This window comes from Budorcas taxicolor, chromosome 8 (assembly GCF_023091745.1).
Source record: "Budorcas taxicolor isolate Tak-1 chromosome 8, Takin1.1, whole genome shotgun sequence".
In the NCBI taxonomy this organism is placed as follows: Eukaryota; Metazoa; Chordata; class Mammalia; order Artiodactyla; family Bovidae; genus Budorcas; species Budorcas taxicolor.
This window is the reverse complement of record NC_068917.1, coordinates 13,591,208-13,824,430: the sequence shown is the minus strand read 5'-3', so window position 1 is coordinate 13,824,430 and position 233,223 is coordinate 13,591,208. Positions and strand designations below refer to the sequence as shown.

General features: G+C 43.9%; 2 protein-coding genes across 2 annotated transcripts; one reads left to right on the top strand and one right to left on the bottom strand.

Annotated features, from left to right (window-relative positions):
• Positions 1–27,039: 27,039 nt before the first annotated feature.
• NUGGC (nuclear GTPase, germinal center associated) lies at positions 27,040–68,540 on the bottom strand. The gene is made up of 18 exons (XM_052645316.1): positions 68,498–68,540; positions 63,591–63,695; positions 62,267–62,375; positions 60,757–60,979; positions 59,959–60,189; positions 55,053–55,262; positions 50,720–50,895; positions 49,813–49,831; positions 49,336–49,425; positions 44,003–44,108; positions 43,501–43,634; positions 37,840–38,004; positions 35,170–35,327; positions 33,319–33,460; positions 31,749–31,857; positions 30,631–30,767; positions 28,433–28,523; positions 27,040–27,259 (listed from the first exon to the last, which is right to left on the bottom strand). Exons 1-18 carry the CDS (start codon positions 68,538–68,540, stop codon positions 27,120–27,122), a joined length of 2,388 nt encoding a protein of 795 aa, XP_052501276.1. The 3' UTR covers positions 27,040–27,119.
• Positions 68,541–82,017: 13,477 nt separating this feature from the next.
• Positions 82,018–206,656, top strand: ELP3 (elongator acetyltransferase complex subunit 3). The gene is made up of 15 exons (XM_052644852.1): positions 82,018–82,123; positions 89,611–89,710; positions 92,718–92,856; positions 103,224–103,294; positions 104,537–104,600; positions 106,722–106,790; positions 109,048–109,202; positions 128,421–128,582; positions 131,966–132,092; positions 144,929–145,122; positions 166,176–166,266; positions 169,662–169,727; positions 171,853–172,080; positions 173,005–173,086; positions 205,444–206,656. Exons 1-15 carry the CDS (start codon positions 82,105–82,107, stop codon positions 205,518–205,520), a joined length of 1,644 nt encoding a protein of 547 aa, XP_052500812.1. The 5' UTR covers positions 82,018–82,104; the 3' UTR covers positions 205,521–206,656.
• Positions 206,657–233,223: the final 26,567 nt, after the last annotated feature.

Below are 233,223 nucleotides of genomic sequence, written 5' to 3'. Positions count from 1 at the left end.
ACTTTTTGGAAAGCTTCTAGCGGAATGGCAGCTAGACCTGGCTTAGGAGCTGCGCAAGGAACCCAGCCTTGTAAATTAATTTATAGGACAGAATTGGCATTGCTCAGTTCATTCACCAAACTTGGGGTAGAATTACTACGTTCTGTGTTTTCTTGGAGGCGTATCTACCCGTAAAGGACACAGATTGCCCACACCAGGGAGATTCAGAAGAGGACTCTGAGGGTGCTGAAGGAACTTCCCAAAGTCAGGTTCAATGCAATTCATCAAGGAAGCCAGGGTTTCTGGAGCCCCAACGTTGTACAAGGGTTAGGCTACAGGGGTGAGTGAGAGGAGGCTGTTGTCCTTAGGGGGTCGCAACCCAGGCTGAGAGGCACGCTTGGACACAGATAACTGTGGCGCTAGTGGTAAAGAACCTAGGAGACATAAGAGACACAGGCTTGATCCCTGGGTTGGGAAGATCCCCTGCAGGAGGGCATGGCAACCCACTCTAGTATTCTTGCCTGGAGAATCCCATGGACAGAGGAGCCTGGCCGGCTACAGTCCATGGAGTCACAAAGAGTGGGACACAACTGAGCGTCTGACCACACACCTGTAAACCTCAGCATAGCTATATTCAATGTGTAAAAACAGGAGCTCTCACCAAAATGTTGAGGGGGTGATTACCTTCATTCAGGTTGAGATGGTGATGGGAGAAGCATCAGAGAAATTCTGAAAACAGTCTGAACCATGGTACATGGTCAGTTTGTATGTGTGGCCCTTCCCCCGCCTCCCACCCCAGAGACAGAGCGCTGAAGGTCACGTTCACGAACATACGCCTGTTCCTTGGTTACAAATTCAGCCTTAGCACTGGAGCGTCAGACCTTGTACCTGAGAACAGTCTGCCAGGGCTCAGCTCTACCCCCCATCCCACCAAACCACAGCTGAGTCACAGAAGTCTTAGTCACTGTCAGTAACTGCCTCTTGACCGTCCCTGGGGGGGAGCTACAGTGTGGGGCTCCGAGGCTCCGTTTTACTGGAAAAAGCAGTAATTATATCGTAATGATGATGATAATTATAATTGGAGGATAAGGAAGAGGGAGGAGGGGAGAGGATGGGGAGACAGAGGAGGAGGAGGAGGAGGCGAAAGGGGAAGTGAGAGAAAACCATTTCATCATATGTTCCCTGTGCCAGGCAATTCCACGTGCTTTTCATATATTAACTCATTTGACCTTGATGGCAACCCTGTCTGGTAGGTACTGCTATTGCTGGTGGTTTAGCCACTAAGTCATGTCTGATGCTTGCAATCCCATGGACTGTAGCCCACAAGGCTCCTCTGTCCATGGAATTCTCGGGGTAAGAATACTGGAGTGCCATTTCCAGTGGGTTGCCATTTCCTCTCCAGGGACTCTTCCCTTCTGCAGGGATCAAACCAGCATCACTGGCATTGCAGGCAGATTCTTTACCAGTAAGCCACCAGGGAAGCCCAGGTGTCCCATTTTATAGAGACAGAGGAAATAGGTGATTTGTCTGCAAGTGCCAGAGCTCGATTCCACTCCAGGCAGTGTGACTGTCGAGTCTGTGCCCCTGACCACTCCCCTAACTGCCTCTGATGAAAAAGAGTGTGTTTCGGTCACCCATCAAGTCACCAGTGTCCCTAGCAATGTCATTTTACAAACAGCAGGAAATGTGCTCAAAGTGTTATCTCCGAGCATCTCATTGTAGAGGATGTATTGATCAGCAATAAATGCAGTGATTGGTGAGACCCTGGTGATGTCCTACTTTATGTGAAATAAAGCGTTCTTTATTTTTACTGAAGTATAGTTTATTAACAGTGGTTCAGGTATACAGCGAAATGATTCATTTATACATGTATATTCTTTTAGAATCATTTCCATTATACATGATAAGATATTGAATGGAGCTCCTTGTGCTATATGGTAGATCCTTGTTGTTGTTTTTTTTAAGTTTTACTAAAGTATAAAGGAGATAGAGAAAGCTTCTGACACAGGCATCAGAAAGGGGCAGAAAGAGCACCCCGATCCTTCTTGTTTATCTATTATATATATAGTATACATCTGCTAGTCCCAAATTGCTGATGTATCCCTTCCCCACTCCCTTTCCCCTTTGGTAACCATAAATTTGTTTTCTATGTCTGCGAATCCATTTCTACTTCAAAAATAAGTTCATTTGTGTCCTGTTTTATATTCCACATGTAAGTGACATCATATGGTATTTGTCTTTTTCTTTCTGACTTCACTTAGTAGAATAATCTCTAGGTTCATCCATGTTGCTGCAAATGGCATTATTTCATTCTTTTTTATGGCTGAGTAATATTCCATCACACGGACATGTGTGTATACACACACACACACACACACACACATATAACACGACGTCATCTTTATCCATTCATCTGTTGATGGACATTTCAGTTCTTCCATGTCTTGGCTATTATAAATACTGCTGCTATGAACATTGGGGAGAATGTATCTTTTTGAATTAGAGTTTTTGTTTTTTACTGGGCATATGCCCAGGAGTGGGATTGCTGGATAATATGGTAAGTCTATGTTTAGTTTTTTTAAGGAATCTCCTTACTGTTCTCTATAGTGGTTGCACCAATTTACAATCCTACCAACAGTGTACGAGGATACAAAGCATTTTTCTTAACACTCCTACACTGCTGTGCCCTGGCCATAGAGAAAGGGAAGAATGGGGACCCCAGTGCAGCCCAGGCTCTTGGCTGAGCCTTCCTTTACCATTGGCAGTTGATGACACAGACATGGAGTTCTCTGCAAGTGAGACCCAGGAGTGGATGTAGAACCGTTAAGCTATAAAATTGCAGGAAGAATGAAGCTTAACCTTTTACACTCAGCTTCAGGCAAGAGGAGGTGCCTTTCCCTTGTTCGTTTCGGATTCATTTCCCTTCTTCCAGTGATAAGAGTGGTCTGTATGGTTGCCTGGAGCAGTAGCTCCTTCTTGTTTCTTCTTTATGGCTGAGTAACGTTCCATTTTACGCACAGAGCATTATTTGTTTATCCATTCTCCTTTTGATGGGCTTTTGGGTTGTTTCTAATCTTTGTCTCTTATGAATAAAGCCACCCAAACAGCAAAGAGCTTTCGATCTTTAAGTATAGGAATGACCTGTGAGGCAAGATTTCGAGTGGGTGAGAGTCCTTCATAGGCAGCTCTTAGCTCAGATGATAACTTCTTGTCACCTGAAATCAGCATGGTCCACAACATGGCTTGCTTCCATTTAATCGCAGAACGCATTTATTTATTTATTTATTTATTTATTTATTTTTAGTAGAATATGAGAGTTCCAGTTGCTCCTTTTTTTTTTTGGCTGCACCAAGTCTTAGTTGCAGCATGCAAGATCTTCCATCTTTATTTCAGCTTGTGGGATCTCTTAGTTGCTACATTCGGGATCTAGTTCCCTGACCAGGGATCGAACCCCCAGGCCCCCTGCATGGGGAGCTCATAGTTCAAGCCACTGGACCACAAGGGAAGCCCCATAGAAGGCATTTATAATAGGGATCTCTCCACCCAGACAGTATTATGAAACTGGTTGCCCTGAAGGAGAGTGGGATAAACTGAAGTAGCTGCATCTATGGATGTGGAAGACAGGGAGGTCCATTAGTGTGCTCAAGTGCTTCCCGCTTTCTTTGAATGATTTCATTTGATTGTCCCAACAACTCTCTAGGGTGGAGATGGAGCGTTACCATCCTCAGTTTTCATATGGAGAAACCCAGCAATGCTGAAACTGAAGGTCACAATGCTAGGCTCTCAGACGCAACATCCACAGCGGTCCTCTACTCTGGAGCCTCTTCGTCTGTAGAAATTCCTTCCATCCACTCAGTTATTCATTCAACAAACATCTGTTGTGTAACCTTCTTGCAACATATCCTGAATGTTTTCAAACATGAGTTAGACCTAGCCCCTTCCTTCAGGATCTCAGTCCAGGGGGAGAGAAGGTCTGAGAGCCGAGAATCACAGCCTGGCAACCCTCAAACGGTTCCTCATGGCTTCAGGCTAGGTGAATCTCAAACCTTCACCCTCAGGCCTGACTTTGTTTCCCCCTCAACCCGCCTCCACCCAAGAGATTCTTTTTTTCCCCAACCAAAAAAAAAAATAAAATAAACCTCTTAAAAGTTTAACATAGCTAAGGAAAAATGGACAAAATATAATCCAGTTTGTACATTCTTCACAAACTGAATAGGAGCCAACACTTGAGTCAAGAGCAGAACAGACCCTCCCTCAGACATTCCTCTCTGGCCCTCCTGGTTCCTAATCCCCCCAACACTGGTCACCACCATCCCATATTCCATCACTATAGGTGATTCTGCCGGTTTTTGAACTTCATATACATGGAGTCATTCACCATACGTCTAGCTTCAGTAGTATGTTTCAGATTGTTCCCTTTCTGGGAGCTCATTCATTCTCACCACTGTAGGGCCTCCACTGTGTGAATATCCTTTCTACTGGGGATGGCCATTTGCGTAAGTTCCAGGTTTTGACTATTCTAAAGAGTGCCACCATGACCATTCACACGCATGTCTCCTGGTGAACAAATGGGTGCATTTCTCTTGGGTATATACCTTGGAAAGAAATTGCTGGGTCATCGGGTGGCCCTTGTTCAGCTTCAGTAGATGTTGCCCAAGAACTTTGCAAAGTGGTTGTACCAGTTTACCATCCTCCAGCAAAGCATGAGGGTTTTAGATGGTTCACACCCATGCCTGTGTTAGTGACACCTATCTTTTGTGGAGGCATCATACTGTGTTTTGGGATTCTCTGGTGGCTCAGTTGGTAAAGAATCTGCCTGCCAATGCAGGACATGTGGGTTCAGTCCCTGGGTTGGGAAGATCCCTTGGAGAAGGAAATGGCAACCCACTCTGGTATTCTTGCCTGGAGAACCCCTGTGGACAGAGGAGCCTGGTGGGCTATAATCTATGGGGTTGCAAAGAGTCGGACACAACTGAGCAGGCACAGGCACCTACGCAAACATACCGTGTTTTGTTTTTTAATTATTTATTCAGGCTGTGCTAGGTCTGAGTTTCAACTTGCAGGATCTTCACTGTGGCATGCAGACTTCTTAGTTGCATGCAGGATCTAAAATAAGACCAGGGATCGAACCCAGGCCCCCTGCACTGGGAGCCTGGAGTCTTAGCCCCTGGACCGTCAGTGAAGCCCCAAACTGTGGTTTTAATTTGCATTTCCCTGATCACCAGTGAAGCTGAGCTCCTGTAACTATACTTACTTAGTCTGAATTTTGTTTTTTTTAACCTGGACTCTAGGCCTGAATTCCCAGCTGTCTGTGTATCTCCATTTACACCAGCAGGTCTCTGCTTGATGGATTTGTGTTGACTGTTGTATCTGTGTGGAGTGGTTCACTCACGTGTTTCCATGATGAACTCTTGCCTCCTTCCAGTCTTTTCTCAAATGTCACGCTCTCAGCAGAGCTGACCCGAAGGTTCCTCTTTAAAATCACTCTCCAGGACCTGCCTGGAGATTCTCCATACGCTTGGCCTTTTTTTTTCATCACCCCATAGACTTAATTTATGCTTGCTGATGATTATTACTGTATTGTTGATGTTCTGTGGAACACCAGCTCTGTGAAGGCAGCTCACTCACGCAACCAAATGCCCACACCAGTGCCTGACAAACAGCGAGGGCTGCATCGACGAGCATTGTTGTTGCAGGGAGAAGTCAGTTCTGACTCCGTCCTGGAACTGTTTGACTTGCGTTCCATTGCTTTTCTTGTTATAATCATACATAATAGCCTCCCTCAGAGAATCCTGCCCCTCTGCCTGACTGTTAAAGTGCCTTTGTTCAGAACCCTATCCACCTGTGGATGGCAGGAAGGAAGAAACTAACACATCCTCCTGCCCTAGGCTTGCCGTCCTAGGAGCTTGTTGACAAGATTGATGGCCTTTCTACTTCGTTTGCTCACTGCGCCTCCTCGGTCTCGGATCCATAAAAGAAACTGGCATCCAAACCCCGGTAGGAAGATTGTTTTGAAATATTAGCCTGCCGTCTTCTCGGACAGTAGCCTTACCTCTGTCACGGATGCTATCCTGCAGCTGCAGAGTGAGCCTGGACTTGGCAACTGTGTGAAGATCTGCGGTTGAAAGTGTGTTCTAGGCACAGGAGACAGTAGATTCACAGACCCCAGAATGGAGACAAAGTGGACACGCTGGAGGGGCAGACGAGGCCTGTGTGGCTGCACACGCAGGAGGAACAACTTGGGTGAGTCTGAGCACAGCAGTTAAACCCAGGCCGCTGCTCTTCTCATGTCATCCTCTTTCTCCAGGGAGCTTAAAGGTCCCGTATCATATATTTAGGGGTTTTTTTTCCATATATCTTCACTATAATTTACTTTTTTTTTTAACTGATGTATAGTTGATTTACAGTGTTGAGCTAGTTTCAGTGAACAGCACAGTGATCTAGTTTTATATATATCTCTCTCTTAGGGAGGTAAAATAGGAAAAAGGAGTCCAAAATGGTGGTGGCTAAAAGACAAAGAAGAGAAAAGCCCGCGAAAATAGAACAAAAGAAGGTCCGAGGACCAGAGTGAGGACCTCAGGTAAAACAACACTCCTGGCTGGCCCAATTTACATAGGACAGGCCCAGGGAGAGAGAAACATAAAGAGAGGAGCCAAAGCTCGCTCTCGCTCGCTCGCTCTCCTGTGCACTGGGGCGCTCTTCTCTTCACGTCTTTGGATCAAAACGCCTCGAAGATGGATTTTCCTATTTTCTAAATAAAATAGAGCTGTAACACTGAGCTGTAACACTGATTTGTCTGAGAGCTATACCATGGTTCTTTTGAGACCTGAGAGCTATAACACGGTCTATCCAAGACCCGAGAGCTGTGACACGCCGAGGGGGTTTAATGTCCGTCACTCCAGATCTTTGTTGTGACGAGACAAAGAACCGAGGAACATATACTCGCGTGCCATATCTGAAGGAGGAAACAGAACAGGCTCTATCTTGAAAGCAGGACTCCATCTTGGGTGGACTGTGGAGTTTGAGCTATGTGCCCAGTAACTATGGAAACAACATACCAACTGGAAAACCAGCCCCCCTCCCTCCAATGAAGAGCCCCAGGGCTCTCCTTCACTTAAAAGAATACCCTCATTATCTGTGTCACTGAATAGAATCATATGTTCTATTATGCTTATTGGGGTATGAGCACAGGCCTACTGATAATTGTCCACTGTTAACTACCTAGGCTTAAGGCAGATGAATCACGGGTTAACTTTGATTGTCAGGGAATTTGGGGAGGTGGGTTTGTACACATACACTTAACGGTATATAAGGTTTCCACAAAAACTGGTTGGGGTCCTTGCCTAAGAGGAGACTCTGCCTTGGGCCTGCCAGAGTAATAAATTGCACTCCACTATCTTCATTGTCCTTCTGAGTGAGTTTGTTTTCTGGAACGTGTGGCTACAACATATCGATATATATGTATGTGTGTGCATATATTCTTTTTCAGACTCTTTTCCATTATAGGTTATTACAAGACATTGAATATAGTTCCCTATGCTATACAGTAGGTCCTTGTTGGTTACCTATTTTATATATAGTAGTGTGTATCTGTTAATCCCAAGCACCTAATTTATTTTTTAGATTAAATTAATTGTGCTACAGTACCCTGGAGGAGGGCATGGCATCCCACTCCAGTATTCCTCCCTAGAGAATCCCCATGGACAGAGGAGCCTGGCAAGCTACAGTCCATGGGTCGCAAAGAGTCAGACATGACTGAGTGGCTTGGCACAGCACACACATAACACGGGGCTTCTCTGGTGGCTCAGATGGTAAAGAATTTGCCTGCAATGCTAGAGATCTGGGTTCAGTCACTGGGTCAGGAAGATCCCCTGGAGAAAGGAATGGCAACCCACTCCAGTATTCTTTCCTGGAGAATCCCATGGACAGAGAAGCCTGGCAGGCCCCAGTCCATGGGGTCACAAAGAGTTGGACATGACTGAGCGACTAAAACTTTCACACATAATATAAAATACACCATCTTGACTTTTTAATTATTAGTATACATGATAGGTAAATCCACAGTATTGTGTGACCCATCTACAGGACTGTTTTATTTTGCAAAACTGAAACTCCCATCAAAAATAACCCTTTACTCCCTTCCCCAGTCCCTGGGAGCCAGCATCTATTTATACTTTCTGTCTCCATGAATGTGACAATCTAGATATCTTATTATTTCATTTGCGGCTTGCTCTACAAAAAATATATGCTTTATAATTTTTACCTTTAGTCTTCATTTCTTTTTAACCTGGTTCAGGTGAAATATAAAAACTTTTAACCGGGTTCAGGTGAAATATAAATACAAAAAAAAAAAAAAAACTTGTCCATGGTTCACAAACCAGTGTTTATTTTTCTCTGTCACTGTAGGCTTTGTAGGAATGTCCTGACAAAAAGTACATAATCTCTCAAAACCCAGAATTTACATTTACCCTTTTAAAAAGAAAACATTGTTTAATTATACAGTGAATTGAATCAATTTAGGTCTGGTTCAGCAGAGTTTTTTTAAAAAGTAGTTATTATACACACAGGAAATGATGTAGGAATTTGGCTTGTGTGGTTTTCTACAAGTTTGTTTGATCAATAGCATAAATGCTTTCTGGCTTGTCATCTTACTGTTTATCTCAAAGTACCCATCTGATCTTAACTGAAATGCAGCAACCACCTCCAGCCACAGGCCTCACTGCCCCTGCCCATAGGAGCTAAATGTTGGGGAAGGAAGGATATACCCGAGGAAGGGGGCTTCTGAATCAGCCCGGGCCTCTGGGAGAGTCTGTGTCTGATCAGCTTCACGTCACTCCTCTATTGTTGTTCAGTTGCTCAGTCATGTCCGACTCTTTGTGACCCCCACGAGCTGCAGCACGCCAGCATTCCCTGTCCTTCACTCTCTCCCAGAGTTTGCTCAAACTCATGTCTGTTGAGCTGGTGATGCCATCCAACCATCTTATCCTCTATTGTCCCCTTCTCCTGCCTTCAATCTTTCCCAGAATCAGGGTCTTTTCCAGTGAGTTGGCTCATTGCATCAAAGAGGAGGCCAAAGTATTGGAGCTTCAGCATCAGTCCTTCCAATGAATATTCAGGGTTGATTTCCTTTAGGATTGACTGGTTTGATCTCCTTCCTGTCAAGGGACTCTCAAGAGGCTTCTCCAGCACCACAGTTTGAAACATCAGTTCTTCAGTGCTCAACCTTCTTTTTGGTCTACCTCTCACATCTGTACGTGACTACTGGAAAAACCATAGCTTTGACTAGACAGACCTTTGTCGGCAAAGGGATCTCTCTGCTTTTTAATGTGCTAAGTTTGATGTAACTTTCCTTCCAAGGAACAAGCATCTTTAAATTTCATGGCGGCAGTCACCATTCACAGGGATTTTTGGCACTCAAGGAAATAAGATCTGTCACTGTTCCCACTTTTCCCCTATTTGCCATGCAGTGATAGGACCAGATGCCATGATCTTACTTTTTTAAATGCTGAGTTTTAAACCAGCTTTTTCACTCTCCTCTTTCACTCTCATCAAGAAGCTCTTTAATTCCTCTTCACTTTCTGCCATTAGACTGGTATCATGTAGTGACTTTTATTTCTTCCTGCACAATTTTCTGTATCCACCCCCCCAAAAACAGTACGTATACTTTGTTAATCAGAAAAATCCAATAATCATCTTTAAAAGATGATTCCAATACTGAACTTGGACAAAGTTGTAGATTCATATTATCGAGTCTAGACCTTAATCGGAGAATTCCTATGTGAGTGTCCTTTGGCAAAGCACTAAGCTGTTGGTCCCAGTATGCTCACCTGACATAAAGATAATAACCCCTTTTCACAGGGCAGTTGTGAGGGCCAGATGGGATGGGACAGTGGCTGTGAGCCCACTAGTTTCATGAGATTTTCCTTGGAATCCCTTGAAATAGGGTCCTCTGGTCGAACCAGAAGTGTCCTCTTATTGCAGGACTTATCAGAGCCTTTAAGGTGGTATTGAGCATGGTGCCTTCCCAAGTGGGTGGGGGGTGAAGTATTAAGGTTTCTCCCTTTTTAAGTGCACACAGAGAACAGGGCTAGTGCTCCACAGCTGACGCTGAAGGAAATTCTGAGCTAAGGTAGTGAAAAGAGTTTGTTTACAATTTAAATAAAAACAAACGTCAGAAAACTGTAAGGCTTATTCCTCTAAGTGTCAAAGAATAGAAGATGGCTCATGCTACCGGGGTGTGGGGAGGAGACGTTCAGTCCTGTCTGTCCCCTTCCTGGGGTGGGGGGAGACCCTGTCCCACCTGCTCCACCTGCCATTGCTACACCAGCCTGCGGCAGAGCCCGATAAATATTTGAGAGCTGGACGCCTAAAGCATGGGTTTCATCTCCTTGTGTTTCACTCCACACCTCAAACTCCACAGTCCGGCCCAAGATGGAGTCCTGCTTTCAAGATAGAGCCTGTTCTGTTTCCTTGATCAACGCCAATGACTGCCACTCTCTCCATCCTGTTTTCTTCACCTTGATCCCCACTGAGGCCAGTCCCTTCTAACCCCTCCTCACCCACACCCATCTCCCTCAGCCTGTGCCCCAGACTTCCCAGCGCAGCAGGACCAGCCCAAGCCCTGCCCCTCACTGGAAGTATCCTCCGCCTTCCTCTTCTCTCATTGGCTCTTGTGCTCAGGGATTGCCCCACCCCCTGAGGTCCCTGAACAAAGTGCTGTAGGGTTTTTTGAGCTCACGGAGGTCAGAGTTCATGTGTTATACTCTTGTGTGTCACTCCTCCAAGCATCTAAGCCAGCATCAGCCTCAGGGCAGGTGGTAGGTCAGCACTTACTAATTGATGACCTGACAGCTTAAAGTTGCCAGAAACACTGGACCCCGAGGCAGGACACTCGACATTGCCTCCAACTCCCAAGTGCTGTGGGTGTGGACAAATCTCCCAGCCTCTGCAGATCTTACAGTTTCCTCATCTGTCAGGCTGGGTTATTACTCCCTGGCCTTCCTGTCTGCAAGGGTTACTACAAGGGAGAAGAATGTTGAAAACTCAAAGCAGTCGCAAGTGTTAGCCATTGTTGTCATTTTTCAGGGTTGATAGCTCCTGACAGATGGAGTATCCATCATGATGTGGTTCTCTCTCTGGTGTCCAGCTGCTGACAGCTGGCGCGGAGTCCCGAGACAGTGGGAGCAAGGGCCTCCGCCTCATGGAGCTCCCTGCTCAGCATCCAGCATGGAATCCTCCCAACCATCTGCTTCGTCCCCTTGTGTTCGGCTCATGTTCATTCATTTCCCAGAAGGTGTGGGGATGATGGATTACAGGAGACAGCTCAAGTTTTCTGACACTGGTCCAGGGTTTTAGGCACTGAAGGCCATGGGTGCCTCTCCCCATCATGTGCTTAGGCCAGAGACCCAGGAGTGGGGCTTGCCCGGACCTCCTTGTCACTCGCCCGGCGGACCCAGCATGGGTCACAAAGTGAGGGACTTGAAGAGGAACTGTCTTGGAGCTGAGATGATGTAAATTTTGTTTGGGAATTGAATGATGAAGTAATTTTAATGTGAGCAATTTGTAATGGGGAGCCAAACATGTTCATTCAAGTGAATCATAAGGAAATTCTCAAAAGAGGGTGAAAATTGGGGCCAAAACTCAGAAGAAGAGACTTAGTGGGATAAATGTAAAACAGATAGCAGTGCTGGGGAAACTCATCTGTTTACATACAGGATATGGGGTAGCAAGCCTCTCAGGAACACATAAGGAAAAAACATAAGCTTTTAAATGACTGAGGTTGATGTAAGCCAGCAGGGGTTGAAAGAAACAGATATTCAGCTATTTAAAAACTTAGGTTGCATCCACAGAAGTCTGGTGAGCCGAAAAAGGGAGGTGCCAGCACCTGCATTCTACATCAGTGAGCTCCCACCTGGTGAAGCATGCTCAGTTCTAAGGTGCCTCTTACTGAAAGAGTAGTGGGTGCCCACAGGGGTGACTAGGATGGAGGAGGGTCTAGAAACCAACAGGAAAGAGAAGTCTTAAGCCCAGAGCAGAAATCACTCAAGGGGATGTGTTTTCTGCTGGCAGATACATGAAGAGCTGTCATGGGGAGCAGTGTTTGATTTGTTTTAAATAATCCAAGGACGGGGGGCAGATTTCTATTCAACATACAGAAGCGCTGGGTTTCCCAGGTGGCACTAGTGATAAAGAACCCCCCTGCCAATGGAGGAGACGAAAGAGACAGAGATTCAGTCCCTGGATCGGGAGGATCCACTGGAGAAGGAAATGGCAGCCCATTCCAGTATTCTTGCCGGAAGAATCCCACGGACAGAGGAGCCTGTCCATAGGGTCACAAAAAGTCAGATACAACCGAGTGACTTAACTCACATGCACCACAGTGCTGCGTAAGTTTAGGTTTTTATAGATGCTCTTATTCGTAACAGCTGTTTGGATCTCGGTGTTCTGGCTTGTGATGGAAACTTCACATTGTTTAATCAGAGCCTGGGTAACCTGTGCTTAATGGAAGTACCACACAGGGGGTATCCTACACCAGGCAACTGGTTGGGGCCAGTGACCTCTGACATCTCTCCCAAGTCGATGAGCACCTTTACATGAAAAATTTCTCTGCCTTGTTAACAAGTAACTTACACTGATTTTTCTGCCTAGATTGCTTTGGCTGGGGGAAGGAAAGAACATTCCATGCATGCTTTTCATATTAAGAACTAAGAACAGGAAACATTATCTTCAATAAATATAATAAGTAATAATAATAAAGATATTTTGGCTGCATATTATGCCAGAAAGAGAGAAAAGGAGAAAAAAGTGGGGAAAGTTGAAGAGAAATTGAGAAAGAATGAGGGGGGTAAAAGAGAGGAAAATGAGTCACATAAATGGAAAAAAGGAAGGGGAGGGAGAGAAAAGGGCAAGGAAGGGAAAGAGTGAAGGAATCAGAACATCAAGTGACAGAATATATTTCTTTTTTGTCCCCCTTCCTGAAGCACTGGATATATATCATAGCTCATGCAAAATGGAGGTTTTCTTTAATTTAGATTTTACACTTATCAAAGGTATGCATGCATTTTATTTTTTATGCAAGCATTTTGTATAGTTTTTTAATAATCAAATAGTTCTATAGCTTTATTATAAAATCAACAGATCCCTAAATGCTCAAACCCAAATCCTAATTCCCACAGGCACCCATTTCAACTTCTACAGTTGTTTGTTATACTTCTTTCCACCTTTCTGAATAACACAGTTATACTGCTATTTCCTGATTTTTGTTTGTTTTATGCATTATCCATGCCCACTATGGAGAGAAGAATTAGCTTTCTTTACCTCCCACATCAAATAATATTTCTTCCCCTGCTCTCCTAGTAGACCCATCTCATGCTTTTTTAAAATGTCATTTTCAGTTTAATTTGACTACGTACATCAGTTCTGTTTACAGCCAAGTCATGCAATATATATTATTTCTTAATTTTCTTCTCCATCATTTGATTTTTCCCAGAGTGAATAATTATCTTATTTTTCTGATTCTGTAGTTTTCTATTGATCTATCATGAATTCTTCTCTAATCTCCAGCCTCCCCCACATCATTTGCATTCATCTCTTCTAGAGAGAGTCAAATACACAAGATATTCTACCAATCCGTATTCCTGTAGATATCCCCCCAAACTTTTCGACTGGCTCCATGTGGGCCAGTTGCTCTCTACACTTGCTGCTGCTGTTTGGTCACTAAGTCATGTCTGACTCCATGGACTCTAGCCCGCCAGGCTCCTCTGTCCATTGGATTTCCCAGAGAAGAGTACTGGAGTGGGTTTCCACCTCTTTCCCCAGGGGGTCCTCCAGACCCAGGGATCAAGCCTGTGTCTCCTGCATTGACAGGTGGATTCTCTACTGCTGAGCCACCCAGAAAGCATCTCTACACCTAGTTCATGGACATTATCCAGAGATTTTCCTTCACTGTAATCCTGGAGCTTCTCCTTGACTCGTTCTTAGGTTGGAACTTCTTCTTTCTTACTATCCGGCCTTTCTCTTCCTTGTTCAGTGGTACACATTTATGGCAGAATACCTCTATGGAGACTTTGCACGGCTGAAAATATCTTTACTTTTACCTTCACCCTCGACTAATAGTTTGGGCCTAAAATTCCCATTTTATATCCAAGTTGAGATATTTTCTCCTCCAAATGTTTAAGATATTCTACCATCGTTAGCTTCCAATATTATGACATTCAAAGCCATTCTTATCCCTGATCCTTACCTATGACCTTCTTTCTTTCCTCTTTAGAAGTTTTTGAAACTTTCTCTGTCCCCAGGACTTTGAAATTTTACAAATATGAATGTTGATGTGGGCCAGTTTGTACTCATTGTTCCAGGCACAAAATGAGACCTTTCAGTCTGAAATCTCAGGTTCTACATTCTTCAGAAAGTTTCTTGAATTATTCCCTTCACAATTTCCTTCCCTCCCAGCCGCCCCCCACCCCTTTCTCCTTCAAAACTTTTCTCATTCAGTTGTTGCACTTTCTGGACAAGTTCTCTAATTTTCCTAGCTTTTAATTCCCAGGTTCCATCTTCTCATTTTTTTTGCCCTTCTTTTGGGGATATTTCCTTGAATTTATCTTGCAAATATCCTCTTTAACTTAAAAAATTTCTGCTAGCAAATTTTTTATTTTTCCAAGATTTTCTTACTCTGTGATACATATTTATCATAGAACTTTCTTTTCTCATCTATGCAATATCTTTACATGTCTCCCTAAAGATATTAATGATGGCTTCTAAGAAATATTTTCTTCTCCTTATAACTGTCTCTATTGCCTCTGAGCTGCTTATATTCTGTTTGTTTTGTTCTTATTCTCTTATGTGAGAGATTGTTCTGTTCTCTAAAGTCTTGATTGTCTCATATTTAGGAGTGGAAGACTGAAAAAGTTATTTGAAAGAATGGGTCAACTCAGGATTTCACTGTCGGGTGATCTGGATGGACTATTTTACAAGTGAACCCCCAATATTTGTCTTTAAGATTTTTTTTTTTTCAGGTTGTTTGATCATCTTCAGCCTTCTCCTTTGAGAGTCTAAGACTGGCAGTCAATTTTCTGGGAACTGAAGGGAAAAGAGGGCTGGCAACCGGGCACCAGCATCCTGCTGTGCACTTGATGTGTTTTCAGTGTGATATCAGTATGATATATCCAGGCTTGATGTTTCTCAGTCTAGAAACTTCCCAGTGACCAGCCTACAGTTCTCTATTGGGGAGAGGAGGAAACAATTGCTCCAGAGTGTGGAGTCAGTGAAGCTTTCTGGGCATTGAAATGTGTGTTGTTGTTGTTCAGTAGCTCAGTCGTGTCCAACTCTTTGTGACCCGTAGACTACAGCACGCCAGGCTTCCCTGTCCTTCACTATCTCCCAGAGTTTGCTTAAACTTATGTCTGTTGAGTTGGTGATGCCATCCAACCATCTTATCCTCTACTGTCCCCTTCTCTTCCTGCCCTCAATCTTTCCCATCATCAGGGTCTTTTCCAGTGACCCACAATGTGATGGTATTAGGAAAGAGGGCCTTTGAGAGGGGACTTGGTGGTAAGAGTGGGGCCCATGTTCTTTTTATTAATTACTGAAGTATAGTTGATTTACACAGTTGTATTCATACTGCTGCTGCTGCTGCTGCTGCTGCTGCTAAGTCGCGTGAGTCGTGTCCGACTCTGTGCAACCCCAGGGATGGCAGCCCACCAGGCTCCCCCGTCCCTGGATTCTCCAGGCAAGAACACTGGAGTGAGTTGCCATTTCCTTCTCCAATGCCTGAAAGTGAAAAGTGAAAGTGAAGTCGCTCAGTCGTGTCCGACCCTCAGCAAACCCATTGACTGCAGCCTTCCAGGCTCCTCCATCCATGGGATTTTCCAGGCAAGAGTACTGGAGTGGGGTGCATTGCCTTCTCCGTGTATTTGTCCTAATTTCTGCTATACAGCAATGTGACTCAGTTATATATATTGTTTTTCATATTCTTTTCCATTATGGCTTATCACAGGATATTGAATATAACTCCCTGCGCTATACAATAGGACTTCATAGTTTATCCATCCTATACATAACAGTTTGCGTCTGCTAATCCCAAACTCCCAGTCCATCCCTTTCCCTCCCCATTGGAACCACAAGTCTGTTCTCTGTATCTGTGAGATACAGATATTTGTATGATATTCATTTGTATGTTATTTTAGATTCCACATGTAAGTGATATCATCTGGTATTATTTGTCTTTCTCTTCCTGACTTTTGTTGTTGTTATTCAGTTGCTAAGTTGTGTCTGACTCTTTGTGACCCCATGAACTGCAGCACACCCGGCTTCCTTGTTATTCACTATCTCCCTATGTTTTCTGAAACTCATGTTCATTGAGTCAGTGATCCAGCCATTCATTGAGTTAGTCATCCAGCCATCTCATCCTTGCCACCCCCTTGTCATCTTGCCCTCATTCTTTCCCAGTATCTTACTTTACTTAGTACGATAGTTTCTGCGTTCATCTGTGTTGCCGCAAATAGCGTTACTTGATACACTCATGGTGTATATGTACCTCATATTTATCCATTCATCCTCTGATGGACATTTCAGTAGCTTCCGTGTCTTGGCTATCGTGAATAGTGCTGCCGTGAACATAGGGGTGCGTGTATCTTTTTGAATTATAGTTTTGTCCAGGTATATGCCCAGGAATGGGATTGCTGGATCATATGGCAACTCTGTTTTCAGTTTTTTTAAGGATGCTTCATTTCTGTTTTCCATAGTGGCTGCACCCATTTACATTTGAGGGTGGAGCCCTTGTGAATAGGATTAGTGTCCTCATAAAAGAGGCCTCAGAGAGCTCCCTTTTCCCTTCTGCCATGTGAGGGCACGGGGAGAAGGCCCCGGCTGTGAACCAGGAAGTGGGTTCTCACCAGACACTGAATCTGCCAGTGCCTTGATTTGGACTCTGCAGAGCTATGAGAAGTAAATTTCTGTCGTTTATAAGCCACCCAGCCTGTGGCATTATTATAGCGGTCCAAATGGACGAGGACACCAAGCACAAGCTTCTGTCCCCACTGAAGTCCCATGACTCTTTGGACCTCTCTTTAGGTTTGGTTTGGTTTATAGAGGTCACCTCCGCATCTTCACATGATTACAAGCTTCCTTGAGGAGGGATCGACTCTTAGGCACTGGAGCCCTTCAGACTTAGTAGGTAGGCAGTATTTGTTGATGCAGTCCAAGCACGTGTTGGAAAAGAATTTCCAGACAAAAAGCATTTCAGAAGGGAGTGACTTTATCAAGAACAAAGAACAGAGATAATGTGGGCACTCCAACCTCCCAACAGACCAGGCAGATTCGACAGTTTTCACGGGTTAGTAGCCAAATGTGTAGCCTCAAGATGAAGAAAAATCCTGCTGGAAGGTTGGCATTAGGTAATTGGTTGGGGTGCTATAGGCTGATTACCAAGACGGGGAATTTTTGCCTAATTTGGGCTCAAGAACTTGGCTAGTGATGACCACAGGGGCTCTTACTGGCAATGGTTACAAAGAGGCTAAGTCAGCCTTGGAGGTGACCTTTGTTCTGGGCTCTGCCTGTGGCCCTGGGGCAGGACTCAGCGGTACTGTACATTAGTGGAGAAGAGCTAGTGAAGAGCACGTATTCGGAGCATGGAGGCAGCCAGTCTCAGATCTTGTTCTCCCTGGGTTCTGGGAAGACTGGTCCATTGTCGTGGGCTGAACTGTGTCCCCTTCAAGTTCATGCGTTGAAACTCTAACCTCCCCATACCACTATCTCAGAATGTGACTGTGTCTTTAAAGAGATAGTTGGGTTAAAATGAGGCTGATGGGCAGTCTCTAGTCCAGTCTGACCAGTGTCCATGTAAAAAGAGGAAACTCAGCAATATTATATTTGCCTTTGCCACACGTCAATATTGTAGAGCAATTGTTCTCCAATAATCGTATTTTGTTCTATAAATATATATATTAAAAAATCACAACCACCTCAACACAGCCAGTGTAGAATACTAGCTTTTGAAGGTGAATGCTCAGATTATGCCAGATACAGGGAGAACAACTGAACAGAGGAATGGGAATGGAGTCATTTCCCTTTTAATTTAAGGGAGTCCACATTCTTCATTTTAATGAAGAGGATTTCACCCAAAGTTTATTAAAAGTTCAAGTGACTGCGTGATTCATGGCTTCTGTGGCTGCCATTTACATTAAGTTTTTGAAGAAATCAATTAATTTTATAAAATAAAAAAGAAGAGGAAACTCAAACACATGGGAAGATACTAGGAGAGCGCACACAAAGGAAAAATGGTGTGAGGCTGCAGTGACAAGGCAGTCTTCTATGGAACATAGAGAGGTCTCCAAGCAACCTTGCTGACACCTTGAACTTCTAGCCTCCAGAAGTGAAGAGAATAAATTGCTGTTGTTGAAGACACAAAGTCTGTGGTATTTTGTCACAGCAGCCCCAGCATACTAAGATGCCCATGAGTATGTAAAGTGAACCAGGTTCTAATTTACCAAGCGGACACTATTTTCATTTCTATATAGAAATTGGAGCAATTTCTAGGCTCAAATTGGCAAAATCTTCTCTTTGTTATAAACCAGTGATAGAAGAAAACAAAAGATTATGGAGAAAATGTAAATATTAATGTGGCTGAGGTCTTTATTAGCATCTTTTACAGCAAGGAGTGTATATGTTCCCCTTTCCAGGCATAATAAGATTTCTGTAAAAGCTGGAGAAAAACCATGGGGTAGGGTCTGATTTGATCTGTTGCTTATTAGTCCACCACCATGATTTCTGAAATTCTATACCCCAAGAGAACAATACTTTAAATACTTTTAAAAGGTAGTTATAGATTGCATTCAATCTCTCTCTCTGTCTTTTTTTTTTTGGCTGGACAACACAGCATGTAGGATCTTAATTCCTCAATCAGGGGTTGAACCTGTGCCCCTTGCATTGGAGTTTTACCCATTGGACTCCCAGGGAAGTCTCACAATCTCTTTTAATTCCAGTTTTACTGTGACTTACTATAATTGACACATAGCTCTGTATACATTTAATGTATGCATAATGATTTGACTTATATCCATCATGAAATGATTATCCCAATGTTGAGTGAACATCCATCATCTCATATCAACATAAAATTAAAGAACTAGAAAAAAAGGTTTTCCTTGTGATGAGAACTCTTAGGATTTCTTCTTTCATATATAACATACAGCAGTGTTAATGATGTTTATCATGTTGTTGATTACCTCCCTAGTATTAAGTTTCTTGTAACTGAAAGTTTGTACCTTTTGACTGCCTTCACCAGTTCTCCCTCTACTTCCCACCTCTGGTGACCACAAACCTTATCTCTTTTTCTATGAATTTGTTTTTGAAATATAATTGATCTGCAACATTATGTTCCTTCCTGTTGTACAAAATAGTGATTTGATATTTCTGTGCACTTCAAAATGATCATCAAGATAAATCTAGTTGTAGAAGTCTGAAGATGAAGTATGTTTCCTGGCCTTTTCTCCCTTCTCCCTCCGGGACCCTTCTAATACACGTGTTAGTACGACTGGCATTGTCTCAGAAGTGTCTTAAACTGTCCTCATCTCCTTTTTAAAAACTAATTTACTTTGGGGTGTGCTGGGTCTTTGTTGCTGCACATGGGCTTTCTCTAGTTGTGGAGAGTGGGGGCTCCTTGTAGCGTTTCACAGGCTCTAGAGCGCAGGAGCTCAGTAGTTGTGGCACGTGGGTTTAGCTGCTCTTGAGGGCACATGGGGTCTTCCTGTGTCAGGGATCAAACCCGTGCTCCCGGCATTGGCAGACGGACTCTTAACCACTGGGCCACCAGGGAAGTTCATCATTTCTTCTGACTCTTTTTCCTCCCTTCTGTTCAGCTCCAGTGATCCCACTACTCTGGCTTACAGTGTATTGGTCTACTCTTCCGTATCACCCAATCCACTGCTGATTGTGTCTAGTGTATTTTTTTTTATTTCAGTGGTTGGATTCTTCATCTCTGTTTAGTTCTTCTCTGTTTTCTAATCCTTTGTTAAAAACTTCTAACTGGTAATTCCGTTCATCCATGCTTCTCTTAAGTTCTCTGGGCACCTTTATGCTGCTCATTCAAAAAGCATAAATAAATACCATCATCAAAATAATGAAAATTGAACAGTCTCAGTGAGATGCAAAGAAACACGTGCACAAATATGATCCTTAATTGTCATCAATTACTGCTACCTACTGTTAGCTCCACCCAATCTGGGCTTGAGTAGGAATGTTTCAATCATGCTGAACTGTTTCACCGGTAGTTCCAGAGTTTCAACAGTTCTAACACATTTTTTAAAATTTCTACAACAGGTTTTGATTTCAGAGAGGGAAAGAGCCAATCAACAGTACTCCGCTTTCTTTCTACCTCTGTGTACAGCTTTTTCTCATTTCCTAACTCAAAGCAAAATCTGCCTTTTTCTCCATGCGACGCCGAAAGACAAAGGCCACAGTCACGTGACTTGTCTTCTTTCCAGAAGCAAGAACCCACATGTTTCTGCCAGGACCAAAAATCAATGAAAAGCCCTGTATAAAGACTAGGCAGCAAGACTTTAAAATAGAGAATTGAAGTGATTTTTATTACAGAGGGTGTCTAGAACACAGCCTCACCCGGATTTCATGGCTCATTATCAATTTTCTCTTCATCCCTAAATCAGATTAAACCATGTGGCTGGGAGTAGGGAAGATATACTGAGTTGTGACGTGGTATTTAGATAGAAGAAAATAAACCAGCACACGTTCATATTTTTCTGGGTAGTTCAATTGGAATGGAGAGAAATGCAAAAGAAGCAACGGAACTGAAGGTCAGCTAGTAATACAAACTGTACATGTTAAGATGTTTTCAAGAAAAAGAGAGGTCGCTTCTCAGTTCTCTCCTTGACATGAAAATCCTGATGCTGTTGTATTTTAATAATAACAACTCTTCTAGGGATTTCCCTGGTGGTCCAGTTGGTAAGAATCGGCCTTCCAGTTTAGGGGTTGCAGGTTTGATCCCTGGTTGGGAAGCTAAGATCCCACATGCCTCATGGCCAGAAAACAAAAACAGAAAACAAAGGCAATGTTGTAACAAATTCAATAAAGACTTTAAATGGTCCACGTAAAAAAAAAATATTTTAAAAAGCACTTCACTTATCCCATATTGTCAGATAATGAAGTGCTCCACAAATTACACATTCCATTATGTTATTTAGCACTGAAACATTTTTGTTTTTAAATTTTTTAAACAAAATTTGAAGTGTAGTTGATTTACAATGTGGTGTTAGTTTCAGGTATATAGTAAGGTGATTCAGTTATATATACATACTTTTTCAATTCTCTTTCATTACAGGTTATTGTTATTGTTTAGTTGCTAAGTCATGTCTGACTCTCTTGCCACCCCATGAACTGTAAGACCACCAGACTTCTCTGTCCATGGGACTTCCCAGGCAAGAATACTAGAGTAGGTTGCCATTTCCTCCTCCAGGGGATCTTCCCAACCCAGGAATCAAAACTGCATCTCTTGCATGGCAGGTGGATTATTTACCATCTAAGCCACCTGGGAAGCCCCAAGGTATGAAAGGTATTATATATAGTTCCGTGTGCTGTAAAGTTGGTCCTTGTAGGAAGATTTTTAATTTTTACAATTTCGGTGCTGTGCATTCTCAAATGATCATTTCTCTGCTTTTGTAAGCAGAGCTTCTTGGCATAATTTAACATTTTAGGTGAGTCAGAGTCCCCATTTCTTATTATTATGATGTAACTGTGGCAGGATCCACATGGCATCTCCTAAGGAAGAATGCTGGGGATGAGAAAGAAGTGCCATGAACTCAGCCCTGCCAGGTTTAGCAGAGCCCATTTCAGTTCAAGCAGTGGCTTTAGTGACATCAGCCCAGAACAGGGTGGGTTAGAGGCAACTTAGCACAGTTTTGCCAAGAAACAGAGGCCAAGAGCAAGCTCTCCTCATGAGACAAGATAGTATTGGTTACTACAAGAATAATACTAATAGTCGCTTTTGGACTTCCCTCGTGGCCCAGGGATTAAGAATCCGCCTGCCAGTGCAGGGAACATGGGTCTGATCCCTGGTCCTGGAAGATCCCACATGCCACCGGGCAGCTATGCCTGTGTGCCACAACTACTGAAGCCCGTACACCTAGACCCCAGGCTCCACAACAGGAGAAGCCACCACAGTGAGAAGCCCGCACAACTCAGCAAAGAGCAGCCCCCACTCACTGCAACCAGAGAAAGCCTGTGCGCAGCAGCAAAGACAGTGCAGCCCCTGAACTAAATCACTTTTCAAGAGTAATAGTTGCTTTGGAGAAGTGCGCTTGCTCACAGACGAGACCATAGTTCCTGCTGGTGCAGATGCTAGAGTAAAGTCTTTAGGAGCCATTCCTCCCTCCTTTTGAACTGACACACTTGAGCAGAGGAGCGTCTCCATTACCCTCTGGCCAAACCTGAGCTCTGAAACTTTCACTGGAAGATAGACAAAGGGTGGCATACCCCAAGGAGGGTGTGTGGGGCCTGAAGGGAGCTGCTGAAGGAAGAACGTGAGGAGGAGAGCCCACGGGAGGTCAGGAGACGGGGGGCTGCTGGCAGTCTCAGTCTGGCAGGGTCCTCTGTGCATGCTTAGCTGCTCGGTCTTGTCTGATGTTTTGTGACCCCATGGACTGTAGCCCACCAGGCTCCTCTGTCCATGGCATTTCCAGGCAAGAATACTGGAGTGGGTTGCGAATTCCTTCTCCAGGGAATCTTCCCAACCCAGAGACTGAACTCACGTCTCCTGCATTGCTGGCAGGTTCTTTACCCTCTGAGCTACTAGCGAAGCTTGGCAGGGTCCTCTACTTCGTGGCAGAGGTCATGCCTACTGTCCTCCTGCTGCTGTGCTCTGAGACCCACCCAGCCCTGCAGGAGGTCAGCCAGTCTGGAGAGTCCAGGAACTTGACCAACAAAGCTATTGCCTCCTGATGCCACAGGCTGAAATGGAGCTGAGTGCCCCCTGCCTTCTTCCCCATTCTGCTCCACGTTGTGAAAGCATCTTGGCAATGCCTCCTTGTCACCAGCAGCCATGGGCAGGCGGTATTCCAGGTCTAAGAGGGTTATTCCAAATCCTCCTCAACCTCCGTGCCCACCCCGCCAAGACTAGCAAGGACCGCCCTGTGGGACAGAAAGTGAGGGACCCGGCTTAGACTTGTGTTTGCGTTTAGTTTCTAGACTCCTCCCTCATCATTCAAGGTCAGCAGTGAGTTCCGACTCTGTTCATTAAAAAGGATGAGGCATCTAGCAATCCCACTGCTGGGCATACACACTGAGGAAACCAGAATTGAAAGAGACACGTGTACCCCAGTGTTCATCGCAGCACTGTTTATAATAGCCAGGACATGGAAGCAACCTAGATGTCCATCAGCAGAGGAATGGATAAGAAAGCTGTGGTACATATACACAATGGAGTGTTACTCAGCCATTAAAAAGAATACATTTGAATCCGTTCTAATGAGGTGGATGAAACTGGAGCTGATTATACAGAGTGAAGTAAGCCAGAAAGAAAAACACCAACACAGTATACTAACACATATATATGGAATTTAGAAAGATGATAATGATAACTCTGTATGTGAGACAGCAAAAGAGACACAGATGTATAGAACAGACTTTTGGACTCTGTGGGAGAGGATGAGGGTGGGATGATTTGGGAGAATGGCATTGAAATATGCATACTATCATGTAAGAAACGAATCGCCAGTCTAGGTTCAATACAGGATACAGGATGCTTGGGGCTGGTGTACAGGGATGACCCAGAGAGATGATATGGGGAGAGAGGTGGGAGGGGGGTTCAGGATTGGGAGCTCATGTACACCCGTGGCAGATTCATGTCAATGTATGGCAAAACCAATACAGTATTGTAAAGTAAAATAAAAAATAAATTAAAACAAATAAAAAGGATGAGGCAATTAAGTGGTTGTTTTAGCCAAGGGTATCCAATTCTGATCACGAAGAAACATCAGACAAGCCAACATTTTATAAACCATCTGGCCTGTATTCCTTGAAAATGTCTGAGATTAAAGGAAGCAAGTGAAATTCTTGATCCTGGGTTGGATGCTGGATGAAAAAGTATTGCTTTGCCCAGACCATAACTGGGCAGTTGAGGAAATTTGGACGTAGACTGTGGATAAGGCAATGATACTATACTAATGTTGCATTTCCTGAATTTGATCATTATACGGGGGTTAATGTAAGAGAACATACTTGCTTTTATGGAATACACTAAAATATTATGGGGTGAAGGGGCATAGACATATACAGCTCCTTTGGAATAGTTGAGAAGGGTGTGCACAAGCACACACACATACCCACTGAAGAATGATAAAGCCAGCGTGGTAAAATGTTGGCATATTGATACAGGGTTGATGGGAGTTCTTTGTACTGTTGCAGCTTTTCAGAGTTTGAAGTTCTTTCAAAGTAAAAAGAAAAATGAGAAAGAGAAAGTGATAGCCACGCCAAAACAAAAGATTATGAAAGGACAATTCAAGTGGGAGAAACTTCAATAAATACAGAAAAGGGTTTCAGTGTCAGTAACAACCCATACAGTACAAGATGGAAATATTAAAAATCTGATCCCGTGAACCTGCTGAACAAAACAAGAGTGTCCATTTTTAATTTTTTTTAAATGGTATTGAAAAAATGGTAACACAGTGAATCTCATTCCTGCTAGTAAGCAGACAGGTTTTCTGGAACAGTTGAGACTTTAAAGTGCTCTTTTACTCAGATCCTATAATGGAATTCTTAAAAAATTTATCCTGAAGATAAAAATCAGAGAGGAATTTTGGAATTGGGACGCCTCGAATCTATAACTTATCAGTTACACAGTAGAAAACGCATATATTTTTTATTTGAGGTTGCTTAAATTTTGGGTATCTAGATATAACTGGATACCTAGACATAATATGGATGTGAGAGTTGAACTATAAAGAAAGCTGAGCGCCGAAGAATTGATGCTTTTGAACTTTGGTGTTGGAGAAGACTCTTGAGAGTCCCTTGGACTGCGAGGAGATCAAACCAGTCCATCCTAAAGGAGATCAGTTCTGAATATTCAATTGGAAGGACTGATGCTGAAGCTGAAGCTGTAATATTTTGGCTACCTGACGTGAAGAACTGACTCATAGGAAAAGACCCTGATGCTGGGAAAGACTGAGGGCAGGAGAAGAAGGGGATGACAGAGGATGAGATGGTTGGATGGCATCACCGACTCAATGGACATGAGTCTGAGCAAGCTCTGGGGGTTGGTGATGGACAAGGAAGCCTGCCATGCTGCAGTCCATGGGGTTGCAAAGAGTCAGACGCAACTAAGCAACTGAACTGAGACATAATTCAGAATTCTTACTAGTTTTTCTTTCTGATAATTACTGTTCTAAGCATCATGGTTAAAATTTGCTTCATAAACAAGTTGGAATACTTTCCTTTCATCCTGATTTTTAGAATACTGTGTATACACAGGAATTCTAAATTTTAAAATTGCATTTGAAATCACCTATAAGGTTGTCTCGGAGAAGGCAATGGCACCCCACTCCAGTCCTCTTGCCTGGAAAATCCCATGGACGGAGGAGCCTGGTAGGCTGCAGTCCATGGGGTCGAGAAGAGTCAGACACAACTGAGCGACTTCACTTTCACTTTTCACTTTCATGCAATGGAGAAGGAAATGGCAACCCACTCCAGTGTTCTTGCTGGAGAATCCCAGGGACGGGAGAGCCTGGTGGGCTGCCGTCTATGGGGTCGCACAGAGTCGTACACAACTGAAGCAACTTAGCAGCAGCAGCATGAGGTTGTCTGTCTCTTTAAAAAATCAGAGAGACAGAGATATCTGTATAAGAATATTCTCTACAATATTATTTACAGTGGAGAAAAACAGCACCATCTAAATGTCCAGCAATAGAATAATGGTAAGATAAATGGTAGTATGGGCTTCCCAGGTAAAGAATCTGCCTGCCAATGCAGGAGACACAGGATACATGCATTTAATCCCTGTGTTGGCAAGATCTCCTGGAGAAGGAAATGGAAACCCACTGCAGCACTCTTGCCTGGGAAATCCCATGGATAGAGGGGCCTGGTGGGCTACAGTCCACGGGGGTCACAAAGAGTTGGACAGGACTTAGTGACTATGCAAAGATAAAATACATCTATACATCAGAATACTGTGCAGCACTTCAAGCTGTGCTCAAAAACTGTTCTTTTCCCTGCCCACCTTCCAGTCTTCTGAGCAACACACCTTTTCCCCTTGTCTCCTCCAGAATCGAGGGCTACCCTGAACCCCAGTCGTGATGTTTCTGATGGTAGCATTCTGCTTAATTCTAGCCAGTGTCCCATTTCCTGAGCAGATGGATCAGCTGTGACTTAGAATTTGTGATGGAGTCCATAGGTCAGACCAAGGACCAAACTAAAGAGTCTTTAAAAAAAATTATTATTATTGAAGTATAGTTGATTCACAGTGTTGTGATAGTTTCTGTAGTATAGCAAACTGAATCAGATATATATATGTACATATATATACACACATACATACGTATATTGTATACATATATATGTACACATAAACATATATATATGCACACGCATATATGTTATATTCTTTTTCATATTCTTTTCCATTATGGTTTACTACAGGATATTGAATATAGTTCCCTGTGCCATACAGTAGGACCTTATTGTTTATCTATTTTACATATAGTATTTTGTATCTGCTACTCTCAACCTCCTAATTTCTCCCTCTTCATGCCATTTCCTCTTTGGTAACTGTAAGTTTGTTTTTGATGAAGTTTGTTTTGATGTCTGTGAGTCTCCTTCTGTTTCGTAAACAAGTGCATTTGTTTCATGTTTTACATTCCATATATAAGTTTTTCACTCTTCAGGTATTTTTCTTTGGTGAGGCACAAGTTTCTCATCCCTAAAACTTTAGAACTTCCTGAGGGTTTCATTGGCAATAGAATAAAAATGAAATGATGTGTTCTGTATTCGTCTTAAAAGTAACCATATATGGATTTTCAATCGCCTATAAAGTTCCCAAAGTGGGGAGATGTTCTTTATTAGCTTTTAACCAACACAAGTAAATCTGATTGTCTCTAGGCTGGTATTCCATCCCCTTGGGGCTAAGCCCCAAGAATTAAATCTTATGTTTTGGGGGGACCAGCTTTGCTGGGGGACAGTCTCAGAAGGAAGTCTTGCATGCCCCTCCGCAGCACTGCATTCTCAGCAACCTCTCTCAGGCTTCTGTGCAGCTTCTCCATCTCCTTGTATTCGCTTTTGACATCTACAGAAGAGCATCAGGAGTTAGTGTCCTTTTCAGAAATGTCCCCAGGAAACAGATCCCCTGAGAATCCTCTTCTGACTTGGGTCAACTGTCCCAGAATAGGAGCTCAGGAATGGAGCTTAGAGATTAGACGGTCCAATCAATGTGTTTTATAAACAACTTGATCAAACTAGGCATTGTTACTCTTACCTTAAGGCTTATCTGATCATAGTGGGCACCTTCAAAATAAACACAAACCTGCCCATAGAAGAAGTCTGGGAAATCCCTGGGTCTTTACCAAGGCTTCACAAGTGCTCAGTGGAAGGAGATACAAAGCACACCCCATGCCAGACCTCCCCCAGTCTTTTCCAGGCATCTCTCTCCTACTGCACTCCCTGTCCTCCCAGCTGTCCGCATTCTAAATTCTAGTGAATTTGCTCTGTTTTGGCATCTTGGGTTTTTAGCCTATGGTCTATGATCAGATGATATCCTTATAATGGTGAATTTTAAGTCTCCACCTGTCTGAGTTATGATGCCCAGATAGTTGGTCAAACACTATTCTGGATGTTTTTGTGAGTGTATTTTTGGATGAGATTTACATTTAAATCAGTGGACTCTGAGGAAAGCAGATTGCCCTCTGCAATGTAGATGGGCCTCATCTAATCAGCTGAAGGTCTGACTAGAACAAAAGGCTGCTCTTTCCCTGAGCAAGAGGGAATTCTCCAGAAGACTGCTTTTAGACTTCATCTGTAACAATGGCTCTTCCTGGTTCTCTGGGAGACTGCTCTTGGACTTGAACTGCAAGTCTTTCCTGAGTCTCCAGCCTGCTGGCCTGCCATATCACATGGACTCATGAACCTTTCACAGTTGCATGAACCAGTTCCTTAAAATGAATCTCCTTATGTATGTCTGTGTGTGTGGGAGACATACACATCCTGTTGTCCTGTTTGTCTGGAGAACCCTGACACACACAGTCCCTGTGAAGGGACAGTTCAGGCTGACCTTGGGGTTGGCTCTGGCATTGATCCGAAAGCCTCTCCAATCCCCTTTGCACCACTATGCCCCATAGCATAACTCAGACTCCCCCACCCTGAGCTGGCCAGTGATGGGAGCCAAGACTGTGACCAAGAAGGGAATCAGAATCCTGAGACCATTTGTCTTGCTCCCGAGTACATAAAGATTGTATGTATTTACCTGCAAGCTCCTTGTAGAGCCCATCCCCTGGGGACAAAGCCAGGGTCAGCATGGTAGCGATGCTGCCCTTCACCTTCTCCGTGATTCCATTCTACATGACAAAGGACAGTCATTCTGTTAGGATGGTGCAGTCTAAAGGGGAAGGAATCTTATGAAAGGGACCCCACCCCAGTCCCCAACCAGAGAGTGTAGGGACCAGGGTTGCCGAAACCAAAGTCAAGTCCAAGGGTGGACCCCTTGAGGATACCCTGGGAGACTCAAGTCATCAGGACAACATTTCTGAGGGGTCCCACCTGCCTTCATAGCTCCTTTCCTAGGTGACTGTACTCTGATGCTGAAGGACCGAATCAGGAGTAATGAGGATGCAGGGAGGCGGGGTGGGGGTGGGGGGGGAAGAGAACAGATACCACACAAGCAGAAAAAGAGGCAAAGCACTGATCGTCATCCTCTTGTCCCACCGTTTAGTCACTGCCTAAATGTTTGTCGACCTCCTGCTTTTCATAACACACCATTAATATATAGATAACTTTCCAACTGCCTGAGATATGTCTCCTTGCTATTCTCAGTCCTTTTATCAGCTAAAACCATTTCCCTCTTCCAACCATCTGTTGCCACCCTTTGAAAAACACTCAACTCTCCACTATGCTGACAGAGCCTAGTTCTGAACCTTCACCTCCTGACTCCAAGACATGATCTTTTCACCAATGCACTGGACTAAGTTCTAGTCTCAGCTGCATCTGTGAACCTTGTGCTAGTAACTTCGGCCCTTAGCCTTAGCTGCATTGTCTGTGAGATCGGAGAATGGGAACCCTCCGTGGTCTTGCCCACTGGCACCTTCTTGCATGTCTGTCATTTAAGATACATTTGTACATGATCAACGTGCTAATCATTTTTCAGTGCAATTGTTTTCTTGGGCACCTTAAGGGCCAGTTTTTATGTACTCAGTGGGGATTGGCAGCTGTAGAATTGGGCAAATTTTCTGCAGGTATTTATAGGCAGTGGTAATATGTGAGATGATGGAAACTAAACTGCTACTGGTAAATGAGATACCTCTTAGCCCGATCCAAGAGAAATAACATGCTTCGTGTCGTGGAGAAAGGGATTTTCCAAAACTGTAGTGATGGGAGGAGAGGAGATTGTGCACAAGAGGTTGGAGATGTTTCAGGAAGTAGGTTGGCCCAGAGGTGGATGGAAATAGCAAGGAGCTGGGTCCTTGGGAGGTTGGGAGAGGTCAGCTAAGCCTGGCCTGAGGCTGATGAATTTGGAAATGCTATTGGCCAGGGAGGGGCTAGCAGTAGCTTGGACTAAAGCAAAGAATTTATGTTACTTGCAGAGGAGGCTGACAAACTATGAGACCCAGGACTGGGACTGGATGGGTCCAAGTGTACTTGACAGAACACTTAGTTTCGAGGAAACTGTCAGGAACTTTCTTCTGAGATGGAATCTCACCAAAATATATGCCAGGTACTGTAATGAACAGATCTGTAATAGTTGGTTGGCATTTATCTACAGGTATTTTATGTAGACAAGACATTGTCCCTATTAAAAAAAGATCTGGGGACTTCCCTGGTGGTCCAGTGGCTAAGACTCCATGCTCCCAATGCAAGGGGCCTGGGTTCGATACCTGGTCAGGGAACTAAATCTTGCAACTAAGACTGAGTGCAGTCAAATATTTTTTTAAGTGTGTCTTGAGATAATATTATTGCTAGAGCTAGGTTACCTGGTCCCAAATTCCCACTCTTGTAACTTGCTAGCTCTGTGACCTGTTGATACACCTCTGTCTGCCTCAGTTATCTCATCTGTAAAGTGGGAACAATCATAGCACCTTATCTCACAGACTTGCTGGGGATTCAATAAGCTCACGTTTGTAAAGTGCTTAGGGTCCCCTCTAGATATCACAGTGATCTTAGTGATGACTCAGGAAAGAGAAAGGGTGCAGGAGAGAGCTGGAGGCCCTGAGTTTCTGAAGTCACAGACTGAGGCAAGCGCGAGCCAGCACGTGATGGCGGTAGAGGCGGAAGCCAGGTGGAGGCTGGCCCCTTCTCCGGCATCATGGGCGTCAGTCGAGCCCACTTTGCAGAAGGCATCCGGCTCTATCTGGGCTCCAACAACTACCACTTCCTCCACCTCTGCCCCTCCTTCCTGTGCTCCCCAAGGAGCCCTCTGGGACCGGAACGCAAACCGCGTAAGCTGAGTACCTTCAGCTGCTGAAACTGGTGCTGCATCCTTTCTTGAGCCCGTTCGAACATGCCCTCGGCCACCTGCCGGTCCACCCCTCTTCTGAGGACCTCTTTCATTCTTTCACATGCTTTCTTGCCCGTGATCTGTGCGGCCTCTGGCAAAAATGATAGCCACAGCAACACCTCAACAAGGACTTGCTTAGATATCCTTAGCATCAGAAAGAAAGGCAAGCAAACCAACTATACACACATACACATATGCATATACATGTAGACACACATACAGACACACCTGGGGCTTCCCAGGTGGCACAGTGGTTAAAAAATCTGCCTGCAATGCAGGAGAGTCAAGAGACATGGGTTCATTCCCTGGGTGAGGAAGGTCCCCAGGAGTAGGAAACAGCAACCCACTCCAGTCTTTGGCACCCCACTCCAGTCCTCTTGCCTGGAAAATCCCATGGACGGAGGAGCCTGGTGGGCTGCAGTCCATGGAGTCGCAAAGAGTCGGACACGACTGAGCGACTTCACTTTCACTGTTCACTTTCCTGCATTGGAGAAGGCAATGGCAACCCACTCCAGTGTTCTTGCCTGGAGAATCCCAGGGACGGGGGAGCCTGGTGGGCTGCCATCTATGGGGTCGCACAGAGTCGTACACAACTGAAGCAACTTAGCAGCAGCAACAGCAATACAAAAAAAAAACAATATTTGATCATTTTCATGTAGAAAACCTAGTGAGTGAATTAAGCAGAAGTTTACAAAATTCCAAACTCCACCACCCACCCCAGAAAAAAATCAGTGGGACCAACAAACCAAGAAAAAGCTGGCAAGTGAGTTTACAGGTACTTAAAATAAGAACAAGAATTCAGTAAATGGCTTTTATAGTTTAATCAGCTGCGATGCAACACAGAGAGAAGCAAAATGTCCAGATGAAGGGTGGATGGAAAGAACTGGAAACAGATAAAAGTGGTTCATGACTGACCTTTCCCCACCCGTTTGCAACTGTTGGGTTTTAGTTTGTAGACCAAGAGTGTTATGGGGGCTTAGGGCATAGAAGGACAAATGCTTTAAGGGGGAGGACAGCAGACACGGATGCTAAAGAAGCTGACAGACCCCAACATTGCCCTTGGGCCCCCCACCTTCATAACAGGCCTTCAGGTCGTTCTGAACAGAAGTGGTGAGAGACTCATAAATCTTCCTCTTCTTTCTGAGGATGTGTCCCTCCAGGCCTCCCAGGATGGCACTTATCTGAGAATCCACATCAACAAAAGGCCATTTGTGACAGTCCCTTGACAGAAGCAAGGCAGGGGTTTCCGTGGGCTGTACCATTTCCTTTGCCCGGGTTACTGTTGGCTGTTCCATCTCCTCCACTACCAGGCTGTGAGCTCCTCCCTCACAGGCAGGAACCTTGTCTTGTCTTTTTTTGTTTTTTTGGCCATGCTTTGTAGCATATGAGCTCTTAGTTCCCCAACCAGGGATGGAACCCAGGCCACCTGCATTGAACCACCAGGGAAGTTCCAAAACTTTGTCTTAAGCATCTTTACATCCCAAAATGCTTCCCGTAGTGTCTGGTGCCTCAGACAACTCAATAACTATTTGCAGAGTTGAACTCAGGTGCACGCATGGTTATGGGATGGGGCATCTTTTGGAAGGGTAAGGGGGCACAGGTGATTCTCATGTAATCTGGGCTGGGCCTGTGCTGTGGGCCTGTGCATAGTCGTGTCTTCCAAAATTATTACACTGAAATCTTAAACTCCAGTGTGATGGCTCAGATGGTAAAGAATCTGCCTGCAATGGAAGAGACCTGGGTTCAATCCCTGGGTCGGAAAGATACCCTGGAGAAGGAAATGGCAACCCACTCCAGTATTCTGGCCTGGGGAATCCCATGGACAGAGGAGCCTAGCGGTCTAGAGTCCATGGGTTGCAAAGTCAGACACAACTCAGCGACTAAGCACAAATCCAGTGTAATGGCATTAGGAGGTGGGGCCTTTGGGAGGCGATTAGGACTCAAGGTGGAGCCCTCTCAGTTGGGATGATGCCCTTTATAGAAGAGACCCTTGAGGGCTTCTGTGCCTTTCTGCCATGTAAGCACACAGCAAAAAGACAGCCACCCCTACACCAGGAAGTGGGCCCAAGCAGACACCAGATCTGCGTGCACCTTGATCCTACACTTCCAGCCTCCAGAATACTGAGAAATGTCTGTTGTTTGTAAGCCTCCCAGTATTTTGTTATAGCAGCCCAAACAGACTAAGACAGCCCCAGACTAAGAAAATGAGTCCCACATAAGAGTCTTGAGGACTCAAAACTAAAAAGTAATCTGCCAAAAAATGACACTTCTTTAAACTTCTCTGCCATGGATGGTATTTCATGATATTGGCAAAAATGAAGTCAGTGAGACTGTTAAAAGTGGATTCAAATGTTTATATAGCTAAAGACTCTTTGAAGATACTTCCTGGGAACTGAGTCTGTCTGACAATCTCAGCACTAATTATCGGCTGCTTCTCAGGGGAACAAAGCTTGCTGCCTCCAGGATCACTTCTCTCTCCTCCATCCTGCTATGTTCTGGATCTCAGCATCTGTTATTAGGCCTACCCAGAGCCTAGACACTCCAAGGGAACAAGTAGGGAAAGACAGGCAACCTCCAAAATCCTGCTGGGAAGAAAACTACTACCCAACCTCATCGGCCTCTTCACTTTATAAGGATCTTACCTCCTGGATCAGGAAACTCTTTTTATAGCTGTCATATTTCCAGCCATTTCTTATCCCAATTTCAGTCATCTTCTCCTGCAGAGAGAGCTTAAAAGCATCTATGTGGGGGATCAGAGCTGAACCATCAGTGGACTTCCCAGACCTACTGAGGAAAGCAAAGTGAAATGTTAAGAGCAGCAGCTATTGTGGGATTGAAACAAAGAATTAACTAGCTGGTATTCTTTTACTCATTTTTAAGAGAAGGGGATGAGAACTAATAATTATAAAATTTCTGTAATATTCCAAGCACTGTGCTGTGCTAGGCCCTTGATATAAAAACCTATGAAGTCAGTGCAATGACATCCATTTTATGGAGAGAAAATTGAAGTTTGGAAATGGTTGCTAAAATGTGTTCAAAGTCACATGGCTAGTGAGTAGCAGGGTTAGACCTTAGACACTGATCTGTTCGACCTCAAACCTCATAGTCTTTCTGCTACTCAAATGTTCCCACTTGAAAGGGTGGGACGAACTACACCTTAAAAGACGGGCAAGGTTTGTCGTCGTTGTCTAGTCACTGAGTCATGTTTGCCTCTTAGTTGCACCATGGACTGAAGCCTGCCAGGCTCCTCTGTCCATGGAATCCTCCAGGCAAAAAGAGTGGAGTGGGCTGCCATTTCCTCCACGGGATCTTCCCGACCCAAGGATTGAGCCCAATGTCTCCGGCATTGCAGGCGATTCTGCAGATTCTTTACCACTGAGCCACCAGGGAAGGCTGTGTACGGTTTAGGGATGTGAAAAGGAGGAGGCAGCATTCTCCCCAGGGACGACATAGTGAACTAAGTTTCAGGACATCCCAGGGGGTATGAGGTGAGCAGAGGAGCGGGCAGAGGCTGGAAGTCCTAGATCTCTACCTGTTGCGTCAAGTGACCGTGGGAAAGCTGTGTGATTCCTCCCAGGGGCAGCGTGTTCACTTGCAAACAGACCAGAGCCACTTCCGAGGGTTCTTGGGAGGATATGATAACATGATGCATGCGGAGTGCTTAGCATGGTTCCTGGCACGTCTCAGTAACTCTCTGCTGCCCTCAGATTGGGAAAAGCCGGGGGGACAGGGAGGGGTGGGAAAGGCCAGTTGGAGGCAGGCGGAATGTCTTGAAGTCTATTCCAAGGAATTTGGAGTTTACCCTGCAGACATGCAGACAGGGGGAGTGGGCATAGGTGGAATGGCATGATGAAAACAAATTTAAAGGAAGGCTGGGGGGCAGGGAACACTGAGCAATGAATGGTTCAAATAGGAGGGGGGCCAGGTGAAATGCCAGGGGTGAAGGATGGAGCCTGAAGACAGGTGAGGAATAAAAGACTGTTTCTGTGGAAGGAGGTCCAAAACCTCCTTGGAGGCCAAGGAGGAAAGAAAGGAGCAGGCTCTGTGAAGGCTCAGGCCTCAAACCCCACACCATGTGTCAAAGAACAAGCAGAGTCATCCTGAGCCATTTTTCCTTTTCGTGCTCAGGGAAATTTACGAAGGCTGTGTGTTTCCTTAAGTCCATACTTTCCAACCAAAATACCCTATCCTGGGCCCAGGTCCATAAGAAAATGGATCCCCTGCTGCCTGTAGGAGATATTTGAAAAATAACAGGAATTATAACATTAGTTTCAAAGTAGCGTCTCCAGCTGCACTCCAGGTCACCACGGGAAAATTTTAAGTAAACCCAACCAAGAAGGCTTTTGTGTTTTGCCAAAGACTGAGTTTTCCTCCTCAAGTTGCAAGCTACTCTGGACCCTTCCAGATCCCAAGAACAAATTCTTGAAGATGAGACTCTGGCCCAGGCATTCTTAGGATGTTTGTTCACAGACGAGCCAAATGGATTCCTTTACCTAAAAATGCGCCCAAAAACGGGATCAATCTGTTCGTAGATGGGCTGTGTGACGGCTTCATTCAGATCAATCCTCGCAAGAGTCCTGGAGGCATAGATGCCATTTTTCAGGCAAACAGCTTTCAGAGTCTGGTGAAAGCCCTGGTTTCCTCTGCTCCTCTGGATAAACAATAAGATAACAGAGTTAGTAGGGACCTAGAATCCATGGAATCAGACCTACACTGCCTCGTGTGTGTGTGTGTGTGTGCGTGCATGCATGCATGTGTGTGCTCAGGCAGACATGTCCAACTCTTTGTGACCCCACGGACTGTAGCCCACCAGGGTCCTCTGTCCAGGGGATTCTCTAGACATGAATACTGGAGTGGGTAGCCGTTTTGTCCTCCAGGGGATCTTCACAACAGAGGGATCAAACGCACATTTCTGCATCTCCTGCATTGCAGCTGGATTCTTTACTACTGAGGCACCTGGGAAGCTCATTCAATTAGCCTAAGTTTTAGTAAAACGAAATCATCAATAATACTTGTGCACTAGTTTAGGATCTATTTGGGATGTTTTAGTCTAGATCCCGAACACTATTAGCAAGAATTACCGAGAAGAGTAGAGACATGATCTTCCAATTAAGCCATTCGTTATTAAGCTACACAAGAGGATGGCAGTCACACCTCTGGTCAGCAGGAGCTTCCACTCTGAGCTCCCAAAGCATCCTCTACTGTCTCTGCTCACATACAGAGGCTTCGCATTTGTCTCTCTACTCATCAGGCTGCTGCAGTGGATCATCAGCTGGTTGAGACTAAGCCCAGTGTCTCATCCATCATGACGTCCTCACTGTCTGGTCCTGGCATATGTCGTGCTTGATAAACATGTGTTACGTGAGCAGTTCTTAAATACAAATGTGCTCTGACTCCACTGCAAGTATGTTTCAGATTTTCCAAGCACAGCCCACAGTTTTATATTTCTTATTAAATATTTGGTAAAATGTGATTTGATGTGTATATCTTTGTCATATTTTTTTCCCAGAAATATAAATTCACAAAGGAGAAGAAAAAAATTATTATGAAGCCAGAGCTTTTAGAGTCAACAGATTTTAGCCGCATGGTGATTGATTCTCAGTAGAAGAATAAGAGAATATAAAATACATTCGCACTGACCAGAATTTCAGTAGAGGGCCTTGTGATCGTCATTGTAGTTTTTTAGTTGCTCAGTCGTGTCTGACTCTTTGCAACCCCATGGACTGTAGCCCTCTAGGCTCCTCTGTCCATGGGGATTTCCCAGGCAAGAATACTGGAGTGGGTTGCCATTTCCTCCTCCAGGGGATCTTCCCAACCCAGGGATTGAACCTGGGTCTCCTGCATTGCAGGCAGATTCTTTTACCATCTGAGCCACCAGGGAAGCACTTGCGATCATTAATCAGTGATCTATGTTTTAGGGGAATATATTTTAAGTTAATGGCTGTGTAGCATGGTACAACTGGCAGCATACTATACCTACCCACATCTATCATATCTGTCTAGCTATCTGTATTTTAATATTCTGCCATTTCACTTAATATTATAACATGAGCGTTTCCTGAATTCATTGCAAATACTTCCAAAAAATATTTTAACAACCACATAATATCATATGGATGCATCATAATTCACTGTACCATTGTCTTATCACTAGACATTTAGGTTATTTTACTATATCATACAATGTTATGATGTTAGTATATACATATTTGCCCAAATGTCTGAGCACAAAGGCAAGTTGCTTATCCAATAGGAACTCCCCAGGTGTGTCTGTAGTCACAGAGAAAGAAGCCACTGAAGGGCTAAGGAGAGAGGGGATAGTTCCTAGGATAGAGCCCCTGTGACGCCCTGAAGATGCCTGATGCTGCTCCTTCCTCCCCAAGTACGTCATCTCAGAGGACTGGTCCCCACCTCCTGCCTTCACTTGCTCAGCACCCACTTACCCATTCACTTTTTTGATCTGGGATCTTCTACCATCCTATGAAAACAGTTCTCCCTAGGGTCACTTAGTCACCTATTGCTATGAAACCAATTACCCCAAACTTCATGGCTTAAACAACAATACACATTTCTTATCTCCCATCCCTTGTTGTTCAGTTGCTTAGTCGTGTCTGATTCTGCAACTCCATGGACTGCAGCACACCAGGCTCAACTGTCCTCCACTATCTCCCAGAGTTCACTCAAATTCATGTCTGTTGAGTCGGTGATGCTATCTAACCATCTCATCCCCTTTGCCATCCCTTAGAAATGCCACATAACTAATTAAAAGATAAAACAACAATTTGTAATCCAAGTGAGAGATTACAGGATGCTTTCTTATTGTATCTAATTGATACTGACATCAACGCTGTGAAATAGACTAGACAAGTATTTATCATCCCCATTTTATAGAAGAAAAATCCAACAGGCTTAATGGGTGTTTGGTGGGGCTGGCGTTCAAAACAAGACCCTCAGATCCTAAATTCCAGCTCTTTCTCCCTAACCATGTACCTCTCCCTGAGTCCTTGCAATGCACAGTTGAACAGTTGCTCAATACGCTTTCCTGTGTGCAGTTTTCACAGCTCTTTATTTCTCTGGAAAGCAATGGGATAGTAGAAAAGTAGGCAAGGGATCAGACCGACCTCACCAGATATCATGGTCTTTCCCTTTGGAGGGTCACTCACCACCAGGCACGCCCCAAGGATGCGTCGGTAGGAACTCCTGGCGTTCCAGATCCCTTCTTGCAGGGGCCGCGCTATGTGGGCAAAACACTGGTCAATGGCCATCTCCAGCAGCTGTATCTTCTCTTCCACAAATCTCCGCAGGCCACTCATGTGCAAATGTTCATTCTAGGGACGAGGACCAGCAGGAGTATGAGGCTATGCCCTCCCTATAGGCGTCGGCTTTTGCAGGTCTGCTTCCTCTAAGCCTGTCCAGATTTTTGCTGCTGCTGCTTGAGCTAATCACCCACAGTGGACTTCACCCTATCACCCAGTAAAGCATCCTCCAGTCCCTAGATCTCCTTAAGCTTTGTGGGATTGGCATGCGTGTGTCTCTAAGTTGTGTCCAACTCTTTGCAACCCCATGGACTGCCTCCTGCCAGGCTGTTCTGTCCATGGGATTTCCAAGGCAAAAATACTGGAGTGAGTTGCCATTTCCTTCTCTAGGAGCTCTTCCTAACCCAATGGTCAAACCTGAATCTCCTACACTGGCAGCAGATTCTTTACTATCTGAGCCACCGGGGAAGCCACTTGTGGGATTGGAGAATAGAACAAATATATGCCTTCTGCAACTTATTTTAGTGGTATAATCCATTAGGCTATTGGAAAGAGTAAATATTTTTAAAAATCCAGCCGTTATTAAAAGAGATTTTTTTCCAATGACATCTGATTTGACAAATATTTAATAAACTTGGTGCAGTTTGGGAGGATAGGATTTCTCAAATTTGTGTGAGAAAAATGTGCATAGAACTCACTGGGCAAGTTGGTTCAAACTCGAGCACCTGGGATTCTATGCTTCTAGCAAGTCCCAGGCTAACAGTGACCTTCTGGAATAAATAACAGAGCTATAGGACCACCAAAATAAAGACTTGGTTCCTGCTTCAAAGGCGAACAGCCTAATCAGGGAAGAAATGTCAATTCAAATGTACAAGGGAGTGACTACCAGAGGCTGTCTTGACCTCTAGGTTCCAAACTGGGAACTCTGTAGTGCCTGCCCCTGTATGAGAACCCTGGAGACCATGCAGTGTCCACCTGCAGTGGAAAGAAGCCACACTCCTTAGCTCAGCACTTAAGGCCCTTCTTGGCCAGAACTCAGCCAATTTCTCCAGCATCGCCAGCTCGCTATTTGCCCAAAAGGTCCTCCCGTGTAGCTGCCCATGAACTTGCTGCCATTCCCTAAATGTGCCATCCTTCTGGCTGTGCACAGGCTCTGCCCACGTTCTCGTCCTCCCAGAAAAAGTTCAAAAGGCGCTTCTCGTGTCATGCTGTCCCTGACTCCCCCAGCAGAGCTGGGCTGAGCGGAGTTTGGGTGCCCTTTCCTGGGCTCCCGTTGCATCTGGTACACCCCTGCTATGCTGTGTCTCCCTCGGGCCACGTGTCTCCCTGCTCTGGGCCAGGACCTTGCGGAAGAGACAGACTGTTATTTGTGCTTGTTTATTCCAGGCATGGCACGGAGAGTGCAGTCCATAAACGTTTGTGGAGTGAGTGAGTGGCATGGAAAAATGGCTGGATAACATAGGATTTTAAATTCTATTCCAAACTGGATGACAGAAATAGCTCTTGCATTAAGGTGTGACCTTCCTTAGATGACTTATCATCCCTGAATCCTTAAGGGCATTGTCTGTGAAGTAAGTTGAATAGAGCTGAATGATCCTGAAAATAGCCTCAAACTCCTACATTCTGAGTCTCAGAATAGATGAGTTCCAGAAGTTTATGGAAACGATCCCATTTCAAGCATGCCCTGGGAAGTTTCAGAGTTTTCACTAGTTAGAGTTCTATACTGTAGCTCACCAGGCTCCTCTGTCCATGGAATTCTCCATGCAAGAATACTGGAGTGGGTTGCGATTCCCTTCTCCAGGTGATCTTCCTGACCTAGGAATCGAACTCCCGTCTCCTGTGTACAGACAGATTCTTTACCACCTGACCCACCAGGGAAGCCCCGGAATTCTATAAGCAGGACTTTTTTCTCAGAGTGCTCGCTGGGTTCTTTGAAATGTGTGGTGTCACTGGTGAGCAAAATGAAAGAAGAGAGAAGTCATGAAAAGGAACGCCACAGGCAAGAGTCTCACAGTGGCTCACTCTCAACGAATCCTTATTGAAGAAGGAAAAGAATGATAAGAAGCAGAAGGGCTGGGAATGAAGAAAGGGGAAAAGGCTGGCATCTACTATGAATAACTGCAGGACTCATTCAGCATTGAGATCGTCATAATCAACTTCCCATTAATTCTTAAAAGTAAAGGTGAGATCCTTGTTCATTTAAAACCACTAACTGGACTTCTCTGGGGGGTCCGGTGGTTGAGAATCCACCTGCCAATGCAGGGGACGTGGGTTTAATCCCTGGTCTGAGAAGATTCCACAGGCCCCAGAGCAACTAAGCCCGTGCACAACTACAGTAGCCTGTGCTCTGGGGCCTGGGAACCCCAAGAGAAGCCATGCAATGGAAAGCCTTCACACCCCAACTAAGAGTGTACCCCTCACTTGCCACTCCTAGACAAACGCCAGTGCACAGCTATGAAGACCCAGCATGACCAAAGATGAAATTAATTAATTTTTAAAATATAAAATAAAATCATTATTCTCTAATTTTTGAGTTTGAGTTGCAATCTTAAAAAAAATGGTCCATTACATACAATTTTAGGGTTTTTTCCCCCAAAGAATACAAAGGAACTGACAAAACTCTTGCCTTCCAACTTTAGATCAAAGAAGTAAGGCTGAGACCGATATGTAAGGCCAAAGAATTTTGAGGAAGGCTGCTGGCAACCCCCTCTAAAAGGCTAGGATAGAATTCCAGCCAGCCCCCTCCTCTGTGTCTTCTGTCGCCTAGAGTCTGGATACAAGGAGAGAACTGAGGCTGTACTTCCATATCACACTCCAGCTTGGACGGCAGAAGGCTTTGTCCCGGTGTTTATCAAACAAACCAACCACACACAGCACCGCATCTGATTCATTTTCCATCAGCACTTCCAAAAGCAATCTTTGGCTGGGCAGCAAGGCAACTTTCACCCCAAAGAATTTTTTCGGGAAGTTGGAATGTCAAAACCTTCACTAGTATTTCAGAGGACAAAAGTCAAAATAGGAAATCTCAAATTCCATAAAGGTGTTTTTTTTTCTTGTTTTCACAGAACTAGAACAAACACCGAGTAAGAAATATGAGGGAAAAGATGGTGAATCTTGCTCTATTTGGCACTTTTTATGTAGAATTTCTAAAATGGAAAAGACCCTAACACTGGGGAAGATGGAGGGCAGGAGGAGAGGGGGACGACAGAGGATGAGATGGTTGGATGGCATCACCCACTCAATGGACATGGGTTTGAGCAAGCTCCAGGAGACAGTGAAGGACAGGGAAGCCTAGCGTGGAGTCTCAAAGAGTCGGACACGACTCAGTGACTAAACGACAACAGCAAAGACATTTGACCAACACCACATGGACTATTAACAGTTGACATTGCGGGTCTTCCCAGGGGCTCCCGGGACTGAGCTCCCAAAGCAGGGGGCCCGGGTTTGATCCCTGGCTGGAGAACTAGATTCCACAAGCCATAACGAAGACCCGGTGCAGCCAAATAAACATTGTTTAAGAGTCAACATTGCCCCCTTTTCACACTGAAGTCACATCCAGACCAGCCTCCTCAGCTAGTCTCTCCACTGGACCCTCCCAGGTTGACTGTCCCATGTTATCGGGACCAACCAGATCGTACATTTCTCTACCCCTTCCCTTTTCTACATAATAACAGGTCAGACAGCTTGGCTGAGCAAATATGATAGATGACAGCAAGTATGGAAATAAAGAAACGCCAACCAAATGAGAACGTCCAAAGGCTGTTAATTCAGAGCTTGCTGTAGTAAGGGAGTCAGTGGGCAGCGTCTGCATCTGGCAGGTACTCAAAGGCAGGCCAGGGGCTTCCCTAGGGGCTTGACAGTGAAGAATCTGCCTGCAGTGTGGGCACATTCAATCCCTGGGTCGAAAAGATCCCCTGGAGAAGCGAATGGCTACCCACTCCATTCCAGTATTTTTGCCTGGAGAATCCCATAGATAGCAGAGCCTGGCAGGCTAGTCCATGGGGTTGCAAAGACTCAGACATGATTTGAGCACACAAAGGCAGGCAGAGGGGTGGGAAGGCTTTCAGCACCGTGAACAGAGACCCCTGGCGTGGGGCAGCCGTGAGTGGGGACCTAGAAGCAGGGATCCTATGTGATTCATGAGGATGAGTGAAAAGATGGCGAATCTTGCTCTATTTGGCACTTCTTATGTAGAATTTCTAAAATAATGAATATATTCATCTTTCCTTGATTGGTCCTTGTTGGAAGCAGGGATAAAGATTAGGGAAGCCCGTGAGCTAACAGGGTTGCCTGTGATGAGAGTTTAATGGCTGGCCAGTTATGGCAAAAATATGAGTGTCAACAGAACGGTGAGGTCTGCTGGGAGAGTGTCATTTGCAGAATTAAGGGCAGCGCCATCATTGCTAAAGGGTTTACTCTGGACGGAGGCTGTAACTTTCCAGCCATACCTCTAGTCATCTGAATTAGATGGATTGTTTTTGTGTGTTTCAGGTTGTTAAAAATTATTTTTCTGTTCTGTAAGCAACCACTGCTCATGTTTTAAAATACCTAAGCATCATGGTAATCTCTTTGCAATAGAATATGGATGAAGGGTAAAAAATTAAAAAAAAGATTAGGGAAGCCCTTGAGCCTGGTGGGCTACAGTCCATGGGGTCACTAAGAGTTGGATAGGACTGAGTGACTTAGCACAGCACACAGGGAAGCCCTTAGCCCTTAACCAAGGTCTGGCCATTTGGGGCTGATTGTCACAGAAGTTATTGCTTTGCTTCTTAGATTGTTATCAGAGATAGCAGTCTAACTTCCTACATGTCTGAGATAGAGCAGGCTGACTTTGTGAGCTGTTTATTGCAGATCAGGGGTTGGCTTCCTAGGCTGGTGGTTGTAGACTGTGGGCCAAAATTCTGTTTTTACATATGCCTGTCTGTCTGTATAGTCAATCCCTCACAAGGAAGCAATGCTTTTGGTGATTTATTCTGGCTGCAGATTTTTCTTCCAAGCTTATAATTTAGCAGCATATCCTTTTTACATGCTTGTGAGCTAAGTCGCTTAGTTGTGTCCGACTCTTTGTAACCCCATGGACTGTAGCCCACCAGGCTCCTTTGCCCATGGGATTCTCCAGGCAAGAATGCTGGAGTGGGTTACCATTTCTCTCTGTAGGAGATCTTCCTGACTCAGGGATCAAACCTACATTGGCAGGCGGATTCTTTACCATTGAGCCACCAGGAAAACTCAGCTTATTCCAGCAGAAGACACATCTCTCCTACCATTAAACACACTCTACCTGATTCAAGTCCCAGTAGAGTCTAAAGTGACTGTTTTTAACTTTCCCTCTCAGCCTATCTGTCACAAGTGAAAAAAGAAAAAAAAAATTCTTTTTCTTCCTTCCTCAAAGGTTACAACGTTAACCCTCAGATTATCTTTATTTTCTTTAGACTCTCTGAGTTTAGGGTGTTCCTCTGGTCAGAAAAGAAAAGTCATTCCAAGTTAATTCTCTAACTTGGTAACAGGGAGGGTTCTGCCCAGGCTGGGAGGCAAAGGACACACAGCCCAGGGGTCTCCCCGGCATACCTGCACATGGTCCGTGCAGCTGAAACTGTCTGTGAGGAGCAACAGGCCAAAAGCTTCAGTGACGTACTTGGTCACCATCCTCTTCTTCTTATCCAGGAGCCTTCTCCTGATATATTCTCTTAGCTTGGGGATTTCTGGAATTCACAGGCAACACAAACAGTTTGAAAGGGCCAGAGTTCATAGGAAACAGCATTCCTGAAAATGAACAGATCAGGATGGCAGTCTGAATCAACTTCAGTTGAGGTCCTCTGTGGGTGGGATGCTCATGAAAGCAATCTTCCTGTCTCCCCCGGTCTAGGATCAGCGACTACAGATGGGAGGTCAGCAGTGAAGCGTCAGGAAGCACAACAATGCAGAGACACACACATTTGCTCATAGGTGTGGAAACTGGCAAGCTAGAAGTGTGGCACAGAAAGTTCTAGGATGGGAAACTCAGAGTGCCAAGCTTATTTGTGAGAATTTTAGTGAGTGAGATAAAAATACATGTATTTATATAAGTTACCAGTTTCCTCCTCGGTGAGGAGCGCCTGCTGCCAGTACTCCTGGGCGCTGACCGTGTACACCAGCTCAGAGGCTTCCAGAACCCTGGAGTCAGCTGGCAGTCTTCTCTGAAGTGAGAGAGGCACACAGGGAACAGAATCACTCAGCCACCACAAAGGCAGCCATGCACCCGCTTCACCAGAGCCTTCAGCAAACTTGAGCTCATCCACTTTCAGTTCTGCACGAGCCTCATAAGGAATGAGCAACATTCTCAAGGTCAGACGAGCCCCATAAGGAATAAGCAACATTCTCAAGGTCAGATGTTCCCATCTGTCCCCCTCGCCAGGTCAGAGGTCGTGAGGACATTGTTGCAGAGATTCTCTGCGGAGTTAAAAAATAGCAATTCTATTTTTGTGTATGGAAGTGTGTATAGAAAATAGTTCAGAAGTGTATTTAATCTTTAAAAAAACAAGAGTTACCGTGGGATCCAGCAATCCTGGATCCTGGGCATGTATCTGGAGAAACCTCTAAGCTACATGGCACCCAGTGTTCATAGAAGTGCTAGGAACAGACGAAGAAGATGTGCTCTATGTGTATATATATATGTGTGTGTGTGTGAATATTACAGAAGAATATTACTCAGCCATTCATCTGCTGATGGCCACTTAGACTGTTTCCGTGTCTTGGCAACTGTAAATAATGATGCGAACATTGGGGTGCGTGTATCTTTTTGAATTAGTTGTAACCCCATTTTTTAAAAAATCTAGCTTTGTCACTTAAATCATTTTGCAGTGATAACACCTGTCTACTTCTTTTACTTGTATGAGCATTTTGATATATACCCCTTGTGCCCTAACCTTTATTTTTAATATTATTCTCTACTCTTGGGCTTCCCTGGTGGCTCAGCTGATAAAGAATCCGCCTGCAATGCGGGAAGCCTGGGTTAGATCCCTGGGTTGGGAAGATCCCTGGAGAAGGGAACGGCTACCCACTCCAGTATTTTGGCCTGGAGAATTCCATGGATCCATGGACTGTATAGTCCATGGGGTACAAAGAGTCAGACATGACTGAGCGATTTTCACTCACTCATTCACTAAAAGAAACCCAAGTTTATTTTATAGTAATAGGTCCATGTTTTGGGACAGAGGAAAAAAAAAATTGGTCTGAATATAAATTTGCTGCTAGGGAGCAAAGATAGTCTTATAACGTCTTGTTGTTTTTAGTTGCTAAGTAGCATCCGACTCTTTGAGACCCATGGACTGCAGGATGCCAGGCTTCCTTGTCCTTCACTATCTCCCAGAGCTGGCTCAAACTCACATCCATTCAGTCAGTGATGCCATTCAACCATCTCATCCTCTGTCGCCCCCTTCTCTGCCCAGCAGGAGATCTTTCCCAGCATCAGTGTCTTTTCAAATTAGTTGGCTCTTCGCATCAGGTGGCTAAAGTATTGAAGCTTCAGCTTCAGCATCAGTCCTTCCAATGAATATTCAGGACTGATTTCCTTTCAGATTGACTGGTTTGTTCTCCTTGCTGTCCAAGGAATTCTCGAGTCTTCTCCAACACCACAGTTCAGAAGCATCAATTCTTCGGCACTCAGCTTTCTTTATAGTCCAACTCTTGCATCCATACATGACTACTTTAAAAACCATAGGCTTGACTAGATGGACATTTGTCAGCAAAGTAATGTCTCTGCTTTTTAATATGCTATCTAGGCTTGTCATAGCTTTTATTCCAAGGAGCAAGCGTCTTTTAATTTCATGGCTGCAGTCACCATCTTCAGTGATTGGGGAGCCCAAGAAAATAAAGTCTGTCACTGTTTCCACTGTTTCCCCATCTACTTGCCATGAAGTGATGAAACTGCAAGCCATGATCTTAGTTTTTGAACCCTGGGTTTTAAGCCAGTTTTCATTCACTGTTCTTTTACCTTCATCAAAAGGTTCTTTAGTTCCTCCTCGCTTTCTGCCATTAGGGCGGTGTCATCTGCATATCTGAGGTTATTGATATGAGGATATTGATTTTTAATGTCTGATGCTGAAAGGATTCAGCTTAAATTAAGGGCCAACATGTGAACTTGAACATCAAACAGAACACAATAATTCTGTGAAAAGCAACGAGTTCATATGATATTTAAACTGAGTAAAACAATAAGGTATTGTGAAATAATATCTGTCTCTCCGTCTGTCTATCAGCTTCTGCCCTGAGTTCCTGACACAGGGCTCCTGAGACCCTTATACAAAGAGGTGTTGGGAGAATCTTTCATTCTAAAATTTAGTCTTTGACCCCAGTTCCCAGCACAGAACTCCCGAATCCCTTGGGATTTCTAAGCATACCCCCTTTCTCCAGAGAGGAGAGAAGAGCTGGAAATGTAGTTCATAATTGATCATGTCTACATGAGGAAGCTCCATAAATTCCCAATAACATAGGGTTCAGAGAACTTCAGGTTGGTGAAGATATCCACATACTTGGAGAGGAATGCACCCCAATTTCATGGGACTGAAGCTCCGGCCCTGGGGAGCCTCCCAGACTTTGCCCTATGTGTATCTTGATCTGGCTGTTCATTTATACCAAATTCTTTATTATGTAGTAAACTGGTAAATGTGAGTAATTGATCCACTGAGTTCTGTGAGCTGTTCTTGCAAATAACTGAATCCGAGGGAGAGGAAGTCAAAGGAACCAGTTTGTAATGAAGTCAGCAGTCGTGCGTAACTGGGAGACCTACTTCTTGAGATCCGTATCTAAAGTGGGGGCAGTCTTGTGGGACTAAACCCTTAACCTGTGGGGTCTGATGCTGTCTCCAGGTGGTTGTTGTTGTTTAGTCGTATCCAGCTCTCTGGCAACCCCATGGACTTTAGCCTGCCAGGTTCCTCTGTCCATGGGATTTCCCAGACAAGAATACTGGAATGGGTTGCCCTTTCCTCTTCCAGGGGATTTTCCTGACCCAGGGATCAAACCCACGTCTCCTGTATCGGCAGGCGGATTCTACACCACTGAGCCACCTGGGAAGCCCTCTCTCTAAGTAGACAGTGTCAAACTGAGTTAAACTGTAAGGCACCCCGCTGAGATCAGGGAGAATTGTTCGGTGTGGGGAAAACGCCACACATCTGTGGTCAGAAGTGTGAGCATGGTAATTGTGTGCAAGTAATAAAGAGGAACACACAGGAACAGTGGTGCCGGTTTTCTTTACAGGTTTGCTAAAGCGAAGGCAAAATGCAGTGTAATAATCAGCTCAAAAGGCATGCCTGAACATCAAAACCCAGCTCTCTCTTGCCTGCCACATACAGTCAGCCATCCTGAGCTTTCAGTTTTCCCTGAACTTCTCAACACCACCTACCCTAACTGCCAGCGTGACTGAGGATCCTTCCTCTGAGTTCCTCTGGCTGACTCGGGTTCCCATCACTCCTTCTTTTATTTTTGTAACACCACCTGGATTACAGAAAAAGCCTCCGCAGCTCATCTGTCTGCCTCCAGTCTTCACCACCCCCTCTTCCCACTATCCGTTCTCCATACTGGGCTTCCCAGAAGGCAGTAGCGGTAAAGAACCCGCCTGCCAATGCAGGAAACGTCAGAGGCGTGGGTTCAATCCCTAGGTTGGGAGGATCTGGAGAAGGGGATGGCTACCCACTCCAGTATTCTTGGCTGAAGGATCCCATAGACAGAGGAGCCTGGCAGGCTATGGCCCATAGGGTCGCAAAGAGTCGGACACGACTGAGCGACTTAGCACACACATGTTCTCCATACTACTGAGAAAATCACCTTTCTAAAATATCCCCAAATTGAGATCAATGAGAGTAGTCCCAGGAGTCTGTCATTTTCCATAAATATTTTTTCTTAATTTTCATTTTTGTAATTAAAAAATAAGCATACACATTTCTATGTGTATATAATCAAATATAATCAAATTCTGCCTCATTTTTTCCATGGCTAAATTAAAATATGCTCCAAATGAAGGCCTGCAGGACAAGTAAAGGTTTCACAACAATTCAGACTGAAAAAAAGGTGGCTGGAGAATGAAGGTGTTGTGTAGCCATCAGAGGGGTAGGTGTGCAGACTTTAAAGAACTTGTGCCCTTAAGAGTCAGAACCATAGGCATCTGCAAGCTGACATTTTTGCACAGACCCCATCTCATACACACCAGTTTGCCACATTTATTAGCAGTAAATAAAATCATGAATTGTAAATTGAGGTATTGGGTTGGCCAAAAAGTTTGTTCAGGTTTTTCCATAAGATGGCACGCAACCTCGAACAAACTTTTTGGCCAACCCAATATTTTCTGTTTCTACTTCCAGAAACAATATAATTATGTCCTCCACAATTAATGAGAACAAGAACAGCTCTTCTGAGTTACTGCCTCGTTAAAATCAGCATTCAAGAGTTGCTTGGTAGAAGACCTTGGCTTATGCATGAGGTCTGATTATTCTGAATTAGAAACAAAAGCTTTGCAATTTTCACTTCCACATTGTACACCAGACATTTTCTGCATCCAAATAATTGAAGTCAAAATACAGAAAGCAGTTAACTATAGAACTGGCTGCAAGGGCATATGCTTTTCCTATTAAGCCAAGCCCTGAAGATTGAGTTTCAGCAAAGCCACCTCAACTACCACATCTAACATTGAGGTGGTTTTCTTTATATTTATCTTCAATTGGTTTCAGGTTTAAGGTTGCATAAGACTATTACAGGAAGGAGTTTTATGTTTCTAACTATTTTAGTAACAGAATAATAAAAATAACTTGAGGAACACCAAGATTCCCACAGGCCAATTATTCAAACTTGAAAAATAGAGCTCAGACCTTATATCGCAACACAGCATATGCCCTTTGTTTAGCTATTCAAACCTATTTGCCTGTAGTTCACCCAGCATAGCAGATTTTTTTCAATCATATTCTTTGTCTCGAATGCCCTTTCTCCTATTACTTCTCCTCACCCAAGACTACTGATTCTTTAAAATTCTGCTCAAGAGGCTGAGGACTTTTCCCTAAACTTCTCAGCACCACCTACCCCAACTGCCAGCATGACTGAGGATCCTTCCTCTGAGTTCCCACCGCCCCTCTGCGTCCCTCTAGCCAAGCACACTTCAACCTGCATGATAATCCCTGATTTTATCTGCGCATGGCTCTCAGTAAACCATACACTCATTCAGTTCTTCCAACAATCACAGGCAGTAGACATTATTACTTCCCAGCTTTACAGATGAGAAAATGGAGGCTCAGACAGGTACAGTAATTTGCCTAAGGTTACAAAGTAATCAATAGGACACATCGTCTACTTCAAAGCTTTTGCCCAAACAGGCACGTGTGTCTCAAAGTCTGAGGTGCTGAAAAGCAGAAAAATGCATAGCAGAATCTGTTCACTCACCTTGAGTTTATCCTTGAGAATTTTATTCCTCTGTAGCTTTATCATTTCATTTCTTTCTAAAACAGCTTCTCGCTGACTTTGAATAGCTTCCTGGATTATAAGAAGAAATAACAGCATGGCCAAGAATGCAGGGTTATCAAGAGTGATAAAGGGGTAAGGGGGAAACATTCAAATACAGGGAACATTTAGGGGGCTGCTCTTCATTTAACCCAGACAGGTGTGCAGGTGTTCCAGTCATATAACACCAGTCATAAAAAGTGAGGTCGCTCAGTCGTGTCGGACTCTTTGCGACCCCTTGGACTGTAGCCTACTAGGCTCCTCAGTCCGCGGGATTTTCAAGCAAGAATGCTGGAGTGGGTTGCCATTTCCTTCCCCAAGTCATAAAAAGTATTGTTTAAAAATAACTTGTCCAAACTTTGGTCTGTCAATTACATCTCAATCGAGCTTTAAAAAAGAAAACAACTAGTCCATACTTACGTTTCCCACTTTTCTTTCCCTGAAATGAAAAATGGAAGAATTACTTATCTCATGATGTGTCTCGGCAGTCTTGACTTGCCCTGAGAGCACGCCTTTGTTCTCTCCCTAAACTCATTCTTCAGCCTTTAGGCTCTGGCCCACCTCCAGGGTCCATTTGATAGTAGTATCTTAATTTCTTGTTATTTCGTTGTCGGTGGGATTTTCTGTGCCCCCACCCCTATCCCAGTCAAGGTGCAGACCTCTGTTGATGGACATTTCAGAGAGAATCATACAGAGTGTGAAGCAAGTCAGAAAGAGAAAAACAAATAGGAAAAATGGTACTGATGAACCTATTTGCAAAGCGGAAATAGACACCGACATAGAGAACCAATGTCTGGACTTTAAGCAGGAAATGGGGAAGTGGGATGAATAGGGAGATTGCGATTCACATATATGTATACACTATGTATAAAATACATAGCTCGTGAGAACCTACTATCTAAGACAGGAAACTCTACTCAATACTGTGGTGGCCTAAATAAGTCTGAAACAGAATCTAACAATTCAAAGCTGCACCACCCAGACAGTGTTATAGGAAGTGTCTCCTAGCTGTGGGGCGCCTAACGCTTCCCACATCCGTGGCGGCAGGCAGGTCCATCGCACTGTGAAACACCAGGAGCTGCTGTTTGCCTCTCAGACCCATGAGTGGCGTCCCTGGAGCTATGCAGAATTCAGCCTCTTGAGCGTTAAGCAGCTGCTCTGGAAGATTCTCAAGACAACCCACCCGATGGCCCAGAAGTCACCCAGGCATCTCTTTCATCACCAATGGTCACTTGCCTGTGTCCACAATGCCCATGAGTCAAAGCTCTGTCGTTACGCCTGGGACCCACAGAGGGAAGCCCGCGTTCCTGCACGCCCAGAGCGGTACCTCAGGTATTCCGGCAGGTGGAGTTTGTCAGCCTTGGTGACCACCAGGGCCAGGTCCCTGCAGAACCCTCTCTGGCAGGCTTTCATGCTCTCGTTCAGAAGGTCCTCGTGGGCTCTCCCTCCAGAAATCCTTTCAATGTCACTGATCACCCAGATCACGGAGCACTTGTCGATGGTCTGTGAAACACGACCACAGCGTGCTTAAGAGCATACATGGTGCCTCGGTTGTAGCATGTTAGCCGCTCAGTTGCCCAACTCTTTGTGACGCCATGGACTGGAGCCTGCCAGGCTTCTCTGTCCACGGGAGTCTCCAGAAAAGAGTACTGGACGTATTTCCTTCATGTGTCGCGTCCGTCCTCCGGGCTCTGCCCCAGCTCTCTGTCCAGCCCCATCTCTCACCAACCCCCGCCAGTACCCTCTATGCAGCAGCCACATGAGCTTCTTGCACATCCGTGGGTGTGAGCTGCGCATCTATCTTGGGGTCTTTGCTCTTGCCACAACCTCTACTTGACCCCCGTTTGCCCTCTGAGATCACCAAGGGCCACCTGAGGCTAGGTTGGTCACCCCATCTCTGCATCCCATAGCACCTGTACTTACCTGCCCCTGGTGCTTCTCAGGCAGAGCTACTGTACAGCTACTATACTGTACAAGGTTGGCACTCTGCACCCCTCCCCCGCTCCCCACCCAGACTGCAAGGTGCCAGATGGGAAGGGGCCACATCATTCAGCTTGGAATCCGTAGCACCTCAAACACAGTACCTTGCCCATACTAGAAGCCTCATAGATGTTTGTGGCATTAGTCATTGATAGAATTCAAGAAATCAGACCTTCAGTCCCAGATCCCTCACTAGCTTGATTTGCTAAGCTGTCCTCTAGGGAGAAGTCTTGTTTTTCTGGAACTAGTCCTGGTCATGCGTTTATCCCAAAGCTGTCACTGCAGAGCATTATTTTGATGTCTGGCTTGCCCTGAATATGCAGAGCATGACCACAAGGTGGCAGCAGAGAGCCAGAAACCCATATGATTGAATTGAACATGAAACTGCAACTTAATGATTTGACAGCATACGTATTGCTTTATCAGATATACAACAAGCAATTGTGACATTTCTCGGACTGCATTGTTTTACCCATCTCATCTCTCCATATAAATGGAAAACTGGCCCAACTCCAGGATTGAATTTGTTTTATGGTTCCTCAGAATAACACTGCGCACATAAAGGTGTGACAAGTATGTGAGTTGCTCACTAAATCATTATTTGCTCTGTGCCACTGGTTCTTAACTAGTGGACCTTTGACAATGCTGGGAGACATTTCTAACTATTCAGACTGGAGGGGACGCTAGTGGGCAGAGGCCACAGATGCTGTAAGCATCCCATAATGCCTAGGTTGGGCCCCTACAGCAAGGAATTTCTCTGCCCTCTCCACCCCCAAGTCAGAAGAGCTGGGGCTAAGAAACCATGGTGTAGAGCAGAGGGGTTCAAACTTATTTTTAGCAGTGGATCTCTTTTCCAAATGAAATCTTAGGAAGAACTCCAATGGTCCAACTTGATTTTTTTTAAGTAGAACAGCTTTAGTTGAATTTGAAGTGGAGGGTTTGGAGCCCCCATCTTCTCTGCACCCCCCATCCTCTGCCCATGAACCTCTTGGCTTCATGGATCATTGTTTTGAAAGCAACCATCTCAAGAGTCAAACAGATTTCATTGTTTTATAGAAAAGGTACATAGTAGACCCCATGAGGCAGAGGATTGACTTAAGGGCACACAGATCTGGGTCCTGAAGCTCCTCCCCTACATGGATGGACTCAAATATTCACGCAGGAAAATAAAACCCATCTCTCCCTCCCACTTCCCAAATTATAACCAATTCAGGGACGCTTCCAACAATTCTGTCACTTGTGGAAGATGAAGCCTGCCAGCTCCTCCTCCAAGGCGGGGTCTCTTTCACTTACATCCCCCTGGTCCTGGTGAATTGCTGTTATTATTGTTGTTCAGTCGCTCAGTCATGTCCAATTCTCTGCAACCCCATGGACTGTATAACTCTCCAGGCTCATCTGTACATGGGATTTCCCAGGCAAGAATACTGAAGTGGGTTGCCATTTCCTTCTCCAGGGGATCTTCCCAACCCAGGGATCTAACCCAGGTCTCCTGCATGGCAGGCAGATTCTTTACTCTCTGAGCCAGCAGGGAAGCCAAACAAAAGAGGACCTCGATCATAAAAGTTGCAGTGGTTGAATTTCAGGCCCTGCCAGAAAAGGCCAATCTATAAGACAAGAGCCTCTGGAACTGGGAGGGGGTGGAATGGCCCCCACTCACCTCCCTCCTTGCAGTGAGAATGGGCCTCTGAGAGGTCAGGTGACACTTAGGTGGCAGCACAGGGGAACCTGAGTTAATGGTTTTAGTTTAGGGAGGGCACTGCTGGCAGCTGGGGGGGTAGGGGAGGGGGGTTGAATTCTGTCCTCCCTGGATGGAGGGGAGTCTAGTAACTTTTCCTGGGAGGATATCACAAAACCACAAGAATGTGGGGGAGCTGTTGCCAAGCAGAGCAGGCTGGGAACCATCGCTTCGCTTCAGCCCAGCCTCCTCAGAGCCCGGGTTCTGAGCCAGGTCTGCTGGCTCCTCTGTTCTGAGTGGCCTTTGATAAGCTTCCCAGTGTGTCTGAACTGGCAGCGGCCACGGCTCCAACCTGTGCCAGAGGCCGGCCACCCCCCGAGGCTGTCACTCCCCACGCTCGCCTGGAACTCGAGGAGGTGGCGGATTCCACCCCGAGACCTGAAACCCTGCAGAAACAAAGGCTCTCCTGGCCAGGCCTGAGCAGGCCACCAAGGATGAAGGACACTGGGAGACTGCCTCCACCTTAAAGAACTGTTAGGGAAGCTTTCCAGGTGGCTCAGTGCTGAAGAATCCGCCTGCCAGTGCAGGAGACATGGGTTCCATCCCGGATCCAGGAAGATCCCACACACCACGGAGCAGCTAAGCCCGTGCACCACCGCTACTGAAGCCTGCCCCCTCTAGGGTCCACAGCTAATGAGGCTGGTTGTTGCAGCTACTGAAGCCCGTGCATGAAGCCCTGCTGAAGCCTGGGCAGCTACCGAAAGCCCGAGCTCCCCAACAAGAGAAGCCAGTGCAGTGAGAAGCCGACACGCTGCAACTATCGACTAGCCCCTGCTCACCACTGCTAGAGAAAGCCTGTACCCAACAGCAAAGACCCAGCGCAGCCAAACATAAATAAATTAAAAAAAAAGAAAAAAAGAATTGTTAGGGGGCTTTCTGGAGGTTGAGAGGCAGAGCCTCAGCTGAGAAGGCAGGATTCTGCTCTCCGGTTTAAATTCTGCCACTCAGTAGCTGTGTGGTTTTGGGCAAAGGACTTCCCGTCTCTGAGCCTTCCTTTCCTTAGCTGTAAAATCAGGGCACAGGCTGCTTATCTGTAAGCTGCCATCCCGATCTTTATGGAAAACCACAGTTGCGAAGCTCCCCTGGCCCACAGTCATTCATTTAGCACAAATCTGGGGAATTTAAAGTCTACATACACCAGGGAAGCAGCAGTCCAGCAGAGAGATTTTTGGCAGCCTCTGCGCTGCTGATGACTCATGGACCTCTGCTGACCCTCCCAGCCCCTTCCAGCTCTGTCCTGTGCCCCGTGCTCCCCCCCATAATCCTGCAGCCTGAGCTTCTGCCTTTCTTTCTCTGTCACTCACCCCCTTGGAGCTTCCCCAGGAGGCATGGTATTAAAGCCCACCCCACCTTGCCCAAGGGCTTCCCAGGTGGCTCAGTGGTAAAGAATCTGCCTGCCGATGCAGGAGGTGTGCGTTCAGTGCCTGGGTTGGGAAGATCCCCTGGAGGAGGAAATGGCAACCGGCTCCAGTATTCTTGCCTGGGAAATCCCATAAGAGAGGAGCCCGGTGGGCTACAGTCCACAGGTCACAAAGAGTCCAACAAGACTTAGCAACTTACCAACAACTCCGTACAGCCAAAGCCAGGAGCAGCCTTCTGGTTCCTTGGTGCGTGGCTATTGGCTTCTCTGCTTTGTACCCAAATGTTGCCCCCCCTGTCTCACTCTGACCTTGTCTCCCCTGCTCACTTTTGGGCCCCTCTGTTGCTGGCCCTTCTCATGTACCACAGTTTAGCTCCAGCTCCCAGGCCTCTCTCGTGATTCCTCCCTCCCCGGTGTCCCTTGCCACCCATATCCTACCATTGCCCTAAGGCTTAGAACATGGGAGAATTTAACTCTCTCGAGCTCATAAAATCCATTAAGCGGAAAGTGGAACACCCTTTGCTGCTTTACAGAGAACGCTGGGGATGGAGAGAGAGGGAATGAAGCCCTGTGGAGGAGAATCACCTTTTTCCACATCTCGTCCCTCTTGCTATTGAAGTCGCCTGTGCCTGGAATGTCCACCAGCACAACCCCTTCTGGAATCAGCTCTGATTTGGGAAGGGTCACTTCCACCAGTTTGATCAAGGGCCAGATGTGTGTCTCAGCAGATCCGCCATCCCAGTCTCTCCTCTGGGTCCGGATGTAGGGGTCCAGCTTGACAGACAGCTCCCCTGCCTGAGGAAGAAGGACAAGGTCAGGTACACGAGACGGTCTCCAGCACCTCTGCCCTAGATGGGCTTATGACTTGGGTTCAGCAGAGGTCCACTGCGTCATGTGAGACGTGGTACTGGGTGACAGGCCCCAGGAGGCCTGAGGTCCTACCTGGAAGGGTCTAGGCTCAGAACTACAAAGAACACTGGGAGATCAGGAAATTCAAGCTCCTATGGGCTTCCCTGCTGGCTCAGATGGCAAAGAATCCGCCTGCAATGCAGAAAATCCAGGTTCTGTCCCTGGGTTGGGAAGATCTCCTGGAGAAGGAAATGACAACCCACTCCAATATTCTTGCCTGGAGAATCCCATGGACAGAGGGGCCTGGTGAGCTACAGTCCATGGGGTCGCAAAAAGTGGGGCACAACTGAGCAACTACCACTGACAGATGGAGAAAATACAGGCAGTGAGAGCAGGACTTGAGGAAAGTTACAGCTTCACTGGGGGATGATTTTACCTTCTAAATTCCATTCCAGTTCTAAAATCAATGGAAATCATCTGCACTAGTCTAAATCTGTGTGAGAGAGAGAGAGGATCTTTGAACTAATGTGAACATTTCTATGACCAGAAAGCCCTGACTGTGGAAAATTGATCATGAAATGGTGACCATATTTTCCAAGTTGAAAACTGGTCTGAAGTTGATCTTCAAACGGTTTTAAAAATTTATCTTCAGAACTTGGAAGATAAATTTTTAAAACCGTTTGATGAACTGGAGTCTATTATACAGAGTGAAGTAAGCCAGAAAGAAAAACACCAATACAGTATACTAACACATATATATGGAATTTAGAAAGATGCTAATGATAACCCTGTATGCGAGACAGCAAAAGAGACACAGATGTATAGAACAGAATTTTAGACTCTGTGGGAGAGGGAGAGGGTGGGATGATTTGGGAGAATGGCATTGAAACATGTATACTATCAGGTAAGAAATGAATCGCTAGGTTCTATACAGGATACAGGAGGCTTGGGGCTGGTGCACGGGGATGATCCAGAGAGATGATATGGGGTGGGAGGTGGGAGAGGGGTAAAGATTGGGAACTCATGTACACCCGTGGCTGATTCATGTCAATGTATGGCAAAACCAATATAGTATTGTAAAGCAAAATAAAGTAAAAATAAAAATAAAATTTATCTTCCAAGTTCAAAAGAATATATGGACAGACCGGCATTTCCATGCTATTTTAACAATGGTGAGTGAGATGAAGAATCATTCTCAGCCTGCTGTTTTTCCCTAAACACATTCATGCCAGCAACTCTGTGCAGCAGTGAATCTCTACTGGGATAATTCAGAGGACAGAAGGTTTGGGATGTAGTGCAGTCACCGTTAATAAGTATCTACAGAATGGCCCTGAAAGAAAGATAAATTCTTAAGAGAGTTGAGATCAAGTCAGAGAATGTGTTGCTATCTGGGTAGGAAATAAGAGATATCATCAAGGGACTTCCCTGGTTGTCCAGTGGTTAAGACTTTGTCTTCCAATACAGGGGGCATGGATTCAATTTCTGGTCAGGGAGCTATGATCCCACATGCCTCACAGTCAAAAAACCAAAAAACAGAAAATATATTGTAACATATGCAATAAAGACTTTTAAAATGGCCCACATCCACAAAAATTTGTTTAAAAGATTGCGGTTCTAATCAAATAATGCAAAATTGTGAAAGAAGAGATGATAAAAGTTCTTTAAGATATTTTGATTAAAAAAACAAGCTATGATAAGGGCAACAGAAAAGAAAAAGCAAGGGGCTTAAAAAAGCGTGAGCTTTCTGTAAGAAGAGGGCTCCCGTCAATAAACGGGGCTTCCCAGGGGGCGACAGAGGTAAAGAACCTGCCTACCAATGCAAGGGACGTAAGAGACGTGGGTCCACTCCCTGGGCTGGGAAGATCCCCTGGAGGAGGGCATGGCACCCCACTCCAGTATTCTTGCCTGGAGAATCCCAGGGATGGGGGAGCCTGGCGGGCTACAGTCCATGGGGTCGCACAGAGTCAGACATGACTGAAGCAGCTTAGCCTGCTGCTGCTGCTGCTGCTGCTGCTGCTGCTGCTGCTGCTAAGTCGCTTCAGTCGTGTCCGACTCTGTGCAACCCCATAGACAGCAGCCTACCAGGCTCCCCCGTCCCTGGGATTCTCCAGGCAAGAATACTGGAGTGGGGTGCCATCGCCTTCTCCAAACTTAGCCTGCACATACCACTTAATAAACTAGTGGAGACAAACCATTCTAGGAAGTAAACTCAGATTCCCTCTCCCCTGACTAGGATCCATGCCCCAAAGTCTGAATTTGTGCCCTTACTCCTGGAGATGCTGATTCCATTCATCTTGTTTCAAATGGGTGAATTAGTCATGCTGGGAAGGAATATTTCTAAGTGCAGAGTAGTGAGGAAATGAATATTACCTTGACACCTTGGTGTAGGTTGTATGTGTTCAGATAAAGTAACCAGTTTTGCCGTCATTGTGTTTCTTTGGACCTGCTCTGTCTGTATTTTGGATATTAGGAAGATAATTGAAGTTTGGGGGGGCGTTGTCCTTTTTTAATTTTATTGAAGTATAGTTGGTTTACAATGCTGTGTTTGGTTTCTACTAGTGACTCAGTCATACATATATGGACTGTTTACCATATTCTTTCCCACTGTGGCTCCTCACAGGGTATTGACTATAGTGCCCTGTGCTACACAGGAGGACATGGTTGCTTACCCATTAATTAGTTTTAATTATGGGCATCCCTGGTGGCTCAGAAGGTAAAGAATGGCCTGCAATGCAGGAGACCTGGGTTTGATCCCTCCCTGGATTGGGAAGATCCCCTGGAGAAGGGAATGGCAACCCACTCCAGTATTCTTGCCTGGAGAATCCCATGGGCAGAGGAGCCTGGCAGGCTGTTGTCCATGGGGCCGCAAAGAGTTGGACATGATTGAGTGACTCTCCATTTAAACATAAGAAAGGGGCTACTAACCTTTGTTTGATTTTCTAGATATATAAAAGTTAAGTGCCTTGAAAGGTTGAAGTCATTTGACATCCAAGTATGTCTGGTCAAGTAGTTCAAATTTTTTGAGAGAAACAAATATGCTAAATTTGAACTCTAAGGCTAAGGAATGTTGATTAATTGTGTAAGTAGTATTAACTTTTAAAGGAGGCTTTTCTATATTAAACTTAGGAGATAATTGGACATTAAGTTTTAGAACTGGTGTAAGTAATTGTCCTTACTTTATATAGGAAGCACCAGATTTACAAATAGAATCACAATATTTTAAAGGTGAATTTTAAGATGCAAGAAAAACTAGGTTTTTTTAGTATGCAACGTAAGTAAATTGCATATTAGTTCCACATGTATTTTGGTTTAATTTAAAGTTGAATTTTAAGTTTTTTTAAAACATGTTGATCATAAAAGTGAGGAGAGCCTGGTTCTACTAGTTGCTTATCTAATATCTACCCTGCCCTTCAGCCATGCCAGTGGCATCCTGACTGTCTGTATATTTGGGAAGGCAGTGGGTTGAGACTGGTCTCAGCCAACCACAAGCCGGCTTCTTGTTTCCCAAGACTCCCTTTCAGCTCAGAAAACCCACATGGCTCAGTACTGACCAAGAATATCTACATGGGAAATTTGCTGGGTGTGTTTCTAGGAAAGCTTTTACTTCCCAATAAAAGAGGAGACGTGGTTGGTACTCCCTGTTTAGCCATTTGTCCCTTCCATGAAGCTAGCTGCGAAGGTCAGCCCTTCAGTAGCCATTGTGTGACAATGAGGCAACTGGATGTAGACGGTCAAGGGACCAGAGGTCTGTTGATCTTGACATCGTTGAGCCGCTGAACCAACCCACAAACCCAACTGCCCCCAGACTTCTTATGTGAGAAAATGGATAAATCCCAATTTGTTTAAGCTGTTATAAACTTGGGTGTTTTTTTTTTAATTATTTGCTGCAAAACACATCCTTAATTAATCCTCAAGTAACTATAAACAATCTTTCCTGTGCACAAAAGCTCCCCCCTCAGACACGAAAAATTCCCATTTGACTGCAAATTAAAAATCCTGGCTACTTCTGATTTTGGTACCAACTTATTTCCAATAAAACACTGTGCTTTGGGACTTCCCTGCTAGTCCAGTGGCTAAGACCCTGCACTCCCAGTGCAGGGGGCCTGAGTTTAATCCCTGGTCAGGGAACTAGATCCCACATGCAGCAACTAAAGATCCCACCTGCAGCACTGAAGATCAAAGATCCTGTGTGCTGCAACTAAAACCTGGCGCAGCCAAATAAAAGAGTAAATAAAAATATTTTTTAAAAGCGGAGGTGGGGGGTGTCCTTGGTGGCTCAGTGATAAAGAGTCACCTGCCAGTGCAGGAGCTATGGTTTCAGTCCCCGATCCGGGAAGATACGCCGCACGCCTCAGGGCTAAGCCTGAGTGCCACAACTGTTGAGTCTGTGCTCTGCAACAGGAGAGGCTGCCACAGTGAGAAGCCTGAGCACCACGCCTGGAGAGTGGCCCCCGCCTGCCACAGCTGGAGAAAAGCCCGCGCAGCAGCGAAGACCAGCACAGCCAAAACTAAGGAAATAAATAAAAATGAAAAGAGAGAGAGAGAGAGAGAGAGAACCTGTGCCTTGCACAAATCCCCTAAATGGATTCAGCTGTTACCCCTGAGGCTCATGATAACATCAAGAGAAACATTTTGAAGCTACCTCCTCTGCCTTGAGGGAGATGACTCTGGAGGTGGGAATCTTTCCTCTGGGCTTGGCCCTTAGTAACTCCTCATAGCTCTTTCCTTCCGCTCCATTTCCATAAAACATCTGCAGCTTCCAAACAGCTTCCTCCGCCGCGTCGCCCCCGTCCCACGCATCCTCCTCTTCTCCGCCCAGCCCCTCCGTCCTGTGCAGGAGTGTGGTCAGGTTCTTCAGCTCCTCCTTCCACTCCTGCCAAGACAGAGTGGGGCCAAGCCCACCCCCCCACCATGACACAGATTCAGCAGACATTGACAAAGTCCAGTGAGCCTGTTGGGGGCAGGGGGACTCCAGGAAATCTAAGATCATCTAATCCAGGCAGGTATCATCCAACCCAACCCACTTATTTGGCCAGTGAGGAAACAGGAACCCAAAGAGGAAAACGTCTTGCCCAAAGTCCCATAACCACCTGAGGCAGCACCCAAGCTAGAGCCCCCATCCCATTCTTTTGGACTTTCTCATTGTGTATGGCCTATGTTCTTTTCATTTAACAAAGATGTGAGCGATGTTGACAAGGAATATAATGTGAATCTGTAAGAGAGAAAGAAGGAAAGAAAGAAAAGGAAGAGGGAAGACAGAGCAGGAAGGGAGAAGAAAGGATGGAGAGAGAGGAAAAGAGGGAGAATGGGAAGGAAGGAAGGCGGGGGAGAGAGAGGGGGTGAAGGAAGGAAGGGGCGGAGGAAGGAGGGAGAAAGGAGGAAGAGAGAGAGATAACAGGGAGGGAGAGGAGAAGGAAGGAGGGAGGGAGGCAGCTCTTACCTGGTCGGAGAGAAGGTGGATTTTGGCCTCATACTGCTCACAGCAGCCCGAACTCACTTGAACGATACAGGACGTACATATACTTTCTCCCGACACAGGTAGGAACATGGCTTGCCGAATGATGGCATTGATCAGGGAGCTCTTCCCGGCCCCAGTGCTTCCGAATAATCCAATGTAGATGGGGTCCAATGATGGTTTTTCAATCAAGGCAAGAAGCCTGTTTCTAGATCAGTTTTAAAATGCTCATTGTCAAGGTCATCAAAGCAAGGTTGGGAGACCATACAGCAAACAATGCTGGTCAACTCACCCCATCTTTCTGAGCCCTCTCTGCAGTCTCTTTGGCCAAAGGAGAATATTCAGCCCTGTTTACTATACAGAGTTGTCAGGAGGACCAAATGAGATAATGCAAAAAGGGATTTCCCTAATTGGGTGGTTAAGAATCCACCTTCCAATGCGGGGGGTGTGGGCTGGATCCCTGGTCTGGTCGGGGAACCCAGTCCCCACGTGCTCCAGGGCAACAGAGCCCATGTGGCGCAACTAGAGAAACATATGTGCTGCAACTAGAGAAGCCTCGTGCCACGACCAGGGGCCCTTGTGCTGCAACCAAGACTCAGCACAGAAAAAAACCTTTTATTCAAAAAAAGAGCATGCAGAAATATTTGGCAATGACAATTCCTCCAGGTAGCACAACAGTAAAAAATCCGCCTGCCAATGGAGAGAGGCAAGAGACATGGGTTCAATCCCTGGGTCGGGAAGATCCCCTTGAGTTGAAAATGGCAACCCACTCCAGGATTCTTGCCTGGGATATCCCGTGGAGAGAGGAGCCTGGCGGGCTACAGCCCATGTGCCACAACAAAGAGAAGGACACGACTGAGCACACAAGAAGAAGAAATGATAATTCTACAGAAACTCTACGATGTCTGTATGGATGTGACCTTGTTTATGTTCCATGAAAATTACACAGTCTTGATCTTAGACATGAACTTTATACAGTGGTGGGAAGTATTATTAGGAGCAACCCTGAGGGTCTTACTGGGCAGGAGATGTAGCCTTAACCCCACTTAAATCTTTCAAGGCAGCTGGACAGGACCTTTGACAGCACAGGCTCAGCGTCCCACAGCCTGGGCTAGATTCCACCCCTTTAACTCATTAGCAGTGTGACTTTGGTTGATGTCTTGGACTCTTTGAGCCTCAATTTTGGGAAAATGAGTGATAATCATGGCTTCTACTTTGTTAGCAGTTTTGGGACAGTTAAATGGAATCTGATGTATGAATGTAAAGCACTTTCACTTTCCGTTTTCAAAATCTTTAGCAGATTACCTAGCAATGGGGACAGCGCAGTGTGGCAACTACCAGTGTTAACAGAAATGGCCCATAGCAACAGAACTTTCTGGCTTTCTTTGCTTAGTTCCTAACCAGAAATTCTCTTTTATTATTGCAGAAAAGCATCTACCACCAACTAAGGAAAGACATCCAAGGAAGATCTGATGGTAGCCGATGCCAGACTCACATGAGGTACTTGACGCTGTTGGGGATGCTGTCATCCAGGAACACAGACTGAATAAGTTTCTGGTAAGTGTTGCTCAAAACTCTTCTGGTCCGAGACTCCAGTTTTTCATCTGGAATCAATAGAGATGTATTAGCAGGGATGTAATACATTCCCTGGTCACGCAGACTATAAAGAATCCACCTGCAATGCGGGAGACCTGGGTTTGACCCCTGGGTCAGGAAGATCCCCTGGAGGAGAGGGCATGGCAACCCACTCTTCTTGCCTGGAGAATCCCCATGGACAGAGGAGCCTGGTGCGCTGCAGTCCATGGGGTCGCAAAGAGTCGGACGCGACTGAGTGATCAAGCATATTAATACCTGGCAGAGATCAAGCATTTGGCCCGCACAGGGCGAATCTGCTTAATGCGGCAGAAAAGGTGGGGGTGGGGGATGAAATGAAAAGCCAGTTAAACGAAAGAGCAAGTTATCTGATGGGAGAGGTCACAGATCGTGGGAGAGAGCGATCAGTGATGACGAGAGCCCCCCAAGGAGCCAGGCAGCTCTGAAGCACAAGGTAACACAAGTCAGCGTCCACTTCACCATGGGCTACAGCCCCTCTGCAGTCTTCTCTCCTGTGGTCATAAATAGAAGAAAACTGCAAGGACATCCTATGCAGAAAGAAAGAAACTGAAGTCACTCAGTCGTGTCCGACTCTTTGCAGCCCCATGGACTGTAGCCTATCAGGCTCCTCCGTCCATGGGATTTTCCAGGCAAGAGTGTTGGAGTGCCATTCCCTTCTCCAGGGGATCTTCCCGACCCAGGAATCGAACCCGGGTCTCCCACATTGCAGGCAGATGCTTTACCATCTGAGCCACCAGGGAAGCCCAGGACATCCTATAAATAACCACAAAGGCACCAAACCAATCATTTTCACAGTGTTAATCAGGAAGAGATTATTTTTGTAACAAGCCTTCTATCCAGATCTTAAGAGATAAACTGTCAGATCACAGTATCTCTGCAGAGACTAGGAGGCCTCCTTTTTTTAAATAAAATATTTATTTATTTGGCTCTAGCTGCGGCATGCAAACTCTTGGTTGCAGTATGTGGGATCTGGTTCCCCGACCAAGGCTCAAACCTGGGCCCTCTGCACTGGGAGCTCAGAATCGTAACCATTGGACCACCAGGGAAGTCCCGAGGCCTCCTTTAATGGGATCAAGATCATTCAAAGATGTTCCATCCTGCTTCTGCTTCTCCAAGTACCCTTCTCTCCTTTTGAGGATGTTAACACATCTGGGAAAGAACAGAGCTGCATTAAACAAGCGATAGAGCATTTTCAGGACACTCACATTCCTTGAGGGCGCTTTGTTCCACAGAGGGAAATGCTCGAAACCTCTGGTCTCTATCGGATCGTCTTCTTTTTCTCATTGGTTCTTTAAATATATCATCATCCACTAGAGATAAACAGAAGTTACATGAGATTACATATAAAATTATAGGTCTTGAGGGCATGGTGTACTGTAGACCAAAAACACAGTCCAATTATATGCAGATTTTCGACTGTGAAGGGGGGTCGTCACTCTCATCCCCGTGTTGTTCAGGGGTCACTATTTTTGCCTGACTTCTACGGATAAACAAATCCCAAGAGGCTAGAAGGATCCTTGCCAGCCCTGGTTGTTTGTGAGCTCATTTCAGAAGCAGCCCTGTTGGGTCATTCCAGTCTGATTCCCAATTCCCAGAGTCCCAGGACTTTGCATCTAGTTCCAAAATGCAGCCCAACCTATCTCCCCAGAAGATAAGTCAAGATGACATGAAAAGTGCCTGTTTGCGAATCCTGGGAAGCCAAGATGGCTGGATATTCTTCACCAAGTGCCGAAAATGTAGAGGGAAGCCTGAGATGGCTCAGTGTGGGGTGGAGAAAGGCCTCAGGGAGATCTTTGCAACCCGGGAAATTGATCAGGAGCAGAAGGAGAGAACAGAATGGGCCATGTGACCAAAGCAAATTCCTTCTCCCCGAGCCTCAATTTCTTCTTCTGTACAATCAGTCAGTTGACAAAAATAGAAAGAATACAAGAGCAGTGGAGGGTGCCCTCCAAGTGGATGTCCCTCAGAGATTAAATTGGGGGATGAGGCTTTTTCCTCCTTCCTCTCTCAAAGATGTTAGTAGCTGCTTCCTTACATAGGCAAGGAAAAAATTTGCCAAGAAGCAAATCTTTGTAGTCCTGCAGAGGTTGAATTACTTCAGTGGTTTCTGTTGGTTACAAAGTGAAGGACTGGGAGGCTCCTTAATCCTCAGGAAAGGGTTTAACTGAAAACCAAAACAGTGTGTTTAGATGGTTTTTTTTTTTTTTTTAATTGTGCTGGGTCTTGGTTACATGTTTATTCTTTAAGCTGTAATAATTAAATATGAAATATAAGGAAATACTGAGCACCCTTGCAACATAGTTAAATCTACATTAAAATCATATGTAGTATTTGAACTTTTTTTAAAAAAAGAATTCATTTGGCTGCGTTGGGTCCTTGTTGCGGCATGCGGGATCTTTCATTGTGGTGCTTGGGCTCAGTAGTTGCGGCACGTAGTCTTAATTGCCCCACGGCATGTTGGCACTTGGTCCCCCAAGCAGGAGTCAGATCCACGTCCCATGCCTTGGAAGGTGGATTCTTAATCACTGGCCCACCAGAGAAGTCCCTGGATGGGTTTTAGAAAACATCCCCCTGGCAGGATTCACCTGGTGAGAAAGGGACAGTAGTGGGGGGTCTTTGGGGTCAAGACCGTTGGAAATGGCCTAATCCAGCACTCCTGGGGGTGGTATAAACCTTAGGCAAATGGCCGTGAGGTGACCTGGAAAAACAGTTGAACCCAAGAGTCACAACTGTCTAAGCTCATATAAGGGCATGAGGCCCCCAAACGGAGCGTGACACTGGGAGGTCATCTTCCCTCAAGAACCACAGAAAGCGCGCCTCACTCAGGGACCCAGGATGGCGACCTGAGCAGAAGGCCCAGCCTCCCGCACCGGGCTCCAGGCCCGAGTCTCCCAGACAGCTCAGGCAGCCTCAGTCTGGCATCTTCCTGCACAAATTCCACAGCGTTCTGGAGCCAGCTCACACCCCAGAGTACTGCAGCGCAGGGTGAGCTGTCTGCCAAGGCCTGAATCTTGGCCCCTCCTGCTCACGCAGTGACAGGGAGTTGAAAGAGCTTGTCCGTAGACCCTTCTATCTCAGACATTCTAACCTTACAAGTATGCTCCACGCAAAGAATTTATCCTGGCTCAGTTTAAGGACTGCCTTAGAACTAAACACCAAGTGGTTGCTGGCTCGGTGGCTAGAGCTAGAAAGAAAGGGGCAGAGAAGAAGAAAAATATATGCCACTAGCTAGGGAGTTTGGGATGGACAGGTACACACTGCTGAATTTAAAATGGATAGCAAGGATCTACTGTATAGCACAGGGAACTCTGCTCAATGCTCTACGATGACCTCAAAGGGAAGGAAATCCTGAAAGAGGGGATATATGTACACGTATGGCTGATTCTCTTTGCTATACAGTAGCAACTAACACATATTGTAAAGCAATATACTCCAATAAAATTTTCTTTGTAATGGATAACTAACAGGAACCTACTATATAGCACAGGGAAGTCTGATCAATACTTGGTAACAACCTAAATGGGAAAAAAATTTGGAAAAGGACATGTGTGTAGGCACAACTGAATCTCCTTGTTGTATACCTGAAACGATCACAACGTTTTTAATCAACTATACTCCATATAAAATTAAAAGCTTTTTTAAAATGGAAGCAGTTAAGGTTTTTTGACGTCCCCAAAGTATTTGATTATAATAAGCAAATATCAATATCTAACTTCAGTAATTTAGCTTAAGTAAGGAAATCCACTGTGGGTTAAACTTTTGAACTTTGATATTGATAACAAGGAGGTGACAGAATCATGGGATTTATGAGCTGGAAAGCAATGTAAAATATGTATGGCTTCAGATGGAGAGAAATCAAGAGACTTGTCGTGTGGGCGCAGAGCTAGCGAATGACAGCGGTAACTAGAAGCCAAGAATGGACACCGCAAGTCCAGTGGTTTTCGAGGCACAATTACAGTCTTATTACTTTTAATTATTATCTATTATGGTTTAATATTCTGGAAGATGTTTATAATTTATTCTTCTATTTTATTCATCCCAGAGCTTAAAAAAGAAAAGCAGAGTTTTAAATATGTTATGATTAAAGCTATCAAGTGAAAACCTAGAAAATCTACCAAAAAGTTTTACCAAAATAAAGCAGATAATTTTTAACTACTAAAAAAATAACTACTCCAGCCGCTAGGCCAGTGGCTTGCTGAAGAGCACTTTAGAACATATTATAAACAGTGTCTTGGAATTCCAGAATGTTTTCACACCTGCCTGTGGAAAGAGTAAAAGGATGGAGGGCCTTGATCTTGACCCTGGAACTCAGGAACTCTTTTGTTTAAACAATGTTTGCAGAGGATCTTAGCCACAAGCATAAAAGAGTCTTAGTACAGCCTTTATCAGTCTTATCCTTAGTACAGCCTTAGTACAGTCTTATCCTGGCCTTTATTTCAACTTTGTAAGGAGTGGCAATTAGTCTGATCAAAGTTTGGAAACTTATTTCTCAACTAAAGCAAACACTGAGAAGTCAGGTAAAACAGCACGGTTTTACACTTTGCCTTTAATATCTAAAATGAAAAAAAACAGGTGGAAGGGAGAAAGTGGTTCATCTGGGATTTAAAACACTTAATCTTAGTGCATGCATGGGTGAGTCGCTTCAGTGGTGTCCAACTCTCTGTGACCTACAGACTGTAGCCCACCAGGCTCCTCTGTCCATGGGATTCTCCAGGCAAGAATACTGGAGTGGGTTGCCATGCCCTCCTCCAAGGGATCTTCCCGCCCGGTTTCATACTAAATTGTAACCAGAATGAATGGGTGTGAACTGGCCATTCCTCTTATCTTCCCTGCAATTGTTCAGGCCCTCTCTTCCCTTTTCCACTATATTACACTGATTTATTGGCAACCCACTCCAATATTCTTGCCTGGGAAATCCCATGGATAGAGGAGCCTAGCAGGCTACAGTCCATGGGGTCACAAAATAGTCAGACAGAACTTATGGACTAGACAACATTGGAGCAAAGGGCAGAGGGCTGGGTGGGGCCGTCCGAAGAAGTCTACCCAGTCTCTGCTGCTATTGCTCCTTGCTGCCACAAGGTGTCGCTTTTGACAACCATCTCAGTATAGGCGCTTTGATCAGATCCTTGAGGGAACCTGCGGCAGATTTTCCCAGCAGGACGCCCCACACCTTCAGGACGAACCTCTCCCAAGGGGGCCCTAAAGTTGCAATTCCTTCAGTTTGCTTGCCCAGCCATGTCTCAGATACCAGCACTACCCCCCACTGACCCTTGCTGCTAAGGGAATTCATCCCCAGGGGTAAGAAAAATTTTCCTTTTCAGTTCTCAGAACACAAAGGGTGTGATACACCCCAGGGGTTACTTCGCTGCATCTTCCCAGGGGAGGTTCCCTCCTTGTCTCTGGGGATCCTCCACCCAGCCTTCTAGGAAGGGAGGCCACCCTCAGGGACTCCAGTGTGGTTCACCCTACAGCTCACCTTCAGAAAGCACGCAAAATGATTCCAGGGGCTTACCTTCTCCATTCTGAGAGCAGGCTGCCCTCGGAAAATCCAAGATGGTTTCCTGGAACCTTCTTTTATTTATTTATTTTTGAATTTTATTTATTTGAACTTTTAAAGGACGGTGAGGGGGCACAAGTTGAATTTCTGGTCAGATAACCCACTAGATTATTAATAGGCTCTTCTAGTTGTTATTGAAATAATTGATATTCATCCACTGTTAAAATATGTTGTGAGAAAGCAGCTTCTCAATAAAGAGCAGCGAAAAATGACGATAGTTTAATACGGTCCCAACCCCTTTGCCCTTGGTTATAATGGCAAATAGTTATTGCTCAGGGCTTCTCCAATGGCATAGTGGTAAAGAATCCGCCTGCAGTGCAGGAGATGCGATTTGGACCGATCCTTGGGTCAGGAAGATCCTCTGGAGGTGGAAATGACAACCCATTCCAGTATTCCTGCCTGGGAAATCCCATGGACAGAGGAGCCTGGTGGGTTACAGTCCATGGGGTCACAAAGAGTTGGACATGACTGAAGCGACTTAGCACACACACACATATATGTATAATGGTAAATAGTTCTTGCTCACTTCATCAGGGGATAGTGAAGGGATGTTACCTGGATGTAGCTCCCGAACCAGAAAATCTTCAGTTTCTGCCATTTCCTGTTATGTAACCGCCTACCTTTGTCCACTTAGAGCATCAGCCTGAAAAATACAAAGTACAGGGTGGGGGTAGGGGGGAGTAGACGGCAGAAAGTATAAATACAAAACAAAAACTAAAAAGAACATGTAGTTTTGCTTACGCTTTTTCTCCCCAATTAGATTCCAAGCTTCTAAAGGGCAGTGGCTATTCTATCTTATCTTTGAATCCTTTATAACAGCTGTCCACTGTGTGTTGGTTTAAATATGACAAAAGTCCATGTTTGACTATTGATTTTCAGCAATAGTTGAATCCATAGAATTTTTTTTTTTTTTTTTTTGGAGCAAAAGAAATGACTATTTATTGCTAATGGTGCTAAATAATACCACTGTTGGAAGACTGTTTGTCAACTTGGTACAGTACTGAACATACTCAGCATTAATCTGGCAGTCACGAATACGGTATTTATACCAAAGAGTTGACAGCTGTGTCCACACAAAAAACTACACATGAATGTATATAGCAGATTTTTAAAATAAATTCTTGGAATTTATTTTTTTCGTTGTTAATTTTTATTGGAGTATCGTTGCTTTACAATGTTGTTAGTTCTACTGCACAGCAAAATGGTTCAGCCAGACATACACATATATCCCCACCGTTTTTTATCCATTGACCTTTCAACTGAAATGACCTGAGATCTTGAAGGCAGCTCAGTCTGAAAAGACAATAATCCTCTAAGGACCAGAGAGCCTTGAAGGTGAAGTTATGCAGCTTTGCTGTTTTGGGAGACATCAGCGCCCCCGTGAGGTAAGCCCGGAACCCCTGGGCCACAGTGACCCTGAGCCCCAGCGGGTCTCAGCAAGTATCGGGGAGATGGGTGGAACATTTGATATTCCTGGGGTCCCCTGGAGTTGCTCTGGAGGATGCTGAGCGGGGAAGAAGAGATGCAATAGCTGTTCGGTTCTCTGGGCCTTCCTCACCACCCACCCAGCACTGCAATCAGGGAGACACCCCGATTGGGGGTTATGTCAGCTCTGCCTCATGGGGCATCTGTGGGGGTGGGGGAGGCACCTCCAAAAAAAGAAGTATTGGATCCAACCTGTCTCCAGTCCTGGGAGACAGGGACTGAACACAGAGGGAGAACTGGATCCACAAAGCCTCAGAAGAGCAGGTGCTGATGTCCTGGAGTGTTTCCGCCTCCACAGATCAGGGAGGATACGGGGCACACAAGGCGGGGCACCCCACGTGCTTCCTCTCCATTTCTGATGCTGCTGATTGGACTACTCAGCTGCATAATTCAAAAGCAGAGAGTCACCGGCCTTTCTGAAATATGCAAAAGCTCAGCTGCCCTGTCAACCCCCAGTAGACACACGGCCGTTAGTTAGGGAGACTGTGCTTCGTTTACCTATCACTCCCAAACGGAAATCGCAGCGCCTCAGTCAAAAGAGCCACTTACACTTAGTTCAGCTCATGGGCATCAACAGAACTAACGGTTTCTGTTCCTGGTGAGTGTTGGTGAATGTGGTGTGAACTCTGCTATGTACATGTTCCTGAGCCTTTGCTAGGAGGTTCCTCATCTCTCCATTCCTCACCTGGACTCAGACCACCCCAAAGTCCTTACAGTCCTCCAAGGCAGGGGAGTCAAGAAGAAACGTGCTCGCCTCTTCTTCCTGAATTCCTACTCTTTCTTCAGCATCTCGTTTGCGCATTTCCTCTGTGCAGCTGTGTCCTGGTTCCCACTCATTCCCCTCTTGTGCCACCACTGGTCCGAGCACACCTGAATTGTATGCTTGTGATTCTTTATGTCTGAGCTATGCGAGGTCACGGCTGCATTTGTTTCAACGTTGTAGTTCTATCGTGAAAGGCAATGATCAATCATAGTGCTGAATTAATTAATTACAGGGGCCGGGAAGCTTTTGATGAGATTCCGCTGCCAAGGGTGTTTAAACACTGAATCTGTTTTTAAATATTTGTGTATTTGGCTGCATGGGGTCTTTGTTGAAGCTGCAGGATCTTCATTGCGTCATGTGGGAGTTTCTGTTGCAGCGCACAAATTCTCTAGTTGGGGTGCTCAGGCTTAGCTCCTCCACGGCACGAGGGATCTTGGTTCCCCAACCAAGTGTCGAACTCATGTCCCCTGCATCGCAAGGCAAATTCTTAACCACTGGACCACCAGGGAAGCCACTCAAATTCGTTTTTGTTAGGACTGCTCCGTAGGAACTGGGAATGTTTAGCTTGAGGGAAGGAAGACAGGGGCTGAAGCAGAAGGTGTGGAGAGCACTTTGTGTGGTCTTCAAATACTTAACCTTAGAGTTGAATATAGTAGTGAGATAATGCCTGTTTCCAGTGGTGCCCAGAGGGGACAACTAGATCCACTAGGTGGACAGTATAAGAAAGGACATCTTTGCTGAACATTTCTCTTGTATTCAGAGTTGTCCAAAATGGAATGAGCTCCCTTAGTAAGTAATGAATTTTCTGCTCCTAGAAGTGTCTAAATCTTCACTGTTATGATCACCTAATAACAGCATTGAACTAGACGGGCTTTAAGGCTTCTTCAGATCCCAAGACACTGTGTTCTTGCTTGAAGTGTTCATCAGTAAAGCTGGTGGTGGGAGGGCTCTACAAGGTTACTAAAATTTAAGAGAGTTTCCTGGTTGGAAATGCTAAGCCTCGGCAAAACCTAGGCAAGTTAGGAGAAAAAATATGATAGTGCCTAACAATAGCTTCAGAGAAGGCAATGGCACCTCACTCCAGCACTCTTGCCTTGAAAATACCATGGACGGAGGAGCCTGGTAGGCTGCAGTCTAGGGGGTCGCGAAGAGTCGGACACGACTGAGTGACTTCACTTTCACTTTTCACTTTCATGCATTGGAGAAGGAAATGGCAACCCACTCCAGTGTTCTTGCCTGGAGAATCCCGGGGACGGGGGAGCCTGGTGGGCTGCCATCTCTGGGGTCGCACAGAGTCGGACACGACTGAAGCGACTTAGCAGTAGCAGCAGCAGCAAACGATAGCTTTAGATGCAAAACTAGGAATTGCCCCCTGGACAGATATCTGTTGTTTCCTGAAGATGGCAGCTCCATGAGCTATAGTCATACACACAAAATATTAAACATCGTATCACAGCGGGCTCTGGAGACAACAAATGTATGGTTCTCCCGGGGTACAGATCCACTGTAGACCTTCGCCTGGTTGTGCTGGCCCGTGCCAGGAACAAATACGGAAGATGGATCAGGCTTCCCCACCTGCCAATGCAGGGGACATGGGTTTGATCCCTAGGTCGGGAAGATCCCCTGGAGAAGGAAATGGCAACCCACTCCAGTGTTCTTGGCTGGGAAATCCTATGGACAGAGGAGCCTGGCAGGCTGCAGTTCATGGGGTCGCAAGAGAGTCGGACACGACTGAGCAACCGAACAAACAATAACGACAGTCAAAAGGAACACAATTGATAATTCGGTGATTTCAGGTTCATTTTAAAGAGCAAAAGACCCAGAGTCCTTCCTCAAATTATGCTGGGCTCCACTTTCTCCCCCAAAGAGGCAGCAACCGTGGTGTGTTTTGTGAAAACTGTTTCTGCAGAGAAGCAGCTGAAAATGTCCACATGTATGGCTCACAGGGGCAAGGTTTTGATATGTGGTTTATTTCGCTTGTATTTCAACTGTGCGGTTAGCGTTTAAGTTTTGATTTGAGTACTTATTTACATTCATGTGCAGAGAGCCTAAGAATAGCATCTTTTAAAAGGGACTCTGCATATTTAGCTAGATGTGGGAAGGCTGCACAGAACCAATTTCCTGTCAAATTGTGACTTTTGACAGTTTTTCTTGCTTCTCTCACTCTCCCTTTCCTCTTTTTGTATTTGCTTACTGTCTTTTTCTTAAGAGAACCTAACAGAGGTGACACCAAGGCAGTGGTCACTCCTGTCCTAGAAGAGCTTCCTAGAGTGGAATGAAATAATGTTCTTTTGGAGAAGGCAATGGCACCCCACCCCAGTACTCTTGCCTGGAAAATCCCATGGATGGAGGAGCCTGGTGGGCTGCAGTCCATGGGGTTGCTAAGAGTCGGACACGACTGAGTGACTTCCCTTTCACTTTTCACTTTCATGCATTGGAGAAGGAAATGGCAACCCACTCCAGTGTTCTTGCCTGGAGAATCCCAGGGACAGGGGAGCCTGGTGGGCTGCCATCTATGGGGTCGCCCAGAGTCAGACACGACTGAAGTGACTTAGCAGCAGTAGCAGCAGCAGAGCCCCTTCTACAGATGTGGACACTGAGGCCTTGAGAGGGGAAGGGACCTGTTCAAGGTCAGACAGTGAGTCCAAGTTCAGGGTTCTCATCATTCTACCATGAAACCTCTAACTGGTACTATTTAAACCATCTCTGGAGCTTCAGAGTAAGAGATGGAGAGAATGGTGAACACAAATGAGGGGTTCCCTTTAATGCACGAGGAGGCATTTGGGGAGTGCAGGCTGTTGAGTAGGGGGAGAGTGGTAGCTTGATGAAATTGGGCTTAAGGACACCAACTGAAGCTAGTGCCCTCAGAATAAAACAAGCCAGGCTGCCAGGGGCGTTGTTGGGGGGGGGGTGGGTGTGCACATGAGGATGCGTGATTGTGTGTGTGTATGGAAGCAGGTGAGTAGTTCATTTATCTGCCTTCAGTCTGTGTCCAGAGCAGAATTTAATGTGTTTATTAAGAATTACAAACGTCTAAGTCCCTTCTCCTTTAGTCTGAGTCTTGTCCCACCCTCCCTTGCTGCACATCATTAACCTCTCCCGACATGATTCTTGTTTTCATTCCATTTCCAGTCCCTGACCCCAGCCCTCCCCCTCCCTCAAGGCCGCACTAATAGGAAAAATTAAAATACTTAAATTAGCAAAGTTCCTTGAAGGGGCATTTTGATCATTAACCTTGGTTTCTTCCCTACTTTTAATAAATGTGGGAAGTGCTCAGTACATAGTGAGCGCTGAGTAAATATGTGTTGAATGACGTGTATCTCTTAAACATATTCTTGGATGGTAAAATTAATAATGGCAGGAATTGTATTCATTCGTTCAGCAAACATTTGTTAAGTGTTTACTGTGTGCCAGACACGGTTCTAGATCCTGGGGACACATGAGGAAAGAAAATGGGCAAGGTGTCTGCACACCCAGGCTTATGTTCCAGACTGTGAGGGATGCCATGGGAAAAGTACTCAGGATTTGGAGTCAGAATGCCCGGATTTGGGGATCCTGCTCTGGCACTGCAGCGTGTCACTAAACAAAGCATTTAACCTCTCTGAGTCTCAGTTTATCCACATAGAAGATGAGAATAGCAGAATACTTAACGTCTGGAGTTCATTGGGAGGGCTGTATGTGACACTGAGGCAAAGCTGGTCTACAGACACTTACGTGCGCTCAGTCATGTCTGACTCTCTTTCAGTCCATGGACTGTAGCCCGCCAGGCTCCTCTATCCGGGTGATTTGCCAGGCAAGAGTACTGGAGTGTGTTGCCATTTACTTCTCCAGGGGATCTTTCTGACCCAAGGATTGAACCTGCGTCTCCTGCATCGACAGGCAGATTCTTTACTCCTGAGCCACCTGGGAAGCCCCACAGACACTTATGTATGCACCTGTACAAGTGTTATTGACTTTCAGAATATTTGGTGAAGATAGCTTAACAAGAAACCAGTACTAATATTTACCTGGGCAAAGTCAACTCTTTTGGGTAGGGGGAACAGAGGCCAGCATAACTGATAAACTGACCCCCATTCTTGTTCCCATTGACAAAGCATCTTCAGGGTTCTATGCCCTTGGTAGCGTCTTGTCCCCTCCCACAGGGAGGTAATTGAAGAATGAAATAACAGCAAGGAGCAGATTCTTAAAAATGGAATGTTGTGGATTTATTTCCTCTCTCTTTTTTTTAATGCTTAAATATTTTTGGTGTTGGCAGAATTTCCTAACCACTTTATTGGACATTGCACGGCTCTTCCAAACTGGGTACACTCTGAAGGGACAATTTAAACACGTTAGCTTAGAAGCAAAGATGAAACAAGGGCCATCAAACCCCCAGAGGAAAAGAGTTATGTTTCCAGCATTAATGCATCAGCTACTGTGTGCAACATTAGGAGCACGGCTGCCAGAGGTAGGTTCAGTAGGGGAGGCGTGACTTTTTTCAGTCTTTCTCCCCCAGGTGACTAGATGAGTAAAATAAGCAGATATTTTCATTACATACTTTATCAGATTTTACGGAAATGAACTTGAATCCTTTCATATTGCTCACCCACGCTTGCCAAAGTTAATGAGGCATAAGATGACGTTAATACTAAACTCAGTATTACTTTTGTATTGATGTATTTAATATTAATGGTGCCTGGAACACAAGTGTTCTTTGGGGAAGAAGGACTGATGACTTGCCTGAGATCACACTGTTATAAAATTCAAACTAAGCCCCAGTTCTCAGATTTCTAGTTCATTGGCCTTTGCTGCTGCTGCTGCTGCTAAGTCGCTTCAGTCGTGTCTGACTCTGTGCGACCCCATAGACGGCAGCTCACCAGGCTCCCCTGTCCCTGGGATTCTCCAGGCAAGAACACTGGAGTGGGTTGCCATTTCCTTCTCCAATGCATGAAAGTGAAAAGTGAAAGTGAAGTCACTCAGTCGTGTCTGACTCTTAGCGACCCCATGGACTGCAGCTCACCAGGCTCTTCCATCCATGGGATTTTCCAGGCAAGAGTACTGGAGTGGGGTGCCATTGCCTCTCCATCATTGGCCTTTACGTAGCTGTAAAATTCACTTAAGTAAAAATCACTTTCCCTCAAGAAATAACTGACTTTAGGAAAACCACAAGAGGGAGAAAAAATAAGTCTCCCACACAGAAAAATTCCAAACAATTTCTAAAGATGCTTCACCCTGAAGGAAAGGGAACTTAATCCCCCACTCCTTGGGCATGGGCCTCACAGAGTAACTCCCTTCCAAGGGGGACAGGATGGAAAGAAGGGGGAAAAGAGTCGCTTTACAGTAGAAAGACTTTGCAAATACTCCCTCGGCCAGATGACCAAGGTCAACAACAACTATCATAAATCATCTTGATGATATGTACCTTTGATGCGACAGGATGAGAATGACCTTTAACTCTCTGATCTTCCACCCTAAACCTGCAACTCCAGTCTCATTGTGGATCCTACAGAAGAGCTGACCAGGATTCCGCAAAACTGTCAAAGTCATCAAACACAAGATCACAGCCAAGAAGAGACATGACAACTAAATGTAATATGGTGTTCTGGATAGGATTATTAAAAAAAAAAAAACACCTAAAACACTTTGTATTGGGGTATAGCCAACTGACAATGTTGTGATGGTTTCAGGTGAACAGCGAGACTCAGCCACACATATACGTGTACCCATTCTCTCCCAAATTCCCCTCCCCTAGATAGGGTTCTAAAACAGAAAAAAGACATTAGACAACGGCTAAGAAAATCTGAATAAAGGATAACCTTTAGGGTTCCCTGGTGGCTCAGACAGTAAAGAACCTGCCTGCCACTGCAGGAGACCCCAGTTCGATCCCTGGAGAAGGGAATGTGTACCCAGTCCAGTATTCTTATCTGGAGTATTCCATGGACAGAGGAGCCTGGTGGGTTACAGTCCACGGGGTCGCAAAGAGTCAAACGCGACTGAGCGACTAACACTTTCACTTTCTTTTCTTTTCACTCTTCTTCTTGTAGTTAATACTACTACTACAAATGTTGGTTCATTAATTATAAAAAATGTACCTTTACTAATGTAAGATGAGAGAGGAAGTTGGTTGTGAATTCTATGGAAACTACCATCATCTCCATTTTTCTCTAAAGCTATTTTTTAATCAATCATAAGTTATAGCATAAATTGCATAAGAAAAACAACTTACCAGATGTCACTTTGCATGCTACAGCTCCAAGATTCCACAAAGACAGTGGCAGCGTCTTTGCCTTGGTAGAGGTATGTTGAACCAGCTGGGGGAGAGAGTCCTTTGTGGCCACTGTCATAAAGCCACATTTACACAACCAGAAGTGAAACTGATTTGCCATCAGAGAGCTATTTATGACAGTCTCCGCCCTCATAAATAGACACATACTATTTGTACCTTTCATTTAAACTTCGGTTGTATGTGAACTGGGGTGCTCATATTTTTCTCTTCCCTATGCCTACACATTAATCATTTTTCCTTTCCAAATCAATTGCAGCCTCCACCCTGCAGTATCCTTTCCTTGAGGATGAGAGTTATTCTGATTGATCTGATTTAACATAAGCAGCAAGGAAAATGGCCCCAGTCCCAAGAGAGACGAAGTATCGGTTCCCCCTGCCCCAAATAGAAGACAACTGGGAGCAGTGGATAATATGAGATGATGAAGATAAGCTGATTCTTGATACACAATCCTGAAATTCACCAAAACCAAACGATATTGGATCATGTGACTGTAGAAATGAGTGCCATACAGTTTTAAATAACTTTCTGGAACTTAAATTTTACGTCCACATGTTTAAAAACGGAACATAAAAACAAGTATTTTTGAAATGCTGTCCAGGAGAAGAAAGCAGAACCTATTCCTCCTTGCTATCACCCAAACAGTCACATCAAGTACAGGGATAAAACCTGTTTTTTTAACCTTCAGCTCAGGTGGTGTTTGACCTTCAACAACAGAGTCAATCATTACTAGGTTTCCCCTCAGTAACTGCAGGTATGTTTTTAGTCCAAAGTGGGAAAGCAGCAAAAGGTCAGAAAGAATGTGGTCTTAAAAATTGCTTGCAACTTCTAGCAAGCTGGTGTGCCTCATCCATTAGAAAACCATAGAAATACCAATATAGAGTTCAAAACAAAGAAAATCAACGGGCACGACCTTCACTAGTGTTGGATTTCTTTGGGCTGAAATCACAACATGTATTCATGTCGTGTGTGCTTAGCTCGCCCTCCACTGGCTGTTTCTCTGCTTCAACAGTTACCTCTATTCTTAACCAGCTGCTGCTAAGTCACTTCAGTCGTGTCCAACTCTGTGTGACCCCATAGATGGCAGCCCACCCGGCTCCCCCGTCCCTGGGATTCTCCAGGCAAGAACACTGGAGTGGGTTGCCATTTCCCTCTCCAATGCATGAAAGTGAAAACTGAAAGTGAAGTCACTCAGTCGTATCCGACTCCCAGCGATCCCATGGACTGCAGCCCACCAGGCTCCTCCGTCCATGGGATTTTCCAGGCAAGAGTACTAGAGTGGGGTGCCATTGCCTTCTCCAATTCTTAACCAGAGGTACTAGTAAAGTGTGTGCATGCTAAGTTGCTTCAGTCGTGTCTGACTCTTTGCGGCTCCCGTGGACTGTAGCCCCACCAGGTTCCTCTGTCCATATGATTCTCCAGGCAAGAAGGCTGGAGTGGGTTGTCATTTTCTTCTCCAGGGCATCTTCCCTTGCCAGAGATTGAGCTCACATCGCCTGTGCCTCCTGAATTGGCAGGCAGGTTCTTTACCACTGAGCCACCAGGGAAGCCCCTAATAACTATAATGAACTTTGGTCATTTTTAAAACTGGGTTCTTTAAGGTGGCCTTTGATACTATTGGACACCTGAATGCTAGCTCCATTAGGAGTTTGGGCAAATTAACCAAGCTGAATTTTCATTGAACTCACTAGAAACATTGAAGCAACTGAAAGAGAACTTCCACAGAGTCCCACGTCATACCCTACCGCCCCCAGCTCCCCCGGACATGTATCACTGGCTCTGCCTTCCAGCCTGGATATAGATGAACTCGGAATACGCCCCATCTATGGGCAAGAATGCTGGGAAAGACTGAGGGCAGGAGGAGGAGGGGGCGACAGAGAATGAGGTGCTTGAATGGCATCACTGACTCAATGGACATGAGTTTGGGCAAGCTCGGGGAGATGGTGAAGGACAGGGAAGCCTGGCATGCTGCAGTCCATGGGGTTGCGGAGAGTCAGACACGACTGAGCGACTGAACAGTGCCTACACCCACCAAAATCTAAGCCTTTCTCTTGGGCTCAGACCCTCTTCCTTCTGTCCAACCGCAGGACAAGGTAGACTGCTTCCCCTCTTCATTCATCAGATTTTCAGTATCCCCTGGATTATTCCCGTCAGCATACAAACATGCTGTTACTTATTTCATTTTATCAAACGCTCCCTCTGAGCCCGGCTTCCCTGCCAGCTGCTGTCCCATTCCTCTGTATTTTATGGCGAACCCCCTCAAAGTGTTGTTTCTAAAGCTGCCGTCTCAAAGCTCTCTCCTTTTAATCATCAACCCACTCCAGTTAAGCCTTCACTTCTACCACTCTGTGAAACTGTTTGTGTCAGAGTCTCCGGTGACCCTAGTTAATTTTCAACCCTCCTCTTTGTTGACCCATCAATGGCATTTGATCCAGGGGATCACTCCCTCCTCAACACACTTTTTCCCACTCGGCTTCCAGGAACCACACTCGCCTAGTTTCCTTCCCACCTCCCTGGTTGCACCTCCTCAGCCTCCTTCCCTACTTACTCCTGTTTCCTGGCGATAATAGAATACCCCAAAGCTTAATCTCTGGTCTCTTTTCTTTCTGTCACACTCTTTTCTTTCTTTTTAGTCTCACATCTGTAAGTATCACCCATATGCACATCACTCTCATTTGGTACCTCCAGCCCCAATCTCCTTCATGTCTTACAGCTCACAAGGTATCCCAAACACAACACATGCAAATTAACCCCCCATTCCCCTGAAACCCCACTCCACCTACAGTGTTCCCCAGTTCAGCTCATGTCAGCTACATCCAGCCCCTCATACAAATCCTTCCGGGTCACCCTTGATGCTGATGCCTGTCTTTCTTCCATATTCCACATCTAGCTGTCAGGAAGTCTTGCTGAAACCATTAAAGCATATTCAGAATCTGAACATGTCTCACCCCCTCCTCTGATTCCTCCCCTACTCAAATCATAATCATCTCTGGTCTCGTTCAGTGGTTCCCAAATTTTGCTGCACTTTGGGATTACCCAAGAATCTTAAAAAATACTAATGCCTGGCTGCCACCCCCTTGATATGTTGATTTAATTGGCACAGGGTGTGACCTGGGCACTGGGATTTTTCACCCCTCTCTAGGTGATTCTCATGAGCATCAAAGTTTGGGAATCACTGGCATAGATGCAATAATAAGCACCTAACTGATCTCCCCACTTCTATGCTTCCTCCCTACTTCCATTCTCAACACAACAAATAGACTTAAAATTTTTTTTTATTCATCCAGTTTTTGCTGCACTGGGTCCTTGTTGCTGCACACAGGTTTTCTCTAGTTGTGATGAGCAGGGGCTACTGTTTCGGTGTGCAGGCTTCTCATTGCGGGGGCTTCTCTTGTTGTGGAGCACGGGCTCTAGAGCACGCAGGCTCAGTAGTTGTGGCAGATGGATTTAGTTGCCCCATGGCATGTGGAATCTTCCTGCACCAGGGATCGAACCTGTGTCCCCTGCATTGTCAGGATTCTTAACCACTCGACCACTAGGGAGGTCCAGAGGTAATTTTAAATTATAAATTAGATTATATCTCTGCTAAAAAGCTCTCCAATGGCACTCCACATAACTGAGAGTAAAAGGCAAAAGCTATACACTGGCCTACAAGGTCTTACATGAGTTGCAGTGTCCCCCACCCCACCTCACCCCATCACCTCTCTGACCTCTATTACACTTCACCTCACTCACTGCTCAAATGCCAGCTACCTCCTTGCTTTCTATGAACACATCAAGGATCTTCTCACCCTCGGACCTTTACGCTAAGTGTTCCTCTATTTGAAAGACTCTTCCCCCAGATATCCGCATACCAAATATTAGCTCAAATATAGTGTTCTCAATTATAATTTAAAATCTCCAGCTTCTGTCTTTCTCTTGTGTGAGGTTAAAAAGTGATGAGGTAGAGAATGGTGTCTTCAGATAAGGAAGACTGGGGAAAGGGCAGAGTTGGAGTAGAAGTGTAGTTCCTTTGGAGACATGTTAAGCTTCTGATACACATTACACACAGATCTAACACAGTGTCAAGCAGGGGAGAAGCTGAGGCTGGACTACAAATATGGGAACAAACAGATGGTTTTTAAAGCTTTGGTACTCTGGGGATCACTTTGGGGGAGACAATTTTAAGAAGCAACCCCCGTGGAATACCTATATTTTGAGAAGATATACGGGAAGATTGAGAAAAATTAGAAGAAAAACTAAGGGTTTTTCTTGGAGGGTCTTGGAAGACTTTCTAGGTAGCTAACTTATGTCACTTGGTACTAAGATGACGATAATGACAGATACATGTTACTGAGTTTGTCCTGATGGACAGCCACAAAAACTGACCAGGAGAGTTGCAGCGTTATGGTGAGGCCAAAGACTTGGAGTTATCTCAATTCTAGTGCAAAGTAAGGAACTGGAAACAGCACACATTCATGTCTTCATGTGTTAATAAGAGGGTTCTTTCTTTTTTTTTAATTTATGTATTTATTTGTCTGTGCCAGGTCTTAGCTACAGCATGCAGGGTCTTTTAGTTGCTATCTGAGAGATCTTTAACTGGAGTGGATGAACTCTTAGTTGCAGTATGTGGGATCTAGTTCCCAGACTAGGCATGGAGCCTCAGCCCCCTGCATTGGGAGTATGGAGTCTTAAGCCACTGGACCACCAGGTAAGTCCCAATAAGTGCATGCCTGCATGCTCAAGTCACCTCCAATTCTTTGCAACCCCCCTTTCCCTGTGGACTGGGCCTCTAGGCTCCTCTGTCCATGGGATTTTCCAGGCAAGAATACTGGAGCCATTTCTTCCTCCAGGGGATCCTTCTGACCCAGGAACCCAACCCGGGTCTCCTACATCTCCTGCATTGGTAGGCAGATTCTTTTACCAATGTTCCACCGGGGGAGTCCTGTAGCAATGAGGGGTTCTTAATTTCTGGTCTATGAATAAAGGAGATCATGGATGGGTTTCAGAAAACCATGATCCCAGGTCCTGCCTCCAAACTCTACAAAGCTGTCCGTGTGTGCGTCTTTCTGGAGAAACTTCCGAAGCTTTCATGATAGTTAATTGATACGTCCCATTTGCCTGAGACCAGAGTGATCAACTGGCGTCCAAGTCTGGACCTCACAGCGTTACTTGGCTGCTGCATGGTCTCTTCCAGGCTCTAAATCTAGTCTCCTCCACACTGGCGGGCTTGTCATCACTCTATTCCCCCTCACATTCCCGCGGACCTAACGCATCCTAGGCTCCTCCACCTTATTTAGACACCATCCACATCCACCCTCTTGTTTTGGCTCCTGGCGCAGCCTCTGTCCATAAGCTCTGTCCGGTCGCTGTACTGCTCAGATCAAGGTTTCTAAGGCCAGAGCTGCGGTGGCGTTCGGGTGTTAGCATCCTACAGCCCTTCGACCCCCGGCCGAACGGCCTCAGTAGCTCTGCTCCGTCTTCCAGAGGCTCCGGGAGCCGCCGCAGGAAGGCGGGGCGGACCCTTGCACTCGTGGTCTTCTCGCGACAGCTTTACGATATGTTTCCGTCGTTTTACGACAGGACAGGGTTGCTTGGTGGCTGTCAATTTCCCCCGTGGTCCGAGTAGATAGCTACATTTTCTGGGGTGGCGGCTGCTACGACAGCGGAGAGATGAGGCAGAAGCGCAAAGGTGCGACAGGGAGAGGGAACGGGTGGTGGAAGGGAAGGGGCGAACCCGGGCCATCAGATGCTGAAGTCGGATTTTCCTGTGGGAATCTGCTGCCTGCCAGTCTCCCCACCACCTGTGGTCAGTTTGTGAACTCGTCTCTCCCTGCTGCTGTGCTTTTTAAACCGGCCTATCCTTATTCTTCCTTTCTGGCCATCCCTTGGTGTCTTTTGCATAAACGATAAAAGCTCTATTCCAAGAAATTTACGCGGTCGATGGATTTAACACAGTCTCAAACTCTTTAATTTGCTAAGATTTTACTACACATTTCACGTCCTTTTTGAGATTGTTTTAAAGTTCTAAATGTTTTTTTACAAAAGGAAAGAGAAACGCCGAGTTATTCTTGGAATCTGTGGGGTAATTAGGCAATTATTCCTATTTGTATTACCTCCTGAGTTAGATTGGAGCGATTTCATCTTTAGTTGTTCACCCAGCTAGAGTCAAATTTCAAGTATTTTCTCGCAGGTTGTAGTGTTATCTCTGTAAACTCATCTGAGAAGTCGGTCTAATAGTAATGATGGTTATGAGAACCGTAGCTACCGTTTATTGAGCCTTTGCTAATAATTCTTAATGTGGGTATCATCTCCAAATTACAAATGAAGAAGTTGAGATTAAAAGAATTAAGTAACTTTCCTAGCCCAAAATTATACTTAGGAAACAGAACCGAATTGGTTGGTCAGGCTGTTTCTACAAATACACAAACAAAAAAAACTGCCCTTGATTACTATGCCTCTTGGCATCAGGTACGATAAGTATCCAAATTACCTTCAGTTGGTTTGTGGGCTCAAAGACCGCTTACCCCTAATTAGTTAGTCATCTCCCTCTAACTTGCTCCTCTATCTGTTAGGCCAGACAGCTTTACTTATAATTTCATCTATCAACAAGCCCTGCTAGTTCTTACAGAAATTGCCTCTTGCAATAGTTTATTCTAGCCACCATTCCTCTAACCCACCTTCATTGAAGAACTAATATTCGAATAAGAGACTCTCACATGTACATTATTTCACTTGGTTCTTGCACTGGTCTTGTGAAATGTGTATGTGTTATCCCAATTTTGCCAACAAGGAAAAAGGAGCTCAGAAGGCATTGATCTTCCCATTACGACACAGCCAGTAGGATTTGGGAGCTAGGGACTGAGTCTGTCATCCAAGTGTTCTGCTTTAAATCTTCTGTGTGTTTTTAAACAAAGTTGCCTTTCAAGAGCCTTTTACTTAGTGTGCAGATTATGTGTATTCTTTCATCTTCTGAATTGTTTTTTGTATGCTCATTTTCTGTAGTGTATTTTGTATGTAGTTGACCCTTGAACAACTCTGGGATTAGAGGCACTGCCCCCACCACCATGCAGTTGAAAATCCGAATATTGCTATCTCTGTCTCAAAAGCAAAAAAACTGACAACTGACTCACCCAGGGGCAGTAAACTCATATAGTTTGGATAGGATTAGGACTCAAATCCTAGTTCTTTTGTTTCCACATATTGTGGTCGCTAATTAAACAAAGACTTTTCCCCACACTTAGTTAATTTAAGGATCTGAAAAATACAGGTACTGTGTTTATTGGGGGAAAAAAAAACGCAAAAAGTGGACACACACAGTCCAAGCCAGTGTTCAAGGATCAATCTGTACTTATTTTCTTTAAACACTACTTTGATCTTTTTACTCCCAAACTCGAAAACATATAATTCTTCACTGTGTATTGCATCTTTTGTCGAGTAGCCAGTGTACCCTGTAATCTGATTTTACCCAACCCTGTCAGAAAGGCTCTATTCCAGTTTGGCAACACTTTCATATAAACGTGATTGCTAATTCCTATACCTAACATTGTTCTTTCTGGATTGCCCTGTGTTTTGCTTGTCCAAACCGTGCCCTTTCTCTAAAGATACCTCTGATTTCCTCCATGTAGACTTTTCTTACTAATTTACTTCTCCAGATAATTTTCGATACACCGAAGAGCTGTCCAGACATTTTTAAATCTTTATCTCCATGTATGCCTCGTTTTCCTGTGCTTAGCTTTAGTGTACTTCACAGATACTGTGTTTTCTTTCTTTATTTTTGCAGATTGAAGGCTTGTAGCAACTCTGTGTTGAGCAAGTCTGTCGGTGCCATATTGCCAACAGCATTTGCTCAGTTGATGTCTCAGTCACGTTTTGGTAATCCCGCAGTATTTCAGACTTTTTCACTATTTCTGTGTGTGTTATGGTGCTCTGTGATCAGTGATCATTGATAGTACTATTGTAATTGTTTGGCGGTCCCACAAACTGCCACGTAAGATGACGAACTTAATCCATAAGTGATGTGTTCCGACTGCTCCACCTGTTGGCCATTCCCCCATCATCATCCCTCTCCTCGGGCCTTCCTGTTCCTTTGGACAATGAGGACTGGTAAATGCTACTGAATTAGGCCAGTTAGTACCCCTACAACAGCCTTCAAGGGGTCAGGTATTAATAAAAGGCAGGGTCATACATCTTTCACTTTAAATTAATAGCCGAAAATGATTCAGCTTAGTGAGGAAGGCCTGTTGAAAACTGAGATAGCCTGAGTGCTAACTACAGCCAAGTTGTGAATGCACAGGGAAGGTTCTTGAAGGAATTTGAAAATGATATTCTAGTGAACTCATGAATGATGAGGAAACAAACCAGCCTTATTGCTGATAATGGAGAAGGTTTTGGGATCTGCATGGATCAACCAGCCACGGCATTCCCTTAAGCCCAAGCCTAACCTAAGACAAGGCCCTAACTCTAATGCTGTGAGGGCTGAGAGAGGTGAGGAAGCTGCAGAAGAAAGGTTTGAAGCTAGCAGGGCTCAATCTCGTGAAGTTTAAGGAAAGAAATCATCTGTACAGCATCAAAGTGCATGGCAGAGCAGCAAGTTATCCAGAAGATCTAGCTAAGATAATTCATGAAGGTGGCTGTAATAAACAGCAGATTTTCAGTGTAGACAGAACAGGCGTCTGTAGGAAGAAGATGCCGCCAGGACTTTCGTAGCTAGAGAGGAGAGGTCAGTGCCTGGCTTGAGAGCTTCAGAGGGCAGGATGACTCTCTTGTGGCTCAGCTGGTAAAGAATCCGCCTGCAATACGGAACACCTGGGTTCGATCCCTGAGTTGGGAAGATCCCCTGAAGAAGGGAAAGGCTACCCACTCCAGTATTCTGGCCTGGAGAATTCCATGAACTATATAGTCCATGGGGTCACAAAGAATCGGACACGACTGAGCGACTTTCACAATCACAATGCTGACGGTCTGGTGGCTCAGTGATAAGGAACCCGCCTGCCAATGCAGGAGATGGGGGTTTGATCCCTGAGTCGGGAAGATCCCCTGGAGAAGGAAATGGCAACCCACTCCCCTATTCTTGCCTGGGAAATCCCATGGACAGACGAGCCTGGTGGGGTTTCAATAGAGTAGGATACAACTTGGCGACTGAACAGCAACAAAAAGCTTATTTACCATCTGAATTATGCTGAATCTTCTCTGCCTGTGCTCTGCAAATGGAACAAAGTGTGGATAAACAGCACACCTGTTTACAACATGGTTTACTGACATTTTATGCCCACTGTTGAGAGCAGAGCCCTTTAAAGTATCACTGCTCATTGTCGATGTACCTAGGCATCCACGCACTCTGGCGGAGATGTATGAGATTAACGCTGTTTTCACACAGCATCCGTTGCACAGTCTCATCCAGGAGTCATTTCAACTTTCAAGTCTTATTATTTAAGAAATCCATTTAGGCTATAACTGCCATAGCTTGTGATTCCTCTGATGGACCTGGGCAAAGTCAACTGAAAACCTTCTGGAAAGGATTCACCATTCTCGGTGCCATTAAAAACATTTGTGATTCATGGGAAGAGGTAAAAAAAGAAAATCTACGTTAATAGGAGTTTGAAAGAAGTTGCTTCCAACCCTCATGATGACTTTGAGGGGTTCAAGGCGTCAGTGGAGGAAGTCCCTGCAGATGTGGGGACAGCGGGAGAACTAGCCGTGGGGCCTGAAGGTGTGACTGAATTGCTCCAGTGTCACGATTAAACGTTAATGGACGAGAAGCTGCCTCTTATGGGTGAGCAAAGAAACTGGTTTGTTTAGACAGAATCTGCTCCTGGTGAAGATGCTGTGGAGATGGTTGAAATTACAATAAAAGCTTTAGAATATTAAGCTTACTTGATAAAGCAGCAGCAGGGTTTGAGGCGATCAACTCCAATTTTGAAAGAACTTCTACCCTGGGTAAAATGCCACCCAGCAGCATTGCATGCGCAGAGAAATTGTTCATGAAGGGAAGAGTCAGGGGCTGCAGCAAACTTCCAGTGTTGTCCTATTTTAAGAGATTGCCACAGCCACCCCAGCCTTCAGCATCCACCACCCTGAGCAGCTGGCAGCCTTCAACATCGAGGCAAAACTCACCACCAGTAAAAAGAGTATATTTGCTGAAGGCTCAGCTGGTCCAGAATCTTCCTGCAATGAGGGAGACCTGGGTTCCATCCCTGGGTTCGGAAGATTCCCTGGAGGAGGAAATGGCAACCCATTCCAGTATTCTTGCCTGGGAAATCTCATGGACAGAGGAGCCTGGCGGGGTACAGTCCGTGGGGTCGCAAAAAGTCAGATACAGCTGAGCAACTGAGCACTCACGTAGACCTTGTGACTATTGGTGCCCGTAAGCAATAGGTTTTGGGGTTTCCCAGTGCCTCAGTGGTAAAGAATCTGCCTGTAGGTTGAAGGTTGCTATTGCGGGACGTGTCCACAAGGCGGCAGCACGTTTTTATGCCTTACTCTTGTTACTAAGGTAAGCAGCGTGCCTGCTAAGTCGCTTCAGCAGTGTCTGACACTGCTACCCCACGGAAGGTAGCCTGCCAGATTTCCCTGTCCGTGGGGTTCTCCAGGCAAGTATACTGGAGTGGGTTGCCATTTCCTCCTCCAGAGGATCTTTCCCACCCAGGGATCGAACCTGGGTCTTCTGCAGCTTCTGCATTTCAGGGGGATTCTTTATCGCCGAGCCACCGGAGAGGCTTGGGGAAATTCCTGTTCTCTCCTTGTAAATTAGAATGCTGTGTAGCGCTAGTGGTTAAGAACCTGCCCGCCAATGCTAGGAGACATAAGAGACTTGGGTTCAATTCCTGTGTTGGGGAGATCCTGTGGAGGAGGAAATGGCAACCCACTCCAGTATTTTCGCTTGTGAAATCCCATAGACGGAGGAGCTTGGCGGGCTACAGTCCACGGGGTCGCCAAGAGTCAGATACAGCTGGGCAGCTGAGCGCACATGTAGTCTTTATGAATATTGAGTACCCATAAGCAATAGTTTTGGGGTTTCGCAAGTGGCTCAGTGGTAAAGAATCTGCCTGTAGGTTGAAGGTTGCTATTGCGGGACGTGTCCACAAGGCGGCAGCACTTTCCCATGCCTCACTCTTGTTACTAAGGTAAGCAGCTGCTAAGTCGCTTCAGTCGTGTCTGACTCTGTGCGACCCCATAGACGGCAGCCCACCAGGCTCCCCCGTCCCTGGGATTCTCCAGGCAAGAACACTGGAGTGGGTTGCCATTTCCTTCTCCGATGCATGAAATTAAAAAGCGAAAGTGAAGTCGCTCAGTCGTGTCTGACCCTCAGCGACCCCATGGACTGCAGCCTACCAGGCTCCTCCATCCATGGGCTTTTCCAGGCAAGAGTACTGGAGTGGGGTGCCATTGCCTTCTCCAGAGCCTTGGGGAAATTCCTGTTCTCTCCTTGTAAATTAGAGTGCCCTGGCACTAGTGGTAAAGAACCTGCCTGCCAATGCTAGGAGACATAAGAGACGAGAGTTCGATCCCTGGGCTTCACTGCTCTTGCCTGGGAAATCCCACGGACAGAGTAGCTTGGTGGGCTACAGTCCATGGGGTGGCAAAGAGTCAAGACGGGATTTAAGTGTCTTACACGCATACCCGTGCCAGAAGAAGCCACCCAAAACTTGTGTCGCTCATTTATTTAAGGCGTATTGCTATTGCACACTTAGCAGACTGCAGTACAGTGTAAAGATAACTTGTGTGTGCACTGGAAGCCATAATATTCGTGTGACATACTTTATTGTAGTACGCCCTTTTTTGTGGTTATCTGGAACCAGACTGCATGAGGTCTGCCTGTATTTTTTATCACCTGAAGTCCCTTTTTCCCTCCAAATAAATTCTTATGCAGAACTTCAATATATAAACAGATGGAAGTGAAGCTGCTTCGGTTGAAATGGAGAAAGAGACCTTCCCTCTGCCCCCACCCCCCCGCTTTACCTTCCTCACCACCAGCCCTGTCTGTTACCTGGCCCCTTGGGCACCTCTGTAGAATACTGAAGGGTTGAGTTACACGGTTTAGAAAGCATTAGCCTCCGATTATAAATGGACTTCTCTCAAATTGTTCATGGTAGCTGTGTCTCAGGAAATTAGAGGTGCTTTGGCAGAGTGGGAAAAAGCATGTAAGTTGTGAGAGAAAGGCTTGAATTTGAGTCTTAACCATGCCATTTACAAGGATGTCTTAACTTGCCTTAATTATTGACATCTGTGAAATGGGAAAACAGTGCCCACCTTCCAGTGTTGTTGTGAGGTCTCAAATGAGATCAAGTAAATGAGAGGGCCAGAGCTTTCTCCTCTTACTCTTCTCTGATGACGTCGTTATCTTTAGACACCAGCTTTCTCTGCAGGCAGGAAGCGTGCTTGCTAGCAGCTCCCGAGCTGAAATCTCACAGCTCTTACCACTGGAAAGGGACTGGTGTGTTTTTTTTTGCCTTGAGTAAAAGAGCTCAGATTGGCCCCCACCTGAATAGTTGCCCATCCTTGAACCAGGCAAGTGTATTTGCAGGCAAGGGGTGGGTCATGCCGTGTCAGCTTCTGCTATTGCCTCTTCCGTGAGAAGGAGGGCCTCATTTGCCAGGAGAAGGTTGCAGTGCTGTTTAGACTGAATCTTAGGGATGCATTAAAGTCCCTAGGCGAGGATAGACCCCTGCCTTTGTATTTCAAAATAGTATTACACTGCTGTGTAATTCTGCTTCTGGGGACACCTGGGTTTGAGTTTCAGCTTCACCCCTTGGTAACATGTTTATGGGATAGGCAAATATTCTTGTTCCATCCACCTCACTTTCTTCTGAGAATCAGATGAAGTAAAGCAACTAAACGTAATCAAAAATCTGGAGATGAAGGGAAGCTGTTTTAACTCCTTTGGCTCGCTCTTGTGTAATTCGGTCCTTTTCCTTCCTGTTTGTCTCTGCTCTCCCGTGTCTATCGTGCCTGTCGTGTATATGCTTCTAGAGTGAACTCTTCCCGTATGTAGGTGAACTCAGGTTTGTTTTTATATTAAAGGTATAAGATATATGGCCAAATTGTAAACAATAGAAGTTCACTGGTAAACTTGAGCTATTACTTCAGCATGATTGGAATGATTTTGAAAGGAAAACTGCTAGCAAATACAAAAATGTTTACTGAATAATTTTACATTGTCAAATATTATCTTTCCAGGAGATCTCAGCCCTGCTCAGCTAATGATGCTGACCATAGGAGATGTTATTAAACAACTAATTGAAGCTCACGAACAGGGGAAAGACATCGATCTAAATAAGTAAGTGGAGGGTCTTCCCTGGTGATCCAGTGGCTAAGACGTGGCCTTCCAAGGCAGAGGGTGTGGGTTTGATCCCTGGTCAAGGAGCTGGAATCTCACATGCCTCAGGGCCAAAAAAACCAAAAACATAAAAGCAATGTTGTAACAAATTCAATAAAGACTTTAAAAATTGTCCGCATCCCCTCAAAAATCTAAAAAATAAGTAAGTGGATCTATTAAAAAAAGAAGGTAATCTTGTTCTTGGGAAGTATTAATAGATCTCTCTCATGCATGCAATTTCAGACGCTACTGGTTCTATCTCGGGTTTCATGTTTGAACTGAGAACTCAGTTTCCTGCCCTGACCTGTTGATTATGCATGGCAGAGCTGCCTCAGAGCCTACTATTCCTAGTAGCGTCTAACGTCTCTTGGGCACTTGCTGTAGTCGGGTCACCGTCAGCAGCACACTGGACGTATTAGCCCGGCTGACACTCTCAGACACTGTCTGAGGTCAGTGCTCACCTCGCTGGACATGGGTCCCCCGAGACGGAGAAGGTTACGTAATTTTTCCCAGAGTGAATAACTGGTCATTGGCAGAGCTGAGGTTTGAAATCAGACCATCTGCCTCCCGAGCCCGTGGTCTGTCCTGCTGTCCGTCTCGCTTCACATCCTTCCTCTCGTTGCGGTCCCTCCTCTGAGACACAGCAGGTGGCGGCTGGCTCCCAGGAAGACCCTCTGTTTGGGCCTTTCGGTGTCATCCAGCCCTTCCCCGCTTCAGAGCCTCCTGGACACGCCCACCCACTTCCTCTCCAGAGGCAGGTTCAGCTTGGTCAAATAAGAGTGGTCTCTCCTCTGCATCTGTTTATCCACTGTGCACTCGTTATATAGACCTGCTTCCCCACCCCCAGGCCGTCGGTGGTCTAGCCACTGTTCGCATGACGTTTCTCTAGAGCCTGTCTAGAGAAAATATGCTCTACCCTTTCTTTGGAACATTGTGCTTAATAAACATTAGCTGAAGAAACCGATACTCTTTTTTACTATGGAGTCACTGTTTTACTATGGAGACATTATATTTTATTGATTTTTCTACCATGTGTTTAACTGATTCCCCCCCCATTTTTTTGTTGGCTGTACCCATAATTATACAAATCTTTTGTTTCTCATGAACATTTCTGTGTCTTATATATTTTTGTCCTTCATCTTTAATTTAGCACATCTAAAGCAAAAGTTAGCATCTTCCTTAAAACCAGCCGGTACTCAGATGGCCTCTTGGCCAAATTGTTTTCACCTTCACCCAGGCTTGAAACGCTAGTGTCACCTCTGAATCCTTTTCCTTGGGTCCAGTTCGGGTCACAATTTTGCCTACTCCGTCTTCATTATAACCCTCTTCCATGTTCACTACCAACTTCCTCTTCCCTTTTTTATTTTTTACTTCTTCCAGTTTTATTGATACAGTTGGCATGTAGCACTGTTTTAAGTTGAAGATACACAGTATAGTGATTCAGCCTATACATTATGAGATGATTCCAGTAAGTTTAGTGAACATCCATCCTCTCATAGTGAAACAGAATTAAAGAAATAGAAAAAAAAATTCTTCTTCCCTTGTGATGAGAACTCCCGGGTCTCTTAACGCCTTTCTTTTTGTTGTAATGTATATACTTTTAAACTTATTATTTTGTGATGGAGTAAAGCCAGTTAACAATGTTGTGATGGTTTCAGGTGGACAGCAAAGGTACTCACCCATTCGTATACATGTATCCATTCTCCCCCAAACTCCCCTCCCATCTGTGAAGCCTACGCTTTTCTGTACCCATTTTCCATGAATATCTCCCCAGAACACACTGAGTTCATCTCGAGCGCTGTAAGCGTTCATGGTTGGGTGTGTGTTCTATTACGTATGTTTTTATTATTTGCAGACTTATTTTTGTGCATGCCTGTCTGCAAACCTAGAGCACGAAACAGCTCTGCCTTACACTTCCTGACATCCCAGGCACTTAGGTAGTCTCTTGTACCTCTTAGGAACTCAGTAAACATTTGTTTAAATGATTTGAACACCTCATAGTATTTCTAGATGGATTAAAGTGACTATGGGATTTGGCTAGCAGCCACAAAGAAAAGAAAAGTTGGTACAATTATAGGAAAAAACGAGGAACAATTTTTCTTCTACAATTATAGAAAAAAACTACTTGGGATAAGGGTTATTTTGGGGGATGCAGATAGGGTTACAGTCAGGAAGGCACACAAGGGTCTTCTGAAATGGTGATCATGTTCTTTTTCTTGGAATGTGGTTACAAGAGTGATTATTTTATAATATTTAAAGTATATTACATGGTTCATTGTTCTGTTCTTTAGGTAATATTTTATATTAGAAAAATATTTTAAATGCTTTAAAAAATATATGTTGGAGTGGCCAATAAGTTTGTTTGGGTTTTTCCATAACATCCTACAGAAAAACCCAAATGAGCTTTTTGGCCAACCCAATACTTTATTTCCTTTTCGGGTCTACATAGCTTTGCTTTCGGTTATTTTGCTTTTTGGCCTGAGACCATGGTTTGCAACCAGTCATGACTACTCCCACCCCTCCACCCACCCCCAAGACATTTGCAACGTCTGGAAAGTTTTGGTCGTTACAACAGGGAGAGGTGCCAGTCGAGGCCAAGTGCGTGTCTGATCATTCCATAGTGTGCTGAGCAGGCCCCTGTGTGAGATTAACCTCATCCCAGATGCGTGGTGCGGAAGCTGAGGGAGGGTCGAGTCCTTTGAGGCTGGAGCACTACCTTGAACGGGGCCTCAACCATGTCACTGTCCTGGGTCCTGTCCCCTGGTCATCTGGCTTTCTCTGTGGTACTCCAGAGAACAAGAAGTCCTGAATTTTGTTCTCCTGTTTCCCTGACAGTTAGAGCCACTGTTGTCATCTGGTGAGGGGATACAGGATCGTGGGAGTTGGTGGCATGGTTTATAGGTTATTCTTCTGGTAGCTTGTCCTTGGAATCTTGTGACCTTGATCACGCTGGATGCTCTACTTTCAGGGTGAAGACCAGGACAGCTGCCAAATATGGGCTCTCGGCACAGCCCCGCCTGGTGGACATCATCGCTGCGGTCCCGCCTCAGCATCGGAAGGTCTTGGTCCCCAAGCTCAAGGCGAAACCCATCAGAACTGCCAGTGGGGTGAGTGATCGAGTCATCACGTATTGATTGTGTATCTGTTGGGCCACAGATCCCTGCCTCCACGTAGTGAGGTGGAGGTGGGCGATTTGAATTCATAAAATTCACCTGTTGTGGTGTGTACTGGAGTGGAGACGTGTGCAGGATTGCTCGGAGAACGCCAGGGAAGAGAGTCACTCAGAGGAAAAGATGGTGATTTGATTTTTGGTGTCTTTAAAAGTGGGGCTTCCCAGGTGGCTCAGTGGTAAAGAATCCGCCTGCCAGTGCAGGAGACGTGGGTTCGACCCCTGGGTCGGGAAGATCCCCTGGAGAAGGACATGCAGCCCACTCCAGTATTCTCGCCTGGAGAATCCCATGGACAGAGGAGCTTGGCGGGCTGCAGTCCATGGGGTCACAAAGAGTTGGACGCGATTGAGCACACACTCATGGGGCATAGGGTGGTGAGGGGGAGGAGGTCTTTAAAAGTATAGACTGAAAGTTGGTAACTACCAGAAGATGATAAATATTGTTGGCCACCTTAAGCTTGTGGCTTATAACATACTTATAAAGGGTATTTTGAAAAGTTAACTGATAGTGCAAAGTCATTATGTTAATACGTGTGGTAGCTGTGAACCAGTTGACACCATTCAGGAGGGTGTCCAGAAGCCAGATGTCCCTACAGTACAAGGGACTAGGAAGGACCCAAGAGGGGGAAAGTGTGGCGCCTGACCGACCCAGAAGTGGTGCCCATGTCAGTGGAGAAGAGCAAGCACAGAGTCGTGGGAGCAAGGGGCAGGAATTAGGGCACAGACGGTGTAAGAGGTGTGTGGGGGGAAACCACAAGTGTGCCAGGCTCACCAGGGCTGCGCTTCACTTTGGAAAGCAGCAGGACTTCGGGGTGAAGTGTTAGTGTGGCATGTGCTTGTCAAAGATCTTAAGTGAAGTGAAAGTCGCTCAGTCGTGTCTGACTCTTTGCGACCCCCTGGGCTATACAGTCCATGGAATTCTCCAGGTCAGAATACCGGAGTGGGTAGCTGTTCCTTTCTCCAGGAGATGTTCCCAACCCAGGGATTGAACCCAGGTCTCCCGCATTGCAGGCGGATTTTGTACCAGCTGAGCCACCAGGGAAGCCCAGATACCCCAACAAAGAAGCCAGATACAAAGAAACTGCAAAAGATATTTGAGAAGGGGAGTGATGGGAACCAGATAGATTTTTTCAGAAAATTAATTTGGATACAAGATGTAGGGAGGTCTTCCCTGGTAGCCCAATGGTTAGGAATCCGCCTGCCGGTACAGGGGACACGAGTTCAGTCCCTGGTCGGGGAAGATCCCATATACCGCAGGGCAGCTAACCCCAGGTGCCACCACGGCAGGGCCCTAGAGCCTGGGAGCCGCAACTGCTGACGCCGTGTGCCTGGAGCCTGTGCTCCACGAGAGGAGCCACCGCAAAGAGAAGCCCGCAGTCACTGCAGCTAGAGAAGGCCTGCGTGCAGCAGCGAAGACCCAGTGCGGCCAAAATTAGAAAGAAAGAAAATGTGGTATCAAGATGGAGGGTCAGTCGCTTGGAGACAGAAAGACCAATTGGAATGCTCTCAGTTTGAGCTAGGCATGAAGAGCCTCAGTTGAGGCCAGGCCCCCAGGATAACAAGGATGAGTGTGAAAGACACAGGGTGGGATTTGGGCCCTCCTCAAACTTGGTGCCCAGAGTGGAATCCTTTATTCCCAGTGTGAACTAAGTTCAGTCTGTTCCTTGGGTGGGGCAATTGTACTTCTCACAGCTTACATGACCTGCCAGGTACCTGCCTCTTCCTGGACCACATCACACTTGTGACTAATTAATCCCCAGAACCTTTGCACAGAGGGTACCATCCATCCCAGCCTCTTCTCTATACTTAAGTGTTTGCGGTTCATTGGTTGGTTTATACCAAAGTACAGAAGGCTTTCAGAAAAACGAATAGTTCCAAACCTCCACTTTACAGCCCCCCTGCCTCCTCCCCTACCCAGGGCAATGGCTTTTAAGTCTTAGCTGATTTCTTGGCATTTACGTCCATATCCCTAAATAATGTGCTTTCAGGATAAATCTTGTATTGTCAGTTTTAGGCATTATGTCCGGGCTTGCCATTGTGCAGGCAAAGGTTTGTCAACCCCTGGACCTGACAGAGGCACCTGGTCTCCACGATTCCATCCTCTGTCCTCCTCCTGGCTCGAGTCACTTCTTTTCTTCTCTGAGAGCTACTCTCGCTCTGCTTGCCTTTAGAAATGGGTATCTTCTGCGGTCCCAGGCCCAGTGTTTAGTGCCGCACACACTTTCTTTGGTGATCTCATCCACTGACGTCTTTTTTTTTTTTTTAATATGGATCATTGTTAAAGTCTTTATTGAATTTGTTACAACATCGCTTCCATTTTATGTTTTGGTTTTTTAGCCTCGAGGCATGTGGGATCTTAGCTGCCCCACCAGGGACTGAACCCGCACCCCCTGCATTGGAAGGCAGGGTCTTAGCCACTGGACTGCCAGGGAGGCCCCCACTGATGTTTTTCAATACCGCCGTACGCTGACGCCCAGCTCCAGCCTTTCTGCAAACTTCATGTCCACGTCAAATTGCCTGTTAGACGTCTCTCCTTTGACTGCCTGTAGACCCTCCAGTGTGGCGAAACCAGACTTGCTTGCTTGCTCAGACTTGCTCTTTCATCCTTCTGGACCACCTTAGTTCATGGTGCCCACATCGATTTGGTTTCCAAATGATGTGAAATGCATTGTCCGTTCCTTCCACCATGGGTAGGAATGTTCTGACCTTTATCATTTCTTATTTTGGAGGTTATTGGAGTCATTTCCTAACAGGCCTGCTTTGTCTTAGCTGCAGCAAATCCACCAGAGTAACCTACTAAAAATGTCAAGAGCACACAGCTAATGTCATCCCCTATCTGTCATGCATCCTAAACTCCATGCCTTTATCCCTGCTGTTACTGTTGTGCTTTGTTTTTATTTTTTTATAGAGCTTTAGGCTTACAGAACAGTTGAGCAGAAAGTACAGAGTTGCTTGTACTTCCCCCTCCCCCAGCTTGCCCTATAATTGATGCATCAATTGTCGCTGTTCCGTCGCTCAGTCGCATCCACCTCTGCGACCCCGTGTACTGTAGCATGCCAGGCGTCACTGTTCTTCACTATCTCCTGGAGTTCTCTCAAACTCATGTCCATGGAGTCAGTGACGCCATCCAGCCATCTCATGCTCTGTCATCCCCTTCTCCTCCCGCCTTCAATCTTTGCCAGCATCAGGCTGTTTTCAAGTGAGTCAGCTCTTTGCATCAGGTGGCCAAAGTATTAGAGCTTCAGCTTCAGCATCAGTCCTTCCAAAGAACACCCAGGATTGATTTCCTTTAGGACTGATTGGTTTGATATCCTTGCAGTCTAAGGGACTCTCAGGAGTCTTCTCCAACAGCACAGTTCAAAAGCATCAACTCTTCAGCGCTCAGTCTTTATGGTCCATCTCTCATATCCATACATGACCACTGGAAAAACTGTAGCTTTGACTGTAATGCTATTTTTTTTTTTTTAATATGCTATCTATGTTTGTCATAGCTTTCTTCCAAGGAGCAAGCATCTTTTAGTATCAGGGCTGCAGTCACCATTCACGGTGATGATGGAGCCCAAGAAAATAAAGTCTGTCACTGTTCCGTTTCCCATCTATTTGCCATGAAGTGATGGGACCAGATGCCATAATCTTTGTTTTTTAAAGGTTGAGTTTTAAGACAGTTTTTTCACTCTCCTCTTTCACCCTCAGCAAGAGGCTCGTTAGTTCCTCTTCGCCTTCTGCCATAAGGGTGGAGTCATCTGCATATCTGAGGTTATTGATATTTTTTCCAGCAATCTTGATTCCAGCTTGAGCTTCATCCAGCCTGGCATTTCGCATGATGTACTCTACATAGAAGTTAAATAAGCAGGGCGACAATATACAGCCTTGATGTACTCCCTTTCCCAGTTTGGAACCAGTCCATTGTTCTGTGTCCAGTTCTAACTGTCAGTTCTTGACCTGCATACATGTTTCTCAGGAGGCAAGTAAGGTTGTCTGGTCTTCCCATCACTTTAAGAATTTTCCAAGTTTCTTGTGACCCACACAGTCGAAGGCTTTAGTGTAGTCAGTGAAACAGATGATTTTCTCGAGTTCCTTTGTTCTTTCTGTGATCCAATGGATGTTGCGATTTGATCTCTGGTTCTTCTGCCTTATCTAAATCCAGCCTTTCCTACATCTGAAAAGTCTCGGTTCATGTACTGTTAAAGCCTAGCTTGAAGGATTTTGAGCACTACCTTGCTAGCCTGTGAAATAAGTGCAGTTGTGCAATAGTTTTGGAGAAGGCAATGGGAACCCACTCCAGTACTCTTGCCTGGAAAATCCAATGGATGGAGGAGCCTGGTGGGCTGTGGTCCATGGGGTCTCGAAGAGTCGGACACGATTGAGCGATTTCACTTTCACTTTTCACCTTCACTCACTGGAGAAGGAAATGGCAACCCACTCCAGTGTTCTTGCCTGGAGAATCCCAGGGACGGGGGAGCCTGGTGGGCTGCCGCCTATGGGGTTGCACAGAGTCGGATACGACTGAGGCGACTTAGCAGCAGCAGCAGTGCAGTAGTTTGAACATTCTTTGGGATTGTCATGAAAACTGACCTTTTCCAGTCCTGTGGCCACTGCTGAGTTTTCCAAATTTGCTGGCATATTGAACAGCACTTTCACAGCATCATCTTTTAGGATTTGGAATAGCTCAGCTGGAATTCCATCACCTCCACTAGCTTTGTTCGTAGAGCTTCCTAAGGCCGACTTGACTTCACACTCCAGGATGTCTGGCTCTAGGTGAGTGATCACACCGTGGTTATCTGGGTCATTAAGACTTTTTTTGTATAGTTCTCCTGTGTATTCTTGCCACTTCTTCTTAATATCTTCTGCTTCTGACAGGTCCATACCATTTCTGTCCTTTATCGAGCCCATCTTGGCATGAGATGTTCCCTTGGTGTCTCTGATTTTTGGGGGGAGATCTCTAGTGCTCCCCATCTGTTGTTTTCCTCTATTTGCATTGTTCACTTAAGAATGCTTTCTTATCTCTCCTTGCTATTCTTTGGAACTCTGCACTCAGATGTGTATATCTTTCCTTTTCTCCTTTGCCTTTTGCTTCTCAGACAACCATTTTGCCTTTTTGCATTTGTTTTTTCTTGAGGATGGTTTTGGTCACTGACTCCTGTACAGTTTTATGAACCTCTGTCCCTAGTTCTTCAGGCACTCTATAAGATCTAAGCTCTTGACTCTATTTGTCACTTCCACTGTATAATCGTAAGGGATTTGATTTAGGTCATACCTGAATGGCCTGGTGGTTTTCCCTACTTTCTTTAAGTCTGAATTTTGCAATAAGGAGTTCATGATCTGAGCCACAGTCAGCTCCCAGTCTTGTTTTTACTGACTATAGAGCTTCTCTATCTTCAGCTGCAAAGAATATAGTCAATCTGATTTCGGTATTGACCATCTGGTGATGTCCTTGTGTAGGGTCATCTCTTGTGTTGTTGGAAGAGGGTGTTTGCTCTGACCAGTGTGTGTTCTCTTGGCAAAACTCTGTTAGCCTTTGCCCTGCTTCATTTTTCACTCCAAGGCCAATCTTGGCTGTTACTCCAAGTATCTCTTGACTTCCTACTTTTGCATTCCAGTCCCCTATGATGAAAAGGACATCTTTTTTTGGTGTGTTCATTCTAGAAAGTCTTGTAGGTCTTCATAGAACCGTTCTATTCGGCTTCTTTGGTGTTAGTGGTTGGGGCATAGACTTCAGTTACTGTTATATTGAATGGTTTGCCTTGGAAATGAACAGAAATCATTCTGTCATTTTTGAGATTGCACCCAATACTGTACCAGTCTTGCTACATCACTATTAACTGAAGCCTATAGTTCCCATTAGGGTCTCTCACAGTTGTACATTCTGTGGGTTTTACCAAATGCACAATGTCTTGTATCCACCAAATCGTATCGTATGGAATAGTTTCACTGCCCTAAAACTCCCCTAATGATGCTTTCCTCTGCCTCATTCCCCTGCCCACCACTGATCTGTTTACTGTCTCTCTAGTTTTGCCTTTCCAGAATGCCATGTGGTGGGAAGCAGTGTGTTTTGTAGTTGTTTCATATTAGCTTCTGTTACTTAGCAGTGCACATTAAGCTTTTATGCTATGTCTTTTTAGTGGCTTGCTGGCTCATTCTTTTTAGCACTGAATAACACTCCATTGTCTGAATGTACTGCAGTTTGTCTGTCCATGCACCTATTGAAGGCCACCCCAACTGTTTCCAAATTTTGGCAGTTGTGATGACCAAAGCTGTGATAAACATTTGCGTGAAGGTTTTTGTGTATACAAAAGTTTCCAACTCATTTGAGTACCTAAATACCTAGGAGCATGATGACTGGATTATATGCTAAGACTTAGTAGTAGTAGTAGTAGTAGTATTTTCGATGTGCTTTTTACTGTGTTTTTTGGAAATAGCTTATTTCTCTAAACCCTCCTCCCCTTCTCAGTTGTGTGATTTCAGAGGACAGAGGCCTGCATTAGTATTTCTGTAGTCTTAGGGCCCACCTGCTCTGTGTGGCTCAGAACCTGGCCTGTATCGAAGGTCCTCAATAAAAGATTGAGAAATTAGATCGTCTTCATCAGTGGTATACATATACCACTTGTATCTCCTTATAAATAAAAACATTTGTGTGAAAATCTAAGGTTTTAATTCAGATTTGCAAATTTTGGTTTTTTTGGAGTTTCTCTCGCTCACTGTTTAATGATTGAAGTTAAATTGTAATCATTTTTACTATTAAAACATAATCACAGGCTGACAGAAAAGTTGAAAAGCCGCTGGGAAGAACACTTTCTCCCTGAGCCATTTGAGAGTAAGTTGCAAAACCAACGCCTTTGAATGTTTCAACGTGTGCTTCCTGCAGACAAGGACACTTTCTTACATCACCACAATAAAGGCATCAAAATCAGGAATTTAACATGGATACATTATCAGTCTCTAGTCCTCACGTCTCATTCAAGTTTCAACAGCTGTCTCAACAGTAAGCTGCAGGACCCGGTTCAGAATCACGTGCTGTGTTCGGTTGTCATGGGTCTTCAGGCTAGACACTTCCCCCGTCTTTCCTGGACTTCATTGACTTAACGCTTTTGAGGATATCAGGCAAGTTGTTGCATCGGGTCTCCCTCAGTGTGGTTTAATCAGATGTGTCCTCACGATTAGGCTCGGGTTGGCGTCTCTGGCAGGAATGTCACGGACGTGACACCGTGTTCTTACAGCCTGTCGGGTGGTGCGTAGCTTGCTGTCCTGTCGCTCATGTTGAAGCGGGTGTCTGCCAGGCATCCCCTTTGTGAAGTTACTCTTTTCCACTTTGAAATTAACAAGTCTTGTGTGGTGAAGTACTTGGAAACTGTGTAAATGTCTGGTTCCTCCGCAGACTTCCTGTTTCCTCGTTCGTTATTTTCATGTACAAATTTTCCCAATTTTGTCCAGTAGGAGCCCTTTCAAGATGGTTTCTGTCTCCTTTTCAAATGTCCTCCTCATTCTTTGAGCCGTTTCTAGCTTTCTGTCATAATAAAATGTTCCAGGCTCATCTTGTACTTTGTTCACCCCAGCCGTGGAATCGGCCTTGTCTCCAAGGAGCCCTGTTTCTTTGACTAGAGAAGAATTTTCATTTCTTATTATTTTTTAAATTTTTAAATTTTGTACTGGAGTATAACCGATTAGCAATATTGTGATCGTTTCAGATGGACAGCAAAGTGACCCAGCATCCATATACTCCCCTCCCATCCAGGCTGCCACATGACATTGAGCGGAATACCCTGTCTATACAAGAGGTCCCTGTTGGCTATAGAGAAGGGCATTTAGAAACAAAGATCTGAATGCTAGCTGTGCTCAGTGCTGTTAGAGTGTTGCTGCTGCCAGATGCTCTCAGTGAACAGAGGAAATAAACATGTAGGTGTATGTATGTATGTGCACATACATACACATAACACATTTGTGTCTGTATTTATTGTGTGTGTATATATATGTACTGCTGCTAATGCTAAGTCGCTTCAGTCGTGTCCAACTCTGTGCGACCCCATAGACGGCAGCCCACCAGGCTCCCCTGTCCCTGGGATTCTCCAGGCAAGAACACTGGAGTGGGTTGCCATTTCCTTCTCCAGCGCGTGAAAGTGAAGTCGCTCAGTCATGTCCGACTTATAGCGACCCCATGAACGGCAGCCCACCATGCTCCTCCATCCATGGGATTTTCCAGGCAAGAGCGCTGGAGTGGGGCGCCATCGCCTTCTCCGACATGCATGTACATATGTGTGTATATCTGCTGTTCAGTCACTCGGTTGTATCCAACTCTTCTCGACCCCATGGACTGCAGGACACCAGGCTTCCCTGTCCTGCACCATCTCCCGGAGTTTGCTCAAACTCACGTCCATTGAGCCAGTGATGCTATCCAACCATCTCATCCTTAGTCGACCCCTTCTCCTCCTGCCTTTGATCTTTCCCAGCATCAGGGTCTTTTCCAGTCGTCAGCTCTTTGTATCAAGTGGCCCAAAGTATTGGTGCTTCAGCTTCAGCATCAGTCCTTCCAATGAACATTCAGGGTTGATTTCCTTAAGGATAGACTGGTTTGATCTCCTTGCTGTCCAAGGGATTCTTAAGAGTCTTCTCCAGCCCCGCAGTTGGAAAGCATCAGTTCTTCAGCACTCAGCCTTCCTTAAGGTCCAGCTCTCACATCCATACACAACTACTGGAAAAACCATAGCTTCGACTATATGGACCTTTATTGGCAAAGTGATATCTCTACTTTTTAATACACTGTCTAGATTTCTCATAACATTTTTTCCAAGGAGCAAGCTTCTTTTAGTTTCATGGTTACAGTCACTGTTTGCAGTGATTTGGGAGTCCAAGAAAATAAAGTCTGTCACTGTTTCCATTGTTTACCCATCTGTTTGCCATGAAGTGATGGGACCGGATTCCATGATCTTAGTTTTTTGAAGGTTGAGTTTTAAGACAGCTTTTTAACTCTCCTCTTTCACCCTCATCAAGAGGTTCTTTACTTCCTCTTCGCCTTCTGCCGTTAGGGTGGTGTCAGCTGCGTATCTGAGATTATTGATATTTCTCCCAGCAATCTTGATTCCAGCTTGAGCTTCATCCAGCCTGGCATTTTGCATGATGTACTCTGCATATAAGATAAATAAGCAGGGTGACAATATACAGCCTTGACGTACTCCTTTTCCAGTTTTGAATCAGTCTGTTGTTCCATGTCCGGTTCTAACTGTAGCTTCTTGACCTGCATACAGATTTCTCAGGAGACAGCTAACGTGGTCTGATATTCCCATCTCTTGAAGAATTTTCCACAGTTTGTTTTGATCTACACAGTCAAAGGCTTTGGCGTAGTCAATAAAGCAGAAGTTTTTCTGGAATTCCTTTGCTTTTTCTATGATCTGATGGATGTTGGCAATTTGATCTCTGGGTCCTCTGCCTTTTCTAAATCCTGCTCGTACGTCTGGAAGTTCTTGGTTCATGTAGTGTTGAAGCCTGACTTGAAGGATTTTGAGCATCACCATGCTAGCATGTGAAAGGAGCCCAACTGTGTGGTAGTGTGAGCATTCTTTGGCATTGCCCTTCTTTGGGATTGGAATGAAAACTGACCTTTTCCAGTCCTGTGGCCACTGCTGAGTTTTCCAATTTGCTGAGATATTAAGTGCAGCAACTTTTTTTTTTTTTTCATTTAAAGGATTTTATTTCTCCAGATAGGAAGGCTACAAAGTTAAATCCTTAATAACCAAAATTTTATATAATACTTCATTCTTCAAAACTGCCACAGACTTTTGAGCTCTGGACACCCAAGTTAAACAAAAACCCAAACCTTCATGCTTTCTCAGTAAATGTACATCTTTCTCAAGAGGCCTTGCATGCTAACTCCACAGCTGAAATTCCTGTTACACGACTGAACCAAACTGAAATCAGGCTGCAGTCAACCTGCGTAGGCCCTGATGGGCATGGGGCTCTGGTCCACTTCTCTCCCATTCCTGGATCCATCATGGTCCATTCAACGTCTGTTTGCTGCCGACGGTGAGCTCCAAGGTCAGGAAACTGAAGGTTGTGCATGTCTACACGTGGTTCCCTTGGAGCCCCAGCAGGGACCCTTCCTCCAAGATTCATTCTGTACTATCTGATCTGAAGATTAATAACATTGAAAAGAGATCACCCTGGTACATACGGCTTTGTTTAAGAAACACAACATTACAAGCACTTTTGAAGGCCCTTGTGTTGCGGTCCTCTCCCATTTTCTGAGATAACCACTCTCCAGAATTTCCTATGAATTATTTCACAATTGCTTTTTTATTAATCTTTCTTTTATAGATTGCTGTTGTGGCTGTCATGTGCAAACCCCACAGATGTCCACACATCAATTTTACAGGAAATATATGTGTGTGAGTATGATGATTTTAATAAGTCATGTATGTGTTTGCATTTTAATTGATATAGCAAGTCCTAGAGCCTTGATCAGTGTGTGCTGGTAATATTTAAAACTTTATTAAAGATTCATAAGTTAGTTCAGTGCTTTAAAAATGAAACATATAAAGATTTTAATTTGTTTCAGTATACAACACATAGGTTATAGAACTCAAAACAGTAGTCTGTTAACTTGATAAATGAAACTTGGAAGTATGAGAAGCCTGAATTCCAAATGTCAGAAATTTAAAATGAATTTGGATCAGCAAAGTATCCCCCCAAAGCTACCCTTATAAGTAATCTTTAAACTTCTTAAGCTTAATTAGAAAAATTAGAAGAATATGCATGATTAGATAGTAAGATCAATCGGGAGAAAAATTTTCTTAAGTGTAGTTACCAAGAGAGCACTGTGAGTATCAATCCAAACTAGGAAGATTTAGGTGCTGTTATTTGCCCCTAAAAGCTTAAACTTCTAAAATGATGGTGTGTTGATACACAATATGTGTTTTTCTCTTTCTGACTCGCTTCACTCTGTATGAGAGATTCTCGGTCCATCCACATCTCTACAAATGACCCAATTCTGCTCCTCTTTATGGCAGAGTAATGTTCTAGTATATGGATGCACCACACCATCCTTATCCATTCATCTGTCATATGGAATCTAGAAAAACGATACAGATGAGCCCATTTCCAGGGCAGGACTAGGGGTGCAGATTAGAGCGTGGACCTGTGGACACAGCAGGAAGGAGGGGGGCCGGGTTGAGAGAGGGGCGCTGACACACGTACACTGCCGTGTGTAAAATAGCTCGCTAGCTGTAGCACGGGGGGCTCAGCTCGGTGCTCGGTGGGGACCTGGAGGGGTGGCGTGGGGAGGGAGGCTCCAGGAGGAGGAGCTGTGTGTATGCATACAGCCGATTCACTTCATCAAACAGCAGAAACGAGCACAGCCTCGTACAGCGATTACACTCCAATAAAAAAATAAAATGATAGCGGCTGCAGTACTCTGAAAACTGCTGCAGTATTGTTCCTTTATATGTTTACCTTTTTACTTGTTAGTAGGAAATGTAAATACTTGCAGATAGAACGAAGGTACAATCTTCTGTTAGGATTTGAAAATGAAGCTGGTTCAAGCAGGATTTTATGGAGACTGCAGGAACCTGAACTGGACGGTGGAGCTGAGTTCTGAATCTGACACCCTCACCCTTTTGTTGTATTGGCAGGTACTGCCCTGGCGGACCTGATTCAGATTTTGAATATTCCACCCAGTCTTACACTGGATATGAGGTAAAGTAATGTGAGGCTGACCGGAGGAATGTTATGTCATACTTTACTTAGCATATGCTTTTACAAGTACTGGCTTTCTTAAAATTTTTCTTTCTTATTTTTTTCTTGATTGCACAAGTTACTCATTCATGAAACATTTGCCAAGTGCCTCTATATATTGTTCCAGTCACTGCAGAAATACTTACCTAAGCGCTTATTAGTAACATATGTCAACACTGTTCTAAACGCTTTACAACTTTAAATCTGGCAACATTTTGAAGGTAGACACTATTATTATCATAGTTTTATGGATAAGGAAACTGGAGCCTAGAAGGCTTTCACCACTGACCTGGAAGACACATCCCGAACGTAACAGGGCCAGGCCTTGAATTCTGTGCACCTCACCAGGATGTTTTCCTGCCTCTGCAACCGTGAAAAAGACAGGTCAGGTCTTGTGGATCTGCATTCTAATAAGTGGAGGGTAGATAGTAATGATGCTGGGAAGGACTGAAGGCAAAAGAAGAAGAGGGCAGCAGAGGATGAGATGGTTAGATAGCATCACCGACTCAGTGGTCATGAGTTGGAGCAAATTCCAAGAGATGGTGAAGGACAGGGAAGTCGGGCATGCTGCAGTCCACGGGGTCACAAAAAGGGGACATGACTTAGTGACTGGACAACAGCAAGACAGTAATGAAACAAACGAAAAAATATCAGGTACCAGCCGACATGGGAAGCGGGGAAGTAAAGTCAAGTGAGATATAGGAGAGGGTGACTTTAGCTTGGTGGCTGGGAGGCGTGACGTGGTAACTGAGCCCCGAATGACAAGAAGAAGGCTTTCAGGAAAATCAAGAAGGAGCATCCCTAGCAGAGAGAATAGATAAAAGGAGGAGCCAGAGTGAGAAACAGCAGGGTGCTGGAGCAGAGCGGGTGAGGGCAGAATGAGATCTGGGAGACAGTGACACAGAGGCTTGTAAGGCAAGGCAAGAAGTTTGTTATATTGGGCTGGCCAAAAAGTTTGTCCAGGTTTTTCCATAAACTGTCAAGGAAAAACCCGAGTGAACTTTTTGGCCAACCCGATTGGTGTCAACGTGCAGCCATCCAGGTTTAAAGCAGAGGAATGGTATAATCCAGGTAGGTTTTAAGAGGCCTTTGATGGCTCTTGCGGGGGCAAGAGTGAGAGCAGGAGGCCACCGAGCAGGCTTTCCAAGCAGTCAACCCCTTCAGAAGAGGCTGGCAGCCAGCAACCTAAGTGATTTATCTTCTTATGTATGGTTTTTCATTTTTTTCCTTTTTTTTTTTTTAATAGATCAAATTGTAAAAATACAAAAGAAATCGCTCAGTGAAAATGCTCCCTCTCATCACTTTCCCTGGCCACCCCATTCGGCTCCAGCCCACTGAACAGTCAGTTAGTCTCAGCCCTTTCCTGTTCATCCAGCATAGATATTAACAGCATATAGATATAAAGGCAATTCATCTTCTTCATCCTGGCTTTGTACACTGCAGGTAGTCTGTCAAGACCTTGCCTTTCTCATTTAACGATGTGTCTTCAGGGAACATTTTCTTTTTATTCTATTTATTTATTATTTTTGGCTGTGCTGGGTCTTCACCTCTGCACACAGTCTTTCTCTGGCTGCAGTGCACAGGGCCCCTCTTCATTGTGGCTTCCCTTGTGGAGCACAGGTTCCAGGCACGCGGCTTCAGTAGCTGCCGCACGAGGGCTCAGTAGCTGGGAACATTTTCTACCAGGACATTGTCTGGTGGCCGTTGCTTTGTACGACGGCATGAAGACTTCGCGTTAAGCCATCACAAACTGTGTTGTAATTTAATGATCTGGTGCAAAGGTTATTTTCTCAAGGAACTCTTTCTGAATATGCATGTACACCTCTGTCTAGGGCAGCAAAACAGTTTGGTGACCCTGGGGATTCCATCAGCATTTACACAAAGCTGTAACTATGACCCAGGGAGCTGCCTGCTGTTGAATGGAGACCAGCCAGATAATCTTCAGGTCATTATTTCAAACTGACCAAACTGAGGAAGGAAGAAAGGAGCCCAAGAGAATTTTAGTTTTTTATACAACCCTTTTGAAACTACACCTTATTTTTAATTCAATGTGGGCATGACAGGATATTTTTCTTTTTTTAGCCAACCTCCATGCGAGCTATCCGTGCCAGATATGACCCTTACCTGCAGACAAGACACCGGATAGAACAGGTAAGGTTTTACAAAGCATTGTTATATTAGATCTTTATACTCAGGAGGTACTGTTGCTTGATTTGAGTCGAACTGGAAATAACTGAAAGAATATTTCTCTCCTTTAGAAGTTTTTAATATCCCATTGAGGGAGAGGACAGTTTTGCAGTTCCTAGCAGGGTCAAAAACGCCACTTGCTTTAAAGACCATATTATTTTCTGTAAGGATTTTATAGTCTCTAAAGCTCTTTGAGTTTGTAGAAAGTCATGCGTGTTATGAAACTTACAGTGTGTGGCAAAGGTCTTAGACAATAGGTAGGTGGATTGAATTTTAGCTTCCATAAGCCAAGTGAGAAAGAAGTATAGTGGCTGGTTTGCTGGGATGAGAATAGGGAATTGACTACAGGGCAATGAGGGACTCGTGGAAACTATGAAATTGTTCTGTATAATGGTGGTTGTGGTGGTTACACAACTCTAAACTCATTTAATTGTGCACTTAAAGTTAATGGATTTTATTGTGTGGGGTTGGCCAGAAAAGTTGCAGCATCTTACGGGAAAACCCAAATGAACTTTTTGGCCAACCCAATGTGTAAATTGTATCTTAATATAACTGATTAAAAAACAAGTACTATGTCAGTGGCCTTGCAGTGTTCAAGAAGTCTGAACATTAATTTCATTTTAAACTTGTCTGATTTAAAACAACGCAAGCACTGTCCATAGTTTTAATAGTAACATCTAGTCAGGCAACTAGACAGTCTGAAAGGGAAAGTAACACGTAACAGAAAGTCACTTCTGTGTTCCTTTCTTTTTTAGCCATGGTATTTAATTTATTTAAAATGTTTCAGTAAAGCTTGAAAGGTTTCTGTTTACCAAGAAGGAGTATGGGCTCTGGAAGATGTAGAAAGTACCAGAGGGCAGTGATTCTTTTCCCAGCTGTGAATGTACTAGAATCACCTGAATGATGTTTCGCCACTGGAGTTATGCGGTGCTGTCTGATTTAGGGTCCAGGCAAGATACTTTGAAAAAGCTACCAGGAAGATTTAATTGTGTATCCGTGGTGAACGACCGTAGATGGAGTGTTCCTTTAGTGTTGATAGCTGTATACACATACTTAGATATTTCCATGGGTTCCACATGCATGCACATACGCTTACGTATGTGTAAGGATTTACATATGTATTGGGTTGGCCAAAATGTTCATTTGGGTTTTTCCATAAGATGTTATGGAAGAGCCAGAATGAAGTTTTTGGCCAACCTGCTATAAGGATGTATGTATTTATAAGTTGCTATTTTCCATTTTCAGAAATTAGTATTCAAAAAGATAACTTTCTGCTCATATTAAGTACGGATATCCTCTTTACTTAGTACATTAGAGTTCATAATTTGTAGTCCGCTTGACTGAGTTTTTCTCAAGCCAACACCTGGCAAGAAATCGAAATACCTGTTTTTAAAAATTAGAATCTTGACTTATTGTTGTTGAAAAATGGAAAGATCTGTATCATTGTATCCCCACGTAGAGGAGATATTATATTTCAGACTGATTTTTTCCCCCCAACCTCTGAAACCAGGCTAAAAAGGTGCCACCTGTATCCAGAATCTTCACAATTCAAAACTGCAAAGTTTTCATTTGAAACTGCTGTCTTAATGCTGCTTTCTCATCTGGTGTTCACTTTCTTTGGTTTGCATCAAGTCCTGGTTATATTGCCTGCAGTCTTCTTTGTCATCAGTGCTGACCTCAAGGTCTGGCATAAAGTACATATTTAGGGGGCTTCCCTGGTGGTCCAGGGGTTAAGACTTTGCCTTCCAGTGCAGGGGTACAGGTTCAGTCCCTAGTCAGGGAGCTAAGATTCTACGTGCCTCCTGGGCAAAAAGACAAAACATGAAACAGAAGCAGTCTGGTAACAAATTCAGTGAAGTCTCCTTAAAAAATACATAATCGAGAAAGATTTGTTCATTCTATTACAGTGTATGCAATTATATCTTGTATGATCTTGCTGCTAATTTATATTCTCTGTATTTTTGAATGTTCACTTAACTCTGTAAGTTGACATCAAACTTTTGATTATTTTAAATTCTTACTCTTCCTTCTTATTTGAGCCATAATTATTTTTCTTTCGGACTCTGGAGCCTGTTTTCTTGAGTCTGTAGAATTTGCTCAACGTGTTTGCTTCTCACTTTTAAACTGTAGTGATGAAAACACTGCCAAGTCAAATTAGACATTTTCAGTAAGAAGAGGAGTTGACTATCCTTCCTAATGCTGACGAATTTTTGTCTTTCAGTTAAAACAACTTGGTCACAGTGTGGATAAAGTGGAATTTATCGTGATGGGTGGAACATTTATGGCCCTTCCAGAAGAATACAGAGATTATTTTATTCGAAATTTACATGATGCCTTATCAGGACATACCTCCAACAATATTTATGAGGCCGTCAAGTAAGAAATCCTTATTTTATCACATTCACCTCAGTGGTTGTTGGTTTGTCCTCCTAGCAGCAGTCTGAGCATTCCTTCTGCTCTGTGTCTATCCTCCTAATTCTTTGGGGGACAAGGGGAGAGGTTTTCATTCTTTTCACTTGCATGGTTTTCATGGGTGGTACCGTTAAATACATTTTTTCCAATTTTACTGAGATGTAGTTGACATTCAATACTGTCTGCAGGTGTACAGCATAATGACTTCACTTATATCCTGAAATGGTGACCACCATAAGTTTAGTTAACAAGAATCGTCTCATGCAGTCCTAGTGGTTGTTGTTACTGCTATATTGTGGAGAGACGGGTTATGTTTTTTAAAAGTGACTGTGGTCCATTGGCATTAGTATTCTCACAAAGTCACTGTGCAAAAGAATAAAAGGGGAAAAAAAAGAAAAACAACAAAACATACAAAATCACTGTGCAGATCTTTTCGGCCTTCGGCTGGTCTAAGCTGCAGGAGTGGCCTTGATTGCAGTTGGTGAGCTCACCCAGAAAGAGCACGGGCGGTACTTTTAATCTGAGACCGTGAGCTGCTATCAAATTCACAGAACAAATGACTATTATTTAATAGTTATTGTTTTATGACTTGCTATCTGATGACTGTTGAGTCATTTCTCTTTGTGAATGGGATCGTTTATTCGTTTCAAATTCTAGTTGATAATTCAGAAGACAGCTATGCTTTCTTTTGATACCTCCTGTCTCCATTTTTAGTGAGAAGAAAACTAAAATTTGCTAAGTTTGGTGATTTTAGAAGGGAAAGTCTTAAAATAGTTTTTATTTTCAGAAATTTCAGGGACACCTGGGTAAGCTACCTAGCTAAGTACTCTGCCTTTAATTACTGAACGTTAATTGAAGGCCCACTAGGGACCGTGCTCTGCCTGGGGTACCGGGAACAACACGGTGAACAAGACGGATGCTGTCCTTGCCCTGGCGGTGCTCACATTCTGCTGGTTCAACAGATAACAGACAGTAGGTGCCGTGATGGAGACAGACTGCTGTGCTGGAGAAACACAGGCTGATCCTGAACGTGACCTGGTGATGTTTAAGCTGAGATGGGAAGTATATGGAGGAGCCAGTCAGGCCAGGCTCAGGAAACAGATTAGACAGAGACACTGAAACAAGGAAGAAACGTGAGGTGCTCCTCAGAGAGGAGGCAGATGTGGCTAGATTCCAGCGAACCGAGGAGCAGATGTCATGAGGGGAGCTTGAGGAGTCAGGTCACGCTGGATGTTGAGGACTTACAAACGTTGGAATCGGCAGTAGGAAGCAGGAGAATGGTTTGAAGCCAGAGAGTGGCGTGTTCAGGTTTGTAGGTCTGAAGGCATCCCGGCTCTTGTGTGGCAAGTGGATTTGAGGGGTGCCAGAGCAGAAGTGGTAACCCAGGTGGGAGGCTGTTGTGCCCACCCCTGCTCGAATGAGGGTGGTGGCCGCAGTGACAGAAAAGGGTAGATGGGTTAGAGCTATATTTTATTGCTGGTGGACTTTGAATCAGGTTGGTAATAAGAAAGAGGGAGTCGAGGATGACACCCAGTTTGGGGTCGTAGAAAGCGACCGAGGGTAGCGCTGCCTACCAAGATGGAAGAACAGGGGAAAGAATGGGTTTGTGGGAGAAAAGTCAAGACTTTTCCTTTGGCTTTATTAAGTTTGAAATGCCTCAAGTGGGGACATGTGTAGGCAGTACTAGAGATGCCTGGGCTGGCAATAAATGGTCCAGAAAAAAAATGTTCTGTAACATTTCATGGAAAAATGTGAACGAACTTTTGGCCAGCCCTATAAAACTGAGGATTATCAGATTGTTACAGGTGTTTATCATCACGCAAATGGATGCGCTTACCTTATGGGAGAGTCTCATGCATCTCCAGGGTACACTACATGAAAAAGCAAGTTTTAGAGCAGCTCTTACTGTGTGATCCCGTCTTTTGTGTGGCCATGCCATGGAAGAGGTGATAGAATCATGGTCATCATTGGCACCCATTAGAACCGTGGCGGGAGGGACGTGGGAAATGGGCGTGAAGGGGGGCAGTCACATTTACACTGTCTGCAGTGTGCTGGGCGCTGCAATAAGTATTTACTTACTTAATTCTCCCAAGAAATCTTTGAGTTATATATTTAAATCATCCCTGTTGTACAAGTGAGGAAACTGAGGCCCAGAGAGATGAAGCCACTTGGCCCAGGTCCACAGGAGGTGAAGTGGGGCTTGTGAATCCGAGGCAGCTTTGTTTTCAGAGCCTAAACTTGGCTATAGTTATAACGGAGGACATCGTGCCAGGCGTAAAATGAATGAGAGTGCCTGTCTGTGTGTGTGTGAGCACACGTTTGTATACATCACCAGAGCTTCAAAATACTGGAAGAAATAGGTTTCTTTTTCTTTTTTTCCTTGCACCCCCTCTCCCACTGCCTTCAGGCTTTTTTCTGGATTCTTTTTTATTACAGTGGGGGTGGGTTGGGTGCAGGATGACAGTTAATCATAAGGTTGTTCAAACAGTGCCTCTCTCAAGTTTTTTGCAGGGTGATAATAAGTAGGACTTCAGTTCAGTTCAGTTCAGTCACTCAGTCGTGTCCGACTCTTTGTGACCCCATGAATCACAGCACGCCAGGCCTCCCTGTCCATCACCAACTCCCAGAGTTCACTCAGACTCACGTCCATCAAGTCCGTGATGCCATCCAGCCATCTCATCCTCTGTCGTCCCCTTCTCCTCCTGCCCCCAGTCCCTCCCAGCATCAGAGTCTTGATGTAGGACTTGAATGAACCCAAAGATGCTTTCATTATCCTGTAATTAGAATGGTTCTTGGCATGCAGCAGCCACAAGCAAACTGATGAATGAATTTTGAATGATCGTCTGTTGGTCGGATATTGACAACTAATGACCCACGTAGGGGTGCCTCTTGGAATGGGGGACAGGGTGCTGTGCTCACCCTACTTCAATCCCCTTAATGTCTTAATGCTCTCCTTTGGGTGGGTAAAAATGAAAAGAGTAGAGAGACTTTTTCATAAGTTTAAATAAATCTCCAGGGTACTTTTGAAATATGAGGGAAGTGGGCAGGACACAGCCTTTAAAAGAATGAGACGGGCATGTGTCCAACTCTCTGCAAACCCATGGACTGTAACCCACCCGACGACTCTGCCCGTGGAATTTCTCAGGCAAGAAGACTGGACTGGGTTGCCGTTTCCTTCTCTAGGGGATCTTCCTGACCCAAGGGTCAAACACAGGTCTCCTGCATCTTCTACACTGGCAGGCAAATCCTTTACCGTTGAGCCACCTGGGAAACCCATGACACGGCCATGGGACATGGCAGACTGCTTGGAACCACCATGGTGGAACAGTTAGCCTCTAGTAGACACTGAGCCTTAGCATACGCTCATTGTAATGCATTAGCATGCTAAATAGCACACCCAGCAGCGCCATGACCGTTCTAAGGCTGACCAAAGAGGTCAAAAGGTGGATGGTGATTCCTGGAAATCTCTGCCCCTTCCCCAGAATAATTGGAATAATTCTCCCGCTTGTCATAGTTACCATTCAGTCAGTCGTGTCCGACTCTGCTACCCCATGGACCGCAGCGCACCAGGATTCCCTGTCCTTCACTGTCTCCCAGAGTTTGCTAAAGCTCATATCGATTGAGTAGGTGACACCATCCAACCATCTCATCCTCTGTCGTCCCCTTCTCCTCCTGCCCCCAATCTTTCGCAGCATCAGGGTCTTTTCCAATGAGTTGGCTCTTTGCATCAGGTGACCAAACTATTGGAGTTTCAGCTTCAGCATCAGTCCTTCCTATGAGTATTCAGGGCTGACTTCTTTTAGAATTGACTGGTTTGATCTCTTCGCAGTCCAAAGGACTCTCAAAAGTCTTCTCCAGCACCGCAGTTCAAAAGCATCAATTCTTTGGCACTCAGTCTTCTTTATGGTCCAACTCTCTCATCCATGCGTGACTACTGGAAAAACCATAGCCTTGACCAGATGGACCTTTATCAGCAAAGCGATGTCTCTGCCTTTTAATACACTGTCTAGGTTTGTCATGGCTTTTCTTCCAAGGAGCAAGCGTCTTTTAATTTCATGGCTGCAGTCACCATCTGCAATGATTTTGGAGCCCCAAATATAAAGTCTGACACTTGTTTCCATTGTTTCCCCATCTGTTTGCATGAAGTGATGGGACCAGATTCACTTCTTACCTATCACTTCATTTCAGAATTCTTTTGTGACAAAGCTATAACCTCAGATTCAGCAACAGTTTGAGGTGCCCGGGTGGAGTGCTCAGCGTCTGGAAGAGTGGGTGTGAGCAGCCTACTTTGTGTGATGGCCACCAGAGGAGGCGATGGGTTAAATCTGTGTCCATGAAGCGACTTTGAGCAACAGCAGGTCAGCCTGATCTCCATCCTGCAGGGCCTTGAGTAGCAGCATGAAATGGGACCTTATTTTTACTGCTCATTCGGAACCTTGATCATTCATGAATATGAGTCATACTGAGTAAAACGCTGAAGTCTTTCAAACTTTTGAGGGAGTCATGATGTAATCCAACGCCTTCTTCCTAATAATACTGACAAACAGATGACAGCTTAGAATAAAACGCAATTAGAGGAAAAACAGCCTTAATTAGTTCAAAGCCCCATGACGTTAGGATGACAGCAGTACCTCAGCGGATTACTGCCTAAAAATCCACTGAACTCTGAGAATGCCCTCTTAGGATCAGATCATCTGTTCAGACCATCACATTTTTCTCTCCCCGTGCTTATGTGTTATACATTCTTTTCTCACTGCAGCTGTTCTCTTGTTGCAGACCTTGTGCATTAAGTGAGTTTGAATCATAAATATCTTAGACTTGTTCCACCCCTCAACCCCCCTCCATGAAAATTTGCTGCAGAGATTTTTAGTCTGTTTGCTAGCTAGGCCAGCTGAAGATGTGTATAATGTATTTTTAGGATACAGTTAATTTGACATTTTATCAACTGAAACTTTAAAATTTTGCAATGCAAAGAGATAGAGGGAAACAATAGAATGGAAAATACTAGAGATCTCTTCAGGAAAATTAGAGATACCAAGGGAACATTTCATGCAAAGATGGGCTCAATAAAGGACAGAAACAGTATAGACCTACCAGAAGCAGAAGATACTAAGAAGAGGTGCAAGAATACATAGAAAAACTATACAAAAAAGTTCTTAATGACCCAGATAACCTCAGTGGTATGTACACTCACCTAGAGCCAGAGATCCTGGAATGCATCTTGATGAACAAAGCTGGTGGAGGTGATGGAATTCCAGCTGAGCTATATTTAAAATCCTGAAAGATGATGCTGGGAAAGTGCTGCACTCAATATGTCAGCAACTTTGGAAAACTCAGCAGTGGCCACAGGACTGGAAAAGGTCAGTTTTCATTCCAATCCCAAAGAAAGGCAATGCTAGAGAATGTTCAAACTGCCACACAATTGCACTCATCTCACACGCTAGCAAAGTAATGCTCAAAATTCTCCAAGCCAGGCTTCAACAGTACGTGAACCAAGAACTTCCAGATGTACAAGCTGAGGAACCAGAGATCAAGTTGCCAACATCCACTGCATCAGAGAAAAAGCAAGAGCGTTCTACTTCTGCTTTATTGACTATGCCAAAACGTTTGACTGTGTGGATCACAACAAACTGTGGAAAATTCTTAAAGAGATGGGACTACCAGACCACGTGACCTGCCTCCTGAGAAATCTGTATGCAGGTTAAGAAGCTACAGTTAGAACCAGATGTTGAACAATGGACTGGTACCAAATTGGGAAAGGAGTACATCAAGGCTGTATATTGTCATCTTGGTTTTTTAACTTCTATGCAGAGTACATCATGCAAGATGCCAGGCTGGATGAAGCTCAGGCTGGAATCAAGATTGCTGGGGGAAATATCAATAACCTCAGATATATAGCTGACACCACCCTAATGGCAGAAGGTGAAGAGGAAATAAAGATCCTCTTGATGAAAGTGAAAGAGGAGAGTGAAAAAAGCTGACTTAAAATTCAACATTCAGGAAACGAAGAGGAACTAAAAAGCCTTTGATGAAAGTGAAAGAGGAGAGTGAAAAAGTTGACTTAAAACTCCACATTCAGAAAACGAAGATCATGGCATCTGGTCCCATCACTTCATGGGAAATAGATGGGGAAACAGTGGAAACAGTGTCAGACTTTATTTTTGGGGGCTCCAAAATCACTGCAGATGGTGACTGCAGCCATGAAATTAAAAGACGCTTACTCCTTGGAAGAAAAGTTATCACCAACCTAGATAGCATATTGAAAAGCAGAGACATTACTTTGCCAACAAAGGTCTGTCTAGTCAAAGCTATGGTTTTTCCAGTAGTTGTGTATGGATGTGAGAGTTGGACCATGAAGAAGAATGGGCACCAGAGAACTGATGCTTTGGAACTGTGGTGCTGGAGAAGACTCTTGAGAGTCTCTTGGACTGCAGGGAAATCAGATCAGTCCATCCTAAAGGAAATCAGTCCTGAATATTCATTGGAAGGACTGATGCTGAAGCTGAAACTCTAATACTTTGGCCACCTGATATGAAGAACTGACTCCTTAGAAACAGACCCTGATGCTGGGAAAGGTTGAAGCCAAGAAGAGGATGACAGAGAGCAAGATGGTTGGATGGCATCACCGACTCAATGGACATGAATTTGAACAAGCTTCAGGAGTTGGTGATGGACAGGGAGGCCTGGCATGCTGTGGTCCATGGGGTGGCAAAGAGTTGGACATGACTGAATGACTGAACTGATATTCTTTGTGTGACGTTTTAGCTCTATTTTTACAGAAATGGTCTGATGCCTAGGGGTGTTTATAAATCGTCCTTTTTTGGGGTGAAATGAACTTTTATTCTGTAACTTCAGGTCACAATATGTGTGTAGAAAAAGCCTTTTGAAGAAGAAAGCCTCTTTCTCTAAAGGACAGACCAGAGCTGGCGTTGTTTTGTTTCTGTTCTTTAATTTACCTCAAGGGGGCAATAAACACTTTATTTTCAGATAAAAATTTATATGTGATTTGAGTTTTCATTGCAGCAAATATGAATGGCTCTCAGGAAGTAGTGAAAGTACAGTCTGGGAGCCATTAAACCAGCCATAAATGCTACACTGAGTCCTGCCAACCCACTTGACATGTTTTGCTTTTTTTCTCCTGGCCTCTATGCTTTTATGAAATAATCTAGAAAAAGCAAATTTGCAGTCTTGTGTTTGTGGAGGTAAATTTTTACTGCCAGCTCCCTATAATAAAGTTGGTATTTGTTTTTTAGGGAAGCTTTGTGTAATTTGAAGAAATAGTTGTCTGGTTGGTACTACAGAACTAGAGACGCAGAAAACTTTTCAAATGTTGACATCCTTGCAAAATGTAGACCAGCCCGGAGGTACTGTGTTTTGGACATAACATTTCCTGCAAAATTTTTGGATGGATGTTTACCTTACTGTTCTCTAAATTCTCTTGCACAGATGGTATTTAAGAAAAATATTTGGGTTCCCTAGTGTGGCTCACCTCTCTCAGATGTAAGGTAGTGAATTCATGTTTATTTTCCTATTATTTTCCTAGTTTGCGTGCATGAGTCCTCAGTCATGTCTGACTCTTTGTGACACTGTGGACTGTAACCCACCAGGCTCCTCTGTCCATGGGATTCTCCGGGCAGGAATACTGGAGCGGGCTGCTTTTTCTTTCTCCAGGGGATCTTCCCGACCCAGGGATTGAATCCGGCGTCTCCTGCACTGGCAGGCGGATTCTTTACCACTGTGCCACCAGGGAATCCTTATTTTCCTAGTAGTTGATGTCAGTATGACTACACAGATACAGTGCTGAGTTACACACTGGGACTTCCCTGTTGGTCTTGTGGCTGAGCAATACAGGTGGCCCAGGTTCGATCCCTAGTCAGGGAACTGGATCCCACGTGCTGCAACTAAGACCCAGCACAGCCAAATTTTAAAAAATAAATAAATTTTCTTGAAGTTATTATTCGTATTGTCAACCTCATTGAAAGTTAGTAGCCGTTGTTCGAATTCACATCAAGCTGTATGGTTAGCTCGACTCTATCCCTGCTTCACTATCGTGTATCACATCTAATTCACGTTTTGCCTTTTTTCTGAAAAGATGAGTTAGAGTAGGGAAAACCCTAACAAGGTGAGCTTGGTTAGCATTTATGGCAGGGTAGTAGCAAGCGGTATACTAGCTCCCTGCAGCTGGGAACGCTGGAAAGCTGAGTAAACAGAGAGTCAAGGACGAAGCAGGGATGGTTCCTGTGAAGACTCATTAAATCAAGCAAAGTGATAATCACTGCCATCACTTAGACTAAGCCCGCAGTAGTCTCTAGAGATCATCAATTACTGGTGACTCTCGTCCTTCAAAAATCGTCACCCTGGAGATGAAAAGGACTGGCAGTGGGGTCTGAGTCACCCATTCGCCAGAATGCACATGTCGCCAAATAACTCAAAGCAACCTTTTAACAGTTGTATTCCTTTTTAATCAGTCTTGCCCAAAGCAGTTTTACATTCAATCTTTGTTGCTTCTTGGCTGTTCTCACAAGATGCCATTTAAAAGGGGAGTGGGTGAGTCATACCTTCTCCCTGTGGAATTTTTAATTCATTTCCATTCCTTCCTTTTTTTTTTTTTCCATGTCCATCAGTGAGTTTAAAGCCCCCAACTGTGTCCTCCTGAGTCCTGGAAAAACTAGAGTGCTAGGTAACGCTGGGCACCAGGCCCAGAAGATAATTTCATAGATTTGCAGAGTAACAGAGAAAGCAGAGCACCTGAGAAGCCCTGAAAGTGATCATCTGCTGCCTTTCTGGGCTTTGGCTCCAGCACCCCACCTCCCACCCACCCCTCACTTTACATATTGATCACTCTTACTACCTCTCTTGGTAAATCAGATTTTCACAGACGCTAACCAGGACCCTTGACACTGGCAGCACAACCTAGGGTACAGTCTTAGTCATCATAAAGAGATATTAGTTTTTCTCCCAACATTTTTTTTGAAACAAAAGTGGAAAGAATTTTCCAGTGAACATCACATACTTAGCACCTGTGTTCTATGATATGTGCTTCACCGCGTACTTAGCTAACTAGCCACTTCTGTGCATTCATCAATCTCTCTTATTTGTTTATTTTAACACATTTTAAAGCAGGGTGCAGGCTTCGGTACACTTTCCCCAAATACATCATCACGCACATCATTAGCTAGTTCACTGCAGTCTTTTCTTTTCCAGTAAATGTACATACAATGCAATGCACAGATGCTATGGGTACCACTTGATGAGTTCTAACAAATGCATGTACCCGTGTAACAAAACCCTGCTAAGACAGAGAGCATCACTGCCACCCAGAAAGGTTCCTCCTGCCTCCTCCCTGTAAATCCCCACCCGGACTCCCAGAGGCGACCATTGTTCTCATGTTTTCTCCTTTCATAGATGAGTTTTGCCTATTAAACTTCATGTATTGGTTGACCAAAAAGTTAGTTCGGGGTTAGTAAGTCAGTAAGAAAACCCGAATGGACATTTTGGCCAACCCAATAAATGTAACCAAATAATACGTATTTCTTTTGTGTGAGACATCTTTTCATGGAGAGTTATATTTTGAGCTTCATCCATGTTGAGTTTTATAATAGCCATTATCTTTTTAGTTCTGGGTAGAATTCCTTTGTAGGCGTAGACCATAGTTTGTTTATCCATTCTGTTGATGGATAGCCGGGCTATTTCCAGTTTGTAGAGATCATGGTAAAACTTCAGTGAGCATACTTATGCAGTCTTTTGGTGAGTGTATGTATTTATTTCTCTTGGGTGTAATAACCATCATACGTTTAGTTTCAAAACTGCCAGACATTTTCCCAAAGTGGTTGCATCATTCGTACTCCCACTGGTAACATAGGCGTGTTCATTTGCTCCACATCCTCACCAGAGGAAGGTAGTGCCAGTCTTTGGAAGTTTAGCCATTCTAGTGGGTGTGTAGTTGCATCTCACTGCACTTTTAATTTGCGTTTTCCTGATGACTAATGATGCTGAGCACTTTATTATGTACTTACGCTTTCTGTGTATATTTCCTTTGTGAAGTGTGTGTTAAAATCTTTTGCCTACATTTTATTTTTTATATGCCCTGGATTCGAGTCCTTTGTTCAATCTCTGTTTTGCAAACATGAAAACCCAGTCTGTGACTTGACTGTTCATTCCGTTAAAATCTTTGAGCAGAGTGTTTTGTTTTGGTGAAGTTTAATCTCGCAGTTTTTTTTTTCATAATTACTGCTTATTTTGTATTACCTCTTAAAAAGCCTTTGCCTACTCACAAGGCAAGAAGATATCTTCCTGTGTTTTTTTCTGTAGATTTGACTTTTATGTTTAGTTTCATATGTCGGCTTATGATCCATCTTGATTTAATGTTTTATGTGTAGTGCATGATAGGCGTCGAGATTTCTTTTTTTCTATATACATACCTAATGTATACAGTCTTGATTACTGTAGTTTAGGGTATATCCTGAAGTAGTGTAAATCTTCTAACTCTGTCCTAGTGTTTTAAGATTGCTTTGGATATTTTAGGTCCTTTGCCCTTCTGTATAAAGTTTACGTTTGTCAATTTCTAGCAAAAAGTGTAATAGGATTGCTATTGTGTTTAAAGTATAGAAAAATTTTGAGAAAATTAACAATTTAACAATATTGAGCCTTCCAATTTATGAACATAGTCTGTCTTCTAGTTTTTTAATTTTTCTTAGCAGTCTTTGGTTTGGAGATTTTGTCAGCTTTTGGTTAAATTTATTTCAAAATTTGGGGTTGGCCAGAAGTTCACATGGGTTAAACAGGACAGACTTTTTATAGTCAACCCAATATTTTGTTGATGTTATATTAAGTGAAATTTTTTTCAGTTGTATTTTCAAATTGTTTGCAGTTAGTATCTAGGTACATAGTTGATTTTTGTGTATTAACCTTATAGCATATGAACTTACTAAATTCACTACTCAGTTCTGTAAGTTGGTTTTGTAGATATGCTAGAATTTTCTTTAAAAATAATCATGTAATCTGCAAATACAGTGAATTTTAATTTTTTTCCTTTAGGTTGTGGATGCTTTTCTTCCTTATTGCAAAAGCTTGGACATTTTGTCCAGGGCTAAATGAAAGTGATGAGAAGGAGTCTGTGTGTCTTACTCCCGATGATATAGGGAAAACATTTACTACTGCAATATTAAGTGCAGTGTTACTTGAGAGTTTTTTTTTAAGATATCTTTAACAGATTGAAAAATTTTACAGAGTTTTATCATTAAACTCATTTGTCTAATGATTTCTCTGTGACTATTTAAATAACACTTTTTTCCTCTTTCATTCTGATAATGTATATTACTTTGATTTTTTTAATGTTAAACTAACCTTGCATTCCTAAGATAGACCCTATTTGGTTGTAATGTATTTTTCTTTCTACATATCACTGGATTCAACTTTCTAATACTTTGTAAAGGATTTTATTCATGGCGGATGGTGCTCTGTGATTTCATGTTTTCTTTTCTTTGTTACATTCTGGCTTCAGTGTTATGCCAGCCCTATAAAACAAGTTACGAAGCATTTCCTCCTTATTTTCTGAAAGACTTCATGTAAGATGAATATTATTTCTTCTGTATGTTTGCTGAAATTCATGAGTAAAACTGTTCAAGACTAGAGTTTTCTTTATGGGAAGGTTTTAGATGATTAGATACTGGGCTTCCCTGGTAGCTCAGTTGGTAAAGAATCTGCCTGCAGTGCAGGAGACCCGGGTTTGATCCCTGGATCAGGAAGATCCCCTGGAGAAAGAAATGGGAAACCACTCCAGCATGCTTGCCTGGAAAATCCAATAGACAGAGGAGCCTGGTGGGCTGCAGTCCACAGGGGTCCCAAAGAGTTGGGCACAACTGAGTGACTCACACTGTAGATGATTAATTCCATTCCTTTCATAGACAAAGGGGTATTCAGATATTATGTTTCATCTGTGTCCATTTTCTTAAGTTCTATTTTTCAAGGAATTTGACTGTTTTATCCAAGTTGTCAAGCTTTTTGGTATAAAGTTGTTCATAACATTCCCTTACTTAAAATGTCTGTAAGATGTCATTGATCACCCCCCCTTCAATACTGATATAGATAATCTGTGTTCTTTCTTTTTTTCTCTATCAGTCTAGTTATGGTTTATCAATTTTGTTGTTCTTTGCAAAGAATTAACTTTTGATTTTGCTTATGCCCTCTACTTTATATATTTCTGCTTTTATTCTTACATCATCTTCTACTTTCTTTGGGTTTACTTTGCTCTTCTTTTTCTTTGCTTAAATAAGGTATAGAAACCTAGCTATCCTATAGACCTTTTTTTCTTTTCTAATGTAAGTATTTAAAGCTTTAAGTTTTTCCCATAAGCACTGCTTTGGCTGAATCCCACAAATTTTAATATGTTCTATTTTAATTATTATTCAGTTTACAATGTTTCCTGAAATTGTATTTTTACCTGTGGATTGTATACAAATGGATTGTTTAATTTCTAAGTTTCCAAAAACATGGAGTTTTTCTTGATTTCTGATTTAATTCCCTTTTGATCAGAGAGGGTTTATTCTGTACCATTTCAGTTTCTTAAAAGTTTTTTTTAATTGAGGTTTATTTGTGGCTCAGCATATATGATCTCTCTTGGTGAACATACTATGTGTATTTGAAAGAAAGTATATTCTGCTGTTTTTGGATGTAATGTTCTATAAACATCAATTAAGTCAAGGTGGTAAATAGTGTTGTTCAATGGTCTTTGGGGATTTTTTTTTTCTATGTAGTTCTATCAATTGCTGAGAGAAAAAGAGTAAAATCTCCAGCTGTGATTGAAGAATGATCTATTTACCTCTTTAGTTGTATTAGTTTCTACTTCATTTATTTTGAAGATCTGCTAAGTGTATGCACATTTGTGATTGGTATGTTTTCCTGGTGTATGAACTTTGATAAAACTTTGATTATGAACTTACTTTTTTATCATTATGAGCAACCCTTTCTGGTCTTGAAGTTTCCTCTTTTTTTTGACGTTGCTTCCCGTTACAGCTGTTACATACTTATTTTCTATCCATTTGCTTTCCACCTGTATGTGTCCCTGTATTGAAAATGTGTTTCTTATAGATAACAGTCTGCCGTAGTTGGGTCTTGTTTCTTTAATCCATTTTGACATTGTCTGCCCTTAATTGGAGTATTTAATCTGTTCACATTTGCTACAATTGAATTTGCAACCACTAATTAAGTTACTCCCTCACTTTGGTTTTTAGTAGCCAAGAGTTGTGGTCTTACTGACTACCATAATTGTCTAATTTCATATAATGCATTTTTTACTGTGTCTTAATACGGAATGTCTTCTTAAGAGAAAGGATCTCATATCAAGCACAGTGCCTTGAGAAGAGAAGGTATTGGGTTGGCCAAAAAGTGCGTTCAGGTTTTTGGCCACCCCATTACTTAGAAAGCATTGTTGAGTGAGTGCAGTGGGAAGAACTGTGCAGTAACAGTAGGTTCCAGGCTTATTTTCTATTGTTATCCTACGTTATTAATGAGCAGGTGAGACTAGATTATCTCTAAAGTTACTGATTCCTGTGACATTCTGTGCTTTAAGGACTTCTACTGGAAGGGCGGTTTTGATCTACAAGACGTACTGAGGGGCTGTCTTTCACCCAACAGTCACTTTCTGACAGTGGCAGCTTTTCTGTAATGTTTTGTGTATGTGTATTAGTTGCTCACTCATATCCAACTCTTTGCAACCCCACGGACTGTAGCCCACCAGACTCCTCTGTCCGTGGGATTCTCCAGGCACAAATCCTGGAGTGGGTTGCCATTCTCTCCTCCAGGGGAACCTCCCGACCCAGGGATCAAACCCGGGTCTCCGGCATAGCAAGCAGATTCTTTACCACTGAGCTACCAGGGAAGCATAATGTTATGTATATAATGTGCTATTAATAGAAAATAAAAAAGCAGTCATTAAAAAAAAAAGCAATCATGGTTACCACACATTCTTTCAATAGTGTATTCGCATTCAAAATTAAGGGCTATGTAATAGCATTCGAGTCCTTAAATTTGAATGTGAATACACTATTGAAAGAATGTGTGGTAACCCTGATTGTTTTTTAATTTTCTGTTAATAGTATTATTGCTGTTGGTTCTTCAGCATTCTGACTATGTGTACAAAATAGTAACACTCTTGTTGGGTGTTGGAAGAATCAAAACCCAAAATGTTATGGTTTGTTTTGCATATGTCCTAAACCTTGGAGAAGGAAATGGCACCCCACTCCAATATTCTTGCCTGGAGAATCCCATGGACGGAGGAGCCTGGTAGACTACAGTCCATGGGGTCGCAGAGAGTCGAACACGACTGAGCGACTTCACCACCACCACCAAACCTTGTCAACCAGCATGATAAGGGAGCAGAGGTCCCTGATTATTCTCTTAGCTATGTTACCAGGTTAGTTTCTCATAGGTTCTGCTCATTTAAAAATCGAAATTCTGCCTCTCTCTGGTATCTCAGTTTGTGTTGAGCAGAATCTTTTGTTATGTATTAGACCCTCCCAACATAACTCCCAATATCCAGGAAGCAAACTTGACCACCATCTCAAAAGGAAAAAAGTTATTTTATAAATCCGCAAACATCCAACTCAGTCATTCTTCAGTCTAGACTATCATTAGCTCAGCATTAGACAGGACGTAAAATTCTGTTGAGATGTTTTCTAGATATGATTATATTCACTCCCCAGAAAAGAACGTGTTCAGTGGTACTTCTGAGGAATTGGGGGACTTCCCCAGTAAAGAATCGCCTGCAGTTCAGGAAACTGTCACTGGGTTGAGAAGGTCTCCTGGAGGAGGGCATGGCAACCCACTGCAGTATTCTTGCCTGGAGAATCCCATGGACAGAGGAGCCTGGCAGCTACAGTCCATGGGGTCACAGAGAGTCAGACACGGCTGAGCGACCAAGCACATGCCCTGAGGAATTACACCATTAACCCAGGACGCTATTTGGCAAGTCAGTCAAACCTTTGGCTATCCAAAGAAGTTTATAAATTCTACTTACTCATCTTGGGACTGCAGATGCAGAAGAGAGTTTGTACCTTGTGACTAATGAAAGTTTGTATTTCATCTACACAGCATAAGTATCTACTTTGTGGTTTGGTTTGAGCAAGTTGGGTTTGGGGTAGAGGGATGTCCATGTAGGAAAGGGTCCTAAACCTCTCAGGAATTTGGACCTCAACCTCTAGTGAGATTTTACACAGGAAATCGAAAGTAAGGCCCATCCAGCTTCATTAATGACAGAGGTTTCAGAGAGGATGGCAGGAAATTAATAGCAAACAGAAATGTTTTTTGATGCCACAGCCTTCTTGGATTGAAGCAGAAACAGTTTACGAAAGATAATAAAGAGCCTTTCATATCGTCTTCCTTCAGCGTCCTGCTGATTGGGGCCTTACTGTGAGGGGACAGTAAGTAGTGATAATAGATGTCACTTTTGTAGGTCACTTTCTTCCAAAAATAGAAGCATGCTTTCCAAGAAATCGTTTCTATCCAGTTACATAACATCTGCCACTTCTGGCTCTTTGATCTTAAGTGGTTCTTGGTCTTAGCTGTGTGTCTTAGCCCTATAGCTAGACTGTTGAGCATCCCTGGGACAAAGGACTATTGTGTCTTTACTTTCTGTAGATTACCTGGTCTAGGGTTAAGCAATTTTTAGGGTTAACCGTTTGGGAATGGTAGCCAGTCGAATTAGCTGGAGGCTGCTATAGAAGTCAAGAGAGACCTCCTTCAGCTTTGTGTCTTTAGCTTTGCTTCATTCATTTACTCATTCTTCATATTTGTTTGTTTTTTTCTTTTTTATATTGAAGGAGAGTTTTCAGTGCTGAAGGCCTTACCTATAAACATTTATGAGCCTACTGTCTTCCAGGAGCTTCCTGTCTAGATGGACAAACAGGCCTATCCACAAATGAGACAAACTCCATTCAGAGTATGGGCAAGGTATTTCGGAACGGGAGCACAGAGTTACCAAGAGGCACTGGGAAGACGTCATGACAGGAGAAATGTATTTGAGCTTTGTTTTGAAGGCTGGTAGCATCTGGTTTTTATTTGCTTTGATGTTCCCAGGTTACTGTCCCATTCCCCTGCCACCACCACCTCCCAGTTTTAAAAAAAATGCCATCAGCATAAGTTGTTGGCTTAAGTTAGCTTCACAGAGAGCAGTAGCATCCTTTCTAGTTGATGTTGCTCCTACAGCATGCAAAGAAGTGTGCGTGCATGGCAAATTGCTTCAGTCGTGTCAGACTCTTTGTGACCCTATGGACTAGCCCGCCAGGCTCCTCTGTCCATGGGATTCTCTAGGAAAGAATACTGGCGTGGGTTGCCGTGCTCACCTCCAGGGGCTCTTTCAATCCAGGGATCAAACCTGTGTCTCATACATCTCTTGCATTGGCAGGTGGGTTCTTTACCACTAGCACCACCTGGAAAGCCGGATCAGCATGGTCCCATGATGCTGGAGTTTCGGCTTATTTAGATGACCCTATAACGTCACAGAAAGAGAAGTGGATTTGGAATCAGAAAGCCAGAGTTCAGGTTCTGACTTTGTCTCTTAGAAGCTCATGGTCATGGTTGGAAAATTCTCTATTTCCTAACTGCCCAAGAACTTAAGCCCACTGCCTCTCCCTGCTCCCCAAAGGTACGGCAGTTGACCTTGGTAGTAAAGAAGAGCTGTTCTGTTGGATGGCTGTTTAAACGATATGGGGGGTTATATCAGCCGTAAAATACCAGCTCAGGTATTTAGCTTAGATTAGCTGACTGCCTTTATGCACATATTTGTGTATTAACACATGTATGTGGACTCAGCTCAGTGCTCCGGAAGGACCTAGAGGGGTGAGATGGGGGGGGAGCGGGGACTCATGTTGTTGTGCAGCAGAAACTGACACAAAATACTGGCTTTTAAAAACAAGTTATTTCTTATCCCTTCATTTCTGCTGCTGCCAAAGGTGGTGTCGTTTTCCCCCTAGAGGAAGGACTTGGCGGTAAGTTATTGTTTGAGGATGAGGCTTGCCTCTGTGTCCTAAGCTATACTCTGATTACTTCTGAAGAGACCTTATCATCCTCGCGCAGCCACCTCTGCCAGCCTTGCTTGGGCCTGCGGTGCCACACGGCAGAGAGGGTCTGTGGATTTAGTTCTTCCTCCCGTAGACACGTCCCATCTGTGCGGTGGCCTGTCCTCTCGTTGTCCCAGGAATGCAAGGTGCTATTGTGCTGCCAGGCTTGCTAACTTAATGGCATCCTTCTCGGAAATATTGTGGGTTTTGTGAAAAAAAAAAAAAAATCAGTTAATAGAGGGGTACAATTTTGAAATGTCTGACTGTAAGATGTCCTCACTTACTTTGTGAAATATATTCATTTAGAGTTTTCTGCTTCATGGGTTTTTTTCAGTCAACCTTCATGCAGTATGCATTCTCCATAATACATTAGTGTTTCAGTTTTTTTAAATGATGGTTTTCTCCAAACACGATAATTGATGTTTGAGTGTGAGTTACGTGTATCCTGTAGCAGTGTATACTTCTGTTCCTGCATGCCTTAGGACTCACTTATTAGAAAGGCCTGTGACTTTCTGGTCCGATTCTCTCAGATAAGCCAGTTGATTTAGTATCCTGTCAGAAGCAAGATTTGATAAGATCTGTGTCGTTTTTTGTCTTACGATTCGTTGTTTAGTAACTGTGGACTAGTCGTTTCCCTTTAGTTCATGCTGCCTTTGGTAATCGTATAGAAAACCTTAGGAATACGGTTATAGTGTGAGAGTCGAGTCAGTTCTTCAGTTCAGTGATTCTTAACCACCTTAATAATTATTATTAGACAAGTCAGTTTTATTGATGAATGAATGAGTTTAAAAGAGAACAGCAGTTATAGAACTGTGGAAATTTTATGATTTTTCTTTTTCACAGCAAAAGCTGTGAACTTCTTTGGAAAGAAGGAAATGAAGTGCCAAATAAAGCCTTCCCTCACCCTCCCCGAAGAATTAAGAAAGTTGTAGAAAGGCATTTGGAAGAATTATTTCATTCTAGAAATGAAAGTCACTCACTTCCACTCGTGTCCAGCTCTATGTGACTCCATGGACTATACGTGGAATTCTCCAGGCCAGAATCCTGGAGTGGGTAGCCATGCCCTCCTCCAGGGGATCTTCCCAACCCAGATCTCCCACGTTGCAGGCAGATTCTTTACCATCTGAACCACCAGGGAAGCCCTGGACAAAGTATTGGGTTGGCCAAAAAGTCCACTCAGGCTTTTCCATAAGTTGGCATGAAAAAACACAGACAAATTTTTAGGCCAACCCAATATCTGATCACATTAGGAGCTTCAGTTTCTTAATCTGCAAAACGGGGATAATAAAACGCACGTCATAGAGCTGATGAGAGCATTCACTGCACGTGGCATGGTCAGTGCAGTGCTTGACCACAGTGGCCTCTGCAGCTAAGAGTGTCCTATTCCTGCACATCAGCATTCCCCTCGGCGGGTCATTTTCATTTTCCTGGGTTTCTGGCCACCATTAAGGCTATTAACTCAAAACAGCTTGAATCTCAAGTGGTACTCACCACTCTGATACCTGGTTTCAGTGAAAGAGAAAAATGACTCCTAATTTTGTAAGTCATTGCTGAGATTCAGAGGCTTGACAAGAAGACGTGTGGGTGTGTGTGTAAGACATTTCACCTGAATTATTCCTGTGATCATTATGCATACCCTTCCCTCCCCCTTCTTTTGTTTTCCTTCATTTAACATGACTCTAAAACATGGAGTAGGAAGTAAATGATGCAGACGGTTTTCACTTACATGAAAAATCGTTGCTAGGAACTGAAAATTAGGGTTTTCACAGTTGAAATCCCTGCTTTTCAAGGAGATTATGGCTACCTTACACTGCAGGAACATGATGCTGATGGTGATGATGATAACCGTACGCTGTGTGCCAGCTCAGGCACGTCTGTCCCGTGAGGCGTAGCTGCTATTAGCCTCATTTTGCCGATGATGAAACCAAAGCACAAGGAGGTTAATCATGTTCCTGGTTGCATAGTTAAGAAGTAGCAGAACCAGGATTTGAACTCAGTCTGACCCGAGAGCCAGTGCTCTCAACCACTGGGTTAGATCTGGGAGGACAAGGGGAAGACATCCTTGAAAGGAGAGCCAACGTCCTAAAGTTTTGGCAGGCTATTTACTTTTCTGTTTGCTCTATAGGTATTCTGAGAGAAGCCTCACAAAGTGCATCGGAATTACTATTGAGACCAGACCAGATTACTGCATGAAGCGGCATCTCAGTGACATGTTGACCTATGGCTGCACAAGGCTGGAGATTGGGGTGCAGAGTGTCTATGAGGATGTGGCCAGAGATACCAACCGGTAAGGTGGTGCAGGCGATCTTGCCGGAGACTTCCTCTTCTCCCACCAAGCAGATCAATGTTCCATCTGAGAGGGAAGGGTCTAGGTGTTCCTGCTATTCATTTTTCTGTCCATGCTCTGAACCCCATTTCCTCCTTCCTTGACTTTCAGTCTTTCTGCGCTGACTCTTTTCCAGTAGCCTATAAACATCGTCTTCATCTCTCTTCCTATTCATAAATAGCCTTTCCTGTAGAGAAGGCAAAGGCAGGGCTCGAAGTCAATAGTTTAAAGCAGGAGAGAAGGCCAACGAGACTAGGAACAGAGAAAAGGGTTTGAACAAGAAGGAAGCCGGGGGACTTCCGTAGTGGTCCAGTGGTTGAGAATTCGCTTGTCAATGTGGGGGACACAGGTTTGATTGCTGGATGATGGTCATCGTTAACTAAGACCCCACATGCTGCTGGGTAACCAAGCCTGTGTGCCACAATTACTGAGCCCATGCACCTCAATCCATGCACCCACACATGTGCCTCAACTGGAGAGCCAGCACACTGCAAACTATAGAGCCCACGTGCCCTGGAGCCTGTGCACCGCAGCGAAGATTCCCTGTGCCACTACTGAGACCCAACACAGTCGGTCAGTTTATAAACAAATAAGTCCAGGTGAGATCCAACAGATTAGTTTGTATGAAGCAAATGCCAACTGGCAGGGTACTGAAAGAAAGGCTGGTGAGATGATGGGTATAAACTTTGAGAGATTTGAGAGTCTAAGGAAGGAAGGAGTAAGAGCTGATAGAGCCAAGATGAAGTTCTTTTCCGTCCAGAAATAAAAGAAGGTTTCAGGAGTAGGTGTGTGTTGAGTGGGACCTTAAGGGCTACTTCACTTTAATAGGAGTTAGATAGACATGATGGAGGGTTGTGATTGGAGAAGGAAGTAAAGGGAAATCAGGGAAACACATGGGTCAGCATCTGAGAAACAGCCAAGAAGAGTTCCAGGCTAAGGAAGGCGGATGCTTCCCTTAAGGTAATTTGTTGTTGTTATTTAGTTGATATGTCTGACTCTTTGCGACCCTATAGACTGTAGCCCCTCCAGGCTTCTCTGTCCGTGAAATTTCTCAGGCAGGAATACTGGAGTGGGTTGCTATTTCATTCTCCAGGGAATATTCCCAACCCAGGAATCAAACCCACGCCTCCTGCACTGGCAACTAGATTCTTTACCACTGAGCCACCAGGGAAGCCCCTTTAAGGTAATAGAGATCTCCAAAATATTTTTGTGCACAGGAAGAGTCTGATGGATCTCAGGCTTGAGAAAGAGCAACGTGAATCGGATGCAGTCTTGTTGGGGAAGGCTTGAGCCAGAAACGCTGGTAGAGCTGCTACAGTAATAACCAAGGCTGTGCTGGAGGGGTGCCTTGGGGATGGAGTCTCTCGGAGGTCAGAGAAGCTTTCTGAAGAAAATGATGTTGAAGCTGAGACTCACAGCAAGAGTCTGAGTTAGTCAGGTGGGGAAGAGGAAGACTGTTTCAGGCTGAAAGAAAAGTACAGGCAAGCTCTTGAGAGCAGAAGCACATCATGGCACATTTAGGGATTTTGGAGTGATTTTGTTTGGTGGAGTGTGGAGCGTGAGGTGGGAGCGTGGTCAGAGGTGAGGCTGAAAGGGTCAGCAGAGGGACCAAAGCCTTCGAAGTTGGCCCAGTGGGCTTAGACTTTAATCCAAGGCCAGCTAAGTTGTGATCAAGGCATATCTGCATTTTATTTATTTATTTACGGCCACACCACATGGTGTGTGGGATCTTAAGTTCCCCTACCAGGGATCGAACCCCTGCCCCTTGCAGAGGAAACTGGAAGTCTTAAACCACTGGACCCCAGGGAAGTCCCCATATCCGCATTTTAGAAACATCGCTTTTCAGGGATCACAGTGTGAGTGTGGACTAAGAAGATGGAAGGAAGGCCAGTTCAGAGGCTGTTGCAGTAATTGAAGCAGGAGGTGGTGTCCTAAAAAGAGGTGTATGGTGACCGAATGGGAATGAGGGTGAGAAAGAATGGGAAGGAGAGAGGCTGGGAGGCAAGATGAGTTTCATTGTGGAAAACTAGGCTTTAGACCTTTACATGCTGGTGGAGCAACCAGTTGAAGGTTTGCTTTAGAGCCAGGCTGTCCAACAGAACATCCGTGGTGACTGAAGTGTTTGGAACCCACATTGTCCACTGTGATAGCACAGCCAAGGAACTGGATTATTGATTTGGATCAGTTTCAAGGTAAACCTGAATAACCATGTGCGCCTCATGACTGCAGTATTGTACAGAGCAGCAGTAGAGTAGCGGGTATTTGGGCGTGGTGTCAGAAGAGAGGCCTGACCCACCCATGGGAATTGAGAAGTCGTTAAAAGAGATCAGAGAGTGAAGCCATGGAAAGGAATAGGAACCTTCAGAGAGTGGGCTGGGGTCCAGTTTCTAAGAGTTTTTGGTGGTGGATGGGAAGGTCTTTCTGATGAGAGCCCTGTGGGCTTCAGTTTTTAATAGCCCCAAACTATTAAAAGGGCTTGTGTCTTACTTGAATGTAGTGCTAGAATATTAAGCTGACTTATCCAGCTGGCCCCAAATGATTATACTTTGTCACTCAATTATTCTTTCTTCTTACTAATACTTTTTTAAGGACCTGCCAGCCCACCAAAGTGAAATGTACTTTGCATATTGATGAATCTCTCTGTCTCTCTCTGCCCGCCTTTCCCTTCTTCCCTTTCTTTCTCCCAATGATATTATTTGTAATAAATATTTTTAAAACAAAGGGCATAACAAGATCCTGTTCCTGTAAGGCTCTGATCTCACTATTCTTATTTTTAATCTAGGTATTTATATTAGCAGACTTATTTTGGCCCATAATGCTAAACCAGGCAATTTTAGTGTATATTAATTCTTCTTTCCTGATGGCTCCCTGATGGCAGTCGGTGAAGAATCCGCCTGCAATGCAGAAGACCCAGGTTCGATCCCTGGATTGAGAAGATCCCCTGGAGAAGGAGATGGCAACCCACTCCAGTATTCTTACCTGGAGAATCCCCTCGGATAGAGGAGCCTAGTGGGCTATAGTCCACGGGGTCACAAGAGTAGGACACAGCGAAGCGGTTAAACCACCACCATATTAATTCTTGTGACCTCAGTCACTTGCTGTCAGAACTTTGAGGAGGTGCATAAGGGAACTTCTGAGAAATATCTTAGAAGTAAAATAATTTTTCTCCAGGCCTTCTTAGAAGCAGAGACGTAAAGACGACTTTCTAAGGTTTCCTTTCCCCCAGACATGTTCGTCATTCCAGAGCTCCGGCTACCTGTGTCAGACTTCGTTTCGCTCTGTTGCTGCTGCCCACCTTCTTGCCCGTTTATTTGTGTAACAGGTAGTGAATTTTCTTTCCTCAGGGGCCACACTGTGAAGGCAGTGTGCGAGTCCTTCCACCTGGCCAAAGATTCTGGCTTCAAAGTGGTGGCTCACATGATGCCTGATCTGCCGAACGTGGGGCTGGAGAGAGACATTGAACAGTTTACAGTAAGTGCTGACCCAAACCAAGCTGCTTGAGAATGCCTGTGCGTGCTGCTGCTGCCCGCTCTGCTTTTTTTCCTTTTTTCCTTTTTTAAACTTTTTATTTTGTGTCGGCGTATAGCCGATTAACAATGTTGAGATAGTTTCAGGTGGATAGCGCAGGGACTCGGCCATACGTATACATGTATCCAGTAAGTATAATTCTTCCATCTTTTGGGAACTGTGTGTTTTTGTTCTCTGACTGATTCCTCCACTGGACATGAATAGTTTTAATGTTAATGATATGAACTTTCTCGGGAATTTGTTAAAAATACTTTCCCCACACTATTCTTGGTCTTTTACTTTTGTTTCTGTTGTCAAAGCTTTCCTGTTTACTTACTTATTTAGTGATTTCTTAAGATGCTTCTCAGCTTAGAACTGCCTTTCTCTGTCAGGATTTCCCTAAACAGTGAAAGAAACTATTCTGTTTTCTTCTAGCCTTTCTGTTCTTTGAATTTTAATACCTAACTCTGGGGTTTGTTTGCTTTTTTAAAAAATAATGTATGAATTTATTTTTGGCCGTGCTGGGTGTTCATTGCTGCACTCAGGCTTTCTCTGGTACAGTGAGGGGGGCTCCTCTTTGTTGTGATGCACGGGCTCTCATTGTGATGGCTTCTTATATTGTGGCGCTCGGCTCTGTAGGCTTCAGTAGCTGCATCTCACAAGCTCTAGAGCTTGGGCTTAGTAGCTGAGGTGCCCAGTCTCTAGTTGCCTGCAGTATGCGAAATCTTCTCTGACCAGGCACCAAACCATGTCCCCTGCATTGGCAGGTGGGTTCTTATCCACTGTGCCCCAGGGAAAGCCTGTTTGTTTTGACTCTATCACATGTTAGCTTGATCCATGTTAGCTTGGTCTTGGGAAATGGGATTGGTCAAAACTCTTTCCTCCTTCAAATTCTCAAATAGGAAAGTGACATAGGGATATCCTTTTAGAGAAGAGGGTGAAAATGTTTATCAAGTTATTTCATCAGCAAAGAGACTTTTATGTTCTGTTATTAGAACAGTGGAATTCACCATGACGTTCTTTCTTTCCTTTCAGAAAGTTTATTGTTTCCAAGCAAATGAAATACAACTAAAGGTCTGTTTTATAAGACAGCATTAATTCACAGATGTTACGGATTCCCTCATATTGACCTGTAATAGATTTTGAGTCATATCTTCCCCTCAGTAGTATTAGCTGGGTACTCAGATATAAGCCTAAAAGGCACCTGAAACACACATTTCTTCAGCACAGCTTCTGGGCAGGCCAGTGGTATAGCCAGAGTTCATAACTTTAGGTGCCCTTGGGGAAAAATATGTAAAGTAATAGCAAATAACTGAGCAAATCACAATTTATTTTCTTAGTGTCTTTAAAATAAAGAATAGTTCAGAAATAACATTGCAAAGACAGCCCTCCATGTAAACAGATTTATCTTCTTGTTTACAATCTTTTCAAAGAAACCCACAGGGAATCTGAGTAGACTGTATGCCTTTTCTAACTGCATCCCAGCAAATGAATAACACAATAGAGCTAAAATGAGAAAAATCAGATTTCTCTCTAGAAAAAAAATCCTCTGAAAAATCAATCTGTAGATTACCATAAATATTTTTACAAATCAATTTTTTAAAAAAGATACCCTAATAGAATGGGGGGGGGGGGAAATCTTGAACAAGCACTTCACAAAAAAGATGTTCAGCTACTCAGTAACTGTTCAGAAGTTCTCTAAGTCATTTATCTTCAAAGAAATGAAATTTAAAACTACAATGCACAGCTACTGTGTACTCATCAGAGTAGTGAACATGGAAAAAGACAAGATCAAGTGTTGGTAAGAGTGTGCAGCAACTGGAGCTCCCATTCACTGTTAGTGGGAATATAGACTGGTACATCAAATTGGAAAGCTGTTTGATAGCATCTACTAAATGCAAACATACGCATACTCCATGACCCAGCAATTCTACTTCCTCACATTTACCCAGCAGAAATGTGCACATGTATTTACCAAAACGCAGTCACACATTACTGAGGGCACTGTCATCAGATTGAAAACACCCCAGGTGTCCATTAAAGTCGAATACATAAATAAGTTGTGGTATATAGTCAAACAATGAAATACATAAAGCGATAAGACTAACTATGGCTTCATGCAACAACGTGGCTGATTCTATTCAACATAATATTGAGCAAAGGAAACCAGATCCAAAAGACAATGTAACATAGAATTCTGTTAATGTGAGTTCAGAAGCTTTGGGTGGAATTGTAACTGGAAACGGACATGGGGTAGGCTTCTGAGGTTTTGATAATGTGCCTTTTCTTAACTTGAGCATCTGGGTGCTGGTTACATGATTTGGAAAAATCTGTCTTCAAGAGGGAAGGGACATATGTATACCTATGGCTGATTCATGTTGACATATGGCAGAAACCAACACAATATTGTAAAGCAGTTATCCTTCAATTAAATGTTTAAAAATCTATCAAGATGTACACTTATGATTTGAGTACTTTTCCATACTAAGATATGTTTCAATAAAAGGTTTACTAATTGAAAAAAAAAACACTAGGTTTTGTCTAGGAAATCTTGTTTTCTAGAGATTTTCTGAACTAGCAGGCAGCATATTTTACACTTTAAAAACTTTTTCCTCTACTTTTATTGTCACATTAGCAGCCCACAGATAGTTCCCTTAATATGTTTTATCCGTTGGAAGCGTTGCTAAGTAAGGGGTCTACTTGTAATAATTGTAGAAGTCTATAGAATGTTATCACTCTGGAGGACAAGGCAGCCTTGCCTGGTACATCCAGAAAGCATCCACAGCCACTGCGGTATTGCAGCCATAGTATCTCTAGGGCTGTGTGCTGTGCACCTTAGTTATACATTGGCTTTGCTCTCACACCTTGTTACTTAGGTTAATTCTGAGTCACTAAGAGCAGAAGTGGTCATTTGCATGTGTTTGTTGTAGAGTCGCACTCTTATCTAGTGATAGGTGCAGAGCTGGTCAAAGCTGTGTGTGATAAATAGCATTTACTTATATTGTCCAGTAACTCAAATTTCCTTTTGGAATGAAGTTTTCTTTTTCCTTATAAAGCTGAAAATCCTGGTTGTGATGGAGAATGTTTAACATCTTAGGACTTTATCCTCCAAGCATTAACTTCACCCTTGCCACCTGTCCTCAGATAGGACTACAAAATGTTGTATCATTTATTGCTCATAATAACTTTTAGCTGTTTCAGTCTTTTATTCTTTTAACATTAGACTGCTTTTGGATATGCAAGCTCAGGATGCTGAAAATGCTAAGAAAGTGTTGGTTTCTCTTGAGAAATTTATCTCCAGAACCTTCTGTCAGTCATGGGAAGTCTTTCAAAGTCCATCCATGTTTGCCCACCTTTTTGACTCTCAGGAGTTACCCGCAGCCCCACTGAGCTGTTTTTCCCAAAAACCAACTGATCAAGTTATAGTTTGGCAGGTCCTGCACTGCCAACACAGATATACACATACACACAGCCTTCCCTCAAACATTGTAATATACTTGCTAATCTCCAAATCCAAAGGCCACTTCTCTGCTGACATTTTATCCAGCCTTACCATTTGTTAATGTTAGAAACTATCTCCAGGGATTTCTCTGGTGGTCCAGTGGTTCGAATCCACCTCCCAGTGCAGGGAATGCAAGTGAGATCCCTGGTCGGGGAAGGTGGATCCCTCGGGACTATCTCCAGTCTTAAATTCTCGCCTCCCTGGCTTTCGTGACTCGGCTGCCTCCTGGTTCCCTTTTTACCTCTAGGACTGTTTCTTTTCTGCTAGATCTTCTTTTTCTCATCACTGCATAAATGTGGCTTCTGTCTTTTGCTCTCTTCTATATATGTGTGTCTTTCTTCTGTTGTCCTGATTTTACCACTTAACACTTCAACGAATCTCATTTTCTCTGCAGTCTTAAGCCTCAGCTCTTAAGTCCAATTGCCGAATACTCTTCACCAGGCACCAGAGGCCTTACACGCACTTCAGTCGTAATGTATCCAATATGGACATACTTCTGCATTCCCCAGTGGTCTCCTCCTCTTCTCTTTCCTGTACTATTTGTGGCCCCGCCATCCACATACTCTCCCAAGCTATACATTTCGGAATCATTCAGGAGGAAGTAGAAAATATTTGGACTCCAGAGCCAGACTAGGGCGAGCTTGAATCCTGGCCCCACCACTTGGTAGCAAACTGTTTGAACTGCTTTGTTCCTCAGTTTCCTCATCTTTAAAATGGGGCAGCTGTGAAGATGGGCAGAGAGAATGCATACTTAGGAAAATGCCTGGCACAGAGCGAGTGCTCATACACCTTTGCTGCTGCTGCTCCTGTTACGGTTCCCTGTACTAATCCAAGAGGTCTAATCCAACGGGAGGTCCTCTCTGTTGCTCCCTCTGAAGAGCTTTTAAAGCTGTCCCCTCCTCTTCACCCGCACCTCCATAGCTTCATGCTTTCGTCAGCTCCCTGCAAAGGCAGACAGCTTCTTATCTAAACCACCAGCCATGTTCTCGTCTAATGTATCATTCACATTGCCAGCAGAATGATGTTTATTAATTTTTAAGTTTATAAAATAAGTGGAATTAATAAACCATTATTAAACAGTATCTGAGAATCCAGCACCTCCTAAGGGGGTCACATCGAAATGCAGTAGTCCTCTGCCACTCTCAACTGTTGCAGCCTAGTGGTGGGGGCGGGGGCCCTAATATTTACCTCTGTTTCCCTCTTCCGTGTTTGGATTGCTTTTTCCCGAGCATCAGTAGAGAGGATCTCTTGTCCTACTGTCGTTGTTCAGTCGCTCGGTTGTGTCTGACTCTCTGCGACCCCATGGACTATAGCACACTGTGCTTCCCTGTCCATCACCAACTCCTGGAGTTTGCTCAGACTCATGTCCACTGAGTCGGTGATGCCATCCAACCATCTCATCCTCTGTCATCCCCTTCTCCTCCTGCCCTCAGTCTTTCTCAGCATCAGGGTCTTTTCCAGTGAATTGGCACTTCACACCAGGTGGCCAAAGTATTGGAGCTTCAGCTTTAGCATCAGACCTTCCAGGTGGTCCAAGTATTGAAGCTTCAGCATCAGTCCTTTAGGATTGACCAGTTTGATCCCCTGGCTATCCATGGGACTCTCAGGTATCTTCTCCAGCACCACAGTTTGAAAGAATCAGTTCTTTGGTGCTCAGCCTTCTTTATGGTCCAACTCTCACATCCATACATGACTACTAGAAAAACTTTAGTTTTGACTATATGGACCTTTGCCAGTAAAGTAATGTCTCTGCTTTCTTTCTTTTTTTTTTTTTAATTTAAATTTATTTATTTTAATTGGAGGCTAATTACTTTACAATATTGTATTAGTTTTGCCATACGTCAACATGAATCTGCCACGGGTGTACACGTGTTCCCCGTCCTGAACCCCCCGCCCACCTCCCTCCATGTTCCATCCCTCTGGGTTGTCCCAGTGCACCAGCCCCAAGCATCCTGTATCGAACCTGGACTGGTGATTTGTTTCACATATGATATTATACACGTTTCAATGCCATTCTCCCAAATCATCCCACCCTCTCCCTCTCCCACAGAGTCCAAAAGACTGTTCTATACATCTGTGTCTCTTTTGCTGTCTCACAGGGTTATCATTACCATCTTTCTAAATTCCATATATATGCATTAGTATAGTGTATTGGTGTTTTTCTTTCTGGCTTACTTCACTCTGTATAATAGGCTCCAGTTTCATCAATCTCATTAGAACTGATTCAAATACATTCTTTTTAATGGCTAAGTAATACTCCATTGTGTATATGTACCACAGCTTTCTTATCCATTCATCTGCTGATGGACATCTAGGTTGTTTCCATGTCCTGGCTATTATAAACAGTGCTGCGATGAACATTGGGGTACACGTGTCTCTTTCAATTCTGGTTTCCTCAGTGTGTATGCCCTTCAGTGGGATTGCTGGGTCATAGGCAGTTCTGTTTCCAGTTTTTTAAGGAATCTCCACACTGTTCTCCTTAGTGGCTGTATTAGTTTGCATTCCCACCAACAGTGTAAGAGGGTTCCCTTTTCTCCACACCCTCTCCAGCATTTATTGCTTGTAGACTTTTGGATCGCAGCCATTCTGACTGGTGTGAAATGGTACCTCATCTGCTTTCTAATATGCTGTCTAGGTTGGTCATAGCTCTTCTTCCAAGAAGCAAGTATCTTTTAATTTTATGCCTGCAGTCAACATCTGCAGTGATTTTGGAGAAAATAAAGTCTGTCACTGTTTCCATTTTTTCCCCATCTATTTGCCATGAAGTGATGGAACCAGATACCATGATCTTAGTTTTTTGAATGTTGAGTTTTAAGCCAGCTTTTTATCTCTCCTCTTTCACTTTCATCAAGAGGCTCTTTAGTTCCTCTTCATTTTCTGCCATTAGGGTGGTGTCATCAGCATATCTGAAGGTTATTGATATTTCTCCTAGCAGTCTTGATTCCGACTTGTGATTCATCCATCCTGGCATTTTACATGATGTACTCTGCATAGGAGTTAATAAGCAAGGTGATAATATACAGCCTTGACATACTCCTTTCCTAATTTGGATCCAGTCATTGTTCCATGTCTAGTTGTAACTGTTGCTTCTTGACCTGCCTACAGGTTTCTCAGGAGGCAGGTAAGGTGGTCTGGTATTCCCATCTGTGTAAGAACTTTCCACAGTTTGTTGTGATCCACACAGTCAAAGGGTTTAGTGTAGTCAGTAAAGCCAAGGTAGATATTTTTCTGGAATTCTGTCATTTTTCTATGATCCAATGGATGACAGCAATTTCATCTGTGGTTCCTCTGCCTTTTCTAAACCCAGTTTGTACATCCGGAAGTTCTTGGTTCACGTACTGTTAAAGCCTAGCTTGAAGGACTTTGAGCATTACCTTCCTAGAGTGTGAAATGAGTGCATCTATACAGTAGTTTGAACATTTTTTGGCATTGCCCTTCTTTGGGATTGGAATGAAAACTGACCTTTTCCAGTCCTGTGGCCACTGCTGAGTGTTCCAGATTTGCTGGTGTATTGAGTGAAGCACTTTAACAGCATCATCTTTTAGGATTTGAAATGACTCAGCTTGAATTCCATCACCTCCACTAGCTTTGTTCATAGTAATGCTTCCTAAGGTGTCAGGATCCAGCCCCGGTGGATGCAGGGTAATTTGAAGGGGAGACAGCGTCGGCAATTAGGAAAGAATTATTTATTTAGAGATATAAAGAGAGATTAAGAAAGAACAATGTAGTGGAGAAAATAATAGGGAAAAGAGGCTGAATTCCTTGGTTTACACAAGAAGCCAATAAAGTCTCAAGACAAGAGACTTGCACCGTCTGCGTAGGCCGCAGGCGCCCTCCCGGTCTCCCGAAGGAGTGGAGACGCAAAGCGCCTCCCCGTTCAGGTCTTAGAAACCCAGGCAAAATTAGTAGACACGGTGAGCCTTTGTGTTCCAGGCGGGAACTCAGCCTGAAAAGGAGAATGGGAGAGAAGACAACACAGGGAGACCAGTCTTTGCAGGAACTGATCCAACTCTATTTTTCAGGGCAGCTTTTATACTTCAGGTTGTACATAGAGATAAATGGAGAATACAAAGTCATGCAGGGTCAGTGGTCCTAACCTTTGTTGAGACCAGATGCTTCTTTATACATACATACAAAGGTCTTAGGTGGTTTTGCATCATCTTCTGGCCAGGGGGCCTGCTAACATTTTATGACCCTTTCTTTATGATAACGGTCAGTCAACCAGAAAACTTATTTTTTCCAGAGGTGATTTTTCTTAAACCAGGCGCCACCCTCCAAAGGCACTAGATAAAGTTGCATTCCTATAGGGCAAAGGTCTAATGGACTATAATCAAGAAAAGAGTTTACTAGCCTAAGGTCTAATGTGATTAATATCAAAGATTATTACTTATTTTTCCCATCATACGCCAGTTATATCAATTAATGTATATGAGGGACAAGGGATATGGAGACTTAGCAACAAATATTGGCTCAACAATGAAGCACTCCACCGGTATATTTCTAAAAACCCACTAATACTACACTAATAATTTCTAACCTCTCAAAAGACTCTGTATTTAGAAAGTTCAGAACATCTGGTGCCTCTCACGGTTGGGAGGCTATGAACAATTACATGTGGTTGTAAGAGGCTGGACAAACTTGTCAGGCAGGCTAGAGAGCCATCAGAAGAGTTTTTGGACTGAAACACTCTTGTTACGCCCAGGAAACTTATTAACTGGAGCTCCAAGTTAACTCCTTTCAGAAGAAGGTGGTGGGGGACAGCCCCCCTGTAATGTCAAAAGAGTAAGTGGAAGGCATAATGCAGTAAGGCAGGCAGACTCTGGTTTTGGGGGTACATGCTCGAAAAAGTCCAGGGGGACCCCTGAGGCCTGATCCCGCCTTTGCATTTGTCAGGCCCCTTTCCTCATGACCTTTGCCACGGGCGGGATTCCCCATGCTGGCTCCCGGCACTAAGGCCCACTTGACCACATTCTAGGATGTCTGGCTCTAAGTGGGTGACCACACATCATGGTTATCCGGGTCATGAAGACTTTTTTTGTATAGTTCTGTGTATTCTTGCCACCTCTTCTTACTTAATCTCTTCTGCTTCTGTTAGATCCTTACCATTGCTCTCCTTTGTTGTGCCCATCTTTGCATGGAAAGTTCCCTTTCCCAATTTGGAATCAGTCCATTGTTCCATGTATTACTGTTACGAGAGTTAAAGAGTTCATGATTTTAACTCTCCTCCCGTTCTCTCAGTATTGTAGCTCACTATTTTAGTTACGTTAGTAGTCAGTGTTTGCATTACAGTTCTTACGTAAATTATTATTATTCGGATGGATCCAAGTAATACGCCCTGTGCTTAGTCTCTCAGTCTTGTCCGACTCTGTGACCCCATGGAGTGTAGCCTGCCAGGCTCCCCTGTCAATGGAATTTCCCAGTCAAGAATACTGGAGTGGGTCGCCATTTCCTTCTCCAAGGGCTCTTCCCCGCCAGGGATCAAACTCGCATCTCCTGTGTCTCCTGCATTGCAGATGGATTCTTTACTCACTGAGCCATTGGGGAAGCCAGTATATCATACTTTCTTTTCTTAAGTAACTTTTTGTTTTTCTTCCAGTTAACTATAAAATCATCTCTCTTTTTTTTTTTCTTTTATCTTGCATATTAGTTCTCCAAGTTCCTGTAACCCTCAAATGTGCCTGTTCAGTGTTAAAGCCCCTCTGTCACTGGCCAACCCTGTCAGATACTCTTAAGTTCCATTTTTAGACTGAAGATATAACTCTTGGACCTGTAACCTTCCAGCTCCAACCTGGACTGGCGATTCTCTGTCTAGTTCAAAGGTGTCTTCCTTAGGGCTCCTCTTCTGACTCTCTACAGTCAGAACCTTTGTTTTAGAAACCAAATTAATCCTTTTTATTGGTTTATTCCTTTACTTGGGCTTCCTTGATGGCTCAGATGATAAAGAATCTGCCTGCAATGCGGGAGACCCAGGTCTGCTCCCTGGGTTGGAAGATCCCCTGGAGCAGAAAATGGCAACCCTCTCCAGTATTCTTGCCTGGAGAATCCCCATGGACAGAGGAGCCTGGAGGGCTACAGTTCATGGGGTTGCAAAGAGGCAGGCACAACTGAACAACTAACACTTCACACTTCAACACTTCCTTTACTAAAACACATTCTCCAGCAGGTTCCGAAGAAAGGATTCATCATGGAAAGTAAGCCTTTTACATGTTCAGGAATGTCTCTGTTCTGTCTTCCACCTTTGCACTTAACAGAATTCTATAAAGCCATTTTCCCTCCTGTTTTTCTTTTTTAAAACATTACGCCGTTGTCTTGTAGCTCTTCTAGTGCTGCTAAGAAGCACATTGTCATTCTTATTCCTAATACTGTATTCCTTATTCCTTAAAAACTACAATATATATAACCTGGGTTTTTTTCACTCTGGAGAAAGTGATGTATCACAGTGGTGTATCTTAAGAGAGTTTTTTAAAAATTAATCCTGCTATATTTTGACCCACTCTTACCATCTGAGATATTTCTTTGTACTATGGGATACTTTTTCCTGTTTCATTCTCTGTGTTCTGTTTCTAAAACTCATATTAGAAATGTTGGATCTCCCGGGTTGATTATCTGATATTCTTAACTTTTCTGTTTTTGTCTTTTTTTTTCCCCCGCTTTCTTATTATTTTCTCACTTCATCTTTCAACTTTTCTACTAGATGTTTTGGTTATAGTTTTAATTTCCAAGAGTTCTTTCTTATATTCTTATTGTTCAGTTCTCTAGCATCCTCTTATTTTCTGTGTGTCTGTGTGTGTTTGCTCAGTCATGTCCAACTCTTTGTGGCCCCCTGGACTGTAGCACTCCAGGCTCCTCTGTTCATGGAATTTTCCAGGCAAAAATACTGGAGTAGGTTGTCATTTCCTTCTCTAGGGGATCTTCCTGACCCAGGGATCAAACAGACCCACGTCTCTTGCGTCTCCTACATTGGCAAGTTCTTTGCCACCCGGGAAGCCCTTTATGGATGTACTAGATCTTCTCTCTCTAAAGGAATTAATAGTTTGTTTTTTTAAGGTTTATTTTTCCTTCATGTGATGCCTCTGTTTCCTCCAAGTTCCTCTGTTTCTTTTTGTTTCTGGTCTACCTTTCCTGTTTTAGACTTCCCCCCAAGTATCTGGTAATCGTTAGCCAAATGGTAATGCTCTAAAGGTGAGGAGCTGAAAAACCAGATCACAAACTCTTTGTGGCTTGTTGATGGTATACCTCACAGTAATCAGCCTTCCTTTCTTTAGGGGATTCCCAAATGTCAGTACCCTGAACTCTTATTTAGGACCATTTATTTAATCCAGAGACAAACTCTCCAGCTTGCTCTTGGGGGCTGTGGGGGATGTGTGTGTAGGTCACAGCAAACTGGTTACTGGTGTCCAGGGAGCAGGGTGGGGCCCACCATTTACCATGCTGGCTTTCACTTAATCTCCTTGTTTTCAAGCTCTGATCCTCACTCACATCTTCTTTTGCACCTGGCATCTCAGAGTCCTGCAGCTTTCTAGTTTCTCCAGGGAACAAACGGGCAGGTGACTGCCTGTAGAAGGACTCAGAGATTAGGGGAATTAGAGATAAGTCTGTGAAAAGACTTTGATCCAGTGCTGTCTTCCCTCCTGCCTGGTGCCTGCTGTTTCTGATTTACGTGCCTTCCTGGGACTCTGGGGTGACTGAGCTGCCCTTTCATCGTATGCTCCTTCGCAGATAGTTTGCCTGCAGTTTTCTGCATTTGCAGCATTTGCCAATCTTCCATCTTCTGTCTTCCAGAAATTCACTGCCATCGCTTACTCCTCCTCCTCTCTCGTCTGATGTTCCCTCTGTTCCTCTGAGTTTATGCTTTAAAAAATATTTCCTGTCATTTTAGTGTGATTTTGGAAGGAAAGGGAAGAAACACATATTTCAATTCTCTGTGTTTAACCAGAAATCCTGCACCAATTCCGTCTATCATCATCCTTATGAAAGGATTATATCAGCCCTTATATCTGCTAAATTTATTAGGCAAGTAGCCAGAAGTACTTTGCTGAAATCCTATGTTCCCCATATGGATGCAGACTAGGTGGAGAGTGACTTGCATACATACTCTTTGTGGATGGCTATAGAATATTTATTAAAGACTGGATGACTCTTTCAAATATAAATGTTACAGGGAAAATTACACACAGTTACAGCAGACTGTCCCTCAGAGCCAATGGTGCACAAAGATTACAGCATTTAAGATGATACTAGGAATCAATGAGAGAGATCGAAAACTCAGTAGTTATATCTCTTTGGAAAGCAAGTTACACAATGGAAAGCTCTGGAGTAATAACAGCACAAGATAGAAAGCATTTACTCCATTCACAAGATACAGTACTCTGGCCATTTAGATACTAATGCCAGGTCGGGGTGAGAGGGAACTATATGAATCCACTTTAATTCCTCCATCACATGTCAAGTGGAATCTAGATAAGAGCAGATTTGCGGTCCAGAATCATAGAAAGGAGAAGGATTGATGTCTCCTTGCTTTATCCCAAGTAAAGAAATAAGCCAGCTGGGGTGATACAGTGCAGGAAATGACTGTGTCAGAAGAGATGAATTAGCTGTATCGCTCAGCTTCCAGGTGACAAATGGACTGTGTGTGTCTTCTGGGTTAGGAATGGCACCCATTGGCCTGAGAGCAACACAGTCATACCCAGGGGTTGGCATACTTTCTCTGCAGAGGGCCACACAGGAAACATTGTAGGTCTTGCAGCCCAGATAATGATCCATGTCACTTTTAAAAGTCACTTTTAAATATATTTCATTATTAAAGGAGGATACGGTCTGGAGGCGAAGGCAGGCATCAGATAAATCGTCAGTGTGATGATGTTAAGAAAGCAATAATAACAGAATTCCCCTCCTCCAAAAAAATTTAAGTGAAGCAACTTGTATTTGAAGGTCAGTGAGACCTCGTTGAAGAACTGGCATTCAAGCTGAGACCTAAAGGTGAGCTAGATGAAGAAAACCTGATAAGATTTCCAGGCAGAGGGAATGGCCTTTGCCACAGCGGGAAGACAAGGTGGGGAGGCTGGCAGGGACACCGCAGCAGTGGCCAGGAGCTGGGCCAGCCGGGGCTTGGGCATCCAGCACCCAAGTGTCTTGCTCCTGTGAGACTGTAAAAACAGTGAGTTTCTGTTCTGTCTCCCCTCGCTTGATGGAAAGTAGTCTAGGGACCAGGCAGGTGGTGTGAGAGAAGTTGGCCCCGGATGGAAGCTTCACCACGGGTAATCTCCATGTAACTAATGGAGCTCATCTCTCTCCACAGGAGTTTTTCGAGAACCCAGCTTTCCGTCCTGACGGTTTGAAACTCTACCCGACCCTGGTGATTCGTGGGACAGGGCTCTATGAGCTGTGGAAGTCAGGAAGATACAAGAGTTACTCCCCGAGCGACCTGATCGAATTGGTAGCCCGGATCCTGGCCCTCGTGCCCCCGTGGACTCGGGTGTACCGCGTGCAGAGGTAGCGTGTTACCTTACATGCCAGCCGTCATTGGTGACGACGCGTCTGTCTATCCACACTTTCTAATGAGCACAGTGTCGTTGAAAATTGATGGGTTTGAATTTTTTTCATTACAAATGGGACGCCAGGAATGCTCTCCGTAGACAGAGGGCCTGGGAACAAATGGGACGCCAGGAATGCTGTCTGTATACAGAGAGCCTGGGAACAAATGGGACACTAGGAATGCTCTCCGTAGACAGAGGGTCTGGAAACAAATGGGACACTAGGAATGCTCTCCGTAGACAGAGGGTCTGGAAACAAATGGGACGCCAGGAATGCTGTCTGTATACAGAGGGCCTGGGAACAAATGGGACGCCAGGAATGCTGTCTGTATACAGAGGGCCTGGGAACAGATGGGACGCCAGGAATGCTGTCTGTAGACAGAGGGCCTGGGAACAGATGGGACGCCAGGAATGCTGTCTGTAGACAGAGGGCCTGGGAACAGATGGGACGCCAGGAATGCTGTCTGTAGACAGAGGGCCTGGGAACAGATGGGACGCCAGGAATGCGCTCTGTAGACAGAGGGCCTGGGAACAAATGGGACGCCAGGAATGCTGTCTGTAGACAGAGGGCCTGGGAACAAATGGGACGCCAGGAATGCTGTCTATAGACAGAGGGCTTGGGGATGAGGCGTGTCCAGGCTGCTCTCTAGGGTCACGAGTGTCCATGTGCTCACTCCTCCACTCATTCATGAGCCAGGAGGTGGACGGAGGGTGATGGCCAGCAGGGTGGTGTTGGGTGGCAGGAGCCTGTGGTCTCAGTCCGTGTTTCCTCTTCCGGATCTGCTCCAGCCCAGACCCTGTACTGACTGAGAGGACACACTATGGCCATGTGTGTTCTACCCCTGTTCTAGAGCCTCTGAAAGAGTAGCAACAGGCATTCTTCACTGATACTGATGTAAGTATGGAGAGTGACCTATTCCTGCTGGCATGAAGGAAATCATCTGAACTGTTTTTTCTAGGAGAGAGAATCTGAGATCTCGTTTACAATCATGGTTTTTGTTTTTCCTTCTTGTCTGTGCTCTGAGGCATACAGGATCTTAGTTCCCTGATCAGGGATCAGAACGATGCCCCCTGCAGTGGAGTTTAGTTCAGTTCACTCACTCAGTTGTGTCCGACTCTTTGCCACCCCATGGACTGCAGCACACCAGGCCTCCCTATCCATGACTAACTTCCTAGAGCTTGTTCAAACTCATGTCCATCGAGTTGGTGATGCCATCCGACCATCTCATCCTCTGTTGTCCCTTTCTCCTCCCGCCTTCAATCTTTCCCAGGATCAGGGTCTTTTCCTATGAGTCAGTTCTTCACATCAAGTGGCCAAAGTATTGGCGTTACAGCTTCAACATCAGTCTTTCCAATGAATATTCAGGACTGATTTTCTTTAGGGTTGACTGGTTTGATCTCTTTGCAGTCCAAGGGATTCTCAAGAGTTTTCTCCAACACCACAGTTCAAAAGCATCTAATTGTTCGGCATTCAGCTTTCTTTGTAGTCCAACTCTCACATCTATCTATACATGACCACTGGAAAAACCATAGCCTTGACTAGACGGATCTTTGTTGACAAAGTAGTGTCTGTGCTTTTTAATATGCTGTCTAGGTGGGTCATAGCTTTTCTTCCAAGGAGCAAGTGTCTTTTAATTTCATGGCTGCAGTCACCATCTGCAGTGATTCTGGAGCCCCCCCAAAATAAAGTCTCTCGCTCTTTGCATTGTTTCCCCATCTATTTGCCATGAAGTGATGGGACCAGATGCCATGATCTTAGTTTTCTGAATGTTGAGTTTTAAGTCAGCTTTTTCACTCTCCTCTTTTACTTTCATCAAGAGGTTCTTTAGTTCTTCTTCAATTTTTGCCATTAGGGTGGTGTCATCTGCATATCTGAGGTTATTGATATTTTTCCTGGCAACCTTGATTCCAGCTTGTGCTTCATCCAGCCTGGCATTTCGCATGATGTACTCTGCATATAAGTTAAATAAGCAGGGTGACAATATACAGCCTTCACATACTCCTTTCCCGATTTGGAACCAGTCTGTTGTTCCATGTCCAGTTCTAACTGTTGCTTCCTGACCTGCATACAGATTTCTCAAGAGGCAGGTATGGTGGTCTGGTATTCCCATCTCTTTTAAGAATTTTCCACAGTTTGTTGTGATCCACACAGTCAAATCTTTAACATAGTCGATGAAGCATGAGTAGATGTTTTTCTGAAACTCTCTTGCTTTTTCGATGATCCAGCAGATGTTGGCAATTTGATCTCTGGTTCCTCTGCCTTTTCTAAATCCAGCTTGAACATCTGGAAGTTCACAGTTCATGTACTATTGAAGCCTGGCTTGGAGAATTTTGAGCATTACTTTACTAGCATGTGAGATGAGTGCAACTGTGCAGTAATTTGAACATTCTTTGGCATTGCCCTTCTTTGGGATTGGAATGAAAACTGACCTTTTCCAGTCCTGTGGCCTCTGCTGAATTTTCTAAAGTTGCTGGCATATTGAGTGCAGCACTTTCACAGCATCATCTTTCAGGATTTGAAATAGCTCAACTGGAATTCCATCACCTCCACTAGCTTTGTTCATAGTGATGCTTCCTAAGGCCCACTTAACTTCACTTTCTAGGATGTCTGGCTCTAGGTGAGTGATCACACCATTGTGCTTATCTGGGTCATGAAGATCTTTTTTGTAGATTTCTGCTGTGTATGCTTTTTTATATCTTCTACTTCTGTTAGGTCCATACCATTTCTGTCCTTTATTGTGCCCACCTTTGCATGAAATGTTCCCTTGGTATCTCTAATTTTCTTGAAGAGATCTCTAGTCTTTCCCATTCTATTGTTTTCTTCTATTTCTTTGCATTGATCACTGAGGAAGACTTTCTTATCTCTCCTTGCTATTCTTTGGAACTCTGCATTCAATTGGGTATATCTTTCCTTTTCTCCTTTGCCTTCTGCTTCTCTTCTTTACTCAGCTATGTGTAAGGCCTCCTCAGACAACCAGTTTGCCTTTTTGCATTTCTTTTTCTTGGGGATAGTCTTGATCACTGCCTCCAGTACAGTGTCACAAACCTCTGTCCATAGTTTTTCAGGCACTCTATCAGATCTAATCCCTTAAATCTGTTTGTTACTTCCACTGTATAATCATAAGGGATTTGATTTAAGGTCATACCTGAATGATCCAGTGGTTTTCTCTATGTTCTTCAGTTTAAGTCTGAATTTGGCAATAAGGAGTTCATGATCTAAGACACAGTCATCTCCTAGTCTTGTTTTGCTGATTGTATAGAGCTTCTCCATCTTTGGCTGCAACGGATATAATCAGTCTGATTTCGGTATTGACCATCCAGTGATGTCCATTTGTCTTCTCCAAGAGTCTTCTGTCCAAGAGCCTGCTGTTGTGTTGTTGGAAGAGAGTAGTTGCTATGACCAGTGCGTTCTCTTGGCAAAACTCAGTCTTTGTTCTGCTTCATTTTGTTCCAAGGCCTAATTTGCCTGTTACTCCAGGTATCTCTTGACTTCCTACTTTTGCATTCCAGTCCCCTATAATGAAAAGGACATCTTTTTTGGGTGTTAGTTCTAGAAGGTTTTGTAGGTCCTCATAGAACCATCCAACTTTAGCTTCTTCAGCATTACTGGTTGGAGCATAGACTTGGATTACTGTGATCTTGAATGGTTTGCCTTGCCTCTGACAAATAGATCATTCTGTCATTTTTGAGATTGCATCCAAGTACTGCATTTCGGACTCTTTTGTTGACCATGATGGCTACTCCATTTCTTCTGAGGGATTCCTGCCCACAGTAGTAGATATAATGGTCATCTGAGTTAAATCCACCGATTCCAGTCCATTTTAGTTCGCTGATTCCTAAGTGTTGATGTTTACTCTTGCCATCTCCTGTTTGACCACTTCCAATTTACCTTGATTCATGGACCTAATGTTCCAGGTTCCTATGCAGTATTGTTCTTTACAGCATCGGATTTTACTTCCATCACCAGTCACATCCACAACTGGGTGTTGTTTTTGCTTTGGTTCCATCTCTTAATTTTTTCTGGAGTTATTTCTCCTTTCTTCTCCAGTAGCATATTGGGCACCTACTGACCTGGGGAGTTTATCTTTTAGTGTCCTATCTTTTTGCTTTTTCATACTGTTCACGGGGTTCTTAAGGCAAGAATACTGAAGTGGTTTGCCATTCCCTTCTCCAGTGGACCATGTTTTGTCAGAACTCTCCACCATGACCCGCCTGTCTTGGGTGGCCCTAGTTTCATTGAGTTAGACAAGGCTGTGGTCCATGTGATCAGTTTGGTTAGTTTTCTGTGACTGTGGTTTTCAGTCTGTCTGCCCTCTGATGGATAAGGATAAGAGGCTTATGGAAGCTTCCTGATGGGAGAGACAGACTGAGGGGGAAGCTGGATCTTGTTCAGATGGCCATGCTCAGTAAATCTTTAATCCAATTTTCTGTTGATGGGCGGGGCTGTGTTCCCTCCCTGTTGTTTGACCTGAGACCAAACTATGGTGGAGGTAATGAAGATAATGACGACCTCCTTCAAAAGGTCCCCTGGACACACTGCCACACTCAGTGCCCCCGACCCTGCAGCAGGCCACCGCTGACCCACGCCTCTGCCAGAGACTCCTGGACGCTCACAGGCAAGTCTGGGTCAGTCTCTTGTGGTCACTGCTCCTTTCTCCTGGGTCCTGGTGTGCACAAGGTTCTGTTTGTGCCCTCCAAGAGTCTGTTTCCCCAGTCCTGTGCAAGTTCTGGCAGCTCTGTGGTGGGGTTAATGGCGACCTCCTCCAAGAGGGCTTATGCCACAGCCAGGTCTGCTGCACAGAGCCCCTGCCCCTGCGGCAGGCCACTGCTGACCTGTATTTCCTCAGGAGACACTTAAACACTCTGGCTCAGTCTCTGTGGGGCCTCCTGGTGCACACAAGGTTTTGTTTGAGCCCTTGGAGCATCTCTGATGGGTATGGGGTTTGTTTCTAAATGCAGTTTCACCCCTCCTGCCGTCTTGCTGGGGCTTCTCCTTTGCCCTTGGATGTGGGGTATTATCTCTTTTTGGTGGGATCCAACATTGTCCTGTCAACAGTTGTTCAGCGGCGAGTTGTAATTTTGGAGTTTTTGAAGGAGAAGATGAGCGCATGTCCTTCTCTGCCATCTTGCAGATATACTGTAGTGGGAGAGTGGAGCGCTAACCACTGGACACTCAGGGAAGTTCCACCCCCGCCTTTTTTTCCTAACTAGAAACATAACACTGAAGATAAAATTTAAAAGCCATAAAGTTACCTACTTACTACAATCCTGACAAAGCCATTCCTGCATTTCCTGGTTGTTAAGGCACATTTCCACCACCCTGGTCAAAACCACCCAGATTCTAATATTACCAGTAAAAGGCCAAATGGGATTAACAAATGGATGTCCTGTCAGCTATCCTGTGACTAATACTCTGCTGAGCACAAAGACTGTGCTACTCATAACATACAGCAGAACTGTCAACTATGGGAAAATCATCAAGGATGTAAAATAATGGATTTGCTTAAAGGTCAAAGGGTGTTTGGGCTTCCTGGGTGACTCGGTGGTAAAGAATCCACCTGCCAATGCAGGAGACGCAGGTTTGATCCCTGGTTTGGGAAGATCCTCTGAAGTAGGAAATGGCAGCCTACTCCAGTATCCTTGCCTGGAGAATCCCATGAGCAGAGGAGCCTGATGGGCTACAGTCCATGGGGTCGCAAAGAGTCAGACATGACTGAGCAACTAAACAAGAACAACATCAAAGAATGTACACATTTCTGCCACAACATGTTGATTTCTTAAATTTTTATAATTGTTGGCCCACCATATTTTAAGTACAGTTAAAAATACAAAGGAGAAGGACTTCCTCGGTGGTCCAGTGGTTAAGACTCTGTGCTCCCAATGCCAGTCTCCATGCTCCATGATCCTAAGTTCGAATCCTGGTTAGGGAACTTGGATCCTGCATGCTGTATGATGTAACCATAAATAAATAAATATACAACAATTTCTTTTTAAAAAAATTACTAAGGAGATAGTGATGAGAAAATTCAGTTATCACAATAATTTGCATTCTCCTCTTTCTCTTTCACCTTCCTGGAACAATTCAGCCTAAGAGACATTAGGAGGTACTGAGCCATGCAGGCGTCCGCATGGAGATCTAGGGAGCAATGGGACCCAGAGCTCGGGGAGGAGTTCTTGTGGAGGAGTCAGTTGCAGGGTTCAGGCTGGAGCAGCCCAGATGTGAGGGGGGACATTCTTGCTGATGCCTGCCCTTGGCACCATTTGTCAGCAGGGCAAGGGGAGTGTGTCCAGGGGATCCAGAGATGAGGACAGAAAGAAAGGGTCAGTAACATGGAGGAGGTGGATCTAGTAGGTAGACAATATTAAGGGTAACGGAGCTGGGTTTTTGTTATCTGAAAAGGGAATATGTCATTGTTGTGCAGTTGCTAAGTAATGCCCGACTCTTTGTGACCCCATGGACTGTAGCCCTCCAGGCTGCTCTGTCCATGGGATTCTCCAGGCAAGCATACTGCCATTCCCTTCTGCAGGGGATCTTCCCAACCTAGGGATCAAGCCTGCTTTGGCAGGCAGGTTCTTTACCATCAGGGAAGCCTGAAAATGGAACTACAAATATGAAAAAGGAAAAAATTAGAATATACCACATGGTGTTCTGGAATAGGGGATACTGGTGTGAACTTGTGGTTTTCAACCTGATGGTAGCTATAGAAATAATTGTAACAAACGATAAGAAATACAGTATGTGTATGTGGACATGTCCTGTTCACAGTCTATTTAAGGGCGTGGTTTTTGCGATTCTGGGCTGCTTGTTGGTGAGGTGGCTATTTGAAATGGCCTCTAAACATAGTACTGAAGTGTTGTATAGTGTTCCTGCATGCAAGAAGGCTATAACTGCACCTTATGGAGAAAATACCTATGTCAGATTAGCTTCATTCAGACATGAGCTATTTGAGGCATGAGTTCAATGTTAATGCAGCATCTCTCCATCTATTAAGAGAAAGAGAGAGTGCAAGGCCGTAAATAGAAACACAGAGTATTTAAAAGTCATGTTTGATCAGCTGATGGGAATGCTGGGGCCAGAGGCTCACCGGAAGCTGGGATGGAGTCTAGGATTAGACGGTACTAGAGCGCCACTGTAGTCTCTGGATTTTGGTGGTTGTGTTATGGTGACAGAAAAGAATATCCTTGTTGTAGTCTGGAGCGACTTAGCAGCAGCAGCAGGAGATGCTTAAGAGTATTCTGGGGGGCCATTGGGACATCTTGTTCCCAATTTACTTTCAAATACTTGAGGAATATAGTTATTGGTACCACACTTGGGAATTTTTCTGTGACTTTGAGATTGTTTCCAAAAAAAATAAATATGATAGAAAACAAAGATGCAGTAAGTAGTGTTAACAACAGCCAAAGAAAAGTTTCCATTGCATTTAACTGACTGGGGCCACCAGAGGAAAGCAGATACACTACTTCTCAGCAGTCAAGCAAGGCAACAGGTATTACAGAACAGACATTTCCCAGCCATGGCCACCTGTTTGCTTTTTCTTTTTTTTTTTAGCCAAGAGTAACAAGGCATAGCATGGGAAATCAGATGAAGAGTTTGCATCCTCCCCACTGTATTTAAATCCCTTAGTGCTGTAACCAGTGAGTCTCAAGCAACGAAGACATTGCTAAAACATTAAACGCTTCATTTTACAGGTTTTATGAAATATCACTGAGGGACACTATCCTGGCTTATCATCAACTGAAAAAATAAGGGCTTTGAGAAAACAGGAGCAGCAAATATAATCTCTCCAGTAAAACTATAAAGGGGTCATGACAGAAAGAATTAAGAGTATGTATTTTAGACAATCAAAAGGGCATAGGAGGAGAAAGTCTTGATATTATGCATGACTAACATGAAGCTGATTAAAGAAACATCCATGTTCCCAGTTCTCCTGTCTGGACCCCATTACAGCTCTCTGGAAAATCGAACAGTAGAAGAGGCCCCTGCCCCTGTCCCGCCCCCAGCTCTAATCCTAGAGGCCAGACCATCAGAGGTGTTTTCTCTCCTAGTACATCGCTTACAGGGTTTATGCGGAACACGCAGTGCACGGGGGTGTAGCATTAAGCTTTTGAAGTGACACTCTTATTACTTTACCAATGTGTGAGTGAATTAAAACCTGATAGACTGCTGTGAAACAAGAAGTAAAATGCCAACTTGGTAATGTCCTCAGTGAATCTCTGGACAGTTTCTATTTGAAGACAGTGATGATTCAGTTGCCAACAGTGAAGACCTTTGGTAGAGAGTCATCTCGAGTTTAGCTGTGTGGTCAGATTTTCATGCTTTGGGACTGATAATTTACTTAACTTTTTAATTTATTTTTGATTTGGAAGAAGGTTGTTTTACACCGTTCTGTAGGTTTCTGGCATACAACAAGACGAATCAGCCATCAGTTCAGTTCAGTCGCTCAGTCGTGTCCAACTCTTTGCGACCCCATGAATCACAGCACGCCAGGCCTCCCTGTCCATCACCAACTCCCGGAGTTCACTCAGACTCACGTCCATCGAGTCTGTGATGCCATCCAGCCATCTCATCCTCTGTCATCCCCTTCTCCTGCCCCCAATCCCTCCCAGCATCAGAGTCTTTTCCAATGAGTCAACTCTTCGCATGAGGTGGCCAAAGTACTGGAGTTTCAGCTTTGGCATCATTCCTTCCAAAGAAATCCCAGGGTTGATCTCCTTCACAATGGACTGGTTGGATCTCCTTGCAGTCCAAGGGACTCTCAAGAGTCTTCTCCAACACCACAGTTCAAAAGCCTCAATTCTTCAGTGCTCAGCTTTCTTCACAGTCCAACTCTCACATCCATACATGACCACTGGAAAAACCATAGCCTTGACTAGCCAGACCTTTGTTGGCAAAGTAATGTCTCTGCTTTTCAATATGCTATCTAGGCTGGTCATAACTTTTCTTCCTATACATATATCCCCTCTCTCCCTTGCTTCTCTCCCCCACAGAGAGCCAGGCTGGGCTCCCTGTCTTATATAGCAACTTCCCTCTTAATTCTGAAGTTAATTATTTTCTAGTATTTTTAATATAAAGATAAAATCTTTGTCATTTTATTTTTACATTTTTGTGTTTTTAATATAGCTATGATGTTGTTTTTCACGTTTCCATTAGAATTCTGTTTTTTTGTGTAGCTCACTGTGGACTTCCCTGTAGCTCAAACGGTAAAGAATCTGCCTGCAATGCAGGAGACCAGAGTTCGATCCCTGGGCCTGGAAGATCCTCTGGAGAAGGGAACAGCAATCGTCTCCAGTATTCTTGCCTGGAGAATCCCATGGTGGGCTACAGTCCGTGGGGTTGCAAAGAGTCGGACACGACTAAGTGACTACCACACATGTATTGTGGAATTCATTCAAGTTTACAATATCTTGCTACTTGTTTTTTAACCATTTTATTTACGTATTTTCTTCGTATATACTGCATAATATGATTCAAGTTTATTTTATATTGACTTGCTTTTGGTTATCAATAATCACTGAAATTCTTGACTAGGCTTTTGTGGTACTCGGGTGTAGGGTGTAATGTGGCACCACTGTTCATTGATCCCAGTACATTTCTTTTTGATCATGTGATTTTTATGCTTCTTCCCAACAAAGTTTGTAGAATAGTACTAATTATCAGAACTTACATTTTCTTCTCAACTTTCAGCCATGTATTTAATTTTTCTTGCAATATAACTATATTTACCTCAACACAATGATATTTCATATATAAAGGTACTGTAAAATCACTTTCAATATATGTGGTATTAACAGGCTTACATTACTTTTCTAAAACTTTCTTTGTATAATTGGGATGCAGTATATTTTGTTATTGTTGTTCAGTTGTCAAGTCATATCCACTCTTTGCGACCCCATGGAATGCAATGCACCAGGCTTTCCAGTCCTTCACTATCTCCCAGAGTTTGCTCAAACTCATGTCCATTGAGTCCATGATGCTATCTAACCATCTCATCCTCTGCCACCCTCTTCTTTTGCTGTCAGTCTTTCCTAGCATCAGGGTCTTTTCCAAATATGCCACCCTTCACATCAGGTGGCCAAAGTATTGCAGCTTCAGCATCAGTCCTTCCAATGAATGTTGGGGTTGATTTCCTTTAGGATTGACTAGTTTGATCTCTTTGCTGTTTGATCTCTTTGCTGCTTTCAAGAGTCTTCTCCAGCACCCCAGTTCAAAGGCATCAATTCTCTGGCACTCAGCCTTCTTTATGATCCAACTCTGACATCCATACATGACTCCTGGCAAATCCATAGCTTTGACTATACAGACTTTTGTCAGCAAAGTGATGTCTCTGCTTTTTAATGCTCTGTCTAGGTTTGCCATCCCTTTCCTTCCAAGGAGCAAGTCCTTTGATTGCATGCCTGCAGTCATCGTCCACAGTGATTTTGGAGCCCAATAAAAGAAAATCTGTCATTGCTTCTGCTTTTTCCCCATCTGTTTGCCATGAAGTGATGGAACCAGATGCCATGATCTTAGTTTTTTGAATGTTGAGTTTTGAGCCAGCTTTTCCATTCTTCTTTTCACCCTCATCAAGAGGCTCTTTCGTTTCTCTTCACTTTCTGCCGTTAGAGGGGTATCATCTGCATATCTGAGGTTACCACCAGAGTAAATCTTCATAGCAGGTGGCAGGTTTCATATTATTGCTACCACTTCTAGTATTTTATGCTTCTGTGTATACTGTCATCATGATCACTTCACAGTGTCTCGTGTGATAGTACAATGAGTTCTCTCAATTTAACAGACAGTTGGTCTGTGCGGTACATTTTATACACTGGCAAATAATGCTTTTTGAATTCTAGTCAATGATTTGAAAAATAATCTTCATAGTTATCATTTTAATGGCAGCCTGGTAATCTAGCATTTCAATTTGTCTCATTCAGCAAATTGTTCCCTAATGTTGGACATTTAGGTTGCTTCCTAGTTTCTTCATCTCTCTTTTTTTTAATTATTATTACCTTGGCCTCCACTCCATGAAAATTCATGTGCATAGAACTTTTTGCTTCTGTTGAAGTAACCTGTTAGAGTAGTAGAACCCAGGAGAAAGATTACTTGTTAAAAAAAGGGATCTAAGCATTGTTGTTACTATTCCTATTAACATACTTTCTGGAACAAGGAGTGTATAAATAAATGAGTGTTCACTATGTATATTGATATGGTTTTCCAAAGGAATTATGTCAGATTAGAGTAAATACGCAGTTTCTGGTTTTATCACAACCTCTACAGAATTAAATGGTTATATTTTTTATTTTATTTACCTAGGGGTTTTAATTTGCATTTCCCTAGTTACTAGGATTAACATTTCTCCCATGAAGCTGATTATTATTTGTGTCTTACATCAGTTGTCTGTTTATATATAATTTGCCTGTCATGGAATTTGGATCATAAAGAAGATAGATGGTGCTTTTTATTGAGATAGGTCAAAAAGAAAACTTGATAAATTTTACCTTTCAAAGGTCTTGGAATGATCTTCTCTTTCCTGGGCAGATAGACTAGGAAACCAGCAAACTTAAGTTCGTGTTCACATAGTACACTTCAGTTCAGTTCAGTCTCTCAGTCGCGTCCAACTCTTTGCAACCCCATGAACAGCAGCACCTCAGGCCTCCCTGTCCATCACCAACTGCGGGCGTCTACCCAAACTCATGTCCATTGAGTCGGTGATGTCATCCAACCATCTCATCCTCTGTCGTCCCCTTCTCCTCCTGCCCTCAATTTTTCGCAGCATCTGGGTCTTTTCAAATGAGTCAGCTCTTTGCATCAAGTGGCCAAAGTATTGGAGTTTCAGCTTCAGCATCAGTCCTTCCAATGAACACCCAGGACTGATTTCCTTTAGGATGGACTGGCTGGATCTCCTTGCAGTTCAAGGGACTCTCAAGAGTCTTCTCTAAAAGCACAGTTCAAAGGCATCAATTCTTCAGTGCACAGCTTTCTTTATAGTCCAACTCTCACCATCTGTACATGACCACTGGAAAGACCATAGCCTTGACTAGACAGACCTTTGTTGACAAAGTAGTCTCTGCTTTTTAATATGCTGTGTAGGTTGGTGATAACTTTCCTTCCAAGGAGTAAGCGTCTTTTAATTTCAGTTGCAATTACCATCTGCAGTGATTTTGGAGCCCCCCAAAATAAAGTCTGACACTGCGCTGTTTCCCCATCTGTTTGCCATGAAGGGATGGGACTGGATGCCATGATCTTAGTTTTCTGAATGTTGAGTTTTAAGCCAACTTTTTCGCTCTCCTCTTTCACTTTCATCAAGAGGCTCTTTAGTTCTTCTTCACTTTCTGCCATAAGGGTGGTGTCATCTGCATATCTGAGTTTATTGATAGTAACACTCGACAATTTGGTAGCTGTGTTTTGGTAAAACAGCTTCATATCTCTGCATGAAAATGTTATACTCCATTTACTGCTATTTCTAAAGTTATGTTCAGATACAGCTAGAATATGATATATCTCGACTTCCAGAAAGAAATTTGTATCAAGGACTCAGTGGTCAGATTTTGAAAGAGAAGTGCTAAGGGAAGTGTTAATGGGTGATTCAAACATTACATGCAAATGTGTACAAGAGAAGGCTGAGTGTTTAGATGGTGTTAAGTGGCTGAGAAACCTTCTGATTTGGGGAAAGAATCACAGGGTTTTCACTCTGCAGTGTTTCTTTTAGCTTTGGTTTTAAACTCTTAGAATAGTTCTGAAAATGTAGAAAACTGATAATGGTCCAGAAGTACAACTGAGCATCCTTACTCTGTTCATTTGGAAGCGGTTGATTATATCTTGCTGTAAAGAAACCATTGGCAAAGGAAAAAGCCTCCTCCCAGGGTGTTTAATCCAGGGGATTTTATTAATTATAGTTTATTTTTGTTTTAAATCATAGCAAAGAAAAATTGTGTGTCTTTGTGTTCTGTGCCTTAGAAAATCTGGCTTATTCCTATGTAGGTTCACCTAGTGTCAGCTTCTGCTAATTACAGACAATTTGCTTAGTGTTGACTCGTGAAACTAAACTCATACATGGAGAAGTTTCTAGGAATTATTTTCTGGACAGGTATCAGAAGAAATGAACAAAGGAAGGAAAGTGGGAAGGAAGATATTTCAAGTAAAAACAATGTTTTACACTTGTGTTTTTTTAAAAAATTACAATTTCCTCACACCACCTACCCCTCCTTTTTCTTTCTTCACTATTTTACACTTTAAATTTTATGACAGTTGAGTCAGTAACATCTAACTGGGTATTTTTATGAAGTAGCACCCCAATGAATCATTCGGAAGAGTGGAGGCAATGATTAAATGTAAAATTCTCTCCAGACACATGATGGAGCCACATTAAACTGCAGCTGCCCACAGGCTATTTGACAGCTGTCTGCCTTGATGTGACTTTTAAATCAATGTGAAGCATTAGAATAGAATACCAATTTGCAACCAAAAGATGTTTCTGAGGTGTGAGGAACTTCAGACCAAAAAAAGCTCTAGACATCACTTTGAAAGACTTTTGATGAGCAAATTGCAAATATTAGTACCTCTAAGCTTGACAGGTTACCTATTGAAATAGAAAAGTGAATATTCCTGAATGGAGTATCTCTTCAAGCCAAGAAAGTGAAACTAGACTGAAATTGAAAACCCTAAAAATAAATGAAACTCGCACCTAGATGAATGTGGCAAAGTCAGAGCGTCTATAATCTTACCTGGACCTTGAACTCCTGAGAGTCTGGGATAGTGTCAGTTTATGTATCCCAGGTTGCTTTATATACTCTGTTGCACATAGAAGATGCTCAGTGTATATAGAACTCTCTCTCTTCATTTTCAGTGAAAATAAATTTTTATCTCTGAAAGTGGAGATGGCCACATTTCTATTCTGTAATGAGGAAAAACTCCCTTCTGGGACACTCCAGGCATTTCACTGCCAAAGACCCTTAAAGCCATGTTGCATGTTGTAGTGACGGACATGAATGTAAGGACATTTATGAGCTGTCAGAATCCTTGTGAAGCCCTGTGTTATCAGGTTAGCACTGACTTGTGCTTTGGGGTAGCTAGCCCCAGCCTCAAGGGATGTGCAGCCTTGCAGTCTCAAGGGTCTTTAACTTGGCTTAATGCTCTGTTCTCATTATCTTGAAATCATTAATGATATTTTAAGAAGAGACCCTCTGTTCTCATTTTGCACTACTGCTGCTGCTAAGTCCCTTCAGTCATGTCTGACTCTGTGCGACCCCATAGACGGCAGCCCATCAGGCTCTGCCGTCCCTGGGATTCTCCAGGCAAGAACACTGGAGTAGGTTGCCATTTCCTTCTCCAGTGCATGAAAGTGAAAAGTGAAAGTGAAGTCGCTCAGTCGTGTCCGACTCTTCACGACCCCATGGACTGCAGCCTACCAGGCTCCTCCATCCATGGGATTTTCCAGGCAAGAGTACTGGAGTGGGTTGCCATTGCCTTCTCAGGCCCCATAAATGATTAGCTAGCCCTGCTGGTAATTCTGTATTTCCTTCTATCATATACTTCTGTTTAATAGCACTATATGATAAAACCTACTCCTCAGAGAATTTACTTGTATTGAACATTTTAGTATGTCTTTTAAAAGTACTGATACATTATTAGAAATATTTTGTAGACCCCTCTTCCTTTGCCTTCACCTCCCCTTCCCATCATCGCCAGCGGAGGCAATACCCCAGAGCTGTTGACAGCAGCATGCCTGACACCGGAAGAAATGGGGAGTGAGAGCAGCGAGTGCAGAGGTGGCCGATAGAGTAGTGGGGAGGTTGGTTACATTGAGCAAATGATTGTTGTTTGATTTAGCAAACACGTAAGCATACTAAAAATAAGAGAGCCAGACTTCTTCCTGAAGGGATTTACAAGCATTGAAAAGTAGAAAGCTGAAAACACTACTGAGCCCTGGATCAGAATTGTAATTATCAGCACGATCTCACAGCTTTTTAAATTGATATATAGAAATAGATAGATGTATTGTTGTTTTTAGTTGCTAAGTTGTGTCCAACTTCTTGTGACGTCATGAACCTCAGTGCACTGGGCTTCCCTGTCCTTCACTGTCTCCCGGAGCTTGCTCAAACTAATGTCTGTTGAGTTGGTGATGCCATCCAACCATCTCATCCACTGCTGCCCCCTTCTCCTGCCCTTAGTCTTTCCCAGAATCAGGGTCTTTTCCAATGAGCCAGCTGTTCACATCAGGTGGCCAAAGCACTGGAGCTTCAGCATCAGTCCTTCCAGTGAACTCAATTCCATTGAATTCCAATCAACTTAATTCAGACTTGATTTCCTTTAGCATTGACTGTTTGATCTCCTTGCAGTCCAAGGGACTCTCAAGAATCTTCTCCAGCACCACAATTTGAAAGCATCAATTCTTTGGCTCTCAGCCTTCTTTATGGTCCAACTCTCACATCCATACGTGACTACTGGAAAAACCATAGCTTTGACTATATAGACCTTTGTCGGCAAAGTGATGTCTAATATGCTGTCTAGGTTTGTCATACCTTTCCTTCCAAGAAGCAAGTGTCTTTTAATTTTATGGCTGCAGTCACCATCCGCAGTGATTTTGGAGCCCAAGAAAAGAAAATCTGTCACTGTTTCTTTTTCCCATTCTATTTGTCATGAAGTGATAGGACTGGATGCCATGGTCTTAGTTTTCTCAATGTTGAGCTTTAAGCCAGTTTTTTCACTCTTCTCTTTCACCTTCATCAAGAGGCTCGTTAGTTCCCGTTTGCCTTCTGCCATTAGGGTCTTGTCATATGCATATTTGAGGTTATTGATATTTCTCCTGGCAATCTTGATTCCAGCTTGTGATTCATCCAGCCTGGCATTTTGCATGTTGTACTCTGCCTAGATGTTAAATAAGCAGGATGACAGTATATAGCCTTCACATACTCCTTTCCCAGTTTGGAACCAGTCTGTTGTTCCATGTCCAGTTTTAACTGTTGCTTCTTGACTTACGTACAGGATTTTCAGGAGGCAGGTAAGGTGGTCTGGTATTCCCATCGCTTTAAGAATTTTCCACAGTCTGTTGTGAACCACATAGTCAAAGGCTTTGGCATAGTCAGTAAAGCAGAAGTAGATGTTTTCCTGGAACTCTTGCTTTTTTGATGATCCAACAGATGTTGGCAATTTGATCTGTGATTCCTCTGCCTTTTCTAAACCCAGCTTGTACATCTGGAAGTTCTCGGTTCATGTACTGTTGAAGCCTGGCTTGAAGAATTTGAGCATTACTTTGCTAGCATGTGAGATGAGTGCATTTGTGCAGTAGTCTGAACACTCTTTGGCATTGCCTTCTTTGGGATTGAAAGGAAAACTGACCTTTTCCGGTCCTATGGCCACTGCTGAGTTTTCCCAAGTTGCTGGCATATTGAGTGCAGCACTTTCACAGCATCACCTTTTAGGATTTGAAATAGCTCAGCTGGAATTCCATCACCTTCAGTATCTTTGCTCAAAGTGATGCTTCCTAAGGCCCAGTTGACTTCACACTCCAGGATGTCTGGTTCTAGGTGAGTGATCACACCATTGTGGCTATCTGGGTCATTAAGATTTTTTTTGTATAGTTCTCCTGTGTATTCTTTTCACCTCTTCTTAATATCTTCTGCTTCTGTTAGGTCCATACTGTTTCTGTCCTGTATTATGCCCATCTTTGCATGAGATGTTGCCTTGATAGCTCCAATTTTCTTGCAGTCTTTCTCTAGCCTTTCCCATTCTGTTGTTTTCCTCTATTTCTTTGTATTGTTCCCTTAAGAAGGCTTTCTTATCTCTGCTAGCTGTTCTCTGGAACTCTGCATGCAGGTGGATATGTATCTGTCTGTTTCTCGCTTGCCTTTCACTTCTCAGCTATTTGAAAGGCCTCCTCAGACAACCGCTTCGCATTCTTGCATTCCTTTTTCTTTGGGGTAGTTTTGGTCACTGCCTCTGTACAGTGTTACAAACCTCTGTCCATAGTTCTTCAGGCACTCTGCCTATCAGATCTAATTGCTTGAATATATCTGTCACCTTCACTGTAAAATCATAAGGTATTTGATTTAGGTCTGACCTGAATGGCCTAGTGGTTTTCCCTACTTTCTTCAATTTAAACCTGAAGTTTGCAGTAAGGAGCTCATGATCTGAGCCACAGTCAGCTCCAGGTCTTGTTTTTGTTGACTGTATAGAGTTTCTCCATCTTCATCTGCAAAGAATATTGTCAGTCTAATTTCAGTATTGACCATCTGGTGATGTCCACGTGTTAAGTCATTTCTAAAGGCAATGATACCTCAGTAATAATGAGCACAGTGAGTGCCCAGATCTTGGTTTTAAATACCATGCTCCACTGAAAGGAAGCGGGACTGCTTGGGTAAATGGCCAGTTCTAGGGTTGGGGCAGCAAACATGTAAGATAAACCTAGAACATCTTGTTGCAGAAAGTAAGGAAATACACAAAGAATGTTGCAGATATGTCAGAAGGACCCAGAAGCCAGCCTAAATGCATGCCTACTGGCCACATCTAATTTAAGCAACAAAATAATGTTGATATCAGACTACTACAACTGGTTGAATAAAATAGGAGTCTATGAGTTTATAAATTAGAGAAGGGAACATTCTTTCTTGAAATACAAGCTCAACTAACACAGAAGGGATGGCAGAAATAGTCACCAGTGATGACTGTTGCAGGGCAGGTGGTGTAGGATTCGTCAGCAGATGCTAGACTGGTGGGCGGAGGGTCGGTGAGGAACAGATTCTGGCATGGTATCTGTGCTTGCGTCAGCTCTCATGCTGTAACAGGTATTCTGAAACAATCCACTTATTAACGCATTTTTCACATTTTTGTGCTTTTTGTTGATTTTACCGTTTAAAGTGTCCCGGACTTCCCTGGCGGCTCAGACGATAAAGCGTCTGCCTACAATGCAGGAGACCCGGGTTCAGTCCCTAGGTCGGGAAGATCTCCTGGAGAAGGAAATGGCAATCCACTTCAGTATTCTTGCTTGGAAAATCCCATGGATGGAGGAGCCTGGTAGGGTACAGTCCATGGGGTCACAACGAGTTGGACACGACTGAATGACTTCACTTTCTTTCTTTCTTTTTTTCATGCATAGTGTTCCTAAGCACAAGAAGATTGTGATGTCTCTTACAAAGAAAATAAGCGTGTTAGATAAGCTTCATTGCAGCGTGAATCATAGTGCTGTTGGCCATATACAGTGTTACTGAATGAATTCTGTGTTAAATAAGTGTCTTTGAACAGAAACACAGAACAAAGTGATGGTTGATCAGCGGAAGAAAATGAACCGAAAGCAGACAGGAACCTAACCCTCTGTTTTTCATAGGAGCAGTGCTTCCATATTTGCTCATTCAGTGTTCATGGCACATTATCAGACTTCACTGCAGTGAATAATAAGAGTCAAATGAATCTCACGTAATGGGTACTAATTGGTTGCCATTGAGATTATCAGATTAATTTCATATCACGTGTAACAGTGTTATACTTTGTTGTGAAACTACATATGTTTGTGAGTAATTTAATAGAATGTTGTTCAGTCGCTAGGTTGTGTCCAACTCTTTGCCACCTCATGGACTTCAGCACACCAGGTTTCCCTGTCCTTCACTATCTCCCAGAGTTGACACAAACTTATGTCCATTGAGTCGGTGATGCCATCCAACCGTCTCATCCTCTGCCTCGCTCTTCTCTTCTTGCCTTCAATCTTTCCTAGAATCAGGGTCTTTTCTAGTGAGTCAGTTCTTCCCATCAGGTGGCCAAAGTATTGGAGTTTCCGCTTCAGCCTCAGTCCTTGCAATGAATATTCAGGACTAATTTACTTTAGGATTGACTAGTTCAGGGTTAAAAGAGGCATTTGGGAGATTTTAACTTTGGTTTACGTAATATGAAATAGTAAAAAACTTAAAACAGTTTTTTATACATTCCTTCCTAAAATAAACTGTTTTTTCCTCCATCACCTAAAAGAATACCCTAATTATCTGTGTAACCAAATAGAATCATAAATTCTATTATGCTTATTGGGGGTATGAGCACAAAAAAAGAAAAAAAAAACCCTGCTTTTTCCTTCACTAGCCTTCTTTCAGTTTCTTCTGATTACTAATTTAAGGTGCACCTGGGGACTTCCCAGGTGGTCCGACTGCTAGGACTCCACACTTCCAATGTAGGGGTCCTGGGTTCTGTCTCTGGTCAGGGAGTTAGATCCCACATGCCAGAGCTCAAGATCCCTCGTGCTGCAGCTAAGACCCAGTGCAGCCAAATAAATATGTAAACAAAAATAAATATTTAAGATATATCTGGTGTTCAGTTCAGTCACTCAGTCATATCTGACTCTTTGTGACCCCATGGACTGCAGCACGCCAGGCCTCCCTGTCCATCACCAACTCTCGGAGTTTACTCAAACTCATGTCCATTGACTCGGTGATGCCATCCAACTATCTCATCCTCTGTCGTCCCCTTCTACTCCTGCCTTCAATCTTTCCCAGCATCAGGGTCTTTTCAAATGAGTCAGCTCTTCACATCAGGTGGCCAAAGTATTGGAGTTTCAGCTTCAGCATCAGTCCTTCCAATGAATATTCAGGACTGATTTCCTTTAGGATGGACTGGTTGGAAGGAGTTACAGTTCCAAAGAAAGAAAGTTTATTTTACTAAAAAGTATAAGTAAACCACAGATATTAACTAATCACTCTAAATTATATTTTTTTATGTCACTTTGAACTCCCTGGTATGTCATTCCCTTAAAGAATTTTGGCTTATTGCTTTATAGTTGCTTCCAGAGTCTATTTATTATGTGTAGTTTTTAATGTAATTGATTAGCTTTTGATACTTTTGAATGAGTGGGGAATATCTTATTAGAATCAAATGGTGAATTATCTAATTGTATTTACTTAACATTTGGAGGGATAAGTGAAAAGAGAAGGAAAACACTCAAATTGATTCAAAAGCAAAAATGAGGAAACAAGATAATTGGTGTATCCTTCAAGTCTTCTAATCCACCAAATATTAGACAAAACAAATTGGGGACTTGTCTTTAAATAGGAGATGTGCTAAGCATATTCTTACTTCAGATTTTTTTTTTTTTTAGCTATTTTGTGTTAAGATATTGATTTTTCTCTAGAAGGGATGTTGAGGACTACTAAAATGAAGCTCATAATTTCAACTTTTGATCAAAGTTTCCTTGGTGCCTGGCACTTAACACTATCTTAATGCCAGGAAATAAATTTTATCTGCTTCATCTTTAAGCAAGTTCTTGTTCCCTTCTAATGAAGTTGTGCTCAGTTATGCAGTCGTGTCCAACTCTGCAACCCCATGGACCATAGCCATTCAGGCTCCTATGTCCACAGAATTTTCCAGGCAAGAATATTGGAGTGGGTTGCCATTTGCTCCTCCAGGGGATCTTCCTGACCAAAGGATTGAACCCAAGTCTCCTGAGTCTCTAGCATTGGCAGGCGGGTTCTTTACCACTAGCACCACCAGGGAAGAGTCACTTCTAATTTAGATTTTTAGGAAACGGGGGGTGGGGGGCAATATATTCTTTGAGACCAGTTGTCATCTCGGCCAGGCTTTTAAGCTTCCTGGTTACTTGTCATTCAGCAACTCTGTGGGAACGTGTTTATAAGCTATAAATACGTGCATTAATAATTTTTATTTCTTCTCTTTTAAACAAATTGGATTTTGTAAAAACAACAACAAGAATTGTATTTCCTCTTTAGTACAGGTATCTCTTCAGCCAAAAATCATTATAATGGTTATTGGATATTTGTTTTGTATTTAGTAATCTTATAAAGTGATTTCATCAGGTATTTCTTAAGAAAACCTCGCATGATTGGTGAAAATCATAATTTCATAGATGGAAAAACTGGGAGGTAGAAAAGCTGTGAACCTGCTTTCCAGTTAGAATATTCAGCCTCTGTTTCCTTGGTCTGTTTTGTAGGGGTTTTTTGAGGGGGGAAGGGTGGTTCTCCTTTTGTAAAAAATATCCCTGCCTTCCTGTTTTAGAGAGTGACTTACATTTTGCGATATCTGATGTTTTTCTCCTGCAGAGATATTCCAATGCCATTAGTCAGCTCAGGAGTGGAGCACGGAAACTTGAGAGAGCTGGCGTTTGCAAGAATGAAAGACCTTGGAATACAGGTAAGAGCCTGACCGTGACTGCAGAGATCAGAGTACTCTCAGACATGTGATCACCTGATAAACTTACAGGCTGGTCAAAGAACTTTCATGCACTGAAGCCCTTCTTTCTGTACAGCATGTTGAAGCTGAAGTAGTGGTTCCACCATCTGCATCCCATCCCTGCACCCCTCTGCTTTCTCCTAAAAGTGTGGGTTTGTCAATGTAATGGTTGTTTTCTCTTGCCTACTGAAATTGCCAACTATGTAATTCAGCTCCTTTTTTAGAAAACCTCTTTTCTTTGGAAATACTGGGTGTGTGATTCTTGACCAGTGGTTATAGACAAATATGACCTTTGAAGAAACAAGGATGATATGCTGAAATAATTACCGATGTTATTGTCCAGATATACCACTCTCCCTTGCCCCACCTTGCCCCTGTGTCTTTTCATTTCCTCTTTTATTTCATGAATATTTACTAAGCACCTCCTTTCTGCTTTCCCTGGAAGTATAAAGAGCCCGGGAATCTGCAGATGATTTTGAAATCACAATGTGGTTTAAAACTCCGTGCCCTAGGAGCTATTTCTCAGAGCTGCTAGGAGGAAAGGCCAGGGGGTGTCAAGGCCTGAGCCTGCATGCTGGCCTCTGCCTTGAGCTCCTGCTTCACTTGGTCTGGTGCGGAGCTGAGGGAGGTCCTCGCACACAGTACAGACATGGACCACTGTTTGAAAGGCATTGTTTTAAGGTCTGCGCATCATGTTTGTGGACATACCTGAAACATTGTGTTCTCTCAGTTGATTTGTTATAAAGAAGTTTTTCTTTTCTTTTTTTCAGAAAATGGTCTAGAGTTTGTGAACATTATTGGCTTATTCTAACAAAACAATAATAATAATAATAATAAGTTCTAGAAAAATAGCAACTGTATGTACAGTCATTGTTATTTAGTCACTCGGTCTGGAGAAGGCAATGGCACCCCACTCCAGTACTCTTGCCTGGAAAATCCCATGGATGGAGGAGCCTGGTAGGCTGCAGTCCATGGGGTCGCTAAGAGTCAGACACGACTGAACGACTTCACTTTCACTTTTCACTTTGATGCATTGGAGAAGGAAATGTCAACCCACTCCAGTGTTCTTGCCTGGAGAATCCCAGGGACAGGGGAGCCTGGTGGGCTTCCATCTATGGGGTCGCACAGAGTTGGACAAGACTAAAGCGACTTAGCAGCAGCAGCAGTTGCTCAGTCATGTCCAACTCTTTGTGACCCCATGGACCATAGCCAGCCAGGCTTCTCTGTCCATGGGATTTCCCAGGCAAGAATACTAGAGTGGGTTGCCATTTCCTTCTCCAGGGGATCTTCCTGACCCAGGGATTGAACCCAAGTCCCCCGCATTGGCAGGCAGTTTCTTTACCACGGAACCACCAAGGAACCCCATGTACAGTAATGAATAGCCCCAGCCAGTATGCGACTGCTCTGCTCCCTGGTCCCCAGCTGTCCCAGTTCCTCAGCTCCTCCTCCTCCTCCTGGCCTGGTTAGTCTGATAACCTCATCATCCAGCCATCATCTTTTTTTTTTTTGATTTATTTAAATTTTATTTTTTTTTACATTACAATACTATATTGGTTTTGCCATACATTGACATGAATCCACCACAGGTGTACATGAGTTCCCAATCCTGAACCCCCCTCCCACCACTCTCCCCGTATCATCTCTCTGGGCCATCCCAGTGCACCAGCCCCAGGCATCCTGTATCCTATATCGAACCTAGACTAGCGATTCGTTTCTTACACGATAGTATACATGTTTCAATGCCATTCTCCCAAATCATCCCACCCTCTCCCTCTCCCACAGAGTCCAAAAGTCTGTTCTTTACATCTGTGTCTCTTTTGCTGTCTCGCATACAGGATCATCATTACCATCTTTCTAAATTCCATATATATGTGTTAGTATACTGTATTGGTATTTTTCTTTCTGGCTTACTTCACTCTGTATAATAGGCTCCAGTTTCATCCACCTCATTAGAACTGATTCAAATGTATTCTTTTTAATGGCTGAGTAATATTCCATACTGTATATGTACCACAGCTTTCTTATCCATTCGTCTACTGATGGACATCTAGGTTGCTTCCATGTCCTGGCTATTACAAACAGTGCTGGGATGAACAGCATTCTTACCCTCTTAAACCTTGATAGGCTCTCATAAAGTAATCTAGGATTGAGTCTCAAGACTGGAATTCAGTCGTAGCCAAAAGTTATCTAGTTTACCTAGGCAGTGTCTTTACTAGAAAATAAGGATAGCCCAATCTCTTTCGTAAAAACCATTCCCCACCCCTCCAAGAAAGGACAAAAGCAGGCAAGTGTTCTTTAGGAGCATGGGATATGGGTTCCCGGGGCATGGAAATAGCTTAGTTTTTCTAGAACTGAATAACAAACACTTATTTTTCTCATAAAATTCTCTCCATATATACACCAAATACACTATTAGTAGTATACTGCAAGACGTCATCAGCTTTCCTAAGGTGATCTTTTCTCACCGATGGAAAGCGTTAGAGTCTTGGAAATAAGCTCCACAGTTTGTTCTATAGGGGAAAGTATACCGCGGGACAGATAATAGTCCCTGTGAGGGTTTTGTAATTATAAGTGTCAGGCTTCACAGCCTGCACACTGGGTCGTGGAGTAGAAGCGAGAGTCACATCATGTAGCCAGGCCGTGCACGCATCCACAGGCAACTTTGTGCTTCCTGGGACATTCAGAGAGCCAGTCTGCCACCATGACACCGTGATTCGGACTGTATAGTAATAAAAGCTCTTTCCTCTCCTTCCTTGCATTCCTTCCTCCCTCCCATCCTTTATTCCACAGAGCCCTTCTCTGCAAAAGATAGCAGTCTTAGTTTCCCTCTTTCTGACATTTCTAAAATTTGATACGAATATGCTGATGCTAGAAACATTAACTGCTATAAAATGGTGAAGTTTTTCGAACATTAGGAATTCAGTTGTTACTCCTCTATAGATATAGTTTGGGATTGCACTTTCAGATACAGTTGTATCCTCTGGGTAAAACTATGTTAAAATTTTAAGAGCTATGTTCTTTCAATATTATGTATCGATCTCCTTTGGATTCTAAACTCCTTTTAAAAGCAATACACTGTTAACTTCATATATTTCCATTTTGTTTTTCCCTATCTTCACATTTATTAAAAATGGCTTCATTTTTAAATTTGGTTTTTTAATCTCGATGTAAATTATGTCCAGATGTAATTTTGAGCCCAGAATTTGATGGAGAAGTTTCAGTAAAAATTGTATCAGTGACCGGTTTTATATCTGCCTCCCCTTCCCTCTTTCTTTTCTTTCTCTTTATTTTTTCCCCATTCCTACGTCCCTCCTTCCTCCCCTTTCTTCATTTCTTTTGCTTTGTTTTTTTCACAGTGTCGTGATGTGAGAACCAGAGAGGTTGGAATCCAAGAAATTCATCACAAAGTCCGGCCATACCAGGCGAGTGTCTTCATTTTGTAGAGATTAGGTCCTCCTCATTACTCTCTGTCAAGCCTGGGCCTATGCCTGCTTATGTATTGTGCTGCGTTTAGTTGCTCTATCATGCCCGACTCTTTGCGACCCCATGGACTGTAGCCCGCCAGGCTCCTCTGTCCATGGGGGTTCTCCAGGCAAGAATACTGGAGTGGGTTGCCATGCCCTCCTCCAGGGGCTCTTCCCAACCCAAGGATCAAACCCAGGTCTCCCGCATTGTAGATGGATTCTTTACCATCTGAGCCACCAGGGAAGCCCAAGAAAACTGGAGTGGGTTGCCTATCCCTTCTCCAGGAGAACTTCCCGACCCAGGAGTCGATCTGGGTTCTCCTGCGTTGCAGGCAGATTCTTTACCATCTGAGCCACCAGGGAAGCCCGAGAAGACTGGAGTGGGTTGCCTATCCCTTCTCCAGGAGAACTTCCCGACCCAGGAATCGATCTGGGTTCTCCTGCATTGCAGGCAGATTCTTTACCAGCTGAGCTACCAGGGAAGCCCTATAGTTAGAACCAAAACCAAGCTCTCAAAGTTAATGAATAAACTAAGAGCAAAGAGTCATTGAGAATCGGGTCAAGTCAGCAAAGCCAGACATGAAGGTCACTCAACACTAGAAGGGCCAGGTTAGGAAGATAGGTTGGAACTTCATTATAGATTAGTACTATTCAGCAGAACTTTCTGCAGTGTTGGAAATGTCCTGTCATCTGTGCCACCTAATATGGAGTCAGCTACCAGTCACATGTGACAGTTAAGCACTCGAAAGGTGGCTAGTGCAAGAAGAACTTATTTTTTAATTTTATTTAATGTCACAGTGTCAAAGAATTCAAATATAAATAGCCAAATGTGACTAGTGGCTACCTTCAGGTAAAGCTGAGTGTCACGTGCTTATCTCTGTGTGCAGCTGTTCAGTTATTGCCCGTTTGTGGTAATCAGGTGAAGAGATCACCCTCATCAACAGGGTTTCTGTAAAACATATTTTTAATGAATTAATTTCTCTCCTGTAATGTCATCATGTTAGCTATTTGCCAGATTTTTCTGTGGGGGTTCTCTTTCCTGTGGGAGCCTATTTGAGAAAGGCTAGAAGAGATGAGATCTGCAGCTGATATTTCTCTTCTCAAAATGAATTGACAGTTTTGACATCTTGGACCTTTTAAGGAAAGAGTAGACCCTGGCACAGTTAGTTCTTCTGCCAAATTTCTTGTGCAGTCCAGTTACACAGCAAACAAGAAGCTGAGGAGGAATGTCAGTGTCAATCTGATTGATCACCCCACTGTGGGTCCAATCTGCCTATTTTTGGAGTTCATCTGAGTGTGACCATGCCCACGTACGTAGCTTTCTCTGCATGTCAATTGCTTAATATTTGTGCAGAGTACAAGGGCCACTTGAGCAGGATGCAAAAATCAAAACACCATGTAGAGTGCTAACACAAAAGCTTCCCCTAAAACCCCTCTCTGGTGACGGTATTTTCTTTAACCTGTTAATCTCACAATTAAGCATACTGTTGGGTTGGCCAAGAAGTTTTTTGGGTTTCTCCATAACATCTTATGAAAAAAACCCTAATGTACTTTTTGGTCAACCCAATATTTTAAAGGTCCTGTGGGATACTTTTTCTGAAAATCCCGTCAAGGAATGAGACCAACACATTTTCCCCCAAAAAAGCAGGTTTTAGTGGAAGAGGTGAGAACTAAAAACCATTGAGCACCTCACAGTTCTGGGGCCCTGGGGTGTTCCCAAGAACTGTGTACATGACATAATGTATAATTTTACCTTAGAGACTTTTCATAGAGGCTGAGAGATTTAAATCCATGGAAGTATTAACTGAGCCAAACCCTGTAAGAATCTTAAGGTCAGTGAGGTTCAAGTATTTATAAAATGGTAACAGTTTTCCTCTTACACCATCTGTAGACAAGGCACAAATTCTCAGTTATAGTCAGTGCTATTGAGAGACAAGTAAAAAGAAACGTAATTTGTGATTATTTACTGTCTATCCTTAACTATAGATATTAGTTTAAATAAATATATATGATTATAGAAATGTACTTTGTTCTCTAACTCTTTTTTTTAAAAAAAGTTTTGTGTGGCTTTTTATTAAAACAGGTTGAATTGGTGAGAAGAGATTATGTTGCAAATGGAGGCTGGGAAACCTTCCTGTCATACGAAGACCCAGATCAGGACATCTTGATTGGCCTCTTGCGATTACGGAAGTGTTCAGAGGAGACATTCCGTTTTGAATTGGTTGGGGGTGTGTCCATAGTCCGAGAGCTGCATGTGTACGGAAGTGTGGTCCCTGTAAGCAGTCGGGATCCCACTAAATTTCAGCATCAGGTATCCTGGACTGTATTTCTGTTTGACTGTGGTTAAGAAGTTGCTCAAAGGAGGAAAAGAGAAAAGGGATTGCAGAGGGGAGAGGGAGGGCAGAGAAGGAAAGGAAGAGGAGAGGAGAAAGGAAAGTGCAGAAATAGAGGAACCAACATTACTGTTGTTCAGAGAGGTTTTCTCTTTAAATTGTACCCCTTTGGGCATGAGGGAGGGGGAGGGAGAGATGAATTGAGACTCAATCAACTGGAATATAATAATAGACTGAACCATAGGAAATTGCTATTTTTGAAAGTCAGAAATGATCTAATACCGGCAATTTTGTGTGATTCAACTATTTTGGAATCGAAGGAGATGATAATGTGAAAGAAAGCACTTACGAAATTTTAAAGCACTTTGTCAATGCAAGCTAAGAGATAGTGGCATGCTATTCTACTCCCCCAAACAACCTAAATAAATAACCACATTTTTTCACTTTCAGGAGAGCAAGTTAAAACTGCTAATGGTGGACCTAGCATTAAACCCCCAAATAGATGATTTAAGAATATTGCCTGGTTTCCAGAAGCCTTTTAGAAACTGAAAGGGTGACTAATAATACAAGATTAGATGCTCCAGACTTGTATCACCTGGAGATTGTCTAGAACTTGTTTAGAAAGCAACAGAAATTGACAGGCAACTCCTCCCTTGCTGTGACTAGATTACATCATCCACAAAATACCTTGGGATGGCTTTTGTAGCAGAGTTATTCCTAGTCTGCCCCTGAGTACTTTTGGTATAATTGAATCATTTCTTTCCTTATGCCTATAAATGGGTTTTTGTCACTCTTTTAAGGAGTTTAGCAGCTACTAAGTATCAGCCTTCTTGTTTTATGGACCCCTCTTAATGACCTCTCTCCTTCACAGTTCCCTAACGCCCCTTATTGCTTCTTGGTAGGGCTTTGGCATGCTGCTGATGGAGGAAGCAGAACGAATAGCCAGAGAAGAACATGGATCTGGGAAAATAGCTGTTATATCAGGTAACTGGGGGTAGGCCTAGGGGGAGGGCAAAGTTCATGATTCATTCACATTGTTAACTTGGTACCACAATTAAAAGTGTCTCAGGCTGTTGCAGGGAGGGGGACCCCTTCCAGGGCCCAAGAGTGGGCTTTTGTCTGACACTGGGAAATCAGTTGTCCAAGGAGACACACGTGCTGACAAAGCAAGAGACTTTATTGGGAACGGGTGCCTGGGTGGAGAGCAGAAGGGTATGGAACCCAGGAGGGCTGCTCTGCCACGTGGCCCACAATCTCGGCTCTTTTGGTGATGGGATTAGTTTCTGGCTTGTCTCTGGCCAGTCGTTCTGGCTCAGGGTCCTTCCTGGTGGTGTACACATCGCTCAGCGTAGATGGATTCCAGCGAGAAAGATTCTGGGAGTTTGGCAGGACATATAAACTGGCGTCTCCACTCTCCTTTTGACCTTGCCCAAGTTCTTCCAGTTTATGGTAGTTTGTTATGGCCGTGTTCCTTATCAGGACCTCCTATGCAAGTGGTTACTCCTATGCAAGGACCACTCGTGCAAGTGGTTACTATTCAGGCCTGGCCAGGGTGGGCGGTTTTAGTCAGTGGTTCTCCTAACAAGGCCTCTCTTGCCTCTGTTTATGATTATTATATTCACAATTGGGCAGAGCCAAATAGGAAAAGACTGGTGGTGCTCTGGCACAAAGAAAATTGCTGTAAGCAGTCTGGCGGAATAGAGCTTGCAGACACTGTTTGCTGGCAAGATGAGTAATCTGTGCCCCATCTCCTCATGGTCTCCCCTGTCTCCTCATGTGCCCTATCTTCATGGTGCCCTCCTGTGCCCCATCTCCTCATGGTCTCCCCTGTCTCCTCATGTCCCCTATCTTCATGGTGCCCTCCTGTACCCCATCTCCTCATGGTCTCCCCTGTCTCCTCATGTCCCCTGTCTTCATGGTATGCTCCTGAACCCCATCTCCTCATGGTCTCCCCTGTCTCATGTCCCCTGTCTTCATGGTGCCCTCCTGTACCCCATCTCCTCATGGTCTCCCCTGTCTCATGTCGCCTGTCTTCATGGTGTCCACCTGAACCCCATCTCCTCATGGTCTCCCCTGTCTCATGTCCCCTGTCTTCATGGTGCCCTCCTGTACCCCATCTCCTCATGGTCTCCCCTGTCTCATGTCGCCTGTCTTCATGGTGTCCACCTGAACCCCATCTCCTCATGGTCTCCCCTGTCTCATGTCCCCTGTCTTCATGGTGCCCTCCTGTACCCCATCTCCTCATGGTCTCCCCTGTCTCCTCATGTCCCCTATGTTCATGGTGTCCTCCTGAACCCCATCTCCTCATGGTCTCCTCATGTCCCCTATCTTCATGGTGCCCTCCTGTACCCCATCTCCTCATGGTCTCGTGCTTTGTTGCCCAGTTACTCTGTCTGGGAAAATGAAATCAGATGAATGAATCTAAGAAAATCATAAGTTAATGTGGTAATTGCCAGTATTGTTCAGAAAATTAAAATAGAACCTCATTGCTAGTACAAGATGTTTCAAGACAGAGTTCCTTACTCCTTAAAAATTGTTTTCAGTGACTTTGTTCCGGGGAACAGATTTGTTTCCCGTTTTGGAAGCATTCCCCTTAGCTTCACCTAGGACATCAGGTGATTGGGGGAGGTGGGCGTGAAGAGATGTCTGGTATAAGTGGAATAAAAAATAGCATGACTACACCCGTTCACTCGTACTCTTCAGTGTCATACCCTTACAAAATTTGCTCTTCTCAATAAGCAGCTAACAGAGTGAAAGCCCTGATCAAGATTCAGGTTACTTTTCCCTCCAGCATTATTAAATGAACCTTAAAAAAAAAAATCAGTAGTATGTTGCCAATCAATAAATCAATACCTTGGCCCAGATTTTAATGATTACAGTTATGAAAATGTAATGACCCATGCTCTCTTAATCGACTATTTAATCTGGCTGTGGTTTTTGGCATTTTCCAGACAGATTAATAAAGCATTTTTTAACACTGCTAGCTCCCTATATTTTTCTGTGTTATCTTGAATATTTTTTATTGAAGTATAGGTGATTTACAGTGTTGTGCTAGTTTCTGCTGTACAGCAAGATGACTCAGTTATATCCATACATAATTCTTTTTTATATTCGTTTCCATTATGGTTTATCCCAGGGTACTGAATGTAGTTCCCTATGCTACGCAGTAGGACCATCCTGACCGCAGCAGTTTACATCTGCCAGCCCCACACTCCCAGTCCATCCCTCTGCCTCCCGCCTTGGCAACCATGTCTGTTCTTTGGGTTTTTTCTGTTACCTTAAACCCTCTAAAGAGGTGGGAATTAAATGAAGCTCACCTGATTGGTTGCCAGTATTTGTAATTTAAAAAGGTTTACTTCTCAATTGTTCAGCTTGTGGTTGAAAGAGGTCAACCTTCCCTGGTACCAGGAAAGGGCCAGACTGACTCAGAGCTCATTATACATGTACATCTGTGAATCACCTGAAATTTCAGCTGGCCTCTTTTGCCAGCGAACTATCAGTGTTTCGAGTAGTACAGTGCTTTCCAAGCCTTAATGTGTTTGTGAATCATCTGGAGATCTTGTTAAAGTGCAGATTGTGACTCGTTGGGTCTGGGTTGGAGCCTGAAGGCCTACATGTCTAACCGGCTCCTAGTAAGACCATTCCGATCGTCTTCAGATCACACTTTGAGGAGCAAGGTTTTAGTATTCTCTTCCAAATGTAGTATTCTGTTTCAGATCAGTAAGGTAAAGGTATTCTCTGTGACCCTGGCAGCGCCTGCATTCCCAAAGTCTGATATGCAGCTGTGTGATTTTCTGGTATCTGTGGGAACCTGATGAATTTTAAAACTGAAGGGCATCTGTATTCTGTCACTTCTCTGCATTAGTTAATTTGCCTTCGTGCTATCTATCTCTTTTTTGAAATGTTATACGCAGAGAGGAGTGTCTGATTTGCCTGGGGACACATTCAGTTACCTGTAAGAACCTCACTGTTTTTTGAACAGTGTCTTACTAAGTGGAAATCAGTATCTGTGCTCTTTGTAGGTTATTATTCTAATCTAAATAATAGCTCAATTTCAGATCATCTGCTTGTTGAACTTTTAAAATAGCAAGAAGAGACTTGCTAAAAATAACAGGGAAGAACCTTTCCCATTACTAGCTGTCACAGGTAGACTACTAGTACAGGGCTTTCTCTTGGCCAGCAGGTTTTTACAGGAGCAGCCCTGGAAATGTGCTCTTGGTACTCAGGTGAGCGCTGTGGGAAGAAGTGGTACTTCCTGTCTCTGACCTATGAGCCCTCCCCAGTGTCCTGTACTGAAGAATCCAACTAGGGCCTTGGCTTTCTGTTTGACCCAAGATCTGATCCCCCTTCAGATGAAAACATGAAGAACATTTACTCTGTGTGTGATGCATTGTATTTCTCTAATTTAGTAACGTATTAGTGTTCTATTTGAGTTCCTGAATTAGACACCTGAGGTGTCCATTATTCAGAACTTCAAGGAGGACAGATTTAAAGTATCCTTGTTGGGTTTTAATCATAATGTGTTTCTTGGTTGGTTGTTTTCCTTCCCTCATTTGTTCAGTTGACTTTGGTCTTCCTGATTTAAGTACAATGCTGTGTGTGTGTGTTTTAATTGGTTTTTGTAAAGAGTCAGTTATTCTCCATAAGTTGATCCTTAGAATGAAAATCTTAGGATAGTGCTGGTGCTTCCGTGCTGCATTTATTCACAGTACTTCATTAGACGTGATGTGTAAGAAGAGACACTTGGGCAGGGGCGTTAAGATTCTGTTCCTGCACTGACAGCAGCTCTCCTTGTGATGATCTTGAATAATGTTGCTCTAATCTCCACGGACCTTTATTTCTTTACTGAAAATAAGTGTGTTAGGTTAACATTTGCCATTCTAACAGTCTAGAAATGTGCCCCTTAAATAGCTTCATCTCTTTTAGTTCTCAACAAGGTCAATTGTGTTTTTACTGATTTCATATTAAGCAGATTCTTTTATGAAACCATGCCAGGAGACCCTTTAATTTTATTAGTAGTTAGTCTCATTCAGTCTGGGTATTTGATGATAGAAATGATGATGAAGTTTCCCGTAGGCGGCTAATCCTATCTGAAATGAAGTGGATGCCTGTCCACCTCAGCCCCATCTGCTGACACTTTGTGATCTGTGTCCTACCTTGCTTGTTTCTCCTTTTCCTGACCTTGCCCTTGATTTGTAAATCTATCCTTCCCCTGGTCTGCAGGCTTTTGTATAACTCATACACAGTGGTAGCCTGGATATTCTGTCCTGGCATAACTAGTAGCTTGAAGAAGGGAGAGACAGATCACTTATCATGCTGGTTACACTGACGCTAAGAGGCATGCGTTTAGGTAGAATTCTTTTAATTAAATTCTGATTCACTATGATTCCCCTTTATCTTGCCAGCAGATTGTTTCTGTTACTTGGATTTATAACCCTCAATCCTGCCTCTGGACAATATGACTAACTACACAGTAGATCTGATTTCAAGCACTAGTCAGAAAGACTCCATATATTCTGTTTTTCCATATTAAAACACAAATTGTTTTTTATTTGTTGTCTCAATATATTTTGTTTATAAAAGGTCCATGTTGTGTATTTCACAGCTGATTTATAAAAGATTAACTTGATAGCTACATGAGAAAATTGAAAACCCGTTTATCAACATCAAATGAAACACTGTCTCAGAGTGTCTTTTCTTTTATATATATATATATTTGGCTGTGCTGAGTCTTAATTGCAGCACACAGGATCTTTGATCTTCCTTGTGGCATGTGGGATCTTTTTTTTTTTTTTTTCCTAAGTTGGGGTATGTAGCTGTGGAATGTGGGATCTAGTTCCCTGACCAGGTATCAAACATGAGCCCCCTACATTGGGAATGTGGCATTTTAGCCCCACCAGGGAAGTCCATCAGAGTGACTTTTAAGTTTATTCATTCTGCCTGAGTAAATTGTCTTGGTAAACTGTGTGTTTCAAATTAACCATCAACTCTAACTGTTAAAGCAATAATGAATTTCTTAATACCAGAATCACTACATATCTGGAGTGTCTTCTGTGTGCAGGGGCCCAGGGCTGAGAGGGCAGATAGAGGAAGGAGGAGATGATGCCCTGCCTTTGAGGGATGTTCATTCACGTGGACCAGAGCAGCTCATGCAGTCTTCACCCTGCAGCTTGTCTGTAACTGCAGAGGAAGACAGGTTTTTCCCTACTTAGACTATTTCTCAACTTAGGATTAGCTGCTTCAGCATGAGAAAACAATCTTTTTCTACATATAAAAATGGGTAAATCACTACTATGAGAACAATCAGCTTATGAAATAATATGCAGGCAGGAAATAATAGTTAATTGCTGCTAAATACCCAAGCAATTAATTAGTCCCTATTAAGTCCAAGCGCTATAGTATCTTTCATCAACTTACTCTTGTTGCTTCTATCAACATCCAATTGTTTAAGATGAACAAATTGTATTTACTTAAAAGCCATGATGTTTATCTACCTAGATGATCAGCTTTCTCTCCTTTAAAAATGTTACGATGGAGCAGTTTTTTTCTCTTCCCCCTTATAGTGTCAAGTGCAGAGATTTATACTGTAGAACCTAACCATAACATTTGAAATGCCATCACTAATAATCACCATGGAAACTGGAGATCTCTGATGTCACACTGCCCGTACCATTTTTGAAAGGGCAAATATAACTGTCAAGAGACACTATTTAAAAAGCCACTTAATACCCCCAACAAAATGACCTTTTTTCCTTTAGGCAGTTTTGGCTAGGTTTCAGATCCAGTCGTGTTCCTGTTTCATTTTGCCAGGCTAATTGCTATGCATCATGACGGACAGCTATTCCCCAAGCTCCCCCCACTACCTTCGTCATAAGCAGTACCCTATTTGTGTTCTTTCAAGTAGAAAATTAACATGGCCATTGGCCAAGAATTGCACCAGGCTGACGGATCAAACAATGATGATGAGGAATGAGGAAAATATCAGATTGTTTGATGACAGAAATCACTGAAGTCAGAGATCAATAGCCATTTTGTTTCAGCCTATTAAAAAGGCAAAGAAGAGGGCAGGGGAGGCGAGTTTAAATATAGGATGAGCAAACTGAGTTTCTGTGGGGATACGATTATTCTAGATCATGGAGCTCAGAGACACATGACTCTAAAGGCATGTCTACAATCCCAACTAGTGAAAAACATCATTGTGCCTGAGACTTACAGCGTCTGATATGGCTTCCTGGAACTGAAATGAATGGTCTTGTACCCCAGAAACACTCATTAACAAAATAATATTTGGGCAAAAGTAACAATTATTTTGTTTCATTGGCCAGTGTTCCAGGCTGCACATATCTCCCTCAGTTGGAGGCAAAGGTAGTTTTGTGCTTTGCATTTTGATCTAGTTGGAAAAAAGGGCACATTTGTAACTAGATCTGTCTGGTAATGGACTCATAATCATTACTAAAAGGCCTGGAAAAGCTTTTCCTCATTTTGGCTCACCTATTTGCTAATGGACACAGGAAGCTTGCCAAAGGCAAACCAGTTTGGGCCATGTGTGTTAATATAGGACGTCTCAGGAAGGAAGGAAAAGATAGTTTCGTCTTTTCTAACTTCATAATAATTTATCCCTTTACAGTTTTTTCATAAATTATTCACTGTAAGTTGCTCAGTTGTGTCCAACATTTTGCATCCCCGTGGACTGTGGTCCACTAGGCTTCTCTGCCCATGGAATTCTCCAGGCAAGAATACTAGAGTGGATAGCCATTTCCTTCTCCAGGGGATCTTTCCAACCCAGGGATCAAACCAGGTCTTCTGCAATGCAGGCAGATCCTTTATCATTTGAGCCACCAGGGAAGTCCAAATGATTTCCTAATATTCCCTTAATGAAATGCACACCGTTCAGTTCAGTCGTGTCCGACTCTTTGCGACCCCATGAATCGCGGCACGCCAGGCCTCCCTGTCCATCACCAACTCCCGGAGTTCACTCAAACTCATGTGCATTGAGTCGGTGATGCCATCCAGCCATCTCATCCTCTGTTGTCCGCTTCTCCTCCTGCTCTGGTAGAGGAGCAGAGTTTGAGTGTATGGTTCCTAAGAATATTCCTGAGCAGTCTGGGAGCTATGATATAAAGGCTTGCTTTTTTGTTACATGCTTCACAGGCTTTTTTCTGCGGAAGGACGCCTTCCTCAGAAGTCTAGCCTGCAGTGGTCACCGTCTGCTGTCTGTCACAAAGGCCCTTTTATAGTTCGTTGCAGTCTTAACTCCTTATCACTGTAACATTTGTGTGCTTGGTACTGTTCTTTTCTCCGAGTGTTTGACATTGCTCTAACCCATTCAGTTTGATAAGGCTCTTCTCTTTGAGATCAATTAGAGGGAAGGATTTGGCAAATTCTTGCCGGTTGGGTGAGCAGATAACTAAATAATGCTGGAAAAGACTGATGCTGCCTTTTTTAGTGGCAGCCAAGATGCTGATATTGTGGAGCCTTTTAGCTGGGACGCTTCTGATTCCAGCAGGACATTGTTGTTGTTTTCCAGTCAGTCAGTCATGTCCAACTCCATGTGACCGCACAGACTGCGGCACACCAGGCTCCTCTGTCCTCCAGGGGATGGGCTCAAATTCTTGTCCACTGAGTCTGGGGTACTATGTAACCACCTCACCCTCTTCTTTTTTGTTGTTCAGTCGCTAAGTCGTGTCCAACTCTTTGCAACCCTGTGGACTGCAGCACAGCAGGCTTCCCTGACCTTCACCATCTCCCAGAGCTTGCTCAAACTCAGGTCCATTGAGTTGGTGCTGCCATCCAACCATCTTGCCCTCTGTTGTCCCCTTCTCCTCCTGCCCTCAGTCTTTCCCAACATCAGGGTCTTCTCCAATGAGTTGGCTCTTCACATCCTGTAGCCAAAGTATTGGAGCTTCAGCTTTAGCACCAGGCCTTCCAAAGAATATTCAGCATTGATTTCCTTTAGGATTGACTGGTTTGATCTCCTTGCAGTCCAATGGACTCTGAAGAGTCTTCTCCAGCCCCACAGTTCGAAAGCATCAATTCTTTGGCACTCAGCCTTCTTTATGGTCCATCCATACTTTGACTATACAGACCTTTGTTGGTAAAATGATATCTCTGCTTTTTAATAAACTGTCTAGGTTTGTCATAGCTTTTCTTCCAAGGAGGAAGCGTCTTCTAATTTCGTGGTTACAGTCACTGTCCACAGTGATTTTGGAGCCCAAGAAAATGAAATCTGACACTATTTCCACATCTATTTACCATGAAGTGATGGGACTGGATGCCATGATCTTCATTTTTTGAATGTTGAGTTTTAAGCCAGCTTTTTCACCCTCCTCTTTTACCTTCATTAAGAGGCTCTTTAGTTCCTCTTCACTCTCTAACTATTGCTTCTTGTCCTGTATACAGGTTTCTCAGGAGGTGGGTAAGGTGGTCTGGTATTCCTATCTCTTTAAGAATATTCCACAGTTTGTTGTGATTCACAAAGACTTTAACGTAGTCGGTGAAGAAGTAGATTTTTTTTGGAATTCACTTGCTTTTTCTATGATCCAGCAGATATTGGCAATTTTATCTCTGTTTCCTCTGCCTTTTCTAAATCCAGGTTTAACATCTAGAAGTTCTTGGTTCACATACTGATAAAGGCTAGCTTGAAGGATTTTGAGCATAATCTTGCTAGCATATGAAATGATTGCGATCGTATGGTAATTTGAACATTCTTCAGCATTGCCTTTCTTTGGGATTGGAGTGAAGACTGACCTTTTCCAGTCCTGTGGCCACTGCTGAGTTTTCCAAAGTTGCTGGCATATTGAATGCAGCACTTTCACAGCATCATATTTTAAGATTTGAAATAGCTTAACTGGAATTCCATCCTCTCCACTAGCTTTGTTGGTAGGAATGCTTTCTAAGGCCCACTTGACTTCACACTCCAGGTTGGCTCTAGGTGAGTGACCACACCATCATGGTTATCTGGGTCATTAAGACCTGTTTTGTACAGTTCTTCTGTGTATTCTTGCCATCTCTTCTTAATATCTTCTGCTTTTGTTAGGCTCATATTGTTTCTTTCCTTTATTGTGCCCATCTTTGCATGCAATGTTCCCTTGGTATCTCTAATTTTCTTGAAGAGACCTCTAGTCTTTCCCATTCTGTTGTTTTCCTCTATTTCTTTGCACTGTTCACTTTAGAAAGCTCTCTTATCCCTCCTTGCTATTCTCTGGAACTCTGCATTCAACTCAGTATATCTTTCCCTTTCTCCTTTGCCTTTCACTTCTCTTCTTTTCTCAGCTATTTGTAAAGCCTCCTCAGGTGACCACTTTGCCTTCTTGCGTTTCTTTCTTGGAATGGTTTTAGTTACCGCCCCCTATACAACGTTATGAACCTCTGTCCCTAGTTCTTCAGGCACTCTATCATATCTAATCTCTTGAATCTATTTGTCACTTCCACTCTATAATCATAAGGGATTTAATTTAGGTCATACCTGAATGGCCTAGTGGTTTTCCCTACTTCAATTTAAGTCTATATTTTGCAATAAGGAGTTCATGATCTGAGCCACAGTTCCTGGTCTTGACTCTGCTGACTGTATAGAGCTTCCCCATCTTTGGCTGCAAAAAATATTATCAATCTAATTTCAGTGTTAACCATCTGGTGATGTCCACATATAGTCATTTCTTGTGTTGCTGGAAGAAGGTGTTTGCTATGACCAGTGCGTTCTCTTGGCAAAACTCTATTAGCCTTTGCCCTGCTTCATTCTGTACTCTAGACCAAACTTGCCTGTTACTCCAGGTATCTCTTGACTTCCTACTTTTGCATCCAGCCCCTTATGATGAAAAGGACATCTTTCTTTGGTGTTAGTTCTAGAAGGTCTTGCAGATCTTCATAGAATCTTTCATCTTCTTTGGCGTTAGTGGTTGGGGCGTAGACTTGGATTATTGTGATACTGAATGATTTGCCTTGGAAACGAACCATTTTGGACTGTTTTATTGCTTATGAGGGCTACTCCATTTCTTCTAAGGGAAGTAGATATAATGGTCATCTGAATTAAATTCTCCCATTCCCATCCATTTTAGTTCACTGATTCCTAAAGTGTCAACGTAAACTCCAGTTTACCTTGATTCATATACCTAACATCCCAGATTCCTATGCAGTATTGTTCTTTACAGCATCGGACTTTACTTCCATCAGCAGACGCATCCAGAACTGGGCATCATTTCCACTTTGCCTCAGCCTCTTCACTCTTTCTCGAGCTACCTCCCTGCTCTTCCCCAGTAACATATTGGCCACCTACCAACCTAGGGGGCGCTTATCTGTCAGTGTCATAGTTCTTTGCCTTTTCATACTGTTCCTGGAGTTCTCAAGGCAAGAGTATTGAAGGGGTTTGCCATTCCCTTCTCCAGTGGACCACGTTTCGTCAGGGACAGACGTGCAGGGACATGCCCTTTGGCCACTCCACGTAGCTGGAGGATATGCCTGGTGCCCTAGTTGTCCCACTGCTGGTCTTCGTTGAGCGTGTAAACCTTCACCGGCCTTCAGGTGTCAGTCAGTGTGTGGCCCAAAGTCAAGGCACACGAGCCTGGCTTAAACTGTTGTCTCGAACCAACGACTCACGTTTTTAAAACATTAGGTGATGGACTTAGATTTTAGCTTGTGGCCACAGGATAATGCTTGCTTATGCAGCTCACTACCTCCCGAAGCATCCACTTGCTCAGTTTGTCCCTTTGGTAAAGGAATCACTGATGTTTGGTACACCAGTCAGAAGCCCCAGATTTATACCCCATGTGGTCTGTTAGCTCTTACTGCAAATCCTAATAATTAGTAGTTGTCATTTATTACAGAGGAATACATCATCCCAACATTTAGTGGCTTAGAACAACCGTTTTATTTGTTCAGTGATCCTGTGGGTCAGAAACTCAGCAGGGCATAGGGAAGATGGCTTGTCTCTGATCCATGATGTCAGGGCCTCAGCTGCAGTGCCTTAAACGGTTGGCAGCTGCCAGGGTGACGCATACGGAGTCTCTTCTAGGCGGCAGCGAGTGTGCTCGGCTGAGACTGTCAGCGTGAGCACCTTGGTTCTTCTCCACACGCTTGAGCTTCTCCTGGCATGAAGGCTGGCCTCTCAGAGGCATAAAAGTTGTAGAACATCTTATGTGCGTTATTTATGGCTGTGTAATTTTTTAAAAAACCACAGATGTTAGTCACTGAAAACAGCAGTTATTTCAGTCTTCATAGGTCAGGAATCTAGAAGGAATCTAGCTGGGTGCCTCTGGCCCAGAGCATCTCATAAAGCTGCAGTTAGGGTGTCAGCCAGGGCTGTAATTTCAGAGATTCAGCCGGGGTTGAAGGGTCCACTTCCAAGTTCACTGTGTGGTCTTTGGGAGACTTCAGTTCCTCACCGGCTGCTGGTCTCAGGGCCAGTGTTCCTCCCTAGGACCAGCATCTCTCTAAGGCTGCTCATCACGTGGCCACCTGCTTCCCCCAGCAGAGTGATCACAGAGACAGAACCCCTTTGAGATGGAAGCCCTAGTCTTAACAACCTGGTCTCAGAAGAGAGCCAGTGCGTCTACCCCACCTTCAGGGAGAAGAGGGTCATTCTGTTTTTTCCTTGCTTATTTATGTACTTGCTGCGCTGGGTCTCCATTGCCGCACCGGCTTCTCTACTTGCGGTGAGCTGGGGGCCACTCTGTAGTGGTTGTGTTCAGGCCTCTCATCGCGGTTGCTCCTCTTATTGTGGAGCACGGGCTCTCAGCGTGCAGGCTTCAGAAGTTGCAGCATGTGGGATCTCCCCGGATCAGGGATCAAACCTGTGTCTCCTGCATTGGCAGGCAGATTCTTTACCAGTGAGCCTCCAGGGAAGTCCTGAGGGTCACTTTACCTGCCACGATGTGGCTTTTGCCCCATTCTGTTGGTTAAGGAAGTCATTGGGCCAGCCCAGATTTAAAGGGAAAAGAAAAAACAATTCCACTTCTCAAAAAGACAGGATCTGGTAGTGGCTATCTTTGGATACTAAGTGATCAAATACATTTTTATTAACTTGTGATTAATAGGCATCCAGTCCCTTTCCACAGGAAACTTCATTTAGCCTTCTCCCAGGATGGACTCTCTTTGGGCATACCTGGACTCAAAGGTTCTAGTCCTAATCCTGATATCCAGATTTTCATACAGCCGTCGAGGCGGCACAGTTACACCTAACTTGGTCCTAAGCAGAATCTGCCAGGCGGGCCCCGCAGGCCACACCTGCAGCTGACCTTCGTCTGCCATCTCTTCCGTGAGGACGTTCCTGTTTCCCCCTACAGGCCTGTCTAAAGATCTATAATGTTGGCCTTTCATGTCCTCCTCCTAGGTTATGGAATAGAAAAGACCAGTTTTAGACCGAGGGTGCCTGCTTTGAGATTGGATGCTAATCCACATTCCTTCCTCCCCATAAAAAACTGAAGATAGTTAATGCACCTTAAAGTCTCCTCTCCCCCCGCTTTACTTTGGGAAATTGTACATATACTAACATAAAATTTGCTGTTATAACCATTTTAAAAAGTGTAGGGTTCAGTGGCATTAGTTACATTCATGGTGTTGGGCAGCCATCACCCCTATTTTCAAAACGTTTTCATCACTCCAGGCAGAAACGCAATACTTATTAAGCAGCAATTTCCAATTCCCCCATCTCCCAAGCCCGTGGTAAGTTCCAATCTACTTTCTGTCTCTATGAAATGGAATCATACAACATATGTCCTTTCGTGTCTGGCTTATTTCACTTAGCGTAATGTCTTCAAGGTTCAGCCGTGCTATACACACACGCACACACACACACACACACACACACACACACACTTTGGGGCTGTCGCCATCTTTTGGCTGTTGTCAGTGATGTTGCTATCACATTGATGGATGAATATCTGTTGAGTCTCTGCTTTCCGTTCCTTTGCGTCTGTATCCAGAAGTGAGGTTGCTGGGCTACTGGTGCTTCTGTTTCACTTTCTGAGGAATCGCCCCGTTGCTTCCTCCTGCTGCTGCACATCATGTGATTTTCCCATCAACAGTGCACAAGGGTTGTATTTTCTCCACATCCTTGTCTGTACTTATCTTCATTTTTATAACCACCCTAACGAGTGTGAAGTGGCATTGTGCTGTGGCTTTGACTTACGTTTCCTTAATGACTAAACTGACATTGAACATCTTTTCGTGTGCTTTCTTTGTGTGGATCTTTTTTTCAAAAGAGTCTGTTCAAGTCCTTTGCTCATTTTGTGTTAGGGTCATTATCTTTCTGTCGATGAGCTGTAAGAATTTTTAATATTTGCTGGCTACTAGACTCTAAAATGATCTGTGATTTACAAATATTTTCTCCTATAGATATTCATAAAGATAGTGGTCTGTAGTTTTCTTTGTCGGGTTTGCCTGGCTTTGATATCATGGTTTTGTTAGCCTCACAGAATGAGTTAGGAAGTGTCCCTCTTCATTTTTTTGGGTTTGTTTGGGAAGGATTGGTGTTAATTGTTGGTGTTAACACACTAGGCTATCCAGTGTGTTGGTGTACATACATATTCGTATTATTATCATACTCTCATAATTCTTTTTTTTGCTGTAAAGTCAGTAATAGTGTTTCCTCTTTCATTTCTAATTTTAGCGATTTGAGTCTTTCTTTTTCCTTTGTACTTTCTTCCCCATACTTTGTATGATTTCAGTCTTTTGAAATTTATTAGTACTTGTTTTATGGTCTGATAACATGATCTGACTTGAAAAATGTTCCGTATCCTCCGTGGAAAATGTCTGTTCTGCTGTTGCTGGGTTATGTGTTCTGTTAGGTCTCATTGGTTTAAAGTGGTGTTCCAGTCCTCCATTACTGAAAATGTGTGCTGAAGACTCCCACTCTTATTGCAGAACTAAGTTTCCTTTCAGGTCTGTCCATTTTTGCCTCAGATACTTTGGGGCTCTGTTGTTAGGGGTGTATATATAATTTTTAAACCTTGATGAGCTGAACTTTTTTTTATCAATTTGTGACTATAGCCTGGCGGACCATAGTCTATGGTGTTGCAAAGAGTCAGACACGACTTAAGCAACTTAGCATAACTTACGTCCCTTAGCATAATGTCCTCAAGGTTCATCTGTGTGGTTGAAAATGGTGTATAGGTAGCTCTCCTCCTTTCTTAGGACTGAAATATATTTCAGTGTGTGATTTTTTTTTTTTTTAAACCCATTACCCACTGACAGACACTTAAGTCATTTCCATATCTTGGCTATTTGAATAATGCTACCAATAAATATGAGTGTGCCTATGTCTCCCTGTTTTTATTTCTTTGGGGTATATACCGAAGTATGGAGTTTGCTGGATAATATGGTAATTCTAAATTTGGGAGGAAGCTCCTTGTGGTTTTCCATAGTGGCTATACCACCTTCCACTTCAATAGTGGTATATATACAACACTCCTCTTTTCTTGGTATTCTCACCAGCACATGTTATCTTTCGTTGTCTTGATGGTGGTCATGAGGCTTTCACTTGCATTTCCATGATGGTTGGTGGTGTTGAACACCTTTTCATTTACTTATTGACCTTTTGGATGTCATCCTTGGAAAAAAAGGATGTTTCTTTAGTAGTTCTGCCCATTTTTAAAATCAGAGTGTTCAGCTTATGTGAGTTTTGATATATTTTGGATAAGAACCCTTTATCCAATATATGGTTTGCAGATACTTCCGTTCTGTAGGTTGCCTTTTCATTTTGCCAGTCATTTCTTCTGCAGTACAGAGGGTTTTTAGTTTGATGCAGTCCCACATGTTGGCGTTTGCTTTAGTTGTCTGTGAACCTTTAGTTCTTTGCCCATGGTTCCCCTATCTCCTTGAAGGTAATTAATAGTCAACTTTCCCTAGTAATTCCAGTGTCTAAGATACCTCATGCATAGTTTGTCAGCTTCTCTTTTTCTTGTGAATAGGCCTTCCTTTCCTGTCTTTGGTAGTGAAAAAGTGCAAGTTGCTCAGTCATGTCCAACTCTTTGGGACCCCATGGACTATACAGTCCATGGAATTCTCCAGGCCACAATACTGGAGTGGGTAGCCTTTCCCTTCTCCAGCGGATCTTTCCAACCCAGGGACCGAACCCAGGTCTCCTGCATTGCAGGCGGATTCTTTACCAGCTAAGCCACAAGGGAAGTCTTTGGTATGCTTTGCAATTTTCTATTTAGAACCACACACACTCAAGAATAATAAAAGTCAGATTCTCTCCTTCCTCAGGGATTGCCCTTGAGGGCTGAGTCATCCATTTGTATTTTTTTCAAACTGTTTTTGCAAATTCGGTATTCTTTGTTGCATGTGGTCACTGAAATTTCTGTCTCATTATCTCTGCAGTGGGCCTGTCACCTGATAGGGATTTCCTTAAAATGTCTGGACCTGAAAAAGATGGGTAGTGGATTTGTACCAGTACCTACTGTAAGATCTTCAAATCTTAAATAGATACTGTTACTGTCCACTCGCCCCAGCTGGCCACTGGAGGGTGGTAGGTGGTTCTCTCTGCTGCCCTCCTACCAAATTCAGCAGCTTCTCGCTTCATCAAGAACTCCCCTGGTTGCTGTAAGTACCTTATCAGGTTCTGGTGTCCCCAAATAGTTGGCTTTAAGTGTTTTTCCAGCCACTGGTTATTTCAGTAGAGGGACTAAATTATAGAATTTTCTACTCTATCATTTTCCTTCTTAAAATCTACCTTTAAAAAAAAAAAAAGACTATAAATAGAAAAGATCCTTCTTCCTATCTGGTCTTTAACTTCCTACCTGGTCTTTAACATGGCAGTCTTTAACTTCTGCAGAAACGCACTGATGATCTGGGGCATAAACAAAGTAGTGGGAAGGATCTGTGACCTAGCAGACTTTCTGTGCTGGTGGGAACAGAGCCACTGACTTTTGAATTGGATGATTGTAGGCCCTCCTGTGAAGTCATCAGACTCCCAGTGAAGAATAAACCCAAGAGCTATGGGATAACCCTTCAGCATCACTCTATTTTAAGTTACCACAGTAGCTTCTATTTAGTCTCTACACCTGCTTTATAAGTTCCCTGGTTTTATTCTTTCTTCATTTTCACTTTGTTGTCTTGGTATAGTCATTTCAAAACAGACAGGGGAACATTTAGGTTGCTGGGTAACTGACTGAATCTCCTCTCCTAGGATACTCTCTGATGGAGAATAAATGTGCTGTGTTAATGACTTGTGATAACCAACTGCTTTGAAGAGCTAAGATTATATATGGGTAACCTACTAAGAGTTTCTTTTTAACAGAACAGAAAAAAAAAATTATCTTTGAAAGATGCAGGGTCATTGAGTTAATTGGCTCCTTTTCAGCCAAAAGAAAAACGTTTTCAAGCAAAAAAGAAAAGGTTCAAAAGAAAAACCTTTCCCCAACTATGATATCAGTGTGTATTGTTGAAGAGCAAAATATCACCATTCGGCTAAGAGATCAATGAGATGTAATAAAATCTCATTTCAGTAGCAAATAAATGAAACTAATGAATGTATTTTCCTTGCATTAATGGTGCTAGTCATATATCAAGCACTTGCTAAATGGTTGATTAATTGAACCCAAAAGCAATTAAAAGTTTTTTGAGTTTGTTTTTATTTCACTGATTTTTTTTTCAAATTAAGTGATCATGAATCATTATCTCAATCTTTTGTATGTAATCAGGAAAATCAGAGATTTGAGTATCAAAGGATAGATTTAGCATATTTCTCACTTGTTTCAACTTTGGCTCGAGGAATATGATGTGGGCTCAATTTTAATTCAGTAAAACACAAAACTAGCTGTGAAACACAGCCCCATGTAGTAAAAAGACAAGGTAGTAAAAAAACAAAAGTAGTGTCAAAGAGCAGGAAAGAACTTCCAGGTTTCTAATTAATTTTCTTTTTCAAACATGAAAATATCTACATTATTCAGTTCAGTCGCTCAGTCATTTCCAACTCTTTGTGACCCCATGAACTGCAGCACACCAGGCTTTCCTGTCCATCACCAACTCCCAGAGCTTACTCAAACTCATGTCCATCGACTCGGTGATGTCATCCAACCATCTCATTCTCTGTTCCCTTCTCCTGCCTTCAGTCTTTCCCAGCATCAGGGTTTTTTCCAATGAGTCACTTCTTCACATCAGGTAGCCAAAATATTGGAGTTTCAGCTTCAGCATCAGTCCTTCCAATGAATATTAAGGGCTGATTTCCTTTAGAATTGACTGGTTTAATCGCCTTACAGTCCAAGGGACTCTCAAGAGTCTTCTCCAACACCACAGTTCAAAAGCATCAATTCTTCGGTGCTCAGCTTTCTTTATGGTCCAACTCTCACATCCATACATGACCATCGGAAAAACCATAGCTTTGACTAGACAGATATTTGTTGGCCAAGTAATGTCTCTGCTTTTTAATATGCTATCTAGGTTGGTCATAGCCTTTCTTCCAAGGAGCAAGCGTCTTTTAATTTCATGGCTGCAGTCACCATCTGCAGTGATTTTGGAGGCCCAAAAAATAAAGTCTGTCACTGTTTCCATTGTTTCCCCATCTATTTGCCATGAAGTGATGGAACCAGATGCCATGATCTTCGTTTTCTGAATGTTGAGCTTTAACCCAACTTTTTCACTCTTCTCTTTCACTTTCATCAAGAGGCTCTTTAGTCCTTCTTAGCTTTCTGCCATAAGAGTGGTGTCATCTGCATATCTGAAGTTATTGATATTTCTCCTGGCAGTCTTGATTCCAGCTTGAGCTTCATCCAGCCCAGCATTTCGCATGATGTACTCTGCATATAAGTTAAATAAGCAGGACGACAATATATAGCCTTTACGTACTCCTTTCCCGATTTGGAACCAGTCTGTTGTTCCATGTACAGCTTATAACTGTTGCTTGTTGACCTGCATACAGATTTCTCAGGAGGCAGGTCAGGTGGTCTGGTACTACCATTGCTTTAAGAATTTTTCACAGTTTGTTGTGATCTACACAGTCAAAGGCTTTGGCATAGTCAATAAAGCAGATGTTTTTCTGGAGCTCTCTTGCTTTTTTGATGATCCAGCAGATGTTTGCAATTTGATCTCTGGTTTCTCTGCCCTTTCTAAATCCAGCTTGAACATCTGGAAGTTCACGGTTCATGTATTTCTGAAGCCTGGCTTGGAGAATTTTGAGCATTACTTTGCTAGCATGTGAGATGAGTGCAATTGTGCGGTAGTTTGAACATTCTTTGATATTGCCTTTCTTTGGGATTGGAATGAAAACTGACCTTTTCCAGTCCTGTGGCCATTGCTGAGTTTTCCAAAGTTGCTGGCATGTTGAGTGCAGCATTTTCACAGCATCATCTTTTAGGATTTGGAATAGCTCAGTTGGAATTCCATCACCTCCACTAGTTTACTCATACTCATATTCTGCAAAGAATATAATCAGTCTGATTTCAGTATTGACGATCTGGTGATGTCCATGTGTAGAGTCTTCTCTTGTGTTATTGGAAGAAGGTGTTTGCTATGACCAGTGTATTCTCTTGGCAAAACTCTGTTAGCCTTTGTCGTACTTCATTTTGTACTCCAAGGCCTAATTTGCCTATTATTGCATGTATCTCTTGACTTCCTACTGTTGCATTCCAGTCCCCTATAATGAAAAGGACATCTTTTTGGGTGTTAGTTCTAGAAGGTCTTGTAGGTCTTCATAAGCTGTTCAACTTCAGCTTCTTCAGCATTACTGGTTGGGGCATAGACTTGGATTACTGTGGTATTGAATGGTTTGCCTTGGAAACAGAGATCATTCTGTCATTTTTGAGATTGTACCCAAGTACTGCATTTCGGACTCCTTTTGCTATAAAGTCTCCTCCATTTCTTCTAAGGGATTCTTGCCCACAGTAGTAGATATAATGGTCATCTGAGTTAAATTCACCCATTCCAGTCCATTTTAGTTCACTGATTCCAAAAATATCGATGTTCACTCTTGGCATCTCCTGTTTGACCACTTCCAATTTACCTTGATTCATGGACCTAACGTTCCAGGTTCCTCTTCAGTATTTCCTTCATGGCATTAGACTGTCCTTCCATCACCAGTACATCCACAACTGGGTGTTATTTTTGCTTTGGCTCCATCTCTTTATTCTTTCTGGAGTTATTTTTCCACTGTTCTTCAGTAGCATATTGGGCACCTACCGTTATTATTAGGCCAGAGTTTTTCTTGCCTTGAAGAAGTCCAGGAGATAAAACCCAGTATACACTCAAAAGAGGAAGAAATTGTTTAATTGGTCAGACATTTATTAAGTCACATTACAAATTTCATGTTCTTTCTATGTCCAGTTGGAATCTCTAACCCAAGTTTCCCCATTTCCATATGCATGAAAGATTGATTTATTTCCCCATTTAAATAAGCATTCATGTAGGTCAAATAACTTAATCTTACCTCTCTTTTTCATTTTTAAAAGTTGACAGTAAGCTGTAATAAGTAGACAGCAAAGTTCATTAAGTGCTAAAAAATGAATTGTTTAACCAATCCTCATTTAGGTCAAGAACAGAACCAACATCCAATACCCTTGTTAACCCCACCCAGTCTTAGTCCCTGTCTCTCCCCTTGCTTTCCTCCTTCCCTCAGGAGCCTCTTTTTTCCTATTTTCTTGGATGTTTCTTTATATTCTACTCCCTAATTATGAATCATTTATATATATAGTTTTGTGTTTAATTTTAGATAAGTGAGATCATTTTGGTGCATTTTTGTTCTGGTTATTTTGGTGTAACATTGTGAGATTGGGTCACATGGTATGTGGCAATGTTCATTCATTTTCACTGATAGGCAGGATTCCATTATACAAATATGTCACAGTTTACCTGTCTTACTCTTGCTGGATATGTGGTTAGTTTCCAGTTGGGGTGGCCCATAAACACACATCTATTTGGAATATATACCCAGGAATGGCATTGTTGGATTTCAGGGAATATATATGTTCAACTGTAAGAGTCTCCAAAGTAGTTTTCCAAAGTGCTAACATTTTTCACTCGTATTAGAATGTCAGTTGTTCAATATGATGTGTTTATAGTGGTGTTTCTTCATAGTTTTAATTTGCATTCCCTGATGACTAATGAAGTTGACTACCTTTTCATCAGATGTTCTTTTTTCTGAAGTGTCTGTGTATGAGATATATTTTTTTCAAAAATCTACAAGATATTGTTATTACTACTGTTATAATTACTGTTAGGTACAGTCAATATTCATTTAGATTTACTAGTGTATTTGCCACTTTCTTTGTTCTTTAGTCCTTGCTGCATCTATCTAAGGGTAGTTTATTCACCTTCACTGATATATAGGATTCCATGATGTAGATATATCACAATTTACTTGTTTTACTGCTGATGAGTATTTATTTGGGTAATTTGCCAATATTGTTTTCTTTGTACCTGGAGAATTTATTCTAGTAAAGTTCTGTTGGTAGCAAATTATTCTAATTGTATGAAATATTGTATTCTGGTTATTCTCGAAGTAAGTTTCAGTGAGTCTAGCATGGGGCTTGGATTTTCTTTCAGCTCCTTGAAGCTGTCTTTCCACTGTTTTCTGCAGTCAGATATCTGTCTTTGAGGATCTTCTCTGGCTGCTTTTATGATTATGTTTTTTAAGTATCTTTATTTTTAGATTGTCTTTATTTTCTCTAGTTTTGCTATGATTCTAGATGTGCATTTCATCTTCTTGGGATGGCTTAGGTTTCATTGAGTTTCTTTCATTGGTGGCTGACTTTTTAAGTTCCAAGTAATTTTCGTTCTCTGATTCTATCCCATTGTCCCCCGCCTCCCCCACATCCTGGGACTCCAACTAAACATGTTAGACCTACTCATTGTACCCACTGTGTCTCACGTCCTGTGCCCCCACCCATTTCTCTATTTCTCCATGCTTTGTTGTTGAAGTTTCTTCTGACTTAGTGACTACGCAACAACAGTCCAAAGTTAAGTCTTGTTGGACTCTTGCAGCCTCTTCTGTCCAGGGGGTGTTCTAGGCAAGAATCCTGGAGCGGGGTGCCATTTCATTCTCCAGGGGATCTTCCACTTTACTGATTAAGTCTAACCTGCCATTAAACTCGTCCATTGATGCCTTAGTTCTTAATTCTCGGATTTCTGGTATCTTTTTCAACTCTGTTACATCATGTTTTATAGTTTCTCATATTTTTTAAACATTAACTCCAGCATCCATCTCCATGTATGTAGTAAGCAGAACTTTTCTACAGTCTGTGTCAGATAATTTCAAATGCAGAGTCTCTGCAGTCCCTTTTCTTTTGTTGTCTTGTCTTGGTGTGTACCTACCTCACTGTTTTATTATTTGCTGAGCATTTTATGAGAGAATTTGCTTTCAGGAATACTTTAAGACCTCGGTGATGGGTGCTCTTCACCTTCCTTGTACCATAGAGACAGCTCTTCGTGGAGGGAAGAGAGATAACAGGGTATTGCAGCTGATGCCTCTGGTAGCCATGTGCCTCATCCCATTCTTCTTGCCTCCAGCCGGCCTTTGTGGATCCAGCTGCCCTTTCTGGGTTGGCATCACCCACTGAGGCAGAAAAGGCTCCACTCCCTTCTCAGAGCTCACATATTCTCCCTATTTCCTGCCTGATCATCAGTAGCTGTTGGGTATTTTTCTAGTGGAAGCATTTTTGGTTTTGTGGACATTTTTTAATTGTCTGCAGCTAAAAAGTTGGTCCTAGCCATTTAGTCTGCCACAAGCCTGACGTCACCTTTTCTATAAGCTTAAATACTCCTAGGGCTTCCCAGGCGGTGTCAGTGGTAAAAAAAAAAAACCCACCTGCCAATGCAAGAAAATGTTAGAGATGTAGGTTCATTCCCTAGGTCGGGAAGATTCCCTGGAGAAGGGAATGGCAACCCACTCCAGTGTTCTTGCCTGGAGAATCCTGTGGACAGAGGAGCCTGGCGGGCTACAGTCCGTGGGGGTCTCAAAGAGTTGGACACGACTGAAGCGACTCAGCACACACTCCTGCCTGGTCTCCTCATCCTGTAGCCTCTAGTTTACATCAGTGTTCCATCTTTGTTGCTTTTCTCCCCCAAATCTCTATATCATGTGTCTCTTCATTTTAAAAAGGGTGACGACATTTATCAAAATTATTTAAACGGTACACCCTTTCCAGTAGCTCTCACGTGTGTAAGAGCCTCGTCTGTTAACACAGGCAGGCAGTACAAAACTGTGTTACCAGAACCGTGTATGTAATTATTCTGTTTTTCACTGAGCCCTTGTTAGTGAAATGGAAATAAACCACTGTGTTAAACAAACATGGTGACCTTATCAAACAGAGGGCAGCGAGAAACTGGACACAGAGAAGCTAAGGTGATTGCGACAAGTCAGCTGTCCTTTCTCTGCTGGAATAAAAACGGATGTGCCGTTGTTATCAGGGCTGACGAGACATTCACAGCCGAGAGCAGGGGAAGCGGGCTCGGCATCACCCACAACACAGGCGCCGGGGCTCCTTGGGAACACGCTGCTCGCCATGGAGTCAAGCTGGCTCTGAGTTACGGCTCCTATACTTCCCAGGTGTGTGACCTGGAGGTAGGGCGCTTTCTGCACCTCTCGCGCCTCCCGGGATAGTAACCTCAGTCTCGCTGGTGTGTGCCGAGCATCTAGCGTGCGTGCCTGGCGTGGATGTGAGGGCTCCAAACAGAGTGGCCTCCTCTAGCTTTATAATCTACAGTCACTCAGCTCTACAGTTGTTGCTGCTTTTATTTTGCGATGGAGTTAGTCAGAATTGTGATTGTGTAACTGATTGTGAATCTGACAAGCGGGGTTGAGGCTCATTTCCTGCTTCTGACTTATTTTCTCTTTTAAAGGAAAAATGTGTTTATTTTCATCTTCTATACTTTGGTATTGGATTTACCCCTTAGAGAGAAAGGGCTGTAGTAACATGGAGAAGCAGAGTGTTGAAGCCTAATCAGGTATCACCTTGACTAGTTGACTTCTTTTGCCTGCTTCCTCTATTTATGTAAAAATAGAATGCCTTTTTTTTCTAATACACATCAGTAGAATTTAAGGGCTTACCTGGTGGTGCTAGTGGTAAAGAGTCTGTCTGCCAATGCAGGAAACTCGGGTTCAGTCCCTGGGTTGGGAAGATCCCCTGGAGAAGGGAATGGCAACCTACTCCAGTATTCTGGCCTGGAGAATCCCATGGACCGAGGCCCGAGAAGCCTGGCGGGCTATAGTCTCTGGGGTCATAGAGAGTCAGACACGGCTAAGCACACACAGCACAGAATTTGAGTAAACAGTGAGGTTTGTTCCATTTTCATCTTTGATTTCACCTTTTTAAGGTTGTGTGATTCCCTCCCTCCCCCTTTATTAAACAGCACTGATCAGCTCACAGTTAAGCTGCTCTGTGGCCGGTGGCTGAGGCAGTTGGTCTGTACATTTGGGGTAATTTCCTTTCTTTCATCAACACTTAGAGTAGCTGAAACTGTGTTAAGCTAAAATGGTACACATGTTTCAAAGAAAGGGAGAGGCGATGTGGAAGCAGAGGCGTTTTTGTCCACCTTGAGGGGCTGGAGGCTCGAAGGCATCTGGTGTCATTTCCTTCTCCACGAGATCCTCCCAGCTCAGGGATCAAGCCTATGTCTCCTGCATCGGCAAGCGGATTATTTACCACTGCACCACCTGGGAAGCCCACGCAGCCCCAGGCTGAGGGTTTAATCAAAGCAAAGGACTCTGCTGGCTCTGGGTGGGATGAGAGGAGCAGAGGGCGGTCAGGTCAGTACTTGGTGGGAACCTGTTTCTGCATTGTGGCCTCTGGGCTTATTGCTCCAAGGCCGACTGCCAAGAGCACCCAGCTCCCAGTAAACCTGGGGGAAATGCCTCCAGTTCGTGGGCTGCCCCCTCCTCTCTGTCCTGGAGGCTCTGCTGCCAGCCGTGGGTTCTGTCAACCAGGCTCCCTGAGGTCAGCTGCACAGAGGTCACCCCTGCTCACCCGCCAGCCCAGGGACTGGCAGAGCCGCACACAGACCACTGGGTAGAGAACTCGCTTGCTTTGGAGACAGCCCGTTGCCTGTCTGTCCTCAAGGGCAGAAGCCTGTGAGACAGCTGCTCACGTCAGTCCAGGAGCTCGGCTGACGTCAGCTGTGAGATGTAATTGCTTTTTCTTGGCCGTCTCACAAGAGGAAAGTTACTGTGACGAGGAGCCTTGCTAACCAAGGAGAGCAGAAGGGGCAGAGCATGGCCTCCACCCACCGCAGTGATGGTGCGTTTTCCCTTCTAACCTGGCTGAGAATGCTAATACTTTTTCCAGCCTGTTCTGCAGAGGGTAGAAACAGAGGAAAATCTCTCTTTCAAGAAACAGGAGGCACAGAGAGATACAAATGGGGAATATTTTTGTTTAAGTAAGAGGTGAGAGTCCAGGCTGGCTAAAGATGAAACTTCTCTCCCCAAAATACTGACAGCTTCCCTGGTGGGCCGGAAGTAGACTTCCCATCTCAGTGCTGATGTTACTGAAAACAAGGACCGGAGCTTGAAAATGTGCTGCTGCTGCTAAGTCGCTGCATGTCCGACTCTGTGCAACTCTGTAGACAGCAGCCTACCAGGCTCCTCCAGCCATGGGATTTTCCAGGCAAGAACACTGGCGTGGGTTGCCACTGCCTCCTCTGTGAAAATGTGCCTTTCCTTCAAAAAGATACATAGCAAGCAAAGCCTGAATGTCTCTCCTCCCTCAAGTTGGTAATAGTTTCCAGGCCCCGTCTTCTGTATGAGGGCAGAAGCTGGGAACTGGGGAGTCTGTACTCAGTGGGACTTTTGTTGTTGTTGTTACACTGGGTCTCAGTTACAGCAAAGGCTTCTCTCTAGTTGTGGCACGCAGGCTTAGTTGCACCATGGCATGTGGGATCTTAGTTCCCTGACCAGGGATCCAGCCCACATCCCCTGCATTGGAAGATGGATTCTCAGCCACTAGACCCCAGGGGAGTCCCTCGTGGGACTCTTTACTGAGGAGTGCTGAGTTGTACCCCAGTAAAGCTGTTCGTTAACCAGCACACTTGGAGTGTGCCAGATCACGGAACTTTGTGGTTGTCCAGGGGTTGTTGAATCCCTGCTGCGTGTAAGGAGCAGCTTCTCTCTCACCTCTGCAGCTATTTATGGTGGACAGATGTAGGCGGGGGCATGCCTGGGGAAGTAAAGCTCTCTGACAAGCTGCACATCCTCAGCCTGGACTGTAGCCTGCCAGGCTCCTCTGTCCCGGGGATTCTTCAGGCATGAATACAGGAGTGGATTGCCATGCCCTCCTCCAGGGGATCTTCCCGACTCAGGGCTCGAACCTGCACCTCTTACGTCTCCTGCATTGGCAGGCACATTCTTTACCACCCGTGCCACGTGGGAAGCCCTCAATCTGGTTATAACTGGTAAAGAGGATGGTAAAGATCACCGTCATCTTTATTTGAAAGAGGAGATTTAAACTTGATTCCATCTGCTGTGGTAGGTTGCTTCCATGTCCTGGCTATTATAAACAATGCTGCGATGAACATTGGGGTACACGTGTCCCTTTCAGTTCTGGTTTCCTCCGTGTATATGCCCAGCAGTGGGATTGCTGGGTCATAAGGCAGTTCTCTTTCCAGTTTTTTAAGGAATCTCCACGTTGTTCTCCATAGTGGCTGTACTAGTTTGCATTTCCACCAACAGTGTAAGAGGGTTCCCTTTTCTCCACACCCTCTCCAGCATTTATTGCTTGTAGACTTTTGGATCGCAGCCATTTGACTGGTGTGAAATGGTACCTCATTGTGGTTTTGATTTGCATTTCTCTGATAATCAGTGATGTTGAGCATCTTTTCATGTGTTTGTTACCAATACAGTATTGTAAAGTAAAATAAAGTAAAATTAAAAAATAAATTAAAAAACTTGATTCCAGTGACTGAGCTGAGCAGAATCAAAAGGAAACATTAAACCTATCTTGTGACTTCATGTAGGTAGGAAGCTAGAAGCACAGAAGTCTGATGGATGAGTTGATCATTGTTGAAGCTGGGTGCTAGGCATTTGGAGGTTCAGTCTAATATCACCTCTACTTCTGTTGTTTGAAATTCTCCATAATAGATTGCTTTAAGCCCATGGGAAATGACATCTGTTTTGTAAAATTAGAAGTATAAAAAGCCAACCTCACACCAGTCAGAACAGCTATCATTAAAAAGTCTACAAATAATGAATGCTGGAGAGGATGCGGAGGAAAGGGAACCCTCCTACACTGCTGGTGGGAATGTAAGCTGGTGCAGCCACTCTGGAGAACAGTATGGCAGTTCCTTAAAAAACTAAAAATAGAGTTACCATATGATCCTTCAGTCCCACTCCTGGGTGTATATCTAGAGAAAACTAATTTGAAAAGATACATGAGGCCCAATATTCACTGTAGCACTATAGCCAAGACATAGAAGCAACCTAAATGTCTGTTGACAGATGAATGTATGGGGAGTGTGTGTGACTATATACAAATACACATTCACTCACATACATACAATAGAATATTAGCCATAAAAAAGAATGAAATATTGCCTTTTGCAGCAACATGGATGGATCTATATAGATGATTGTACTAAGTGAAATCAGAAAGATACCACTTATATGTGAAATTTTTAAAAAATGATACAAATGAACTTATTTACAAAACAGAAATAGACTCACAGAGAAAACAAATGTGTGGTTACTAAGGGGGGAAGGGATAAAGTAGGAATATGGGATTAACAGATACACACTACTATATTTAAAAGAGATATCCAACAAGGACCTACTGTACCGCACAGGGAACTGTACTCAACATCTTGTATGTGTGTATTTATAACTGAATCACTTCACTGGATACTTGAGACTAACACAATACTACAAATTAACTGTACTTCAGTTTTCTAAAAAATCCAGTTATATTTCTGAAAATTTTAGGGGATGTTTTTATTAGCTAGCAATAATTGTATAAATCAGGGAGCTACTGTTTAATAGATGCAGACTTTCAGTTTTACTGCTGTAGACTGGATGGTGGTGAGGGTTGAACAACAGTATGAAGCTCCTTAATGCCAGTAAACTGTACAGTTAAAAATGGTTAAAATGATAAGTTTGTCTTATGTGTTATTACAGTGCCCCAAAGTACCAAACAAAATGGCTTACACCAAACAGAAAACATTTTTCACAACAGCTTCCTCGGTAAACAGCTTTAAGATTGGCTACTTCATGATTCAACAGCATCAGAAAGGACCCAGGTTGTCTTCAGCTGCCCACTCTGCCAGCCTCCACCCACCTGCTTCGTCCTTAGCCAACTCCCTCGTAAGCTACCTGCCCCAGCCAGAAATTTCTTTCTAACAGACTCGCAGATACAGAGAACACACTGGTGGTCACCACTGGGGAGAGGCAGAGTAGGGGTAGGGAACTAGGAGGCACAAAGCACCACATATGGAATGAATGAGCTACAGGAGTATATTGTATACCGCAGAGCGTATGGCCAACATTTTATCATAGCTTTAAATGGAATACGGTTTAAGAATTTTGAGTCACTGTGTTGTACGTGTGCAACTGGTATTATGAATCAGCTATACTTCAATTAAGAAAAAAGGAAAATGAATTTCTTTCCAAAAGAACATACATGAAAAGAGACCATCTAAGAGCAAGAAAGGCTTCCAGAACCATCACATATCACTCAGCATCCCCACTTGAATGTCTTAACAGCCATTTCACCTGCAGCACAGCCAAAGCCAAGCTCCTGGTGTCCTCCCCACTGCTCCTCCCAGCATCTTCCAACCTCACTAACTGGCAATCCATTCTTTCTCCAGATCTATCCTTATTCAGCCAAAAACCTTAGAGTCATCTTAGGCCCCTCTCTTCACATCCTTCAGCAGATTCTTCTAGCTCTCCCTTTTAAGTATTTCAAGATTCCGCCACTCTTCACCACTATGATTCTTCTTTGAGCCACCTCCATCTCTTACCTGGATTGTTGCGATAGCTTCTTAACTGGTCTCCCTGTTTCTGCCCTTGGTTGTGTGTATATGTGCTTAGTTGCTCAGTTCAGTCACTCAGTCTTGTCCAACTCTCTGCGACCCCATGGGCTGTAGCCCACCAGCCTCCCCTGTCCATGGGATTTCCCAGGGAGGAATACTGGAGTGGGTTGCCGTTTCCTCCTCCAGGGGATCTTTCCGACCCAGGGATTGAACCCTGGTCTCCTGCATTGCAGTTGATTCTTTTACTGTCTGAGCCACCAGAGAAGCCAACCCCTGCCCTTGGTTACTGAACAAATACCTGTAGGCTTTGCTCTGGGTACTAGCAATTCTGCAGGTTAAAAACCCTGCCCTCCTGGAACTTTCCTTCTGTTCTCAAACTAGCATTCAGAGCCACCTCTTTCAAAGGTAAGTCAGTCATGTCACTTTTCTGGTCAGAATCCTTAATTTATGCTACAGTCTGTGCGTTGCAGCTGGAGTGAGGAGAAGCTCGCTTTAATCTTAGGGTGCCTCTGCCAAACGCTGTCATGTCACAGAGCAAAGTTCAGTTTGAATGCAAACTTTAAAGTGGAAGAAAGGATGACAGAAGTCATTTCCAGCATGTTTGTGTGTTTCTAGGATTCTAGAAACAGAAAGCTCTGCATTGAATGACTTCAGAGACATCAGTGTGATACACTGATCCCTCTGGTAATGGTTTCTTAGCCACCTACCTCTCATCCTTTTTCCTTATATTGTTGAATTCTTTATATAAATAGAGCTGTCAAAACTCATGGAACATCTATTAAATGGATGTACACCCTCATGGGATTTTTTTAATCAAACTATAACGTACATGAATAAAGTACAGTGTTTTCAGTATACCATGTAATTTGTGTGTATGCGTAAGTTCCCATGTATTAAATAACTTCTAACCCAGATCAAGATACACCATTTTCAGCATTCCAGAACACTCCCTTGTTCCGTCTGTCAATCCTTATTGTCTTCCAAATATAACCAGTATTCTGACCTTTATCACCATAAAATTCATTTTGTCTGTTTCTGAACTTTTCGTTGATGGACTCATATCTAGTTTCTTTTGTGCAAAATTAGATCTGTGCGATTCATCCATGGTGTCGGAGGTAGCTCTAGTTTCTGCTTTCCTGTTGCCGTATTAGCATTCCATTGTGTGAACATCCTGTACTTTATCCATTCTACTAGTGATCGATATTTGGATTATTTCCTGTTTTGGATGTTATGAGTATCCTGTCTTTTGTTGGCTATAAGTATTTGTTTCTCTTTTCACTCTGGGAATGTGATTGCTGGGACATAGGACCTGCTTACAGATACAGAACTTTAGGAGATAATGCAAACGCTAAAGTGGATGGAGGAGCCTGGTGGGCTGCAGTCCATGGGGTCAATAAGAGTCGGACACGACTGAGCGACTTCACTTTCACTTTTCACTCTCATGCCTTGGAGAAGGAAATGGCAACCCACTCCAGTGTTCTTGCCTTGAGAATCCCAGGGACGGGGGAGCCTGGTGGGCTGCCGTCCATGGGGTCGCACACAGTCGGACACGCCTGAAGTGACTTAGCAGCAAAGTGTTTGTACCCTCTGAGGGGGGCTTCCCAGGTGGCGCCAGTGGTAAAGAACCCGACTGCCAATGTAGGAGGCATGAGAGACCTGAGTTCGATCCCTGGGTCAGGAAGGGCCCCTGGAGGAGAGCGTGGCGACCCACTCCAGTGTGCTCGCCTGGGGAATCCCATGGACAGGGGAGCCTGGCAGGCCACAGCCCATGGGACTGCAGAGAGCTGGACAAGACTGAAGTGACAGCACGCACACGTGCACGCACCTGCCCTCTGAGAGGCATGAGATGTCTTCCTGGACCCAGTGGCTCTGAGCAGCCTGACCCATTCATGCTTCTGTCTTCCCCCAGCTCTACCCCAAACCACAGTGTTGAACAGAAATGATGATTAGAACACAAAGACAAGGTGAAATTGTACAAGACAAAATATCAGTAATCCTGGGAAATTCTCCAGTGACCTCTTACTACATGACAATTCTGTTGTTAACCTCCATCACATCAACTTCAGTTCTGTTTTCATAATACTTGAAAGATTTTGAAAAGGGATGGGAAACAAAACACGATGGGAAGGCTGTTCCTAAATAGCAAATGTTTGGGCTAAAGAATGAGGTTAGACTGCAGAGGGCTAGCAATGGCTTGATTTCACACACAATATTGATCACTAGGAATACAACAGAGAAGGCAATGGCACCCCACTCCAGTACTCTTGCCTGGAAAATCCCATGGATGGAGGAGCCTGGTAGGCTGCAGTCCATGGGGTCGCAAAGAGTCAGACACAACTGAGCTACTTCACTTTCACTTTTCACTTTCATGCATCAGAGAAGGAAATGGCAACCCACTCCAGTGTTCTTGCCTGGAGAATCCCAGGAACAGAGGAGCCTGTTGGGCTGCCGTCTATGGGGTCGCACAGAGTTGGACATGACTGATGTGACTTAGCAGCAGCAGCAGGAATACAAAGTGACAAACAAGATACATAAAGCTTCCACCACAGGGGTAGGTCAACCAGCATCACAGTGCCCCATGGTGAGAGCTGTGGGGCAAAGCACTGAAAGGAAAAATGCCAGTGTCTTCCTTTACATTACACACAGAGTAAGACTGCAACGCTACTGACACCAGAAGTGTTTTCCATACATCACGTGATTCTGTGGCCCCAGCTGGGTGGCCTACAGTTAACTCAGTTCTCACACTAGCTCCCTGGAGATGGCGTCAGACCCCACAATTCAGTCCCCAAGACCGCCCCCACTTTGGATGCGAATCGCAAGTCTAGGTGTCAGCGTGCCTCTGGCCAACCAGTTCCAGATCAGAGGATCCCACGCCCCTTCCCAGGGTTTAATTCATTTGCTAGAGGGCACAGCATGGGCCAAGCCTGGAAGCTAGGTAAAGAGCCAGACATACAGGGAACTTAAAACTTCACCAAGGCTGAAGCATAGTGTTTCCAGGGAGAATAGTAGCAAGAGATGAAGCTAGAAAAACCATCAGATACCAGATCATTCAAAGTTTTAAAATAATAACAGCAGCCAGTGTTTCAGAAGAAACGACTTTCCAGACTCTTGGATTTAAGCACATCTCAAGGACCATCTCATTTACTATTCACCATCCTTAAGATGCAGGTACATTATTACAGATGATAAAATGTAGGTTCAGGGAAATTAAATAATTGGCCAAAGCCACAGCCCTTAAAACGACAGGTCTAGGCCTCAAACCCATGTCTAACTGATCAAAAGCCCATACTCTTAACCGCTCATATAGATAATTGGAGAAGGAAATGGCAACCCACACCAGTATTCTTGCCCTGAGAATCCCATGGACAGAGGAGCCTGGTGGGCTGCCGTCTGTGGGGCCGCACAGAGTAGGACACGACTGAAGTGACTTAGCAGCATATAGATAATACCACATAAACCACACTTTATCCTCCTGGGAGCTCAACTTCTTATATGTGTTCATGTTTTATTAGAGAAACACCATTTACAATAATTTTCTCAAATGGAAGTAATATGTAGATTCCTTTTCAAGAAGAAAAAGTTTACAGACCTTTAGTAGTTGACTTAAATCAGCTAATGTTCCTTAAAACGTAGGCAAATAAAAAGTCAGCATAAGTTCCTGGTGCTTAAACTGCTTGTATATCAAAATAAATACACCAAATTAATACCCCTCAAAACCTATAAAACAGGTGTAAATTAAGTACCACTGATTTAACGTCACTGACATTGTTTTGCGGAAATGGTCGCTCTGGAGGAGTGAGTGGCACTGACACGTCTCTGGGTCAGGACATCGAGGCTGTGGAGACCCCACGTCCCACACCTGTCCTCTTGTTCAGCCTCCCAGGAAACCATGACGCTGTCTGGCTTCACTTGGAGTGTGGACATCGCACACATTAGGCCCACCACTCGCCGTTCACCTGTAACATCTAAGGCCGTGCTGCGTGGTGCCCACAGGGCTGTAAACCCATCAGCTCTGCAACACAGTTTCTATGCTTTAATGCAACTTGAGTTCAGAATTCATAACAGTTCCAGACTTACTAAAATGAGATGCGATCTGGAATGGACTTTGGTCTGTGAGTGAGTGGGAGGCTGGAGGAAGACAACTCAGAGGGACGCATGTGCTGGCTGTTGAGGGCTGCTAAGGTTGCACTTGGGCTTCCCAGGCGGCAGCAGTTGTAAATAACCCGCCTAACAGTGCCGGAGACATAGGAGTTGCGGGTTCGATCCCTGGGTCGGGAAGATCCCCTGGAGGAGGAAATGGCAGCCCCCTCCAGTATTCTTGCCTGGAGAAACCCGTGGACAGAGGAGCCTGGCGGGCTACAGGCCACGGGGTCACAGAGAGTCAGACATGATTGAGTGACTTAGCACTCACACACAGTTAAGCTTAACAGACTCTGACTTCCGTTTTTTCTGCTTCTTCACAGGGGTCGGCACCAGGAACTATTACAGAAAGATTGGCTACAGATTGCAAGGTCCATACATGGTAAAGACGCTAGAGTAACACCACACCAGTCCACCTTGAGGCATCTTCTCCCTGGCAGGAAATGGATCCAGGATGTCTTGAAAACTCAGCACACAAGCTGAGCAAAGCAAACGGACCTCCCTGAGCCCCTGGCGGGAGGCTCCCCCTCGCCCTGGAGCCTGGAAACCTTGCTTAGGGCTGGGTCAGGCTTCTGCTGACCAAGCCCATGGAACCTGGACACTCAGAGCCCCCCCAACACCACCCGCTCCTGCATGTTCTCAAGACGTCACCTGTTTTCGAGGCTTAACTCCTGTATCTAGTTTCTCGGTTTTGCATGAGACTTGCAAGTGACCTAACCGTGACTCAGGCAGAGAGACAAAAAGCAAGTTAATCAGCTCATTTGGACACCACGATTCATGAACTAAAACTGGCTATGTCACTTAGGAGTAAACTTAGGGGTAGGTTATTTATATAGAGTATAGACAAAGAGTCGTGTTGGGATCATGTGAAAACTGTCAGACGTTGATCTCTGTTCTGTTACTATAATATGTACTCATTCCAGCACTAGTTTAAAAAATGAGCTTTCGTTTTAATGGCAGTCATTGTGGTTCCTGCGCTGCTGTTTGAAATAACTGTGATGGGGAGAGAACAGGTGAGGGTTCCAGCTTGAAACCAGCCTTTCTCAGTTCACAGGCTACCGTCGACAAAGGGCCATTACAGACATCCATTTATTTCAGGATTTTTATTGCCTGTACTTCCCACACACTTGACAACTGCAAAACACCATGGGTGGCACTTCCACGCAGAGAAGCGTTTGGCGTCCCTGTTGGTCCGTCCTGAGCAGGCAGTCTGCCGCACACATGTCTGAGCTTGTGTGTCCCTAAGTCAAGACACACAGACACAGCCATTCTTCCCTGCATTTTAATTCTTCCAGTTTTAAATGGAGAAAAGTCAGAGTTAAACTCATATATGAAAGTAAAAAAAAAAAAAACACTGGAAACAGGCCCAAATCTAAAAATGGGAGAAAGATTGGTTTTTTCAAAGCATCGTCTTCTGGGACTGCCTCTCTGTGACTTCCAGGTAAGCTGTTATTAAGGAGACTCAGCCTGGAGAGGGTCTGTTCTTAAGAGCATGGCTTAACCTGCATCCCTGGGATTCGGTGGCATTTTACAAAAAGTTTTACTAAAGGGAGTTGATTCCTCTAAAGGTTTGAAAAATAAAATCTTCAACACACAAGGAAGAATCATATAAGGCTTTTTCTCTCCTCTCCCTGTAAACACAGTGACATCTGCCATGAGTTTACAGGTTCGGGCTTCTTGTCTCCGGCGCTGTCCATTTCCTCCTGGGTGCTGTTTGCCATCTTGTTAAAATGCCACCAGGCAAATGGCACCGGCTCCCTTGTCGACTCGCTGCGGAACCGCAGAGGCTTTTCACGAGCGCCGTTTAGGGAATTCAGCTACTTCTTAGTTTTGAGCCAAACTGAGGACACTAGCCCCAGAGACAGCCTCTCAGATAACTGAGAAACTACCTAGGGAAGGATGGCTTTCAGTGCAGTCTTTAGAACTAACAGGTCCGCACATGCCCAGCCAGTCAGTATGGCCTGGACACCCGGGAAAGGAGTCTTACCATTGAAGGAGGACCTGCATGGGCATCACGGGAAGGGGGGCACTTAGTCATCATTTGTAATGTGGACACTCTACTTCCAGTCAGTGTGTCCTTTTCTTTACTAATTAAAGCAGACCTACAATGGATGTCAGATAGATAGGCCACAAATAAGCTGCTCTAGTTAGCATGAAATTCAAGTTAACTCAGTTTAAGCAGAATAACTTCCTCTGACTTCCAAAGACTGTCCTTGGCATCTCTGGTGCCTGGCCATTCTAGAGATGTGTAGTCTTGGTCGAATGGACTGCCTCATAAAAACATCAGCTAGGCATGATCCCTGCAGCCTCAGCATGAAGCCTATAAGGCTGCAGTTTTGTATGTCTGATCGGTATTGAGCAACACCTTAGCAACCACCTCAAGCCCAGTCAGCTAGCTCTGCTTTTGGTTTGAGTTTTTGTTAAATCACTTGGGGAGTTTTTTATTTTTTTAAATCAAGCCCTTATCAAAAACAGACTGAAATCTATTTGCATTAAAAAATGAGATTTTAAAAATTCATTATTGCAAAGTAAAAGAGCCTGGTAGAACTCACTGTTTCTCAGAGTTGGGAATGAATGTGGAGTCATTTTAAAGGAATAAACTCCTACTGACCCAGAAGAATCCTGAGAAGTACAACTTAAAAGCCAAAACTTGTTCTATGAAGACATCTTTCAAATTGCAACTTTTCATTTCCAGAGGTTTTCATGGTATTTTTTAAGGTTATCATCTAATTAAAAACGAAATTTGGGGAATTCCCTGTTGGCCCAGTATTTAGGAGTCAGCACTTTCACATGCCATGGGCCTGGGTTCAATCCTTGCTTAGGGAACTAAAATTCTGCAATTTGCAAGGCTCAAACCCGCAACCCCCCACCCCCACCCCCCCCCCCCAAAAAAAAAAAAACCAGCCGTTTTGTTCATAAAGAACTTAGACCCCTAACCTGATAAAACAGCTTAAGATCTAGGTTCTGAAAACATGGGGTTCTCTATTAACTCTGAAGCTGTGAGCAAGTCCCCTCCCATTTTTGAGCTGCCCTCCCCTCATTTGTGATGAGACAACTGCCCACCCGTCAGAATGAACGCAATGTTCTGATGTGGTCACGTTTGATAAGATGCTGCATAAACCACAACATTCTCTATATAAACCATCCTCACTCCAGTGAAGTGGCTTCTCAATGGGTGTGTGACTTGGAGCAAGAAAACTCTGCCCCTCGGCAAGTTTCCTGTCTGTAAAATGGATCTGTAACAGTTTCTCCCTCGTGCAGTAGCTGTCGAGATTAGATGAGCTCACACATGTCTATTTGATCAAGGCCTGTGGGACATAAAACACACTACAAGTACTGGCTATTATAGCCAATATCTAACAAGTACAGTATCCTGCCTTTTTTTTTTTTTGTATTTACCTATTTATTTACTCATTTGGCTGTACCAGGTCTTATTTGCAGCATGCAAAATCTTTAGTTGCAGTGTGTGAACTCTTACTTGCAACATGTGGAATGTAGTTCTCTGATCAGTCAAACCCGGATCCCCTGCATTGGGTATGCAGAATCTTAACCACTGGACCACCAGGGAAGTCTGTCTGGCCCATTCTAACGTGAGAGTTTCTTACCTGCTGGCAGCAGAACCTGATTTTTTTTTTTTGCTAGAATCTCTCAATTTTGTTAGAGGCCAGTGTCAGAAGAATAGCATCACTGGGCTCTGAGACCTCTCTGAGGATGTTCTGACTGGTTCTCTCTCGTTCACATAAGCCCAGGGTTACAAATTGTCAACTCCATGCTTTGAGGGACAAGAAGCTAGCTGAGACTCTGCAACAGCAAAAAGCATTTTCACATATCACTGTGATTCTGGGGGCTTCCTGGAAAGCTGTCCAGCGTCAGCGTGGACTGCGGCCTCTCCTGTGCATGCACAGGTAGCCGTGTCCACCTAGGGAGCCCCTGAGGGAGTCTGGCCACCCTTGGGACCAGATAGGAGGAGCAGGGCCACCTGTGTGCGTCAGCCATGGTACCAGCTGTACCTCTGTGTCTCCTTCTGGGATGCTGTCCCCAAAAGTAAGCTTATGGACCTTCGAAAGAAACTGATTTTAACATAAATAACGTGTAACAGGGAGCTTCCTTGTGACGCAGTGGTAAAGACTCCATCTACCAATATAGGAGACGAAGGTTCAATCCCTTGGGTTGGGAAGATCCCCTGGAGAAGGAAATGGCAACCCACTCCAGGATTCCTGCCTGGAGAATCCCATGGACAGAAGAGCCTGGCGGGATCCCAAAGAGTTGGACACGACTTAGTGAGCAAATAACAATAAGCCTGTAACAAAGGGGAAAAAAGTACTTTTTTATGTCCAAATGTACATCTTTATTTCCTCCCTGTCTCTCGACAAGCCTAGAATACCCTTCTGTCCACCTGGAAAACTCCTCCAAGTGGGGTAACCGCCATCTGAGCCCCGCCATGTGCCGCTTTGCTATCTAGGTCACCTTCAAGGTCAATGCTCATCTCCCTCCTTTAATAAATGAGGACATGGGCTGGTGTCTGCCTCACTGGGCCTGAAGTTCCAGAACTACCACCTTGCCCAGTGCCATCAGCACCAGCCCTGAATGTCCACAGATCGTGTATACGGCCACATGCACGGCGCCCACGGAGCAGCCCAGCACCGCAACCCAGAGCTCAGTTACTAAGGATTTAGGATCCAGACCCGAGTCACCGACTCGGCCTTTCTCACTCCACCCCATGTTACCCTTTTTAGGGGGGAAAATGTTTGCAGTCAGCCTATGTTTAAAGAGAACGCTAGCAAGTATGGAGCAACCAGTCTGTTTTCATATTATCTTAGCCTCACAACAGCCAGCCTGTAACCAGTTTCTTTCACCAACCAGGTTTTTCCAAGTGCAAGTGGAAAGTCATGATGTCATCAAGGGAGAACGCAGACCAGCGGAAGTCTGCTCTTTCCCTTTAAATGAAAATCGCTGTGTGTCTCCAAAATTATATATGCTCATTGTAACAGGTTGAAGTGAAACAGAAAGGCACAAAATAACCTGACATCTCACCAAGAGACACAGTAAGCCCTGTGATGAATGCTGTTTCGGGCAGTCGCACATGAACGCACACAACCAATCAGCTTTACATGAAATGGTCACACAGTGCGTGTCACCTTGTAACTGTCTTTACTCCACAAAATGTAACTACCACCAACATCTTCCCGTGTCATTACCCACGGATCTCGGTGAAGTCCTAACCACTGGACCATCAGGGAAGTCTCCATCTCATTCTTCTTAATGACTACCTCAATTCCCGTTGTCTGCAAACACCACACTTTATTTCATTGTGTCTTTCGTGTTCTTTTCTGTTCTCACTGTCACAATAGCTAGAATCATCGATGAAGAGTAGGGGCTGCAAGCATACATTGACTCAGTCCTAAGATATGCTTTCTTTTTTTTAATAAGCATTAACCATCCACTGCAGGCTTCTGGGTCCCTCCCTGTGGTCTGTCACCCCCAAGCCTTTCCATCCTTCGTCTGTAGCCCAACTTCCAGGAGTGGGAAAGGAGCAACCTGCCTGGGGCCAGGCCTTGCTCCAGCAGAGGCAGCACACATGTGGTTGGGAACAAGTCCCATTATGAAGAATTGGTAAAGAATCTAGGGTCTTAGACCACTGCATGCTTGGGGTGCTGGGACAGCAGCCAGGATTATTTACATCTACCTGATGACCGGAAAAAGAAAAGCAGAAGTCCCATTATGAAGAATTGGTAAAGAATCTAGGGCCTTAGACCACTGCATGCTTGGGGTGCTGGGACAGCACCCAGGATTATTTACATCTACCTGATGACCAGAAAAAGAAAAGCAGAGACATTACTTTGCCAACAAAAGTCCATCTAGTCAAGGCTGTGGTATTTCCAGTGGTCATGTATGGATGTGAGAGTTGGACTATAAAGAAAGCTGAGCGCTGAAGAATTGATGCTTTTGAACTGTGGCATTGGAAAAGACTCCTGAGAGTCCCTTGGACTGCAAGGAGATCCAACCAGTCCATTCTAAAGGAGATCAGTCCTGAATGTTCATTGGAAGGACTGATGCTAAAGCTGAAACCCGAATACTTTGGCTACCTGATGCGAAGAACTGACCCGTTGGAAAAGACCCTGATGCTGGGAAAGATTGAAGGCGGGAGGAGAAGGGGATGACAGAGGATGAGATGGTTGGATGGCATCACCGATGCGATGGACATGAGTTTGAGTAGGCTCTGGGAGCTGGTGATGGACAGGGAAGCCTGGCGTGCTGCAGTCCATGGGGTCGCAGAGTCTGACGTGACCTAGTGACTGAACTGAACTGACTGATGAAAGGAACCCATGCATGCTAAATAGCACTGAGACTGCCCCCATCTTCCCCAGCTCAGTTTCAGAATGCTGGCAAGATCTTTCCCCCACAGGCCAGAAGTTGAAAGGCAATTTCAGGGATTTCACTGGTGGTCCAGTGGCTAAGACCCCAGGCTCCCAATGCAGGGGGTCCAGGTTCGATCCCTGATCAGGAAACTGGATATTATATGCTGCAACTAAGAGTTTGCATGCTACAACTAAAGATCCTGTGTGCCGCAACTGAGACCCGGCGCAGACAAATAAACAAATATTTTTTTATAAAAGTAAAGCTGGGAAGGATTGGGGGCAGGAGGAGAAGGGGCGACAGAGGATGAGATGGCTGGATGGCATTGCGGACTCGATGGACGTGAGTCTGAGTGAACTCCGGGAGTTGGTGATGGGCAGGGAGGCCTGGCGTGCTGCAATTCATGGGGTCGCAAAGAGTTGGACACGACTGAGCGACTGAACTGAACTGAAGAAAAGAAAGGCCCTTCTAGAGAATAACCAGCCTGAGAGGAAGGACTTAAAAATACCATCAGAGAGAGTTCCTCAAGAAGCAACCCAGATGGCCACTCCATGCAAAGTCAGTAAGTCCTGCTCCAATGGGCTGAATGTTCGTGTTCCCCCAAAATTTATATATTAAAGTCCCAACCTCCAATGTGGCTGAATTTGGAGATCAGGCCTTTGCAGGGCAGAGGGGCTGTGGCGGGGGGTGGGGAGGTGGGGGGGTGGGGCGGTAATTAAAGATGAGTGAGGTCATAAGGTGGAACCTTGATTCAACAATATTAGTGTCCTTAGGGACTTCCTCGATGGTCCAGTGGTTAAGACTGCATGCTTCCAGCACACGGGGCACAGGTTCGATCCCTGGTCAGAGAACTAAGATCCCACATGCTGTGCCACATGGCCAAAACGTTTTAAGAATTAAATAAATTTTTTAAAATCCTCAGAACTGGAAAACATATATTTAGATAGATATGTTTAATACATTATATAATTACTGTTTTAAAATACTCTGTGTGTGTGTGTGTGTGTGTGTGTGTGTGCAAAAGTGAAGAAAGTGAAAGTATTGCTCAGTCGTGTCTGACTCTTTGTGACCCCATGGCCCATAGCCCGCCAGGTTCCTCTGTCCATGGAGATTCTCCAGGCAAGCATACTGGAGTGGGTTGCCATTCCCTTCTCCCAGGGTTCTTCCTAACCCAGAGATTGAACTTGGTTCTCCTGCATTGCAGGTAGGTTCTTTACCATCTGAGCCACCAGGGAAGTCCATATATCTGTGTGTGTGTTCTTATAAGAAGAAACAACAGAGGACAGTGGCATAACCAAGCTGGTGACATAGGCCATTCCTATAGGCCTTCACTCTCCCTCAAGAACAACTAACAAGTCTTCGTGTGCAGGTCACCACTGAGAGAACCCTGGAACACAGGAGTGAGACTGAAGCAATCCCTGTACCAGACACCAAGACAGGCCACATTAGAAGTGCTAAGAGGAGCCGCTGCACGCTGATGACACCACCCCGTCCCCAGGCTGGTACAGCATCAGGCGGAGAGGCTGAACCTGGACCTATAGCTCCACAGCAGAGAAGAGAGCCTAGGGTGCACACCCAGCTCCCACTGTGGGTCCCTTCTTGGGAGCCCCCACTCTGGTTGTGCCCCACAGGGACTGCAGGGGAACCAGCAGGACTTGACCCCTGGGCATCTGATTGTGATGAGAAGTGGGGAAGGGCTGGCAGCAATGAGCAGAGTGAGTCCTCCCTGCAGTGTCCAAGGAGTAGTCCCAACCTCTGCAGCTGCTTTGTTCATCTGCAGAGCCTAGATGGTCACAGTCTAATCAGGGAACTCGGCAGGACACAGGCTGGCCTGTTTTGGGTTCTCAAACGAAGAGCTTGGCCAGCCCTGGAGGCTGGTCTGCTCTGGCCCAGGCAGGGGAGCTGAATCACGGCCCAGCCTACTGCTGAGTGGAGCTCCCAAGCCCCTCAGAAAGCCTGATCAGAGACTCCTAGGCAGCCAGAGAGTCCAGCAACACTTAAGCAGAGCAGAGGGTATGGCTGGCAGAGCTAATCACCTGCAGAGCAAAGCCAGTGGCACCAAGTGACCAGGGAACTCTGGGAGTGGGTCAGCTTGAGGCAAGACCATGACCAGAATGGCTTGCTGGGTTTAGAGGATTCCCCTCTCTGCCCAAGCAGGAGAACTAATCCATAGCCCTACTCAATGCCGAGTGTAGTTCCTGGCCCTTCTGACCAGAAAGCCTGAAGGTTAACACCCAGAAGCTGTGAAATCCAGCAACCCTCAAGCAGAAAATACACTAAGCTGGCAGAGCTGATGGTCTGCAGAGCAGAGCTTTGTTGGCCTTGGAACTGGGTCTCCCACTCTACCTGGGAAAGGAAGCTAATTTGTAGCCCCACCCACGGTTAGATACAGTCCTCAGCCCACCCTGTGTGCATGCATGTTAAGTGGCTTTAGTCATGTCTGACCCTTTGTGACCTTATGGACTGTAGACTGCCAGGCTCCTCTGTTCATGGGTTCTCCAGGCAAGAATACTAGAGTGGGTTTCCATGACCTCCTCCAGGGGATCTTCCTAACCGAGGGATCAAACCCACATCTCTTACATCTCCTGCAATGGCAGCTGGGTTCTTTACCACTAGCGCCTGGGAAGCCCTCAGCCCACCCTACCAGGGAACCCAGCCAGAGCATGTGGGAAGCTGTGCAGTTCACCCAACAACCTGACTTATAGAGGCACTTGAGCAGAAAACACACCAGCTTTTTTCCCTGTCTACAGAGCAAAACCAGGTCCCATCTGGCCAGGGAATTCAGAGCAGTCTTACCTGATTCAAGTCTCCCAAAGAATAAGCCATGCAGGTCTCAGGGCCCATCCTGCTGCCCCACCAGAGCAGGGATGCTAACTCATAGCCCCACCTGCTGCTGAGTAGAGCAGAGTAGTGTACCCAGTCCTGACCATCTAGTAAACTTGACCAGAGAACTGAAGCAATCCAGAGCTCATCCTGCAACCTTGCTTAGGCAGAACATCAAACTTGCTTGGGCAAGGAACCAAGCCAGCAATTCCATCCAATTCTCAGGCAATGGCACAACTCCATTCTGCCATCTCAGAGCTCAGGCAGTGGTCTCACCCAAAAATAGACCCTGTTAGCAGATCTCACCCACCCAAGAACATTACCAGCACACATATCCAGAAACCCAAACTGAGCTGACTAGTGAAGAACTGTCTCTGCAAACTTGTAAAGTCTGGAAGAGGAGACCACTTACTCAGATGAACAAATACCAACATAAGGAATCAAGTATCATGAAAAAAGCAAGCAAGCATGACACCACCTTAGGAAACCAATACAGGTATAATAACTGACCCTAGAGAAATGGAGATCTATGAACTGTCAGACAAAGAATTCAGAATAATCCTCAAAGAAGTTTAGTGAACTATCAGATCACACTGATAACTAAATGAAATTAGGAGAACAATGCATGAACAAAATGGAAAGTTCAACAGAGAACTAGAAACCATCAAAAGAAAACAAACAGAAACCCTAGAACTGAAATATACAATGACTGGAGAAAACAGGACTGAAAAACTCAATGGAGAACTTCAAAAGAAGACTTCATTGTGCAGAGGAAAGAATCTATGACCTAAAAGAAAGACAGGATGTTTTAATTTATCCAGTCAGAGGACTAAAAGAAAAAAAGAATGAAAAATGGTGAAGAAACCCTATGCATTATGAGAACTCCAGAGGAAAAAGAAGAGAAAGGGACAAAAAGTATATTTAAAACAATAATGACTAAAAGCTTCCCTAACCTGGGGAGAGAAGAGGACATCCAAATGCATGATGCCCAGAAGACCCCATATGCATTGAACATGGATAAGGCAATACCAAGACATAATTTAATTGTCAAAAGTCAAAGACAAAAATTTTGAAAGAAGGAGGAGAAAATAAGTTTCATATAAGGAAAACCCCATAAGTTTTTCAGGCCAGGAGAGAATGGGATGACATATTCAAATTATTGGAAGGGAAAAAAAAAAAAACAACAACCTGTCAACAAAGTATTCTATGCCTGGCAAAGCTGTCCTTCAGGAAAGGAGGAGATATAGTCTTTCCTAACAAAAACTGAGGGAGTTCATCAACTACCTGACAAGAAATTGACCCACCTGACGAGAAATGTTAACAGGAGTTCTCTGAATGAAAGTAAAAGAATGCTATTTAACATACTAAAAACACAAGAAGATAAAATGAAACTTGCTAGTAATGATAAATACACAGTTAAGATTTTGTAATATGATAGCAGTGGTGCATAATTCACTTCAAGTCTTATTTAAAGTGAAAGTGAAGTCACTCAGTCATGTCCGACTCTTTGTGACCCCATGGACTGTAGCCTACCAAGCTCCTCTGTCCGTGAGATTCTCCAGGCAAGAATACTGGAGTGGGTTGCCATTTCCTTCTCCAGGGGATCTTCCCGACCCAGGGATCGAACCTGGGTTTCCCGCATTGGAGGCAGACGCTTTAACCTCTGAGCCACCAGGGAAGCCTAAAGAAACAAATGTGGTTTTAAAAAACATAACTACAATAATCTGTTATTGTTTACACAATATTTAAAAAATATATAAACTGTAATATCAATAATCTAAATTGTGAGAGGGAAGAGAAATGAAAGTGTAACATTAGGAATGCTATAGAAGTTTTTATCAGCTTAAAATACGGTGTTATAATTTTAAGATATTTTATGTAAGCACTATGGTAATCACAAGGGAAAAACCTGTAGTAATTAGACAAAAGAACATGATAATGAAGTCAAAACATACTGATACCAAAAGACCTCAAAACACAAAGACAAAAGGATAAGAAATGAGGAACAATGGATCTACAAACAGCCAGAAAACAGTTAACAAAATGGAAATCGTAAATCTTTACTATTAATAATTATTTTAAACATAAAGGAATTAAATTCCAATCAAAAGTCAGAATGATTGAATGGAATTTTTAAAAAATATAAAAGGTCCAACAATATTCTACCTGCAACAGATTCACTTTAACCAGCAAAACTGAGCATCTATGTAAAAGATATTTCAAGCAAATGCTAACCAAAAAAAGCAGATGTAGATATATCAGAAAAATAGACTTTAAACTAAAGTGGTAAAAAGAGACAAAGATAACAATTGTAAAAATTTATGCAACCAACATTGGAGTACCTAAACATATAAAGCTAAACCTAACAGAGGTAAAAAGGAGAAATAAACAGCAATATAATACTAATTGCAGAATTTAATACCCCACTCTCAGCATTGGATAGTTCATCCAGAGTCAATAAGGAAACAGCAGATTTGAATAATGCTATGGATCCAATAGCATTAAAATGGACCCAATAGAACTAAAGTGGGCTGGAATGGGTGAGTTTAACTCAGATGACCATTTTATCTATTACTACAGGCAAGAATCCCTTAGAAAAAATGGAGTAGCCATCATAGTCAACAAAAGTCCAATGCAGTACTTGGATGCAGTCTCAAAAACGACAGAATAATCTCTGTTCGTTTCCAAGGCAAACCATTCAATATCACAGTAATCCAAGGCTGTGCCCCAACCAATAATGCTGAAGAAGCTGAACAGTTCTATGAAGACTTACAAGGCCTTTTAGAACTAATACCCCCAAAAGATATCCTTTTCATTATAGGGGACTGGAACGCAAAAGTAGGAAGTCAAGAAACACCCGGATTAACAGGCAAATTTGGCCTTGGAGTACAGAATGAAGCAGGGCAATGACTAACGGAGTTTTGTCAAGAGAACGCACTGGTCATAGCAAATATCATCTTCCAACAACACAAGAGATGACTCTATACGTGGACATCACCCTTAACATCAAAATCAGACTGATTATATTCTTTGCAGCCAAAGATGGAGAAGCTCTATACAGTCAGCAAAAACAAGACTGGGAGCTGACTGTGGCTCAGATCATGAACTCCTTAGTGCCAAATTCAGACTTCAATCGAAGAAAGTAGGGAAAACCACTAGACCATTCAGGTATGACCTAAATCAAATCCCTTACAAATATGCAGTGGAAGTGAGAAATAGATTTAAGGGACTAGATCTGATAGACAGAGTGCCTGAAGAACTATGGATGGAGGCTTGTGACACTTTACAGGAGACAGGGATCAAGACCATCCCCAAGAAAAAGAAATGCACAAAAGCAAAATGGTTGTCTGAGGAGGCCTTACAAAAAGCTGAGAAAAGAAGAGAAGCAAAAAGCAAAGGAGAAAAAGATATACCCATTTGAATGCAGAGTTCCAAAGAATAGCAAGGAGAGATAAGAAAGGCTTCCTCAGTGATCAGTGCAAAGAAATAGAGGAAAGCAATAAAATGGGATAGACTAGATATCTCTTCAAGAAAATCAGAGATACAAAGGGAACATTTCATGCAAAGATGGGCTCAATAAAGGACAGAAATGGTATGGGCCTAACAGAAGCAGAGGATAAAAAGAAGAGGTGGCGAGAATACACAAAAGAACTGTACAACTTCACCACCCAGAGAACCACGATGCTGTGATCACTCACCCAGAGCCAGACATCTAGGAATTCAAAGTCAAGTGGGCCTCAGGAAGAATCACTATGAACAAAGCTAGTGGAGGTGATGGAATTCCAGTTGAGCTATTTCAAATTCTAAAAGATGATGCTGTGAAAGTGCTGCATTCAATATGCCAGCAACTTTGGAAAACTTAGCAGTGGCCACAGGACTGGAAAAGGTCAGTTTTCATTCTAATCCCAAAGAAAGGCAATGTCAAAGAATGCTCAAACTACCACACAATTACACTCATTTCACACACTAGTAAAGTAATGCTCAAAATTCTCCAAGCAAGGCTTCAGCAATACAGGAACCATGAACTTCCAGATGTTCAAGTTGGTTTTAGAAAAGGCAGAGGAACCAGAGATCAAATTGCCAACATCTGCTGGATCATTGAAAAAGCAAGAGAGTTCCAGAAAAACATCGATTTCTGCTTTATTGACTATGCCAAAGCCTTTGACTGTGTGGATCACCACAAACTGTGGACAATTCTGAAAGAGATGGGAATACCAGACCACCTAACCTGCCTCTTGAGAAATCTGTATGCAGGTCAGGAAGCAACAGTTAGAACTGGACATGGAACAACAGACTGGCTCCAAATAGGAAAAGGAGTACATCAAGGCTGTATATGGTCACCCTACTTATTTAACTTATATGCAGAGTACATCATGAGAAATGCTGGGCTGGAGGAAGCACAAGCTGGAATCAAGATTGCTGGGAGAAATGTAATAACCTCAGACATGCAGATGACACCACCCTTATGGCAGAAAGTGAAGAACTAAAGAACCTCTTGATGAAAGTGAAAGAGGAGAGTGAAAAAGCTAGCTGAAGGCTCAACATTTAAAAAAATAAGATCATGGCATCTGGTCCCATCACTTCATGGCAAATAGATGGGGAAACAGTGGAAACAGTGGCTGACTTTATTTTGGGGGGCTCCAAAGTCACTGCAGATGGTGACTGCAGCCAGGAAATTAAAAGACGCTTACTCCTTAGAAGGAAATTTATGACCAACCTAGATAGCATATTAAAAAGCAGAGACATTACTTTACCAACAAAGGTCTGTCTCATCAAGGCTACAGTTTTTCCATCATGTATGGATGTGAGAGTTGGACTATAAAGAAACCTTAGCACCAAAAGAATTGATGCTTTTGAACTGTGGTGTTGGAGAAGACTCTTGAGAGTCCCTTGGACTGCAAGGAGATCCAACCAGTCCATCTTAAAGGAAATCAGTCCTGAGTGTTCATTAGAAGGACTGATGCTGAAGCTAAAACTCCAGTACTTTGGCCACCTGATGCGAAGAGCTGACTCACTGGAAAAGACCCTGATGCTGGGAAAGATTGAAGGCAGGAGGAGAAGGGGATGACAGAGGATGAGATGGTTGGATGGCATCACTGACTCAATGGAGATGAGTTTGAGTAGACTCCAGGGGTCGGTGATGGACAGGGAGGCCTGGCATGCTGTGGTCCATGGGGTCGCAGAGAGTCAGACACAACTGAGCGACTGAACTGAACTGATCTGATACACCCAATAAGTAAATCACTTCAGTTGTGTCTGAGCCCACCAGGCTCCTCTGTTCTTGAGGTTTTCTAGGCAAGAATACTGGAGTGGGTTGCCATGCTTTCTACAAGGGATCTTCCCAAGCCAGGGATAGAACCCAGGCCTCCCGCATTGGCAGGTAGATTCTTTACCATCTGAGCCACCAGAGAATCCAGCAGAAGCTTCTAGCAGTATAGATATACCCAATGGACATAACATATACAGAATACGTTCATACGTTCATACCCAGTGCAAGTGGAACATTTTTTAAAATAGACCAAATGTTAGTTCACAGAATAAGTCCTAGCAAGTTCAAGAAGACTAAAGTCATACCCAGGTAGTTTCTTTGACAACAGTGGTAGGAAACTAGACACTAATAAGAGGAGAAAGATTGGAAAATGTTTCAGGAATACTGGAACTTAAACACTCTTCCAAACCTATGAATCAAAGAAGAAATTAGAGTGGAAATTAAAGTGTCTTGACACAAGCAAAAATGAGACATGACATACCAGAACTTACAGGATGCAGCAAAAGCTGTTCTAAGAGGGCCATAGCGATAAACACCTACATTAAGAAATAAGCAAGATCTCAAATTAGCAACCTAATTCTGTGGCTCAAAGACCTAGAGGAAAAAAAAAAAAAAAAGGAATAACCAAAACCCAGAGTCAGCAGAAAGAAGGAAAGTAAAAGTCAGAACAGAAATAAAATAGAGAGCAGGAAAACAAAAGAAAAGATCAATAAAATGAAGACTTGGTTCTTTGAAAAGATAAAATTAACAAACCTGAAAAAGGAGACATTACAGCTGATATCTTATGAAAGAGCATAAGATGCAACTATGAACAGCTACATGTCAACAAGCTGGATAGCCTAAAAAAAAATCTTACAAACAAACTTCCAAGATTGAATCAGGATAAAACTGAAAATGTGAACAGACCAATTGCTAGTAAGGAGATTAAGTCAGTAACCAAAAACCACTCAAAGATGAAAAGCCTGAGGCCAGATAGCCTCACTGCTAAATTTTACCAAACATTAAAAAATTAATTCCAGCCTTTCTCAAAGTCTTCCAAAAATCATAGTGGAGAGGACATTCTCAAACTCATTTTACAAGCCTAGCATTACCCTGATACCAAAGCCAGAAAAGGACACTATCAGAAAACTACAGATCAATATCCCTGATGAATATAGATGTTAAAATGTCTCAATAAGATACTAGCAAACTGAACTCACATTAAAAGGAACATTCACCACAATCAAGTAGCATTTACCCGTAGGATTCAAGAATGGTTCAACACATGTAAATCAGTCAATGTGATACATCACAGTAAGAGAATGAAGGAAACAAATCGTATGATCATCTCTATAAGTGCAGAAAAAGCATTTGACAAAATCCATCATACATTCATGATAAAAAAAAATTCTTAATAAGTTAGGTATAGAAGGAACATAACATAATAAAGGTCATATATAACAAGCCCACAGCTAACATTATTTTCAATGGTGAAAGGTTGAAAGCTTTCTAGCTGAGATCAGGCACAAGAAAAGGATGCCCACTCTTATCACTTCTATTCAACGTAGCACTGGAAGTCCCCACCAGAGCAATTAGTCAAGAAAAAGAAGAATTATTGGAATTTGAAGGAAAGAAGTAAAATTGTCTTTATTTTCAGATGACATGATTACATATATAGAAAATGCTTAAGATTTCAAAAAAGTTAGATCTAAGCAATGAATTCAGTAAAGTTGCAGGATACAAAAATCAGTAACATTTCTATACACTAACAATGACTTATCTGAAAAAGACATACCCATCTCATTTATAATAGCATCAAAAACAATAAATAGGAATAAATTTAACCAAGGAAGTGATAGATCTCTGTAATGAAAACTATGAGGCACTGATGAAGGAAATCAGATATAAATAAATGGAAAGATATCCTGTGTTCATGGATCAGAATTATTGCTAAAATATCCATACTACCCAAAACCATTTATAGAGTCAATGCAACTCTTATGAATTTTCCAATGGCAGTTTTTACACAAGTAGAAAAAAATCCAAAAATTTATGTGGACCACACACACACACACACTTGAATAACCAAAGCAATCCTGAGAAAGAACAAAGTAGATGATATCACATTTTCTGATTTCAGGCTATATTGTAAAGCTGCAATAATCAAAACAAAAACAGACTGAAAACAAAAAACAGACACAGATAAATGGAACAGAATCAAGAATCCAGAAATACGCTTATACTTATTCAATCATCTAGTATTTGGCAAGGGTGCCAAGAATACTTAATGGAGAAAAGACAGTCTTTTCAATAAATGGTGTTAGGAAAACTGGGTATTCACATAAGAGTGTCCTGGTGTGCTGCAGTCCATGGGTTCGCAAAGAGTTGGACATGACTGGGTGGCTGAACAACAACAACGTAAGAATGAAACTAGACCCTAAACTTACACCTCACCAAATTAATTTGAGCCAGATTAATGACTTAAATAAAGATCAGAAACCATAAAACACCTAAAAGAAAATATAGGAAAAATCTCTTTGACAGGGGTCCTGGTAAATTTTCTGGAAATCACACCTAAAGAACCAGCATCAAAATAAAAATGAACACGTGAGACCATTCAAAACAAAAGCCTCTGCACAACAAAAGAAATGATTATCAAAGTGAAAAGACAATGTATAGAAAGGGAAAAATCTTTGCAAACAATGTGTCTGATAAGATGTAATATCCAAAATATATAAAGAATTCATACAACTCAAAAACAAAACAAAACAACCTGCAAATAATCCAATTGGAAAATAGGTAAAGGACCTAGACGCTTTTCTAAAGAATATAAACAGCCAACATGTACATGAAAATGTACTCGAGAACAAAAAAACAATGATATATCACCTCACACCTGTTAGAGCAGCAATCATCAAAAAGGCAAGAGATAACAAAGGCTCCTAAATATGTGGAGAAAAGGGAAGCCTCGTGCGCTGTTGGGGGGAATGTAAGTTGGTGCAGCCACTGTGGAGAACAGCATGGAGTTTCCTCAAAAAACTAAACTCTGCCATATGATCCGGCAATTCCACTTCTGGGTATATATTCAGAAACAATGGAAAACACTAATTGGAAAAGATACATGCACCCCAATGTTCATGGCAGAGCTATTTACAAAACTAAGATATGGAAACAACCCAAGTGTCCATCAGCTGATGAATGGATACAGATGTGGCGCGTTTATACAGTGGTATACTGCGCAGTCACAGAAAAGAGGGAAATCCTGCCGCTACAACAATGTGTGTGGACTGGAATGCAGAAGTAGGAGGTCAAGAGATACCTCAAGTAACGGGCACGTTTGGCCTTGGAGTGAAAAATGAAGCATGGGAAAGGCTAACAGAGTGTTGCCAAGAGAACGCACTGGTCATAACAAACACCCTCTTCCAACAAGAGACATGGATGTCTCCAGATGGTCAAAACTGAAATCAGATCGATTACATTCTTTGCAGCCGAAGATGAAGAAGCTCTATACAGTCAGCAAAAACAAGTCTGGAAACCGACTGTGGCTTAAATCATCAACTCCTTGTTGCGAAATTCAGACTTGAATTGAAGAAAGTAGGGAAAACCACTAGGCCATTCAAGTATGACCTAAATCAAATCCCTTATGATTATACAGTGGAAGTGACAAATAGATTCAAGGGATTAGATCTGATAGACAGAGTGCCTGAAGAACTATGGATGGAGGTTCATGACACTGTATAGGAGGCGGTAATCAAAACCATACCCAAGAAATGCAAAAAGGCAAAATGTTTGTCTGAGGAGGTCTTACAAATAGCTGAGAAAAGAGACACTAAAGGCAAAGGAGAAAAAATAAGATATACCCATCTGAACGCAGAGTTCCAAAGAATAACAAGGAGAGAGAAGAAAGCCTTCTTAAATGAATAATGCAAAGAATAGATATGGGATAGAATATCTTATCTTACAAATAGCTATTTGTAAGACCTCCTCAGACAAACATTTTGCCTTTTTGCATTTCTTGGGTATGGTTTTGATTACCGCCTCCTATACAGTGTCATGAATCTCTGTCCATAGTTCTTCAGGATAGAATATCTGTCTGGAGAAGGCAATGACACCCCACTCCAGTACTCTTGCCTGGAAAATCCCATGGACGGGATTGCAGTCCATGGGATCGCGAAGAGTCAGACATGACTGAGCGACTTCACTTTCACTTTCATGCATTAGAAAAGGAAACGGCAACCCACTCCAGTGTTCTTGCCTGGAGAATCCCAGGGACGGGGGAGCCTGGTGGGCTGCCGTCTATGGGGTCACACAGAGTTGGACACGACTGAAGCGACTTAGCAGCAGCAGCAGAAGAATATCTATCTAAAACAATAGAATGGGAAACAGGTGGCGCTAGTGGTAAAGAACTTGCCTGCCAATGCAGGAAACTTTAAGAGACAGTCCCATCCCTGGGTGGGGAAGATCCCCTGGAAAAGGAAATGGCAACCCACTCCAGTATTCTTGCCTAGAAAGTCCCATGGACAGAGGAGCCTGGTGGGCTACAGTCCGTGGGGTCATGAGGAGTTGGACACGACTGAAGTAACTTGGTACACAGAGATCTCAGCAAGAAAATTAGAGATACCAAGGGAACATTTTGTGCAAAGATGGGCACAATAAAGGACAGAAATGGTATGGACCTAACAGAAGCAGAAGATATTAAGAAGCGTTGTCAAGAATACACAAAAGAACTACACAAAAAGGATCTTAATGACCCAGATAACTACAATAGTGTAATCATTCACCTAGAGCCAGACATCCTGGAGTGTGAAGTCAAGTAGGCCTTAGGAAGCATCACTTTGAACAAAGATAGTGGAGGTAATGGAATTCCAGCTGAGCTATTTCAAATCCTAAAATATGATGCTGTTAAAGTGCTGCACTCAATATGCCAGCAACTTTGGAAAACTCAGCAGTGGACACAGGACTAGAAAAGTTCCAATTTCAAAGAAAGGCAATGACAAAAATGTTTCAAACTACTGCACAGTTGCACTCATTTCACACACTAGCAAAGGAATGCTCAAAATCCTTCAAGCTAGGCTTCAACAGTATATAAACCAAGAACTTCCAGATGTACAAGCTAGATTTAGAAACAGCAGAGGAGCCAGGGATTAAATGGCCAACATCCATAGGGTCATGGAAAAAGCAAGGGGATTTCAGAAAACCATCTACTTCTGCTTCATCAGGTATGCTAAAGCCTTTGACTGTGTGGCTCAAAACAAACTCTGGAAAATTCTGAAAGAGATGGGAGTATCGGACGACATTATGTGCCTCCTGAGAAACCTGTTTGCAGGTCAAGAAGCAACAGTTAGAACCAGACATGAAACAATGGACTGGTTCAAAACTGGAAAGGAGTACATCAAGGCTGTATATTGTCACCCTGCTTATTTAACTTATATGCAGAGTACATCATGGGAAATGCCAGGATGGATTAAACTCAAGCTGGAATCAAGATTTTGGGGAGAAATATCAATAACTGCAGATATGCAGATGACACTACCCTTATGGCAGAAACTGAAGAACTAAAGAGCCTCTTGATGAAGATGAAAGAGGAGAGTGAAAAAGCTGGCTTAAAACTCAACATTCAAAAAACTAACATCATGGCATCTGGTCCCATCACGTCATGGCAAATAGATGGGTAACAATGGAAACAGTGAAAGACTTTATTTTCTTGGGCTCCAAAATCACTACAGACAGTGACTGCAGCCATGGAAATAAGAGACACTTGCTCCTTGGAAAAAAAGCTATGACAAACCTAGACAATGTATTAAAAAGCAGAGACGTTACCTACTGACAAAGGTCTGTCTAGTCAAAGCTGCGGTTTCCCAGTAGTCATGTATGGATGTATTGGACCATAAAGAAGGCTGAGTGCCAAAGAATTAATGCTTTTGAACTATGGTGCTGAAGGAGACTCTTGAGAGTCCCTTGTATAGCAAGGAGATTGAACCAGTCAATCCTAAAGGAAATCAGTCCTGAATATTCACTGGAAGGACTGATGCCAGAGCTCCAATACTTTGGTCACCTGATGCAAAGAGCGAACTCATTGGAAAATACCCCGACACTGGGAAAGATTGAGGGCAGGAGGAGAAGGGAGCAACAGAGGATGAGATGGTTGCATGGCATCATCAACTCAATGGACATGAGTCTGAGCAAACTTTGGGAGATATTGAAGGACAGGGAAGCCTGGCGTGCTGTGGTCCATGGGGTCGCAAAGAGTCAGACACAATTGAGCGGCTGAACAACAACAGAAATATGAATGGATTTGGAGGGCATTACGTTAAGTGAAGTAAGTCAAAGACAAAACTGTATGGTATTGCTTATATATGGAATGAAAAAAATAAAGGGATCTAGTGAAGATAGCAAAAGAGAAAGACACAGATATAGAGAACAAGCCAGTGGTTGCCATTGGGGACAGGCAAAATATGGGCAGGGATTGAGAAGTGCAAACTACTATACCATTTATAAAGTAAGTAAGCTGAAAAGATGTACAACACAGGGAATACAGCCAAGATTTTCCAATAACTCTAAACGGAATATGTTAAAAAAGAACACATGTCAAAATGTTTAACTAATTAATAAGGTAAATAGGAAGACGTGAAAACCTATCAGAGACCAACTGAGAAGCCAGATATGTACATATAGTTAATTTAATTATGGGTTAAATACAAAACTGGTAAATATCCAACAGAGCCATTAACTTTTCAGGTTATCTAGTCTTCTGGACAGAAATGATCTCCATCTCTACCTGACAGCCATCTGCAAGTTAACTTAACCTCTGCCCTAAGGGCTTGTAAAATATCTAGTCAGCAGAATCAGGCCTAGCATCCCTTTGATGCCATGCCCTCCTCCAGGGGATCTTCCTGACCTGACCCAGGGATCAAACATCTCTGACATCTCCTTCATTGTTAGGGGGTTCTTTACCGCTTGTGCCACCTGGGATGCCCAAAGAATACCTAGTCATCTCTTCCTCCTATCTCCAAGTTTCAGATAACTTTTCTTACTAAACACCAAACATGCAGAAAAATTGATAAAACACAAAGCAATGGGAAACTAAGTCACTTATCTCAGAGTAAGAACGATCTTTTTTATCTTTTCTGATAGCTGTAAATGGAGTCTAATCTTTACAATTGTGACTCACTATATATTGTACACCTGTAACTTCCATAATATTATATAGCAACTATACTCCAATTAAAACATTAAAATTTATTTATTTGCTGTGTTGGGTTTTAGTTGTGCCACGTGGGGTCGCTCCTGGCTGTGCGGGCTTAGTTACCCCTCAGCACCTGGGATGTTAGCTCCCTGACTAGGGATTGAACCTGCATCTCCTGCAAGGTAGATTCTTTAACCACAGGACCACCAGGAAAGTCCCAAGATCAACCTTTTAAAAAATAAGTTAAAAAAAAAAAGCTGGGGTTTTGACCTCACAGCTTATAGGGGATTAATATAAATGAATGAAGTAGCTTTAAGAAAAAGATCAACAGGACTTCCTGGTGGTCCAGTAGTTAAGAGTCCACCTTCCAGTGTAAGGGACGTGGGTTTGATACCTGGCCAGGGAACTAAGATCCCATGCGCTGCATGACTACTAAGCCCACGTGCCACAATTAGAGAAGCCTGTGCACCACAACAAAGACCCAGTGCAACCAAAAATTAAAAAAAAAAAAAGGACCAAGAAGCAAAAGTATAGTAACTTATGTGTAAGTACATCCTTTGCACAGAACATGATGATATTCTTCCCGCCCGCAGAGTTTGAGCTGAAGTCCCCAACCTGAGGATGTTAATGGCGGCTGCTGCTGCTAAGTCGCTTCAGTCATGTCCGACTCTGTGCGATCCCATAGACGGCAGCACACCAGGCTCCCCCGTCCCTGGGATTCTCCAGGCAAGAACACTGGAGTGGGTTGCCATTTCCTTCTCCAATGCATGCAAGTGAAAAGTGAAAGTGAAGTAGCTCGGTAGTGTCCGACTCTTCGCGACCCCATGGACTGCAGCCTACCAGGCTCCTCCGTCCATGGGATTTTCCAGGCAAGAGTACTGGAGTGGGGTGCCATTGCCTTCTCCGATGTTAATGGCAAAGACTACTATTTATACAGAGAGCTGGGATTTAACAGACTGTAAGGCTTTAATATGCAAGAACCAGTAAACTATAGCCAGTAAACAAATAACCCAGTAAACTAGAGCAGAACCAGTCTAGCTGGACACCCCCAGCCTAGAAAGAGAATACTGAAAGGGGAAAGGAGAATTACTGGAAGGGAATTCTCAGGACCGGAGAAGGCGATGGCACCCCATTCCAGTGTTCTTGCCTGGAGAATCCCATGGATGGAGGAGCCTGGTAGGCTGCAGTCCATGGGGTCAATAAGAGTCGGACACGACTGAGCGACTTCACTTTCACTTTTCACTTGCATGCATCGGAGAAGGAAATGGCTACCCACTCCAGTGTTCTTGCCTGGAGAATCCCAGGGACAGGGGAGCCTGGTGGGCTACCGTCTATGGGGTCACACAGAGTCGGACACGACTGAACCGACTTAGCAGCAATTCGCAGGATGAGAGGAGGGAGGCAGGGACCTCCCATGACCCAGCTGAGAAGTCTCCAGGAAAAGTGATGAGCAGGATGGCGACCCTTTGGGAAGGGGCGCCTGAGGTCTCCCTCCAGCTGTTAGGGACTCATTGGGACCATCTTGACAGACGGAGTCAGGGTAGGCACAGAGGTACTTGCAAAGGTCTTTCCAGAACCCAGAAGCACACTTCATGCATTTAGAGTCAAGAGACACCCAGGGCCCTCATACAGCACCTCCTGTCACATAAGGCTTTTACCCTTTTCCTCTGTGCCCTTCGCCCTCCGTTAAGGAGCCCATAGCAGGACAAAGACAGTGTGACAGAGAAAACTGGAGCCACGCCAGACACTCCATGCCCTTTCCTCACACCTGGGGGCGGGGACCCATCAGGAACTCAGCATGATATCACAGTGCTGACTTAATTTTTTTTTTTTTGCAGCGCATGGGCTCAGTTTCTTCACAGCATGAGGGATCTTAGTTCCCCAGCCAGGGATGGAACCAGCATCTCCTGCATTGCAAGGCAGATTCTCAACTACTTGGCCACCAAGGAAGTTCTAGACTAACTTTTAAATGTCTGCGAAGGAGAGTGTTCTTACAGTTAAAACAGAAATACCACGGGTGTGTCTGAGATGTCATGGGGCATGGGGGGCTGAGAGGGAGACTGATGGTATCATATGAAGGTGCTGGTGGCAAAAAATAATGATAACTGCTCCTTGACAGTGCCCGCTGAGCTGGTCCCTATGATGAAAGGCGAAAATGGAAGCTCCAGCAGGGTTCCTGAGAAGGCAGTGATCCAAGCGAGGTGCCAGTACTCAGAGCGCTAGACACAGATCTGAAATCTCTTCCCCAGATCAGGAGTGTGAGTCAGATGGGAGATGAGGAGAAGATTCTGGAAAAGGATTGTGTAGAGAGACACCCCCACCCCCTCCTCTTTCCTCAAAGAGGGAGGCACCTGAATTTGATTTCAGCAGTCCTCTCTGTGAGCTTGCTCTGCCTGGATGTGCACAGTTTGGCCCTCCAGGGAAATCTAGAAGCTTCTGACAGCCCCTCCAGGGAAAGTGAGAGGACCAGGGGGAGGGAGGAGGGACATGCTCCCAGGATGGGTCTGTATGCAGGTGCACAGTGTTCCCAGGGCCCAGAGGTGAGCCCCATGGAGAGGAAGCCTGCATGAGGTTCCATGGCTGTGATCCAGGAGGGCTTCCTAGAGGGGCAACTAGGTCTCTGCCGGGAGAAGCTGCAAGCACCCGCGTCTCCCTAGGGCTGCAGAAGGAGCAAGCGGCCCACCAGAAAAGACATGCTCTCTGCCAGCCCAGAGCACAAAGCCAGGCTGGGACAGGCCTCCCCACCTGGACTTGTCTCCAGTCCCAGCCCTTCGTCCTGCACCGGGTAGGGAGGAGACCCAACACCCCACTGTAGCAGCGCGGCTTCCTCCCACACCGGGGAGAGAGCAGAGCTCGCACGCTTGAAGTGAGGATTTTATACAGGACAGGACATTCTCATCGTTGAAATGAGACTGTGTTCAGGACTCAAAGAAAAGGAAGGGCATCTCACAACCTAAGAGAGGTCATAGAAGTCCCTAAGAACCTCCCATTAACTGGGCTCGTTCAAGATAGTAGTGAAAACCTACAGACTGTTACAAGTGAAGTCAGATAGAGAAAGACAAATATCATATGACATCGCTTCTAAGTGAAATCAAAATACTGGTACAAGTGAACTTATTTACAAAACAGAAATAGAGTCAGATGTAGAAAAGAAATTTATGGTTACCAGGGGATAAGTGCAGGACAGATAAATCGGAAGACTGGAATTGACATATACACACTATTGTATATAAAATAGATAACTAACAAGGATCTACTATATCACAGGAACTCTATTCAATACTCTGTAATGACCTATAAGGGAAAAGAATCTTAAAAAGAGTGAGTGTGTGTCTATATATATCTATAAGTGATTCACTTTGCTATGCAGCAGAAACTGACGCATGGTAAATCAACTATATTCCAACCAAAAAAATTGTTTAAAGAATTCATAATAAAAATCTGTATTATAGATATGGATATATAGCAATAACATTCTTCTTATCCTGCTCTATCCCTCAGGGCATTCAATTAGCATGAGCAACACTCAACTTCTATTTTAAGTTGAAAATTGAAAAAACTGAGTAATGCATATTTAACTACCATTTTTGTTTTAATCATTTGTTGCCCCCTTAGAAAAGAGACATTTTTTTTCTTCAGCACCAAGATTTCAGCACCAAGTGTGGAATTTGACAGTGCTCTGTAACTGGAGAATGCCAGGCTTCAATCTGTGGGCAAAAATGTTGCCTGCCTTGCTGGTAAACAATAAATTATGCCAGCCGATAGCCAGCAGCCATTGCAGCCACCTTGCCAGTGTGCCCTGAGGGGAATTAAGAATGGAGAAAAACAGGATACTGGCCCTAGAGAGCTAAAGTACGAAAGTGAAAGCGTTAGTCACTCAGTCGTGTCTGACTGTTTGTAACCCCATGAACTGTAGCCTGCCAGGTTCCTCTGTCCATGGAATTCTCCAGGTAAGAATCCAGGGATTGAACCCAGGTCTCCTGCATTGCAGACAGATTCTTTACTGTCTGAGCCACCAGGGGAGCCCAAGATAGTTAAAGTGCATATCAAAGAAATGATTTCAACCAGCCCAGACTCTTGCTAAAAAAGCACTAAAATCATTAACTTGAGACACCTGGTTTTTGTGATTAGCAGTAATCGTTTGATGTCCCACTCCATTTTTTTTTTAATCAAAACTCCTCTATACCCTGACTCCTCCCTTATCTCTTCAAAGCAGTCCCTCAGAGCTATGTGAGAGTATGCCCTCCTGGGCTATGGTCCTCAGTAATTCATGCATGCTCAGTTGTTCAGTCATGTCTGACTCTTGCAACTCCATGGACTATAGCCTGCCAGGCTTCTCTGTCCATGGGATTTCCCAGGCGAGGATACTGTTGTTCACTCACTCAGTCGTGTCTGACTGTGTGCGACCCCATGGACTGCAGCGTGCCAGGCTTCCCTGTCCTTCACTATCTCCTAGAGTTTGCTCAAACTCATGTCCATTGAGTTGATGACGCCATGCGACCATCTCCTCCTCTGTTGTCCCCTTCTCCTCCTGCCCTCAGTCTTTTCCAGCATCAGGGTCTTTTCCAGTGAGTTGGCTCTTCACATCAGTTGGCTAAAGTATTGGAGCTTCCCTGGTAGCTCAGATGGTAAAGAATCTCCTTGCAATGCTAGGAGACTCAGGTTCGACCCCTGGGTCAGGAAGATCCCCTGGAGAAGGGAATGGCAACCACTCCAGTATTCTTGCCTGGAGAATCTCATAGACAGAGAAGGCTGGTGGGCTACAGTTGATGGGATCACAAAAAATACTGTAGTGTGTTGCCATTTCCTCCTCCAGGGGATCTTCTCAACCCAAGGATCGAACCCATATCTCCTGCGGCTACTGCATTGGCAGGCAGAGTCTTTACCACTGGCGCCACCTGAGAAGCCCTCAGTAATGCATGATTCTCAGTTTCTAGGTGGGACACCTCTTTTTCAGTTGACAAATATTTGGCTCAGACAGTAAAGCGTCTGTCTACAATGTGGGAGACCTGGGTTCGAGCCCTGGGTTGGGAAGATCCCCTGGAGAAGGAAATGGCAATCCACTCCAGTACTGTTGCCTGGAAAAAGATCCCATGGACAGAGGAGCCTGGTAGGCTACAGTCTATGGGGTCGCAAAGAGTCGGACACGACTGAGCAACTTCACTTTCATTTAAGAAAACCTTCAGAAGCCTAGGAGAAGGCATGCAATGAAAGGAAAACCTTCTGCAGAGAGGGCCATGAGGATGAGCAAAAGTGGCCAGGGCACAGGAACACAGAGAGAACTTTAGGCCAAAGGAAGCTCACGAACCTGCAGAGAGGTCATAGAGCAGAGTGCACCCTAGAGGCTGGACGAGGTGGTGGGGGTGGGTGCAGCCTGGGATGTTTTATCACTACATGGTGTCGACTGAAAAAAAATGCACAACCTAAAAACTGAGAACTTCGCTTTATTCAGCAGACTTGCTGAGGACTTAAGCCAGGGAAACAGCCTGTCAGATAGCTCAGAGGGACTGTTCTGTCCTTTTTTTTTTTCTTTTTTATTTGGCTAACTATTTTCTTTTTTATTTGTACTTTTTTTATTTGGCCATGCCACATAACATGTGGGATCTTAGTTCCCCTGCCAGGGATCAAGCCCACCTGCTGTGCATTGCAAGTGCAGTCTTAACCACTGGACCACCAGGGAAGTGAAAGAGGGGGCTGTTCTGAAGAGGTAGGAGAAGAGCCAGGATAAAAGGAGCTTTTGCACAACAAACAAACAAACAACAACAAAACACATTGTCGAACATCAAAAGATTACCACAAACTAAAGAAAAGCCAGACATCTCAAGTTAATGAATTTAACGCTTTTCTATGTATAGGAAGATGCACGGGTCTGGGCTCACTGCAATGATTCCTATGATACACACCTTATCCGGGGTAGGTATCCTGTTTTCTCCATCCTGAATCCCCTCAGAGTGCCGGCTTGTGGCCGCAGCATCCTTTGTGGACTGATGAGGCAGGTGGCAATCTTCCTCCACAGTGAAAAGACCAGAGTTAGAAGTGGGTTGAACAAGGTGAAAGAAGGCATCTGAGAACTCCGAATGCAGCAGCAAATGGACAAAGGAGGGGGCGGCGGGTCCACAGAGCTGCAAATGCAGTGACAAGTCCTTGACTCCCCTATCTACTGAGATGCGATGGCATGAGTTCTTTACAACCGCATCTGCGTACAGAAGGCAAGTGAACAGAACCTGGGGGCTCACCCTTGCCCCTCCAGGCTGTAAGTGGCTCCAGTCCCAGCACAGCCCCTTCACCTCTGTGTCCCCAGAGCCCTGCACACGGGTAGCCTCAGGAAATGTTTGCTGGAGAAAAGGCCAGATAGGCAGTCACTCCCCTGCTGTGGAACTGTCTGATATTATTAGAGAGAAACTGAGCCGTCTCAGCTCAGGGTGCAGCCATCAATGTGTTGTTTCTCTCTTAATCTTTCTGCATCTGTCTCGCCAGACACAAAAATAA

Coding starts and splice junctions, on each gene's coding strand:
- NUGGC (XM_052645316.1), bottom strand. CDS start 68,540: ATGGCAGAAACTGAAGATTTTCTGGTTCGGGAGCTACATCCAG. Junction 63,696..68,497: donor GGTTCGGGAGCTACATCCAG/GTAACATCCCTT, acceptor GTTTATCTCTAG/TGGATGATGATATATTTAAA. Junction 33,461..35,169: donor GTTTTTGGGCGCATTTTTAG/GTAAAGGAATCC, acceptor TTTCCTCAGTAG/GTCTGGGAAGTCCACTGATG.
- ELP3 (XM_052644852.1), top strand. Junction 106,791..109,047: donor CAAGACACCGGATAGAACAG/GTAAGGTTTTAC, acceptor TTTGTCTTTCAG/TTAAAACAACTTGGTCACAG. Junction 166,267..169,661: donor TGAAAGACCTTGGAATACAG/GTAAGAGCCTGA, acceptor TTTTTTTCACAG/TGTCGTGATGTGAGAACCAG.